This window comes from Armigeres subalbatus, chromosome 2 (genome assembly GCF_024139115.2).
Source record: "Armigeres subalbatus isolate Guangzhou_Male chromosome 2, GZ_Asu_2, whole genome shotgun sequence".
Taxonomy (NCBI): domain Eukaryota; kingdom Metazoa; phylum Arthropoda; class Insecta; order Diptera; family Culicidae; genus Armigeres; species Armigeres subalbatus.
Window position 1 is genome coordinate 268,561,460 of NC_085140.1, and position 203,752 is coordinate 268,765,211.

Below are 203,752 nucleotides of genomic sequence, written 5' to 3' on the forward strand. Positions count from 1 at the left end.
GCCAAATTATTTTCTATATGCTTCACCGGAACAGCCTTTTTTGGTCACACTTCAAAACACCATCATTGGACGCGGAAAATTTTACCTGTCGTGTCGAGACAAATTTTTCAAGACTTGCGAGAAAGTTTTCAAGGAAGAAGAAAATAATCTTGTATTGGACGGATGAAAAATAAACAAGATGGATAATTGCCTATTAACACTTCTAAATAAGGTAATCTATGAGGTAATGGCTTGGCTCCCACACAATCTGCGTGACTGTGACCAGGTACCTTCTTGCAACTGAGGATGATAGGGGAGAACGATATCTAGCATATCTCGCTGCCAAGGAAATCGTCCTCCGATCAAGGTTCAAGGTAAAGAACGGGAACCTGAATTACAAGGGGAAGGACCGGAAAGGTTTTCGTAAGGTTTTCGAGGTATCCTGAAGTCCAGAAAATGATTCAAAATTTCCCGACAATTACCCAACTAATATATAATTGAGACGATTTAGTCTTCAAGATTATAGAGAATGATCATGGGTGGATCAAAAAGGTCAGGCACAAACGATGGATTGGAAAGTTTCAAATATGGTGAGTCCGTTCCATACTTAAAAAAATATATATGTATATAAAAACTGATTTCACTAAATACGGTCTGAGTTCAACGATGTATATTTATGATGTATCATGGATATAAATCTTGATCCCGGAAGTATAAATATATTGCATATATCCATTTGATATCTGAATGTATTTATGCGGGGCTTACTGTTAGTGATAGTGACCTCGGAGTGGACATGAAATACCAGGCACTCTGAAATGGGTCACTGGAGTTGCAGTAGAGCTAGCACTTTCTAAATCCCGGATTAAATCTGACTGTTTTAACAGACAGCTTTCTTCCATAACATCACTGCCAGACAGTGGGGGTTAGTTTGTACACACACACACACAAGTAGTGGTTAGTGTTCAGTCCGAATTGTTACTAGATGGCAGTATCACCTTGTTTACGTAGTGTAAGCCAACGCCATCGCTTGGTGAGATTGAGTTTGTATGTCGGGCAGTCTGCGTTGGCGGCGCTGAGGAGCTTTACACACGTTTTCAACAAAATTTGGTATGGGCCTCCATGCCTGTTCTCTGTGCCCGCGAGTGCAATGTTGAACAAAAAATTCGAAAGTGCATTACCCTGTTTTAATTCATCTAAGAACACAAACGAGGATGACACTTCGTCTGCAATCCGAATACTTGATTTGGAGCCATCAAGCGTATCAGTCTAATCAGTTTCGCCCGTAAACCATGTTTATACATTATCTGCCACCACTCATTTCTTTTCACTAGATCGCTGCTTCGAAATCAATGAACAGATAGTGAGTCTGCAAGTTTAACTCCTGGATTTTTTTAAGGATCATCCAAATCTGCCTGGTATTCGACGACGAAGGACTTCTAAAACGGTCTCAGTCTGTTAAACAGAATACGTGACCGTTGGCGTCGCTGTGCAGTGCCCAACACTTCCTGTCTTGTTGTAGTCACAGCTTCATGGATATTTCCCCACAATCTATTGACGTCGCCAGATCCGGTGGCATCTGTCCAGTTTCTGGCGATACTGTTCAGCCACCTCTTCAACTGATAGGTCTCATAACGTCGGCTGAACTCGTGACGCTTCATAGTCGCGTCCAAATTTTTGCCACTATAAGGTATTGATCTGAGTCATTGATCGGGCCTCTGAAGGACCTTACATTTATAACATCCGATACTTCGCACGTGGTCATTTTTACAGATTAATAAAAGCAAATCTGCAAACAGACACCTGAAATTATCACTCAGGGACAGGGGTTGATGGAAGGTCATCCCACTAAACCTACCCAAATAACGGAAGGTTACTTTAGTTACCCTCTCTTCTAATGACCTGATTCGACCCATTCGGCCAAATGACCCATTCGGCCAAACGACCCATTCGGCCAAACGTCCCTTCCGGCCAAATGACCCTTTCGGCCAAACGACCCTTTCGGCCAAACAACCCTTTTGACCAAATGACTTTCGGCCTAACGACTTTCGGCCTAGTGGCATTCGGCCAAATGGCTTTCGGCTGAATAGGTTTCGGCCAAATGACCCTTCCCCGATCACGCCAGCTAGTGTGGGAGAACGCGAAGTGATAAAACTAATGTCTGTATCTGTGAAAATATTTAGTGCGGAATCGATCGTATTGTAGAAGCTTATTGAACGAAGCACATTGATCTTGAGTTGGATTGATTTGAAACACAGTTTTCGTCTTCTTGTTTTCAAAATAACTTTGTTTACAATAAATATTTAGTCGGTTACCAAGGGGCTTCACATGAATTACCTTCTCTACTAACCAACGATTCCTTTCCCGTTACGCTCACGGAGATGCAGAGCATTCTTCGGTCTTTTATAACAATGAGTGTTAAGGAATTATGTTAAGGAATGTTAAGGAATAAGTTTTGGCTGTTACGCCCTTTTCAAATTTCAATTCCCTATCTGTGTATGCGCCTGGCAGATGTGGATACATAATTGAGAATCCCATTAAATAAAAAATAAATTGAGGCATTCATTTTCTAATTTTGACTTAGCTCAAAACTAGTTGTTAAAGGCCAGCTATTAACTTATTTGAATACCAATAGCTTGCTGATACCGGAACAATCGGGATATCGAGAAGGTCATTCTTGTGAAACCGCATTGAATTTGGTATTGGCAAAATGGAAAGAACAAATGGAGCGTAAAGATACGATTGTTGCTGTGTTTTTGGATCTGAAACGCGCTTTTGAGACAATTTCTCGGCCCTTGTTGTTGAAAACAATCAAGCGCTTTGGAATTTCGAGTTCTGCATACAAATGGTTTGAAAGCTATTTGGCTGACAGAACTCAACGGACTGCCTTTAATGATTTTGTTTCGAGTCCCGTGGAGAACACTCTCGGCGTGCCACAGGGAAGTGTATTAGGGCCCATTTTATTTATTATGTACATCAATGACATGCGGCGAGTTTTACGATTTTGTGACATAAATCTGTTTGCTGATGATACCGTTATATTCATTGCAGCTAAGAATTTAGATGATGCCGTCCAACACTTGAATGAAGATTTACGTTCTCTAAGTAGATGGTTGAAATACAAACAGTTGAAATTAAATATTAGTAAAACCAAGTTCATGGTAATTTCACGGAATCGATTAAATGCAGACGTCTCTGTTGTAATGGATGATGATACGATTCGATTGATCGCGTGCGGGAAATTAAATATCTTGGCGTGATTATTGATGACAAGCTAAAATTTGGTACCCATATTGACAATGTCATCAAGAAAATTGCCAAGAAGTACGGAATATTATGCCGATTGAAAAAAGATTTAACGATTGCTAGTAAAATATATTTGTATAAATCAATCATCTCCCCTCATCTCGACTTTTGCCCTTCCATCCTTTTTCTGGCTAGTGAAACACAAATATCGAGATTACAGCGTTTGCAAAATAAAATAATGCGTTTGATTTTGAGATGCAATAGGTTCACTTCCTCAACATTTTTGTTGGACGCCTTGCAGTGGCTGTCAGTGAAGCAAAGAATTGTATATTTAACTATGGTTTTCATTTAAAGTAATTAATGGTTTGCTACCTCGATATTTGTGTGATCGAATTGAAAGAGGAAGTGACATACATAGGTATAATACAAGACACGCGGATGAAGTAAGAACGCCTTTCTTTTTACATGATGCTTCACAAAATTCATTGTTTTTCAAGGGTATAAATGTATTCAATTCGATGCCTACACAGATCTAACGTGCAGCAACACTATCACAGTTTAAGTGACAATGTACTACACACGTCAAAGGTGCTTTTGAATGGCTGCTCGACAAGTTTTTATAATTGACTAACTTTAAATCTTGACGAACTTGTGACCACCAGTTGTTTAGGTGTAATTTGAATTATTTCTTATTTATTGAGGGATCAATTGACTACAACGATCGCCTCGATGATGATGATGGATTTTATATTGTTGACGTAATTTTAAATTTATTTTTTTTTGTGTAGTCTACAAAAGTTTGAGCCTCGCGCGCGCAATACAGATATAAGTTGTTTATAATTTATCCCAATCATTGACATTTTTGAACTGTTTGTGGATAGATGAAAGTGAATTTTGAATAGTAATGAGTGGAAATAGATGATTGGCCTTGGCTACCTGGTAGATTGTCTTTATACGCGATAGAAGACGAGCTTTTGATATCGACGGAGAGGTATCACAAGTTTAGGCGTTTTGTTGTCGAAAGTCAAAATAAATGCTGAAAAATACTTCTGAGATGTAGAATGCGGTTTTGTTGATAAGACGTAAAGCGGTTCCTGGCGAAGCTTTTGAAATCTGTGCGAGAGGTATCACAAGTTTTGCATTTCTGTAGACCTCGAGGTATCACTACCGGTGTTTGCTAAGTGATGAATCAAAACTGCAGTTCATTTTTTTAAATTTAGTTTTTTGCTGTATAGCGATGGACAGTATTACAATTTATATCTGTAAAATAATCGGATCGTTTTTTTTTTGTTATTGGCAAATCTGATTAAATTGATCTTAATTAATTATCTAAAAGATAACTCGTCTAGCTCAAACCTTTGTAGGGGTATGTGGCGGGACCATCATCATCATCATCATAAAACCACGCCGACAACGACAATACAATATTATGCTTCAGCATAATTACATTATTCTTAGGTGAACTAAGGTTTTAAACGAAATTTGAATCCGTATATGATAAATCCTACAATTTCTATATTTTTTTTTATACTTACTGAAATAAAACTGATATAAAATTGATCATATTCGGGAGCACTCGTTCTACGATGAATTCCTTTGAAAGCGGCACAAATGCTGGACTTTGCACCAAAGGTATGCGGCGAGAATGCGATGATTTATCACCGACTGCCTCTTCTGTTATTATAACTCTACTGGTCGCAAAACAGTTATTTGACTTCGAAAAAGTGTAATTGCGTACATAATGTAAAACCAATTAAATAAAAATTCCGCGGAAAAAATTTAGAATTTCGTTTCGTTTCGAAAAATTTCGAATTAAATGAACCTTGATAACATATCGTTTCGAAGTCTTGAAAGTAAATCTGTATTTCGTTTCGTTTCGATCCGAATCAACATAGACATTTTAAATTTCGTTTCGTTTCGTTTCGTTAGGAAAAAGTGTGTTATCGCATACCCTTACAACGCACCACGCTTCGGCAAATCAGCATCCTGGTATGTACAGTGCGTGAAGACGCGTAGTACATTGTATGTTAGTTCTGCTAGGACGTTTTGTCTCGCCGAAATATTAGATGTTTTATCCAAATGTGGAAAATTTCGGTTTTTTTCATATACTCCTATCTATTATGTTGACACTTTTTCCGCCTAACCTGCATAAATTTGCGTCTAGTTTTGTTAACCCTCAAACTGCTGGGACGAATCTTGGTAACTTTAAACAGCTCGTTCTCGGTCAATTTTCTACTAAAATGCAAGCGGTTTCAACTGTGATCAAGAGGAATAGTAGATCCAGCATGTAGATGGGTAAAATGGTCAGAATGACCCTCCCTCTTTAAGAGGGGGGAGTTTTGAAGTGTGGCATAAGTCATTTTTTGAGAAATGTTTAGTATTTTGAAACTTTTAACGTCATAACAGGTATTTAAGTATAAGTAAATAATGGTCAATGTGAATGGTTGACAACAATGGCCAAATAGACATAAATTGACCTCCGGATGACCTACTAATAGGTTCTGGAAACCCGGAATATCCGGTATAAAAGGCCAGCATAGAATCACCGAACATATCGGTCTTCCGACACCTCAAACTTCTCAGAATCTCATAAGTAACTTAGAGAACGCCATAGTTTCTTCGTAGGGTATGACTATCCATTTGATGGCCACGGAACAGGTTCCGGAAACCCGGAATTTCCGGTAAAAAAGGGCCAACATAAAACTATAAAAGAAATTAGGCTTCTGACACCTCAAACTTCTCAGAATCTCATAAGTAATATAGAAAACGTCATAGTTTTTCAGTAGGGTAGAACTGGCCATGCAATGGCCACGGAACAGGCTCCGGAAACCCGGAATTTCCGGTACAAAAGGCCAAGATAAAACTACATAAAAAACTTGGCTTACGACACCTCAATCCTCTTAGAATCTCATAAGTTATCCAGAGAACGCCTTAGTTTCTTGGTAGGGTAAAACTGGCGTTGCGATGACCATGGAACAGGTTCCGAAAACCCGGAATTTTCGGTAAAAAATGGCCCACATGAAACTACAAAACAAATTAGGCTTCCGACACCTCAAACTTCTCAGAATCTCATGAGTAATCTAGAAAACGCATTAGTTTTTGTTAGGGTAAAATTGGCCGTGTGGTGGCCAGGTTCCGGAAACCCGGAATTTCCGGTAAAAAATGGCCAACCTAAAAGTACAAAACCTATTAGGTTTCCGACGAATCAAACTTCTCAGAATCTCATGAGTAATTTAGAAAATGCCTTAGTTTCTTGATAGGGTAAAACTGGCCATGCGATGGCCACGGAACAAGTTCTGGAAACCCGGAATTTCCAATTCAAAAAGCAGCATAGAATAACGGAATTTATCGGTTTTCCGACACCTCAATCCTTTCAGAATCTCATTAGTAATCCAGATAACGCCATAGTTTTTTGGTAGGGTAAAACTAGGCATGTGATGATCACGGAACAGGTTCTGGGTTCATAGAACAATAAAGCAGGTCCAAACTCTTATCTTACCTTACACCTTACTTTTCCGGTACTAAAGACCAACGTAGAACTACAAAATAAATCACTCTTCAATTTGTATGTTCGGATGTACCACTTTGACCAGCTATTAGATCTATCGCAGCATTTCCCGTATTCTTAATGTATATGTGCATCTCCAATTACTCCAATACTATTGATAAGCAATGCAGTATCGGTTTCGCCATAGTTCTTGTTTTTTTCTCTCAAGAGGATCATGATAGCCTATTTGGACCCTTTACAGAGAGCAATCCCTTATCAATAAGAATTCAATCCTTTCTTGAGAATACAGAACAGTAATACTGTTATTTGACCAAGTATCGGAGCCCTAGCCACCTCTTCGTATTGCTTCTACAATATCACCAGTAGAACACCACACCTGGGATTTAGCTATATGTACAAAATCATTTCCATCTAAAACATTTGTCCTGCAAAGAGAATTTCCTTCATCTTCAGCGAAAAGTTAAGTTAGTTATACTTCAGATACTGCTATTGGTAGCGTAATCCTTAACTAAAACAACTTATAGCCCTAGCTCGAAAAATGGATTTAGCTAGGGATCGGTTCGGTAGATTCGTAAGACACTAAGTAACAGTGATCTATTCAACGTTACAGGAAAAAGCCTACATAGAACTACAAAATAAATCAGTCTATCGACCCCTCAAATGGCCACGGAACAGGTTCCAGAAATCCAGGATTTCCAGTGAAAAAGACCTACATAGAACATCTGTATAAATCAGTCTTCCGACGCCTTGAACTTTAGAAAATTTAACGAGTTATCCAGAAAACGCCAAATTGCTCTTTTACAGGCAATTTTATAGCCACAGAACAAGATTCGGAGTCCCTGGAAAGCCCATTTCGATAGCCCGTGGCCTTTTGTACCGGATATTTTGGGCTCCCGAAACCTATCATGAAACTATGGCGTTTTCAAAATTACTCATGAGATTCTGAGAAGTTCAAAGTGCCGGAAGACTGCTTAATTTCGTTGTTCTATGATGGCTTTTTGTACTGCTTGTTACGGGCTTCTGGAATCTATTCCGTTGTCATCACTTGGCCATTTTTAATCTACTAAGGAACTAAGACGTTTTCTGGATTACTTAAGATGTTCTGAGAAGTTTGAGGTGTCAGAAGACTTATTTGTATTGTAGTTTTATGTTGATCTTTTTTACCAATGATTCCAAACATTTTCCATGGTCATCCCATGTCCAGTTCTACCCTAACAAAAAACTATGCTAAAAACTATGGTAAAACTAAGGTATCGGAAGACTGATTTGTTTTGTAGTTCAACGTTGGCCTTTTGTACCGGGAATTTCGGGTCTCCGGAACCTATACCGTGGCCCTACTAAGAAACTAAGACATTTTCTAGATTACTCATGAGAATCTGAGAAATTTGAGGTGTCAGAAGCCTGATTTGTTTTATATTGTTTTTTTTACCGGAAATCCTGGGTTTCTGGAACCTGTTCCACGGCCATCAAATGGCCAGTCTTACCCTACCAAGAAACTATGGCGTTTTCTAAGTTACTTGTGCGATTCAGAGAAGTTTGAGGTGTTGAAAGACCGATATATTCCGTGATTCTATGTTGGTCTTTTATGCCGGATATTTCGGGTTTCCGGAACCTGTTCGGTGATCATCCGGAGGTCAATTTATATCTTTTTGGCTATTGCTGTCGACCATTCACATTGACCATCAATTACTTATACTAAAACATCCGTTATGATGATGATTTCAGAATATTAAACATTTGCTCTAAAAATGACACTTCAAAACTCCCCCTCTAAAAGAGGGAGAGTCATCCTGAGCATTTTACCCATCTACTTTCTGAAGCTACTATTCCCCTTGACCACAATTGTAACCGCTTGCATTTTAGTAGAAAATTGACCGAGAACGAGCTGTTTCAAATTGTCGAGATTCGTCCCGGCAGTTTGAGGGTAAAAAGAAACCTTGAGAAAAAATATGTTACCTAATTATCAATACTGCTCGGCGGTCTGGTGTCCTTACTACAACAACGGATCGGAACGCATCGAATCAATACAACGCCGCTTTGTTCGTTTTGCATTGCGCAATCTACCTTGGAGAGATCCATTTCGCCTCCTAGTTACGAGGATCGCTGCCAGCTGATCGACCTTCTTCCGTTGCGTATTCGTAGGGACTTAAGCAGAGCACTGACCGTCGCTGACATTATACAAGGAAGGATCGATTGTCCAGACATTCTGCAACAAATTAACCTCAACGTGCAACATCGGCCATTGCGGAATAGCATAATGTTGAGACTTCCCCCTCGCCGCACCAACTATGGTTTAGGCAACGCACTGAACGGGCTATAGAGAGTTTAATAGGGTGACATCAGTATTTGACAACCATTTGACAAGAGATGCGCTTCGCCGTAGTTTTGTAAATGTTTTTCGTCGTAGTAGCTGACGCGCATATGCTAGATAAGTGTATTTAAGTCCCATGACAAGTTTATTTTTCGTTGTGTTTTTACTTTTTTGTTAATAAGTTATTATTGTAATGACCATACTAGTTTTAAATCATCATTAGGATTACGAACAATCTGTTGATGTACACCATAAATAAATAAATAAAGATGCAACAAAAATTCATTCATCTTATCCGAGCACCAGCATTTTTAGCGTTTTTGGTTCATTGGGGCCCTTCTTAGTGGTGCGGCAAGATGCACGGCTACAAAGCAAGACCATTCTGAGGGTGGCTGGGCTCGATTCCCGGTGCCGGTCTAGACAATTTTCGGATTGGAAATTGTCTCGACTTCCCTGAGCATAAACTTATCATCGTATAGCCTCATGATAAACGAAGAAGAAAAAAAAAGAAGGTTCATTTATAAATTGGCGTCAGTAGTAAGAACTTCAATTTGAGGGAATAATCAGTCAAGCGATAAGTCAATTGAAAAAAAAAGTCAGCCAGTTACAAATTTAACGAAATTTTAATTCAGGTGTCGGAAGCCTAATCTATTTTGTAGTTTTATGTTTGCCAATTTTTACCGGAAATTCTGGATTTCCGAAACCTGTTCCATGACCATCGCACGGCCAGTTTTACCCTACCAAAAAACTAAGGCGTTTTCTAGATTACTCATGAGATTTTGAGAGGGTAGTTTTATGTCGGCCTTTTGTTCCTGGTTTCCGGAATCTGTTACATGGCCATCGCATGGACAGTTTTACCCTACTGAAAAACTATGGGGTTTTCTAAGTTACTTATGAGATTCTGAGAAGTTTGAGGTGTCGGAAGCTTAATTTGTTTTGTAGTTTTATGTTGGCCATTTTTTACCGGAAATTTCGGGATTCCGGAACCTGTTCCGTGACCATTGCATGGCCAGTTCTACCCTACTGAAAAACTATGACGTTTTCTAAGTTACTTATGAGATTCAGAGAAGTTTGAGGTGTCGGAAGCCTAATTTGTTTTGTAGTTTTATGTTGGCCAATTTTTACCGGAAATTTCGGGATTCCGGAACCTGTTCCGTGGCCATTGCATGGCCAGTTCTACCCTACTGAAAAACTATAACGTTTTCTAAGTTACTTATGAGATTCTGAGAAGTTTGAGGTGTCGGAAGCCTAATTTGTTTTGTAGTTTTATGTTGGCCATTTTTACCGGAAATTCCGGGTTTCCGGAACCTGTTCCGTGGTCATTGCATGGCCAGTTCTACCCTACTGAAAAACTATGACGTTTTCTAAGTTACTTATGAGATTCTGAAAAGTTTGAGGTGTCGGAAGCCTAATTTGTTATGTAGTTTGCTGTTGGCCGTTTTTACTGAAATTTCGGGATTCCGGAACCTGTTCTGTGGCCATTGCATGGCCAGTTCTACCCTACTGAAAAACTATAACGTTTTCTAAGTTACTTATGAGATTCAGAGAAGTTGTTTTGTAGTTTTATGTTGGCCATTTTTACCGGAAATTCCGGGTTTCCGGAACCTGTTCCGTGGTCATTGCATGGCCAGTTCTACCCTACTGAAAAACTATGACGTTTTCTAAGTTACTTATGAGATTTTGGAAAGTTTGAGGTGTCGGAAGCCTAATTTGTTTTGTAGTTTTTTGTTGGCCATTTTTTACCGGAAATTTCGGGATTCCGGAACCTGTTCCGTGGCCATTGCATGGCCAGTTCTACCCTACTGAAAAACTATGACGTTTTCTAAGTTACTCATGAGATTCAGAGAAGTTTGAGGTGTCGGAAGCCTAATTTGTTTTGTAGTTTTATGTTGGCCATTTTTACCGGAAATTCCGGGTTTCCGGAACCTGTTCCGTGGCCATTGCATGGTCAGTTCTACCCTACTCAAAAACTATGACGTTTTCTAAGTTACTTATGAGATTCAGAGAAGTTTGAGGTGTCGGAAGCCTAATTTGTTTTGTTGTTCTATGTTGGCCATTTTTTACCGAAAATTCCGGGTTTCCGGAACCTGTTCCGTGGCCATCAAATGGCCAGTTTTACCCTACCAAGAAACTATGGCGTTTTCTAAGTTACCTATGAGATTCTGAGAAGTTTGAGGTGTTGGAAGACCGATATGTTCGGTGATTCTATGCTGGTTTTTTGTACCGGATATTCCGGGTTTCCGGAACCTATTCGAAAGTCATCCGTAGGTCAGTTTATGTCTATTTGACCATTGTTGTCAACCATTCACATTTATCATTAATTACATATGCTAAAACACCTGTCACGACGTTAAAAAATTCGAAATACTAAACATTTGCTCAAAAAATGACTTATGCCACACTTCAAAACTCCCCCCTCTAAAAGAGGGAGGGTCATCCTGAGCATTTTACCCCTCTACATGCTGAAATTACTATTCCCCTTAATCACAGTTGAAACCGCTTGCAATTTAGTTAAAAATTGGCCGAGAACGAGCTATTTTAGGTTGTCAAGATTCGTCCCGGCAGTTTGAGGGTAAGGCTATCTCAAACATGGTAAATGTAAGTGAATACCCGAAAGTCGTTTCGCCTCGGTGCCTCTTCCCCTGCCTTCGTCTGTTCGGCATTGAGTCTTGGGATATGTTCATTGACATTTATTAGTGGTGATCATGTCAGTCTAGTTAGCTAACATAAAATAGAGATTTGTTTTACTCTTCATTATGTTGATTAAATGTTGATAATCTATTAGTTCGTCACCTAAAATTAAAGAACCACAAGATTTAATTAAAATTGATTTCTTAATTTGCAGGAAATGGCCACATACACAGCATGTGAAAGATTTAGTTTTAAAAATGTGTTGGAGACAACCAAAATTGTTTTGTAGATTTAGGCATTTAAGTTCGTATAATGCTTATTTATAGCTTCATATAACAGGTTAGCGTTTTATAACCTAGCGCAATACATTTGCAATTTTAAACTGCATCACTTCTTGTTCGCTAATGGAAATAATTTTCTCGTTAATAAACAGTTAATTTCCAATATCTATATCCGGTTCTGTGTAGCTTATCAGTTTTCAGTTTTGACAACTGACAACCTCTCGTTTGAAATGAATATGTCGGTGACGAGTAGAAGAAAACATTTAAATAAGAATTCAAAGAACTCACTGTCTTCATCATTCAAGGCAGCACAATAAAATCTCCATAATAAATCAGGTATTCTCCATGGTAAAATATATAATGGTTAATAAAAAAAATATGCAAAAAAATTACAAAACCTAAAATTAATGTTTAAATGTAATATAAAATTTTCTAAAGAGCCCAGGAAAACAAAAAATCATAAATAGTTCAAAACTTTTGACAAAACAAAAATTAAAAATCGATTTACAATGGCTTAGAATTCTTGAAGTTAATAACCGTGGAAGTGCTTGATGAACACCGAGCTGTAGAATTGGTATGCCCCAGTTGCGGACTTAAAAAGTAAAACCCACATTGATTCACCTATTAGTAATACTGTAGTAAAAATAAACTTTTAATGGAAAGCCCGGAGTTCCATATCGTTGGGTCGGACTATGGCCTCAAAAGTTATGACCAAAATACTAATTTTTATTAAGTACGAGAAAGGCACCATCTACCGATAGGTGAGGGTTTTTAAAAATAAATTATAGTTATAGTGCAACTTTGCTTTGTAATGAAAAATGTGCTTTATCTTTTCGTTCTATAAATCAGTATGGTATGTTAATGAAAAATTTCAATATTTTTCCTCAATATTTTTTATTGGAATTTTATATTTACTTACGGACTATATTCACTTTCACTCTGATTTCTTCCAATGTTTGATTGTAAAATGGAAAATTTTCAATTTTCCATGAGCGTTTTCAACATACTTTACATTTCATGTGTCACATTTCATCGCTTCAATCAAAGAAAACCATCGCAGACATCGTGCGAAGCTCATTCAATCGGTTCCCAGAATTTTCTGGATGTTTGGTCGGAAATATTTCCTCCACAATCCCGAGAAACCGACACCCTGGTGGAATAATTACGAACAGCTCCATCCCATTGTTACAGCATCGTGTGAACAGCTACAGAGAATAATTCTCCAATGGCATAACAAATGATATAAAATTCAACTGGCCAATACACAGAAGGGGAAAAATGGGCTCGATTTCGTGGGAATTGAGACATCCGCGTCCCAGTGTCGCCGGTGTGCTCAAAACATTTTGGTAGCATCACTAACCATAAATTAAATCATGCTGCTCGCGAACAATTTGGAAGCATTTTTTTGTTTGGAGAGATCAATAAAGTACGACGTGCCGAAATTGGCGATTTTATTTATCATCATTTTCTATACCATCTATACCAGTGGTCCCCAGCATGCTTAGGAGAGGAGGTTCGGTTGTGGGCAACCTTTTGAGTTTTGTCCATAACTTTGGTTCTAATTGATATTATGTCTATATTTTTATACCAATCGAAAGCTAGATGTACAAGCTTACTACTAGAGAAGTTTGATTAGTTTGATTCCGTCGATTTGAAACATTTTATTGACGATTTCGTAAATTTGGCATTTTGGGCACTTCAGTTTTGTGGATCGGTTGTGGGCACCTTTGAAAATCCGGCTAATAATGAAGAATAACAAATGAAATCCATCCAGTTTCAAAGACAAAGAGTGTTTTATTACTTTTAATTGTCATGAAACGATGAAAAACCTTGATTAATCCCCCTAGCAGTGATGATTCTTTTCTCATGCATTGAAGAAGGTAACGAAAACAATCACTTAAGAAAGGTCCAAAATAGCACTTTAGGTAGTTGGATTTAATTTTTCCATCAATTTACATATATTGCATTCATTTATATACATCGCAGTTAAATAATTTTCAGTTATCAAATGTCTACTGTACAAAGAATTTTTCGTAGAAATCAAAAAAATTTAAGTTGAAATCAAAAGATTTTTTTTTATTGAAATCTACATTCTGAACAATCCTCCGCGTAAATTCTAAAGAAGTTCTCTTTTAAATTCCGGAGAATTTCCCTTTCCGCGGAAATTCTTAAGATTTTACTGTTTTATCGTTGACCATGACAAACTAGCCGTCTTAATTATTCTAGACTGAGAAAGCCAACGTTAAAGCACGCATTATACCAGCCGTGCTCTCCTACAATTATAAATAATTTTCTATGTAAATTTCGAAGAATACTCAACAGAAACTCAACAAGAACTTTCCTTGTATATTCCGAAGATTTTCCTGTAGAAGTTGAGAACAATTCCTCGTGAAAATTCCGAAATTCCGAAATTCCAAACAATTTTCTTCTTTTCAAACAAGCTTCTGTTAGTAATTCCAAAGATTTATCAAACCCTCAAAGTAGTTCCCGTGGAAAATCCGATAATAATTTCCAAATGAATATTTCAGAAAAACTAATTGGAGAGAAACTGGAGAAGTTCATTAGATTTTTCTTGCGAAATTCAAAACATTCTTCCTTAAATGACTTGAAAATATCACTAAAAAACGAGATTTTTTTTAAAGAGACGTACTTAAAAATCGCCACGCCGATTCATGCCGCAACCGGCTAAAATGGCGGCGATTTGTAGTTAGCCTCCATTTAGCCTCCAAAAATAATGTGCTGTTGTAAGGTTCCTTGGAGGCTAACTACAAATTGTTGGAGGCTAAGGTTTTAGGGCCTTTTAATGAAAAACTAACAATTGGAAATTAATTATTTAATTATTTCCAATCGGGTATCATATAAAAACTTTAAGTATACCTCTTGGAAAGCGTTAAATATACGAATTTAAATTTTACTGAATCAACTTGCATGCAAGTTTGGAGGCTAACTACTAAATTTTGGAGGCTGAGGTGCATGCATCAATCTGAAGTAAACGAATCTCACAGAGGGCTACAGGAGGTCCTCAAGTATCGTTTGAGACCTTAGGAATGAGAATTCAACAGTGCTTTCTCAAATTTATCCCAAAATGACGGATTTTGTGATTTTCTTCAATATTCTTGGAAGCGTCATACAAAACCTTGGAGGCTAAGGTTTGGGGACCAAACCAAGGTAAATCAATCTCACTGCAGGCTACAGGAGATCCTTACGTATCGTTTGAGACCTTAGGAATGAGAATTCAACAGTGCTTTCTCAAATTTATCCCAAAATGACGGATTTTGTGATTTTCTTCAATATTCTTGGAAGTGTCATACAAAACCTTGGAGGCTAAGGTTTGGGGACCAAACCAAGGTAAATCAATCTCACTGTGGTCTACAGAAGGTCCTTACGTATCGTTTGAGACCTTAGGAATGAGTATTCAACAGTGCTTTCTCAAATTTATCCCAAAATGACGGATTTTATAATTTTCTTCAATATTCCTGGAAGTGTCATACAAAACCTTGGAGGCTAAGGTTTGGGGACCAAACCAAGGTAAATCAATCTCACTGTGGTCTACAGAAGGTCCTTACGTATCGTTTAAGACCTTAGGAATGAGAATTCAACAGTGCTTTCTCAAATTTATCCCAAAATGACGGATTTATAATTTTCTTCAATATTCTTGGAAGTGTCATACAAAACCTTGGAGGCTAAGGTTTGGGGACCAAACCAAGGTAAATCAATCTCACTGCAGGCTACAGGAGGTCCTTACGTATCGTTTGAGACCTTAGGAATGAGAATTCAACAGTGCTTTCTCAAATTTATCCCAAAATGACGGATTTTATAATTTTCTTCAATATTCCTGGAAGTGTCATACAAAACCTTGGAGGCTAAGGTTTGGGGACCAAACCAAGGTAAATCAATCTCACTGTGGTCTACAGAAGGTCCTTACGTATCGTTTGAGACCTTAGGAATGAGAATTCTACAGTGCTTTCTCGAATTTATCCCAAAATGACGGATTTTATAATTTTCTTCAATATTCCTGGAAGCGTCATACAAAACCTTGGAGGCTAAGGTTTGGGGACCAAACCAAGGTAAATCAATCTCACTGCGGGCTACAGGAGGTCCTTACGTATCGTTTGAGACCTTAGGAATGAGAATTCAACAGTGCTTTCTCAAATTTATCCCAAAATGACGGACTTTATAATTTTCTTCAATATTCCTGGAAGGCCATACAAAACTCTGGAGGCTAAGGTTTGGGGACCAAACCAAGGTAAATCAATCTCACTGCGGGCTACAGGAGGTCCTTACGTATCGTTTGAGACCTTAGGAATGAGAATTCTACAGTGCTTTCTCGAATTTATCCCAAAATGACGGATTTTATAATTTTCTTCAATATTCCTGGAAGCGTCATACAAAACCTTGGAGGCTAAGGTTTGGGGACCAAACCAAGGTAAATCAATCTCACTGCGGGCTACAGGAGGTCCTTACGTATCGTTTAAGACCTTAGGAATGAGAATTCAACAGTGCTTTCTCAAATTTATCCCAAAATGACGGACTTTGTAATTTTCTTCAATATTCCTGGAAGCGTCATACAAAACCTTGGAGGCTAAGGTTTGGGGACCAAACCAAGGTAAATCAATCTCACTGCGGTCTACAGGAGGTCCTTACGTATCGTTTGAGACCTTAAGAATGAGAATTCAACAGTGCTTTCTCAAATTTATCCCAAAATGACGGACTTTGTAATTTTCTTCAATATTCCTGGAAGTGTCATACAAAACCTTGGAGGCTAAGGTTTGGGGACCAAACCAAGGTAAATCAATCTCACTACAAGCTACAGGAGGTCCTTACGTATCGTTTGAGACCTTAGGAATGAGAATTCTACAGTGGTTTCTCGAATTTATCCCAAAATGGCGGATTTTATAATTTTCTTCAATATTCCTGGAAGCGTCATACAAAACCTTGGAGGCTAAGGTTTGGGGACCAAACCAAGGTAAATCAATCTCACTGCGGGCTACAGGAGGTCCTTACGTATCGTTTAAGACCTTAGGAATGAGAATTCAACAGTGCTTTCTCAAATTTATCCCAAAATGACGGATTTTATAATTTTCTTCAATATTGCTAGAAGCGTCATACAAAACCTTGGAGGCTAAGGTTTGGGGACCAAACCAAGGCAGATCAATCTCACTGCGGGCTACAGGAGGTCCTTACGTATCGTTTGAGACCTTAGGAATGAGAATTCTACAGTGCTTTCTCAAATTTATCCCAAAATGACGGATTTTATAATTTTCTTCAATATTCCTGGAAGTGTCATACAAAACCTTGGAGGCTAAGGTTTGGGGACCAAACCAAGGTAAATCAATCTCACTGCGGTCTACAGAAGGTCCTTACGTATCGTTTAAGACCTTAGGAATGAGAATTCAACAGTGCTTTCTCAAATTTATCCCAAAATGACGGATTTTATAATTTTCTTCAATATTCTTGGAAGTGTCATACAAAACCTTGGAGGCTAAGGTTTGGGGACCAAACCAAGGTAAATCAATCTCACTGCAGGCTACAGGAGGTCCTTACGTATCGTTTGAGACCTTAGGAATGAGTATTCAACAGTGCTTTCTCAAATTTATCCCAAAATGACGGATTTTATAATTTTCTTCAATATTCCTGGAAGTGTCATACAAAACCTTGGAGGCTAAGGTTTGGGGACCAAACCAAGATAAATCAATCTCACTGTGGTCTACAGAAGGTCCTTACGTATCGTTTAAGACCTTAGGAATGAGAATTCAACAGTGCTTTCTCAAATTTATCCCAAAATGACGGATTTTATAATTTTCTTCAATAATCCTGGAAGTGTCATACAAAACCTTGGAGGCTAAGGTTTGGGGACCAAACCAAGGTAAATCAATCTCACTGTAGGCTACAGGAGGTCCTTACGTATCGTTTGAGACCTTAGGAATGAGAATTCAACAGTGCTTTCTCAAATTTATCCCAAAATGACGGATTTTATAATTTTCTTCAATATTCCTGGAAGTGTCATACAAAACCTTGGAGGCTAAGGTTTGGGGACCAAACCAAGATAAATCAATCTCACTGTGGTCTACAGAAGGTCCTTACGTATCGTTTAAGACCTTAGGAATGAGAATTCAACAGTGCTTTCTCAAATTTATCCCAAAATGACGGATTTTATAATTTTCTTCAATAATCCTGGAAGTGTCATACAAAACCTTGGAGGCTAAGGTTTGGGGACCAAACCAAGGTAAATCAATCTCACTGCAGGCTACAGAAGGTCCTTACGTATCGTTTGAGACCTTAGGAATGAGTATTCAACAGTGCTTTCTCAAATTTATCCCAAAATGACGGATTTTATAATTTTCTTCAATATACCTGGAAGTGTCATACAAAACCTTGGAGGCTAAGGTTTGGGGACCAAACCAAAGTAAATCAAACTCACTGTGGTCTACAGAAGGTCCTTACGTATCGTTTAAGACCTTAGGAATGAGAATTCAACAGTGCTTTCTCAAATTTATCCCAAAATGACGGATTTTATAATTTTCTTCAATAATCCTGGAAGTGTCATACAAAACCTTGGAGGCTAAGGTTTGGGGACCAAACCAAGGTAAATCAATCTCACTGTAGGCTACAGGAGGTCCTTACGTATCGTTTGAGACCTTAGGAATGAGAATTCAACAGTGCTTTCTCAAATTTATCCCAAAATGACGGATTTATAATTTTCTTCAATATTCCTGGAAGTGTCATACAAAACCTTGGAGGCTAAGGTTTGGGGACCAAACCAAGGTAAATCAATCTCACTGCGGGCTACAGGAGGTCCTTACGTATCGTTTGAGACCTTAAGAATGAGAATTCAACAGTGCTTTCTCAAATTTATCCCAAAATGACGGATTTTATAATTTTCTTCAATATTGCTAGAAGCGTCATACAAAACCTTGGAGGCTAAGGTTTGGGGACCAAACCAAGGCAGATCAATCTCACTGCGGGCTACAGGAGGTCCTTACGTATCGTTTGAGACCCTAGGAATGAGAATTCAACAGTGCTTTCTCAAATTTATCCCAAAATGACGGATTTTATAATTTTCTTCAATATTCCTGGAAGTGTCATACAAAACCTTGGAGGCTAAGGTTTGGGGACCAAACCAAGGTAAATCAATCTCACTGTGGTCTACAGAAGGTCCTTACGTATCGTTTAAGACCTTAGGAATGAGAATTCAACAGTGCTTTCTCAAATTTATCCCAAAATGACGGATTTTATAATTTTCTTCAATAATCCTGGAAGTGTCATACAAAACCTTGGAGGCTAAGGTTTGGGGACCAAACCAAGGCAGATCAATCTCACTGCGGGCTACAGGAGGTCCTTACGTATTGTTTAAGACCCTAGGAATGAGAATTCAACAGTACTTTCTCAAATTTATCCCAAAATGACGGATTTTATAATTTTCTTCAATATTCCTGGAAGTGTCATACAAAACCTTGGAGGCTAAGGTTTGGGGACCAAACCAAGGCAGATCAATCTCACTGCGGGCTACAGGAGGTCCTTACGTATCGTTTAAGACCTTTGGAATGAGAATTCAACAGTGCTTTCTCAAATTTATTCCAAAATGACGGATTTTATAATTTTCTTCAATATTCCTGGAAGTGTCATACAAAACCTTGGAGGCTAAGGTTTGGGGACCAAACCAAGGTAAATCAATCTCACTGCAGGCTACAGGAGGTCCTTACGTATCGTTTGAGACCTTAAGAATGAGAATTCAACAGTGCTTTCTCAAATTTATCCCAAAATGACGGATTTTATAATTTTCTTCAATATTGCTAGAAGCGTCATACAAAACCTTGGAGGCTAAGGTTTGGGGACCAAACCAAGGCAGATCAATCTCACTGCGGGCTACAGGAGGTCCTTACGTATCGTTTGAGACCTTAGGAATGAGAATTCAACAGTGCTTTCTCAAATTTATCCCAAAATGACGGATTTTATAATTTTCTTCAATATTCCTGGAAGTGTCATACAAAACCTTGGAGGCTAAGGTTTGGGGACCAAACCAAGGTAAATCAATCTCACTGCGGGCTACAGGAGGTCCTTACGTATCGTTTGAGACCTTAAGAATGAGAATTCAACAGTGCTTTCTCAAATTTATCCCAAAATGACGGATTTTATAATTTTCTTCAATATTGCTAGAAGCGTCATACAAAACCTTGGAGGCTAAGGTTTGGGGACCAAACCAAGGCAGATCAATCTCACTGCGGGCTACAGGAGGTCCTTACGTATCGTTTGAGACCCTAGGAATGAGAATTCAACAGTGCTTTCTCAAATTTATCCCAAAATGACGGATTTTGTAATTTTCTTCAATATTCCTGGAAGTGTCATACAAAACCTTGGAGGCTAAGGTTTGGGGACCAAACCAAGGTAAATCAATCTCACTGCGGTCTACAGAAAGTCCTTACGTATCGTTTGAGACCTTAGGAATGAGAATTCAACAGTGCTTTCTCAAATTTATCCCAAAATGACGGATTTTATAATTTTCTTCAATATTCCTGGAAGCGTCATACAAAACCTTGGAGGCTAAGGTTTGGGGACCAAACCAAGGTAAATCAATCTCACTGCGGGCTACAGGAGGTCCTTACGTATCGTTTGAGACCTTAAGAATGAGAATTCAACAGTGCTTTCTCAAATTTATCCCAAAATGACGGATTTTATAATTTTCTTCAATATTCCTGGAAGTGTCATACAAAACCTTGGAGGCTAAGGTTTGGTGACCAAACCAAGGTAAATCAATCTCACTGCGGGCTACAGGTGGTCCTTAGGTATCGTTTAAGACCTTAGGAATGAGAATTCAACAGTGCTTTCTCAAATTTATCCCAAAATGACGGATTTTATAATTTTCTTCAATATTCCTGGAAGCGTCATACAAAACCTTGGAGGCTAAGGTTTGGGGACCAAACCAAGGCAGATCAATCTCACTGCGGGCTACAGGAGGTCCTTACGTATCGTTTGAGACCCTAGGAATGAGAATTCAACAGTGCTTTCTCAAATTTATTCCAAAATGACGGATTTTATAATTTTCTTCAATATTCCTGGAAGTGTCATACAAAACCTTGGAGGCTAAGGTTTGGTGACCAAACCAAGGTAAATCAATCTCACTGCGGGCTACAGGAGGTCCTTAGGTATCGTTTAAGACCTTAGGAATGAGAATTCAACAGTGCTTTCTCAAATTTATCCCAAAATGACGGATTTTATAATTTTCTTCAATATTCCTGGAAGCGTCATACAAAACCTTGGAGGCTAAGGTTTGGGGACCAAACCAAGGTAAATCAATCTCACTGCGGGCTACAAGAGGTCCTTACGTATCGTTTGAGACCTTAGGAATGAGAATTCTACAGTGCTTTCTCGAATTTATCCCAAAATGACGGATTTTATAATTTTCTTCAATATTGCTGGAAGCGTCATACAAAACCTTGGAGGCTAAGGTTTGGGGGCCAAACCAAGGCAGATCAATCTCACTGCGGGCTACAGGAGGTCCTTACGTATCGTTTGAGACCTTAGGAATGAGAATTCAACAGTGCTTTCTCAAATTTATCCCAAAATGACGGATTTTATAATTTTCTTCAATATTCCTGGAAGCGTCATACAAAACCTTGGAGGCTAAGGTTTGGGGACCAACCCAAGGTAAATCAATCTCACTGCGGGCTACAAGAGGTCCTTACGTATCGTTTGAGACCTTAGGAATGAGAATTCTACAGTGCTTTCTCGAATTTATCCCAAAATGACGGATTTTATAATTTTCTTCAATATTGCTGGAAGCGTCATACAAAACCTTGGAGGCTAAGGTTTGGGGACCAAACCAAGGCAGATCAATCTCACTGCGGGCTACAGGAGGTCCTTACGTATCGTTTAAGACCCTAGGAATGAGAATTCAACAGTGCTTTCTCAAATTTATTCCAAAATGACGGATTTTATAATTTTCTTCAATATTCCTGGAAGTGTCATACAAAACCTTGGAGGCTAAGGTTTGGGGACCAAACCAAGGTAAATCAATCTCACTGCGGGCTACAAGAGGTCCTTACGTATCGTTTGAGACCTTAGGAATGAGAATTCTACAGTGCTTTCTCAAATTTATCCCAAAATGACGGATTTTATAATTTTCTTCAATATTCCTGGAAGTGTCATACAAAACCTTGGAGGCTAAGGTTTGGGGGCCAAACCAAGGTAAATCAATCTCACTGCGGTCTACAGAAAGTCCTTACGTATCGTTTGAGACCTTAGGAATGAGAATTCAACAGTGCTTTCTCAAATTTATCCCAAAATGACGGATTTTATAATTTTCTTCAATATTCCTGGAAGTGTCATACAAAACCTTGGAGGCTAAAGTTTGGGGAACAAACCAAGGTAAATCAATCTCACTGCGGGCTACAGGAGGTCCTTACGTGTCGTTTGAGACCTTAGAAATGAGAATTCTACAGTGCTTTCTCGAATTTATCCCAAAATGACGGATTTTATAATTTTCTTCAATATTGCTGGAAGCGTCATACAAAACCTTGGAGGCTAAGGTTTGGGGACCAAACCAAGGCAGATCAATCTCACTGCGGGCTACAGGAGGTCCTTACGTATCGTTTGAGATCCTAGGAATAAGAATTCAACAGTGCTTTCTCAATTTTATCCCAAAATGACGGATTTTGTAATTTTCTCCAATATTCCTGGAAGCGTCATACAAAACCTTGGAGGCCAAGGTTTGGGGACCAAACCAAAGTAAATCAATCTCACTGCGGGCTACAGGAGGTCCTTACGTATCGTTTGAGACCTTAGGAATGAGAATTCAACAGTGCTTTCTCAAATTTATCCCAAAATGACGGACTTTGTAATTTTCATCAATATTCCTGGAAGCGTCATACAAAACCTTGGAGGCTAAGGTTTGGGGACCAAACCAAGGCAGATCAATCTCACTGCGGGCTACAGGAGGTCCTTACGTATCGTTTAAGACCCTAGGAATGAGAATTCAACAGTGCTTTCTCAAATTTATCCCAAAATGACGGACTTTGTAATTTTCATCAATATTCCTGGAAGCGTCATACAAAACCTTGGAGGCTAAGGTTTGGGGACCAAACCAAGGCAGATCAATCTCACTGCGGGCTACAGGAGGTCCTTACGTATCGTTTAAGACCCTAGGAATGAGAATCTGTCAGCGCTTTCAAATTTATCCCAAATGACGGATTTTATAATTTTCTTCAATATTCCTGGAAGTGTCATATAAACCTTGGAGGTTAAGGTTTGGGACCAAACCAAGCAGATCAATCTCATTGCGGGCTACAGGAGGTCCGTAATGTTTACACCTTGAATGAGAATTCAACAGTGCTTTCAAATTTATTCCAAAATGACGGATTTTATAATTTTCTTCAATATTCAAAGGCCAATAAACCTGAGGCTAAGGTTTGGGGACCAAACCGTAAATCAATCTCACTGCGGGCTACAGGAGGTCCTTATATCGTTTGAGTCCTAAGAATGAGAATCTGGCGCTTTCAAATTTATCCCAAAATGATACTCTTATAATTTTTTCAATATTGCTAGAAGGTCATACAAACCTGAGGTGCTGTTTGGGACCAAAACTAAGGCAGATCAATCTTCACTGCGGCTACAGGAGGTCCTTACTGTTTGAGACCTTAGGAATGAGAATTAAATAGCAAGCCAAACTTATCCCAAAAATGACGGATTTTATAATTTTCTTCAATATTCCCAGTGTCGGCATAAAACCTTGAGGTTAAGATTTGGGACCAAACTGTTAGTAAATCAATCTCACTGCGGGCTACAGGAGGTCCTACGTAGTCGTTTGAGACCTTAAGAATGAGAATCAACAGTGCTTTCTCAAATTTATCCCAAAATGACGGATTTTATAATTTTCTTCAATATTAAGAAGGCCAGCACAAAACCTTGGAGGCTAAGGTTTGAGGACCAAACTAAGGTAAATCAATCTCACTGTGGTCTGCGAAGGTCCATGTATCGTTTGAGACCTTAGGAATGAGAATTCAACAGTGCTTCTCGAATTTATCCCAAACGACGGATTTATAATTTTCTTCAATATTCTTGGAAGTACAAAACCTTGGAGGCTAATACTTGAGGACCAAACCAGTTAATGAATCTCAATACGGGCCACAGAAGGTCTCATGTATCGTTTAAGACTTTAATGAGAATTCAACAGTGCTTTCTCGAATTTATCCCAAAACGACGGATTTTATAATTTTCATTATCTCTTGGTGCGTCATACAAAACCTTGAGCTAAGGTTTGAGGACCAAACTAAAGCAATGAATCTCACTACGGCCACAGAAGGTCCTTACGTATCGTTTAAGACTTTCGTAATGAGAATTCAACAGTGCTTCTCAAATTTATCCCAAATGACAGGCTGTGAAATAACGTCAAGGTGTAGAAGCGGAGTTTATTTACCCAAATGTAGTTCAAAGTCATCAAGCTACCTTCAATATGTAGGAGTAATGTGCTGCAAGATCAATCCATGAATTGATTCTATTCGGACTTGGAGATTCGTCGTCAAAATATACAAAACCTTAATGTATTAGAACTGTTCAGCATTCATCCAAGCTTCAACTAAACTGATTGAGTAGTCGAGCCAATTACCCAAAACCATGATGTTCCAGGTTTCCAAACTATTCTGGAGTTCAGAACAATAAGTCTACCAAGTCAACTACGCTCTGTATCACAATCGATGAACTCCATCAATCTTAATATTATGTCCAGACCTCTGGTATGAATTACAAATCAATCATGCCTCTGTCTTGCGTTTAAAGTCTATTCTATAACTATTCTGGAGTTTATATCAATTAGGTCCATCCGATTGCATTGTAGTCCACGTATTGTACTCACACACAGACAACAATAATGTTAATAACTATGAAGTGGAGATTTAGAATTTATAACGGTTAAATGTGTCTACAGCGAGACGAGAGGCAAATGGCAATGACATGTGACAATTTGGAGAGATTCCATTCGAAAATAATGATTACTTAAGCGTTGGTGGATTCACAAAAAGAGATAAATTAGTTTCTAAAATATTTAAAGAAAATCCAGCCAATGACATTTTACAACACTGACAATATTCAACGATTAGAACTGAAATTTGCAAGTATTATCAATCATTTTATAGAGGATCTTCTTGATTGTTAGAAATAATGTTAAAATAAACAATATCTGTTGTTATCCAAGGCCAGAATAACCAACACTAATGTCGCTGTGTAGGATGTATAAATAAAAGTAAGTGGAAATCTAAAGGCAAACAAAAATCGTCCTGAACACTTCTGGAAGATACAGCAATAATAGTGTATTATAGCTAAACCTGTCTATATCTGGTGAAAGAATATAATCGATTTGCTTGTCAAACTGCAGTCAAAATTTTCGATTGTGCCAAAATATTGAAGATTCTGGTTATGTTCGTTTTTTTATTGTCTTTATCAATGAGATTTTCGGCCCTAGACCGTTCACCAATGTTCGTTTCAATATTAAGAAGTATTGTTATTATTTGGGAAAATAAAATAAACTTTGTTTTGTCATTCTTTAGGCCAAAACATTTCACATTATATTTCGAATGTAACATTAGTAGGAATGCCATTGAAAGTTGTTACGAAATTTCATGAGAGATTCAACAGCTGATTGGAGCAGGAATGTATGTAAATAATCGTTGTCATGTAGAGTCTAGCATTTGTGCCTCCTTATGCAGCATGGAAAAAGATAAATTGAAGAGCGGGAAATGTTTAACAGAAAAGTAACTGCAAAATAATTTTGTTTGTGGAGTGATTTCACTGTTGAATTCTTGGCCCCAAGGCCCCAAACGATACGTAAGGACCTTCTGTAGCCTGCAGTGAGATTGATCTGGTTTGGTTTGTCCCCAAACCTTAGCCTCCCAAGGTTTTGTAAGGACGTTTCAGAATATTGAAGAAAATTATTTAATCAGTCATTTTGGGATAAATTTGAGAAAGCACTGCTGAATTTTTATTACGAAGGTCCCAAACGATACGTAACGAAGATTTTATAGCCCGCAGTGAGATTATTGATCTGCCTTTGTTTGGTCCCCAAACCTAGCCTCCAAGGTTTTGGTATGACGCTTCCAGAATATTGAAGAAAATTATAAAAATCCGTCATTTTGGGATAAATTTGAGAAAGCACTGTTGAATTTCTCATTCTAGGGTTCAAACGATACGTAAGGACCTCCTGTAGCCTGCAGTGAGATTTCTCGATCTGCCTTTGGTTTGGTCCCCAAACCTTAGCCCAAGGTTTTGTAAGACGTCAGCAATATTGAAGAAAATTATAAAATCCGTCATTTTGGGATAAATTTGAGAAAGCACTGTTGAATTCCTCTCATTCAAGGTCTTAAACGATACGTAAGTGACCTCCCAGCCTGCAGTGAGATTGATTTACCTTGGCTTGGTCCCAAACCTCAGCCCAAGGTTTTAAGGACGCTTCCAGGAATATTGAAAAAATTAAAATCCGTCATTTTGGGATAAATTTGAGAAAAGCACTGTTGAATTCTCATTCCTAAGGTCTTAAACGATACGTAAGGACTCCTGTAGCCTGCAGGATTGATTTTACTCTGGTTTGGTCCCCAAACCTCAGCTTCCAAGGTTTTGTATGACGCTTCCAGGAATATTGAAAAAAAATTATAAAATCCGTCATTTTGGGATAAATTTGAGAAAGCACTGTTGAATTCTCATTCCTAAGGTCTTAAACGATACGTAAGGACCTCCTGTAGCCTGCAGTGAGATTGATTTACCTTGGTTTGGTCCCCAAACCTTAGCCTCCAAGGTTTTGTATGATACTTCCAGGAATATTGAAGAAAATTATAAAATCCGTCATTTTGGGATAAATTTGAGAAAGCACTGTTGAATTCTCATTCCTAGGATCTCAAACGATACGTAAGGACCTTCTGTAGACCACAGTGAGATTGATTTACCTTGGTTTGGTCCCCAAACCTCAGCCTCAAGGTTTTGTATGACACTTCCAGGAATATTGAAGAAAATTATAAAATCCGTCATTTTGGGATAAATTTGAGAAAGCACTGTTGAATTCTCATTCCTAAGGTCTTAAACGATACGTAAGGACCTCCTGTAGACCTGCAGTGAGATTGATTTACCTTGGTTTGGTCCCCAAACCTTAGCCTCCAAGGTTTTGTATGACACTTCCAGGAATATTGAAGAAAATTATAAAATCCGTCATTTTGGGATAAATTTGAGAAAGCACTGTTGAATTCTCATTCTTAAGGTCTTAAACGATACGTAAGGACCTCCTGTAGACCGCAGTGAGATTGATTTACCTTGGTTTGGTCCCCAAACCTTAGCCTCCAAGGTTTTGTATGACACTTCCAGGAATATTGAAGAAAATTATAAAATCCGTCATTTTGGGATAAATTTGAGAAAGCACTGTTGAATTCTCATTCTTAAGGTCTTAAACGATACGTAAGGACCTCCTGTAGACCGCAGTGAGATTGATTTACCTTGGTTTGGTCCCCAAACCTTAGCCTCAAGGTTTTGTATGACACTTCCAGGAATATTGAAGAAAATTATAAAATCCGTCATTTTGGGATAAATTTGAGAAAGCACTGTTGAATTCTCATTCTTAAGGTCTTAAACTATACGTAAGGACCTCCTGTAGCCTGCAGTGAGATTGATTTACCTTGTTTTGGTCCCCAAACCTTAGCCTCAAGGTTTTGTATGACACTTTCCAGGAATATTGAAGAAAATTATATAATCCGTCATTTTGGGATAAATTTGAGAAAGCACTGTTGAATTCTCATTCTTAAGGTCTTAAACGATACGTAAGGACCTCCTGTAGACCGCAGTGAGATTGATTTACCTTGGTTTGGTCTCCAAACCTTAGCCTCCAAGGTTTTGTATGACACTTCCAGGAATATTGAAGAAAATTATAAAATCCGTCATTTTGGGATAAATTTGAGAAAGCACTGTTGAATTCTCATTCTTAAGGTCTTAAACGATACGTAAGGACCTCCTGTAGACCGCAGTGAGATTGATTTACCTTGGTTTGGTCCCCAAACCTTAGCCTCCAAGGTTTTGTATGACGCTTCCAGGAATATTGAAGAAAATTACAAAGTCCGTCATTTTGGGATAAATTTGAGAAAGCACTGTTGAATTCTCATTCTTAAGGTCTTAAACGATACGTAAGGACCTCCTGTAGACCGCAGTGAGATTGATTTACCTTGGTTTGGTCTCCAAACCTTAGCCTCCAAGGTTTTGTATGACACTTCCAGGAATATTGAAGAAAATTATAAAATCCGTCATTTTGGGATAAATTTGAGAAAGCACTGTTGAATTCTCATTCTTAAGGTCTTAAACGATACGTTAGGACCTCCTGTAGACCGCAGTGAGATTGATTTACCTTGGTTTGGTCCCCAAACCTTAGCCTCAAGGTTTGTATGACACTTCCAGGAATATTGAAGAAAATCACAAAATCCGTCATTTTGGGATAAATTTGAGAAAGCACTGTTGAATTCTCATTCTCAAGGTCTTAAACGATACGTAAGGACCTCCTGTAGACCGCAGTGAGATTGATTTACCTTGGTTTGGTCCCCAAACCTTAGCCTCCAAGGTTTTGTATGACGCTTCCAGGAATATTGAAGAAAATTACAAAGTCCGTCATTTTGGGATAAATTTGAGAAAGCACTGTTGAATTCTCATTCTTAAGGTCTCAAACGATACGTAAGGACCTCCTGTAGACCGCAGTGAGATTGATTTACCTTGGTTTGGTCCCCAAACCTTAGCCTCCAAGGTTTTGTATGACACTTCCAGGAATATTGAAGAAAATTATAAAATCCGTCATTTTGGGATAAATTTGAGAAAGCACTGTTGAATTCTCATTCCTAGGGTCTCAAACGATACGTAAGGACCTCCTGTAGCCTGCAGTGAGATTGATTTACCTAGGTTTGGTCCCCAAACCTTAGCCTCCAAGGTTTTGTATGACACTTCCAGGAATATTGAAGAAAATTATAAATCCGTCATTTTGGGATAAATTTGAGAAAGCACTGTTGAATTCTCATTCCTAGGGTCTCAAACGATACGTAAGGACCTCCTGTAGCCCGCAGTGAGATTGATCTGCCTTGGTTTGGTCCCCAAACCTTAGCCTCCAAGGTTTTGTATGACGCTTCCAGGAATATTGAAGAAAATTACAAAGTCCGTCATTTTGGGATAAATTTGAGAAAGCACTGTTGAATTCTCATTCTTAAGGTCTCAAACGATACGTAAGGACCTCCTGTAGACCGCAGTGAGATTGATTTACCTTGGTTTGGTCCCCAAACCTTAGCCTCCAAGGTTTTGTATGACGCTTCCAGGAATATTGAAGAAAAATAAAAAGTCCGTAATTTTGGGATAAATTTGAGAAAGCACTGTTGAATTCTCATTCCTAAGGTCTCAAACGATACGTAAGGACCTCCTGTAGCCCGCAGTGAGATTGATTTACCTTGGTTTGGTCCCCAAACCTTAGCCTCCAAGGTTTTGTGGCGACACTTGCAGGAATATTGAAGAAAATTATAAAATCCGTCATTTTGGGATAAATTTGAGAAAGCACTGTTGAATTCTCATTCCTAAGGTCTCAAACGATACGTAAGGACCTCCTGTAGCCTGCAGTGAGATTGATTTACCTTGGTTTGGTCCCCAAACCTTAGCCTCCAAGGTTTTGTATGACACTTCCAGGAATATTGAAGAAAATTATAAAATCCGTCATTTTGGGATAAATTTGAGAAAGCACTGTTGAATTCTCATTCTTAAGGTCTCAAACGATACGTAAGGACCTCCTGTAGACCGCAGTGAGATTGATTTACCTTGGTTTGGTCCCCAAACCTTAGCCTCCAAGGTTTTGTATGACACTTCCAGGAATATTGAAGAAAATTATAAAATCCGTCATTTTGGGATAAATTTGAGAAAGCACTGTTGAATTCTCATTCCTAAGGTGTCAAACGATACGTAAGGACCTTCTGTAGACCACAGTGAGATTGATTTACCTTGGTTTGGTCCCCAAACCTTAGCCTCCAAGGTTTTGTATGACGCTTCCAGGAATATTGAAGAAAATCACAAAATCCGTCATTTTGGGATAAATTTGAGAAAGCACTGTTGAATTCTCATTCTTAAGGTCTTAAACGATACGTAAGGACCTCCTGTAGACCGCAGTGAGATTGATTTACCTTGGTTTGGTCCCCAAACCTTAGCCTCCAAGGTTTTGTATGACGCTTCCAGGAATATTGAAGAAAATTACAAAATCCGTCATTTTGGGATAAATTTGAGAAAGCACTGTTGAATTCTCATTCTTAAGGTCTCAAACGATACGTAAGGACCTCCTGTAGACCGCAGTGAGATTGATTTACCTTGGTTTGGTCCCCAAACCTTAGCCTCCAAGGTTTTGTATGACACTTCCAGGAATATTGAAGAAAATTATAAAATCCGTCATTTTGGGATAAATTTGAGAAAGCACTGTTGAATTCTCATTCCTAGGGTCTCAAACGATACGTAAGGACCTCCTGTAGCCTGCAGTGAGATTGATTTACCTAGGTTTGGTCCCCAAACCTTAGCCTCCAAGGTTTTGTATGACACTTCCAGGAATATTGAAGAAAATTATAAAATCCGTCATTTTGGGATAAATTTGAGAAAGCACTGTTGAATTCTCATTCCTAGGGTCTCAAACGATACGTAAGGACCTCCTGTAGCCCGCAGTGAGATTGATCTGCCTTGGTTTGGTCCCCAAACCTTAGCCTCCAAGGTTTTGTATGACGCTTCCAGGAATATTGAAGAAAATTACAAAGTCCGTCATTTTGGGATAAATTTGAGAAAGCACTGTTGAATTCTCATTCTTAAGGTCTTAAACGATACGTAAGGACCTCCTGTAGACCGCAGTGAGATTGATTTACCTTGGTTTGGTCCCCAAACCTTAGCCTCCAAGGTTTTGTATGACGCTTCCAGGAATATTGGAGAAAAATAAAAAGTCCGTAATTTTGGGATAAATTTGAGAAAGCACTGTTGAATTCTCATTCCTAAGGTCTTAAACGATACGTAAGGACCTCCTGTAGCCCGCAGTGAGATTGATTTACCTTGGTTTGGTCCCCAAACCTTAGCCTCCAAGGTTTTGTATGACACTTGCAGGAATATTGAAGAAAATTATAAAATCCGTCATTTTGAGATAAATTTGAGAAAGCACTGTTGAATTCTCATTCCTAAGGTCTCAAACGATACGTAAGGACCTCCTGTAGCCTGCAGTGAGATTGATTTACCTTGGTTTGGTCCCCAAACCTTAGCCTCCAAGGTTTTGTATGACACTTCCAGGAATATTGAAGAAAATTATAAAATCCGTCATTTTGGGATAAATTTGAGAAAGCACTGTTGAATTCTCATTCTTAAGGTCTTAAACGATACGTAAGGACCTCCTGTAGACCGCAGTGAGATTGATTTACCTTGGTTTGGTCCCCAAACCTTAGCCTCCAAGGTTTTGTATGACACTTCCAGGAATATTGAAGAAAATTATAAAATCCGTCATTTTGGGATAAATTTGAGAAGGCACTGTTGAATACTCATTCCTAAGGTCTCAAACGATACGTAAGGACCTCCTGTAGCCTGCAGTGAGATTGATTTACCTTGGTTTGGTCCCCAAACCTTAGCCTCCAAGGTTTTGTATGACACTTCCAGGAATATTGAAGAAAATTATAAAATCCGTCATTTTGGGATAAATTTGAGAAAGCACTGTTGAATTCTCATTCTTAAGGTCTTAAACGATACGTAAGGACCTCCTGTGGACCGCAGTGAGATTGATTTACCTTGGTTTGGTCTCCAAACCTTAGCCTCCAAGGTTTTGTATGACGCTTCCAGGAATATTGAAGAAAAATAAAAAGTCCGTAATTTTGGGATAAATTTGAGAAAGCACTGTTGAATTCTCATTCCTAAGGTCTTAAACGATACGTAAGGACCTCCTGTAGACCACAGTGAGATTGATTTACCTTGGTTTGGTCCCCAAACCTTAGCCTCCAAGGTTTTGTATGACACTTCCAGGAATATTGAAGAAAATTATAAAATCCGTCATTTTGGGATAAATTTGAGAAAGCACTGTTGAATTCTCATTCTTAAGGTCTTAAACGATACGTAAGGACCTCCTGTGGACCGCAGTGAGATTGATTTACCTTGGTTTGGTCTCCAAACCTTAGCCTCCAAGGTTTTGTATGACGCTTCCAGGAATATTGAAGAAAAATAAAAAGTCCGTAATTTTGGGATAAATTTGAGAAAGCACTGTTGAATTCTCATTCCTAAGGTCTTAAACGATACGTAAGGACCTCCTGTAGCCCGCAGTGAGATTGATTTACCTTGGTTTGGTCCCCAAACCTTAGCCTCCAAGGTTTTGTATGACACTTGCAGGAATATTGAAGAAAATTATAAAATCCGTCATTTTGAGATAAATTTGAGAAAGCACTGTTGAATTCTCATTCCTAAGGTCTCAAACGATACGTAAGGACCTCCTGTAGCCTGCAGTGAGATTGATTTACCTTGGTTTGGTCCCAAACCTTAGCCTCCAAGGTTTTGTATGACACTTCCAGGAATATTGAAGAAAATTATTAAATCCGTCATTTTGGGATAAATTCGAGAAAGCACTGTAGAATTCTCATTCCTAAGGTGTCAAACGATACGTAAGGACCTCCTGTAGCCCGCAGTGAGATTGATTTACCTTGGTTTGGTCCCCAAACCTTAGCCTCCAAGGTTTTGTATGACACTTCCAGGAATATTGAAGAAAATTATAAAATCCGTCATTTTGGGATAAATTTGAGAAAGCACTGTTGAATTCTCATTCCTAAGGTGTCAAACGATACGTAAGGACCTTCTGTAGACCACAGTGAGATTGATTTACCTTGGTTTGGTCCCCAAACCTTAGCCTCCAAGGTTTTGTATGACGCTTCCAGGAATATTGAAGAAAATTACAAAGTCCGTCATTTTGGGATAAATTTGAGAAAGCACTGTTGAATTCTCATTCCTAAGGTCTTAAACGATACGTAAGGACCTCCTGTAGCCCGCAGTGAGATTGATTTACCTTGGTTTGGTCCCCAAACCTTAGCCTCCAAGGTTTTGTATGACGCTTCCAGGAATATTGAAGAAAATTACAAAGTCCGTCATTTTGGGATAAATTTGAGAAAGCACTGTTGAATTCTCATTCTTAAGGTCTCAAACGATACGTAAGGACCTCCTGTAGACCGCAGTGAGATTGATTTACCTTGGTTTGGTCCCCAAACCTTAGCCTCCAAGGTTTTGTATGACACTTCCAGGAATATTGAAGAAAATTATAAAATCCGTCATTTTGGGATAAATTTGAGAAAGCACTGTTGAATTCTCATTCCTAGGGTCTCAAACGATACGTAAGGACCTCCTGTAGCCTGCAGTGAGATTGATTTACCTAGGTTTGGTCCCCAAACCTTAGCCTCCAAGGTTTTGTATGACACTTCCAGGAATATTGAAGAAAATTATAAAATCCGTCATTTTGGGATAAATTTGAGAAAGCACTGTTGAATTCTCATTCCTAGGGTCTCAAACGATACGTAAGGACCTCCTGTAGCCCGCAGTGAGATTGATCTGCCTTGGTTTGGTCCCCAAACCTTAGCCTCCAAGGTTTTGTATGACGCTTCCAGGAATATTGAAGAAAATTACAAAGTCCGTCATTTTGGGATAAATTTGAGAAAGCACTGTTGAATTCTCATTCTTAAGGTCTTAAACGATACGTAAGGACCTCCTGTAGACCGCAGTGAGATTGATTTACCTTGGTTTGGTCCCCAAACCTTAGCCTCCAAGGTTTTGTATGACACTTCCAGGAATATTGAAGAAAATTATAAAATCCGTCATTTTGGGATAAATTTGAGAAGGCACTGTTGAATACTCATTCCTAAGGTCTCAAACGATACGTAAGGACCTCCTGTAGCCTGCAGTGAGATTGATTTACCTTGGTTTGGTCCCCAAACCTTAGCCTCCAAGGTTTTGTATGATACTTCCAGGAATATTGAAGAAAATTATAAAATCCGTCATTTTGGGATAAATTTGAGAAAGCACTGTTGAATTCTCATTCCTAAGGTCTTAAACGATACGTAAGGACCTTCTGTAGACCACAGTGAGATTGATTTACCTTGGTTTGGTCCCCAAACCTTAGCCTCCAAGGTTTTGTATGACACTTCCAGGAATATTGAAGAAAATTATAAAATCCGTCATTTTGGGATAAATTTGAGAAAGCACTGTTGAATTCTCATTCTTAAGGTCTTAAACGATACGTAAGGACCTCCTGTGGACTGCAGTGAGATTGATTTACCTTGGTTTGGTCTCCAAACCTTAGCCTCCAAGGTTTTGTATGACACTTCCAGGAATATTGAAGAAAATTATAAAATCCGTCATTTGGGATAAATTTGAGAAGGCACTGTTGAATACTCATTCCTAAGGTCTCAAACGATACGTAAGGACCTCCTGTAGCCTGCAGTGAGATTGATTTACCTTGGTTTGGTCCCCAAACCTTAGCCTCCAAGGTTTTGTATGATACTTCCAGGAATATTGAAGAAAATTATAAAATCCGTCATTTTGGGATAAATTTGAGAAAGCACTGTTGAATTCTCATTCCTAAGGTCTTAAACGATACGTAAGGACCTTCTGTAGACCACAGTGAGATTGATTTACCTTGGTTTGGTCCCCAAACCTTAGCCTCCAAGGTTTTGTATGACACTTCCAGGAATATTGAAGAAAATTATAAAATCCGTCATTTTGGGATAAATTTGAGAAAGCACTGTTGAATTCTCATTCTTAAGGTCTTAAACGATACGTAAGGACCACCTGTGGACCGCAGTGAGATTGATTTACCTTGGTTTGGTCTCCAAACCTTAGCCTCCAAGGTTTTGTATGACACTTCCAGGAATATTGAAGAAAATTATAAAATCCGTCATTTTGGGATAAATTTGAGAAGGCACTGTTGAATACTCATTCCTAAGGTCTCAAACGATACGTAAGGACCTCCTGTAGCCTGCAGTGAGATTGATTTACCTTGGTTTGGTCCCCAAACCTTAGCCTCCAAGGTTTTGTATGACACTTCCAGGAATATTGAAGAAAATTATAAAATCCGTCATTTTGGGATAAATTTGAGAAAGCACTGTTGAATTCTCATTCTTAAGGTCTTAAACGATACGTAAGGACCTCCTGTAGACCGCAGTGAGATTGATTTACCTTGGTTTGGTCCCCAAACCTTAGCCTCCAAGGTTTTGTATGACACTTCCAGGAATATTGAAGAAAATTATAAAATCCGTCATTTTGGGATAAATTTGAGAAGGCACTGTTGAATACTCATTCCTAAGGTCTCAAACGATACGTAAGGACCTCCTGTAGCCTGCAGTGAGATTGGTTTACCTTGGTTTGGTCCCCAAACCTTAGCCTCCAAGGTTTTGTATGATACTTCCAGGAATATTGAAGAAAATTATAAAATCCGTCATTTTGGGATAAATTTGAGAAAGCACTGTTGAATTCTCATTCCTAAGGTCTTAAACGATACGTAAGGACCTTCTGTAGACCACAGTGAGATTGATTTACCTTGGTTTGGTCCCCAAACCTTAGCCTCCAAGGTTTTGTATGACACTTCCAGGAATATTGAAGAAAATTATAAAATCCGTCATTTTGGGATAAATTTGAGAAAGCACTGTTGAATTCTCATTCTTAAGGTCTTAAACGATACGTAAGGACCTCCTGTGGACCGCAGTGAGATTGATTTACCTTGGTTTGGTCTCCAAACCTTAGCCTCCAAGGTTTTGTATGACACTTCCAGGAATATTGAAGAAAATTATAAAATCCGTCATTTTGGGATAAATTTGAGAAAGCACTGTTGAATTCTCATTCTTAAGGTCTTAAACGATACGTAAGGACCTCCTGTAGACCGCAGTGAGATTGATTTACCTTGGTTTGGTCCCCAAACCTTAGCCTCCAAGGTTTTGTATGACACTTCCAGGAATATTGAAGAAAATTATAAAATCCGTCATTTTGGGATAAATTTGAGAAAGCACTGTTGAATTCTCATTCTTAAGGTCTTAAACGATACGTAAGGACCTCCTGTAGACCGCAGTGAGATTGATTTACCTTGGTTTGGTCCCCAAACCTTAGCCTCCAAGGTTTTGTATGACGCTTCCAGGAATATTGAAGAAAATCACAAAAACCGTCATTTTGGGATAAATTTGAGAAAGCACTGTTGAATTCTCATTCCTAAGGTCTCAAACGATACTTGAGGACCTCCTGTAGCCCTCTGTGAGATTCGTTTACTTCAGATTGATGCATGCACCTCAGCCTCCAAAATTTAGCAGTTAGCCTCCAAACTTGCATGCAAGTTGATTCAGTAAAATTTAAATTCGTATATTTAACGCTTTCCAAGAGGTATACTTAAAGTTTTTATATGCTACCCGATTGGAAATAATTAAATAATTAATTTCCAATTGTTAGTTTTTCATTAAAAGGCCCTAAAACCTTAGCCTCCAACAATTTGTAGTTAGCCTCCAAGGAACCTTACAACAGCACATTATTTTTGGAGGCTAAATGGAGGCTAACTACAAATCGCTTAAAATGGCTTTCAGCGTGACGCTCAAAACGCTGCCGCCGCCAATCAAAATTCAGACAAACACCGCCGCCGAATATCGGAGTGGCGCACACCTCTAGCGGCAACTACGTCGGTTCATGCTCTAGCACCGCCTGTTCTATCCTCCAGTGAATAGCTCCGAATTCCTCCTCCTGGATTCCGTTGTCAGTCGGATAATGAATCACTTCCACCGGAAGAAACTTATCAGCTCTACACCCCAGAGCAACTGGCCTCGATCTTCATGCAGCACGCCACCCGTCTGCGTAGTTGTAAAACCATTTTGACTAACTGGAACACATGCTTAGCTTAACTAGTAAGCAGAAAATGGAGCTGAAGGGTTTACGAGAAGGAGAAGGGTATAGTTACCCGAACGCACCTAAAACAACATTCTGGATTTCCAAATCATGAGACTAGACTTACCAACCAGGGGAAGTGGTATTGCTATCGCCCTTCGCTACTGCATCGACTGTCATCTTCGACTGAGCTTCCAGCTGACCACCATCGAGGCTATCGGTGTCGAAAACACATCTTCTCTGGGCTATCGGATTCTATCAAGCTCATCGCGGCGTACTGCTCATCATAAATCGAAGCCGACGATGGATTATCGGCCGCCCTCAAGAGGGATGTCATCAAGCATATCATCAATAATTCTGTGGCAGAGTCAACACATCAATGACGGTGATCTGAATGCCAAGCTCCAATTCTGGGACAACAGTCGCGGCAATCAGAATGGCACCATCTGGAGCAATGATATGGAGGAAGACCATTGCACGATCTTGAGCCTGGATTCTGCCACTCGGCCGAGTCGATCCGGAGTCCATGCTACAATCGATCTGTACACCATGAACGACCACATCTCGCAGCCGGACCATGAGCTCTACTAGAATCCTTATCCGCTGGTGGCGGAAGTGGACTCCTCGGTAAATCGGCATAAGCAGTCCCAGCGAAATTATCACCGAGTTCACAGCTTCTCTCTATACAAGAGGCGCTTGCACAGCCTGTGAACAATATGTACCAACGCACTAAGGAGTAACTATAGTCAATACCTTGCCATAAACCAAATTTATGAAATTGAATAAACCCAAACAAATATAGTTCCATTCCATAATATATAGCTTGTAGAATAACCATGCGGAGTTTTCAGGGCGAAACAGGTATGTCTACATTGAAAGATAGTCGATGAAAGTCTGTTGTTTTTTAAATAAAATTAATAGCGTTTTTCTCCATTTCAATATGCTCATAAAATGAGTTATTCGCAGCGTTATTTACTATTTTGATGGACTTTTCAACATGGAATTTCTAGTTTGAGGTATCATATAATGAAATAATATATAAGTTTATTTGAGTTGTTTATGCACTCTAAGCATATTTTAAACACTTGTTCAGACACGCGCATAATTTTTCTCAAATTTTAAAATTAAGTTTTAGTTGTTAATAAAAGAGAATAAATTTCTGAAACCAGAACAGAATGAAAGATAGCTTTTCCATGCTTCTATTGCTACCAAGAGCTTATCCGAACTCGTCCGAACTCCAGAGTTATAATAGTTTGAATAAAAAGTTAGATTTTCAGTGTTCTTTGTTTGTAGCGCATGGGAATCGCCAAAAAATCCATAATTTCATTATGTATTATGACGGATAATGATATACTAATGATAAAATATGTTATCCAACCAGTTATACTTATAACTGTTGATGTTTGTTGTTTTTTTAGATAGATCGCCAATTTAAAATACATACCATATACCCTTAATCAAACTAAAAATCAAATGTCGCCAAAAATTATCAGAATCAAATTGTAATGTTAGTTAAGCTTTATACAAGTGTAAATAACATCAATGAAAGCACCAAATAATTATGTCCAGGAATTCTCGCTTAACTTTTCAAAAGAACCTAAGTAACATTTTTTTCATGAATTAATTTGAATAGCGCAATCAACATAACAACATAAAAGCTTTTGATTGCAGTACTCAAATTAATTCATGAAACAAATGTTACTTAGGTCCTTTTGAAAAGTTAAGCGAGAATTTACCTCATTTACTCCTATGTGCAACGGCTCGTCAATTAAGTAACTAGAAATCATGAAAGATTCGTGCTCACAATTGCGAATATGGAGTGAAAATATTGAGTTGGCCTTTTCGAGGTCGGTTCCCGAAACCTACTGTTAATCATTTTTGCAACAGGTGTCATAATGGCTTTTGATTATGATATAATACCCTTGTGCAAATCTACCATAGTGGTACCAATAGCAATAAAAAGTGACATAGCAATAAAAAAGCGACATGTATGTATGTAGTTATCCACCATCCTAGCTTAAGTCTTAACATAGCAATAAAAAAGTGACATCATCAAAAAAAGAAGTAGTGGTCATAACTGCATCTGAGTGATTAACTTAATTATAATTTAAAAAAACACTTTTATAAAGTAATCAAAAAATAATGCATCTAAAACAGTGACCCACCGGAACAACTCCGGATAAAAGAACCACATTGTTTATTGTTTATTGGGAACCGTATGAGCAGAATGGTGATAGAGTGAGCGATAACAGGTCCGTGATGCCCTTAGATGTTCTGGGCTGCACGCGCGAGTCGTTAAATTAGAAGACAAAACGGCAGTAATTTAAAAAAATCGCTCGGCTCAGGCCGATTTGCTTCTTATTTACAACCGAACCCTTAAGGGAAAATTCTTTCTTGCTTGAAACCACTGCAATAGTAAAATTTTGATACTTCCGTTTATTTTTATGCCTTTAATGAATTATTTGCATTAATGTCATTGTAGGTTATTAATCTCCATTACGTATCATATCCAACAGAAAACACAAAACACTCCTCATTCGATGAAACCATTATCTATACTAAAAATATCCATTCCTAATCCAATTCAAAATACATTCTTCAAAACCTCTCGATTAACTACACCCCCATACTGGGTATAGGCAGCCGATTTTCCCGTCAGAGCGATAAACTGCTCAGCCACTTCAACGGCAACTCGCACCTGTGCCTCTGACGTGCTGGCTCCTGTTGATAGGAGAAAACAGGAAAAACATTAAGAACAGAAGCAAAAACAGTTCACTGCCAAACGTGGCAGCAGAAGTTGCGAAATATCAAATTCTACCGTACCTAGATGGGGTGTTGCAACGACCTTAGCATGATTGATGAGTTTTTTGCTAGTTTCCGATTTCGGTGGTTCCTCGGGAAACACGTCGAGGGCTGCTCCACCGCATTGACCACTTTCGAGAGCGTCGAGAAGACCAACCTCGTCAACAATGCCGCCTCGAGCCACGTTTACGACGCGAACTCCTTTCTTACATTTGGACAAGGTGGTAGACGAAATCAGATCTGAAAAAAATCACTTTGTTTGTTTAAACGGCGCCAAGAAGATAAATCGAGATTATCACTAAGAATAGAATACCCACTCTTCGTCGCCGGAATCAACGGTGTGTGGACGGTAATGTAATCCGCCAGTGGCCAAATTTGCTCCAGCTCCATTTTCTCGATGCCAGCCGCCCGTGCTTCTTCGGCCGTTGTAATCGGATCAAATCCGATGACTCGCATACCAAACGCATTCATACGAACGCCGACCTCCCGGCCGATCCGTCCCAAGCCCAGAATTGCCAGCGTTTTGCCGTAGAGTTCACTTCCCGAGTACAACTTGCGGTCCCAGCGACCCTCCTTCATGCTGCTTGCTGCTGGACAGAACGGGCGTGCCAACGCGCCAATTAGGAAACACGTCAGCTCACATGCCGAGATAGAATTCCCTCCGGGAGCGCTGTCGGTATTAATGAAAAAAACCAACGGATTATTTGATGCTGAATTGTAAAGTTTTTCTTTCGTAGGATAATCTGCCTCCAATAGAGTGTCCCAGAACATATGAGAAAATAATTAGTGTGTGAGCTTTCAAATATGTAATAACCACTAAATGTTTATTGAAAACCGTTTGACATTTCTTAGCAAAATTTTATACCCAATGTATCAGCTGCCTTGATTCTTATATTTTCAGTCATTTGCTAGAAGATAACATCTTCTTAGTGGACTCAATGTCTTAGAATTTTGAAACCAAAATAGTGCTTTATGTAGTCTTTGGCAATTTAAAACCATTAATTATCCACCAAATGACGATTCTGACTTTTTTTGTTGTTATTAGGCAATATATTTCCGTTATTTATACAGTTTACACTTGTTTATGTAGAGAGCACCTCAGACCAACGAACTTAATCGGTCCTTCATTTTCCTGGTAGGTACCCTGTATTTTACAAAAAATAAATGATAGAAAGGCAATTTATTTGTTGAATTGAGCATTGACCACAATTAGAGGTATGCTTTATTCTTTTATTTCTAAATGAAATGAATTTGTTGCAGTGAAATAGACAATGATGGAGCTATTTCCCTATATGAATCTTTACTTTTGGTAAAAATGTCTTTAGATTTTATGGCGAAAAGGTCTAACTAACCTTAGTTCTACATTAAGTTCATTTCTATAGCATTTGCCCATCCTGTGTGTTCTATAGGTAACACTTCTAGTCATATCCCTAGTATGCAGCACATACATATGTATGGTTGTTTTTATCTCACACAAGTATCGGTCCCCAGTAATCCTATATCCCCCATTTTCGGTTTAGGCATTACAAACAATTTTAATATTTATTTTATGGCCGCACCCTACCAACCATTACCACCCACCAAACATTTCCAGAACCGATTAATACTTACTTCAAGACGATAACGTTGTTTCTGGTGGCAGCAGCAATGTCAATATTGTCAACTCCTGCTCCTGCCCGGCCAACCGCCTTCAGTTTTCCGGAGCCGGCGTTCAATACTTCCGCGGTAATTTTCGTATCGGAACGTACGATGACAGCATCATAGCCCTGAAGCGAAGCAAATATACAGCAATCAATACAATTGTGGCCACGAACGGCAAGCAAACCGGATCAATGCTATTAATGGCACTCGAATGATGATGCGACCAAATCATTAAAGTTCACCCCACGTGTGATGTCGCCATTTCAGAATGCGGACGGAAGGACGATTATTTATATTAGCTTTTCCAAGAAGCACCTAACAGTATATTTAATTACTAAGATAGGACAACGCTATCGATTTCATTTGTGATAACTTAGTATATTGCGTTTGAGTGGTGTAGGTCAGGATGTAAAGCAGATTTAATGAGGATGCTTTTACCTTTCTCGTACCTTAAATGTGCGTTAAGGCTGTTGTAGAAACATGGCAAAACATGATAAACTGTCACCAAATATTAATTTTTAAAATAATTGAATAATATAATGAATTACCAGCAGTGCAGTGACTGGATGCCTACCCGTCACTGTCAGCATCCAGGCTCTAGTGTACATATGTAGGGTATCTGTTCCATTATTGATAACATGCTCCTATATCAATAACATTAGAAAAACAGGCAATTTATGCTCAATTTGTGACGTGTTTTGTTGTTTTCCGACGTGCTCACTACTGAAAAAAAAATCACAAAAATGAAAAAACAAAACAATTAGCGCACTAATTCTTTGTTATCGAATGGTATTGATTTGGGTACAGCAGGAGCAGCAGGGACTATGTCCAAGGGCTTGACGATCCCTCCCCAGGCCACCTGCGAGTTGTGGCGCCTGCCTAGGATGTGGTGGGGTTTGACAGTGGGCTCTGTTAAACCTCTACAAAAAGCTGCATGTATCCGCAAGTAGGCTCCGCCAAAGCGACCGTGTGCCGCTCAAAGCGCACAAGCCCAAATCCTGGTGTTAGGTGGGACGCTAAACAGCCCTGACACGATGGCCCTCCGGCGAGACAGGAGGTTTGCGCAGGCCCAATAAGCCGCCTGGAAAACCAATAATTACGAACAATATAAGAGATAATGCGACTCGATATAATCGGCAAAGACCTAGGCGACGAATAAAGGATCACGATTGGAAGCTTGGGACATGGAACTGCAAGTCGCTAGGTTTCGCAGGTTGCGACAGGATGATCTACGGTGAATTACATCCCCGCAACTTCGACGTCGTGGCGCTGCAGGAGATTTGCTGGACAGGACAGAAAGTGTGGAAAAGCGGGCATCGGGCGGCTACCTTCTACCAAAGCTGTGGCACCACAAACGAGCTGGGAACCGGCTTCACAGTGCTGGGAAAGATGCGCCAACGCGTGATTGGGTGGCAGCCAACCAACGCAAGGATGTGCAAGCTGAGGATTAAAGGCCGTTTCTTCAACTATAGCATCATCAACGTGCACTGCCCACACGAAGGAAGACCCGACGACGAGAAAGAAGCGTTCTACGCACAGCTGGAGCAGATATACGATGGATGCCCACTGCGGGACGTCAAAATCGTCATCGGTGACATGAACGCGCAGGTAGGAAGGAGGAAATGTATAGACCGGTCATCGGACCGGATAGTCTACACACCGTATCGAATGACAACGGCCAACGATGCATAAACTTCGCAGCCTCCCGCGGAATGGTAGTCCGAAGCACCTTCTTTCCCCGCAAAAATATCCACAAGGCCACATGGAGATCTCCTAACCAAGAAACGGAAACCCAAATCGATCACGTTCTAATTGACGGTAAATTCTTCTCCGACATCACGAACGTCCGCCCTTACCGCAGTGCGAATATTGAATCCGACCACTACCTCGTTGCAGTATACCTGCGCTCAAAACTCTCGACGGTGTACAACACGCGTCGAAGTCGGACGCCGCGGTTTAATATTGGGCGGCTACAAGACGGTAGACTAGCCCAAGTATACGCGCAGCAGCTGGAAGTAGCACTCCCAACGGAAGAGCAGCTAGGCGCAGCGTCTCTTGAAGATGGCTGGAGAGATATTCGATCCGCCATTGGTAGCACCGCAACCGCTGCACTTGGCACGGTGCCCCCGGATCAGAGAAACGACTGGTATGACGGCGAATGTGAGCAGTTAGTAGAAAAGAAGAATGCAGCATGGGCGAGATGGCTGCAACACCGCACGAGGGCGAACGAGGCACGATATAAACAGGCGCGGAACAGACAAACTCGATTTTCCGGAGGAAAAAGCGTCAGCAGGAAGATCGAGACCGTGAAGAGACGGAGCAACTGTACCGCACTAATAACACACGAAAGTTCTATGAGAAGTTGAACCGTTCACGTAAGAGCCACGTGCCACAGCCTGATATGTATAAGGACATAAACGGGAACCTTCTTACGAACGAGCGTGAGGTGATCCAAAGGTGGCGGCAGCACTACGAAGAGCACCTGAATGGCTATGTGGCAGACGAAGATGGCGGTATGGTGATGGACCTAGGGGAGCGCGCGCAGGACACAATTCTACCGGCTCCGGATCTCCAGGAAATCCAGGAGGAGATTGGCCGGCTGAAGAACAACAAAGCCCCTGGGGTTGACCAACTACCAGGAGAGCTATTTAAACACGATGGTGAGGCACTGGCTAGAGCGCTGCACTGGGTCATTACCAAGATTTGGGAGGAGGAAGTTTTGCTGCAGGGGTGGATGGAAGGTGTCGTGTGTCCCATCTACAAAGAGGGCGATAAGCTGGATTGTGGCAACTACCGCGCAATCACATTGCTGAACGCTGCCTACAAGGTACTCTCCCAAGTTCGTGGGGCAGTACCAGGCGGATTTTATGGGCGAACGCTCCACCACGGACCAGGTGTTCGCCATTCGCCAAGTACTGCAGAAATGCCGCGAATACAACGTGCCCACACATCATCTATTTATCGACTTCAAAGCCGCATATGATACAATCGATCGGGACCAGTTATGGCAGCTAATGCACGAATACGGATTTCCGGATGGATCGGGTGATGTGTGTAGTTCGAGTTTCAGGGGCATTCTCGAGTCCCTTCGAAACGCGTAGAGGGTTACGGCAAGGTGATGGTCTTTCGTGTCTGCTATTCAACATCGCTTTGGAGGGAGTAATACGAAGGGCAGGGATTGATACGAGTGGTACGATTTTCACGAAGTCCGTCCAGTTATTTGGTTTCGCCGACGACATTGATATCATGGCACGTAACTTTGAGAGGATGGAGGAAGCCTACATCAGACTGAAAAGCGAAGCTAAACGGATTGGACTAGTCATCAACACGTCGAAGACGAAGTACATGATAGGAAGAGGTTCAAGAGAGATCAATGTAAGCCACCCACCACGAGTTTCTATCGGTGGTGACGAAATCGAGGTGGTTGAAGAATTCGTGTACTTGGGCTCACTGGTGACCGCCGATAACGATACCAGCAGAGAAATTCGGAGGCGCATAGTGGCTGGAAATCGTACGTACTTTGGACTCCGTAAGACTCTCCGATCGAATAGAGTTCGCCGCCGTACCAAACTGACTATCTACAAAACGCTTATAAGACCGGTAGTTCTCTACGGACACGAGACCTGGACGATGCTCGTGGAGGACCAACGCGCACTGGGAGTTTTTGAAAGGAAAGTGTTGCGTACCATCTATGGTGGGGTGCAGATGGCTGACGGTTCGTGGAGGAGGCGAATGAACCACGAGTTGCATCAGCTATTGGGAGAACCATCCATCGTTCACATCGCGAAAATCGGAAGACTGCGGTGAGCCAAGCACGTAGCCAGAATGTCGGACAGTAATCCGGTGGAAATGGTTCTCGACAACGATCCGACGGGAACAAGAAGGCGAGGTGCACAGCGGGCAAGGTGGATCGATCAGGAGGAGGACGATCTGCGGACCCTCCGCAGACTGCGTGGTAGCACAGGCTACTCCGGCCTTAGTCTGATAATAAATAAATATAATCGAGGTATACCTGATATCCATGTTATTTAACATTATAATTTCACATATTTTAATTTCTGTTCTAGATAATGAAAATGTCCTCTTCTACGGAATTTCCGGAAGCACCTCATAGGTTCCATGAATGGCCAATATGATCACTAATCGATTTCAAGTGCATCACCATCTGTTTGGTGGAAAATCAAGACGAAACAAGCCGCTCACAGTATATGTTGATTAAAAAACGAAAATGTCCTCTTCAACAAGTTCCTAGGGGGACCTTGCAGGTTCCAGCAGTGACTACTTTGTTCGGAAATTCTCTTATGTTATAGAAAGATGTATGGGGAACAATTGTAATGCTTCCCATATTTGACCACATGTCTCTGGAACCAACAAATCACCGCATAACTCCAAAATTTATGAGTTTATTTTTCGAAAAATATGCAAACTTTGTAATTTGATTATAATTTGACCATTCTATAAGCATTTATTTTTCTGGGTCTGTGGGATCGTTCCCGTTGCTCCTTAAAATATATTTTTCATGTTGAATGCCTCATTCCCATTAAAAATTAAGCCAAGCAATTTTGGAACGATCAGCTCACTACTTTGAACTTCCATTTCGGGTCATTTTGACCCCATCTTACTAAGGTATCCTCGAATCGCACAGAAAAACTTGACTGACCATATGCTAGAGGCAGGCCTGATTTAAAATTTCCATTGTAATGCTAAAGAAAAACTAGCTTGGTTATTGGTGGAACAAGGAAAACCAGTTTCTCAAGAAAACAAGTCTATCACCTTCACTTCTCACAATGGACCCACATAAATTTTCCACAGCTGAGTAAAAGTTCAGTTTTTTAGAAATAACGGTTTCCAAAATGTCGCTTCACCGACATCTTGGCAATTTTAACTGAAATTATAAAACAAAAAGTACAGAATCACCGTCACACAGACTGAACACTTTACACCAAGTATTAGACAACGATCATGACATCCACACAACACCAGTGGAAGATTTTCCGCTTTACGAAAAGTTTCCTCCAGGGCGAGAATCGAATTCCCACTCCCACAGCACATGCGTTTAGACGACTGACGTCGTTAATCGCACGACCTTTATTTTGTGCTCTGCAAAATTTGAAATCTGATAGCTGGTCACACTTAAAATTTTAATTCTACCGATTACCGAGAATCCAACTGCCGAGATATTGGCAATAATTTCGACGAATTTCGGTAAAAACGGTCATCGGTAATCGTTACCGAGATCTCGGCAAATTTTTTTCCCGAATTTCGGTAAAATATTGACGAAGTTTCGGCAAAGGAATTACCGAATTTCGGTTAAAAAGGTCTTAAAGTAGGGTAATGACGGCTTTGGCAGGCTTTGTTCTATTATTGACAGGGGGGTTTTTTATGACTGATTATGCCCAAATTTGGCCTAAACATTCTTTGCTTATCAAAGAATATTGTAGCTAAATTTGATAAAATTTGGTCGACAAAAACCCCCCTGACAATAATAGAACAAAACCTGCCAAAGCCGTCTGTTCCCCTAGTCTGATCATGACTGAATAAGTGAACAAAATAAACTTGAGACATTTTTTTAATTTCCAAATTTTCACTTGAAACAGAAATCAATCTATGTAGTATTTGGAGCTAGAAGTTTAAGAAACAGAAACAGGTTGCTATGACCGACTCTCGATGATAATATGACTCTTGATGATAACAGAAATGCAAACCTTAAAAACAATTTAAAATCATACACTGGAAATATTTCAAAGTGCGTGAATAACATTCTGTCTCTGATAGTAACACCATCACACTCTTGCTGCCATGAAATTTAGTATGAGATTGCATAAGCTTTCTACTTTACAAACAGACAATGGACTTTAATTTACAAAAGTAAAGATTTTAATAATTACCCCATTTTCAACAATATGACGAAAAGAGTTATAAACTTATGAAACAGATTTTTAAATTAACAACACTCTTTACCTTTACTTCAGCAACCAGCTGTTCCTTGGATAACTTTAGTTTATAATCAACCTGAAACGAGCAAACGCATTCATATGAATACTCAAACTATATTTCTTTAAATTTTGTTTGTAAATTGTTTGAACTAACTGTAATTCCATGATCTTGCAACAGTTTTACGCACGAATTGTCAACCGCATCGCACACGAGCACGTTTTTAATTTCCAGAGCCATTATGTTTAGTTGCTATGTAGACCACTGCCAGTAGATTTAATGAAAATTATTTTCAATTGAGATCAATTCACAAGAAGATCACTGCGCAACTGAACTGCTGCGCTTCCAATTCAAGACTGACACAACCGTCTGGACACCGACGACGAGGGCCTCATCAACTATTTAGCAAAAGTGCATCACTATCAACTACGTAGCAGGAGGCAAGGCGGTGGACTATCAGAAGAGAACTTCTCTTGTCGTCACTGTTGTCAGCATATGTATGTGGGTAGGTACCGACGGCTGATTATTCAAACCGGTCACACTTGAAAAATGCAAAACCGCACTCACTAGCCCTTAGTATGTACTTCCGAAGCTCCGGAGACAGGAATGAAATGTTACACGATGCAATAAACATGTTTGTACACTGAATCAGCGTTGAACCCGATGATGGTGAACTCCGTCGTAAACAGTTCGATCTGACGATACTGCTTATGCGTATCTGCCTCAGTAGTCAGTAACTCACTTTTCCTGTTTACTGCTCAAAATTGTTTATTACAATCGGGATACCCGTGGCTGTGATAGCTGCTGAGATGACTAGTTTCTAAGGGCTAATCGAAAACAATTGCGTTATCAGTGCTTCTGTAACGATCACTTGAGCTTATCTGTATTCTGTCTATGCGTATGTAAAACAGATTATCAAGTACTATGTAGTAGGTCGACAATCCGCTGAAGCGTCATCGTTATGGACTTACTATAGCATCGGGTAGAGATTTGATGATTAGCTATGCAACGTTGAGCCGGCACGAAAAATATTCCATAATCATGATGATCAGCAGAACTTTTAAGAATGTTGACACATTTTTCTCACATGTCTAACGAACACCAATCTTTTAATCACAATTATCAACGATTTGCTACATAAGTATAAGTAAAGGCTATATGATCACTTCAAAACCGAACTTTTGATAGAAGGCCATAGTGTTATGTAGCAATCAACTCAGCTTGACGAATTGAGGTGATGTTTGTTTGTGTGTATGTATACATGTGTGCGTGTGTGTATGTGTACAAAATTGACTCACAACAGTTTCCCGGACGGGGAATCCTGTCTCATTGTTTGCTATTAAAAATTGGCAAAATCGGACTATGGGCACAGATGTTATGGCCAAAATACTATTTTTACAAACAAAACACGCAAAAAAAACTAACTCTCATTTTTTGGTATATCTAATGCACGAGAAAGGCATAGAACGATGGGTATTCTTGCATCAGCATATGTGTAACAACAAATTAGATGTAAAATGAAATAATTATACGTAAACCAAGTTTATATAATGTGTTTTGTTCCCTGAAGATTTCATGGAAAGCGACTGAGAGACTTATTTTAACGAGTTGTTCAAAGTGATGTATTTTAACCTGTTGACACCTCATGAGTAAACATTTACATTAAAATCTCAAGTGATATGCTTTTCTCTTAAAATCTAATGAGAGATTGCTCGCGCGTGAGGACTCTTGATTTGACTTAATTAAAAAGTTTTAAATATAAACTATATAGAAAGTGTTCTGCCGTAGGCCCTTCATCTATATAGTGTTACCATTTTTTAGTTTAGGATATTTCAAAATTTTGTTTTTTGTTCAAGAAAACTCCTACATAAGAACTATCCTTTTGAAGGAATTGATTTTTGTTTTTTGTTTTTCCCTAAATCTATGATTTGATAAACCTAACTACTATGTTTGCACTATACGATGTTTGATAACCTAGATTGGAACGGGCGCCCTAACTGCTGGTTGATCCGAAAAGGCTCAACGAACCTTAAACCTTTCCTTACACTCACCAAAGCGGTCATGTAGTGTTTTAATACCGACCAGGCGGTGGACCTCAGCAGTTCGTGTTCGGGACCTACATTATGGACAGCAAACATCAATAAAAAAATGCCAGCTTTATAATCTATAAACATAAACGCAAACATGAAAATAAAATTTAAAAATATTTTCGCGCAAAGCCAAATTATTATACCGAAGTTTGTTTGCCCCCTGGGTGCAATACGGCTCATCTTTCCGTAATCCATTTGCTCTGAACCGCCAAGAAAGATAACACAGAATCTGAGGAGATAATGTGACTAAATCCAGTTTGTCCCGAAATTGATATTTTTTTTTGCAGTACATATGGGCCCCAAATATTTATTTCAACACATCTTATCGCTTGCTTTTAACAAAAAAAAGCTGTTTCAACCGGGTTTTATTGGGGCGATAACCGTAATCGTATGTTCACTATGTGTTTTCATCTCAGTAATGATAGCTCTTCTTAACGTGCTTTAACCTTTGCAAATTGTTTAAAATTCCGTATGGAGCGTATGAAGCATTTTGAAGAAACTTCTGGTGATTTAGTAAGTAAATCAATTTGTCAAATATCGTGATTGCTGAAGACACCCACGAAACGAACGAAATTTCGATGTGCGAAAATGCACATTGGCGTAACAAATGAAAAAATCTATGGACGACTAACATGTTTTAACATTTCTATTTTTGCAGCCATAACCAAGGCCATAATACAGGAAGTTTATCATTTTTACTCGACCTAACTGAAGTACACTGTTTGCAAGTTGGCCTACCAGGCATCCATGGATGACTTAAACATTTCAAATGATATTCATCGACGGTCAGCCCTGACATAAAAAAATATAGAAATCTCCTACGATTCCACAATAGCCCGAGCAAAGCTTGAGAGCAAATCGATAACTAATTTTGTTGTAGTGAAATAAGTACACAGTTTGATGTCAGATCATACAATTTAGAAATCAACAGCAAAATGAAATCAAAATATGTAATCAGTCATGATGATTCATATTTGAAAACAAATTATGATTTCATTTTGATATCAATATCAAAACATGTTTTCTATATGCTCTCATTATGTTTTCGGACTTTGCTCGGGAGGACAGCCCCATATAAAGGAGTTGCCCACTCCGAGTGGCCGAAACTACCAACAGGCCAATTTTCGATTTGGTCGTGTAAAATGTGATGAATACACAGCTTATAACTTATATTTTTATATTCAGGGCGGTTTCTATTTTTAGAGAGGTGAGGGGTGCGGGATGCGTTCCAATTGACCCCTCCTAGAAATGACATTTTTACGATTTTTTAGTAAAACAGGCAGTTTTGCCATATTTTCGTCTCAAAAGTATCACATTTATGCATCGTTACAAAGCTCTCCAGCAGATCTACGCGATAGGCTTGATAGCGTAATAATAGCTTTGTCCAGATTTTAGTTTCTAGTAGTTTTGTAAAAGCATATTTTATGCAATATTAAACGAACAAAAAAGTTTGGTACCCCGCAGTAAAACTACATGCACTACACTGTTGAACTCCTTAGCTTTGAGGACCATGAATTAAATTCTGCCCAAATTCACCATTTTATGAGATACATGAATTTGAAAAATTGCTTTTTTTGCCTTGCTCGTGTACTAAGTATACATAGAAATATAGCTCCATCGCTCCAAAAGCATATAGAAGAAAGCCCGAACACCCATAGTGTTGAATACCGATCGACTCACTTCAACGAATCGAGTCGAGCATTACATCCCCACACTGGGACAGAGCCGCCTCGCAGCTTAGGGTTCATTGAGCACTTCCACAGGTATTAACTGCGAGGTTTCTAAGCCAGGTTACCATTTCTGCATTCGTATATCATGAGACTAGCAGGATGATACTTGTATGCCCCTTAGAATATTTATCCTCATAAGTTCATTGTTTTTTCATATTTACTTACTTCATTATATGATAGATAATGGGTTGCCTTCTCTTGGTGAGCATATGCGTAATGGAGTATTCGTCGCCAGTTGCATAGGCCATAGTGTACAAAGCTAACGACATCTTCCAAGTTTTCTATTCTCTATTTAAGCTGCTTTTGATGCTCTTTTAGCATTTGTATGAAATAGGTAACCAAGCCCATCGTAGTATACGGCATACTATAAGAATATAGTGTTTCAAAATTATGGATTTATTTTTCGAAAAAGTGATCGTAATCGCAAATTTGCAGCATTAAGCAGCTGGATTTGGTTTTAATGCATTCTGAGAAGTTAAAAAAAGTCGTAGTGGTAGTCCCTAGGCGAAAGTTTTAAAAACTTTTGTATGAAATAATTTTTATTTTTTCATAGGGCCATTTAAAGATGTTTTACTACCTTTCTTTCACATGTTACCCGCTATTCGAAAGTCCTTGAAACAAGCTTTCAGCAACTTTTCAGAGTTGGAAAAGAGTTTATGTCAGCGGTTCTCAACCTGAGGTACATGTACCCCTGGGGGTACCTTCGCTGGCCCTAGGGGGTACCTCAGACCAAAATGCGTAATGTCGGATGTATAAGTCTTAGTGGACGTCATATTTGAATCGCCTCCTATTGATTCGTGCCCTCCACAACCCGCTCAGTGTATGAAGGGCTGTGGACAATAGATCAAAAGGACAAAACGTCGAGAACAAATTTCAAAAATTTTAGTGCAGTCACCAAATTGAAACAAAACGTTGTATAATATGTTAAGAATATGCTTCTACACTACAATCTTGAGTCTCAAGGTCCGGAGGCCACCATTTGAGAGGCATGAAGGAAGCTCAGATGCTTCTTTGCAGGAGGATATGAAGCATCTTTATATGCTTCAAATCAAAATATTGGAACCTCCTTTCAAGCATCTCGGGAGCCTGCTTTCAAGAAGCTTAGATTCCTTCCTTTAAATAGGCTTGGAAGTCTCCTTTTAAGAGGCTTGTCCGAGCAAAGCTTCAGAGCATGTCGATAACTCGTTTTTATGTTTTGTGAAATCGCCGATTATGATTACTTAATTTGATATCTTTTTGGTCGTTTTAACGGTTAAAATAACGTATAACAGAAAAACCTTACTGTGACATCAAATCGAAAACTATTCCTGCTTTCGATGAGAGCAAATCGAAAACTAATTTTGATATTGGTTCCGATAACAAAATAAGTACTCAGTTTGATGTTAGACCTTACAAATTAGAAATCTACAGCAAAATGAGATCAAAATATGAAATCAATCGTGATGATTCATATTCGAAAACAAATGATGATTTCAATTTGATGTCGTAATCAAAATAAGTTTTCTATATGCTCTCATTATGTTTTCAGACTTTTCTTTTTGCTAATTTTGTTGTTGTGAAATCGCGTAATTTTGATAACTCAGGTTGATATCCTTTTGTTCGTTTTAACGGTTAAAAGATCAAAATCTATAGCAGAAAAATATTACTGTGACATCAAATCGAAAACTATTCCTGCTGTCTATGAAAGAAAATTGAAAACTAATATTGATGTTGATTTTCGTTAACAAAATAAGTAATCAGTTTGATGTCATATCATACAATTTAGAAATCCACAGCAAAATGGAATCAAAAGATGTAATCAAGATGAATACACCAGCCGGTTTGTTGTAGTTTTGCACTGAAAATGAATTTTTCACCCCCGCCTTCTCCTCTTCTATAAACTTGACAGATTGGAGCACCTAGTAGTGTATTCATCTTGGATGTAATCAATCACGAAAATAAGAATTTGAAAACAAATCATGATTTCAATTTGATATCGACATCAAAATATGTTTTCAATTTGCTATATTTATGATATCAGATTTTGCTCGGGTTAGAAGCCTTTTTTCAAGAGAACAAGAAGCCTACTTTCAAGAGGCCCTAAAGCCTACTTTTAAAAGGCCCGAAGGTCTCCTTTTAAGAGGCCCGAAAGCATCCTTTTAAGAGGCCCAAAAGCCTCCTTTTGAGAGGCTTGGAATTTTTTTCAAGAGGCTTGGAAGCCTCCTTTCAAGAGGTCCGAAAGCTTGTAACCTGCTCCCTTTACCTGGCAAGTGCGGTAGGTAATCAAAGCTTCCGTGAGTTGAGCATCTGATTACGCTCTCAGCCTTGCCAATTAACATAATAGTCCTAGCCAAATTATCCATGTCGAATCATCACACTCCACACCAAAACAACAGAACAATATCAACGGATCGATCGTTGTCAATTGTCGATCGATCGCGCCGCATACCTACTTACATGCTCCGCTGGGCGCATGCTGCTTAGAACCCACCACAATCGAATAAAACCACTCAACCATACCATCAAAAGGATCATGGAGTGATTACCATAAAACCACAACACCGGTTTTAGAAACCCTTATACGCTCACGCTCAACTCGATGTTTGATATGAGATTGATATCGATCTCTCAATTGCCCATAAATCTCAAGTTCATTTGAGAATCCTCTACTTGCTCACTACTCGATTATCTGCCGATAAAACTAACGCGATGCTATGATGAGCTAGTAGTTATCGGTTCAACGTCAAGCAGACCGGGACGGTTTCAGTGCAGTGGAAGCAAGTGCTAGCAGTTACCTTTCTCGCTATATAGTTGCCGGGGATTGTGTGGTCTGACCGATGTGAGTCGTCAGTAGTATACCAATGGCACTTTTAATAACGATTGTTTTCTCTAGAACGAGGCAAAATGGAAAAAGTGATGGCTACAGCTAACATCGCGATGCGTAGCTAGTGGAATATTATGAGATCGGTAAGACGAAAGAACTCTAAACGTATCCCAAGAAAGTGTGTTACAAATCACCCACATTAAAGTGTTTTCCAAACGCCTATCGGGCCTTTCTTTGGTCCAGGCATGCAGTTCGGTGGGGCATTTTTGATTATCCTGTTGAGTTGGTGGTGTGGTAGCAACAATGGTGTGCTAAGCAGCGGGGTGACCGGCAAGGCGCCGGTGGTTTTCCCCCTCTTTCTGTCCGGACAGGCTGGATAGTTATGCTGACGCCGTGGGATACACTGCTACACAACCATCCACACCAACAGAACAGTAGGGTAATTAGGCTAAGTTCAACAATAAAAATGTAAGCACTCTTTATTTCACTCCATATTTCTTGTGAGACTAGAACTTTTCTTTTGGTTCGGGAAATTGGCTCGCTTAATTCTGCGTGGTGGTTCCGCTTTTCGAACCTGATTCCAGCTGCAGGTCAAGTATTAGGGTCGTGGGACCAATACTAGCTGCATCTGATCTAAGTTATCGTATCCTATTATCTCCGAGTCTCATGCGCCCCTCTCCGGTCAGAGGGGAGGTGACAAATGGCGCCCAACGTGGGGCCATTGTGAAGCGGATAGAACCACCTGACGAAGTTTTTCTTTTTGGAGTCATTCGCTTAATAAAAGAAGGTTTTGGGTTTTCATATAAAATGGCTGATTATAATTGTAAATATGTATATAAAGATCCTTTTGAATTTAATTGAATAATGTGCATTATGTATATAGAAAAAAGTGAATTTTGAACTTAGTTTAACTGATTGGTATTTAAGTGAATTTTGATAGAATAAGTGATTTTTAATAGATTTTGTTTCCTTGAAGTACTGTAAAATAAGAATGAATTGAATGGGATTTAATTTATGGTGATCTGCATGAGAATTTTTAAGTGATAAGTGATGTACAGTGAACGTTCGCTAATTGGGGTTTTTTTAGTTGGGGCGCTTTTTAGTTGGGGGTTCGCTAATTGGGGCGAAACCCAATTAAAAAGCAGCTAAACGTCAGAATGTGATGTCAAAAACGAGTTGACGTTTTGTTTCCGTGTTTGGCGGGATCGATATTTTGTGGCGCGTAAAATTTTCCTTTGTTCAATGCAAAAAGTAAACAACATTGACGCTTGTCAAAACGCCCCAATTAGCGAACGGCATTCGCTAGTTGGGGTGAGGTCGTGCCCCAATTAGCGAACGATCACTGTATTAGCAAGTAATTTTGAATTTTGGATTTTGAATTTAGAAGTGATTTTAGTGCATGAATTAATTTAGATTTTATTTAGAATGTAAAATGATAATGCTACCAGAAATTCTGCATGGTGGAAAAGAAAGGCCGATTCTCAAAGAAAAGTATTATCAGTGAAAACAAAGGTAAATTTGAAAGAGTGAAAAAGGACACTAATGGTGAAAATAGGTGAAGAAAGTGAAGAAGAATTTTTACAAGCAATCAGTATTTCTGAAAATGAAGAGGACATTCCTGTGATTAAAATGAGTAAGATGAGTGAAAAGCAAATACGGAGGCTTACTATTTCCCCCTCATTTAGAGAGGAATTAAATAAAGTGTTCGAGAAAAAAGCTGATGATGTGAGTCATAGTGTGCAAAAGCAGAATAATAAGGAGGAAAAGGTGCGTGACAATTCGCGATTCAATATTCCGGCGCCGCCCAAGGCACCGCGAAAATAGTGAAATGGCGGAAAGGATGAAAGCAAGTGGAATGGAGGGAAGTGCACAAAAGTATACTGGAACCAAACCGAAAATAGCGGAGAGAAAAATGGAAGATTTGTTAGAAGAAAATGGTGCTCCAAATCTGGATTTGAATTTCAATCCATGCATTTCTAATTTCCCTGATGGTATTGATGGAACTATGCTTCCTCCTGGATTCAACATTCAATCAAACATTCGTACTTGGAATAGTAATTCACTGTTCCATAATTTCAATGAAAATCAGTTTTCGAATCGAAAAGCTATGGCAGTTTCGCAATGGCCAATAAAGTATGCTGGAAATGATAATGGCATTGGATTAAATTTGTTTTTACGGAGAGTTGAGTTTTTTGCTCAATCAGAGAATATGTCTAAAGTAGAGATGGTCGGGTTTCACATTTTGTAAACCCGAACCCGACCCGAACCCGATTTAGAAATTACTTTCAAACCCGGACCCGACCCGAACCCGGAATGAAAAACCTTATCAAACCCGAACCCGACCCGTACCCGAGAATTTTTGCAGTTTTAAACCCGAACTGGACCCGAACTATTTTTTTGGCGAAAAACTCAAACTAGTTAGTTTATAGAGTAGAGTGGGGCAAGAGTACGCACTTAGTTTTCAATCGATCATGTGGCCCTTATTAAGCAAGCTTCTGCATATCAAATCAGTGTCGATGATTCATATACTCTTCCTTTATGTTACCCAGTGGAAAAAATATTGAAATTATTGAGATTCGTTTTAGTAGAACCCTTATTGCAAGACAAGTGAAAAACGCACTCTTACCCCACCGGTGGGGTAAAAGTGCGCATTGGGTGGGGTAAGAGTACGCATTTATTCAATCATGTGCTTTAAGTATATATTAACACAAATAAGAGTTAATAACATTTAATTGATGTTTAATGAGCATATATTAGAGAATGTTTAAAGATTACGCAACTCTTAAAGGGGGAGGGGGTCCTAAAAATGTGCACTTTCATACGAAAAACCATTGTTTTTTATATATACAAAAAACTACAGAGGTAAAAATATATATCAGGTTTCGCGTGGCGTATTCAAAGGCATTTTCCTTAAAGAAAGTCTACCAATCACGTTACGTAAAATTTGGCTATTTCATCACCGCTCCCCCTATCTTACACGATTTGTATGAATCCTTTAAAAAATATATGGATCGTCACACAACTCACAACCCCTCCCAGCTAAACGTTGCGTAATTTATGAATGTTTCTTTTGATTAAATGAAATTATCATTTAGATGAAATTATGTTTTCGTACTATGTTTAGGTGTACAACAAGTCCTAATACAATTTCATTATTTCGCTTCAGTGCTTTGTTCGCTAAGTCCTTTTTAACACCGAATTACTTCAACTTATCCTAAAAACTTGTGATAATTTCGAATTCTGTCCCTTTTTTCTTAGTTGTGGATCTTTACGCTTTGAAAGAAGTCTTATTTCGGCCGGAGATACGGGTTTGACATCATAACTTGAAGATTCATATGCGTACTCTTGCCCCACCGGTTCCTGCGTACTTTTACCCCACAGTCCCAAAAATTATTTAAGTAATGGTTTTGACTTCTTGGAAAACCAATCGGATTGGTGTTCTGTACAATAAAGTACTCTATACAAGAGGTTATCGAAATGGTATAATGTTCACCTGATTGAACGTATATATGGTAATGAAATACTAGTTGCGGAAATCCAATTATTTTTAGCAAAATGACCAAAAAGTTATCTAACTCCATATCTCCCTTGTTGTTTATTCAAATCGTTTACAATTACACATGATAATAGTTGGCCAGAATACCTATTAAACTGATGCAGTGCTGCTAGTTTATCTTTTTTTATTACTTCAAAAAATCGAAAACGTACTCTTACCCCACGCGCACTCTTGCCCCACTCTACTCTATTTCTTTTTACACCCAAAAGGGTATAGGCCCAAACAACGAATAAGCCTCAAATTTATCAGAAACGAATAAAAAAGTATTCAATACTTAATTTCTCAAACTCGAACCCGACCCAGACCCGACATTGTTCTAATTTTCCAAACCCGAACCCGACCCGAACCCGACATTGTTCTAATTTTCCAAACCCGACCATCTCTAGTCTAAAGCTGATTTGTTTCAGTCTGCACACTTTTTGTTGATTGGGGCAGCACAAGATTGGTTTGTGGCAAAATGGCCGGTCTTACGTTACAAAGATTGGGATTATTTTATTAGGGCTTTGAGGAATCAATTCCTACCCAAAAACATTGATCATTACATTAAAATAAGATCTTTTTCGATGTACCAAGGTAAATCTGAACTGTTTTCTAATTTTCTAGTTCGAATGGAACAATTTTTTTTTTGTGCAGGACAAGCCCATTGTCGGAACAGGATAATTTTGATATTATTTGGCATACAATGAGACCTGCCTATAGAGACAAGTTGGCTCTCTTGGATGTTACAGATTTGGAATCACTTGAAAGTTTGTGTACAAGAATCGACAACAACAATGAAACTTTGATGAATCGATTTGCACTTTCTTTTGAAAACAATAAAGTCAATGAGATCAATAGATTGACTCAATTTGATTCTCCCTTTGCTACAAATCATTCAAATAACCAATCTAGTAACAACACCAGAAATTCACAACAGAATTTTCAGCAGAATCCCAGAAGCAACCAAAACAATTACAGGAGAACTAATAACAATACTCAGTCTCAAAATCAAAATATAGAAGGTAATCAAAACCGCTATATGAGTAACCAAAATAGAGTAGCAGATGAATACAAACCTAGGAATGGTTGGAGAGAATTATCGTTGGACGATATTCTGAAATTTTACAAAATTCCTGATCGCAAAATATGCTACAACTGTCGAAAATTTGGACACCATTACACAAGATGCTATTCAAGGCGGACTGTGTTTTGTTGCAGTTGTGGTCTTCCAGAATTTCACTATGAAGAATGCCCATACTGTGAATCAAAAAACCAGGTCAGGGAAAATTGAAGGAGGTTGTTTTCCCTGCCACTGAAAATCCTCCAGAAACTTCCTCCAAAGTTACAATAGGGGAGTTTCAGAAGCGAATCACAGAAATTGATCAAACATTCTCTGATAATTCGGATCAATATCACAATCATTTTCATAATATCAACTCTGTATTTGTGAACTTAGATGGAGACGCTAGGTACTTTTTAAAATTTGATATTCTCGGACTTCAGCTTCATGGCTTACTTGATAGTGGCAGCAATGTATCAATAGTAGGTGAGCAAATCGGCAATATATTTAACTAGTTTTCTGCAAATACAGCCGATAGGAAAAGATATTAGCATATCAAACGCTAGCCGCCAGCCAATGCAAATTGTAGGATATGTTAACATCCCTTTAATGTGAATCAAGAAACAAAAACACTTCCGTGTCTGGTTGTTCCTGAATTGGAAAATAAGGGCATTTTAGGCATGGACTTCTTTAAATTGTTCAATATTGAACTGACATTTGAGAAAATTAGGTCTACACAAGAAATTACAACCTGCAACATTGATAATAACAATGATGTTCAAATAAGCACTCATGTTTTAACAGATGAACAAACCAGAATGCTAGAAGAAGTGAAAAACTCTTTCAAAACATCTGAAACAAATACTCTCGAAGCTTGTAATGTAATGGAACACAATATTGAACTGTCGGAAAATGCAGCCATTCACCTCAACCCACATCCATGGTCCCTTCTTCTTCTTCTTATTGGCATTACATCCCCACACTGGGACAGAGCCGCCTCGCAGCTTAGTGTTCATTAAGCACTTCCACAGTTATTAACTGAGAGGTTTCTAAGCCAAGTTTACCATTTTTGCATTCGTATATCATGAGGCTAACACGATGATACTTTTATGCCCAGGGAAGTCGAGACAATTTCCAATCCGAAAATTGCCTAGACCGGCACCGGGAATCGAACCCAGCCACCCTCAGCATGGTCTTGCTTTGTAGCTGCGCGTCTTACCGCACGGTTAAGGAGGGCCCCCATGGTCCCCTACAGTTCAAAAAAAGGTCAATGCTGAAATCGACAGATTGCTGAAGATGGATATAATTGAACCTTCAAACTTCAACTGGGCCCTCCAAGTAGTACCAGTGACTAAGGAAAATGGAGACATGAGACTTTGGCTGGATGCTCGGAAACTGAATTCCAAAACTATTCGAGATGCATATCCGCTTGCAAGTTTCATGAGGATTCTTAATAATTTAGGAAGAAACTAATTTTTTACTGTCATTGACTTGAAGGAATCCTTTCTGCAGGTCAAACTTGCAGAAAGTTCCAAAAAGTATACCAGTTTTAAAATCCTAGGCCGAGGACTTTATCAGTACAAGCGTCTTCCATTTGGCCTGATAAACAGCAGCGCTACTATGTCTAGAGTTCTAGATATTGTTTCAAGGGAAGGAAAGTATGAACCATTTATATTTTCCTACCTTGATGACATCATCATTGCGACAGATAATTTTGAAGACCACATCAAGTATCTGAAGATCGTTGCACAATGCCTTAGAGAAGCAAATCTCTCGGTTAACTTACAGAAATGCAAGTTTTGCCTCAAAAGGATCAAATACTTAGGGTTTATTCTATCAGAGGAGGGATATCAACCCAACCCTGAAAGAGTCTCTGCGATCTCCAAGTTTGCTCGTCCGCAAACTCCAAAGGAGATTCGCAGATTCCTAGGGATGGCGGGATACTACCGCAATTTTATCCCAAATTTCAGCGGTATTTCTGCACCTATCTCTGATTTGCTTAAAGTCAAACCCAAGAAGATCAGGTGGACAGAAAAAGCGGAAATTGCCTTCAGACAATTGAAAGAATGTTTGATGTCTGAGCCAGTGCTTTCAAATCCAAACTTGTCGAAAGAATTTACTGTGCAAACAGATGCTAGTTGTAGAGTTGATGAAATATAATCATGACCAACCCTATAACAAAATGTCATTGCATAGCCCCTCGCTGCGATATTCAAAAGAGCGAACGTTAAATTAAAAGAAAGAGTAAAAAGAAGAAAATCTAGTTTTGGAGGCAGAGTTGTTTGAACTACGGTTGAGAGTGGTCGCGAATAAAGTTGTTCTCTGTGAATAAATTGTATTTTATTACCGCTCCGAAAAGTGTACCAAAACCTACGTCGGCGAGCGAGACTCTACAATTTGGCGCAGCCGAACGGATTTTTTCCCCAAGGTAAGTTCAGCTAAATGGAATAATTTAGTTTGTTATCTAATTTTCAAAACGTAAGAGAGATAATTTCGAGGCATTGAAGAAATACTAGTGCAATTATAATTCAATATAATATTATCGAAGAAAAGTTATGAAATGAAGCGATGATTATGAATTGTAAAAAAATGGAGGTAATAATTTGAAAACGTGGTTGTCATACAAAATGGCGGAATGAACAGTTCGTTCAAGGTTACATCCATCAGCAACGATTAGCGTTGAATGTATTGTGTGGACAAATTGTGCAAAAAAAAAAGAACTGGCTGAAGACCAACTGAAACGTATTTAGTAGTGCAAGTGGTTGAAGACCTGGGACTATTGTTGATTGAAAAACGAATACATTCACAGAAAAGATGCGAGACCGGTTGGAAACCGAAGCGCACAACAAAAAAAAAAAAAAATGGTTGAAGACCTACACTACTCCGTGCTCCAAAAGATGCGAGTCCGATTGAAGATCGAAGCGCACACATAAGAGGAAAAGATGCGAGACCGGTCGTAAACCGAAGCGCACACGAAGAAAGAGATGCAAGATCGATGAAAAAGTTGGCTGAAGACCAACGCTGCTTCACACACTCACACATACATACCAAAAGATGCGAGCCCGAATGAAGATCGAAGCGCACAAAAAAAAATGAAAATAGCCTCATTCTATTTAGGTTCAAGAGTATTCCGAATGATGCACTTAATGTAGGCATGAATGTAAGAAAATATTAAGTGGAAGCTTTGTGTTTATTGTTACAAAAGACCGACTATAAAATTTTATTACCGCTCCGAAAAGTGTACCAAAAACCTACGTCGGCGAGACTCTACACTAGTGATCTGGCTATTGCAGGGATTCTTACTCAAGAATTGGAAGGAAAAGAGCATATCATTGCATATTTTTCGAGAAAATTAACAACCTGTGAAAAAAAATATGGCCCAACGGATAAAGAGGGTTTGGCGGCATTGGAATCAATCGAACATTTTCGTTCTTATATTGAAGGATCGCACTTTACGTTAGTGACTGATTGTTCCGCGTTGACGTTCATTTGTAAATCGAAGTGGTGTCCAAGTTCACGTTTATCTCGGTGGTCAGTCAAATTACAGGAGTTTGACATGACCATCAAACACAGGAAAGTTCGAGACAATGTGGTTTGTGACACTCTCAGCAGGGCTGTTTGTGCCATATTTGACAATTCCACCTCAAAATGGTACCTGGATTTGAAGAGCATCGAAAAGATCGAAAATAATGATCTCTATAAAGCAGTGGCGTCGCGTAACCTCACTTTTTACCTGTGCACTGACACGAAAAATGAAAATTTTGATATTTCCACAGCCCAAATGGAAAATAAAATTATCAGAGTCGTTTTAACTAATCAAAATCTAGTTATTCTATACATTTCCGCACAAAAATTCCTTAAATTTAAGTCCAGTGCACAGGTAGATTGAGGTTAGGGAAACGCCAATGCTAAAAATTCATTACTTTTCGCTCTCTTCATGAAGCGGGTAGATTAGAATGGAAACTAGTTGTCCCACCAGATAAAGTTACTGAGCTAGTTGAACAGGAGCATGCGACATTAATGCATTTAGGTGTTGAAAAGACAGTGGAACGGCTGAAACAAAAATTCTACTGGCTGTGGTATTCTAGAATAATCGTGTAGATTGGGAATCGAGGAGTTTGAGGTAGGCGTGCATTAGAGTGTCAATGTGGAGTGAAATTAAGAGCAGTGTTTTGGTGAATAAATATAGAACCTGTAATTAAGAATGATATTGTGTTGTGTTCAAATATGGAATATCACACTGGCCTAAAATGAAAAAAGATGTGAGGAGAGTTCTTGCTAAATGTAGCAAATGCAAACAATCTAAATATCCCACAGTACCAACTATTCCCCCTTTGGGTGAGCAGAAAAACGCTACACGCCCGTTCCAAATGATTGCGCTTGACTATTTAAGTAGATTTGTTCGTAGCAAATCAGGTAACACCGACTTCTACTTCTATGCTTGGACATTTTTACCAAATATGTCCGTTTGATTCCGGTAAAAAAATAAATGTCGATAGTTTGGCTAAAATCATCGAAACAGAATGGTTCTTCAAGTTGGGACTCCTAAACTTTAATTTCAGACAATGCTGTTACCTTCCTAGGAAACAAGTTTCAGGAATTATTAAAGAAATACAATGTTCATCATTTTAAAAAACGCCCGACGTCACTGTCAGAATAATCCAGTAGAGAGGGTGAATAGAGTTATTTTGGCATGTATCCGGACGTACTGTCAATCTGATCACCGTCTTTGGGATACACAAATTCCCCAGATTGAATTTGCAATCAACAATACGAAACATTGCTCCACGGGATTCACTCCCTACTTTCTTGTTCATGGGTATGAATCAGTCATTGATGGAAGGGACCATCTACAAGATGGGCAAACTTCTGATCCATCAATGGACCAATTCACCCAAAGAAGAGAAATGGTGATTGGGCCCCTGTATCAGGAACTCGTTAGAAATAACAAGAGACAGTTCGAAAAATAGAAGAAAAATTACGATAGTCGACACAAAGGATTGCCACCAGTATTCGCTGTAGGACAGAAAGTGTATAAAAAACATTTCAAGTTGTCAATGCAGCCGAACATTATGCTGCAAAACTAGGTCCAGTGTATACCCCGTGTACAATAATTGCTAGAAGAGGGGCAACTTCGTATGAATTAGAAGATGAGAATGGTCGAAATCTAGGTGTATTTGCAGCTCAAGATATAATTCCTGAATGAGTGTGACAATAGTGTAAAATGTGTGTAATATGAATTGAATAGTGAAAGTTTAAATGAAGGATCGTAAGTGTGTCGTGTTAAGTTATAGTTGTAGTAAAAGCGTGTGTTGAAAAGTGTATAAATATGTGAAAAGTTTGTAATGAGTGAATATAATGTGTATTGAGAATATGAGTAATGAATGTTAGGATCAGGGACGGGAACGGTTGACATTTCTTTTTATCATTCATTCTGCCACGCAGTCACAGAAAAACAAAACCACGGCAGCCGCAGCAGCAGCCACGACCAAGCAGACGACAGTCAACACATTATTTTATTATTTTCTCTCCCCATAATTAATGTTTCTGTACGCTCATTTCACGACGTATGACTGTTTTAGGTGGTAAATGATTATTTCATTATTCCTTGGTCGTTTTAGAGACTAGAACTAATGCATTAGTACCAACGGCTAGCATTCTTTAGGCTTTGCACCACAGGCATTTAAACTCGATTTTGTTCTGTTCGCGCTGCGCACGAACCGAAACAAAAAAATCTCATGCAAATGCTGACCGCACCGACGGCTCGACTATTGCGAGAAAATAGAAAAATTCGAACGAGGGTCCGACGGTCGACCGTCGGAAAGTTGTTCCGCAAACGTCAAATCACTTGATGCACGGAAAATAATGTTGGTTGATTTTTTCGGTGTGAATGTTGATTATTGAAATCAAAGAAAATATGTAACTTTAAACGATTGTCACATGCCGCTTTATATTTTCAATAAGTTGTATGGTTCTTTCAAGGCATTTCGAAACGTATTTATGCAATTTTGAAACATTTTAGACTTCTCGAATATTCTTGATATCAAGGAATATCAACACTTTTCGCACAGTGCATGTCATTTGAAGTTTCCGACGCTCAGTCTTCTTCTTCTTCGTTGCTCCGCAGAATTAGAAGTTTTCTCTGTTCTCGCAATATCACGCAGCAGCAAAAAAACAGTTTGCCTCATCGACAAAAAAATGTCGCAATGAGGCGTACATTTTTTTTGGAAAACCGTTTCGGTTTGTGCGGGCGTGAAATTTGACCGGATAAAATGTAAACATTCGCATAATCACAGTGTTTTACTGTACATTTCCCAACACTGGTTAGGATAAAGATGGCCATCTAACGTGTGAATGAATATGAATTTCTGTTGTGTGTTTTGTGAATGTGAACAGCGAATAGTGAATTACTGAAACTAGAATGTGTTGTGTGAGGCGTACGAGTAAAGATTGAATTGATGTGTAAACTGGATTGTGTGAGTTGAATGAAATAGTGAAATGAGTGTTAGCACAGGTGTGATTATGGGAGAGATGTTCGAAGAATGAGTGAGAAAAATAAAGTATGTTAGTGAGTATATTTGAGAACATTGAAGAACAAAATAAAATGTCATATTGCTAAAATGGTACTAGAAATCGCAACAACCAGAAGAAACAATCCGTATTCTCTTGGTGGAGTAAGATTAATGGGCAACTAGTTAAAATCTTACTTACTCAGTCATGAGACGGTCTTAAAAGTCTCGTGACGCGATACGATACAAAATGCCCTGGAATCAGATAAAGAATAGAAAAAAAGCATTCACCTAAATTACTTTCATGCAATTTGAAAACAAAAACAATGTCAACAGATTCTTGCCCTAATAGTCAGGAGTGATCACAGTCCTCTCCTAACATGGTACTAATAAGCAATACGAGATCAGAGTGTTACCATTTATGATCATGAGATATTTTAAGCTATCTCATGATGGGGTAAGAATCAACTTCAAACCTTATTACGGAATAATTTAACCATTGAAGTTCTTGATCGCTATGACTAGAAGAGACCTTAAGTACTCTTCCAGTGGGGTAGGATATCTGAGAGGCAAATTTAAAACACAATCCTACTTTCTTAGTCATGAGATTTATTCTAGATGTCTCCTGACGCGACAGGTCAATGAGAAATGTAGAAGGAACATTATCATTCACTTAAATATATGAAGTTGGAAATAGAATAATTAAATGGATCCTCGTCTGGTAGTTAGGAATAGTCGCAGTATCTCCTGACATGGTAATATTAAAAAGGAAAAAGTAAAAATAATATCATATTGACCACGAGAAAGACCATCTGTCTTATCATGGTGACAGGATTCATTGGATAAATAAGTCATGCTTGAGAAACGAGCCGTTGGGAATCTTTGGTATCCTCTCGGTGCATTTGCGGCATTTGTTGAAGCTAAACAAATGTTGTCCCAGTTAATATACTCAACCAATAAGGAAATTTCAAAATTGCCAGACAATAAGCACATCCAATAACACCAGATACGTCCAAACTGGTGTCAAAGTGAAAATCACTACAATAACATATCTAGCCTCTATATAAGGACTCAAAATCTGAACCGACAAGGGTGATCTCTGGAATGAATAACGAATAACACTTGACAAAACTAAACACTTGTTTATTTGAACGGCAATTGGCTGTCGTGTGAGTGGATTTGACTGGGGTAATTTAGACAACAGTAACATTGAGATTATCATCACAGATACTGTCTGGTGCGGGGGTATTGTAACCTGCTCCCTTTACCTGGCAAGTGCGGTAGGTAATCGCCATCAAAACGGTAGGTAGGTTTCGCCATCAAAACAAAAGGAAAAACCTCCGAAAAAGTACGATTTCTTGCAGCACATTCTGCACACATTCCCTATCATAGCGACGCGAAGCGACTTTGACAGTTCGAGGCAAACTCTAGAGTGCTTTGAGAATAGGTCGTATGTGCAAAAGAGAGTCTCTCTTTGCCTCCATTCTCTTTCGATTATTACAGATCTATAATAAAGTTTACTTCAGATTTCTTGGCAGATATCTAAAGATTATAGCTTTGTCTAGCGTTCTGAAGTGAAAATGTGGTAAAATATGCAAAACTAGCTTATGTACAAGCGAAAGAGAGCGTGAACGAAGAGAGCCTCTCTTTTGCACATACGACCTATTCTCAAAGCAATCTAGAACTCACTTACACATATCATGCACATGTGAGACAGTACACAGCGACTGCTTGTGTTTCACACAAAATTTTCACTCATAGTGGGAGTTGGCCAAGGCGGCGCCGTGATGTGTGAAAGCTATTCATGCGATGTGTACTTGACTTTAAGCGTGATCGAATAAAACCACTCAACCATACCATCAAAAGGATCATGGAGTGATTACCATAAAACCACAGCACCGGTTTTAGAAACCCTTATACGCTCACGCTCAACTCGATGTTTGATAAGAGATTGATATCGATCTCTCAATTGCCCATAAATCTCAAGTTCATTTGAGAATCCTCTACTTGCTCACTACTCGATTATCTGCCGATAAAACTAACGCGATGCTATGATGAGCTAGTAGTTATCGGTTCAACGTCAAGCAGACCGGGACGGTTTCAGTGCAGTGGAAGCAAGTGCTAGCAGTTACCTTTCTCGCTATATAGTTGCCGGGGATTGTGTGGTCTGACCGATGTGAGTCGTCAGTAGTATACCAATGGCACTTTTAATAACGATTGTTTTCTCTAGAACGAGGCAAAATGGAAAAAGTGATGACTACAGCTAACATCGCGATGCGTAGCTAGTGGAATATTATGAGATCGGTAAGACGAAAGAACTCTAAACGTATCCCAAGAAAGTGTGTTACAAATCACCCACATTAAACTGTTTTCCAAACGCCTATCGGGCCTTTCTTTGGTCCAGGCATGCAGTTCGCTGGGGCATTTTTGATTATCCTGTTGAGTTGGTGGTGTGGTAGCAACAATGGTGTGCTAAGCAGCGGGGTGACCGGCAAGGCGCCGGTGGTTTTCCCCCTCTTTCTGTCCGGACAGGCTGGATAGTTATGCTGACGCCGTGGGATACACTGCAACACAACCATCCACACCAATAGAACAGTAGGGTAATTAGGCTAAGTTCAACAATAAAAATGTAAGCACTCTTTATTTCACTCCATATTTCTTGTGAGACTAGAACTTTTCTTTTGGTTTGGGAAATTGGCTCGCTTAATTCTGCGTGGTGGTTCCGCTTTTCGAACCTGATTCCAGCTGCAGGTCAAGTATTAGGGTCGTGGGACCAATACTAGCTGCATCTGATCTAAGTTATCGTATCCTATTGTCTCCGAGTCTCATGCGCCCCTCTCCTTTTAGAGGGGAGGTGACAAGCTTTCTTTCAAGAGACCAGGATGCCTCCTTTAAAGAGGCTCGGAAGCCTAGTTTTAAAAGGCTCGTAAGCTTCCTTTCAAAAGGCTTGGAAGCTTCTTTCCAAGAAGCCACGAATCCTCTCTCCAAATGGTTCGGAAGCCTTCTTTCAAGAAGCACGGAATTCTTCTTTCACGAGTCTTGCAAGCGTCCTATCAAAATGCCCAGAAGCCTCCTTTTAAGTGGCGTGTAAAAAAAGAATCGGGTGTATGTATATCCCGTTAGTTTTCAGGTTCATTTCATATATGTTATGAGTTACGCTTATTTTCATCTACAGCAAAAAAAATACGGGGTACCTGAATTATTGCAAAAGTTCGAAGGAATACATCTCAAGAAAAAGGTTAAGAATCGCTGCTGTAGCCGAAGATATTGGCAGTTGAACAATGTATTGGTTTTTCAAAATCTAAAAAGTGCTTGGTTCTGATGCCTATATATCGATAACCATATGGCTTAGAGTGCTGATATTCTGAGATTTAATGCTACGAAGCATTAGCTTTTAGTTAGTATGTTGATTTTTGATTTTCGGCAATCTGATTCCTCATGTTGTGATGGTGACAAAACCAGCAGCTGCAGTAGAGACCTGTGATGATTTGAACACCTTGTTCACCCCGGTAACCAACATGTCGCGGGTGGACTGCGGAGACCTCAGTATGCAAATATAGAAATTGCAGTCCATGAGCGAATGCCGGTGTACTCGTCTCCTACGTGAGTTACTGATAAATACCGTTTGGTTACGGTCGTGGCTTGTGATCGACCGCCTATGAAGTCGATGTGTTTTCAATGCCTTGTGCGTTGGCATAATTGTGAGCCTTCTCAATAGTCTCCGCTTGAAGTGTTGCTTAATTTCGGGCCGGGGAGTACGAACTTGCGAAAAAAGACTAATAGGAAATAAATTTTCTATTTTAAGTTTACTGTTTTATTGGTTTTAAATTCGTAAAATAATAGTATCAAACATGGATCTTATTCCATTCACCATGACTGTAATTCATGGGGAATAAAAAACAATGTAGATTATTTGATTAGAGCTGGTGCTAAACTTATCGCAATTCGCTAATTAAATCACTTATCAACAACATAACAATATCAGCTACCTACCTATATAACTCGCCTACCAAGACAAAGCAGGAGCAATTCATTCATGAGTCGCCAACAGCTGATAAGATCAAATACCAATCAACCCACGATGGATCTGTTACGGAGATTTCGAAGAGCAAAAAAGGCGATGGAGGACAAGCGTTTATTTTTTGATACAATGAAATAAATATCGGTTTATTAATATGTGTATGCTTTTTCGTTTCATGTGCGTACAAACAACTTCAGTTTCACATTCTTATTCATCATTAATAACAATTGAATACAGGTATAGAGATTCACATTTTCTTTTTCTCATGTTGTGATATACAGTATATAATATAAACCTATATTAAAATTTGTCAAGTAAGACTACGTTGTTCGTTCCGCCCATTAATATGTTTATAAAAACGCTTTGTTCCTTCATATGCGCAAGCCAAAACAATTGGTGTAAATATGATAAATAAACATGATTTTGTATGGAACCACCTACAACTTATCGAATTACACGAAATGAAGTAGTAGACTGATAATAGGGTGCAATGTTTGTGCAGTCGGGTGTCAATGTTTGCTGTTTTATTGCGTATGTTTGATCCTTTCGGTTGATTACACTGTTTGCTGTGTAGTTTATATGCAAGTCAGTCAATGGCGACGAAATCGATGAGTAATGAAACAATGGTATAATAGTTCGGTTCGTTTATTACTAAAATTAGCCTTCCGCATATCCATGTTGGCTTAGAGTTTTCCACGGTCAGAGCATTTTGGAAGAACATGCACATAAATACACTTATTTTTTGTTACAATTCAGCTTATTTACACTTAGATTTAGTGGTGATTTATTTATTTTTTTGGTAGCGAGAAAGGAAATGTTTCAATTAGGAAAATACTATCTACTCTTAGCGAAAAAGTGTTGTACAACTCGGATTACACGGGTGACGTTATATGGTGCTGAAACATAGTGCAGAACAAGTAGAAAATCGACTCAAGAAAAGACATGTTGGGTCGATATTAACAGCAGATCACGGATTTTTTTTTCATACCATAAGGATGACATTCACAGAAGCACAGAATGTTAAAAGAGGAGAAAGATAAGATAGAGTGGCTGTAGTAAAACGCTTCGTAATTTTTGGTAACATCGCGGTTGAACCGGAAAAAAACCGCGGTCGGAGTTGACAGTAAAACACATTTAGTATAGATTGATTTTTTTAGTTATCGTTTTGCGGCACATGTGACAAATCTTGAGCGTTTCTGCGCATTTCGAACAAGCTCCGTGTCCACACAGGAAGGCCACATTACGACGTCGTTCCATGCAGATGCTACAGCAATGTGTTTCTTCGATTTCCATTATCTTACTTTCGAGGTAGCGGAGTCGATCAGCGGATGGTTGGCGATTGTCTTTCGGATTGAACAACTGTTTTCCGTTGATAGTAACGCGTCGTTCTATGTACACACCACAGGACAAGCACTTTTTCATACGAATACCACATTCTTCGCAAGTAATTTGATGCTGACATGGGTCGAAGATAATTAACAGCATTAGTTCGTTGCAGACGATACATTCCTGAGGGAGGTTGGTGATTACCGGCGGACTTGTAGACAGAACTGCCACTGGGGAAGCAGTTGGATTCTTCTCGGAGTATTGTCGTCGGCTGATATGCTTGGAAGAACTACCACCGCCAGACTCGGGTGTGCCCGCCATGATAGGCGATAAGGCTCTATTTGGTGATTGGAAACGTGCTGGACTATCTAAAGGAGTAACACTGGGACCAGATGCTTCACTCGGGACTGATGGCTCATTGTTCATTCGTTTGGAGTCTTCCTCTTGTACCACGTTCGGATGATGACTTGGAATGGGCGGCGGAGTTACACCGGCAGCCTCTCGATTGTGCCCGCGATTTCTGCGGGCCGGAGTTGGCGGATTTGATTGCCCTAATCCACTGGTCCCAGGACTTGCAGCTCCTTCGTGTAGCACAATCGAATTGTTGCCTTCGCTTTCATCTAAATTATTAGCAGCCAGACTCATTGCCTCCAAGTTGGAATTCATCTGAATTATAGGAGGATCATCATCTTCCTCTCGAGAGTTGTTCAACGATCGATCGGTAGCAGGCGGACCTGCACTTGCAGCTTTCTCTCTAGCAATTCTAGCTCTCTCATATCCAATTATAATATCCTTTATTTGTTGACTAGGAATCCAATCTAACACTCTTGCGCCTTTATAATTTACTTCCAAGGGGCATCCTTCTTTCGCTAGAAAGCACAACAGTGCATACATCAAACGATTTTCACTAACAATCGGCGCCAAAGATTGATACATTTCGAAAATCATGGGAGAATCCGTTACCGTAACATCCTGCACAAGATTCGCCTTCTTAATGATACACAAATGCATTGCATTGTCACCATCTTCGTCTTTAGCAGCAATGTCACACTTTAATTCAACCAATTTTTCAATAGCAGCAGTATGACCTTGGGAAACAGCCAGCAAAAATGGCGTTTGTCTCCGGTTGTTTCTTATATTAATATCAGCTTGTCCCTCCTTTACCAAAACATCGACCACTTTCGAATGTCCATTCAGTGCTGCTAGATGCAAGGCTGAAAATCCGTCATCTTTTCGAACATTGACCAACTGCCGCGCTAGCCGAATGATATTACGCGCAGCGTGAACATTACCCTTCAGCGAAGCATGGTGCAGCGCATTGAATCCTCGTTTGTTTCTTATGGTCAAGTCCAAAGTGGAACATGCACACAATAGTTCCACGACCTCGGTGTTCTCTTTGCCTATCGCATCGTGCAATGCCGTATCACCGTAAGCATCCTGCACATTGACGTTCGCCTCAAACTCCAGTAAAACCTTGACACAGTGTGGAGGTTTCTTGTGGGCCGAAATGTGCAACGCTGAGCAGTGCGAAGCGTTCAGCACGTCGATGTTGGCATTGTGCTGCAACAGTATGCGCATAATGTCCGGCTGGTTTCCGAATGCCGCGTAGTGAAGCGTCGAGTCACCCTCCTTGTCCACGACGTTCACGTTGGCACCGAGTGCCAGCAGGTGCTTGACCAGATCGACATGGCCCTGGTGGGCCGCCACCTGGAGGCATGTTTTCCCCCCGCTGACGCAGTCCACTTCTTCCGGATTGGCACTGGAAAAAAGTACAAAAAAAATGCCGTTTAAATAAGATTTTAAAGAACAACATCGGAATAATTAAAATGATTGATAATAAGGTTGTCCAGGTATGGGAAAAATCGGGACTTCCACACAAGGCTGAATCACTTAAGGCTGAAAACTCATAAGGCTGAACACGGAAGGCGGAAAAAGTAAAAATCTTACATAAGGCTGAAATAACAAAAGACTGAAAGATTGTGAGAATATGGTTTCAATTGAAGAATTCACATTTGACATTAATAGGGGCACATACTCACTAAAATGAACTGAAAACTTCTTGCGATTCTTTGTCTTTCAATTTTTATATGGATTTCTCATTTTTCAGTTTGTACAGCACAAGAAATTTGGTGGTAACTTAGAAAGGAACAAGACTTTATTGTTCTTGGTTCTTGCATTTGGTTTTTGATTCTTGCCAAGATTACTGCCTTATTCGAGCGATTCATTTACTTTGTTTTCACTAGATGGACAATACGTGATAATAGAACGCATGATTATACGACGGGACAAAAGAAGAATAAAGATATGGAATGTTTAGCAGGAAAACTTGCCCATTGCACGTTTCCCCTTTTTAATAGGAAAATGATTCTTATTCTCTTGATCTCTTGTATGTTAATGTTATGAACAGTATTTTTCAGAAGAAATCACATTGTCGCGTTCTTTTAAAACGCTCATACAAACAGATATCTCTTCTATGTATGAAACTATGTCTATTGGTCAGGGTTTGCAGAAATCGCTCTCAATAGACAACGAACAATGATAGAAGAAAGGCTAAAACTGTTTGAAAGCATTACAAGCCATGGAAATAAGTTCATTAAACTTGTATACATAAAAGTTTGAAAAAAAAAAGAACCGGATAGGCACCGACAAGTGAGGATAAAACGCATCGCTCTCGCTGTTGGGGACCACACAGCTGTGTAAAACAAGTTGGGATGCATCATCAGAAACAGTGCACCCGCGTTTGGAGATTTTCAAAACAAATTTATCATAAGGATTAACACACGAATCACTTCTTTATCATGACAGCTTGCGAAAAAAGACTCTCACGGTGTGCTATATAACGTAAATGTATACAGAAATGATAAGTGAGAGATTTTTCCATTCCCTTTTCGATTCAATCTCTGCTATTGGTATATAATATTAATGCTGTCCAATGAGCATCTCGAAGTAGCTCGAAGTTGTTCCCATCCGCATCCCTCTCATGTCCATTTGTTGACAAAAAAAGCGAGCAGGACGGGAACAACGTCGAGCTGCTCATTGGACAGCACTATTATGAAACTACGGGCCATATATTTTATTTTATTTTATTACCAGACTAAGGCCGGAGTGGCGTGTGCTGCACATAAAAGTCTTCTCCATTCAGCTCGGTCCATGGCTGCACTTCGCCAACCACGCCGTCTGCGGAGGGTCCGCAAATCGTCATCCACCTGATCGATCCACCTTGCCCGCTGTGCACCTCGCCTTCTTGTTCCCGTCGGATCGTTGTCGAGAACCATTTTGACCGGCTTACTGTCCGACATTCTGGCTACGAGCCCGGCCCACCGCAGTCTTCCGGTTTTCGCGGTGTGAACGATGGATGGTTCTCCCAAAAGCTGATGCAACTCGTGGTTCATTCGCCTCCTCCACGTACCGTCCGCCATCTGCACCCCACCATAGATGGTACGCAACACTTTCCTTTCGAAAACTCCAAGTCCAAACTTGGTCCTCCACGAGCATCGTCCAGGTCTCGTGTCCGTTGAGAACTACCGGTCTAATAAGCGTTTTGTAGATAGTCAGTTTGGTACGGCGGCGAACTCTATTTGATCGGAGCGTCTTGCGGAGTCCAAAGTACGTACGATTTCCAGCCACTATACGTCTTCGAATTTCTCTGCTAGTATCGTTAGCGGCGGTCACCAGTGAGCCCAAGTACACAAATTCTTCTACCACCTCGATTTCATCAACAACGCTAGAAACTCATGGTGGGTGGCTTACATTGACCTCTCTTGAGCCTCTTCCTATCATGTACTTCGTCTTCGACGTGTTGATGACTAGTCCGATCCGTTAAGCTTCGCTTTTCAGTCTGATGTAGGCTTCCTCCATCCTCTCAAAGTTACGTGCCATGATATCAATGTCGTCGGCGAAACAATATAACTGGACGGACTTCGTGAAAATTGTACCACTCGTGTTGATCCCTGCTTTTCGTATTACCCCTTCCAAAGCGATGTTGAATAGCAGACACGAAAGACCATCACCTTGCCGTAACCCTCTGCGCGTTTCAAAGGGACTCGAGAATGCCCCTGAAACTCGAACTACGCACATCACTCGATCCATCATCGATCATTTGATCAACCGTGTCAGTTTATCCGGAAATCCGTGTTCGTGCATTAGCTGCCATAGCTGGTCCCGATCGATTGTATCATATGCGGCTTTGAAGTCGATAAATAGATGATGTGTGGGCACGTTGTATTCGCGGCATTTCTGCAATACCTGCCGTATGGCGAAAAGCTGGTCTGTGGTAGAGCGTTCACCCATAAATCCCGCCTGGTACTGCCCCTCGAACTCTCTTGCAATTGGTGTTAGTCGGCGGCATAAAATTTGGAAGAGTGCCTTGTAGGCGGCGTTCAGCAATGTGATTGCGCGGTAGTTGCTGCAATCCAGCTTATCGCCCTTTTTGTACATGGGACACACGACACCTTCCATCCACTCCTGCGGCAGAACCTTATCCTCCCAAACCTTGGTAATCACCCAGTGCAGCGCTCTAGTCAGTGCCTCACCACCGTGTTTAAACAGCTCTCCTGGTAGTTGGCCAGCTCCAGGAGCTTTGTTGTTTTCAGCCGGCCGATCTCCCCCTGGATTTCCTGGAGATTCGGAGCCGGAAGTCACATGTCTTGCGCGCGTGCTCCTAGGTTCATTACCATACCGCCACCGTTGTCTGCCATATCGCCATTCAGGTGCTCTTCGTAGTGCTGCCGCCACCTTTGGATCACCTGACGCTCGTTTGTTAGAAGGTCCCCGTTTATGTGCTTACACATATCGGGCTGTGGCACGTGGCTCTTACGTGAACGGTTCAACTTCTCATAGAACTTTCGTGCGTTATTAGCGCGGCACAGTTCCTCCGTCTTTGCTGCTCTTCCGTTGGGAGTGCCACTTCCAGCTGCTACGCGTAGTCTTGGGCTAGTCTACCGTCTTCTAGCCGCCCAATGTTTAGTCGCGGCGGACGACTCCGACGCGTGTTGTACACCGTCGAGAGTTTTGAGCGCAGACATACTGCAACGAGTAGTGGTCGGATTCAATATTCGCACTGCGGTAAGTGCGTACGTTCGTGAGGTCGGAGAAGAATTTACCGTCGATTAGAACGTGGTCGATTTGGTTTTCCGTTACTTGATTAGGTGATTTCCATGTGGCCTTGTGGGTATTCTTGCGGGGGAAGAAGGTGCTTCGGACTACCATTCCGCGAGAGGCTGCAAAGTTTATGCATCGTTGGCCGTTGTCGTTCGATACGGTATGCAGACTATCCGGTCCGATGACCGGTCTATACATTTCCTCTCTTCCTACCTGAGCGTTCATGTCACCGATGACGATTGTGACGTCCCGCGGTGGGCATCCATCGTATGTCTGTTCCAGCTGTGCATAGAACGTTTCTTTCTCGTCGTCGGGTCTCCCTTCGTGTGGGCAGTGCACGTTGATGATGCTATAGTTGAAGAAACGGCCTTTTATCCTCAGCTTGCACATCCTTGCGTTGATTGGCTGCCACCCAATCACGCGTTGGCGCATCTTTCCCAGCACTATGAAGCCGGTTCCCAGCTCGTTAGTGATGCCACAGCTTTGGTAGAAGGTAGCCGCTCGATGCCCGCTTTATATATGTTCTCTTTTTAGAGAATCTGGACGAGCAAATCTGCGTGAACGTATCAGGATTCTCAGTCGAATGGAAATTGTTGCGAGTAATTCGGCCAATTCAGCCTCTTTTGCCTTCTGCACGACAATATATCCTTCGAAAGAATGATTCACATCTTCCCTTTCGTTAAACCGAGCAAATGCATTAAGCGAAAGAAGAAATCATATCCTCTCTTGCCTTTTTCCGGACAAATGCATCCTTTGGGAGGAAAGATCGTATCTTACCAAAAAACCGAGAAACTGAAAGATAGAAGGAACTTCATCCTCTCTTAGCTTCTGTCCGGCAAATGCACCAAAATTGGTTCGTATACTTGCTTAATACCTCAAACCGAGAAAATGCCAGAGTTAAAAGAAGGAATTATATTCTCTCTTGCCTTCTTCCCGCCATATGCATCATTTGGAAAAAGGGCTAATATTTTCTTTCGCCTTAAAACTGAGCAAAGCCAAAACTGAAAGAACCTTGCCAAACGACATTACGTCAAGTGACCTTCATACCAAACGGGGTAATGCCATACGGCTTTATGCGAATGACCTACCACCGAATCATTGAGTCTAAATTGAATCAATCTTCTGAGTCCGATTCAGTGTTTGTTGCTCCACTCAATTCACATCGGTTCATCTCATCTCTCAATTTTTTTCGCACTATCTGTGGGGCAGGTATGAATCGATTGTTAATTCGATGTTGAGTTGAGTATTGCTGATGGGTTGGGATTTTAAATTGGTGTGGTTCGTGTGAGTGAATTTTTATAGCTGAGGCCCATAGCTGAGATTGTCTAAATAAAATGTTATTAGGATCTGAATGATGCCCGATACAGAAAAAGTTCTGATGTAGGGTGACGTGACAAGAGGTAATGTTAGGCCTGGATGTAGCGTTGGCTCATCACGCAAATTAATCAATATTTCAGCGATAATACGTCGATTTAAAGGGAGATATTTACCACTGCTTCTTTAAATAAAAGTGTATCAAACATATGTCAGCTTCATTACGCTAGATTCATACACTTCTTCAACCATTAAAAGCCATAAACTTGCGTGAAAAGTCACTTTGACTCAGTTTTTTAGCAGCCATGTTTCATTGACTTGAGCCCAATAAAAGAGTTTTCTGAATGGACATACCTGCTTTCGCACATCAGATGAATAGATAGCAACCACACTATACTGCCCCTATTCGCATAAGCGTCCCATGAGAGTTTTCTTCAACTTGAGAAATATGCCGTTGAATTTTACATGAATTTTACATTTTACAGTTTTACATGGAGAAATTCAAAAAATTCTAATAAATCGATAAAACCAGCAAAAATTTGGCATAGGGGTGATCGAGGCAATATGGGCCACCTAAGGAAATCGTTCCGAAAAGCGCTGAGAAGCTCAAAAAATCATCATTCAAATGTAGTTGACTTATATTAGGGAGTGTTACCTTTCATATTATGTCGATGAATGATGAAAATTGCGTTTGGAAATTTTTGGAATGCACTTTTGAAAATGTATTGATTTTGATGTGTGATTCCGACTATACGGGGCAATATGAGCCAGCATTTGGGGCAGTATGGGCCTCTCATCCAAAACTTTATTTTTTTGTTTTAAGGAAAAGTGTGGTAATACGGAAGAATGATAGAAGAATGATATTCCTACAACAGTTTAGAGTATTCCATACCAAATAAAATTATTAAACCGCACAACAGCGGACCGAACCGATTTGCCACTCTTCACCGTTTGAACAGTCACATTTCAATTGATCAATGGTCATTTTTTCTGTTCCGATCGCAGTAATGCGGTGTTGTCATTTTTCCGTCATGAATCTAACATAGAAAGATAATATTCTTGTATTTGGCAAATTAAATTTGAACTTGTTCGCATATTAAGGCCTGATATCTTGCTCTGTGCAGGTATGCCCAAATTGCCCCATAGAGACATGGTTTTGGAAAAAAAAGTTTTATGATAAATTCAGATTTGTATCAGTACAAACATATGTGCACAATATTCAATTATAATAGATCTTTTGATTGTTATATAAACTTCAAATCTTATAATAATTTTGCCTATGCAAAGAAAATTTACATTTTCAAGTGTATTTTCATGTTCGAATTAAATTTTAATGCGGTTTTTACGTTGAGACATATGTTGATCATTCTTTTAAAGATCATATAACTTTCACATGGTAAAACTTGTCAATAAGCTCAAAATGAGGGTAGCTCATATTGTCCCGTATGTTCATATTGCCACTACTGCCCCTAATATTCTTTATCGTTATACATAGCTATGAAACTATTAAATGGACCATAATTACATTGATGTTTTGTGCGAAAGTGTATCAAAATGTGGAATGTGACTGTTATGCGAATAAATAGCAAGATGGGACAACACAAGTGGGTTTTGATTTTCAAATATCTAGAACAAAGCCTATTATTTTATCAGTTTTTCTTAAATATGAGTTTATTTCTGAAAGAAAATCAAAATCGCCAAAAACCGACATGGGACTCTTATGCGAATCGTGGCAGTATATCAGCTATCATTTATATTTCACATTTTCGATTAGTATAGCGACACGATTAACCAAAACTTTTTGAAAAACAATACTGAGGACACCCGTAGCCAAATGGTGGCGTATGCGATTTCGATTTGCAGCACTATGTTAGTATAGGTAAAACTCTAATATCAAAACATTTCTTCCAATAACCCGTACTGGAGAAAATAACTGAGAGCTGCGGATAGAATATTCAATTGTTGAGAACCTTTGTAAAAGCAAATTACATAACGTAAACCATAACGTAATTACACAACGAAAAACCATTGATTTGAAAATAAATGACCTTGACACCCCACTCTAACACACACTTTCAGGAATCACCTCAATTCGTCAAGTTGCGTTAATGGGTATATAAAACTATGGGTATCCGAGCCTTTTATCAAAAGTTCGAGTTTAGAGTGGTCCTATAGCCTTTCCGTATAATTAATATGACGTAAACGAGGCAAAAAGGATAGAAAAGATCATCAGCGTTTTCATCGTTATCACTCACCTGAGATAATTTTGCACGAAATCCATATTGCCTTGGGCAGCCTCTCTAACAAGCCTGTCGGCAGCCGACGTTCCGGATAGTCCCGATAGGGGCGCTATATGGTGCTCGTTGGTGCGCTGATTGCTCAAATCCATCATACTGTTGGATCGTTCGGTTGCCGTCGCCTGCGATATCAACGAACGCTCCAATTTGACACACTTTGGATTCACCGTCCAGGCTAAATCATCATCCAACTGCTGCACCCTCAGATCACCATCCCCGTAGATTTTGATCACCTTTCCTGACTTCCCGAGCACGTTGTGCATCGTTTCCACCCATTCGCCGTGGCCTTTCTGCAGTTGCTGCATTTTGACCGCATCCGTGATGAACGTTACAATGTCTCCTACATTAAAACTATAGATCCTGATGAGGGCCGCCGGATGAAACGTCCACCGGTTGGCGCAACCCTCATACTGAACCCGAATATCACCCTTCTCCGTGATCCTATGTACAATGCCTATCTTCGACAGATACTCGGCCATCCGCGGATTCCAGCCTCCGTGGCCCTGCTGCAGTGCCATGAGTCTTTCTTCCGGGATGGCCACCTGGATCCGATCTCCGACATTGAAGTGCGAGCGAACAGGCGGCGAAACCGGTTGCTGCTCCTCCGGTTGCCCTGTAAATAAAAACGATATGAATTAATCAAATTACGGATGCAAATTAGTGTGAGGCTCGAATTTATTGTACGCTTTGTGTAGAAAAGAAATGTCTGTCTATTGCTAAAAGCACTGATACCTTAAGACAGTTAGATTTACATGATAAGTTATAATGAAAGCAGAAAAAGGAAGATACAAATTGCGAGATAAGCTACAAGATAGGTTTCTTTCGTTATGGAAACAAAATGAATGAGCTTGTTGATCTAGTGACTATAATAGCTAATCAATTCTGCGCGTCATCAATTATATAAACAATTCAAAATAGCTAACTCACCTAAAACCGGCATGTGATCTTTATAATAGTATCCTCCAACGGCTGGCTGCACGTAGCGCAGATCCACGTTTCCCTTGTGACCTAGCCGGTACACGTTCGTAGATCCGGACGCCCAAGTTACACTCGCTACGCTTCGACAAGATTCGTTATCCCAGCCACGAATTTCCATAACACGCCCGGTTTTGTTTGGACCGCCGTCTTGGTTATTCCATTCCCAGTCCGGCCCCCGGACGACGCGTGCTCCGACAAAAATTCCCTTCAGCTGTACCTTAAGTGCACCCTTGCGTGGCGGAACACGAACTCTGCAAACGATGCGATAGATGGAAAGAAACAAAGGTCATAAATTATTAATTCATCTCTACATTGTTTGGAATGTTTAATTGGATTGAATTGGATGGAGGTGCGATGATTGGAAAAGAGAAAATCCTTGCCCACACAATGAGATCCCTCACGTGGTGTTCAACACCTACCAGCAAACAGGCGCGAACCTTCGCTCAATTTACGGTGAAAATTGAAAGCAAATAGCTAACGTGCAGGTAACGAAGCGAGACGAAATCGGTAAACTGAACTTACCGCTAGATAAATGCGAATTGAACTGCAGTGAGTTAATAAAACACAGGACTGGCCGTCTGGCCCCGCTCAAATGCGAAATGGTTTGAGGGAAGCAGGCGAACTTTCTTCTTTCGCGATCAGCAAAAAGGCGGATGTTTATCACAGCGAAGGTATTCCATGTGATGGACATTCGCTGCCGCTGCGCGAGCTACAGTATGGCTGAAGGCAAAAGCAAGTTAAGCAAGTTTTTTGAATCATGGGTATCGGGGGAAATCCCGAGAACAATACGCGTTAGGCGCGAGCAAAGTACGTTTATTGCCAGGTATATTGGAATATGCGTTCTTTTAAAATTAATAATTCATGTGTCTTGAAAACATCAAGAATAGCGAATTTGGCTTATAGAAACAAAATCATACTTTACCTGCAATATTACGTATTTTGAGTTGTATGTGGTCGGTCAACAGATTCAACAGGATAATGATGCAATAACAATAATTAAGGGTATTTCCAAGAACATATTGGATTCTTCTTCTTCCAAGTAGCAAACTACTGTTCCTAACTCCATTGAAAAGGTATTACATGTATGGAATTGAGATTCGCTTTGTGCTGATTGAAATTGTACCGCATTGAGGGGTATACTACCGGTGGGCACATACTTGACCCATATTTGTTGGGTTCCTTATGCACATGTGACAATTATGCTACATTTAGCACATTAATTTACAAGAACTGTTGCTATCAGTAACACTAGTATGTACTATAATGAATACACTGGGGGACGCTTTTTATGCAATTTAGTTTCAGTTGATTATGAGCAAAGATTGAACTTATCATTTCTGCCGGTTTTATACTTTCGTATATGTTTCATTATTATTTAGTATTTAATCAATAAATCGTCGCGGAAGCTAAATTCCAAAACGTGTTATATTGTGCACTTCTAGCACTATGTTTCCTCTACAACTTTGTCTAACAGTACATTTTTCCAAGTCTAATATCTACACCGTGAAACGCTAGTATCGCACTAAATGATAACACTCATTATCATTAAGCGTCACTAGCGTTTCTCGCTGTAAATGTTGAACATTGAGCAATGTACGGGGCCCTCCTTAGCCTAGCGGTAAGAGACTTGGCTATAAAGCAAGACCATGCTAAAGGTGGCTGGGTTCGATTCCTGATGCCGGTCTAGGCAATTTTTGATTCGGGAATTGTCTCGACTTTCCTGGGCATAAAAGTATCATCGTGTTAGCCTCATGATATACATACGAATGCAAAAATGGTAACATGACATAAAAACTTCACGGTTAATAACTGTGGAAGAGCTGAATGAACACTAAGCAGCGAGGCGGCAATGTCCCATTGGGGGATGTAATGCCAATAAGGAGAAGAAGAAGCAATGTACTGTTAGACAAAATGACAGAGGAAACATATTGCCACCATACAACAAATTTCGGAACTCAGCCTCTGGAACGAGTTAGGCCGGAACAAATTTTATTATTTTTCATTTCCGCCCCCTCAAAATTTCGTGGTTAAATTTATTTAGGTATTTGAGAGGGATTACAAATTTTTATGGAAAAAATAATAAAGTTGCGGACTATCATAGAAATTTTTTAAAGAAAACTGAAGAGTTTTTCAATTTTATCAAATTAATCATTTATTTTTTGTATTTTTAAAAGATCAATGGGACAAAAAAAGAAATTAATATTTTTTCCGACCTTATTGGTCGATAATAAAATGATAAGATCAATTGCTGATTATGACCATCGAATCTCCAGTTGCCTTGCAAGCAGCGGCGCAGGATTGGCAAATCAGAAATGCCGAGTTCGATTATTGGTCCGGCATAGCACGCTTCCGAGTGTTAAAAATTATCGGTTCCCTTGGTACATCTATTGTACTTGCCACCCAAGATACATATTCATGCAATTGGCAAGCATAGAAGAGCTTTGAAAGTGGAATTGCTAATAGAAGACAAGGCTAAGTTCTAGTTGGAATGTAGAGCCATTGAAGAAGAAGAGAAAATTACTGGCATGTTTGATAAAACATTGAACTAGTCCAACGAAAAAAATCACAAACACCGTATAAAAACCAGGTGGATGTGGAAATTTATGTAGGCTGCGTGAAAAGCGAGCCCAGTGAACATGTAACTGAATCCGCGAAGAACTCGCGAATTAAAATCAAATTAAACTTAAAAGTAAAAGTTCGAAAATTATAAAACCATCTAGTCATAATAATGGCTGGTGCTACCCAGCAATACCCTTAAAACATCTATCAAAAATGATTCGATATGTGTCAAATTTTGCGAGCAGGTTTATTTGAAATGTATTGGACTGTCATTTTTAAGTTTAATTTGATTTTAAATCGCGAGTCGGACCACGCCAACCGATGCTGCCGATCTGCAAGACAAAGAGAACTTCTACAGTCAACTCAATGCCGTCGTAGATAGAATTCCGAAGGGTGATATCAAGATCTGTTTGGGCGCCTTCAATGCGAAGATCGGATCCGACAACTCGAACCATGAGCGCATTATGGGACGCCATGGTCTCGGAGAAATGAGCGAAAACGGAGAACTGTTCGCAGAATTTTGTGGTAATAACGACATGGTGATCGTGGGATCGCTCTTCCCTCATCGACCGGTTCACAAGGTCACGTGGGTCTCCCGTGACGGCTTTATAGAAACTCAAATTGACCACATCTGCATCAGCCGAAAATGGAAACGGAGCCTTCTTGATGTACGGAATAAACGTAGTGACGATATCGCGTCTGATCATCACCTCCTCATCGGCGAAATACGCCTGCGCATTGCGCGGATTCATCGGCAGGAGGAAAGAGTTGGACGACGATTAAACACACGCCGACTGGAAGATGCCACGGTGAAACGGTCCTTCGTTGAAGAACTGGAGACGCGTGCTTCAGATATTCCGGAAGGTGGCAGCGTGGAAGACCAATGGACCAATGGGCAAGGCCTTCATCGTTACCAGCGAGAACAATCTGGGCGAACTGCGCACCCAGAGAAAACAATGGATCACCGATGAGACCTGGGGGAAGATAGAGGAGCGAAAAGAAGCCAAAGCCGCGATAGAGCGATCAAAAACCAGAGGAGCCAAAGTCTTAGCCCGTCAACGATACTCGGCTCTTGAGAAGGAAGTAAAACGCTCATGTCGACGGGGCAAGCGAACGTGGGCAGACTCTCTGGCCGACGAAGGAAAGAGAGTCGTCGCAACCGGGGACATTCGCCTCCTCTACGATATCTCGCGACGCTTAAGCGGGTCATTGACTACGAAAAAGCTTTCGACCGTCTCAATCACGAGAATATGTGGGGCGCCCTGAGTTGTACTCCTCGCGCAACGGCGCTCAGATATGCAGGGTAAGCTCAACGACCTTGCCGAGCGCTCCTCCTCGGCAGGTTTAGTCATCAACGTCAACAAAACCAAATCGTTGGATGTAAACACGGTGACTCCTTCCAGTTTCACAGTAGCCGGACAACTTCCAATATCTTGGTAGCCAAATGGCGTCTGACGGCGGTACCAAGATCGACATAGGCGCACGGATAAAGAAAGCAAGGGCTGCCTTTGCGAGTTTAATATCTGGAAAAACAGGCAGATAAGTGAACGCACCAGAATACGAATTTTCAAATCTAACGTGAAATCTGTGCTAGCGAAACATGGTGTGTATCAGTGGAGAACACTCAACGGCTGCAGGTGTTCATCAACATATGCCTGCGATATATAATTCTGGCATGGTGGCCTCACAACTGGATCTCAAGCAACGAGCTTCATCGTCGTTGTCACCAGAGGCCGATAGCAGCAGAAATTCGGGATCGAAAGTGGGGCTGGGTTGGCCACACTCTACGTAGGGGCGGAAATCTGTAAACAAGCATTAGACTGGAACCCAATGGGACATCGCAGCAGAGGCAGACCCAGAGGCTATTGGCGGCAAAGCCTCAATAAAGAAATAAAAGAAGTCCACCGAAATCTAACCTGGCAACGGGTTAAAGCGATAGCTGGGCAACGCTCAGGATAGAGATCTTTCAAGTCGGCCCTTTGCGCCACCGGAGGTGTACAGGATTCATAAGGTAAGGTAAAATTGTCCACGCTAGGAGAGGGGGGTATCTAAATCTGATTAAAACCTGTCCACGTGGTAAATGAACTGCCCCTTATGCATTTGCTGCTATCAATTGAATGAACAGGGGCAAACCATTTGCGAACTCTGAATTCAATTGACCTTTCCCATCAAAAATTGTGTCTTGTTTTATTGCCGAAGAACCCATATTTTTTAAAGGCTCTAACTATTTTTAAAATCTAAAATAAAAAACGAAGAAGTGCTGCACGTATGAACTATAGACACTATAGGTTCCATAGACGAGCGCAGGAACGGTTGGGTAATTTCGATTAAGTGTGTTTTCCTCTTTTTCACAGTGTACCACGTGAATTTGACGTCACACGCTCCGTTGCTTGGATTGCAATTGTGACGTCATGCTCGTTTGGCTACACTAACTGACAGTTCGTTTGGCTACACTCGCCTTCGCCTCAGCTCGTCTATGGAACCTATAGTGTCTATAGTATGAACCGGTCTGAAAAATTCACCCGATGTTCATTCCAAGTCGGACAAATGTTAGGTCAATCTTGAAAAACAACACTTTTTCGATTTTTTTTATTTTGAGGATACTTAGAGGCGTCAAAAAATATGCGCTTTCTGTGAAAGTTGACCATAAATAAAATAAAGAATCGGATGAAGCGAATAAATTGAGAACTAAGTAGACTCAACAAGCACATTTGACATTGAGATTTCACGACACTGCAGTACAATGAACCGAATACATTGAAGTCGGTTTTTACCCGGGAGTTACGTATCGTGTAAATACCAAAATCCTCGTGAAAATAATCGCGTGAAAAGAGGCTAAACCCAATGCATATTCAAAACAATGCAAACAGTCAAGCCGAGTTCAACTGCCAGCGAACCCTTTTTTCTCGGACTCGGCGATCATATATTCCAAAAGGGTACTCTATCATCCGAGAAAAACGAGAATATTATTTGCTTCTTGAGGTCGTTTTTCTTTTTCGAAAGAATCGATTCAAATTAGAATTAATAAGCGGGCTTGGTAGTCATATGGCTACTGCTTCTGCCTCATACGCAGGAGGTCGTGGGTTCAATCCCAGGTCCGTTCCATTCTCCTACTTTGTATCTTTCTCTTTATTTCTCATGTTCTAGCAATCGCTAGAACTGGAAATGGTCTTCCATACCGTTTCCCCCATTACTATTCCTATACCTTCAACTTAAGTATTCTAACAGTAATCTGCTAGAATTGGAAATGAACTATGGAGCTCGTTTCCTACATCCAATTAGAAATTCCATCAGTTACCTTCTCCTATCTATCACATTGGCAGCTCGTTAACCAAGACGGACCTCTGCCTCTCCAACCTAACCCAGAAATTCCAACAAATTCCGCATGAACTCGTGGCAAGTGCAGAGGTATATTCGGCTTGCAGTGGGCGAGTGATTGCATCATCATTTCCTCCCCTTCCCTACAATTGACTTGCATTCTGACGTGGCAGGCGCCAGTATGACCTAACAAATGAGATCACCAGTACTTGTACATTGAAGATGTGTGCTAGTCCCAAGCAAACATCTGTTGGTTCCCTGTGCAAGAACAGCTGATCTGGTCATAATGGAGTAGCAACTACGAGCAGTCAATCAAGCTCAAGCTCAAGCTCAAGAATCGATTCAAATTAGAATTAAATTTAGTTCCAATTTAAAATCTGTATTATCTGGCCTTTCCAAAATATGAACTTTACCCCTGAATATTGAATAAAACATTTTTAAATAAAAAAATATGTTTCCTAAGGAAACATCGAAAAATCCCGGGATCCCAGGATTTCCCGGGATATACGAACAAGTTCATCCCGAAACCCGGGACAACGAAAATGGCGGGGAAATGGAAACTCTAATCCAAAACCACACTGACGTCATATACAGTAGAATACATACAGAAGGATCCTACTGTTGTTGATAATCATCTTAGTACGATATAATGTTTTACACTGGTTTCATACATAAAACACTCATTAAAAGGCGAACGCACTTCATGTCTACTTTATATCTTATTAACACAAACATCTAAAATCATAAATATCTAATTAGGAAATACACAAAAAAAATCGTAAAACAGTAATTTAAGACGATTAAAAAGCAAACAGGACCCTGGCTATCAACGCTATACTTTAAATCCTGGCCGACTTTAAACAGCAATCAACAATTTTTTATTCATATTTAAGTTTTGCTACAAAATATCACCATGTTGTGTTCAATAGCTGGCTGGATTCGCTAAAATGTACATAACATTAGGCACACAACATATCGCGCCAACCGCGCCATTCTTCATTGTAGTTTCCATTATTATTCAAATAAATTCTAACGAAATGTAGAATGATACACAGTTCAACACATCATTTGATCGTGCCTCTGTTGTTAAGTATTTGGTATGGGTAGCATTTTATGCAAATAAAATGCTTGAAAAGCAACATAACGCCAAAAAATAGTAGGTAAAAAATTACTGATATATTCCTCCTGATATTTACAAATATATATCAAATGCTCTCACATCTCCCTAGATAACTCTGAGTACCCATCTTGTGTTTTTCAAAAATCATTACTGCAAATTATTACTTTTTAGTGCATGTTATTTAACCAGTCATTCTAACTGTCTCTATCTAACTATCTAACTCTTTACTCTAAGACAAAAAAAAACTGTTGAAAGTCGCATACATGCTTATTACCATAGACAATATGTACATTGTACTAATCCTAGGAAAAGTCGACGATTATGAAGAAGGTCGACTCAAGCCGGCAAAATATATAACCGGGGGTTTCTCGGTTCTCCTGGTAGGTTTTCCAAAATTTTCCCCGAAACTAAAAAGTTCCTGATAAGGTTTTGTGCACTTTAATCAATATTAAGTAAAACATGTATTTTATTTGAACGAAGAGAATCATTTCTGGGCATTTAAATATTCAACATCATTTATAAGTATCAATCCAGTTATTTGATAATACGCATTGCGTTCTAGCATTCTAAATGCTATTTTGTCCAAAAATCTTTTGAGATACTGATTACACTCTAGAGCCTATGTGCCCATGCCCCATGAAAATAATGAAAAGCGCACATATAGGTTTTTTGCCTTTCTCGTACAACGAAGTTGCACCGAAAGCCTATCATTTCACTCGGAAAACGAACCTTTTATAGAAGCCTCGGAGACCCATAGTGTTATATACCAATCGACTCAGCTCCGTCCGTGTGTATATATGTGTGTATGTGTGTGCACAAAATCTAAGAAAAAAATTAGACAACTTTTCGTACAGTAATCTTTACCCGATTTTCTTGCAACATGTTTTATTCAACAGGGGACAAAGCCTTGTTAATCACTACCGAATTTGATAACGATCGACCTTTTCGTTTAAAAGTTAAGAAGATGGGTTTTTATAAAAGTATTACAACATGGTTTATTGATCATTATCCATTTTTATCTAAATAATGTTCATATGTCTAATGTTTTCTCTATCTTCTCGCATTGATAGTCAAACAGTACCAACACCCTATTCGATCTAACAGTCTTTTGCTGTAAAAAGCAAGCTAGGACTTTATTTTCAGTAAACCTATCTTATAAACCCAGATTAATCTACCTAACGTTGGTAGTGCCTTCCTCGCACAATAAATGAAAAAAAAATTAAAAAGAACCCCAGAAAGGCCAAAATATCACTTTAGGACAACGGTTCTCAACCTTTTTCTTGAGAGGTACTCCTATCGAACTTTCACATTCATTATTCCACATTCCATATTTTTCGATGTAAATACAATTAAGTATAACGCATAAGATATATGTTAAACGGACCTGAAAAGTAACGGAACATATGGCTCTCCAAAAGTTGACTGAAATCATTCTTATTCCGAAAAAAAAATCAATTTGTAATAAGTTTATATATCAAGCTTCCTATAAGACGTTAAGAACTTTTGGTGGGTTCTGAGCTCTCTGAAAGGAGGTTTTAGAGGCTCTTGAAAGAAGGCTTCCGAGCCACTATGTAGGTTTCCGTGCTTCTTGATAGGAAGCTTCCGAGCCTCTTGAGAGGAGGCTCCCAAGCCTCTTGAAAGGAAGCTTCCGAGCCTATTGAAAGGAGACTCCCCAGCCTCTTGAAAGGGGCTCCCGAGCCTCTGTAAAGGAGGCTCCGAGCTTCTTGAAAGGAGGCTTCGAGCCTTTAGAAAGGAGGCTCCGAGCCTTTAGAAAGAAGGTTCCGATCCTCTTGAAAGGAGGCTTCCGAACCTTCTGAAAGGAGGCTCTCGAGTCTCTTGAAAGGAGGCTTTCGAGCCTATTGAAAGGAGGCTTCCAAGGTTCTTGAGAGGAAGCTTAAAAGCCCCTTGAAAGGAGACTTCCAAACCTCTTGAAAGGAGGCTTCCAAGCATCTGGGATGAGGCTTCCAAGCATCTGGAATGAGGCTTCCGAGGTTCAAGAAAGGAGGCTTTCGAGACTATTGAAAGGAGGCTTCCAAGGTTCTTGAGAGGAGGCTTAAAAGCCCATTGAAAGGAGACGTCCAAGCCTCTTGCAAGGTGGCTTCCGAGCCTCTTGAAGGAGGCTTCCAATCATCTGGGATGAAGCTTCCAAGCATCTGGGATGAGGCTTCCGAGGTTCTTGAAATGAGACATAAAAGCCTCTTGAAAGGTGGCTTCCGAGCCTCTCATAAGGTAGCTTCCGAAACAGGGATGGGAAAAATCAAATTGTCATACAATCTCGTTTGATCAACACTCACACGCGATCTTACTTTTAAATTATCCATAGAAAAAAACTAACCAACGAGTAAGAATCGTATGAAGCATTTACCTTCACGAAAGCATAACGCCTAATAGTAGATTTAACGAGACTGTTGACATTTAGCTGGTATTAGTGAGGTTTATATTTGAATAATAATTCTGTGTTTATTAACGTTTGAGTCCAAAACTTAAGAAGTTATTGCCGGCGACAACTCGCATACTGATCTCATTCGAAAATTTCTTAAATGAAAAAATGCAATCAACATAAACATTCAGCACAAAACTGTTCTGAACCTTTAGATTCAAGAATTAAGTCACTCGACGTATGGTCCTTTTGATCTTTTGTCCCACAGCCCTTCATACACTGTGCTGGTTGTAATGACAGGATTCAATTGGTTTTGATTTCTTGATAGCCATGCATATATAAAGCTTTAGAATAAAAACATACATAATTATAAAAACCATGTTAGTAAGCTTTTATTGAAATTGAAGTACTTCCGCCATTACGCATTTCTGTCCGCGGTACCTCCGGAGCCATTGAAGGTACCCCCAGGGCTACATGTACCCCAGATTAAGAACCGCTGCTTTAGGAGGAAAGATTTTTGACTATTTCCATCAATTGACATCTATTTGCGTTCATTTGAATGCATTGCAGCTTTTTAAAAAATATTTAAAATCTATTTAAATTTTAAAACCACCTGATCGTTTTTTGTTTCGATTTTTGTGGATTTATACGTGGGATCAACTCCATGTTTCATCAAATCCAAAGGCCAGAACAAGAAAAAACAAGTCGCGTAAAAGGCGACCCCAGTGTAATATAATAAATAATATCTTATGATCCATGACAAGAAGATTCATACTTTTTTCCAACAGTGTTTCTGTTTGGATACCATTATTTTATTGTTCTACTGTTTTTGGACATGATTTCGGTACACATAAACTAATATCAGAACAGTGATGCTTTCACAGACATATTACTTTATGTAAATGAACCATCAGAATAAACCTTGTAGAATAAATCTGTCGCACACACACTTTCATTCCAACATTGTTCACGACATGCCGTCGAAACAGGAAGTACTGCAGCGCGCATCGTACATTTTTCAAACGAATAAAGAAGCTGGGAAAAGTACACTGAAGACCATTTTTAGCGTGAAATTGTTTCGAAAACTGTCATAGGATTTTTTGTCTACTGAGCTCCATTCTATTCAAAGGTGATTGTAAAGCCAAATACACGAAGCAACTCAAAGGCAAGGTCAAAAGTTGCATCCGGAAAACCAATGTGGCAGAGCCGTCCAGCGGTCATATCATACCAGCAAGACAAAACTACGCCGCACGGCTGACCACGGACTATAGGCTAACATTCATTAGTCTAAGTTTGAAGACTAAGGACAACTCTTTACATGTATAACTTATATCAGATTGAACTGTACTTCTTTGCAGTTTTTTCCCGAGCCATTCTTTCCATTCCCGCTATTTAGTGACCACCCGTTACATTCCTATAATTATGAACATTATGAAATCAAGATCATATTTCATGATTCCTGAAACATTTTTCATGGCACTGTACAGTGCTCATCAGGTGATAAAATACAATCAGTGGACTCGAGCTCGATCCTCGTGTTGGACTTTTTTTAATCTAAACAGCCAAATCGTAACACATCCCAACTAACATTTAATGTCAATGTAAATGTTATTTCAACTCGTCTATACGGCTTCAAGCTGAATATGTGTGCTATACATATGATCAACAACTTCTATTCAATGCTTTTACCAGCAAATCTGGCGAATCTATTCAGCTGTTTTTGACGTGTCTGCACAACTACTTTACAGCATGTTACACAGTTTTTTCTCAATCTTTACTAAACCATTTAGTAATATAATTCGCTTCAATGGCGCTTATTCACATTTTTTGAATCTGTTAAATAAGTTTTATACAGCCACTGAATTCAATTTGATTAAATATTATTTGAGAGGAGAGTAAATTTCGGGAGTTTATTCAATGTTTTTTTTGTGAAAACTCAAATATCAATTTTGTTGCTACCTAGATTCGAACTCCTGATCTCCTGATTCAATGGCCGCTGCTCTGTCATCACCGTCACTTTGACATATGTAAATAACAAAGAAAATTATGGATGTGCTTCTTCGCATACCCTATAGGTTGTTTTACTAACGCTATTTTCAGATTCATGCTGTATAAACGTTAGAAAGAGGCCTACATGCCGCTTTCAGCACATAAGCTTAAAAATTATGCTCTCAGCATTATTTCAACCATTATTCAAACATCTATCAGCATGTTCTGTTGGCTAACTTTGATCCATCATCAATCGCTGAAATTGTTTTTAGGCAACATTTTCTCGACCTGTATAGATGCTACTTTGCTGCTAATCGTTTAACAGTAGCCGTCAACAGAAATATCGCTTCTAAATGGCTTGTTTTCTTACGCTATCTGCTAGCATTAATGACAGCGCTTTGTCAGTTGCTATAAGAGCAGGTGAATATCTTTGTAGCTGCATTACAGAAATCAATAGCTCATACACAGCTCCGGCAACAAAAATCAAATGTAAACATAGCGGTTTTGACGTTCCATACTGATATGCTATTAAAAGAAGCAGTAATAGGTTTACTTAAACGTTGTATAATCTTCAAAGGTACAGAAGTTGCCTAAAAGCTTCGTTAGTTCATTTATAGCACCATTACGCTATATTGTTAGTGCTATAACAACAACAAAAACGTTTTCATTGTGAATGCTACTCACCGTAATATGGGAAGTTGCTAACAAGCAACTCAGTTACATACATGAGCTCTTAACCGATAAGCTTTGTTGCTAATTCAGACAGAGCTGTTTTATGACTATATGAAAGCTGCATAAACGATAAAAGATCAAATATATTCGGCACACTGACTAGCTGATAGATATTTGGGTAATAGTCGAGTTGAAGTTTAAGGGATTATTTGCGGAGGCTTTTCTTTTATTCAGCATTGGCTGCTTTTATTCAAATATTATACAGCCAAAGGCTAGAAGTTGAAGCTTTTAGCACCAAAAATGTTAGTTGGGATTGGATGTTTTTGGTTATCACATTTTTAATATAAACTTTATTTACGTGAATTTCGACTATCGAAAAGAAACATTAGTTAGTTTGTTAGCACATTTCGTTTTTTATTTTTTTTTCAAATTTCATCTTTTCCGTAAAGCTCTAACAGAGACAATAATTTTATTAAAATTTTTGAAAGAAATTGCTTACAAATATCGGATGACCAGGGATTTAAACAAATAATTCTATGCATTAGAAAAGTCCCGCAATTTAAATTTTTGTTTTATCACGAAATGGTCTGTGCAGTAATAATCCAAGTATTAAATCTGAATTGATGTATTTAGTAAAAACGTTTGTTCAGTGTTAAGTGCTAATGCATATTTCCACTACAATATCGCTTGAGGTAGTTAAAAATGGCAACAAGAAGCATTCAATTTAAAAAAACCTTGAAAAATGTCTACAGCCTTATTTTAGGAATGTGCACTCTGGCGCCAAATGGATGCTGCTGTTTAATAGACATATACAAACCCAGGCTCAATTGGCTGCACATTATTGAAAAAAGCATCAATTATGGATCTGCTAAGCGATCCAAAATAAACACTGTACAAGTCCGTATTGAGTGAACGTTTACCGAAACCATTATCCGTTGCGGTGATACGCAAATATGTACCAGAAATTATAAATCACATCACACTTTACTTACCCAACGGAATTCGCCGTTTGATATCGGATGAACGAGTGCTCTAGATCGTGTACGTCGTTTCCGTAGCATATGGCACAGAGGTCATAATTGGAACAGTCCGCACATCGGAACCGGATACCGGCGATTCCTGGCTTGTTACACCCGTCGCAGATGATGTTCGGATGTTTCACACAGATTTGCGCATTGTCCACTACAATTAGATCGTACTGTTTCTGATAACCGACCCGATAGTTGGTCCGATGACCGGAATCCCAGTTCACTACCACTGTTTTCTCCGGTGAATGCGTCGATCCGGATCGTCCTATTTCGCACAATGTTCCCACGTGTCCTTCACCGTCATCTAGAAGAAGATACAATAATTTGACCGTTATAAAATCGCGTTGCACACTTTCACTGCACTAATAGACATATTTTCGTTATGAATATACACAACAGCAAATGAAAATACGGCAGCTGGAAAACCACAACCTCAAATGGTGATGAATAAACGTAGAAAAACCCCACCGAACAGAATTGCGAAAATGACAAAGTCAACAGCGATGCGCGACCGATTCGCACCACGGCACAGGCTAGATTAACATTTTCTTAAACCAATCTCTGCTTCCCTGTACGATGCGCGGCGGCATTGGAGGATGGTATAATGACTAACAGAACCTTTTCTCGAGTGTTTTACGGCGGCGAAGTGTGAACGAACCCAGCTCTGGTATCCGACGGTGTTCAACTGCTTACACAAAACAGAGAGCCGCTAGCGCAGGGAAGAACAGCACCATCACATCATCATTGGGGAAATTGCTTCCTCCACCGAGCGACCGAGATGGCACACACTGGGACAGAACGATGCTTTCGATGGTCAGAGTTTCTAGAGCTCTGACCAGAAGTTTGGTGTCTCGAGCAAATTCAGACTTTCTTCCAATAGGAGAAAATAAAACGAATCTGAAAATCAGTTTTTTATTTCAACAAAAATTTTATTGCAATTATAATGAATGTCTAATTTCATTCCGTACACACTTATTTTTTTTACCGGGATATCAGCAAAATGTTGAACTTTTACCGAGAATCGCACTGCCGTGCCCCAGCAAACATGTTTTTTGCCGAGATTTCTGTCAAAATTACTGATAATCAGCAAATAATTTGCCGGAAATCAGCTAACAAACGCTATTTTTGCCGGAATATCAGTTATTTATTTTGCTGGCGCACGGCTGTGCGGATTTTTGCCGAGCTGCAGAAATAAAAACTGAGTGTGTAGAATCGTTAAAAAGCTACTTTCAATCTTATCGATTACAGAAGTTATCGGTTAATAAACTAAAGAACTGGATCGAAACGGATTCTATAATATTTTCAAAAGAAGAAAAACTTATTTTTAAAAAAATACCAAGTATGAACCAACGTTATAAAACTGTTGTCTAAGGATGCGATGAACTTTACGAATCAAAAACCACCGAAACAATAACAAAAATGTTTTGCCCAACGAAAACTGAATTCTGACCCAGCGTTCACCAGCAATGTACCATACAGTAGGGGAATTCTCGTTTTTCCTACATTACCAGTCCCATTTCTTGGTGGCACCATCACCGACATTCATCAACAATGCGAGACAGCGGAGAAGCAGAACACTCACCTCCAACTCCCTACTATCGACGGTCTGAGAAGCTGCGTCCCTCTGTCTTGCATCTCGTGAGGGCTGATGTATCGCTGTTTGGAAGTGGTATGCAACAGGAAAAAAAATACTTCCGATTCCATTTTTTGTAGAGTCTCGTTGGGTGGCAGTGCTGAACTTTGTAATTCAGATTTTTTCAGTATTGCACATTGTATATGAAATATTGAAAAGAAAACTCACTCTTTTGTCATAAATGACGATAAACAATGTTTAATTGGAATTGCTAATATCATCTGCCAAACTTTCATGACAGTAGCGAAAGTACAGATTACATAGTGAAGAGAGATCTGCTACCTCTCTGATACTTTTCCGTTTCTCTTCAAATGGAAGCTTGACAGAAAGAAGGTCGTTCGATTTATATCGTCATAAAAATTGCCGACTGCTTGCTTTGAAAATCCATTCCTATATAAACATTGTTCATGCCTGCCGTATCCTTACGGAGCTATCGAAAATATAGATTTCGCATCTAAATCTATCATTAAAATGTAAGTTTAAGTTTGATAATATTAGCAATTCCATGAAACCTTAATGCAAAGAACAACACAACATTTTGTTTTATCATGCAAATTGGGCTCATAACTTCATGTAATTTCTACAACAAACAGGGTTTATGAATACATAAACAAAAGCAATAGTTAAAAACTAACAGTGGGTCAATCAATTTTTCATCAAATGTTGGATTTTTTTTCATTGAATGATTGCCCAAATCGCATGCTACTAACCCCGAGTCAACTGTGGGTGTTTCAGTCCCTACTACTAACAATGTTGTCTCAGAAAAGAACACGCACTTCCCACCTGAACTGCAATAATTCTAAGAATTATTCTTAGTTGGCTTGCTGGCTTGTTGGCCTGCACCGAAAAGTCCCGTTAGAATAGGGTGACCATATGGCATCCTAACTAAAGGAGGACATGTCCTCCTTTTTCATTAAAAATCAGATGTACTCTTATGCGCTACAATGTCCTCCTTTTTGAATATTTTCAAAAAACAGTCAAATGAATAACTTTTTCTGTAGAAATTCTTGTTTAACCTTTTGTCTGTGCTCTGGGGTCAATATGACCCCAGGCCACTTTGAGTGGCTGCCATTTTTTTAGTTTTCAACCGATTCTCCTAATTTTTGGTAGTTTGGTAAAACTCGCCGAGATCTAACTCCTATGTGCAAATTCACTTCAAAAATCTTGAAAATATGCGCTACAGAGTACTTTTTTCAAAAAACTTACGTTGTCTGTGCTCTGGGGTCAAATTGACCCCAAATTGAAATTGCTATAACTTTTTTAATGCTTGGCCAATTTTGGATTTTTGGAGCTGTTTCGAAAGATAATTTAATCATCTTTCAGGTCGTTACTAAAGATTGACTATAGGTGGGCGGGTACATTGCGGGGAGGGGTTTTCGTAAAAAGGGTACAAAAACAGTGATTTTTCATGCTTATTTTACTTATATCTGAAAATCCTACCCATTTTGAACTGCACTTTTTCAAAAAGGTTATGCAGGAAGGCGTGTGCTTTGATATGAGGCATTGATTAGTTTAGAGCTTGGTCGCTAGGTGGTGGTATATTTGAATTCATTATTTTAGACTACTCAAGTAATTCCGATATATGGAATTTTCCTCATTGTAAATATTCTTATCGCACAAATTTGAAATTTGTAAAGATCTTCTTCTTCTTCTTCATTGGCATTACATCCCCCACTGGGACATTGCCGCCTCGCAGCTTAGTGTTCATTAAGCTCTTCCACAGTTATTAACTGCGAGGTTTCTAAGCCAAGTTACCATTTCTGCATTCGTATATCATGAGGCTAACACGATGATACTTTTATGCCCAGGGAAGTCGAGACAATTTCCAATCCGAAAATTGTCTAGACCGGCACCGGGAATCGAACCCAGCCACCCTCAGCATGGTCTTGCTTTGTAGCCGCGCATCTTACCGCACGGCTAAGGAGGGCCCGTAAAGATGACGTCCCTAATAAAGTTCGTCTGGTGGGAATGGACTGTCATGTGACGGAATAAATAATTAGGAAATTTTCAAATAGGCGGCGCTAGCGTACTTGCAATATTCTTGCATATATCAAATATTGCTTTAGATTGAGATCCTTCATACCTACACTCAAGTTGTATTCGGCAACATTGTTCAGGATGTCTAGCACTACAAAGCGGTGCTAAATATAATAAGTACGTCTTCCAATTTTTGAATTTGTGCGATAAGAATATTTACACTGAGGAGAATTCTATATATCGCGGAATATCTTAAGCAGTCCAAAATAATGAATTCAAATATACCACCACCTGGCGGCCGAGTTCTAAACTTATCAACGCCTCATGCCAGAGCACATGTCTTCCTGCATAACCATTTTTAAAAAGGTGCAGTTCAAAATGGGTAGGATTTTCGGATATAAGTAAAATAATCATGAAAAATCACTGGTTTTATACCTATGTTCACTAAAACCCCTCCCCGCGATGTAACCACCCACCAATAGTCAATCTTTGATAACGACCTGAAAGATGATTAAATTATCTTTCGAAACAGCCCCATAAATCCAAAATTGGCCAAACATTAAAAAAGTTATAGCAATTTCAATTTGGGGTCAATTTGACCCCAGAGCACAGACAACGTAAGTTTTTTTGAGCACAGACAGAAGGTTAATAAACAATACTACAGCAGAGATCCATTCGCAAATTAATCGTTGCACACATTTGGATGATTTTTTAAATTTATGTACAGACTTGCGCATTTTCAACTGTTTGAATGATTCTTCGGATTAGTAATTAGCTATCTGGTAGAGTTTTGTTCCCGCGGTTGATACCGAAACTTTTGATATCGACGGAGCGGTAACACAAGTTTTAGTTTTGTTGACGACTTAGATTATTAAATTTTTTGATGCTTACGAGTGATGAACGTGACGAGGTCTTGTGAAAACATGAAACGCGATTCTTGGTGGAACTTTTGAAATCTGTGCGAGAGGTATCACAAGTTTTGCATTTTTGTATAAACTCGAAGTATCACTACCGATGCTCATGAGAATCTGAAGATGAAAACAACTGTTTTTTTATTTACATTTTTTGCTGTATAGTAATGGAAAGTTATAGAATTCATATCTGTGATGGTAATCAGATCGTTTTTGTTCTTTGCAAATCTGATTAAATTGGTATTACATTAAATTCAATAAATTATCTTAAAGATAAATCGTCTAGCTCAAACCTTTGTAGGGGTATGTGGCGTAATATGAAATATTTTCCTTTAAGTTTTCAAAAAAAAATCAAGGGTAATATCTAAAATAAAGTTCTCGAGTTACAGTAACACAGGTGTCGAAGATAACAGAAAAATCGGAATTGAGAAAGATGGATTAAGAAAAATGCAAATGCTTCCCAAATTTTCTTGTGAATTGCCTTTGAAATGCATCGCACGATACGTTTCTTAAATATGCGAGGCAAAGCACAGCCGATATGTTTCTTACAAAAACTTCTTTCAGTGTGCAAAACTATAACAAATATAATATTCTAATCACATTGGAAATCATAAATCGATCGATATTTTTTATGTCCCCTTTTTTAACCAAATGTCCTCCTTTTACACTACGATTTGGGTGAATTGTCCTAATTTTAACTTTTGAGGGAAAACAGAGGTGGTCATTTTGACATTTGCCATACGTGTGCCATGTGCCATGTGCAGCAGGGACTTTGTCCAAGGGCTTGACGACCCCTCCCCATGGCCACTGCGAGTTAGACCGGGACCATCGTCCTTAACCCCTAATCCCAAGGCGTCAAGCGACCCGTGCCGAGGGGATGCATGGCCAGGGGGGTGAAATAATAAGCTAGGCCTTTAACGGAGCCTGTGGGGTACATGGGCACCCTCCACAGTAATTGTCCCTTACCGCGTCATGCTGAGCTCTGGCGTGGTGGACCTCTTTTCCCGAGCAACTCGTGGGACCAAAATGGAAAATCAAGTCAATTCTTCAATTAGTGGTAGTAGTGTAGGCGACAACCCCTTCGCAAGATGTGGGTTGTTCAGGTCTCCGCCTAGGAGGCCAGAGGCAATAGTCGGCAGCTCAGTGCGCAGCGCCAGCGTGGGTCACTCAACCTTCCTCTCGGCTAAAAAAACGCCAGTAGGGGTTATTGACGGCCCATGGCTTGTGGAGGCGATGAACCGCAAACGCGATGGGCTTTCGGTCTTCGAAGTGGCGACGGAACAGCTGGACGCCATCATCGACTTTGCGTCATCGAAGCATAATATCAGCAAGGACCTCAAGAGGAGCTTGCAGAAACTTCGAAAGTCGATGCTGGACGCCAAGCTGGAGAGGGCGGTCGGGACGGCCAAGTGTAAACCCGTAAAATCTGTGGAGTCTACCCAGACTGAGGCCCAAGGATTCGAGGACTCGGGCAAGGTCGAATCGACCGAAGGCGTGCCAGCGAAGACGGTGGTGCCAAAGTCTACCCAGACTGAGGCTCAAGTATTTGCGGGTACGTCGTGGGGGGGGGGGGGGCTGCTCCAACGGAGCAGACACAAAAACGGGGGAGACAGTCTCCAGATGATGAGCTCCCTGGGGGCCGCTCCAAAACGCGGAAGGTTACTATCCCGAACAAGGATAGTGGGGCTGGGAAGCTGAATCCCGGCCAGGTACCTCCAAAACCGGGGGAGGAAGGACCTGGAAAGGTCCGTCCACTCAGGAAAGACGGTGGTAAGGGGTTACGGCAGGCTGAAAGTTCTCAGCCGCACCAGACCAGGGAAATAGAGGGAGATGACGCCTCCTGGACCCTGGTCAAGAACAAGAGGAAACCGAAGACGTCAAGGGCCGAAAAGAAGGCCCAGGCGAATGAGGGTAGCAAGAAGTCTAGGGTAGGCGCCAATCGCTCCAGGGGCGATACCCTAGTCATCACGGCGGACGAGGCTAAGTACTCGGACGTCTTGAAGGCGATGAGGAGTGACGTCAATCTCGGTGAACTCGGCGCCGACGTACGTCGAATAAGACGTACCCGGATGGGCGAGATGATCCTCGAGCTGAAGCGTGGCGTCTCGCAAAAGGGCGCCGCCTACAAGAAGTTGGCGGAGGAAGTTCTAGGCGAGACGGTCAAGGTGAGGGCACTCACTACGGAGGTGAATCTAAGGGTTAGCGACCTGGACGAGATCACCGAAGACGAAGAGCTCGTCACGGCACTGCGGCGACAGTGTGAAGTGGAGACGCCCACCGCAGCCGTTCGGCTACGGAAAGGTCCGGCAGGGACGCAGGTAGCATTGGTTCGGCTACCTGCAGCGGACGCCTCCAAGGTAGTCAAGTTAGGGAGCGTCAAGGTGGGATGGTCGGTATGCCCTGTGGGCATATACGAGCAACCCGAAGTTTGCTTCAAGTGCCTGGAACCGGGGCACTAGCAATGGGACTGCAAAGGCCCTGACAGAAGCAATCTCTGCCGACGCTGCGGATTGGAGGGACATAAGGCACAATGCTGCACGAACCCTCCCAATTGTTTGATTTGTTCCAGCAAAGCCGTGAACAGCAAGCACCCCATGGGGGGTTCGATGTGCCCGGCGTTTAAGCGTGCTGCAAAATCACAGTGCAGGTAACGCAGCTGGCTTGCTCGGCCTCGCCCGAGTGTTTGGTGTGCTCAGGTTTAGAGGAAACGGCGGAACACGTGTTGTTCGTGTGCTCACGTTTTCGCGCAATGCGTGACCACATGCTTGCCACATGTGGTCTGAACACTACCCCGGACAACCTAGTTCGGAGGATGTGTAAAGATGAAGTTGGCTGGAACGCCGTTTTATCGGATATCGCCCAAATCGTCTCGGAGCTACACAGAAGGTGGCGCGTGGACTCAAGGATGGTTAGTTCAGGCGCAAATAAGAGGTGGTCCAAGGGATCGGAGTCGACTTCATGGGTCATACTAGTGGTCATGCTCTGTGGTCGAACTCGATCCTTTTACCGAACAAGTGGCCGCGCGAAGAACAACATGGTATCGTCCCTTTCGCGGCGTCGGTCAACTGGGCGGGTTCCAAGCCCGAGGACGGAAAGGGGTCCTCGTCAAGGCTGGGTCAGGCGTAGGCACCGCGTCGGCAAGTCCCTCTGTGTGCTGGCGAATAGGGCCTATCGCCATCATCATTCTTGATACCAGTCGTGCAGAGGGAAGCAGGCGCAAAGTCGACCCTTCCCACCTTCCGAGGACATAGGGCGTGGTAAGGCCACCTGGAAAGCCGGCAACGCGCTGGCACGATACCATGGTGTTCTTCTAAAAAAGCAAGTTACGATGGTAGGTGCTGCAAGGACACGCAGCTAACCTCGAGGGTGCGTTGTGCACTGGCCCCCCTTTGAAGCATTACTTTCTGGTTGTACCGAAGGGACTATGGGCTTGGCGGCAATGGAAACGGTTTAGCGGGTCGGGGATGTAGTCCTGCCTCCCTCGGTGATCCCTAACCCCGCACTTCCTGGTCAACCCAGGAAGTCTGTTGAGCAGATTCCCCCTCCATTGCTTAGGAAGGAAAAAAAATACGTGTGCTATGTAAGCACGATCTTGTTGTGCCCATTTCCGAAGCATATACAATTTTTTGTTTCGTTTTACAGTGAAAACACTTTTTTGTCGCAAACCTACTCCAAAGGTTTTTGTTTTTGTCATTTGCTTAGTGCTATAAACGGTAGTAAAACGATCGAAATGGTGAGCGCATTACGTATTTACAAAACAAATTTACTCTATTTTGTGATAAAATATGGAATGCCACCGTAGCGGTCACAATTTAACTATTATTTCCATTTTTCAAGAGGGTTACTTATTTCGGTTGTCGGCACCCAAGTGATTATCAAGGGAAATCATAAGTTTATTGCCTAGTTTCAGACTATAAGCCAAGTTTATAGCAAAACTAAATTTAGATATTTTGACAACATCTTGCACCAAGTTTCTAACAGTTTGATATGACTTTCTATCTATTCGGGTAGGAAAGAACACAGACTAGAATGTGCTAATTACAAAGGCATCACCCTTCTGAACTCGGCGTACAAAATTCTGCCTCGGAATGTTTAATACACAGAGACCGCTTGAGGAGTCCTTCGTCGGCGAATACAGAGCGTACAACTTGCAGAGTCACCAACTGTTCATTGATTTCTAAGCAGCGTATGACTCAGTGAAAAGAAATGAGCTGTGGCAGATAATTTCTGAACATGGGCTTCTGATGAAACTGATACGTATACGTTCGGATTCATATTTCAACATTGTACTCGAGGAGGCGATTACATTATCACACGGTCCTATATGCTCCTGGGCTTTGAGTGCGACAATGACCTCATTGGAATCGATCGCAGGACAGTGGGGGATCCTATTAAAGAGTACATGGTACATGGTTGCATATAAACAAAGTACATGGTACATGTTCGGGTACAAATAGGAGAAGACCTATAGTGATGTTGGTGCTGCGATAGTGCTTGTTGAAGAATTTGTTTACATAGGAACGCTTGTGACATGTGACATTGACATTTTCCGTGAAGTGGAAAGATGTATTGCTGCTGCGAATAGAGCCTTTACGACATGCGTAACCAGCATAGATCCCGTAACATGCAGTCGAAACAAAATTTACTTTGCCAAACGTGGCTCTAAAAACTGCGATACTGGCGTTTCCAGATTTGTTCAGGATGGTGATGCAGAGGCATTTCTGCAGATGGCAGATGACTACTTTCCGGATAAGTAAAAGATTCTGGAGTTGCTGCCGAAACCAGGGAAATTCGGATAGGCCCAAAAACTCTGGAGAAGCTCCTGGAAATGATCGGCTGACGCAGTTCACAGAGGGCGAAACCGGCTTATCGGAAAATCAGTTTGGATTCCGAAAAGGCAGATCGATGTTGGATGCAATCAGGACAGTCATTGAAGTTGCAAAGAGGACGTCCAGGAAAAAGAGGAGCGGTAATGGTCCAAAACGCAGTAGTAGGCGTCTTCTGGCGGCAGTATCATCCTCGATACTGAAATACGGAGTTCCAGCCTGGGGAGATGCGCTCAAGACGAAACGTAACCGCAGGAAGTTGAACAGCATGGCCATCCGTGTCGCGAGTGCATACAGAATTATTTCGTCGGAGACAGTTTGTGTTATCGGCGGGATGATTCCAATCAGATCTACATAACCCTACCAGAGTATAAAGACAAGCATGATTTTCATACATTTTCGTCATGTTTGAGGATCGAAATATCGATTCCTAGCAATTCGATTTAGTTGCTATTTTACTAGACACCTGTTTTTAACTTGAACTTTCGATCTTTGAGTAAATTTTATACATCTCTGTTGATTTTGACCTCAAAATCTGGAAATAATTATAAAGACACCACTTTTTTATATGGAGCTCCATACAACGGAACTGTCTTTATAATTATTTCCAACAGAAACGCGTATAACCAGAATATATGTATAAATGTAACTATCATTGAATAAAAATTCAAGCCATTTTAGGCTTGTTGGCAAAAAATCAGCCCAATCGAATCGCTAAGAATCGAGATATTGACTTCCCAATATGGCCATTTTGTATGGAAACCGAGCTTGTCTTTATACTTATTTCCACCAGTGTAGTTCTACCAACGGGGAGGTTTCAGAAATATGCATCATCATCTTTCTGCCCCGCTAGTGTCAACGTAGGGGAAACTCCAGAACACTCGCTTGTTTTTTGATTGCCCAAGATAGGCAGAAGTACGTAAAGGAATGCCTGTCCTAAGGGCGGACATAAACGCAGAACAAGTGTGTCACGAAGAAGGCACGTGTGATGCGGTCAGTAGAATCGTGCCAGCCCAGTCAGTCGTCGAACTAGCCTAAGCTAAGGGCCGGAATTTTAGAAGAACTGCATGAGATGCCTGCGGTATATAATTCGGGCCTGGTGGCCTCACAACTGGGTCTCAAACAATGAGCTCCATCGTCGTTGTCACCAGAGGCCGATAGCAACAGAAATTCGGGATCGGAAGTGGGGCTGGGTCGACCACACTCTACGTAGGGGCGGAAACGAAATCTGTAAACAAGCATTAGACTGGAACCCAGCGGGACATCGCAGCAGAGGCAGACCCAGAGGCTCATGGCGGCGAAGCCTCAATAAAGAAATAAAAGAAGTCGACCGAAATCTAACCTGGCAACAGGTTAAAGTGATAGCCGGGCAACGCTCAGGATGGAGATCTTTCAAGTCGGCCCTTTGCACCACCGGAGGTGTACAGGATCCGTAAGTGTAAGTAAGAGCCTTCTATAAAAAAGTTCGTTTTTGGAGTGAAATCATAGCCTTTCGGTACAAATTTGTTGTACGAGAAAGACAAAAATATTAGTGTGGTAATTTTTTAGAAGAAAATCCATTGTCCCTTTCTTTGTATGCAATACTCGCTCCCTTTCATCTTTAAGACGTATACTGCACACAAGTTATGATTCGAGTGTTGTTCGTCTGGGACAATCCAGATTTAATTTTCAATTTGTTTTCTTGTACGCCTTTTCTTTGCTCCTTAGAGGATTTTAAAGTCTCGAACGGCAAACAGAGAAAAAACAACGACTCAAATGCTTCCACCGTAACCATATGTCGGTAATTCCCCGAGTTCAGAATATGGTTTTCCACAAATATGATTCTTCATGCTCGGTCGACGTGGCGCGAGCCAATTGTATGTACCCCGGGGCTTTAAATCCTCTGCTAAGAAGAGAGAGGTTTATCCGAACAAAACAAAACAGCAAGGGAAACGCCATGCACTGCGTCACGTAAAAAAAATTCCAAACCGTCTATTTATTTTAGACTTGTAATTCTATATGGATTATCACGCCTTTCGAAATTTCATGATGGACCTTGAAGTGTGTCGCACTTTATGGCCGGCCTCCAAAGAAAGCGATAACCGTCCATATCACACACATGCGGTAGCTATAAAAATCACAGCAATTTTCCCTCCATTCCGAAAGTCTTCGTATGAGCCCCAAGCAGCACAACTCATAGGAAAGGAAAAAACATGCTGCCTTTGTAAAAGCTGCACGCCGGAGATGGAAGGGAAATGCATCGGAAAAGACATTTCTGATGGCACGCGCCCTTTAGAATGTGTTAAAAATAAGATTTTTCAACACTATTTTTAAAGACGGAACACACACTCTTATGCTTTCCTCGTCGAAACCGCATCTCCCCCTCCCCTTCTATCTTCAATTCAAATGTGCATCTTTCTGGTGACACACAAAACCGAAATCCATTACGGCTGGGACAGACTCAGACAGCAGTTTTCAAGCTTGCTTTGTAGCCGCTTTCAGCGCTCAGTCACTTTGCCAGCCCTGACGGCTGTCACGGTGGGGGTGGTGCTACCAGGCTACATATGGTAGCTCCCAAAACTAATATAAACATTCGCGTAAGCACAGCCGCAGAAGCCGAGAAGAGTTGGAACATGTGCGCCTAACATGTTCGAAGACAGCTTCCCGGTTGTGGGGTCCTGTGACCTCTCTGCTGAGTGACAAATTCGGGCCGAAATTAGGGTTACTAAATTCTGTTTCACAATGTAGATCAGAATCAAATCAGCTTGCGTTTCTTACATGTACTTAGTACATGTAAGTTCAACAATGACCTGACTCATGCTTCTAGAGAATAACAGATGACTAATTCTCATTGAGATTATTGCATGATTCATTATTTTTATTGCAGGAACAATTGATGACGTCGATTCAAAACCATCGGATAACAAAATATCTTATCTGTGAGCAGTTTAAAAGATTGATGGAATGCTGAAATCACTTTACTATTAATCCGCTAGCCCAAATAACGTGCATAGCCCAAATGTAATCCGAACTTCTTGATTGAAAAACGAGTTGAGTAATCGGTAACCCTAATCAGAAAAAACGACATCCCGTGCACCGATTTAGGGTAAATGACATCATTAGACTGTGAAGAATTTGTATGTGCTATATCGTTGCCCATCATTCTCCCTTCGTATATATATGTAAGAAAGGCTGCAAGAGGGGGTTCGATTGTCGTATAATCCATAATTAATAGAAAACGCTTAGTAATATCAATTCACCAAGTAAAATGGTAAAATATCATATTGTATAGTCATGAGCATTAGAATTCAATTTCTAATATGCATGTTTGAAAATCGTATTTTTACCTTAAAGTTTTTCAGTGAAATGTGTAAAATTGTTAATTCGATCACTTAATTCACACAAAAAATGATAATGATCAATGTGATAGGAACAGGTTTCCCTTAAAGAAAAGGGTGTAGGTGTACCTATTAATGTAAAATACAATGTACTATATATCGAATGAAACAAATGTTTAAATATAGCAGAGACACACCACAAAGCATTTGCCTAGAATGTCATCACCGATGACATTATGTGGCCATGTTGACCAATACCGAAAACCGAGTGGAACAATCGATGGTCAACGTTCAGTGAGATTAAAGCGGACGTGTATTGGATTATGCTAACAAGGGTCAGCTACACAAGCTGTCCAGCTAAAATACGTCGGTGCGTGAAATCAGGCGAATAATGTGGCGCTTCAGTTGGTTTTGACTTATTAGGAAAACCGCATAACGACGTAGATAAAAATAGACATGCAACGCTTATTTCCCCAAACTAATATATTTCACATGGAAGAATTCTACTATAATTGAAGAACTTCGATGTTTTCCAACGTAGTAAAAGCAACGATACCAACGTCAATGATTTCAGCACTAGAAAAGAAAAGTTTTTAATCCATAAGTTAAACATACGGAAGCAAACTTGGTGCAGAATATCGGACCAACTTAACACTTCAGTCTCATCACCGCAGTCAGAGCTGGCGAAAGGTGTGTGTTTATGTGCATACGTCTTCCGAATTGTACATCTGCAATGCTGCTATTGATTTTTTAATGCCTTCCTCTTCCGAGTCCATTTACTGCTGCTAACTGTGGTAATGTGTCGTCGCCATCCGTCGTCATACATATGCCACAAGGAAACTCACCGCAAAGCAGACATCCTACATCAATTGGCACATTTGCCAACTTCTTCATCTTTTCCGTGAAGCGGGATTTAGAGAACGGAGGAACGCTAGGAACATCTGTTGAAATTAAAAAGTAATGCAAGAAGGATGCGCTATGACGACGGCAATTGGCAGCATGGTCAGTCGGCAAAATTGGGCGAGCTCGGAGGGAGCAACGAGTATAATCTCTGAAGATGGAAGCATAGATTCAATGGTCGGCACAGTCATATGAAACTACAGCTGGCGTTTTCTGCCGTAGAAACGAATGAAAGAGAATATGTTCGCGGTCAAAATAGAAGGGGAATTTGATTGTGAAAAGCTTAACATTTTTGATCACGATAGCCTTGCAAACACTATTTTCAAAGATATTGAAGAAGTTTTATTTAGTTATGTTATCCATGGAAAATGTTTTTATGGGATATTGCAAAAAAGATTCGGCTGCCGATGGGATCAATCAATATAGTTTTAGTGCCCTTCATTCCAAGCATTATGACAAAAATTATAGATCACCATCAACATAAAAATTGCGCAAATTAGATTTTTTTTGTATTCAGTTGAAGCTATCTGGTAGCGCGGTTAGCAGGGACTATGTCCTAGGGCTTGATGATCCCTCCCCATGCCATCTGAGAGTTGTGGGGCTTGCCTAGGACGTGGTGGGGTTTGACAGTGGGTCCTGTTAAACTCCTATAAAAAGCTGCATGTATCCGCAAGTAGTCTCCACCAAAGCGACCGTGTGCCGCTCAAAGCGCACAAGCCCAAGTCCTGGTGTCAGGTGGGACACAAAACAGACTTGACACGACGGCCCTCCGACGAGACAGCAGATTTGAGCAGGTCCGATAAGCCGCCTGTAAAACCAATAATTACGACAATGTAAGAGATAATACGACTCGATATATTCGGCAAAGATCTAGGCTACGAATAAAGGATCACGATTGGAAGCTTGGAACACGGAACTGCAAGTCGCTAGGTTTCGCAGGTTGCGACAGGATGATCTACGAAGAACTACATCCCCGCAACTTTGACGTCGTGGCGCTGCTGGACAGGACAGAAAGTGTGGAAAAGCGGGCATCGAGCAACTACCTTCTACCAAAGCTGTGGCACCACCAACGAGCTGGCAACCGGCTTCATAGTTCTGGGCAAGATGTGCCAACGTGTGATTGCGTGGCAGCCAATCAACGCAAGGATGTGCAAGCTGAGGATATAAGGCCGTTTCTTCAACTATAGCATCATCAACGTGCACTGCCCACACGAAGGGAGACCCGACGACGAGAAAGAAGCGTTCTATACACAGCTGGAGCAGACATACGATGGATGCCCACTGCGGGACGTCAAAATCGTCATCGGTGACATGAACGCTCAGGTAGGAAGGGAGGAAATGTATAGACCGGTCATCGGACCAGATAGTCTGCATATAATATCGTACGACAACGGCCAGCTTCGTAGTCTCCCGCGGAATGGTAGTCCGATCCGAAGCACCTTCTTTCTCCACAAGGCCACATGGAGATCACCTAACAAAGAAACGAAAAACCAAATCGACCACGTTGTAATCGACGATAAATTCTTCTCCGACATCACTGCAGTGCGAATATTGAATCCGACCACTACCTCGTTGCAGTATGCCTGCGCTCAAAACTCTCGACGGTGTACAACACGCGTCAAAGTCGAACGCCGCGGCTTAATATTGTGCGGCTACAAGACGGTAGACTCGCCAAACGATACGCGCAGCAGCTGGAAGTGGCACTCCCAACGGAAGAGCAGCTTGAAGATGGCTGGAGAGATATTCGATCCGCCATTGGTAGCACCGCAACCGATGCACTTGGTACGGTGCCCCCGAATCAGAAAAACAACTGGGATGATGGCGAATGTGAGCAGTTAGTGAAAGAGAAGAATGCAGCATGGGCGAGATAGCGCCAACACAGATATAAACAGACAAAACCCGATTTTCCGGAGGAAAAAGCGCCAGCAGGAAGATCGAGACCGTGAAGAGACGGAGCAACTGAACCGCGCTAATAACACACGAAAGTTATATGAGAAGTTGAACCGTTCACGTAAGGGCCTGAGCCTGATATGTGTAAGGACATAAACGGGAACCTTCTGACGAACGGGCGTGAGGTGATCCAGAGGTGGCGGCATCACTACGAAGAACACTTGAATGGCGATATGGCAGACAAAATGGCGGTATGGTAATGAACCTGGGAGAACGCGCGCAGGACATAATTTTACCGGCTCCGGATCTCCAGGAAATCCAAGAGGAGTTTGGCCGGCTGAAGAACAACAAAGCCCCATGGGTTCACCAACTACCAGGAGAGTTAAACACGGCGGTGAGGCACTGGCTAGAGCACAGGACTGGGTCATTACCGAGATTTGGGAGGAAGATGTTCTGCCGCAGGAGTGAATGGAAGGTGTCGTGTGACTCATCTACAAAAAGGGCGATAAGCTGGATTGTAGTAACTATTGCGCAATCACATTGCTGAACGCTGCCTTTAAGGAATTCTCCCAAATTGTTGGCCGTCGACTAGCACCAATTGCAAGACAGTTTGTGGGGCAGTACCAGGCGAATTTTATGAGCGAACGCTCCACCACGGATCAGGTGTTCGCCATTTGCCAAGTACTGCAGAAATGCCGCGAATACAACGTGCCCACGCATCATCAATTCATCGACTTCAAAGCCGCATATGATACAATCGATCGGGACCAGCTATGGCAGCTAATGCACTAAACCGGATTTCAGGATAAACTGACACGGTTGATCAAAGCGACGATGAATTGGGTGATGTGGGTAGTTCAAGTTTCAAGGGCATTCTCGAGTCCCTTTGAAATGCGCAGAGGGTTACGGCAAGGTGATGGTCTTTTGTGTCTGCTATTCAACATCGCTTTGGAAGGGGTAATACGAAGAGCAGGGATTAACACGAGTGGTACAATTTTCAATAAGTCCGTCCAGCTATTTGGCTTCGCCGACGACATAGATATTATGGCACGTAACTTTGAGAAGATGGAAGAAGCCTACATCAGACTGAAGAGGGAAGCTAAGCGGAGCGGACTAGTCATCAACACGTCGAAGTACATGATAGAAAGAGGCAAGAGGCAAGAGAAGACAATGTGAGCCACCCATCGCGAGTTTGCATCGGTGATGACGAAATCGAGGTGGTAGAAGAAATTGTGTACTTGGGCTCACTGGTGACTGTCGAAAATGATACTAGCAGAGATATTCGGAGATGCATCATGGCAGGAAATCGTACGTACTTTGGACTCCGCAAAACGCTCCGATCGAATAGAGTTCGCCGCCGTACCAAACTGACTATCTACAAAACGCTTATTAGACCGGTAGTTCACTACGGACACGAGACTTGGACGATGCTCGTGGAGGACCAACGCGCACTGGGAGATTTCGAAAGGAAAGTGCTGCGTACCATCTACGGTGGGGTGGAGGTGGTACGTGGAGGAGGCGAATGAACCACGAGTTGCATCAGATGTTGGGAGAACCATCCATCGTTCACACCGCGAAAATCTGAAGACTGCGGTGGGCCGGGCACGTAGCCAGAATGTCAGACAGTAATCCGGTGCAAATGGTTCTAGTCAACGATCCGACGGGAACAAGAAGGCAAGGTGCACAGCGAGCAAGGTGGATCGATCAGGTGGAGGACGATTCGCGGACTCTCCGCAGCCTGCGTGGTTGGCGACGTGCAAACATGGGCCGAGCTGAATGGAGAAGACTTTTATGTGAAGCACAGGTCACTCCGACCGTAGTCTGGTAACAATTCAATAGCTGTTACTTTCCAGTTCATCCAAGAATTCCCTGTTATCTCTTTTTAAGAATGGTTCATGTCTAGTGAGCCAAAGTTCATCCAAGAATTCCTTGGAGTATAGGCCTTGAAGTCCATACTCGTAACCAAAGGGTTTATACTTTTTTTTATTGTTCATGACTTATTTGATTCAAAAAGCATACGTCTTCAATACCTGTTCTTTTTCAGGTCATCCAAGAATTCTCTAGAGAATAGGACTTTGGGTCTACACGCCTAGTTAAAGTTTTATTTTTTCTGTACCCTTCTCAATCCATAGAAAAAAATGGATTCGCCTCCAATAACTGTTCGTCCTAGGTCATCCAAGAATTGCATGGAGTATGAACGCTAAGGTCTACACGTGTAACCAAAGGTTATTTCTTTTTGAAAATGTACTTTCCATTTAATTCCACCACGTTTTGTTAGCTTTGCAAATACGTATTTCAACCTCAACTGCGAGGTCGTCTTTAGTGTCTCGTAGTGGAACGTGGTGGAATTAAATGGAAAGTACTAAACTCGTCTTTGACAGTTATAAAAAAAAGGCCAATAGATCTTTCGTTACGCATTCTAACATTAAGTCACATTTTTCTTGCGTACCTACCACCAATAAGTGCCGTAAAAAGAGGGTTGAGGATTGGCGGTGACATCACAAAGGTCTGTGGTGGTAAAATATGTTCCACGAGATCGCTCAACACCATGGCAAACACGGGATTCAGAAGGTGGCAATGGGAAGGATACGATGAGCATTGAGTAAGTTGCAAGAATACACGAAGAGTACGTGGAGCGCAGCGAGTTAGACGGGCAGACCTAAACATGGTTTTCCTCCTTCATTTTTTTCCCGTTCATGGGTCTTTTTCAGTCAATCTTGATTAAAGTCAAAAGCGCAATAAGTGTTTTCTCCTTCAAGTAACCTTGATGATTAAGCTCATTCAAATGCAACATAAGTAAGTAAGTTGATTAAAGTCAAAAGCGCAATAAGTGTTTTCTCCTTCAAGTAACCTTGATGATTAAGCTCATTCAAATGCAACATAAGGTAGTACAATAACACTATGACAGGCTTTATAAATAAAAAGTCCTCGTCAATTGTAACTTGTAGCGTCCAATGAAAAATAAATATTAAAAGTGTGCCTCTAAACACACATTCAGGTTGATTTATTTTGCCCAATTGAATCAATTGATATATGATATTTGAGCTTCCAGGCTTCCATGCTTCTTATCAACAGTTCAGGACGTATATAGTGTGTACTTGAGGCATATCGTTAAACCATAAGATAATGGACACTTAGAGCAGTTTTTTATAACACCAAATGTTTGCCCAGATTGTCGTCGATGTTTGAACTCACAATCAATATTACAAAATATATCTCGACAAATGGTACCACTACTACCACATGAATGTAAATATCAATAAATCTTAAATAATCATATTTTTTATATAACTGTTGATTTTTTCGATGTACTTAAATAGACTACTAAGTTGAGAGGCGGAAACATTACCTTCGGGTAATGCAATTCTAAAAAATACAGAAGAATTTACACACAGACCAGACTATGTGTTATAACTATAGTTCAATGGAATATGGTCGCCACTGGAGTCCGCTCCAGAATGTGACACTATTTCTCCTTCCGGTGTCCTTCCTTTAGCCAGCGATACAAAAACAAACTATTTATATCCTAATCGATTCAAAAACGCTTAGCTTTTCTCGGGAGTAAATAATTGCTATGAGAGAAAGAAAGGGTAACCAAATACCATCACTTCCAACCATCATAGACGGCAGACGCGTTCAAGAACAAAGCATTAAGTAAATGGAAAAACGAAAAGCAAATAAATACACAAAGGCGTAAACGAAACTTGATACCACCAACCAAACAACCACAAGAAGACAATAGCATAATTGTCGAGTATCACTTTCGTGTAATTTTTCTTCTCAACCGCAAGTGGTTCTCCGCTTTGAGGAGGAGACGTTTTTGTTTTCGCAATTCATCGCCGCGATAAAATATGATGTGGGTAATCGCTTCCCCTCAATTCGCAGAACGATGATTCCGTCTTCCAATTCATGGATGACGTCCGTTCGTTCGACGATGGCGATGTACGAACACCGAATTACGATTATTCTACTGGTATTACCATTGCGCAGCAATAGAATCGACCTTTCTGGGAGTCAATAAGGTAACAAGCTGAACCATCTTCCACTATGAGAAAATAGTTTTATGACCCGATATTTTGAAACCTCTTTAACTTTAATAAATGTAGAATTTGACACTTTTTAATCAATCTTCTAATGTGCTAACACGCGATTTGACCAAATGAATCATATCATACTATGAATGAAAAAAAATTCAAATGTTTTTTTGTTTGGTCACCCTATGGATGGAGGATATTCTCCGGATACGATTTATGCTTTGATTTACCAATTGAACCAAACACAACATGTGTTACCAAAATATTTCCTTGTTTCAGGTCAACGACTCTCCGAGGGAGATTGAGTTTTCTTTTCCTCTACATCCTCCTTACAATATCAATTTGTGTTCCATTTCCAGCTGCCGTTTCCTACTGTGTACCACAAAAGCCATTATGCCATGGTTGCAAATGGATGTTGTAGGCGACATACATTCTTCCATCCAGGAACCTGAATGAATATTTCATTACCCACGGGCCATGTGCATTATGTTTGTCCGTTGTGCGTGACTGTCTATTTCTTCGATAACTACCTTGTTTCTGCCAGATCCAGTTGGGTCCTCGGACGACCCGTATTCCCGGTGCCAACATGTCGCCTCCGTTGGCTGATCCAGAGTAAACACGGTCCGTCACACTAGGCTGCCCGGAATAAATACACGACGACGCTGGTCAGCCTTGCCTTCAGTTTAAGTGAAGGTTTCTTCCTTTCCGCACAATCTGTGAAGATAGACAACAACGAAAAAAGAATGAATGAGTTATTTATAGGAAAGGGGAAGCGGGGGCTTTCTGGGCACACTGAGTGAAATGGACAGCCCATTGGGATGAGAGCAGATGTGGTTCTTACAGTAGATTACACACATTTTTGTGTGAGAGCACAAAACAAGCAGAATGTCCGTTGTATAAAAGGGTGTCTATTTTACTCCAGGTACCCATAAAACTACTACTTCGCAGACGTAACTTACAATGCCTGTAACAATGAAAGTAATTAAGTTCAGTAGGACACGGGACGTCCTTCGGAATATTTGCCGATTGATCGTAGAAAGAAGATAAGAGTCAAACGAATAACAACATTATCTGAGGTTAATGGAATGCCACAATTGTGAGGGAAGAGATTTTACTATCACTGAATCGGTAGTAAATATCGAACATCCGAACCGATTACCTTCACCGAGTGATTGTGTGTTTTACTTTACGAATTAGTTTTTTTACTCATAAAAATAGATATTCAAGTACTGGCCGTACTTTTCTTTTTTTTTTACACGGTTTGGTTTTAGTCAATTAAGATCTTTAGCGTTAATGTAACAATGAAGGAAAAAAAAACACAAAAAAGCAGGTAGTATGATAGTTGTGAAAGTTCATGTTATCCGAGAAATTAATGGATTTCAACCGCCTTAAAAACCTAAGTGTAAACTACACCCAACCAGCGACTGTTAGATTTTCTAACAATTCTGTATAAAAACCTACCAAAACCTGTATAAGCACTGGGCGTATGCGGAATTGTTAGATTCTCATACAAAAAAAATGAGAGCTTACAACAAATGTTATAAGAAAAGCTTGCAAAATTATAAGATCTCACACAATATTTGTATAAGAATCAAGCATTTTCGCATATGCCCAGTTCTTATATAGGTATTGGTTAGGGTGGCTCAAATTAGTATGGGAAAAACTTTTTACAATTTTTTTCATGGGCCTCTTATTCGGTTCTATTTGATGCCTTGATGCTCTGGACAAAATTTCAGCCAAATCGGTCAACGTTTGGGCGGTGCTAAACTCGTTGGAAGTTTATATGCAAAAATGTATGCAGAAACAACCAAAAACAGTGAATTGCAGTTGGACGGCACAACTTACGATGAAGAACTACGATACTCATTCAGATCTTGAAGAATTTAATACAGAATGTTATGCAGAAAACCGCGAGAAGATTAGAGTTTTCCCGGCTAAGTTATTACCATTTCTCTGAAGTGGGGTTTGAGCAAATTTAGTTTCTTTTACCCTTGAAAAGAAATAAATTCACCCCTACAACACTCCAGTAAAATGCTAATATCTTTGCCTAATAAACTCTAATCTTCTCGCGGTTTTCAGCATAACATTCGGTATTCAATTCTACAAGAACTGTATTAATATCATGGTTTTTGATGGTAAATTCTGCTGTCCAACTGCAAATCACTGTTTTTGGATGTTTCTGTTTACATTTTTTCCATAAAAACTTCCAACGAGTTTAGCACCGCCCAAACATTGACCGATTTTGCTGAAATTTGGTCCACAGCATCAGGGCATCAAATAGAACCGAATAAGAGGGCGGCCCATCAAAAAATTTGAAAAAGTGTTTTTTGAGCCACCCTAGTATTGCTAGGTTCTTATGAAGAATTGTCAGAAAATCTAACAATCACCGTTTGGGTGCAGTTGGTGGGAAAAGAACTTCCTACGTTTGGTATGAATCTAGAATACCAACCAATTTTCGTCAGCTGTTACGAGCAGTCGATAGCCACCTGCGGCTACTAAGTAGCTGAGAGTATCATTCGCTTACAACGATGCCTAAAAACCACGCTTTTCAATCGATGTAGAGCCGCTTACTTTTTCCATAAAACGTCCGCATATCCGGCCGGACTCCTAATTGGAATGCTGATGGATCAGATCAGGTGTTAAACTCTGATGCAATTTGGACTTTCGCATAAGCATGAGCATGATGACCGTACATTTCGTGTGTCCACGACGTTAGGCATAAGTATTTATTTATTTACTCAGACTAAGGTTGGAGTGCAACAAATGAAAGTCTTCGCCATTCAACTGTGTCCATGGCTGCACGTTGCCAGCGTAGCTACGCAGACTGCGAGCGGTCCGCCAAATCGTCTTCCACTTAATCGATCCACCTTGCCCGCTGCGCACCTCACCTTTTTGTGCCCGGTAAATGCTGGGTAAAGCGTACCATTGGTACTTCGCGTACCTGAAGGAATAAAATAGACTCCATCTCGCGGTCCTTAGCCCGTGGTGCTGGCCGGGATACGAGCAACCTTAGAGCAGATCGGGTAACCAACCCCGGTGGGAACTATGGTCGTATGCTGACAGGGAAGAGGGGTTTGCTCCTCTCCGGAGGTGCAAATTTTACTGAGCGTCTGTTCTCCATGTCAGGATCGGCTCACAACAGCGTCTGTTCTTGTTCTTGTTAGGGGCCTGATCATCGTCCGAGTGCCAGCGAGGGACTCTAAGTGAAACTGTGCACCATAGTCCACCGGAAATAAGGAGGACTGGTCCTCCGGAAATTTAGGGGGTTTGGTGTCAGGCCCTGCAAGCCAACCTTTAAAAAAAACATACACAACGAACAATCAACAAGAGGTTACGGACCGGAACCATCGGCGAAGACCACTGCGACGAAAAGGGACTAGCGATTGGAAACTCGGTTCGTGGAACCTCATATCTCTCAACTTCATCGGGAGCACACACATACAAGAACCGTGGATTCGGCATCGTAGCGCTGCAGGAGGTTTGTTGGAAGGGATCAATGGTGCGAACGTTTAGAGGTAATCATACCATCTACCAGAGCTGCGGCAACACACACGACCTGGGAACAGCTTTCATAGTGATGGGCGATATGCAAAGGCACGTGATCGGGTAGTGGCCGATCAATGGAAGAATGTGAAAGTTGAGGATCAAAGAGCGGTTCTTCAACTTCAGTATAATCAACGTCCATAGCCCACACTCCGGAAGCACTGATGATGATAAGGACGCATTCTACGCGCAGATGGAACATGAGTACGACAGCTGCCCAAGTCACGACGTCAAAATCATCATAGGGGATTTGAACGCTCAGGTTGGCCAAGAGGAGGCGTTTAGAGCGGACATGGGATGTTCAGCGCTAACCGGGTGACGAACGAAAACGGCCTACGACTAATTGATTTCGTCGCCTCCAAGAATATTCGCAGCACCTACTTCCAACACAGCCTCCCGTATCGGTACACCTGGAGGTCACCACTGCAGACAGAATCACAAATCGAACACGTTCTGATTGATGGATGGCGCAGATGACTCGCCGCCTGGAAGAAGCGGAGTGCGAGGAGATGGAATAGCTGTGCCGTTCTCAAGATACACGCTAGTTCTATCAGAAGCTCAACGCATCCCGCAAATGCTCCGTGCCGCGAGGCGAAATGTGCCGGGATAAGGATGGGAGCAGCATCTCGAGGCAGCGTTGCCGGAAGACGGATGACGGATGAACGTGTGGTGATCGAAAGGTGGAAGCAGCACGAGGAACATTTGAATGGCGCTGAGAGTACAGGCAGTGAAAGTCAAGGCAGCGGAGGAGATGACTACATCAGTTCAGCGGACGATGGAAGCCAACCAGCCCCCACCTTGAGGGAAGTTAAGGATGCCATCGAACAGCTAAAGACCAATAAAGTAGCTGGTAAGGATGGTATCGGAGGCTCCGATTCGGAGCTGAGCTCATCAAGATGGGCCCGGAAAAGCTAGCCACTTGCATGCACAAACTGATAGTCAGAATCTGGGAAACTGAACAGCTACCGGAGGAGTGGAAGGAAGGGGTTATATGCCCCATCTACAAGAAAGGCGACAAGCTGGAGTGTGAGACCTTTCGAGCGATTACCATCCTTAATGCCGCCTACAAAGTGATATCCCAGATCGTCTTCCGTCGTCTATCACTATTAGTGAATGAGTTCGTGGGAAGTTATCAAGCCGGCTTCGTTGACGGCCGATCGATCGATTTTTTTTTCCAGATTGCACGAGATCTCGATGTTTCATGCATTTTTCAGACATTTTGCATCAATTTTTCCAAAAAGAGTCCCAAAAAGTCAATTATTCTCAAAAAAAAAATGTTCAAGACAACACCAGATCTCGACGTTTCATGCATTTCTAAGACTAATGATTTCAAAGTCCCAAAAAGTAAATTTCCCAAAAAAAAATATCGATTTAACCCCAGATCTTAACGTTTCATGCATTTTTGAGACGTTTGGCATAAAAAAAATCGGTTTCGAGTTTTTCCTGTACCACCCTCTTGGAAAATTTTTGTGTTTCAAAATAGTCAAACTTTGACCGCTTTGGACAACACTTAAAGAAGTCCGACTGAGCAGAAATTTTGCATAGGGACTTTTTTCGAGGAGATGAAACTTATGAGCACTACCCGTATTTGAAGTTCGATGGTCAAATTTTTCCATACATTCCATTGGCACCCCACGTGAACATATATCAAATTCTTATTTTTGTGATTTTTTTTCAGCAGTGAGTACGCATGGTAACAAAAAGAAGTGACGAAATTGGTGTTGTATTTCTTTGTTTCGCGATGAAATAAATTTTATCTCATCGCGAAACAAAGAAATACACAGTGTTGGTGAAATCACTCATAAATTTCAATCAACGAGCGCTCCCGTGCGAACGAAATCATCTGCGATTTTAAAGGAATGCATCATGCTTGAATTTTTCATGCTAAAACGCATCATTTCACTCATTTGCCAAAAAATCATTTTGGTTTAAAACGCATTTGAAATCAATTTGGGTGCAATTTATTGCTTATACATAAAAGAGTGTCTAATATTTTATGCGACAATTCATTGTTTTTAACGAAGGAGAACAAAAGAAAACCAACCATGATTCAAATGGATGATTCAACTCATCCATGAGTTTTTAGATGCTGCGTTGGGTGCGTTTCAACTCACGCTTGATTTAAATCATCCATGAGTTTTGAGATTTTGAGTTTTTACCAACACTGGAAATACAACACCAATTTCGTCACTTCTTTTTGTTACCATGCGTACTCACTGCTGAAAAAATCACAAAAATAAGAAACAAATCAAATTGCTTCCCATTGCTTTGTTTTTGATGGGATGAATATGGAAGCCATGAGATGAATTCCAGGAGCAGTTCCCCTATAAAAAGGACGATTCTGGGGTTGAACTCAACGACTAATGCTTATGAGACAAAAACGGTAGTCAAGTCACTAGATCACCAAGCTCGTCACATCGGAAATAAAACAAATCATCATCGTTTACATATTAAATAAAAAAAACTCAAAGGTTCAGCCCAATCGGGTTGTACGCAAAGGTGACGTAGGACTACGTAGCTATACGAAATGGAGGGTATTTTTCATCATATTTTGTGTAAATTTATTGCCATTGTGCAAACTGCTCGGAGGTCAACCGAATCAAGAAACTGAAAGTAGCTCCCAGTTGGATGAACCAGCCATGGAAAAGGAATCGACTCATCGGCCGCATCACCACTGAAGCCACTCGCCTATCTTTCAGTGGATATCATCAGAATCCTAGAAGACATTATGCTCAAAAATGTCCGGAATAAAGGAAAGATAAGCAGAATCGGAGGTGGCGCGAAACCAAACACAAATATATTAATTTTCAACGTTCGACTTCCGCACGCGATAGAAACGTACATGCATCGTTTTCTATAGCGCTGGTGGCAAAGTGAGCGGGACTTCAAGAATAAATTTTCAAACAGGTTTTGACCTACGATCCTACGATTTATTGTTTTGAATAATGCCCCATTTGAAAAACTAAGGCAGCTAAACGACATTTTTCACAAAGGTGGCGTCTTCATCGATTTGGCCGTCGTCGACGGAAAGTGAAATTTTCTGGCTAGATTCTTTGGTTTTGTTTCGTTAGTCATTAGAAATGATATCCATTTTTTCCGGGTTACCATCGTTTGGCGACGACAGAAAGTTGCCCTTTGGTAGCACAACCACAAGCGCGCGTCGGAGGGAGATAATGCAATGAGTTTGTTCAAATGTAGGCGTCAGTAGCAGACAAATGGAATATCCTCACAAGATTTTGATTTGTTGTTGAGGTTGAATGACGACCACCAACGCAGACTTCCACCACCAATTCGATGATTTTCCTTTGAAAATGCTACCAGCGCGCCTTCGTGCTGCTGTGTTCGCTCCGCTGCGACCGCTTTGCGTAAAATCTTGTTCAACCGCTCTCTGCGAAATCCCGATCAAAATCCGCTGCATCGAATGCCGAACCGCTCTCTGTGGAATCCCGATCAAAACGGCTCGCGCGCGCCGAACAGCAGCTTTCTTGTATTAAATAAATTAAGCCCGTTAGACCCGCCCCTTTGTGATCTGATATGGGTGTAAATATAATGTGCACTTATAACGATTAATGAAGGGGCGGGGCTAATGGAATTACTTCATTAGATATAAGAAAGCTGCTTTTCGACGCGCGCGAGCCATTTCGATCGGGATTCCGCAGACAACGGACTATTCGGAGGATGACAAATTCTAAGAATCCTATGAAATTTTCTAGCAAGATTCTAATTTGGTTATGAGATGTTGTTTATCTAAGATGCGTATTGTTGCGAGGAATAACAACAGAAATTTGACTCAAGACGAAGTTTCTTCATATTACAAAATATTATCTTTCGGCATCTGTATGTCCGAGTGACGTTCACCGATGGGTGGTTGCTGTAGATAATTACCACTGAGGTGGCGTCTTCATTGATATTATACAAAAGCCACCATTTCATACAAAAGAAGGTCGATCCGGCTATCCGAAATAAACTTTCTTCAAAGTGCAAAAGAAGGTCGATCCGACTATCCGAAATAAACTTTCTTCAAAGTGCAAAACTCAATCGTAAATAGCGAATTCGATAGCGCAACGGAGAGAGATGATGCAGAAAATTTTATTTGATGGGATCACTAACAGCAACCAAGCTACCACGCCAAACCCGATGCCACCGAAACAGTCCATTTTTGCAATTAACTCTTTCTTTTCATAAAATGTTAATCCTGTGAAGAACCATTTTTTCTTTTCCCAATGCTCCTTTCCAACTAGCTGACACCACAATTTGTAATAAATTTTCAGCATCGGCATTGGCGGTGCGGGATCGCCACAGTGCTATTTTTATGGTCAACCCTTTCTTCATACGAAATTCTGGTTCGTTGAGGTTGAATGATCTGCAGCAACACATCGAGCACCACCACCAATGCGATGGATTTCCTTTGAAAATGTTATTAGCGCCTTCCTGATGCTGTGTCCGCTCCGCAGCGATCGCTTTGATGCGTCTGCTCTGCGTGAAACCTTGTTCAAACTGAGGATTAGATCCAAACCCGCAAGTGATTGATTTTTGATGTCTGTGCTAGTGATGTATGTACGTGATTGGTTAGTTGACCTATTTCCAAACGTTTTATCAATTATCGATAATAAATAGTTAAAAATTAGTATTTTCAAATAAATGCGAAGAAGCGTTGACTCATCCTTGATCGTACGGTCCAAAAAAAAAGAAAATCCATCGAGAAACGGCTTAGATATTAAAGTTTAAAGTCTATCATATTTTCGTGACGGTCCCCGATTTTCGCAATCGTAAAGTGTACCCCAATATAGAAAACACAGACGTAGTCCTACGTCAAAAGTAGGTATCCTATAATGAGAGATATGCAAAAACTTTTTCAAACGATTTAGCAACGCTGTTACTTTTGGTAGCAAACGCTGCCAGTACTTACCGCAGCGCAAAATGTTGAAGTTGTATATGAATTTGCATTTGATGACAATTTGGAATATGTTCGGCTATCCACTAACAGTGTTTAAATGAACATTGCCGCTAAAATTAAAAAAAGCAATATAAATGAACGAAATACGATGCATAAACCACATTACGAAAGTTACAATTTGTTCTTTCGATAAACCTTTTTGCCTTTCTCGTACACTAAGTGTACGTAAAGGCTATAATACTGCTTCAAAAACAAAATTTTGATAGGAGGCCGATCGACTCAGCTCGACGAATTGAGGTGATGTCTGTATGTGTGTATGTATGTATGTGTGTGTGTATGTGTGTATGTGTACAAATTTTGTAGACACACTTTTTAAAACTTAGCATTACCCGATTTACTCGCAACAATTCGACGGGGAATGCGGTCCCATTGTTTGCTATTGAAAATTGGCCCGATCGGACATTGCATTTCGGAATTATTGAAAAATCATTGTTTTTTCCCAAGGGTCCCCCCTTGGAAATTTTTTTTCAAAATCGAAAATTTTTTTTTTTAATAATGGTAAGAATTTATTTATTTATTCAGACTAAGGCCGAAGTGGCCTGTGCGGTATATAAGCGTCTTCTCCATTCGGCTCTGTCCATGGCTACACGTCGCCAACCACGCAGTCTACGGAGGGTCCGCAAGTCATCTTCCACCTGATCGATCCACCTTGCCTGCTGCGCACCTCGCCTTCTTGTGCCCGTCGGATCGTTGTCGAGAACCATTTTCACCGGGTTACTGTCCGACATTCTGGCTACGTGCCCGGCCCATCGCAGTCGTCCGATTTTCGCGGTGTGAACGATGGATGGTTCTCCCAACAGCTGATGCAATTCGTGGTTCATTCGCCTCCTCGACGTACCGTCCGCCATCTGCACCCCACCATAGATGGTACGCAGCACTTTCCTTTCGAAAACTCCAAGTGCGCGTTGGTCCTCCACGAGCATCGTCCAGGTCTCGTGTCCGTAGAGGACTACCGGGCTAATTAGCGTTTTGTAGATTGTCAGTTTGGTACGGCGGCGAACTCTATTCGATCGGAGCGTCTTGCGGAGTCCAAAGTACGTACGATTTCCAGCCACTAAGCGTCTCCGAATTTCTCTGCTGGTGTCATTTTCGGCAGTCACCAGTGAGCCCAAGTACACAAATTCTTCTACCACCTCGATTTCGTCACCACCGATGCAAACTCGCGGTGGGTGGCTCACATTGTCTTCTCTTGAACCTCTGCCTATCATGTACTTCGTCTTCGACGTGTTGATGACTAGTCCGATCCGCTTAGCTTCCCTCTTCAGTCTGATGTAGGCTTCCTCCATCTTCTCAAAGTTACGTGCCATAATATCTATGTCGTCGGCGAAACCAAATAGCCGGACGGACTTATTGAAAATTGTACCACTCGTGTTAATCCCTGCTCTTCGTATTACCGGTAAATGGTAAGAATGGTATAATGGTAAGAAATCATAGTAATAAATGCAATCTATTCCCCTAAAGTGCTTTTATGACCTTTCTTATGTGATTTTTTCAGCACATTTTACGATGCACGAGAAAGGCATCATCGCCGCTAGGTGGATTAATCTGGGTTTTTTAATCTTTTTCATAACAATTGCAATACCTCTAAATCTACAACAATAACAATGTTCATTTGGTTCATATTTTGACAGTTGGCTCGAAAAGGCCGCTTTCGCATGTCATTATAGGACTAGAACTAGGTTTCTGCAGTAAGGCTTGCGAGCTTTCAAGCAAGTTGTAGAAAAACCATCACGCTTAAAGTTAATCACAGTGCTGGTAGCGATGAATGTAGTTCAAAATAGTGACTTTAGTGACCAACGATGACAAAAAAGTGACCAAATAGTGACTTTCCATTGCAGAAAAGGTGACCAAATAGTGACTTTTGTACGAAGTTTTGATCCGGGTATAGAGCTACAAGTTGCATTAGGATTGTTACGGTATAATTCGTTGATTGCAAACTACTGTTTCATTTTTGAAATCTTTATCTAGAATGCTATGAGAATCAAGAAAAGGCAAAAACAACAAAAGCATGAGGATTACTGCTACTGGCCACGTCCACTTTCATCGTAAGGAGTGAGAGGCGAGAGTCCAGTGACTGCGACACTCTCATTAGTACCACGGAGTTGGATGCTAATGATGGTATTCGTTGGATGAGCCAGAAGCTAGCAATGTAACCATGGTATCTCATATTAAGTAACACACCACGAGAAGGTATCTACCCGGCGTCACGACAACGGGTAGTTAGTAACAAGTTGTGTCACAAAATTATGTTAACAATTACAACATCTGTTGTTTAATATGAGCCCGAAGTTTTTCGGGTAGACCGTCACTTGTCATTTGTGCTAATAACACGACATTTTGGTTGTTTTCAGTACAAATATCAACTATTAAAATGAAAAATGAGTTATTAAACGGCGGCAAAATGCATGTACTTATAATAAAATGTATTTTGTGCTGACAAGTTGTTATTATATTTCGAAAATTAATGTTAACGCATTCTATAACAAAAATAACCGCAAAATGCGCAAACTTACGAGCTGCGCAAAGTGAAGTGCGTGCACGATAGTCGCCTAAAAAAACATACATCCAGAAAAAAAGCTACTTCGATTTTTTTCAAAATTGGTCGCCACGTGGTGCATTCCGGCAGTGAATGCTTGGATAGCACGTGCTATGTGTACTGCGGAGACATTTTTCACATCTAGGAGAGCAGTTGATTTAAAAGTATAAGATTGCTAATGTCGTTACCAAGATGAATACACTACTAGGTGCTCCAATCTGCCAAATTCACGATTCAGCCATCTTGAATTTTAGTATGGAAGAGCCAGCCGGTTTGTTTATGTTTTGCACCGAAAATGAATTTTTCACCTCCGCCGTCTTCTCGTGCATAAACTGGGCAGATTGAAACACCTAGCTGTGTATTCATCTTGGTCGTTACTGTTCGCGTGATTAACATGTAGGTTACTTCGATCTGGCAGCCAAAGTACCGGTACTACAAGTGTCAAACCCATGTTGGTGATGAAACAAAACATGCACTACAATATGATGCATGAACTATGGCCAATTGAAGCTTGTTGAAGCATAATTTGGCAAAATAATTTAATTGACTACAGCGCCACTAGCGTTCTAGTACTTATGCTTCTACTATGAGAGCCTTGGAAAATGATCATGAAAGTTGAAAGCTACCAGATTCACATTTGATTTGGTTGATAATAATAGGTACAAATGATTTTTTTTTTGAACTTTTTTATTCTTGTTATTCTTGTTATACTCAACGTATCCCCGGGCCGTGGCCAATCTACGTTGTATGACATTAGGCAATACGTTTACACTGCTGGCTTAAATTTTCAACGTGACGATTAATTTATATAACTCATGAAATCAATGTGAACTCGACTCGTGGAAAACTTATTCCAGGTTATCCGAGGCTTGTGATAGACCCTTTATCACAACGGACCTTTCCATCCACTGACTGGTAGGCTCGAGCGTCCCGTCCTCTGCTTCAGACCCATAAGGGGTCCGAAACAGTTCAGTTTCAGGCTAGTAAACTTGTGAGAGAATAGAAGATAGAGGAGGAGAATGTGGAGCGGCTTGTTTACCGCTTCCGGCTCTAGCGGCTGCTATGGAACCTATTTATTAGAGAATTGTTTGTAGAGATAGAAACGGTTGTGTTTATGTACATGATAGATGTTCAGACAGTTCGGGATCGCAACGATAGAGTTTGTTATAGCTTAGAAACTTTTTAGATGATTTATACTTATGGTAGAAGGAAATGATTGAAATCCGTTTTCTGATGATTGTCGAAGAAGCTATGTAGATTGATATGATATAGGTACGTGCAGTTTGGGATTAGCATGATCACGTTGGTTTAAGTTTGGAAACAAAAAATAGAAAAGAAGTGAGCAGGAGGGTGGGGAACAAATACCTAACAATTTGACGTAGAAAGATTAAAATAATTAAACTGAATTAGAATTAATCAATTAAATTTTACACTTTTGATCGAACTTGAGTTAAAAATGTGTTCCAAGCGTGCCCACCGAATTAAGTATATTGCGAGTACTGATAACCTATGCTACTAAATAAAGCTCGTGATTAAAAATGGAGGTTGGCTCATCAAAATATAATATTATTCTAGATATTCTCTTAAGTTCGAAAACTGAATCCTAACTATCCCGAAACTGCTTTCACCATGCTGCCGCCCAGAGCACAGTCGCCTCTGCCACTCATAGGCAATGTCCCTCGCACCGCCTTGACAGCCTTAAGAAGTATCTACCAAAATATTTGAAAACTAGAATGAATTATGACCATGTCCCGCCATTACATAAAATGATTTGTTCAAGCAAAGGCGTCATAGATGCGGGAACGACATCGCCATAAACGACACGGGACAACCATGCCCCACACGACAGTGCAACAATGCACCGAATCTGGGACCTCCTAAACTTTTCTATGCAACGCAGAGTTTTACCCTCTCTTGCGTTATGTGATGTTGAAAATAAGCTCCTAATCATTTGATGGCAAAAATAAAAATAAAATAAAAATAATCAAACAAAATTAAAATATTCTAGCTAAATTTTACTATTTTGGTCGAGCATGGGTCAGTCGCCTGACACCCGCGTTGAAAAATATGTTCCATGCGTGCCCCCACATAAAATAATAACGCGTGCTAATCACTAATGATACTAAAAGATTTAAATGAAATTAGGTATTGTTCCCGCTTATCATTTTAGCACCGCCAGGGGGAACTTGGCCGATACCCACTGCACTTTTCTTTCCCTTAGCACAAACAATTAACCATCATTTGTGATATTTAAACGGAATATTATTGGGAATTCTGAAAAGGCAGACAATCAATGCAGTTAGATTGCCAGGTAATACGTGCACATCGTAGCACTGGTGATGCATCACAATCGTATATATACAGGAGTATATGCACTATATGATGACATTGACCGGAAGATTAGATAAGCATTTCCCCCCAATTTTTTTTTTTTTTTTTTTTGAACTTTTTTATAACAGACAAAACAAAAATAGTGACTTCAGTGACCATTCTATGAAAAATAGTGACTTTAGTGACTTTTGGATGCAAATAGTGACTTTATAGTGACTAGACTCAAAATAGTGACCAAGTCACTAAAAAGTGACTCGCTACCAGGCCTGTAATCATACAACACAAATCGAAATTCAGCCTCTGCAATAAGTTATAGGACATTCACGCCAAGATTGATACAGAATACTTCAGTGAAAACTAAAATATTAGCTTGTTGAAAACAAACTTCTATTGAAAAATTATTTTTTATTATGTTTCGGAAATTTTTTCTTCTTTTTTTTTGGCATTACATCCACAGTGACATTGCCGCCTCGCAGCTTAGTGTTCATTCAGCACTGCCACAGTTATCAACTACGAGGTTTCCAAGCCAAGTTACCATTTTTGTTGTATTCGTATATCATGTGAGATCTCGATGATACTTTTATGCCCGAAAATGTTCTAAACCGGATCGGGAATCGAACCCAGCTAGTCTTGCTTTCTAGCCGTGCATCCTCCCGCACGTTGGCTAGAAAACAAAGCACATAACCAAAGCGCAAAAGCACCGAAAACAACAGTCACGTATAATGTGTCTGTTTTTGTATTAATTCGTATATTGCGCGGTTCACACTCTAATAGTCATCCACTGTTTACCCACCCAAACCAAGCAGCTGCAATAAATGGACAAGCCGCCAATAGAAAGAGCAATCTCCACATAACTGCCGACTGACTGGTACGATCAACTTCTAAATTGCGTCGGTACCGTTCGCCGCTTGTCAAATGAACAACGCGCAACCAACCGCATGATGACGGCGACGCGGCGTATTTTTCTGTTGTTTTGGAGTCGTGTAACTGTTCGTCGTACGGTATGGTGATATGAATGACGTATACCGGGCACGGGCATCCCGTCAAATGTTTCTTCGTGACTCGTGTGCTTCCCCCATCACCCACAGCAATAACCGAAAGCTCACTCGTCACAGCTGTGTATTGCTGGTGCAAGTGACGAAAGGGACTGCTGCTGACAAATGAAATCGCTTTTTATTAGTTCACGGGGGCCTTCCGTAGCTCAGCGGTAACGCGCGCCTTAAAGCAGACCAGGACATTTTCGGGTGCGAAGTTTATTCGATTTCTCAGCACACGAATAAGTTGTGTTGACTTGAAAACCGCATAGTTAACAACTGAATAATTAACGTCTGCGATGCGACAATGACGCTGTTGTGGGATACGACACTAGTGTCAAGAAAAAGAAGTCAGAAACGGTGCGGCGTCGCGACGCAGCCGGTGCTTTATAAATATATTTTACGGCTGTTTGCGAAATGACAAACGCACTGCCGTTAAGTGTTCACACATAGACTCGGTTGGGGGTTTCGAAGCAATGGGAAATGGGGGAAATGTCTCGCTCTGTAATGTGTGCGTGTGCGTTAATATCGTCTGAGGCGGGTCAATTTGAGAAGAATGACTGATCATTTTTATGTAGCTTTTCGCATTAAATATATTGGACAAACAAAAATTTAAGCACTGTGAACTGCGCCATCGAGAAATATAAGAAGTTTGTATTTACCAAATGGGAGGCATTTTATTTTAATGTTGAAATCATTTGTATTGTGTTCTTTATGTGTTTTAATATTTTCCAGCATTTATTTCAAACAGTCAGACAACATGAAAGATGTTTGTTCGTGATTTTCCCTTTGTCAAGTTTCAGTTCTACACTGCGGAGGAATTGCGCGATTCTTTAGCACCAATACATCCCAGGAGACTTACAGCTTGATTAGCAGTTACTTGATTGGACAAAAACATATGAATTGACGCAAGATCGTGACACAGCCCATCTTTCATGTTTCAGAGCCACTGTACTGTCACTAATTAACAAACATTGTTGAAAACAAAAATATTCATTTGGACTTGGACAAATCCCTGCTTCCTAAACAAAAACAAGGCATCCTTTAATAGTTGGTATCTATCTTTATCGCGTCCTGAGGTTACAAGAGGTTTCGAAATCGTCAACAGCAATAGCGCAACGCCGTTCCGTGGGACGTATGAAATACAAACAGTGGATTTACTAAAAGTGAGTATATATATTTTCTCATATTTCAGGACGAGACTAAACGTTTTTTGTAGGTATTTTAAATGATAATTTTAAAAATAATCATGCAACCAAAAATCAAAACGAGGAACGGGTTATGTCTGTGCCACTGTAAGCCCTGGTTTCTATATACTGTCAAAATCATACCCTAGGATATCATACCCCGCTAGCATAGATTTAAAAAATGGAATTGAAATAAAAGCATTGAAATGTTACACTTCAATGCTTTCACTTCAACTATTAGGTACAACTTTGCTTTAACCTAGGCTAGATGTACCAGTTGTGGCTATAGCACCAGTTGTCGCACTAGTGCTTTATATGCCAAATGGCCAATCAAATCACCGCAAACCAAGTTCATATCGATAAAGCATATTCATATGATACGATAAAACCTTTGATCTCCTCCAAAACAAGCAAAGCATAATTGTAAAAATTGATTTTGCTTAATTTTTGACGTCCTTTGCACCAGTTGTCGCACTAGTGGTCCTTATTTGGCCAGTCCCATAAGAAAACAATGGGATTTGCCAAATAAGGAACCAAAATTAAGAATAGTGCCACAACTGGTGCATGCGTTCCTATTATGGATTAATCAATTTTGAAGATAATAACCAATTTTATTGTGGTTTTTGCAGCTGTTCCAAGGAGCAGGGAGTAAAACCTTTCGCTTGATATATAAAGTGCACCCACATGCCTTTTACTTATTTATTTAAAAATAGTTGTTCTTATGTATGGCGACAATTGGTACACCGACCCTATTTAATAATTTAAAAAAAAAGGTTGCTGCAAAGTGGGAAACACAACCAAATTTCCCTAATACAGATTATTTCCTTGTCGTATGGTTTAAAATATGTATCATTTTATAGACATAACCAACGTAAATGTATAACCGCTCTGGAACCAGCCTCATCATTCAATACTAGAAATGAAAGTGTCGACGGCCGGTTGCCGGCTGCCAGCGGGGTCGTGCATTAGTGCAGATCTAAGAAATCGGAAGACATTAATAATTTATGAGTGGCATTGGCATGTCCATCGTAACCGGGTTGTTTCTGTTGCTTTGTTTGGTTTGCAAAGATCCATTCATAAATAGCATCGGAACACGGACGCTATGGGGGTATGCTTTACTAGACAGTGCTGATTGTAGATTTAGTTTTTTTTCTGGCTTATGAATTTTTAGTCGTGGCATAACTGTAACACACTAATGTACTGCATTCAATCTTGTGCTTGGGTGAGGAAGTTCATAACTGGTCCGAATGGAAGACAGAAGCCATGACTGTCTAGAAAAGTGACAATATGACGACGCTCATGGTGATTATTATGGTTTTGTGGGAAAGATTACCACGATAATGACATGTACAGCTGAATGCTCAATGTTATTTAATGGCAAGATGTTTTAGTCTTATAAAATAATGACCAACGGGGATATGAGCAACTTTTTGTTTCTACAATCGAAACAACCATCGCGCAATCTAATCGCTTCTGCCTAACAAAAGAGAAAACAGCAATAACTTACATAAAACTAGTTCAAGCATTTACACGCTTGCTCTTGTAATGGCAGCAGTTCGCTGGTGCTACTCGCATGAGCGCATTTAGTCGTTCGTGTTTCTGCCGCTAGATATATCGGTTATTTTTTGTGCAATTATAATTATATTTACTAAAATACTCTCGGTCATGTTATGTAGAAATAAGCAAATCTTTTGATCACCTTCATTGTTACGGTTTCATGTTCCAACAATCGTTCATAGTTGACGAAACAAATAGGTCTACACAATAGATGAAAGTGAAATATGAATCTGATACATCTTATACACGCAGCATTGCGGAAATTTGCACTCCATAAATATTCAGATAAATGTCACTCAACAATGTTTCTCTCGATCCCGAAAATACGTCTATCGATCGGTTTTCTACAGCATGACAAAATTCGCAAATATAGCCAAAACAACTGTTTGTGACACGTTACTATTTAGCCATCAACTAATCACACAACATTTCAATCAGTTATGTCATGTCAATCACATTTTGCGACACCGTCAGTATTCCACAATATCAATGCGAATGAAATCAAAGCGACATCGAATGTCCATTGTTAAAAATAGATCAAACTATTACGATTCTCGTAAGCGTTTTTTTTTTGTTCTTAATATAGCTCTGGCATAATCATTTCTTACAGATGAAAGATGCAATTCAACAGATTCACCGCTGGCTGGTGGATTGAAATAGAATTTCAAAGCCATTGAAACGGTATCACAGCTCCATAGCACACCAACGACCACGTGACGTGCAAGATGCGAACCATGTTACCGTGCGCTCCATAATATCTAGATAAGTGCAAACTCTCTTTCACGCCCATCATCATGCTGCGTTTCGTTTGGTGGCAAAAGCAACGTGAAGTGTGCCGGTTATTGTGAGTCATAATGTTTGAGCGGAAAAATAAAGCTAGAAAGAAAAACTGGAATAACGCAAATCTCCCACTCCAGCACCGCGGCTCGGTTTGTCTAGTGGTTCTTTGCACTCGTCATATTTGTCGCAATATCAAATGGTTTGAGCATTTTTTCCTCATATTCCTTGCTGAGATGGGTACCAATGCCTCATCTTTCGTTTTCCATTCATCATGTTTTTGTTTCGGTATTTTGTGTGTTGTGTGCAACAGAGGGAAAAATACACTTCAGTTTTTCCACAGCTTTGATGTCCTTCCTGATTTTTTCCTCAACTGCGGTGTAAAATGGTTTCTTGGAAAAACTAACCATTTGAGAATTTGCACATTTATCATCTCGTTTATCGCCCGGGTAAGCTTGGTGGTCTAACGTTTCTGCCAGAAGGTAGAAGTCTTGTGTAAATACTCAAGCATGGTTCTTTACTCCTTTGAATCTAATTTTTTTTAGTACTTTGGTACCGTAAATTTTGATATTGGTTCAGGTTCTTCCCCGGCCAATGATGACGTCAGTGCTAGAAAGCCACTGACTTAGCTGCCGTAATTTAAGAATGTGACGTAAGCGCCAAATTACAACATGTATATTTTCCATTTTTCTGTTAAAGTGCTCGGCTACTCGTTAACACCATTTTTGGAATAATTTTTTGAATACTAATATTTGATTGATAAAAAGGTAAACAAAGCAACTTAAAATTAAACACATTAAAATAAACTTTAAAATTTTATGAACAACAGATACGGTAGGTAGGCTCATCCCGGCTTAATAACAGGTGGCGAGGCAGGATATACTTAGTCGGTTGGTGGTAAACGTAATTGACTGAATTGATTGATGTTGACTTTGTTGTTGAGAAGAAGAGGTATTATGGCCAGAAGTGTGGAAAGGAGACTTCCAACCCTGAAAATTCAGGGAGGCCCGCAAGCTTCTGTGGATGTGACTTACACTTGGGTTAAGGTGCCCGGGAGGCCCAAGCTGGCACCTAAATCTTGTGGTACGGTCCTGCATCTTTTAAAAAGCAAATGAGGGTAGCTACACTCCTTCTTCTTCTTCTTATTGGCATTACATCTCCACACTGGGACAGAGCCGCCTCGCAGCTTAGTGTTCATTAAGCACTTCCACAGTTATTAACTGCGAGGTTTCTAAGCCAAGTTACCATTTTTGCATTCGTATATCATGAGGCTAACACGATGATTGCCTAGACTGGCACCGGGAATCGAACCCAGCCACCCTCAGCATGGTCTTGCTTTGTAGCCGCGCGTCTTACCGCACGGCTAAGGAGGGCCTTTACACTAGTAGTATCATTAGCTAGGGCGTCACGAATACTGAATAGTACACCGTAGTTGAACCGAGAAACTTCCAAGAAGCTTCCAAGTTGTTCCCTTTTATAAGCGCATCGCCAAGGAGTGGTTTACGTTGTTCTATGCTCTATGCCAGTAGACCCTAGCCAGAATCTATGACAAAAGGTGGAAAGACAAAAGGTGGAAAGACAAAAAGGTCGAAAAGACAAAACGTCGAAGGGTCGATCAATAACAAGTTGGGTACATTCCAAAAAAATGCATTTAGCTTCAAGCAGAAATAGCACACTCATCTCATCAATCAAAGTTGAAGAATGAGCAATTTTCAAAGAAGAAATAATTACTAAGAAACAATATCATGAATATATAAATAGTTCTGTTAAAGATTAAAAATATTGTTGATTTAGGAAATGAATAAAACTTGTATTGTGCGCAGTGTTGGTAAAAACTCAAAATCTCAAAAGTCATGGACGATTCAAATCAAGCGTGAGTTGAATGAAACGCACCCACATTAGCACCTAAAACTAATGGATGAGTTGAATCATCCATTTGAATTATCGTAGGTTTTCTCTTGTTCCCCTTCGTTAAAAACAGTGAATTGACGTTTGTTGCATACAATGTTAGACACTCTTCCATGTATAAGCAATAAATTGACCCCAAATTGATTTCATGCGTTTTGATTTTTTGGCAAATGAGTGAAATGATGCGACGCGCTCGGTGGTCTTGTGGCTACCGCTCCTGCCTTATAAGCAGGATGTCGTGGGTTCAATTCCAGGCTCGTCCCTTTCCTACTTTGTATTTCTATCTTAGTTCTTTCTGTGTTTCACGTTATACCAAAAACGTTTCCTACTGTTATAACCTTCCACACAATCCCAAAACCTCCCGTGGCACCTATGAGAGGTCGTAGAGTTCTCTGCATCTTTCTTAAGTGGGTGTCCAACAAACCATCCTTCCCCTTCCTCAGCATTCGCAAGGACGTGGCCAGGACAGATCTCGACTATTGGAGAGTGCATTGCTTTCATCTCAGAGTTAGTGATTAGTCCCAAATCAATATCTGTGGTAACGGATGAAAGTGATGCTACTCTCATAACAATAGTCTTGGCTTGTACCACCTACGAATTTGTGCGAACTGCTAAATGCTAATGCTAATGCTAATGCTAATGAGTGAAATGATGCGTTTTAACATGAAAAAGTCAAGCGTGATGCATTCCTTTAAAATCGCAGACGATTTCGTTCGCACGGGAGGGCTTGATGATTGAGAGTTATGAATGATTTTACCAACATTGATTATGCGAGACCTTTTGTCCTTTCGACATGCTGTCTTTTCCGTCCTTTTGTCCTTTTCGACCATTTGTCCTTTTCGACCATTTGTCCCTTCGACCTTTTGTCTTTCGACGTTTTGTCTTTCGGTCTTTTGTACTTTCTACCTTTTGTCCCTAACCTCCCTAGCCAATAGGGGGAGACTGACGCCAGCCATCGTATGCAGAATCCAGTCCCCTTGGATGAGGCAAAGGATCATGTGGTTTTCGGATGTAGTGGAAGCATAAGCAGCAGCTTCATGGCAAATAGCTGGCTGCACACGATGGCGAGGTATTTAAGGAACAAGCCCGGATGCTACACAGAGGTACTGATTAAAACCCCGAGATAGTACTAACAAGACCCCGGTGAGCAAGGCAAGTCAGCTGCAGTCTATAGAGTAATCTTTGTCAATTACCGAATTGAACTCAAATTAACCACAAGGTGACAGTTCGATAATTATAAATTACTCTGGCCGCAAAGGCAAAGGCCGTAAAGGTTATACATTCGCTCCAAAACCAATTTTTTTTATCGAACGCCCTGAGATCCAACTCAGTTTGACGAATTGAGGTGATATCCCGAGTAGCACACGAGTAGCAACCAGATTATGTCACAATCGAGTTGCAGCAACCAAGTTTGCATGAAATGTGTTACTTGGGGTCTGTGAGTGTCTGTGTGCAAAAAAGTCCTGCTCACTTTTTTGGGCACTTACCCGTAACCGATTTGCTCACAAGTTGCATTCGACTGGGAATCCTGTCCCATTATTTCCTATCGAAAATTGGCTGGATCGAACTATGGGCTTGGAAGTTATGGACGAAATACATGTTTAGACCATAGACGCGTAAAAAGGTTAGCTCAATTTTTAGGTACTTATCCCTAACCGATTGCTTGCAACAAGTTGCATTCAACGGAGCATCCTGTCCCATTGTTTCCTATTGAAAACTGACCGGATCGGACTATGGGATCAGAAGCTATGGCAAAAATACATTGTTCTGGGTGGCCTCTCAATTTCCATTTTCAAATTCCCGTTTTTTTCCTGGTTTTCCCGGTCCACATATTGCAACTTCCCCGTGTATGGTGCATCCAAAATGGGATATGATCAACGAATTGGTTTTTTGTTGCAATGGACAAGTTTGTGGGAAAAACTGAACTATCAGAAAAAGCAAACCAACTGCCCACACGGAACTTTATCTTCTATATAATAAAAATGAAATGGTCTGTGTTCGTATCCGCATAAATCAAAAACGGCTGGATGGATTTTCTTCATTCCTTAAGCAAATATGTTCGTTATCGTTTCCGACGGGTTTATATGATATTTCCTCATGTAAAATTCACAAGTAAAGCTGAGTAAATCGTGAAAATCTAAAATTAAGTTTCGTATGGCACTTTCGCATGGGCAGTTAAAAAAAAGTACATTGCCTACTATGCAGAACAACGTCTGCCGGGTCAACTAGTACAAAAATGTATACCTTATGCTCTAAAAATGTTATGATTTATTAAGTGATGAACCTCATTAAAATTATTGCATAGTTTCTCTTTGCTTAAGTAACTTCGAAATAAAGGTGCGCGATGGTCCAGAAACCGCGACGGCTAGGTTATCGGCGTCAAGTTGAGATTAATTCTAGCCGGCGGCGTGGCAATACTTTAATGCATTTGATTGATGAAAACTTTTTAAGAATTTTTTCAAGATTTTATTTACTAAAATTTGTTAAAATATCAAAACTATTCCAATTTGTTCAGGGAATTTTTCTTCATCGGAAAATTCTTCAAAGCACTCTCGGGAAATTCATCAGCAAATTCATTGGAATATCCTAAAAAAATCTTCGGAATTTTCCAAGGCATTTTTTTTTGAATTCTTCAAGGAGTTCTTCTGAATTTCTTCGGCAGTTTCATCGGAATTTCTACAGCATTTTTTTTCGGAATTTCTGTAAAAATTCTTTGAAATATCTTCGAGATATTTTTCGAAAATTTCTCTAAGAAAATTCTTCACAATTCTTTTGAAAAAATATTTGTGAAGTTCTTCAGCGATCTCCGGAATTTCCTCGGCAAGTTTTCAAAATTCCTTCGGGATTTTTTTTTTTTTAATTTTTCTTCGAGAAATTACTCGAAATTTCCTCAGGAAATCCTTGGGATTTTTTTGGGCATATTTCCTTTATAATTTGCTTGAGAAATTCTTCAACGTTTCCTATTTGAAAATTCTTTGAAACCTCTTCGGGATTTTTTATTCAATTTCCTCAGGGAATTCTTTAAACTTCATTTTATATTTAGGATTTGGTTATTTTTTGGGATCATTTTGGCCATTCTTTGGGAAATTCTGCGGAACTCTTCCAGAAATTCTTCGAAATTTCCTCGGAAAATTCTTCGGAATTTTCTCAGGAAATTCTAGAGCGTTTCCTCAATAAATGCTTTGGAAAGCTTTTCGAAATTCCTTTAGTTTTTTTTTTCAAACTTCCTCAAAAAATTCTTCTAAATTCAAAATTCGGTAAATTATTTGAAATTCCCACGATGAGTTTTTCGAAATCTCCGCGCTGCAATTTACTTCGGAAGTTCTTCAAATCTTCATGAGGAAACTTCTCAAGGTTTGGTTTTCAAATACCACCCAACTATTTTTAAACTTTGAAAATACTATGGAAGTAATAAATAAATTACAAATGTTGAAAGCATATTCAATGAGAACACACCTCGTCTTCCTTATGATTTTTTTTTATATTGATTGAACAAAAACATTATTGTAAAAATCGTTGAATTAAAAAGCGATTCCTAAGATATTAATTAAGGTCCTGAGCAGGGAATCAATTTTTCGTAGATGCGCATACGAAACAAGCGACAAAGCAGAACCAACAACAAAGCTTTGTTTTTGTCGGAGATAATAATGACAAAGATCCGAAAATTTTTGTCGGCAACAAGAAAGAAGACAATTTTGTTGATAACTTTTCATCCCGTTATTTTGCATATGTCTACAGCAAATTTCGGATTTCTGCTATCGTAGTGTCTGCTTTTAAAGAAATATTCGAGAATCTAACTCTGATTACTAAAATATCATCGTATTCACAGAAATATCAGAGCATGGAAGGCAAACAATTCTGGTCATATTGTGTTCGGGTTCTGATAAAGGCTTATTGCGAGGTGCGTTTGTCAGTAACACACTCGGTTGATGACAAAGGGTGTATTGTTAGGCGTTGCTCGAATATTGATTTCCTGGTCCTGAAATTTCGATTGATTTTTTTAAAATTTTGTACATAAATTAGGATTTTTACTAATTACTGAAATCCAGTACATTTATAATTAGTTAGATAATAAAAATCTTAACAACATGCATCCTTATAATAATTCTAATAAAACACTGTTATAGAAAAACTGATTCTGATATCGATTGTACACATCTATAAAACAAACTGAGGCTCCGTAAAGTGTTATATACACTTGGGCCTACCAAATAACAAACTTGGAAACAAAACTCATTCAAAATGCACATCAAAAGGCTTCAAATAAACCCAGAATAATTTCAAGAAAGCAAATTTTAAAAAAATACGGGAAATTGGTATACATCAACGAAATTTCCGGTAATTTCTCGGTTCTCCCCAGGCACTTGACCGATTCAATTGTAGCAAATTACATTCGACAGAGAATCTTGTCCCTTGTCCCTTGTCTATTGGAAATTGGCCGGAACGGGATCAGAAGTAATGCCCTAAATACATTTTTTCACGCCAGAAACGAGCCTATTGTATCTAGCCCATTTTTTAGCCTTTGACTCTTTGACGCGAAAAAAGGCAATTTTTCAAGAACTTATCTTTAATTGATTTGCTTACAACCGCAGATTCCGTTCAATTTTGTTGGGTATCGAAAAATGACTGCGTTTGGACACGCATAAAAAACACCGTTCAGAACTTCAGATACGCAAATTCAGTTCGAAGTTGTAAAATATTTCATTTCTATATACAGCGGACAAAAGTTTGGAATCAAAGATTGACTCGGTTTAAATAGCGGAATCGAAGAAGGATTTTATTCGACATCGCAAGAGGATGCTGTTTGGAATGACAAGAGTATCCAACAGAAATTGTAAAAGGACTACGTTTAGAATCGCGAGAGAATGATACTCGAAATGGCAGATGAATTCCGTTCGGAATCGTATTATAAAGCCGATCGAAATCGCAGAATGATTACGCTCGGAATTGCAAAAGAATTCTATTCAGAACCGCAGAAGGATTTCATTTGTAATCCTGACAGGACTACATTTGGATTTTAAAAGGATGGATTCCGGCATCTAATCTAATCTATTCTCATACTTGCGTAGCCAATACTTGAAAGCATCCTGGAAAATGACGGTTTCTGAATTCCGTCATTTTTTTTTCATGTGGCCAGGCCAACTACGCAGTATGTACCGCAGAGATGACTCCTAGATATTGAGCGACTTCAGGAATACCTAAAGTCGCTTAATAGCTTGGAATCGAGGGGAAAGGAAGAAAGCGTGGACCTCCCGTACCAAACGCTTTCAATAATATAGATACCTAATATATAATAAAAATCGTGTGTGTGTTTATGCAAGGATGTTAACGATCATCCAGTAATTTGCGTTCGATCATTTAGTAGTTTGTCAATAACACATTCCAGAAGCTGAATTTCAAAATATGTTGTATGGTGGACTTCTAGTACGAAGGTTTTTCTAAAACTTTGTCTAATGGTGGGAATTCAACTAATTATGGAGTTAGAGCGCCAGTTCCAGTAATTTTAACTAAATGATTGGAATTTTGTTATCATTTAGTCTAAGTTACTTAAACTATAGCTATAACTCCGTTACTAGTGAAATTCAAACAACGAACCATTAGGCAGAGTGGTAGAAAAACCTTCGCACTAGAAGTCCACCATGCAACATATTATGAAATTCAGCTTCTGGAATGTGTTATTGACAAACTACTAAATGATCGAACGCAAATTACTGAATGATCGTTAGCATCCTTGTGTTTATGTATGATGTTTTTTTTTCTTCCTAAACAATGCAGGGGGAATCTGCTCAACAGACATCCTGGGTTGACCAGGAAGTGCGGGGTTAGGGATCACCGAGGGAGGCAGGACTACATCCCCGACCCGCTAAACCGTTTCCATTGCCGCCAAGCCCATAGTCCCTTCGGTACAACCAGAAAGTAATGCTTCAAAGGGGGGCCAGTGCACAACGCACCCTCGAGGTTAGCTGCGTGTCCTTGCAGCACCGAACTTCGTAACTCGCTTTTTTAGAAGAACACCATGGTATCGTGCCAGCGCGTGGCCGGCTTTCCAGGTGGCCTTACCACGCCCTATGTCCTCGGAAGGTGGGAAGGGTCGACTTCGCGCCTGCTTCCCTCTGCACGGCTGGTATCAAGAATGATAATGCCACGTGCACCCCAAATTGACCTTTCTGCGATAGGGCCTATTCGCCAGCACACAGAGGGACTTGCCGACGCGAGGCCTACGCCTGCCCCAGCCTTGACGAGGACCCCTTTCCGTCTTCGGGCTCGGAACCCGCCCGGTTGACCGACGCCGCGAAAGCGACGATACCATGTTGTTCTTCGCGCGGCCACTTGTTCGATAAAAGGATCGAGTTCGACCACAGAGCATGACCACCGGTATGACCCATGAACCCGACTCCGATCCCTTGGACCACCTCTTATTTGCGCCTGAACTAGCCATCCTTGAGTCCACGCACCACCTTCTGTGTAGCTCCGAGACGATTTGGGCGATAGCCGATAAAACGGCGTTCCAGCCAATTTCATCTTTACACATCCTCCGAACTAGGTTGTCCGGGGTAGGGTCCAGACCACATGTGGCAAGCATGTGGTCATGCATTGCGCGAAAACGTGGGCACACGAACAACACGTGTTCCGCCGTTTCCTCTAAACCTGCGCACACCAAACACTCGGGCGAAGCCGAGCAAGCCAGCTGCGTTACCTGCACTTTGATTTTGCAGCACGCTTAAACGCCGGGCACATCGAACCCCCCATGGGGTGCTTGCTGTTCACAGCTTTGCTGGAACAAATCAAACAATTGGGAGGGTTCGTGCAGCATTGTGCCTTATGTCCCTCCAATCCGCAGCGTCGGCAGAGATTACTTCTGTCAGGGCCTTTGCAGTCCCATTGCTTGTGCCCCGGTTCCAGGCACTTGAAGCAAACTTCGGGTTGCTCGTATATGTGCACAGGGCATACCGACCATCCCACCTTGACGCTCCCTAACTTGACTACCTTGGAGGCGTCCGCTGCAGATAGCCGAACCAATGCTACCTGCGTCCCTGCCGGACCTTTCCGTAGCCGAACGGCTGCGGTGGGCGTCTCCACTTCACACTGTCGCCGCAGTGCCGTGACGAGCTCTTCGACTTCAGTGAACTCGCCCAGGTCTTTAACCCTTAGATTCACCTCCGTCGTGAGTGCCCTCACCTTGACCGTCTCGCCTAGGACCTCCTCCGCCAACTTCTTGTAGGCGGCGCCCGCTGCGAGACGCCCCGCTTCAGCTCGAGTATCATCTCGCCCATCCGGGTACGTCTTATTCGACGTACGTCGGCGCCGAGTTCACTGAGCTTGACGTCACTCCTCATCGCCTTCAAAACGTCCGAGTACTTAGCCTCGTCCGCCGCGATGACTAGGGCATCGCCCTTGGAGCGATTGGCGCCTACCCTAGACTTCTTGCTACCCTCATTCGCCTGGGCCTTCTTTTCGGCCCTTGACGTCTTCGGTTTCCTCTTGTTCCTGACCAGGGTCCAGGAGGCGTCATCCCCCTCTATTTCCCTGGTCTGGTGCGGCTGAGAACTTTCAGCCTGCCGTAACCCCTTACCACCGTCTTTCCTGAGTGGACGGACCTTTCCAGGTCCTTCCTCCCCAGTTTTGAGGTACCTGACCGGGGTTCAGCTTCCAGCCCCACTACCCTTGTTCGGGGTAGTAACCCTCCGCGTTTTGGAGCGGCCCCAGGGCGCTCATCCCCTGGAGACTGTCTCCCCGTTTTGTCTCCCCGACGTACCTGCAAATACTTGAGCCTCAGTCTGGGTAGACTTTGGCACCACCGTCTTCGCTGGCACGCCTTCGGTCGATTCGACCTTGCCCGAGTCCGCGAATCCTTGGGCCTCAGTCTGGGTAGACCTCGACTCCACCGATTTCACGGGTTTGCACTTGGCCGTCCCGACCGCCCTCTCCAGCTTGGCGTCCAGCATCGACTTTCGAAGTTTCTGCAAGCTCCTCTTGAGGTCCTTGCTGATATTATGCTTCGATGACGCAAAGTCGATGATGGCATCCAGCTGTTCCGTCGCCACCTCGAAGGCCGAAAGCCCATCGCGTTTGCGGTTCATCGCCTCCACAAGCCATGGGCCGTCAATAACCCCCACCGGCGTTTTTCTAGCCGAGAGGAAGGTTGAGTGACCCACGCTGGCGCTGCGCACTGAGCTGCCGACTATTGCCTCTGGCCTCCTAGGCGGAGACCTGAACAACCCACCTCTTGCGAAGGGGTTGTCGCCTACACTACTACCACTAATTGAAGAATTGACTTGGTTTTCCATTTTGGTCCCACGAGTTGCTCGGGAAAAGAGGTCCACCAAGCCAGAGCCCAGCATGACGCGGTAAGGGACAATTACTGTGGAGGGTGCCCAGGTACCCCACAGGCTCCGTCAAAGGCCTAGCTTATTATTTCACCCTCCTGGCCATGCATCCCCTCGGCACGGGTCGCTTGACGCCTTGGGATTAGGGGTTAGGGACGATGGTCCCGGTCTAACTCGCAGTGGCCATGGGGAGGGGTCGTCAAGCCCTTGGACAAAGTCCCTGCTGCCCCCGTATGCTGCTGCTGCTATGTATGATGTATATAAGTGTGTGTGTATATCTGTACGTCTGTAGATGAGTGTGTATGTGTGTTTACTGTTTATATGTGATAGACAAAAGTATTTGTCATGTTTTAATAGAGATTACTATGGAAATATGACGAATTCTCATGTCCATCAGTGTATTTGTGTATATGTATATGTGTTAATGTGTGTGTGTTACAGCCTTGGTTCAAGGGATTGGGTATTAGCAGAGACTTTATTAAAGTAATGTGTCGGTTAATGTCCAATCACTACTCATTAAACGCGCATTCCTTCAGAATAGGGCAAGCAGACAGCAATCGATGCGGCTGCGGTGCAGGCTATCAAGACATTAACCACACTGTGTGGGACTGTCCCGAATACGGTGTTGCCAGGTCCGATTTATGTGTATCCCTTCGGGCTCAAAGAATCTAAGACAAGGAAGGCATTCGAGATGTTCTGAGTAAGCTTGGCCCTAACTACATGGTCCTAATATACACATTCTTGAAAAGGTCCAATATTTGCGTTTAATCAATGTCTGTTGTAAGGTCATATCCTCCTGTCTAAGCACCCCACCCCCTTCGCTCGGAAAACAGTTTGCTTGTATCATTACAGTTATGTCCTGAATAATCTACGTCAAACAACAAAAGCACCTCTACATCGCTGCTCAGGACAATGAAACAACCCTTGGCCCTATCCCACCCCTTTTTTTTCGATTTTTGTACACCCTAACCTCGACTAAGCTGCGAGTTTTTCGGCTCCCCAAAACTAACATTAAAACCTAAGACGCATTGATTGTAAACAAAATCAAAAGTATAACGGCTCCGTAATGCCTGCTGGCGATTGAGCCTTTAAATAAACGCAAATTAAAAAAAAAAAAAAATGTGTGTGTGCTTTTGTGTGGGTGCGTAAGTGTTTAAAAAAATCACAGTTTATCAAAACCTTACCTCTCCTCAATAATTGTGACGCTGAACATGTTTGAGCATTTACATAGGCTTGATCGAAATATTAGCAAGGGCATTGCCCTTGATAACAATCGATCAGCCCTTACATGCTCGAATCTGCACGCGTCTTCAGGATCTGCAGCACTTTTTTATACACAACACATTTATTTCGACCGCGGTCACTGCACTGGTTCTATTGTTCTACTTTAAAGCGAATCACCGCACAAAAGTAGAGCACAAAAACCAACCGCACTGGAAGACGGTCGAAACGAGACTCTTAAAAGGATGGATTCCGGCATCACCGAAAAACTCCGATCGGAATCGCAAAATGATTCGATATGGTAGCGCCGTTGAACTTCGTTCAGAAGCACAGAAGGATTTCGTTCAAAATCGCAGAAGAATTCCGTTCGGAATCGCAAAAGAATTACGTGCGGAATCGCAAAATGATTCCATTTGGAAACGCAAATGAACTCCGTTATGTCTGTCTGTGCGTAAATCATTCATTTTTAGGGATGAATTCCTCGCAACAAGTCGAATTAGACAAGAAATCGGGTCCTATTGTTTTCTGTTAAAAATTGACCATTCTGTTCTGGGGTTTTTAACAAAAAACTGTTTTTTTGCCATTCCCAATTGATTTTTTTCCAGAATTTGTTAAACGCAAATAAATGTGAAATGGTGGAGATTATGGAATCTATCTCCCTAAATTATATTTTGACCACTCTAATATATTTTTACATTTCTCGTACTCCGAGTGTACCGAGAGAATATATGTTCACTCCAAAACGAACTTTTTACAGGAGGCCCAGAGAAACAGTCTAATATACCAATCGACTCAACTCGATGAACTGAGATGATGTCTGTTTGTGTGTGTAGGTACGTGCGCAAGAAAAACTCATTATTTAGGCATTTGATATTAATCCATTTGCTCACAAGTTGCATTCAATGGGGAATCCTGTCCCATTGTTTTCTATTTAAAATTGTCCAGATCGGGTAATGGGATCAAAAGTTATGGTCAAAATACTATTTTTTAACGCACGAAAAATGTACCATCATCGCTAGGTAGGTTAATCAGGGTTTTGGCCTTTCTCGTATACTAAGTATACGTAAAGGCTATATGATCGCTCCGAAACCAAACTTTTTATAGAAGGCTCGGAGACCCATAGTGTTATATACCAATCGACTCAGCTCGACGGATTGAGGTGATGTCTGTTTGTGTGTATTTTTTTTTTCTTCTTAAACAATGGAGGGGGAATCTGCTCAACAGACATCCTGGGTTGACCAGGAAGTGCTGGGTTAGGGACCACCTCCAATGAGGGAGGCAGGACTGCATCCCCGACCAGCTAAACCGTTTCCATTGCCGCCAAGCCCATCGTCCCTTCGGTACAACCAGAAAGTAATGCTTCAAAGGGGGGGCCAGTGCATGACGCACCCTCGAGGTTAGCTGCGTGTCCTTGCAGCATCGAACATCGTGACTCGCTTTTTAGAAGAACACCATGGTATCGTGCCAGCGCATTGCCGGCTTTCCAGGTGGCCTTACCGCCCTATGTCCTCGGAAGGTGGGCAGGGTCGACTTCGCGCCTGCTTCCCTCTGCACGACTGGTATCAAGAATGATGATGCCGCGTGCACCCCAAATTGACCTTTCTGCGATAGGGCCCATTCGCCAGCACACAGAGGGACTTGCCGACGCGAGGCCTACGCCTGCCCCAGCCTTGACGAGGACCCCTTTCCGTCCTCGGGCTCGGAACCCGCCCGGTTGACCGACGCCGCGAAAGCGACGATACCATGTTGTTCTTCGCGCGGCCACTTGTTCGATAAAGGATCGAGTTCGACTACAGAGCATGACCACCGGTATGACCCATGAAGCCGACTCCGATCCCTTGGACCACCTCTTATTTGCGCCTGAACTAGCCATCGCCAGGTCCACGCGCCACCTTCTGTGTAGCTCAGAGACGATTTGGGCGATAGCCGATAAAACGGCGTTCCAGCCAACTTCGTCTTTACACATCCTCCGAACTAGGTTGTCCGGGTAGTGTCCAGACCACATGTGGCAAGCATGTGGTCACGCATTACTGCGCAAAACGTGAGCACACAAACAACACGTGTTCCGCCGTTTCCTCTAAACCTGCGCACACAAACACTCGGGCGAAGCCGAGCAAGCCAGCTGCTTTACCTGCACTTTGATTTTGCAGCACGCTTAAACGCCGCGCACATTGAACCCCCCATGGGGTGCTTGCTGTTCACAGCTTTGCTGGAACAAATCAAACAATTGGGAGGGTTCGTGCAGCATTGTGCCTTATGTCCCTCAATCCGCAGCGTCGGCAGAGATTGCTTCTGTCAGGGCCTTTGCAGTCCCATTGCTTGTGCCCCGGTTCCAGGCACTTGAAGCAAACTTCGGGTTGCTCGTATATGCGCACAGGGCATCCCGAGCAACACACATGTTGTAAATCTGTCTATTATACTCATATACGACTAAATTTGGTCATATATGAGTTATTTCAACCAAATCAATGTGAATTGTGCTGCTAGGGATACCGACCATCCCACCTTGACGCTCCCTAACTTGACTACCTTGGAGGCGTCCGCTGCAGATAGCCGAACCAATGCTACCTGCGTCCCTGCCGGACCTTTCCGTAGCCGAACGGCTGCGGTGGGCGTCTCCACTTCACACTGTCGCCGCAGTGCCATGACGAGCTCTTCGACTTCAGTGATCTCGTCCAGGTCTTTAACCCTTAGATTCACCTCCGTCGTGAGTGCCCTCACCTTGACCGTCTCACCTAGGACCTCCTCCGCCAACTTCTTGTAGGCGGCGCCCTTTTGCGAGACGCCCCGCTTCAGCTCGAGTATCATCTCGCCCATCCTGGTACGTCTTATTCGACGTACGTCGGCGCCGAGTTCACCGAGCTTGACGTCACTCCTCATCGCCTTCAAAACATCCGAGTACTTAGCCTCGTCCGCCGTGATGACTAGGGCATCGCCCCTGGAGCGATTGGCGCCTACCCTGAACTTCTTGCTACCCTCATTCGCCTGGGCCTTCTTTTCGGCCCTTGACGTCTTTGGTTGCCTCTTGTTCTTTACCAGTGTCCAGGATGCGTCATTCCCCTCTATTTCCCTGGTCTGGTGCGGCGGAGAACTTTCAGCCTGCCGTAACCCTTACCACCGTCTTGCCTGAGTGGACGGACCTTTCCAGGGCCTTCCTCCCCCAGTTTTGGAGGTCCCCGCCCGGGGTTCAGCTTCTTAGCCCCACTACCCTTGTTCAGGGTAGTAACCCTCCGCGTTTTGGAGCGGCCACCAAGGAGCTCATCCCCTGGAGACTGTCTCCCCCGTTTTCGTGTCTGCTCCGTTGGAGCAGTCACCTTGACGTACCCGCAAATACTTGAGCCTCAGTCTGGGTAGACTTTGGCACCACCGTCTTCGCTGGCACGCCTTCGGTCGATTCGACCTTGCCCGAGTCCGCGAATCCTTGGGCCTCAGTCTGGGTAGACCTCGACTCCACCGATTTCACGGGTTTACACTTGGCCGTCCCGACCGCCCTCTCCAGCTTGGCGTCCAGCATCGACTTTCGAAGTTTCTGCAAGCTCCTCTTGAGGTCCTTGCTGATATTATGCTTCGATGACGCAAAGTCGATGATGGCGTCCAGCTGTTCCGTCGCCACCTCGAAGGCCGAAAGCCCATCGCGTTTGCGGTTCATCGCCTCCACAAGCCATGGGCCGTCAATAACCCCTACCGGCGTTTTTATAGCCGAGAGGAAGGTTGAGTGACCCACGCTGGCGCTGCGCACTGAGCTGCCGACTATTGCCTCTGGCCTCCTAGGCGGAGACCTGAACAACCCACCTCTTGCGAAGGGGTTGTCGCCTACACTACTACCACTAATTGAAGAATTGACTTGGTTTTCCATTTTGGTCCCACGAGTTGGTCGGGAAAAGAGGTCCACCACGCCAGAGCCCAGCATAACGCGGTAAGGGACAATTACTGTGGAGGGTGCCCAGGTACCCCACAGGCTCCGTTAAAGGCCTAGCTTATTATTTCACCCCCTGGCCATGCATCCCCTCGGCACGGGTCGCTTGACGCCTTGGGATTAGGGGTTAGGGACGATGGTCCCGGTCTAACTCGCAGTGGCCATGGGGAGGAGTCGTCAAGCCCTTGGACAAAGTCCCTGCTGCCCCCCTGTGTGTATGTGTGTATGTGTACAACATTTTGTAGACACACTTTTTGGAACTTAGCATTGGCCGAATTACTCGCAACAAGTTTTATTCGACTGAGAATCCTGTCCCATTCTTTGCTATTGAAAATTGGCCAGATTGGACTATGGGATCAGAAGTTATGGCTAAAATACTATTTTCTATGCGCAAAACACGCTAAAAAACACTCACTCATATATTTTTTTTTAGTTTTTTTTGTACGAGAAAGGCACTAACACCGCTAGGTGGATTGATCAGGGTTTTTTTTATAGATATGAGACAAAGTTCAATAAAAATTATTTCGAGATGAGCCGAACAAGGGCCGAAAGTCTCGTTAATGAAGACAACATTTAAAAAATAAATTAATTGCCTATGTTCCAGGTTTTCCGGTTTCCTGTTTTACTACCCGACATGGACATTAATTGCAATATTTGAAAACTCGATGTTAGGATGCATGTGAAAGATTTAATCCAAAAAATATATCTGTGCTGGTGCTCTTTCTAACTATTGTCATACATCGAAACTTAGCTGGAAATGAAGAAGAATGTTTCAGAAACGTAAAATACTAATTACAGAAAGCTGTTAAAATCTGCATGACATGGTTTATCTACAAACTTTGATATAAAAACCTAGATTAATCCACCTAGCGTTGGTGGTGCCTTTCTCGCATTTAGTTAAGACACCAACCTTATATGGGGTTTATATGGTCCGATGTACCATTTTCTTCATAACTTTTAAACGCAATGACCGATCGTTATAAGGCTTTGTCCCCTGTCGAATTAAACTTGTTGCGAGAAAATCGGTTAAGGATTACTATACGAAAAGTTGTCTAATGTTTTTTATAGCTTTTGTGCACACACATACACACACATACACATACATACACACGGACAGACAGACATGTGCTCAGCTCGTCGAGCTGAGTCGATTGGTATATAATACTATGGGTCTCAGAGGCTTCTATAAAAAGTTCGTATTCGGAGTGAAATGATAGCTTTTCGGTACAACTTAGTTGTACGAGAAAGGCAAAAATTCAATCTGTACAGGTAAAAAGTTAATTTAATTTGAACGGAAAAAAGGCAAAAAGAGCATTGTATGCTTAATTTTAAGGTTAATAGAGCGTAATAATTGAGGTTAATCGACAACGTGCTGTTCAGTTCAGGAGCACCACACAAAGCAGTAGCGATAATTCACGCCTCACGACTCACGCCTCCTCCTCAAACGATAGGGAGAACAAGGAAAACCTCAATTCCCCAAACGATAACAAAAAGAAGCTGTCACATGCCTGTCGACACCCCCCAACCGAATATGACTAATGAGCTTATTCCCATTCATGAACACAAGCTGCTGCAGCGGGCCATACCGGAATTCCTGTTTCAGTAGACTCTTATCATTCATAATTCGTGTGTGTCAGGCAAAAGACAGATAGATAGGCCCAATCTCAATCACCACTATAATCATGCCACACTATTGCAAACGGACGCCAATACAGGGGGAAAGGGACAAACGACCGGCACCCAGAGCCAGCCGACGGGGCTCAAGCATGTATTCAACAGGTCACAGAAAGTATTATTTTCCCCACTGCTGCTCGGGTATGATTGAGAAACCCGGTAGAAAGAAATTGGCAACGATGCTTGACAACGTTGAGTCATCGTCATCCCGCTTGTGCGGTGCACATTTCCGGATATCGATATAACAAACATATCTGGAAGAACATTTGAAAAAATCGCTAAATTTATGCATTTGAAAAATCTATAATTTTATCTGTGAAAATGTTCAATTTCTAAAACCGAATATAGAGTTTTATCGGACACATCTTGCTTTTTTGCAACGCAAAAAAGTGGAAAAGATCAATAAATAAAGGGAATAGTAAAAGGAAATGTTTTTCTTTTATGTTTCCGATTATATTTATGCAAAATGGAACTCCCACCAGCAGGACAAGTCGTCGCCGCCGGACCGCCATTTATAGATGCCCCCTTTTTGTATTTGACTCTTGAATAAATTGTACATCATCAGTAAACCTTTTTTAATAACTGTGCAACATCTTAACAAGGTGCCTTTCCTACAACTAACAAAAAATCTGCAAATAGTTGACATGATTTCGACCTCACAAGGTAGAAAATTTTCTTCAAAATGTACAAAGTATCAAACTCTAATTCCTTTCAAATGTTAGACCACAGTTGCGGCACCAGAGCTGTTAAGAACGCCACTCTCCTCATAGCCATCCATTATGGTGCGATTCTGCTTTTCCGGGTAAAGTGGCAGATCCACAGTCGGCGAATTTGCGCACTTGATAATATACGAGCCACTTGAACCGTACGTGACAGTTTTACCCAAAGTGGTTCTCCACGGTTCCGTCAAATGATGGGATAAATGTGTACGTGTATGTGCGGGGAGGATTCGCTTCGCCACCAACTCGATGATGTATCATCATCACCATTAGCCATTGTTTCGCCATCGCGCTCCTATCACAACCCTAGTTATGTTGGGTTGCGTAGAAAGAGAGCTTCCCGACATGTGTTGCTTTATTTGGGATTGGGCACTACTAGGAGCTTTGTAATGCCATATTCGATTGATTGGTTTAGCTTGGGGGGTTCATGCTGCGACGGATCCATCAATCTTGTTAAGATCTGCCCTCCTGTTTTAGTTTGGGTATGATTTATTGATACCAGAAATGGTGAAAATATGTTTCGAACGTTCATTGCGAATATCGATCACTAGACCCGTTGTGAAGCCTAAAAGAGATATTGTGCATCCTATCGTCAACATTGTTTAGCTTTTCTACAAGCGGTAATTTTGGTACTTTAGTTGGATTTATTGCATTAGTATACAAAGAATAATGCTATAGTTGAAATCAGGTATGCACCGCATGTATTAGGTTAAAAAAAATGTGTTGAAAAATGTATTGAAGGCAACCAATATCGGGCCCACTACCTCGGTTTGCCAGACAGCTAATTTGCCGTTAAGCTACAAAGTACCTTGCACCTACTTCGCTAGCGACAAATTCTACCTGTCATAAGACGAGTTTATACAATCCCATTGAATTCCACCACTTAATTGTATCTTGACAGATACGTATTTCGACCTCAAAAGTAAGGCCGTCTTCAGTGTCTCGTACTTGACTCGACTCAAGTACGAGACACTGAAGTTACTTTGAGTCGAAATACGCTGTCAAGATAATTAAGGTGAATTCAATGGGAAACTCGTCTTATGACAGGTGAAAACATTCCACTAAAAAGCTCAAAATAATTTTCTTAGACAAATCCTAGCTAGTCTAGCTACTAGAATTGTGGATTCGAGTCCAACTTCACATGATCCTGCTTTAAATACATCTTTTGCATATGCACTTCGAGTTTTGAAACATTGTATGAGAAAAGCAAATATGAATGAATGTCAAAAAACCAGCAAACAAATTGGCTTAACATTAATGTTCTTCATTGATAAATAAAAATTAACATGTATTTACACCAAATATTTTTTTACTCGGTTGGTATTTATTAATTTCTCGGTTAACCTGAACTTTCACAGCTTTTGAAATACCATCTGAATTTTCTTTGATTTTTTGAGATTTTTTTCGTGGGGTGAACTCATAGTTTCATTGACGCTAAAGGTCATAATCGACTTAAACCCAACCGTGTAAAAAAAACTGGGTGTAAACTCACATAAGGTATTTCATAATGGAGGTATTTAATCTAATAATCATTTATTATAATTTGTACCCTACCTGTACCGTATAACATAAATGATGAAGCCAGATGTAACTAGGAAAAGCCAAAGACTAACCTGGAAAAGAGAGAAAAAATATATAATATTATAATTATTATATATTATTATTATTATATATTATAAAACAAGTACTAATGGAAAAAGGTAGTTTTCGAATAATCAACAACAAGAGACGTTATTTACAACAAGAGACGTTATGGAAAATTTTGGTTTGTTTTCAACAGCGAAATTTTCCGTCGACTGCAATTTATTGTGTTGTTCACTAAATGTACGGAAAAGGCAAACTTGACTTCAGAATAGGACTCATTCGTAAATTACGAAAGGCGGTGAAGGAAGGTTTATCAGAGTGGTGCAGCTCACACAAATCTTAGAAATACCCTATACAAAATGTGTTACAAGAAGGCAGATGAGAGTAGAAGATTGCCAATATCAGCGATATACATTTGGAGAGTGAACCATCGATAAAGCAACTGTCTACTTCGAAAATCCAACACAATTTGGCACTGAGGCAATGAAAGTTGAAAAACAAGTAACTCGTTTTTGTCACGCTTGTCTTGTCGGTATTTGAATGCTTTTTTTCAAATGCTCGCATGCCGTAGATTCACCATTCTCAACTCGGAGGTGATGCCGTTGCTGAAATACGACTACATTCGTGCACCACCCAATGGAGAAATCTCGAAAAACGAAAACATACTGCCGGCAATGGTCGACCGGTTTCCTATTATATGGAGTAGATTCAAACGTGTGAACTTCGTGGTGACCTCCATCAGGTGGCCGTTGGGTGGAACGAATCGTTCAAAAACTTTACTCCGCCAGCCAGCCGCAGTCACCGCGCGGAGTGTCTGCTGATTGTTGTTTTGGAACTGAGCCATCGTTGCAACACCCCACCAGCGATGCGCCTTACTTCGGTGCACATTTTTACTCAGACAATCCCTTCGTAGGTAACACAAATGTAACTTTGCATTCGTGTTCGGTATGTGATTTGCTAATGCCTTGATTTCAGTCTGCCGATTGGCCGTGTCCAACACGAAGCTGGCCCCGAGACGCACGCAAAGAACATCCAATAGACAATATGTTTTCGCATTTATATAAACGTTTTCAAAAGTTAAACAAACCATAGTCAATATGTGCGCAATGCATCTTTTCATAAATCAAATATCAAAATGAATATCTACCTTATTCTTCTTCTTTTTGTAGTTCTTTGCTGCAACTGAAACTTGGCCTACCTTTCAACTTTTCCTTTTTAATGTTGTTATAAACTATAGTTGAATAACCTTAATAAATATTCAAGACAGAACATATATAGAAGGAAATCAAGCTATACTGTTCATAAACATTTCGATCAGTATACTTTATTTTTCAAATCGACTATGGTGCTCCATGAGCATTAACTTGGCATTGATTGGCCGCCTGCAGTAGTTAGTCTAGATTATCTGTTCTTGCACCGATGACCAAAAGATAGTGCTTAAAGTTAACACTTCGCATCCTTCGTAAGCCGAATTTACCGCTAATTATGCGGAATGTATAACTATTTTAGTTACTTCGAATAATCAATACGTCCTTGGGGGCCGTCCAGAAACCACGTGGTCATATAGGGGGGGAGGGGGGGGGTTTGGAAAATGACCACGATAAGCCACATGGGGGGAGGGGGGTGTTGCTCTCGAACCACGTGGTTTTTTTTAACATGAAAATTTTTGGTAAATAACAATAGCGGTGTAAAAAATACAAATCATCAAAATTTAATGATTTAATCATTAAACGCAAAGCGCATCTTAGGGCCGATGCCCACGTAGCGTCTTTTCAACTCAGTGTTAAAAAGAATTTAGCATTAAGCATCGAGAAAACCCGGTAACGCAGCGTCGGTCGCAACGCCGATGCATATCTGAGTTATTTGGCCAACTTAGCTTTAGATCCTTTTTCCATAAAAAAAATAAACGAAAAAGCAGGTTGCGTTTCAGTCTCAATTTTCACCAAAAAAATTGGGAAAGAAAATGAAAAATATTTTTAAAATTCCGCCGCAGATGGTTTTTGGCATCACGCCGCCGACACTTTTGCATCAGCGGACTACAGCTACAATTTGAAAACTGTTCATGTTTTTACAATAATTCAAGAAAATCTTCAAAAGAATGTCTTGTGGATATTCAGGAAAATCCAGTAAAAATTTCCTGTAAAAACTTTGACCTTACTTCATACAATCCTGATAAAGTGCTAGCATTCAGAATGTTTTTGAACAATTTTCTCTGGAAAATTTTGCTTGTAAATTTTGCTACAAATTGGTCATGAAAAAACAAAATATCGCCAGTGTAAATGCCGAAAAAAATTCTATGTGAATTCTGTCTGAAAATTCAAAACAGTCTCGTGGGAAATACATATAATTTTCGGTGGAAAAAAATGTTCATATTTTCATATTTTTTTTACATTCTAATGAATTTCTTCGACAAGATGTTCCGAATCTTCACCAGAAATTCTATTTCATTTCCAAAATAAGTTTTTCGAACATTTTGGGGAGTGCACTTCAAAATGTTTAGTCTCCAGTTAGCCTTACGACCAAAGGCATAGGATTGCCAATCCGGAGATGACGAGTTCGATTCTCGTTCCTGTCTAGGATGTTTTCGGGTGTCAAACATTGTCGACATCCTAGGTATAATGTATCCTTCGTACTTACTACACAAGATATATAATCGTACAATTGCTGGCATTTAAAACTTTCAATTTATAACTGAGGAAATGCTAAAAGAATAAACTAAGTTGAAAAGCAGACCAACTTCCAGTTGGAATATGGAGCCATAGAAGAAGAAGAAGACTTCTAAATTTTTCAAGAAAAATCTTCTGAATTTTCATGAGAAATTAAATAGCCAATGCCACATGAAACACTTTGATATTACCGTTGATTTTTTGTTTTGGATTTTTGTTTTCAAATTTGGAATTTTGAAATGAAATTTTACGCTCTTTGTGAATTCTATCACATTTTAAATTTTCCAAATATTTTTTTATTCGAGGCATTATTTAGAATTTCCACGGAAGAGTCTATGGATTATCTTCAACAAATACTTTGGATTTTCAAAGAATAAATCTTTAGAATTCACAAGCTTCGTGTTTTTTTTAATTTGCTCCATAAATTCTTCCAAAATTTCATGGGAAATTCATTCTTCTTCGGAAAGTCATTTTGATTTCTTTGTAGGTTCAGCTAAACATTGCTTTAAATCTTTACCATGCAAAGAAGCACAAGAAATGATTTAAAAATTTTAAAGAATTTTCACATCAGAAAATCTTTAAAATTTTGATTTAATTTTCTAAGGAATTCCTATTGGAATTGCTTCTAAAGTACAATCTTCACAAGTACTACAAAAGTGCAATTTTTTTCGTTATTTCCACTTGTAAAAACATCGAAATATCCTCGGGAAATTCATTATTGGTGTTTTAGATGAACTTTTCATCGATTTTCTACTGGAAAGAATTTCCATCCGAAATATTTTGGTATATTCCAAATAATTTCTTTTGGAAATTAAAAAAACTGCTGAAAATTTCTAAGATTATTTTTTGAAAAACGAAAAAAAATTCCATTGGAAATTTAGAAGAATTTCCTTTGAAGATTCATTAAATTTGCCCAGGATTTTGAAAAAAATCTTTAGAGATTCTGTAAAAAAAGTAAGCTGGATTTTTTTCTAATTTATACCGGAAGTTCTTCGGAATTTGATGTTTATTGGAATTTTCATCGTAAATATGCATTTAAGATCCTTCTACGGATTCTTCTAGTTCTTCAAAATTTCTACCGAACCTTTTTTAGGAACTTTTCCACAGAATTTCGAAAAAAAAAATCGTTGAAATACTGAAGATTTTTCCTTGGAGACTCCGAAGAATTTCTTCTAACTATTCTGAAGGGTTTCCCTTGCAACTCCAGAATAATTATTCTTGAAAATTAGGAAGATCTTGGAATTTAAAATTCATCCAAGCAATACATGTAGGCAATTATTTAGGATTAACAGGGTGTCTACTCATCTGTGAAAACAAAATTCCCTGATTTTTCCAGGTTTTTTCCAGGTGTTTTACATTAATTTCCAGGCAAATATAAACGTACCATACTGCCATATATAGATTTTAGCAGCAAAATAATCAATTCAAAAGAAAAGAAAAATATTATTTTAAAGAATTTTGGTGACTTTACAAAAACAATGTTGTAAATTACTTAAGGAATTCCTTCACAAGTTCAATTCAAAGAAATTGCTTCAGCCATTCAATCAAAATTTCTCAAGATATTCCATAGATTCCATCGGAAAATCCTCCGGATTGTAAGAATTGCTTCAGAACTTTCTCCAGGATTTAATTTGGAAATTTCTTTGCTAAAACTTCCTTTAGAGATGCATTTGGCGATTCCTTTACTATTCTTTTTTTATTCTTTTAGGTGTTTGTTCGAAAATGTCTTGTGAAAATTCCTCGGAAATACCTTTATAAAATACTTTGCAGATTTCTTCAGATATTCTTCTGAATTTTTTTTAGGAATTTCTTTGGAAACTTGGTTAAGAATTCTTTCGGAAATTTCTTTGAATTTTATTTCAGCTGTTTTTTTAAAGAATGTTAAGAAAACTTCTTAAGGAAATATTCCGGAAATATGTTTGGGAATTTCTTCAGGAAATCCTTTAGAACTTCTTACGAAAACTTCTTTAGGAAATGTGTTAATGCAAAAATATGAGATGCTAGGTCCATGACGTTAGGCATAATGCCTTCTTTATGTCGTGGGCTGTTTTTAGGGGTATTTTTTGCTTAATATCCTTTATGCCTAACGTACTCATACCTAACGTCCTTATACCTGTTCGTTTGACCAATTTCTAGTTTGTTCTAGTTTGTGACTAACATCTAGTTTGCTTGGACCTAGCACCGGTACTACAAGAGTCAAACGGCCAAGTTATAGCCTATTCAGATTACGTCATTTATGATCATAAATATCAAGATAAACAATAACCCGATGCCATCCCCATACATTCATTTTTTTTCTCCGCTTTAACACGATATTTATTACAATAAATAATCTAATCGTAATCTGAATAGGCTATTAAGCTTATTGAAGCATATTTTGGCAGAATAATTTGAATAGTTACAGCGCCACTAGCGATCTATTTCTGCTTTACTGTAAAAACCTTCGGAAAATGCTACGGATTTTTTTTTTGAAATTCCTTGGGATTTTTTAGGAACTTGTATCTTGAGGAATACTTTAGAAAACACCTGGAGAAGTTTTTCTGGATATTTTGCTTTTAAGAATACTTTGGAAATACTTCGAGAATACCTTTAGAAACTTTTTTGAAATATCCATTCGGGAAACCTTCGGCTATTCTTTCGAGAATTCCTTTAGCAAAAATCTTTCACAAATCACTCCATAATTTTTCGAAAATCCTTTTAGGTTCCATTTCGGGAATTTTTTAAAGAAACCATATACGAAAAATCGTCCGGAAATTCGTTTTGAAATTCCTCCGGGAATTCTTTTCGGTTTTAATCTTGGAAATTCCTTCAGAAATAATTTAGAAAAGTGCTAATCATTCTTATGGACACTCTTTGAGTGATTTCTTTGAATGATTCCTTGGAAAACTGATCTCGAAATTCCTTCGGAAGTTCCTCCAGGAATTGCTTTGAAAAATCCTAACTATTTTTTTAGTATTTTTTAATATATTCCTAAATAATTTCTTAGGGAATACTCAAAAGAATTTACAAAGCAATCCTTAATTGATTTGCCGGATAAATTCCTAGATTTCACCAAGAATAGCTTCGGAAATTCTCCCGGAATTCTTCTGAAGATGGCAAAACGTTTTTTGCGGAACAAAGATCCATTAACGTACACTACATTTTTAATAGATCTGATTGGTATATTTATTCAAATACTTTAAGGATCTCTTTCATCTTTTGAGAGAATTTCACTCATGATCGCCGGGTATTGAAATTTCCCTGATTATGTCAGGAATTCCCTGATAATTCCAGGTATTTTCCAGGTGGGGAGAAATTCCCTGATAATTCCAGGTTTTCCAGGTTTTTCCAGGTAGTAGACACCCTGATTAAGAAGCCTAGTTCTTATGATATTGAATAATTAGGCTACTTGATCGAAAAATTTAATAATGCACCTAATTAGAACATTTAGGTGCATTTTTAAATTTTTCGATCAATAATGCACAAAATTCTAGTAGTGCGTATAAAAAAGGTTATGACATAGAGAAGTTTGCATTTAAAAAATCAACATGAAATTCTAAATAAAATGCTTTTAAATTCATAAAAGGGTCTTAGAACTAAGAAGAGTCCGGCGATATGAAAAAAAGTGGCAGTGTTCCAGAAAAAAACACTCCAATTCCTAAAACAATCTAGGTAATAAATAGTGTTATAATAACGATTGAAATTGAATTCCAAAACAAATCTCAACCCTTTCAGGACGGATGGGTCATATATGCCCAGCGTTTTAGATTGTCTATTAAATCACAAAAGAGAGCTAGCCCACTTCAGTAAAATTGTTCATCTAGATATTGGTTTTACAGAAAAAAATATGGGAGCTCAAATTTGACTGACCCTGAAAACTCAGTTATCCGAAACTTTGGGAAGATTTCGATTCTAAGAGCATGCAAATGAAGTTGAAATGTTTGAATCATTCTGAACACTCAGATAAGATGGGTCATCCTGAACGTTAAGCCAGTGATTGCTCTCAAGTTCAGCCCACGACTCCTCGGGTGATCAATCATGACATTTGTAATGTCCTCATCATCGGTATATACCCAATCCGATGAAATAAGCATATGATCCTAATTTCCATTAACATGAGATCTAAGAGACAAGGTACCCAAAATTATCTTGAGTCAACATCAAGCTGCACAATGACTATGCCTTTTTTGTAGGGCCTTAGAAGCACTGGGTTCACGGACTTGGATGATTAAGTAGTTCAAACAATACGACTTCCAGGACGTTTTTTAAAACCTAAAAGTTTTGTATAACCTAAGTCGAGTCAAGTACGAAACACTGAAGACGACCTTACTGTTGAGGTCGAAATACGTATCTGTCAAGGTACAATCAAGTGGTGGAATTAAATGGGAAGGTACAAACTCGTCTTATGACAAGTAAAGACATTCCATTAAAAAGCTCAACATAATTTTTTAACTAAAAGTCTGTACTGCTGTCATACGCATATTTGTCCCATGTTTGCTGGGATTTCCTATGTACATGGGACAATTATGCGTAGAACGGCAGTGTAGTAGCTTGTACAAATAACAATTGTCATATCAACCCAATGGACCTAATGGGATATTATATCATACATCATTCATAATTTGGTTAATTGGATAAATCGAATGATCCGAACTCCAAAATGATAATTGATCTATAATAAATTCATTCTTTTATGAGTCGCTTATGAAAAGACCATTGACTGAAGCATATTCGAGATATGGAATAGAAGTTCCTTGGGAAATTATTCGAAAGACATCAGAGTGACCGAGATTATTTATCAGAGAAAAAATAGAAATTTTCCATAATAGAATTGGAAATTGCCAATAAAGAAATCAGGGTATGAGTATTAAATAAATATAGAATTACTGCAAATAATGCAAAATTTCCATAACCAGTTGAAAATTTTCCACAAACCAATAATACATTAGCACTTAAAAAGCAAAATTGCAATTATGTATTTAAAAAATCACCAATAAAGAAATTAAAAATATAGGGATATTTTGGAAAATTTCTAAACCATTACAAATTTTTCTCGAAATTTTATAACATATTCTGCGAGTCCGCTTTTTTTGGTATCCTCCTGATGCATCGAAGGTATGCGAGTTCTAGATAACCTAATACCTGATACACATTACAACATGATAACATCATAAAAATCTTCGAAATAATGAAAATTTATAATTTCCATGCTGGGTTTTAGTTTAATTTTGAATCAGTTGAAATTGTCCATCTTCAAAATTGATCGGATTAACCATATGTTTTAGTTACATAGGTTTTTTTTTAATTTTTGTGCTTGAAAAAAAACCACGTGGTCAAAAGGGGATGGGGAGGGGGGGGGTCTGACAAATGACCACGATAGACCACATGGGGGGAGGGGGGGGTTGAAAATCTTCAAAAATATGACCACGTGGTTTCTGGATGGCCCCTTGTGATAATCGATTAATTTTGAATCGATTATTACCCAACGATTGATCGATTCAACAATCGAGAGTAATCGATTAATTACTATTCGATTAATCAAGATTTTACGGCATCATAAGAATGTCGCAAATTAATTGATTACCTCGATCAATCGATTCATCGTTGTGATAATCGATTAATTTTGAATCGAATACTATACAACGATTAATCGATTCAATAATCGACAAGAATCGAGATTATCGATTAGTTACTAATCGATTAATCTAGATTTTACGACATCTCTACATCCAACAGGGCTTGGATGAATGAAGCAATGAAGATGAGGATCTTCAACTTCTACCTGGTGCTTCACCACCAGATATACTCTTGAGGAAGGTAGCTTCATGAGAGAACAGTTTCAATGTCCTTAGTGAAGAATGCTTCCTTGCTCCATATGACACTGTTGTACGAATTCGTTCGTTTTTGAACGAATTTTTCAAGGCCTGACATCCAACGATTGGATTTGGTTGATGTTGTTGACTAAACCTGTCGAAGAGGAGCGGTCGACAAGGTCATTGAGCTTACTCTGCATATCTGAGCACCGTTGAGCGAAGAGTGCAACGTTATCAGCCAATTTGTTTAGGTACTTCATGGTTATAGGCTGCCGTAGCAGCCCGCGGTTCACGGTTTATCGCGCCTACCAGGATTTCATCGATAATAGCTGTGGATCGGTTATTCCTCCTCCTCGCGTACTTCTCGAATGTGGCCCATATGCAAATACTCGTGGATAAATTCAGTATAGAAAGCCTTCAGTTCTGGATTTGATTTGAAAAAACGAACAGTGGGTAATGTCTGTGACATAACCGCTAAGTGGACGTAGGACTTGACTTGACCATGCCTTTAAGATACATAATATGTCCAAATTTCTCACATCAACTATTTTGGATAAATAATCGGCGTTGCATACCATTCCTTGGCAAAATCTTCTCATCAAACCGACACAGAAATCAAATCTTCCTCGAACAAGAATCACCAAAAAAAAATTCAGGAAGTATCTGTCCGGTCACGAAATATTAGCCTCGACAGTGGCAACCTTCCCACTGAAGGACTGCCTGAAATAAACCACAAGTTGGCTCAGCAGGGGATGTAGACTGCATCTCAGCCCTTCCACTGAAGGGCCTTCTAATCCGTGCGATAGCGACTGAAGGAGAACATTATTTTTAACTCTTACAGCCTTGAAAAAGGCTGTTTGCTTTGGCTATGTGCAAAAAGTAAGAAAACGATCTTTAAAAATAACATCGAATTTCTAGTGATGGTATAAAAAAGACTGAATGCTCTGCGAGCGAATGCACTTTTCTTTTATACGTTATTTTGAATCTTCTCTGCTTCCCAATTAATGGGCCAATCAGCTAGTGTCTTGTATCCTGCTTCTTTGTCAGCCAAAGGGTCATCATCATCAACGCGTTCGAGAACGGCTTCTTCCTTTTTACGCTTGGTGCTCGCTGCTGGCGTCTATTTCCTAACGGGACTTTTCGCTAGATACAGGCCAATAAGCCGGGCAAGCGAGCTTAGAATTGCAGTTCAGGTGGGAAGTACGTTTTCTTTTCTGAGACAACATTGCTAGACCAACATTTGAAAAGGGCGTAACAGCCAAAATTTATTCCTTCTGATTCTTCGTCCATATATATAGCAATATATGTAGACGAAGAATCAGAAGGAATAATTTTTGGTTGTTACGCCCTTTTCAAATGTTGATCTAGATTGTTAGTAGTAGAAGGAACGAAACACCCGGACATGGGATTTCGGGTAATAAGATTTAGAATTGGTAACATGGGACGATCATTCAGTCACGTTCGCTTTGTGTGCGGTGTTTATCTACCTACATATTTTTTTTATCAATGCCAAAAAATCCAACATTTTATGAAAAATCGATTGATAGTTTATTAATGTTTGAGCTGTTATCGGTGTTTTTTTATCCAAATAAGATTATGTGAGAGATTTGGACATCTTATGAATCTTTAAAGGCATGGTCAAGCGAAGTCCTTCGTCCACTTCGCGGTTAAATCAGAAAAAATATCCACTGTTAGTTTTGACGCTATTTATGAAAATCACGCATAAAATTTTATCTCTAGAATATTGGATTTGACACCCAAGTACAATTTCTATCCCGAAGGGTATTGAAAGCTTTGATATTGATCTCTATTATTGGCTCTCTGAAGAACCGTTTGTTTTTTGGACATAGGTACATGCTTCATCATGTGGCTTTTCTTCAGCCTGTCTCGGCTCAGCACCGATGCCGGCCGGTCTCGGCTCGACTCTGCTGCTGCTGCCGGTATCTGCTCAGCATAGCTGCTTTGTCGGGTCTGTAGGGAGGACTGCTGATGTATTGGATAGGTTTCGGCTGATGATGGTCGCTTCGATGGTGTCGAGCTGAAAAAGCGGTCGGTGCAGACTTCATTCCCTGCTTAAAGGTGTGAGTGCTGTTCAATCGATGATGCGGTTGCTTCGCTTGTTCCGGTCAGAATGAAAGGAAAAAATCGTGTTGCGCTATTTTATGGCTTCTCGGCAGACCCAGCGGCTGCTCATTCGCTGGTGTCTGCACCAATCAGAACGTGGTAATGGAATGATGCAAGAATTATGCGGTACCTATATTTATAGGTTCCCTTGATCTCAATGTTTTTCATTGAAAACAGTTTCATGCCTATTGAAACAAGTTTTTCGGGTCTTATCAAGCATGGACACGGAAGGCATACTTGAAATCTGTCGATTGAGGGGCTTACCGCAGAAATTCGTCCACTGAGACGAACGCTATTAACGTTTAAAATCTTTCAACACAGCGTAACGCGGTCGATTTGAATATTTTGAAATGACACCCGGTATAGTAAAGAGAGACGTAAGTCCTACGTCAAAATGCGGGAACACCGTCTTCGACCAGAGGTCGTACAGACTGAACATTTAACACCTAGAATGAGACAACGAACATGACACATAATATTCAATGGGCAAGTGGAGAGTTTTTCACGAAAAGTTTCCTTCTTACTGGTCGGGAATCGAACCTACACTCCATAATACATGCGTTTAGACGATTGACGTCGCTAACCGCACGTCCATGGAGCCCACATGGCCGATTTGGATTTGCAGTCATATTTACGGCGCTCCAAGCTGATTTCCAAGCTGATTCGTTCGGTTGCTATCTCCTTTGACTTCCCCAAATGTTCATCCATGAACTGCTTCTTCTGTAGCGCCACTCGGAATTTTCCATCAGCGTCTCTCGTTGTCGTCTGCTCAAAAATCGATTGCCATGTAGATTCTTCAACGGAATGACAACTATTCTTTCGACATGACTCTAAATCCCAAAACCCAAAACAAAACAGGTCATGAATCTTTTCTGTTGTGACTGAGGCTGTAACTGCGCTGAACATGGTGACTGGACTATAAGGTATTTCTCCAGCAACTATCCAACATAGCTTGGTGTTTCGTAAAATCGGACCTGAATCTGACAATTTCATCTGGTCACTAAACAGCAACTCGTAAAAAACTGATACGCAACGAACTGCATCTATCGCACTGGCTTCTTTGAACCTTGGATCAGCTTGGCAGATGTCTGAAGGCAGCTTACAGCAATTGATGTCAATTGTTGTTTGCGGCAGATTCACTGTAATTCGAGGCAACACATAAAATTTCACATCCTTGGTTTCGAACGACGAATAACGTGACAAGATCCTCGCTAACACCGATTGTTTCGACATCGCCATAGAATCACCAATACCCTTCACAGGTAAGTTCTCGTGGGTATGCTTGAAATTCAATTTTTGGAACAGGTTCTCTGTGATCATGCTTATTTGGGGACCGTTATCCAGCATCGCACGAGCGATGACGCATTGTATTTCCCTAGTAATCGGCGAGATTCACGAGAGCGGTTGACAAAAGTGTGGTGTTTTGCTGACTTTGAGCATTGTGAGAAATAGTTTATGAGTTTGTGGGAGGTGGCTGTCGTGTCTGTGGTGGAATAGTGGTTTGGACAGGTGTTTGTGGAGTTATTTGAGTATTATTCATCCGGGATTGATGCGATTGCGAATGCTGTACTGACTGTTGACGAGACTAAGATTGAAGATGATGATGACCTTGTCCACACTAAGCACAGGTACGTCTCGAACATTATGTTACAAAATTTCCAGAGCACAAGCAATTCCAGCAATTAACGTCGGATCAACAATTTTCAGTCGACTACTCTCAATTTGTCAAAACGACCACACTGTTCGATGATATGCAGAGACTAGCGTGTTAACTATTGAACATTGGCACGGTATACTTTGATCACTTGTATTATAGGCTGACGTAGAATGTACGATTGCACAGCGATTTTCCAGAAAATCAGTCATGGCATCATACTGAGGGATGTTCTTTTATTCGAACTGTGATGGCAGATGAGACACCTAGTGGTATATTCATTCTGTGTTGCTGTATCTAGCTTCTGGACAACATGATTGCTAGATTTGTGCTCCAGTTATCAGTGTTTTCTCCCAACTTTTCCAACTGCAGAAGATTGACGTTGAACATTATCCGGACGGTATTCAGGGCATCAAAAAACTTCGACTTCGTCACTGGAACAGAAAACAGCGCCTTCAGATGTTCGCGTGCTATCAACTTATGATTCTCATATTTTATCTCGAAAATGTTCCCCGCAATAATGTAGGTGGAAGCGCTCACCTGAACTTGATTAATTTGATGTAATGATTCATCTCTCAAAGATGCTCGCAAGAAATTAAATTTGTCGATTGGGCTCAAATCACTGTTGTCGAGAATCAATGAATCGAAATTATCGCGAAAGTTGATCTAGTTATGCAGTTTTTCGGAAAATGATAAGAGCTTCAGTTTCGGATACTTCAACTGGGAAGATTGGCAGGCAGCTTGACGATCAGGAATCTCTACTTTCGTTCTAAAACGTCTATTGACTTCAAACAATAATCCGAATTTTCGAAAAACTTGAACGTTTGCACACTTTTACCGCTAACGGGAGCATTCTTCGCGCAATCAACAACATCGTCATCATCCGCACTTTCAAACTATTCGCTGGTTTCGTCTAGACGTACAGCGACATCGATATTCACTCACCCCTAATGATACAGAACCGATCACACATTTCATCAATTTTTTTCTAAACGTAATGCAAACTATTCACAAAATCCTTCACATTCGCCAAAGCTGTATTCAACTGATTCTCCTCTTTCACCAGTTGCCTAAAACTGGACTTCGGCATTCTGAATATCAGCAAGATCACACTTTACAAGCACTGAACCACGACCGAGACCTCAAGTGGTACGGATTGACAGAATTAACTGCTCAATTATCAATCACTAACTGTGCAATCAAATGGCAAATCGCTAATATGCCGATCTGAATAGTTAACCGGAGAGCTTAATAATACAACACAACAAAAATTAAAATTGTCCAAACCCGTACCACAGTACGGTAACAGAGCGCTTGCAAATTTAACTCCTGAGTCCACGACAATGCGATTTTATTTGCCTACCGTCCCAAGCAGACCTCGCTGAGCCCAAGCCTCCTCAACCACACATTCACACACACTCTTTTTCTTCTTCAATGGCTCTACATTCCAACTGAAACGTGGCCTGCTTTTTAACTTAGTATTGGCAATCCTATGCTGCTCGCAAGGCTACTGAAGACCCACATTTCATTTAGCTGCATTTAGATGGGTAATCCTTCGGGGTATCCAAAATGTCTTAATGGAGCAACAAAATCCAATATTAAGCATAAGATGCGAAGAACGTTGGTTCCGCATTCGATTTTACAAGTTCGGCAGGCTATACCTGCCGAACTTGTAAAATCGAATGCGAAATTAATTTCTTTTAAAAAGCAAGGGGACTGGTCTTGATGATGGTCCCACGGCTTGATCTTATCCGGCTCGAAGGACCAAAAATGTTAATTATAAAACCTTTTCACTAGCCAGACTGAATCCATAGATCACTCGCGGTATAGCGTGTTTTGAGATTAGTCTTAAAACACTGTTTTACTACATTGCGAAACGACGGGTAATTTATTATAAAGGACACAACAAACTACATAGCGTTCGAATACAAAGTGGACTTTTTTTTTGTTTACGACGATATACGAAGAGCTAGCTATACTTTGACCTAACTCGCCTGTAAGCATTTACATACGCAATAGATATAGTGTGAGAAGGAATATACGACGATGACACACACTCTTATTGTCTGTCTTGCTGCTGCCTATCTGATTGTCTAGTGAGGTACATTTTGGGATGCAACATTCAAGTTCTGTACGTAAACTTTGTCAGTAACTCTAACAATAGTCATCGTTGGTGCAAAAAAAAACAAAGTAGCGACGACTTAAGTCAAATTCGTTTTTAAACCTGGGTCAGTGCCAACCCGAACCCTGAATAAAAAAAACATTTTCAGTTCCATCTGTCATTGGATATGTTTGTGTGCGTAGCATCGTGTTTGTTTTGATTTGAAACATATGATCCAGGACATCCAGTGCAGTGGCAGTGCGTTGGCCTTGACTAATCAGATCATGATAAATAAAAATGTTTAAGTGCGTGAACTGATTTTTGTGGATAGTGCAATTTACTTTTGGGCGGATATTTGTATTTAATTATATTCTATAATCCTGTACACATTTTCCGTATAGAATTCATGTATAGATTTTATATTCTACAAAAAATCATCTAATAAATCATATTTAAATTCCAATTACTATTTCTGTAAAAGTTTTTTTTTTCGAAAAATACTTAATAGCATGTAATCCTCCAATATTCGCTACGGAAGTACCTTGAGGGATTCCTCCGAAGGTTTGTACATGATTCCTTCCCGAAGTTCCTACAGGAATTTCTCCGGAATTTCCTCCAGAAACTCCCCCGGAAGTTCCTTCAGGAACTCCTCCATTAATTCCTCCAGGAATTTCTTCGAAAAACTTCCTGCTTCCTGGAGAAACTTCCGTAGGAATTTCTGTGTTAGCTTTCGGTGATACTCGTGAAGGAACTTCAAGGGGAAATCCAAGAAGATTTTTTTGAAGAACTTCCGGTAGACATCCTCGAAGAATTTCCGGAAAAGCCCCTTCACTTCCAGAGGAATACCTCACGGAACTTCCGGAGGAATTCCTCAAGAATCTTTCGGATGAATTGCTCAATTGCTCCGGGGGCATTTAGGTACGAAACTTTCGGATCAACTACTGAAGGAAACTTCGAGTATGTTCTTGTATTCCAGAAGGATTTCCTGGAGGAGTTATTGCAGAAATTTTTAAATTATTCCAGCAACTTCCAGAGAAAATACTGGAACAGCATTCAAAGATATTCCTAAAATAATTTCCAAAAGAATTCATTTGGAAAAAATATGGTGGAATGCCTGAAAGATATCGCCAATGAATGCATACAAGAATTCAAGATAGAATTACTGAAGTAATATTCGGTATCTCTCAAATATACTTTTCTGTCATTTTTTTAGAAAATTTTGTTAGTGGATTTCAAGGGGAATTCCTAAACTAATTTCATCCACCGACCTAATTTCTACAATAACGAATATAACAAAATCCCCGAAAAAAAATTTCAACGCGCATTTTATTTGAACAAACGGACCGTTTGGTTTTTTTTCCTTCTGCTTGTTTATTCCGACCAGCCACCCGCATGGTTTTGACAGTTGAAGTGCATTTGTATTGGTGAACCTGGTGCGAAACTGTAAAACAAGACAGTGCGAACCCGACAGCTTTGGGGTTGGAACTAGTGCGAACCTAGTTCCAAACTGAGCGAATAAAAAAACGCTTTAACAGTACTAAGGTTGGAACTTTTTAAAAACGAATTCGACATTATAGTGTCTTCATTGCTATTCGACGCATCGACGATGACGCACACGTTAGCTTTCGTCGTGCAACAAAATCGTCATGACGATATTGAAGAACAAAGACTTCATACCATAATTCTCACCTGATTTTTAAAAAAGGTCGAATGTCATAAAGAGAGGCTTATCAACTCTTTCGATTATTACAAAAAATTTAAAAATTTACATCGGATTTTTAGTACTAATCTGAGGAAAATAGCTTTGTCTAGCGTGCTGATATGATAATATTGCAACAAATGCAGAACAAGCCTAGATATTAGAGAAAGAGAGCGCAATGAAAGGAAGGCGTTATGAATGTTATCGATATATTTATGTTACCAAAGTCCCTACTATTTGTTTGTTTGCCATTATGTTTTTAGCCAGTCCGTCTATAATGACGTGCATTCAATTATGTGAAGAAGTGAAGATGGAAATCGTCATAACATTTTACTACGCGACTATCTTCGTGGTAGGCATGCGGCGTGAAAAAAAACCGAATTGGCCCTAACGGCAGTGCGAAAAAAATGGGGGCTGGGTGATGTTCTTTATTTTACCCGGCAAGGCATATTGGACCTCAATTTTAAAATGCTGATTAACTCGTTAAAACACATTTTAGCTGAAAATAGTTTGATTTTTCGAGTTAAAAAATTTATTTACTTTTATATTGACAACACTAAAGTTGAATTATTTTGATTACATGTAGTTTTCCATAATTCTAACCCTACGTATTAAAAAGTTTTTAGTTTATCATTTTAAAAAACGTTTTAAAAGCATTTTAAAATATACTTAGAGGATGATGTGGTAAAATGAACAGTTGGTTTTATTTAGATTGAAACACTATGTAGGCGTATGTTGATTATGCAGAAGCTTTCCTCGATATAAAATAAGAAACCTGGTCTAATATTTTGGTTTTGAGACCGAACGAATAGCTATTACTATCCAAACGAGGCCGTAAAAATAGGCTCTGGTGTAATATTCAACCATTTTTCCGTAAGCTTTAATTCTTAATAAATTTAAATAAATTCATCATAACATTGGACAACATTCACAAAGATGTTGCAGGAGTAAATAGTAAAATGTTTGGTTTGCATCGTTATAGGAAGTTATTTATCACATGGCATGTATGCAGGTAAAATGAACACTTGTATTAAACTTACACAAATATATGATGAAAGTTGTGTAATTGCGAAGCGGAAGTTCAAAAACAAACCATATAAAATAACCAAGATAAAACTTTGAATATCTAAATTTTATTTCAAAATAACTTATATTCCAAATCTTTTTTTTCTTCTTTTTATTATTTTGATAATTAAGAGCTTTTCAAAAGATATACCAGATTTTTCAGAAGGTTCTCGTAATCTTAATTGGTTAAATTTACGGTGCTGGAGTTAAAAAATTAAAAAAATTTAAAATTAAATGTTGAAAAAGGGTTTTACCACCAGGCTCTGTTCATTCTACCCGGACTATTTTTGTACATACGAAATTTCGTTGTTTTTTATTTCGAAGAAAAACTCAATAAAACAATTTTTATTAGCGAAAGAATTGTTCAATGCAATAATAATATGAGTTAAATTGTTGGACTATGTGGTAAAACTAGAAAATTATCTTCGTTTTATGATTGATTTCAACGCAAGTCCTTAACGTGTTCAGTTTACCACCTTTTCCCCTACTATCTTTACCATGTTGAAATACAGTGATTTCACGCATACGGCCATCTCCACCAGATGGCAGCAATACAGCTTCGTCAAAGCGAATAGATGTTGCGTCGTGCAATGTTATGACGAAGACTAATTTTTTTTTCGTTTTCTTCATACGACGAGAATGATTATTGTCAACCATGCTCTGGAACGCAATTTCAATAGGAAACAACTAGTCATGCCTTATTATCAATTATACAAGATAATGCTAAATACCAAAAAGTGTGTTTCGGTTTTTTGTACAAATACACACATCACTTCTATTCGTCAAGCTGTGTCGATTGGTATACAACACTATGGGTCTCCGTGCCTTCTATGAAAAGTTCAGTGATCCTATAGTCTTTGGGTATACTTTGTATACGAGAAAGACAAAAAAGTAGACAATTTCGGTAAAAACATACTTAACTAATATTGTTATAATATTGATATGCTTTCATGATCGGGTTATTCTTTAGGACTCATACCGTCGTTTTCCCAGGAAATGCTTGTTTTAGCAAGAATTTGCCTTCCAATATTTGTTTACAAAATAATGTACGCCCGAATCGCCCAAATCATATGCTAAAATCAACTGAATTCCACACATCTACCAGTCGCCATAACCAAACGTGGTGAGCAAGATTGAAAAATATTTTTATATGATTTTATGATTTTCCATTATATGTCTATGACTTTTGAAATGGGTGAAGTACATTATGACGCATCAAGCGCATTGCATTCAACACATGCCAAGTACACAACATACATCGATTCAGTGCAATCAGAATTCAGCACGGTTGATGATAAATCAAATTTGTTAATGATGGATGACATTTTCGGTTGTCAGATTTTGAAACATTGTTAATTGATTTTCGATGTTCGTTGCACTTGAATGGGGCCTGGCGATGACATCTAGTACGGGCGACACTCCACACCGATTTCCTGCCACAAAACAAGGATGACCATCAGCACGTCGGACGTCAGACACTGCTGGTTGGAAATGACCGTGACTTGTGTCACATGGCAACATAACAGACCCACCCAGCGCCATTCAGCGCTCAGAGCTGTATCTTACCAGTGCCAGTGCCGGGCAATGTGCAATCTAAAACTGTGCGGTGGCCTTCAACTTTGTTATCTCATTGTCCGTACCGAATTGCGGAGTCCAGTGCCATGCAGTCAGTGCAAGTGTTGATGCGAATGTTCCCATTGCAGATGGGTCCCTTGTTTGCTGGCAGCACATTAATTTGGAAAGCGCGGAGACACGTTGACAATGAGAGCTCCAGAAGAAAGGAGCAAGAAGATATGTAACGACATTTGCAGTCCTCGGCACACGCCTGACAACTGATATGATATCATCACCATTTTGATGGGGAGCGGTGCGGTGGTGGTGTAAGTTGACAAGCGGCGCCATGAACGACACCAAGAGAGTGTGTATCAATTACGTTAATTGATTTCACGTATTACTCTTCACTTCATCGCCACGAGCAATCGCGATGATTATCGTTCGACTTACCTAGCACCCAGTTTGAATTTCTCGATGCACTGCAACATAGGGGGTAGGTACATCGGACAGAAGTTCATACAAAATGTAAAATTCGGTCAAAGTCAGTTTTTCAAATCCATTTTAGACTTATGAACTAATTGAACCTCGTTAAACTAAACCACCTAAATGAAATGTGACAAGATTATGCAAAACCTGTATTTGCAAAAGGAAAGCTTTTCAGAAATCTTCAATATAGTAAAAAGCATGATATCTAACCAAATTGACACACGCTGCAAAGCATTGCTTCTAAAAAAGTTTCAAGATCTCTACATTTGATTACCGCGTTCAGTTCTATACCAAATGTTGTCCATAAAATTAAGCAGCTATTTCTCTGTTAAGCAAAGCAATTCGTACATACAGTAGCACTACTGCAGTTTGCTACACTTTTACACTACTTTTGCTCAGAAGATCAAATGATGAGATGATACAGATAGAGGCACACCTACAAAACGCGCGTGCAGCTCCACCATTATTACACAAATTGCCAACTGGTAGTATGCCTTCCTTATCGGCAGAGACTGTCCCCGCACAGCTGCAACAAAACAACACCGCTGTGGCTCGTAGTCGCGAGCGTTGAGTCATCACAACAAATACAAAACTTCATTCGACTAAACCTACTCCTACTGTATTGACTCATACACCTGAACTAGCGCACTTGTACCAACACAATTATTGCGGCCAAGTACCTGCATGCTGCCTTCCCTACGACCGCTCTCTTTTATTCTAACTACTACCAGTGCTGGCAACTCGACCGCGTGTACTGATTGAGAGAATAAAGTGCAGGAACCGATCCGCGACCATACCGTGGCCAAAGGGCGATTGTCGAGGGAACGGTTGAGTATTATTTAATACTACCGCACGTCTACTACGGTTTAATTTTCTATTGCGATGTATTTTTAATTCCATACTTTGTACAATCAAACAGAAATCACGGAAAGTGCATCGTACAACTCATGTTTCAGGTGAACTGATTAGAAATGCACATCCAACAATTCATAAAATTCTAAATCATTTAGAATAAATAAGATTAATTCTTTTATTTGAAACTAGCTTTATGTACCCGGCCTTGCTCGGAATTGCCAGTTTGATTCGCAGTTTTTTTTTCACAATCGGAAAATGAATAAACCAATTGGTCAACAGGATAATTGCGTTATCTTATCGATACTTCATCATTTGATCAAAAGAAGGCAGATTTCATTTGAAAACATTGACTGATTTTGGAAAAGGGAGCGAACCCATAATCGCCATATTCCGGGCAAACGTCTATTTCTAAAGAAGGACAAACATCCACCGATGCCTTATTCCGAGCAAACGTCTATTTTAAAGAAGGGATCACATTCACCATCCAGAAGGAAACACATTAATCATTGCTTTTTACGTTGGGCAAACCATGATTTCGATAAATGGTTGAATTGATCGATAACTAAACAATACAATAATGGGTTCAGAAGTTAGGCTGGAGCACACACACAAACATACAAACATTGAGTTTTATATATCTCGGCAACTTATTCAAAACGACGTATGTGATTTTGTAAACAAAGATGCATACGTCGATTTGTCAAATATGATGACACTCCCACGCAAACCAATACAACGAACATGTAGCCGAAACCTCCCCTACCTGTATGTGGCGATAGTTTGCGTGGGAGTGCTATCAGATTGCAGAAATCAACGTTTAAATTTTTGTTTACAAAATCACATACGTCACATACGTTGAATAAGTATCCGAGATATATAGATAGCTAATAGCTATATGTATCCGGCTTTGCTAGGGACTGAAAAGTAAATTATAGAATTAAAATGTCCAATGCTGTAGCACGAAACCCACAGAGGTAGATCTACCGCTCATAGAATTGAACCTTTGTATCAATATATTTTTATATCTTTGTTTGGCCCTACCTTTTCAATAAACATCTTCCAAAAATAGAGAATAAGTGTACCAAATCTGGTTGGAATTTATCCTGGGAGTTACACTGAATTGCTCATTTTTAAAGACAACCCTTCCCCCATAACTTTCCCTTTTCCAAAATGACCCTCCCACCTTCTTTGTTATCTTCTCCTTAGAATAGAAAATGTGTGCACCAAATTTGGCTGAAATTGGTCCTGGGAGTTGGGTGTTACACTGAATTGCTCTTTTCTAAAGACAACCCTTCCCCTTACCCTCCCCTTTTCCCAATGATCATCCCACCCTTTGTTATTTTCTCCTTAGGATAGAGAATGTGTGTACCAAATTTGGATGAAAGCGGTCCAGGGGTTCAAAAGAAACACTGAATTGCCTGTTTTCTGAACAATACCCTCCCCCAGACCCTCCCTCTTTCCCAAATTACACTTCCATGTGATCGACTTCTCTTAGTGAATATGTGTACAATATTTGGTTGATATGGGTACTGGAAGTTGGGAGTAACACTGAATTGCTCGTTTTATAAAGACAACCCTCCCCCATACCCTCCCTCTTTTTACAATGACCGCCCCACCCCATTTGTTATCTTTTCTTTAGGGTAGAGAATGTGTGTATCAAATTTGGTTGAAATCGGTGCAGGGGTTCAGAATTTACTCTAAATTACCCGTTTTCTGAACAATACCCTCCCTCCAGACCCCTCCCCTTTCCCAAAATCTCTCATATGATCGTCTCCTCATAGTGAATATTGGTACAAAATTTGCTTGAAATTAGTCCTGGGAGTTGAAAGTTACACAAAATTGTTCGTTTTCTGAACAAAACCCCTCCCACTTCTTCTTCTTCCCCTGAGGATAGAGAATGTGTGTATTGAATTTGGTTAAAATCGGTCAAGTGATTTAGAAGTAGTTAGCAAACATACATACATAGATTGGTTTTATATATATAGATAGAAAGATAGATAGAAGAAGAAGATAAATAACTACATAAAGTAAAATCTATTATTCTACATCTCGTTTCCGGATGATCGTTTCCTTGCAGAAATCTTAAAATACTTTACGATAATCAAAAATTTCTAACCATATCTGATATTTTCATTACAAATTGAAATTTATCAAAATTCAGTGTTTACAAACCACTCCACTCCAGCAAAGCTGTCGTTCACCCTCTCCAGCAACAATGGGAAATCCTCCGGTCCCGACAAGATAGGGTACCCTATGCTCAAAAAGCTATCTTCTGCCATGACCCGGTTCCTAGAGTTGGTCAGCCAAATGTGGGTTGACCAAATCTCCCCGGAAGAGTGGCGAAAAAATTTGGTCATCTTCATTCCTAAGAATAGCATCTCCTTCCGGGATGTCATGAAGTACCGGCCCAATTCGTTGACCTCTTGTGTGTCCAAGGTCGTCCAGAGGATAGTGAACCGGTGCCTGAGCGACAAACTAGAAGCAGAAGGTAGACTTGGGTTCTGACAGCACGCATTCCGCCCAGGGTACGGTATCAAGGGCGGCGATTTGCGTCAACTGTCCCTGTGTGAGACGTAAAATCCTGGATTAGAAAGACAGTACGAGACAACTGTAACCAGCTTAAGTCCCGTAGTCTGCAAACGAAAACAAAATTCGCGCTGTATACTACTCTGATTGACGGTGGCTTTATACGGCTATGAAACATGGATGTTAAAGGAGGCTTATCCAGTGGCGTCGCGTAATCTCACTTTTTACCTGTGCACTGATCTGCCTAGGATCGCATATTTGTAACAATCGACAAAAGTAGGCATGGGAGAAATGGAACGATGAAGTTTGAGATATCCATAAGTATGCAAATCTCAATGTAAAAATTCCTAAAAATTGCGCAAACAATTTATCCAGTTGGAATCTTTGGTAGAAACATCTCCATTGTTTGGTATTTGAATACAAACTAATTACGACAATTTTTGTACATAGCACATGGCGTACCGTCAATAAAGTTTTTCAGAACCTTAATGTTACAAAACAACTTGGTAGTTTTTTCGAGTTTTTTGGAACAAACTTTCTTATTTCACCTGGTCAACTGGAAGAATTAGCAATTTGGAGATGATTCATGAGCTTATCTCAAAATCGACAAAAATGCAAATGTTACAAATATGCGATCATGGGCAGTGATATGAAAAAGGAAAATGTTGATATTTCTACAGCCCAAATGGAAAATAAAATTATCAGAGTCGTTTAAACTAATCAAAATCTAGTTATTTTTTACATTTTCGCATAAAAATTCCTTAAATTTAAGTCCAGTGCACAGGCTTTGTGGGAGGCCGCGTACACGATGCAGTTGAAGAGGAGATGAAGGCGCTCAATGTTCAGAACGACTGGAAGCGATTGGCCCAGGATCGAGTCCAGTGGAGAAGGATACTCCATTCGGCGTAGGTTCATCGAAGAGCTGTAGCCCATCAAGTATCAAGTAAGTATCCTTAACCGATTTGCTCGCAATAAGTTGGATTCGACGCGGAATCCTGTCCCATTGTTTTCTATTGAAAATTGGCCAGATCGGACTATGGACTCGGAAGTTATGACCAAAATATTTTCGTGAAAATCGCGTTAAAAAATTTCACTCAGATTTCAGGTACTTATCTTCAACTGACACAGCATCCATGTCCCATTGCACTATGGTCCAGAAAACAGAATTATGGGGAATGATGCATTTTATGCCAAACCTGTAGTAGTGCTGCTCTACAAAATTGTTTGAAATAGTAAGGTCATCATTATGGTGCTATATAAAAAATAGGGTGACCCATTACATAAAAATAATTAAAATATTTTTTTTTATTTCTCGGAATACTGACATGTAATGTTCTACAAAGTTGTAGCGCAGCATATTCCAATAATTTTTGCTAAAAAAGCTTTTTCTGTAGCTCTTAAGATAGCTGATTTAAAGCAATTATACCTATTTGGATTAGGGTGTACCTCAAAAAACAATATTTTTGATCCATTTTTATTTAAGATTTTTTCCAAAAATTCGCATTCGGGTGACTTTTAGAGCTTAAAAAATGCAACTTTTGATGGGAAAATATGCTCAATATCTTTTTCCGATCAAAAGTTATATTCGTTTTTCTCTCAAAATAACATTTTTTTAAAAGTTGATATCTCCGATTGGGGCAGACAAAAAAAAATGTTTACACGGCATTTGAAAGAGCAGTTCATATTATTTATTATGTCAAAAAATTGAAGATATGTTATTTTTTTATCTCGAGTATTACCAATATGATTAGTAATTTTTAAAGTTAATTGATATAACTCGGAAGAAGATACAGACGATGTTCTTATAGCAAAACACACGTTTTGAAAAGCCCCAAAAGTCTTCAGAAGGTGACATTCGTTTAAAATGAAAAAATAAGCTTTAACACTTTTTATAAGTTTTATTATTATCACTGTTCGGACTAGTTCCCAAAATAAATTTCTGTGTTTCGTTCACAGCAGCTTAAAACTAAAATATTATATTTACATCAGATATTAATTCACTAATTCATAAATTCACTTACATTTATAGTTTTCAATCGTAACCAATCTTGTTCCAATCTTAATCCAGCTTATAACTTAAAACCCCAGATTAATCCACCTAACAGTGATGATGCCTTTCTCGTGCATTATAAAATATATTGAAAGAATCACATTAGAAAGGTCAAAAAAGCTCTTTAAGAGAATAGATCACATTTTTTTGATTATTTTGCATGTTTTTGCATTAGTTAAAATGCATCGCCATCATTTTCGGAAATTTTTTTCTTGTTTTGATTTTTTTTCCAAGGGGGACCCTTGGGAAAAAACAATGATTTTTCAATAATTCCGAAATGCAATGTCCGATCGAGCCAATTTTCAATAGCAAACAATGAGACCGCATTCCCCGTCGAATACAACTAGTTGCGAGTAAATCGAATAATGCTAAGTTCCAAAAATTTGTACACATACACACATACACACACACATACATACATACAAACACACATACAGACATCACCTCAGTTCGTGGAGCTGCGTTGATCGGTTTATAGCACTATGGGTCTCCGGGCCTTCTATCAAAAGTTCTTTTTTGAATGGCGTATACGTCACTTTTTCAGATTACGGCAGTTTAGCGGTATACCTTGAATATTTACTCTTATATTTAACGTCTTTGTTTATATTTTTACGTTCTCTGCTCTTTAGGATGTAGGATGTTCTGCCTTTCTTACTAAAAGCTACAACATTCAATTCACGTCACCATGGTTTTACTTAGAAAGTGTGAACAGCAAAGGAATTTCAATGCTTAGTGGTGCTAACAATTGATAACCCTATTGCAAAATTAACCAACCTACTTCCATAATGATGGCTTTACTATTCCGACCAATTTTGAAGAACAACATTTTTTTTTCTAAAAAATATAGTTTTGGCGTAAATTTTACATTAGCATTAATGATTAATCATAGATTCAATCATGATTAATGAATAATCGGTTATTTAATCATTATTCATTAACCATAATCATACAAAAAATACGATTTAATCATTAATCACTAATCGTTAATCATAGAATTTTACATTTAATCATTATTCACTAATCACATTCATGATTGTTTTGAGGTTATTCATTAATCATCAATTTTAATCATTGCATACATCGATTTTATTCATTAATGTTTAATAAACTTTTTAAACTTTTTAATAAACCAATTTGGAAGTAGGTTACTTGCTTATTGATCACTATGCAAATCATTCAATTTGATTATATTCATAATCATTAATCATTAATCATCTTCTTCTTCTTCTTCTTATTGGCATTACATCCCCACACTGGGACAGAGCCGCCTCGCAGCTTAGTGTTCATTAAGCACTTCCACAGTTATTAACTGCGAGGTTTCTAAGCCAGGTTACCATTTTTGCATTCGTATATCATGAGGCTAGCACGATGATACTTTTATGCCCAGGGAAGTCGAGACAATTTCCAATCCGAAAATTGCCTAGACCGGCACCGGGAATCGAACCCAGCCACCCTCAGCATGGTCTTGCTTTGTAGCCGCGCGTCTTACCGTCTCATTAATCATATCGATCGTTAATCATTATTCATACACATATTGTGTCAACATTTAATCACGATCGATAATCGTTAATCACACTCCAGACTTATTACATATTCGTTAATCATTGTAATAAAATAACTAATCGTTAATCATAATCATTAATCATTGTCAAAAACGAATAAATCATTATTCATAATCTTGAATCATAGAGTTGCGACGAAAAGGGACTAGCGATTGGAAACTCGGTTCGTGGAACTGCAAATCTCTCAACTTCATCGGGAGCACACGCATACTCGCCGATGTGCTCAAGGACCGTGGAGTCGGCATCGTAGCGCTGCAGGAGGTTTGTTGGAAGGGATCGATGGTGCGAACGTTTAGAGGTAATTATACCATCTACCAGAGCAGCGGCAGCACACACGAGCTGGGAACAGCTTTCATAGTGATGGGCGATATGCAAAGGCGCGTGATCGGGTGGTGGCCGATCAATGAAAGAATGTGCAGGTTAAGGATCAAAGGCCGGTTCTTCAACTTCAGCATAATCAACGTCCATAGCCCACACTCCGGAAGCACTGATGATGATAAGGACGCATTCTACGCGCAGCTGGAACGTGAGTACGACAGCTGCCCAAGCCACGACGTCAAAATCATCATAGGAGATTTGAACGCTCAGGTTGGCCAAGAGGAGGAGTTTAGACCGACTATTCGAAAGTTCAGCGCTCACCGGCTGACGAACGAAAACGGCCTACGACTAATTGATTTCGCCGCCTCCAAGAATATGGCCATTCGCAGCACCTACTTCCAACACAGCCTCCCGTATCGGTACACCTGGAGATCACCACTGCAGACAGAATTACAAATCGACCACGTTCTGATTGATGAACGGTACATTTCCGAAGTCATGACATATCGTGGTGCTAACATCGACTCGAACCAATATCAGGTGATGGTTAAACTGCGCCCAAAACTATCCGTCATCAACAATGTTCGGTACCGACGACCGCCGCGGTACGACCTAGAGCGACTGAAGCAACCTGATGTCGCCACTGCATACGCGTAGCATCTCGAGGCAGCGTTGCCGGAAGAGGGTGAGCTCGATGGGGCCCCTCTTGAGGACTGCTGGAATACAGTCAAAGCAGCCATTAACGACGCAGCGGAGAACAACGTCGGGTATATGGGTCGAAGTCGACGGAACGATTGGTTCGTCGAAGAGTGCAGACAGATTCTGGAGGAGAAGGACGCAGCGCGGGCGGTCGCGCTGCAGCAAGGTACCCGGCAGAACGTGGAACGTTATAGACGGAAGCGGAGACAGCAGACCCGCCTTTTTCAGGAGAAGAAACGCCGCCTGGAAGAAGCGGAGTGCGAGGAGATGGAGCAGCTATGCCGTTCTCAAGATACACGCAAGTTCTATCAGAAGCTCAACGCATCCCGCAAAGGCTTCGTGCTGCGAGCCGAAATGTGCCGGGATAAGGAAGTGAGCATCTTGACGGACGAACGTGTGGTGATCTAAAGGTGGAAGCAGCACTACGAGGAACATCTGAATGGCGCTGAGAGTACAGGCAATGAAAGTCAAGGCAGCGGAGGAGATGACTACGTCAGTTCAGCGGACGATGGAAGCCAACCAGCCCCCACCTTGAGGGAAGTTAAGGATGCCATTCAGCAGCTAAAGACCAATAAAGCAGCTGGTAAGGATGGTATCGGAGCTGAGCTCATCAAGATGGCCCCGGAAAAGGAAGGAAGGGGTTATATGCCCCATCTACAAGAAAGGCGACAAACTGGAGTGTGAGAACTTTCGAGCGATCACCATCCTTAATGCCGCCTACAAAGTGATATCCCAGATCATCTTCCGTCGTCTGTCACCATTAGTGAACGAGTTCGTGGGAAGTTATCAAGCCGGCTTCGTTGACGGCCGCTCGACAACGGACCAGATCTTTACTGTACGGCAAATCCTTCAAAAATGCCGTGAATACCAGGTCCCAACGCACCATCTGTTCGTTGATTTCAAGGCGGCATACGACAGTATAAACCGCTTGGAGCTATGGATAATTATGGACGAGAGCAGCTTCCCTGGGAAGCTTACCAGACTGATCAAAGCAACGGTGGATGGTGTGCAAAACTGTGTGAAGATTTCGGGCGAACACTCCAGTTCGTTCGAATCGCGCCGGGGACTAAGACAAGGTGATGGACTTTCGTGCCTGTTGTTCAACATTGCGCTAGAAGGTGTCATGCGGAGAGCCGGGTGTAACAGCCGGGGTACGATTTTCAACAGATCCAGTCAATTTATTTGTTTCGCGGATGACATGGACATTGTCGGCCGAACATTTACAAAGGTGGCAGAACTGTACACCCGCCTGAAACGTGAAGCAACAAAAGTTGGACTGGTGGTGAATGCGTCAAAGACGACAGGGCCCGCCTGGGAAGCAGTGCTACGATAGACGGGGGTACCTTCGAGGTGGTCGAGAAATTCGTCTACCTCGGATCCTTGCTAACGGCTGACAACAACGTTAGTCGTGAAATACGAAGGCGCATCATCTGTGGATCATCGGGCCTACTATGGGCTCCAGAAGAAACTGCGGTCGAAAAAGATTCGCCACCGCACCAAATGTGTCATGTACAAGACGCTTATAAGACCGGTTGTCCTCTACGGACATGAAACATGGACAATGCTCGAGGAGGACTTGCAAGCACTCGGAGTATTCGAGAGACGGGTGCTTAGGACCATCTTTGACGGTGTGCAAGAAGACGGTGTGTGGCGGCGAATAATGAACCATGAGCTCGCCCAACTCTACGGCGAACCCAGTATCCAGAAGGTAGCTAAAGCCGGAAGTGTACGATGGGCAGAACATGTTGCAAGAATGCCGGACAGCAACCCTGCAAAGATGGTGTTCGCTTCCGATCCGGCAGGTACGAGACGGCGTGGAGCGCAGCGAGCGAGATGGGCAGACCAGGTGCAGAACGACTTGGCGAGCGTGGGGCGTATTCGAGGATGGAGAGATGCGACCTCGAACCGTGTATTGTGGCGTCTAATTGTTGATTCAGTGTTATCTGTTTAGATGTAGACTAAATAAATGAAATGAATCATAGAGTTGAATGATTTAATCATAACAAACTTAATCATTCATTGGAATCTTTATTCATTAACGCTCTGGTAAAATGCATCTCTCCGCGTAAAACTGTATCATGGATCATAGTGCATTGTTGCCCTGAATTCTCCTGAATTTTCCATTCTCGTCATTTTTTTGTTTAAAATTTTTTGGTTTTCTAAAAGGTGAGGATGGTAATAATGATGCTAATATTCAGATTATGTTCAGATTACGAGCTTTATTACTAGATATAATATAAAACGATAATATAATATGTGAATGTTGGCATCAGGATACTGCTAAAAAAAATGAGAAAGCACCATTTCTGGCTTCTATAAAAACAAAGCGCAATTGGACTTCTGATTGATTATTTGGTCAAATAAAAATGTTTTAAATCAGATTACTTTTAATATTTTACATGATATCATTCCCAAAATGAATATATGATAACTCCTATTTTTCACAGCCCAATTTGGTCCAAGATGTCTGTCAAATGTTTTGAAATTTCCTTCTTCTGCTTCAGTGGCTCTACATTCCAACTGGAACTTGGCCTGCTATTAGCACTTCCGCAGTTAATCATTGAAAGCTTTCTATGCCTGCCATTGCATGAATAAGAGAGATGGAAGAAGAGAAAGAAAGAAGGAAGTGTAAGGCGGAAGAAAATAAAAGGAAGAAAAAAAGCAGACGGTAGAAGAAAAGAGGAAGAAAAAACAAGAACAATGAATGAGAAAGGAGAAGGATATAGGTAAGAGGAAAAAGAAGAAAGAAAAAAGAAGTCTGATGGGCGGTATAAGATGGACATAAAAGAGAAAAGAAAGAGGAATGAAGATGGAGCCTATGTAGTATTAAAAGAATAACATAAATATTAATAATGAGCATTTTTTTATAACTTTGCTCCGATCGCTTCGCAACAATATCTGTCTTACAAATTAGGAAGTATTCTATGAAGTCTTCGGATTGGTTATATTTAAATAGTTAATGGGCCACCTCACGAAACGATCTTTTACATACGGGGCGATTCCTATAGTAATTTCCATACAAGTATAAAACTGCTCAGTCAAATTACAACTAATTCAGCCAAAAATTTAGCAGGTTCATTAAAAAAGCAAATGTTATCGTTCAAGAATAGAGGAGCGAGAAAGTCAAATTTGAATCACTCCAAGCACATGGTCAAACCAGTGATATGATTCGATTTTCTTTCAGGAAATGATGAAGCTAATCATCCTGAACGCGTCAGTTTTTATTTTGACTCAAAATCAGGGGCGTCTCGTGGACTTTTGCTACACCTGTTCTACCATCCTGGTAAAAATAATTCATCAATCTGAGTGGCTTCGAATGAAAGTTGTGCATTTAATCTAATATTACTACCTTTTCTTGTACAACTTAACCAAATATTACAAAAAAACAGCCTTTGCCCCGTAAAGCTGGTAGATCACTTTTACGTAGTGTTTTACGGTGTAAGATCTACCAAACCGAGCCCTAACTTAATCCATTCTTCAAGCTAGGGCAATAAGTTGTGGTATTTCAACGATTTATCGTATTTAGTCCTCTCTACCAATTGCAGTTTTTGAATTATAACAAAATTAACTTTACCCTGCACATGGTTGAAAGACTCAAATTCCTCTCGTTTGATGCTAAATTGTATGCAGCGGAAACATATTTTCTAGCAATTAGTTATAAAAACCAGGGCCCATCGACCTATACTGAACTAACTGCTGGAAAAAATTCGAGTTAGGGTTCTATGGGTACTAACTCTTCATGAACTGGTAAACAATGTTAGTTCGAGGAACACACGGAAATTCTTGTTACTGAACAACTTCTCTAGATTGAAATGGTCTTGTAGATAGAGCTTAATCCCGGGTTTATAGCTTTACTGGTGATATTCTAGAAGCAAGACAAGGATGTGGCTAGGGATCCAATGTATGGCCAATTAACAGTATTACTGTTCTGTTTTCTCAAGGAAAGATTTGATAAGGGGCGCGCCTTCAATGAGAATGCTCTCTGTGAAGGGTCTGAATAGCGTGACCGGGTCATGTACTCTTGGGAATAAAACAAGAACTGTATCGAAACCGATACTTTATTGCTTCTCAATAGTAATGAAGTAATTCGACATGCAATTAAACACTAAGTCACTTAAACACTCGTCTAAAATCTAACTTGGTAACAGTTGGCAATACATAACTGGATATTTCTCAGAATAGAGATCTTCTAAATCGGCTCATTCCACCATTCGGGGTACACGGGACCCATCGCCGCTAATATTTAAACTCTCACATATTTTGTTGCTATGAAAGAAATGTTACCATTATTAGTATAATTGTTTGATGCGGCCCCAGATTGTGACGACCAATGAGTCACATTTAGAAGCTGAAAAGTGTTCCAGTTATTTATTTTTCAAATTTAATGAAAACTATACCTTTTTCTCTATGTTGATTGATTTTCAGTATTCGTAAAAAAGCATTATTCTCGGGTACTTATTCAAAAGGACGTATGTGATTTTGTAAACAAAGATTCAAACGTCGATTCGTCCAATCTGATAGCACTCCCACGCAAACCAACACCATCAACATGTAGCCGAAGGCTCGCCCTATTCGCCTATGGTGATGGTTTGCGCGGGAGTGCTATCAGATTGGATAAATCGACGTTTGAATCTTTGTTTACAAAATCACATACGTCCTTTTAAATAAGTACCCGAGTATTGAATGTATCTTTTGAAAACGCAAACATTAATTTAATATTGTTCTTGATGCATTGCATATTCATCAGGAGAAAAAAGAAAAACAAACTGTTTCCAATCATCGGAGTATGAACGAAAGCGTGCGCGGTGCGCCTTTCGACAAAGCACAGCCCGACACTCCGACCGAGTCTAACCGAAGGTGCGTCGCGTCGTTGATTGTTCTCGCAGCGCGTCGAACGGGTTTGACTCCTGCGCGCATAGCAGAATTTGCATCTAAACGTGCTTGCTTCGCATGCGAAAGAGGATGATGTGAGGAAACGGAGAAAGCTGGCAACGCTCACGCTGGTTCTCTGCGCGCGGAGAACGAGTGAGCATACCAAGGAGGAAATTATTTCAAAACATTTGTCATGGCGAAAAACTTTAAATATGACTTCTGGCAGCGCTGCTGTTGGTTCTTCGTTATGGATCGCACGACTGGCAAAACCTTTCTATGTGATGGGGTGTGGTGTATCGGAGAAACACACATTTAACTGCAATTTGACTATACGCCAAGCATGTGGCGTTAACTTGATCTGCCTACGAAATATTTTGTTTCGTTAGATATCAAACCATCATTGGAAATATTACGTGAAACTTTGTTCGCCCTAATGATTAATTGCTAGGAAATTAATTGTAAGTACATTAAGTTTCTTACTTCTGAACTAAAAATGGTTACCTGTTCCATGAACAGGTAGAACGTATGGACGAGGCGCCTCTGCTCAAAATCGAAAAAAAGTATTTTCGGTCTTGTTTGACGTACGGAATAATATGATTCAAACGCACTAGCGAAACACCGCAGGGCACTTGACTCAACGTTTGACAGTTAATATATGGGCCTGACGTTTCGGCTGATGGTTGCTTCGTTCTGAAATGTTGCACAGCCCAAAATTTGCCTCAAAATGTCTTAATCACAAAAATATTATTTTTACTGATTTAGACTTTTACCAGAATTTTTAAAACATCGGTTCAAGTATTCTTGACCGATGCACTATCGTTTGCAACCATAAACGAGGTAGGGCTTTAGGACCCAATTATCTCATAATCTGTTTCACGTAGTTTACGTCGGGCGGTCGTATCTTGTACATAACCCGTCTGATTTTTTTTCTTTTCCAAATGGAACCTGCATTCTAATCTAATACCAGCCGCCAGTCACGAGTCACTCCCAAGTTGAGTCTTTCATTTATCATTTAACCATTCTTCATGAATCAAATGCAATAAATAAATATTCTTCTTATTCTTTTATTTTAAAATTAATACATAGGCTCGGATGTGGAGAAGCACAATGAAGCATGCATTTGCAATGCATTTGGAGTATGATTCTCCTTCATTGGTTAACTATTCTGAACTGTGGGCCAATTTTGTTTTCATAAGATTCATCAAGTACGATGACAGGAAATTTCGATCAGAAAATTTTCCTGGAGGAACATCCGGAGAAATTCCTGAAGGAACGTCCGGAGGAATTTCTGAAGGAACTTCCAGAGGAATTCCTGGGAGATCTCCCAGAGGAATTCCAGGAGGAACTCTCGGAGGAATTTCTGGAGGAACTCCCAGAGGAATTTTTGGAGGAACTCCCGGAGGAATTCCTGGAGAAACTTACGGAGGAATTCCTGGAGGAACTCCCGGAGGAATTCCTGGAGGAACTCCCGCAGGAATTCCTGGAGGAACTTCCGGAGGAATTCCTGGAGGAACTTCCGTAGAAATTCCTGGAGGATCTACCTGGGGAATTCCTGAAGGAACTCCCGGAGGAACTTCCGGAGGAATTCCTGGAGGAACTTCCGTAGAAATTCTTGGAGGATCTACCTGGAGGAATACCTGAAGGAACTCCCGGAGGAATTCCAGCAGGAATTCCCAGAGTAATTCCAGGAGGAACTCTCGGAGGAATTCCAGGAGGAACTCCCGGAGGAATTCCTGGAGAAACTCCAGGAGGAATTCCTGGAAAAAATCCTGGAGGAATTCCTGAAGAAACTCGTGGAGAAACTCTAGAAGGAATTCCTGGAGGATTCCTGGGAGACTCCTGGCGGAATTCCTGGAGGAGCTCCAGGAGGAATTCCTGAAGGAACTCCTGGAGGAATTCCTGAAGGAACCCCTGGAGGAATTCCTGAAGGAACTCCTGAAGGAATTCCTGGAGGAACTCCAGGAGGAATTCTTGAAGGAACTCTCAGGAGAATTCCTGGAGGAACTCCCGGAGGAAATCCTGGAGGAATTCCTGGAGAAACTCCTAGAGGAATTCCTGGAGGAACTCTCCTAGGAATTCTTGGATGAACTCCCAAAGGAAATCCTGAAGGAACTCCCGCAGATATTCTTGGAGGAACTCCCCTAGGAATTCTTGGATGAACTCCCAGAGGAAATCCTGGAGGAACTCCCGCAGGAATTCTTGGAGGAACTCCCGAAGGAATTCTTGGAGGAACTGCCGAAGGAATTCTTGGAGGAACTACAGGAGGAAATATTGCAGGAACTCTCGGAGAAATTCTTGGATAAACTGCCGAAGGAAATCTTTGATGAACTCCCAGAGGAATTCATGAAGGAACTCGCGACCGTGATTTTTACTCGCGAAAAAAATACTGCCATACTTTTGTCTTTGCTCTGTGCATACTCGCGATCGCGAATGCGGCATTTTTAGTAGGCGTAGGCGTTTTTAGTTCTTACTTGAGAACCGAGTATTTTCACCACTGGTATACAGTTCTATTTTGGAGCACAACTTAGTGGCTATCTAATGCCGAAGAGTAGTGCATGCATTGATTTTGCTCTCAGAATGCTGAAACAAACGATTCAAGAAAAGTCACAGCTGTCTAGGACGAATTTCCGGAATTGATCATTTCTCCGAATGTCCTGAATCTTTTGGTGGACCACTTGGTGGCCACCGGGGGGTCAATGATTGGCCTTTGCATTGATTATGCACTTATCTTGCTAGAAAATTGATTTTAAGAAAAGTTGCAGCTTTCTGAGCCATTAAATCTTCTTCTTCTTCTTATTGGCATTACATCCCCACACTGGGACAGAGCCGCCTCGCAGCTTAGTGTTCATTCAGCACGTCCACAGATATTAACTGCGAGGTTTCTAAGCCAAGTTACCATTTCTGCATTCGTATATCATGAGGCTAACACGATGATACTTTTATGCCCAGGAAAGTCGAAACAATTTCCAAACCGAAAATTGTCTAGACCGGCACCGAGAATCGAACCCAGCCACCCTCAGCATGGTCTTGCTTTGTAGCAGTGCGTCTTACCGCACGGCTAAGGAGGGCCCCTAGAACCATTAAATAAAATGTTTGGATGACTCATGGCCCATCATGGAACCTATTCCCGAATGCACACTTCGGAGTCAACTTAACTGGTGAACACAGGATCATCAAGAACATGCGCATGAGATTATTTGAAGAAGTTTGACATCCAAATTGATGATGTTGCATTGAAAAATGTTTTAGGCCACCTATAACCCTTCGAGGGACCTGTTCTAGAATCGCCAATCGAAGGTTTGCACTTCTGATGGAACCAAAACAATAAAGATCAATCTGCTGATGAAATGGCAAGAAGTTTGATACCCATATTGCGGAAATCCGGATTTCCCGAATATCAGTGGCGTTTCCCTAACCTCAAACTACCTGTGCCCTGGACCTAAATTTAAGGTATTGGTGTGCGGAAAGGCATAGAATTACCAGATTTTGTTTAGTTTAAATGACTCTGATAATTTTATTTTCCAAAATATCAAAATATTCATTTTTTGGGCCAGTGAACAGGTAAAAAGTGAGGTTACGCGACGCCACTGTCGAATATCAAAGTGACCGGATCGGTCACTGCCGATAACAACTTGATAGAAGAAGTTTTAAATCGAATGAGCCCAAATTATGTAGATCGGAAAATTGACTCGTGCAAATAGTGGCCTGGTCTCGAAAAATTACTCATTTAGTAGCGAAAATTACTCATTTAGTACTCATTTCAATTTTCCTTCGTTACGTTATTTGTGCACAAAGCCGTTGGAAACGAGGGAAATCATCTTCAGCTTAGAAAAAAATTCAGTTCAGTGTTTGGAAACAGGTCTTGTCACACTTTTTATAGCTTTTATAGAAAAGTTGTTCCCATAAGTTAGTTTGCTTAGCACGACATCTGAACGACGCGAAATTTTAGAGAAAACACAAATTTGTATTGATAATAAAATTTGTTTTTATTCAGTTATCAGTTTATCACATGATTGATAACTAAATATCAAAATGATAATAAGGATAACTGCGTGTTATCAGTTTGATATCATTTCGGCGTCCGCTTGTGATAACTAATCATTTAGTTCTTCACTGATTTGCTCCCTTTCCAGTTTGTGAAATAAATGTGGCACCGTCCGATAAAGGCAAATAAACCAGTCATGATAAATAATTTTTCATAACTACTCCCAGAATTATGGAACACTTAACACAGAACTTAAAACCCTTATTGTTCCACCTAGCAGTGTTTGTACTTGTCTCGTGCATTAGATAATATATTGTACTAAAAATAATATTATGTACTAAATAATATTATGTACTAAAAATTATAATTGTTCTTCTCGTACAACAAAATTGTACCAAAGGCTATCATATCACTCCGAAAACGAACTTTTATATAAAAGCTTCGGAGACAGTATTATATATCAATCGACTCAGCTCGACGAGCTAAGCAAATGTCTGTCTGTCCGTGTGTATGTATATGCTAGTCCAATTCGCTTAGCTTACCTTTTCAGTCTGATGTACTGCCGTGAATCGCATATTTGTCCTATATGAATAGGAAACCCAGCAAAGATGGGACAGATATGCGATTCACAGACTTCGATTTCGTGTAAATCGTACTAATCGTGTTAATCCCTGCCCTTCGTATTACTTCCTCCAAAGCGATGTTGAATAGCTGGCACAAAATCGTGGCTGGAAACCGTACATACTTCGAATAGAGTCGCCGTACCAAACTGACTATCTACAAAAGGTTGTATGTCAATGCCCAGAACACCAATCCCCAGAATCAGTTCCCCAGAATGGTATTTCCCAGAATTCCATTTCCCAGAACGACCAATTCTCCAGAATGATATTCCCCAGAATGCACTATTTCCCCGAAAAGAAATCCCCAGAATGACCCATTCCCCTGAAAAAAAACCCCGAATGACCCATTCCCCAGAAACCAAAAACCCAGAATGACCCGTTCCCCAGAAAAAGGTATCAGTCTAAGAAACTATGTTTTTCGCTGTCATTTCTATAAATTAAAAATACTAGATACTTTATTCCTATGCAAAAATACTTATATTAAAGTACGAATTTGCCCGGAATAAGGCAAAACGACATATGCTGCCTTATTTTCAGCACGCATTTGCCCGGAATGGAGCCCATTTGATATTTTTGTTAGGGCTCACATATAATACGAAGGAGCATATAATCCATTATACTCGTTGTTCATATTGGGGGAAGCCCATATGGCATAATGCCGTTTGGCATAAAGCCGTTTGGGTTTGGCATAATGACCATTTGGCATAATCGTTGAACAGAGTGTGAAATGCAATGGGTCGTAAGAATATATGATTTCCATTTTTAGAAGTATGTATTTACCTGGAATAAGACAAAAGAGTAGATGACTCCTTTAAAAGTATGCGTTTGCCCGGAAAAAGACAAACAAGGAGATAACTATTTCTTCAAAAGTATGCATTTGCCCGGAAAAGGTAAAAGAGTAAATTACTCATTTTTTAAAAGTACGCATTTGCCCGAGATAATGCAAAAGAGTAGATGACTCCTTCTTTAAAAGTATGCATTTGCCCGGAATAAGGCAAAAGAGTAGATGACTCCTTCTTTGAAAGTACGCATTTGCCCAGGATGAAGCAATTACGAAGTATTTAGTCTAAGCTAGGAAATGGTGTATTCTGGGGTATGGTATTCTGGGGATAAGGACATTCTGGGGAATGTATTTCGGGGGATAGAGGCATTCTGGGGAATGTCTTTCTGGGGATTGTGGTATTCTGGGGAATGGTTTTCTGGGGATTGTGGTATTCTGGGGAATGGTTTTCTGGGGAGTAGTGCATTCAGGGGCATTAATTTCTGGGGAATCACTTTCTGGGCAATGGGTTTCTGGGATATGACATACAATCCTACAAAACGCTCATAAGACCGGTAATCCTCTACAGAGACGAAACCTGGACGATGCTCGTGGATGACCAACGCGCACTTGTAGTTTTCGAGAGGAAAATGAAGCGTACTATCGATGGCGGACGGTAAGTAGAGGAGACGAATGATCCACGATTAGCATCAGCTGTTTGGAGAACCACCCATCGTTCACACCGCGAAATTTGGACGATTGTGGTGGGCCGATCACGTAGCCAGAATGTTGGACAGTAATCCCGTGAAAATGGTTCTCGACAGCAATACGACGGACACAAGAAGGCGTGGTGCACAGCAAACAAGGTGAATCGATCAGGAGGAAGACGACTTGCAGACTGCGTAGCTGGCGACGTGCAGCCATGGACCGAGCTGAATGGATAAGACTTTCAAAATGTTATGTACTGCACAGGCCATCCCGGCCTTAGTCTGAGGAAATAATAATAATGCAACTAAGTCAAAGAACATTTTACAAAATCGACTTTAACTGGAAATTCAGCTAAATCCGAATAAGTTCTACTGTCATATCGGCGATATTATCGAGAAAACTTCCGACCCGAACATTTTCTAGACCGTACCGGGAATTGAACCCAGTCACCCCCAACATGGTCTTGCTTTGTAGACGCACATTATACCGCACGACTAAGGAAGGCCCCAATTCCCATCTGATACGCAGTACATATCTAATCGCTTCCTTTTCAAAGTATTTTGAAGTAATGCTTTTTTTTATTGGCTGATACCACGGAATCATTATGATAATTTAAATTGCCAAACATTCCTCGTAAACCCATTGCTTGCGCTAGGGGAGCAATTTTTCCCAATAAAATAAAGGTAGCCAGATGAATGTAAATCCTCTATCAGAACTTCCGAAAAAAAAACTTGTGTTCTAGGTTTGCCAAAGAAGATCCTAATTCAAATTAGGCATTACAGAAAGGTTCTCTCTGAAGCTACTTACCATAATTTGCCAGCAGGCCCAGGAACAACAGGCTGCTCCAAATTTACATTCCTTATTTTTAGCTGCCACCACTCTAGAGAATATATCGCTTTGCTCTTATTGTTGATATTAATTCTGGCTCCACTCTGTCGTTCGCCCTTTTGCCTCTTTCACACCCCGATCTTCACGTGAACCTGCCGAGACTCTTCGGAATGACTGGATTTGCTTTATTCCACTTCACTTCGCCGTCCACTACGTACACAATACAGCTAAATATAAAAAAACGGCGTGAGCACAGCCGACAAAAATATCCAGAAAAAGAAACCTGAGCTCACCCGTTGCACTTTATCTTCCCGTATTTTAGGCGAAAATTGATTTCGACAATCTACACATTCATCAATATAATACGACGCACTGGGCAACAATAATTTATCAACTATTATGAAAACACTCCCAACAGTATGAATCAACACAACGTACTAAGCGCCCCTTTCTCTGATTCGTCAAACACGAATTTCTTCCTTATTTAGCTCAAACTATTTCCATTCATCTTGCTTTTCTCGAACCTACTTTTCGTTCCTCCTTTTGCTTCTTTGCGCATTCCTTGCGAGTTCGTATCTCACTCGTGAGGTCCGATTCCGATGTATTTTTGTGTAATCCGATGGCTTATTCCCAAATCCCGCTCGTCAACCAATGCACTCTGGAATATTCTAACAATTTTTCACTTTTCCAGCACTGGTAGCCTCTTCTTCAATGCAATAAAATTGCGGTCCAAATCAGACACGTCCAAGACCGAGTCCGTCGCAATCCGAACTCCTCGCCAGGCCAGGGCTGCTAAAACTGGATGTGCTGCTCGGCAGGGATGCCAGATACAATTTTTATAAGTCTGTATCAATCTCAGCAAAATGTCTGTATTTGTCTGTATAGAGTTTAGAAGGCACAGAAATTAGAAAATGATTCAAAAACCATGCACTTTTGACAACGTAGAACATCGAGGTTTCGATAATCCAAAAGTCATTGTAAGACTAAGTCGAGTCAAGTACGAGATACTGATGACTAGTAAGGTCACTGTTGAAGTCGTAATACGTATTCTTGAAGTTACTGTAAACTTTCAATAAAGTGGTGGAATAAAATGGGGGAAATACTGTACACCTCGTCTTATGATAAGTGAAGGTAGTCCAAAATTTATAATATTTACACAATTTGCTTAACGATAATCCGTTCGGAAGTCCGAAAAAGTTCAATTTGGAGGAGAAGCACATTAGGAATAATTCCGTTTGGAAACCCAAAGGTGGAACGGACACATCTCTTGGGTTCACAAACAGAACATTTTGTCTTTCGAACTTTTTTGGGCTACCGAACGGAGCTATTTTTGGGCTATCGAACCAATACCTTTTGCGCTTTTGAGCAAAATCCTTTTGGCTTCAGGAAAAAATCTTTTTAGGCTTCAGAATCCAAAAGGGTATAAATTTGGTATCCCTTGAGCAGAAGTAGAAAAAAATCCATTCAGAAGCCCAGATGGCTCTACTTGGAATTTCAAAAATATTTTTTTTAAAGTATAGGACGTTTGAAAGTGAAGTCGATTTTATCGTTCAGAAGCCCATAAGGTTCCGTTCGGAAATCCAGAGGTATTCTGTGTTGAAAGCCAAACATAATTTCATTTAGAAATATAATAGAATTACTTTTGCATTTTCCGAACAAAATTATTTTAGGGCTTCGGTAGGAAATTCCAAAAGTATTCTAATCAGAATTAATTGAACAGAAGTAGAAAAAGATTCCTTTCAAAAGCCCAGAACGCTCTAATCGAAAGTCCAAAAGTATTCTTTTCGAAAGTTCTAAAAGATTCCGTTTGGAAGATCAACAGTATGTTCAGAATTCTAGAATAATTTTGTACAGAATCCCATTATAATTCCGTTTGGAAATCCAGAAGGATTTCTTTTGGAAGCCCACCCAGGTAACTGTAAGCATTTAAATAAGCCGTACGTGCGACTATAGTGCTACAACAGAGCTTACATGCTCTATACTAGTTCTATAATAGCCGAATATAGCCGAAAAGGTGAACTATGTGTAGTGCTAATGGTTACCTGGGCAGAGTGATTCCTTTCGAAAGGCCAAAAGAATTCCGTTCAGAAGCTCGAAGGGATTCCGTAAACCCAGAAGATTTACGTTCGGAAATTCACATAATTCTGAGCGGAAATCCATACGAATGGATATTTTTTGGGCACCCTAATGGAATTCTTTTGGGCTTTCGAACGGAATCACTTTGGGCTTCTGAATAGACTTATTTTGTGCTTCTAGATGGAAAATTTGTAAGCTTCCGAAAGGAATCAAAAATTTTATCCGTTTCGAATTATAAAAGGATTCTGTTTGGAACCCAAAATAAATCCCGTTTAGAACCATAAAAGGCCCCGCTCGGAATTTCAAAATGATACCGTTCGGAAACCAAATAGAATTCCGTACGAAATCCCATTACGATTTTGTTCGAAACCCCAAAATGAAATTTGACAGCCCATTGGGATTCTGTTTGTAAGCCCAAAGTTTTCGAAAACAACAAATGTCTGTAAAAGTCTGTAACTTCAATCAAAAGTCTGTATAATGTCTGTAATCTGTATGATGTCTGTATGCAAGACCAAATGTCTGTATAAATACAGACATATCTGTATGTATGGCATCCCTGCTGCTCGGTACGACTGTCAGTGTGGTGGGTGACTGCTTCTCGGATGAGCAGTGAGGTGAATCGCATCAACACAAACAACCACTCTGCGCGAAAATCGCTGAACAGCGTATACGGAAAGGCAACGGGACATAAATTAACACTAGACTTTTTGTGCACTTCGCACCGCACGAGCAACACTGATTTAACACTAACTAGCGTAAATACACAAGCGCGAAACAAACTATTGGTCCAATTTCTATCTATAGAGCAAGAAACTTGCTATTTTTCCGAACTTTTTTCGGAGCAAAAAATATGCAGCACTACGCGTCGCCGTTTTTCCTGCGATTCACCATTTTTTTCTTTATTTTGACGTTTGATTCGACCCCGCCACTGAAAATTGATTCGAGCACGTTCGAGCAGGCTCATTAGGGTCTCACCGACATTTCTCACCAACACGAACGCAGGTTCGTGGTTGCAAACAATCCCATTTGATTTTGCCGTGACAGCTGCTCGTGGTTGCAAACAAACCGAGTAAAAGTGTGAGTGAAACGTGCGTGTTCGTACACGATCGCTGAAAGCCTAATGCTACGTTTTGACAGGGCAAGTGAATTGAACAACTCAGTTGAATTCAATTGACTTGCCAAAAGTTGAACATGTTCAACTTTCTTTTCGTTCAATTGAATTGAATTAAGGTGTTTACACGTTCAGTTCGCGTTCGATTCAAGCGACTTGCTCAATTCACTTGCCATGTCTAAACGTAGCATAAGTGCCCAAACACAATGTGAACGGCAATGCGGCAGAACGGTAACGGCAAATTTCCAACACATGGAACTATATGGTGCAGCCCACAATGACGGCGCTGCGGCAAAAGTGGCATTGTACACTGCAAAAATTCCACACATTTTTATTGGCAAAAATCCATTAATTTAATTCATGATTCTAATTAGTCCACACATAACCACTCTCCACGCGAAGTACAAATATAATCTATAATCAAATAGAATGTATGTGTGGTCCCTAATATGCAGTTATTGAATTTATGTGTGGGTACAAATTGCATATATTTGGGTCACCAAATTGCAAAAATTTATGTGTGCGACAAATATATTGTCGCGCTCTTCTCAAACGCTCAGTTCTTCGCGGTGGTAACGCGCAAGCAAAGATTGCGCAGCAGCGCGCCCATAAGCTTTTACACAGGGTGCGAGTCTGAGCTGTTAAATTTAATAAGCCGTCGAATAGGGTTGCCATAGCTGAATAGCCGCCGTGTGTAAAGTAAATGGGCGCGCTCCAGCGCAATTCAACGGAGGCTGATTGAGATGATCACGATCTGAGTGTTTATCTTGGGATGCATAATATTATGCATCCCAAGATAAACACTCAGATCGTGATCATCTCAATCAGCCTCCGTTGAATTGCGCCGGAGCGCGCCCATTTACTTTACACACGGCGGCTATTCAGCTATGGCAACCCTATTCGGCGGCTTATTAAATTTAACAGTTCAGACTCGCACCCTGTGTAAAAGCTTATGGGCGCGCTGCTGCGCAATCTTTGCTTGCGCGTTACCACCGCGAAGAACTGAGCGTTTGAGAAGAGCGCGACAATATTCAATATAAAGAATTTTCTCGGTGTACTAAATCTCAGAAATTTGGAACTTGGCGGAACAGCAAAGCGGTAAACGTCAAACGTCCCAATCAAGATCAACGAATGAGAATGCCTGAGGTACTTTTTAAGATGATTTGTAAACAAATATATTTTTGCCTAAAAATCTGCTCACGAATGTATATATTTTCGAAGAAACAGCAAGTCATGATGCCCTCCTTTTATTATACTAATAAAAGTGAAAATAATGACAATAATGTTACAAAAATAAACTGTTTGTGGCTATTTTGAACTGTCAGTATCGCCTTTGAACCGTTCACATTGTGGGTTGGCAGAACGGCAACGGCAGAACGGCAACGGCAGTTTTAGAACAATTCCGCTCTGCCGCAGTTCCGTTCTGCCGCATTGCCGTTCACATTGTGTTCGGGCACTAATGCACAGATCAAGCTCTATCTGGAATAAGGGCGAATGTCGCAAGAGTCGCTTTGATAAACTGCAAAGAAATTCCCTCCTTATATCACTTTTATCCAAATGAGGGGAAGTTTACGAAGCGAATTCTCTCTTGCGACATTCGCCCTTTTACCAGATAGAGCTTGAGAAAACAGATATAAGTGCTGTCCAATGAGCAGCTCGAAGTAGCTTGAAGTTGTTCCCGTCACGCTCATGCCCGTTTGTTGACAAAAAAGAACGAGCAGGACGGGAACAACTTCGAGCTACTTCGAGCTGCTCATTGGACAGCACTATACACACTACTAAAAATCCACACATACAGTATCCCCCCGCTTATCCGGACCTCGCTAGTCCGACGACCGAGCCTGTAACAAGCGCGGTTTCATCAAAGACTAATTAAGACGTCACTGTAGAGCTCATTCGAGAGGGACCACTTCTAGTACTGCATTTGGTCCCTCGGTACCCAAGTTTGACATTTCGATGAATATCTTCACTTTCACCGACCTTGCAATGCAGTAGCCTATGGCAACAAGTCAATTAAAGTTTGGTACGAGACAGTTGCGACTGTTTACGTAAATACAAACCGGGAAAATCCTGAATGGAAAACCAATGCGGAATAAACTCTTAGTTTATAGCTATCAAGCTAACTGATGGGTTGATGACCATTGTGGTATGACGATACTGTAAAATTTTGAACGAAGTAGTGTAAGTATCTATCACGTCTGATCAGTGAGGGTCAGTGTTGGAATTAGCCACGGTTTGCTCAGCAGGATATGTTGCCTCTATTATGTACTGCCTGTCTGCAGAATGTCCTTCGTGTCGGTAGCCATCAACGTGAATTTTACTAGTTTAACTCACAATGGAACAGAACGGCGATGGTACCGGTTAAATTTGATAGCTGCCCCAAATATTTTCTGTTAAATATTCCCATTATCGTCACCATTTCGTTCCATTGCGTTCAGCTCTTAAAGATTGATGCGGTTTTATACACGGTGTCTTAATGGGGAAACATCAATTTTAAAAATCTGTATCTACACCTTCAATCTGCGGAAGTGGAAATATCAATTGATGATCTTCTATATCATCTTTCTTCTACGCCTGAGGGCAATCATAGCATATAGTATGGGACATGAACGTCTTAATAATTAGTCTTTGGTTTCATCATCATCAATAGACATAGACCGCTGTCATCATTGAAAAGTAGTACACTGTCGAAAAAAACCTCTCGAAGTTCATTAACTTACCTTATGAAATTTAGCCACAAGTAAATGGATTGAAATCCATAAGGTTACCTTATGGAACTGGATGAACCTAAAATGAATTATGTCTATAATGAAGCATATGTTTATCTTAAAGTCACCTAAAAAATTTTAATGAATAACCTTATGAAATTTCATAAGTCTGTATTATGAAATATGTACGTTTACCAAAAGAATATTTTCGATTTCAATTAAAACAAAACATTTTACTAAGAAAACATAAGAATCAAACAGTATTTTTAAACTACTTATTTCTTTATTTTAAAATCTTGAAGTTAATTTATTACCCCTTGTTCGCCTGCAGAGATTGGACAACTCTTTAAGAACTGATTGCTTCCCGTTGGTGCAGTATGATCGCTTACCTCCTTTGGGAATGCTGAAAATACCTCGGAAAATACTTCGATTTCATCTCAGTGTTGGTTTGCGTGGGAGAGCTATCATATTCGTCAAATTGTCGTTTGAATAATTTTTTACAAAAGCAGATAAGTCGTCTTGAAAATTGTGTCGCCGAAGTTCGGAGTACTCGGTGGATACCCAACAGAAAAACGTCCTAATTCCATGAAACGATAACCGGCACCCAATATAACAAGCGAGGGAACAAGTGACGGGGCTGCTTCAGGAGGCCAGTGCCATTCTGAAACCAATTTTATTAAACAACAAGTGCTAGTTTATTCTGAATCCGATTCTACTAATCGCCACCGTATGCTATTCTGCATGGCATGGATATTAGGGTGGTTCAAAAAATCGATTTTGCTCCACAGTGCTCATCTGATTCTTCGCCATGTTCTGAGTGCCCTCTGAAAATTTGAGCTCATTTGGATTAAAACTGATTTAGCACAAGCCGTTTCAAGTTGGCATGCAAATTAGTATGGGGAAATTTATTTTTTCATTATACTGTTAATGACGCTTCCCCATCAAGCGCAGGTTAAAAGAAAACCTACATAGCTAAAAGGAATACTTAACAGCTTTCACTCAGTGAAAACCGCATCTCAATTAATCGTTCCAATAATTTGTAATATAATTTAATCTATACCGTGATTTTCTGGAGCTAATTGCATAACTCATCAACAGGCAACATTGCTGCTCGTGGCGCGAAAGATAGCAATTCAGAAAGAAAATTCAGGCTACTATGTTGCACTGCACATTTCAGTGATGCCCTCAAAGAAGTTTCACGATCATGACTAAAGATTCGCAACCTGCCTTAAAATCGATTACTAATAGACGAATCCAAGTAAAAATAAGAAGAAGACACACGACGGTGTTAACTTTGACAGATCCTACAGCACAGCATAGGAAGATCATTTTAAAATGCTTATAAAAAATTCTAGACAAAATGTAATTAAAATCTGATTGAAGCATGATACGGAAAAAGTTCTGAACTGTATGATAGATACATTTTTGGAAAATATTAAAAAAAATGAGATAAGCTTCCGAATATGTAATTCAGAACTTTTTCCGAACCCTACATTAATCAGATTTTAATTACAATTTGTCTAGAATTTATTATAAGCATTTTAAAATGATCTTCCTATGCTGTGCTGTAGGATCTGTCAAAGTTAACACCGTCGTGTGTCTTCTTCTTAGTTTTACTTGGATTCCTCTATTACTGGGGCGATTAATCAACATGCGGTTTTCGTTGGGTGAAAGCTGTTGGGTATTCCTTTTAACTATGTAGGTTTTCTTTTAACCTGCGTGTTGAGAAGAATATTGCGGTGAAACTGGCAACACTGAAGGAGTAGAAATTGGAAGAAAAGTGATGAGTGTTGGGAAGATTGTTCACTGAAAATAATCTAAACGTTCGATTAAAGAATTCTTACACATAGATGTCAATGTAGGTCCACTGTTTGATTCAAAAGGAATATCTTTCCAGATTAAACTGTTCTACCCTTTGAATTCAAGAGTTAAAACACTTGAGAACTCAATTATCAGTCACTCACCGACATCAAGTGTGATGATTGTTTCATTAAAGTGGAATACACATAGATTCGCCCTACTAGTCAGAAACAGTGACTTCGAAGTGTAAAACACTTTCCATTCAATCGTTTTAGATTTGGTAATAAAGCGAATTATGTTGTTTTGCTGGCAAGGGCATTAAAGTAAAATCCATACAATCGAAAGTGATTTACACTTTGATAAAGTATGTTCCACTTTGAAAAAAAAAATGAGGGTATAGTGGCGGTTAGTAAAAAATTTGAAGAGCGATCCACGTTCTCAGTGAAAAAGGTAAGTAAAATTGATAAAATGTGATCCATCATAGAAACCTATAAATTATTGTGCATATTTGTCCATATATGATGCTTATGATTATTATTATTTCGACAGGAAAAATCACTATTGTCAGGGTGCAGAGGAACATGGCTGGTGTATATAAGGTACATATGATTCACTTAAAATATTGCTGTTCAAGTGGAAAACTGGAATGGGGGACTATCGATTGTGGATTTTTCTCGCAATCCGTAGTTAAACCCTCGGTTAAACCTAATTTCGCTTATAGTGCGCTAGTCTTATTAGCCCTTTAGCGTATGGATTGCGGGAAAAAAACAACATCAATAGTCCCCCATTTTCCTGTTTTCATTTTGATTAGCGATTATCATTTAAATAATAACTAAATTAAATTACACATTTCTTTACAGTACGCTGCAAACATTATCCGGAACCGGAGGAATAATCAAAAACAACGGATTGAGAACACAATAAAAATGTGTATCATGGTAAAAATATTAAATAAAAAAATAAAACTATAATTATTCTCCCAAAACAGGTTTTTATATTATTCTAGAAAATAATAAGAATATTAAAAACATGGGATTTGAAAAGCTAAAACCATCGACCAATACATAGACGGAGTGGTGGCCAATTTTCCGGGCACCACTTTATACCCCTGGGGAGTGAAGCATTACAATTAAATACAACCACTCGACCGTTGAGAAGCCCCTCAGTTCAAACCGCGTCAGTTTGACAACAGTAGTTGTCAGTTAATTATTTTTGTTTACCTCTGGTGCTTCTGCTAAAATTTTGACACAGCCCCTCAATTATACTCTCAGAATTATACGGAAAAGAATGTTTTCTCGAGTCGTTCACCGTCGGATTGGAGATGTCGCCAAGAGGGAGAAACCAAAAACTTCTTCCCAGAGGAAATCGATTCCATTGTGCTAACGAAGATGAAAGCAACCACTGAAACCTACTGGGGCACCCGGTTGGCTGGAGTCTAGTCGGAGGCGGCCACCAAACCTTGGATAACCACCGACACAACAGTCACGAGAGCTTGGGACACCGCAAATCCACCAGTAGTGGACCGATTTTCCTACACCGATGAAGGTTCTTCCGGATTTATCCCGAAGAGTAGCCAAACTACCGACGTATCATTACTACCAACAACAGCATGATGCCTTCGACGAATCAGAAGAAAGTAGAGTGCTGCTACCGCGGTGGTCCCGCGTATGAACATGGTAACACCGGGAAGACGAGACTTCGATGAGTCACCATCCAGGGCACCAGGATCACGAGGATACACCGCAAATCAACGAAAACTGATCTACTACTATGGAATATTGAACAAGAAACGCTACGGTTCTACGGTATTGCTATATGTTCGGCAACCAGGGGCAGAACTACCCGAGTGGAGGAAGCGATGAACAGGCAACACCAAACCAACACAGCCAAAAATAAAGGATAAGAATAAGAATAATGCTCCCGTCTCACTTCCAATGGAAAAGGTTAGTTCCCATATCCGGTAAGGCTTTCATAATTTAATATAAACTAATGTCCTGTATTTCAGTTCGAGCATGAAACGGAGGTCATCGAGAAGCAAAGCATTATCGCATCCTCTCCTCTTCCCAAACTTATTCGGATGCCTCATCACCGCAGCCTTCTAGCGATAATAACAGCATCAATCCAACGCGCAAACTTTGGCTATTTAAAACGCAAGCCTTGACCAAGAAGAACCTGACATAGCCAAACTCCTGGAACATCTGACGCAAAGTACTCTGCCAATAACGGCCACAAGGTGCCACTGACTCTGTCTAACAGCAGTCCCTAAAACTTATGGGACGCAAAGACTCCGACTTTGCAGCGGTACCCTGAACAAACCAAAGTCACGCCTTAATCTGACATCGTCCTTCCGACGGGAAAAGACCTTTGATATCGTAGTGCTCGAGAGCGATCGGCTGCTGCGCAGCGGTAAAGACACCGTCCATGTGCCAGAAATTAAATTGACCATGTCGAGACCGATTTAACGACTAAAAATAACCGTCAAGTCTTTGCTGGAGAAGGATCAAGAGAAACAGCAGTAACAACAACGCAAACAAAAGCAGATGCAACAGTTGAACCAAAGTTCAACTCCAAGGCTCCCAAAAAGAAACGGCAACAATCTCAATCAACCCCAATCACCTCGACGATGGAGTTTCAGAAGAATCTGCAACTCGCTACTCAACGAAAATCTGAAGTCCCCCTAAACAATCCCATAACCTTGCTCCACAAAAGTCAGCTCCATCAACTCCACGACCAGTCAACACAAATTGTCCGAAGTTAAGCAGACTATCAAAGTGGAGGCGCCAATAATAGTCTGATTATATTAGTGGTACCAAGCAAGAAAGGATCTCCAGAACGGGAGAAACCATCGCTTAATCCTGCCCAACCTCTACCTCCCCCACCCAAAATAAACTTCTACTTTGGTATGGCTGAAACACCGAAGTAATCTTCCAACAAATATTACAAATATACAATAATTACGAATTACAAATAAAATTGCCCAAAGTAGGTGATCTGCTAAATGTAAATTAAGATTTTTCGCAGACCTTCAAGAAGAATTTCCGCTCAATCGTAATTTCTTTTCTTCCATGCAACAATGTCTAAAATGCTCTTTGTTACATTATTAACGAAGGTAGATTCCATATTAGGGAATATCCATTAATTACGTAACGCAAAAATTGGCCATTTTCAACCCCTCTCCCCAATGTCACACTTTTTGTATAAATAATTCAAATTTGTTGTATGGATTGTCACACTTCGGACAACCCCTTCCCCCCTTTTAGCGTTACGTAGTTTATGGATGCTCCCTTAGGTATCCTGGACCAGGTTGGTATTTCCCACGTGCAGCAAATCACGCAACTTTTGCTATTGCCGATTCTAAAGACACGATAGTGTTTTCTGAAAATGTTGTTGCACTTGATTGTTATTCCGCAGTATAGTCCAGCAGTGATCTTCAAGCGATAGTCTTGCATGTGATAAGATAACGTGTGTCTTAAGGATTTAATATAGGAACAGCCACCTCACGCAAGACCAAGATAATTCCCAACAGCTTAATCATTTGATTTGAAGTTTTGAAGCAAAGTTTTAAAGCCTCCAGGCGGTAAAAGAAGTGATATATTCGGTACCGACGCCCAACCTTAAGCACCATGCAGTATGAAGAAGAACCGAATGCAGTTCTCTTCTTCCCCAGAATGGAAGAAGGTAGGAAATGGAAATACTTTACGCCGAGGTGCATACGGTCATGATTCACACAGCCATCTGTAAGGTAAAGATGATCATCGCCAACGAAGAGTCACATGAAGAACAATCTAGCCATGGGTAGCGACGCCACAGCTTCCAGCGAAACCAACGGTCACAGCAAAGAATGTACATCGTATTTGCGTCCAGATGCAAACTGAACTGCCATGACAACCAATGGCTACATATGCTATCATCCACCTCAAAATGGATCGTTCCACGTAAACGGTGACTGTTGAGAGGGTGGTTCGGTGGAAATCAACAGGACTGTCCCATCGTTGAATGAAACTGGCCATGTCATCAACATCCACTGGGAAGCTTCTCGTACAATCTATATGGTATTCATCTGTTCAGTGGCAATAATTGAATCGCAGTGTACATTCTTTTACAGAACCCTACTGCCATTTTTGTATTTCATTTCACGCAGAAAAATGGATTGTAGAAACAACAATATTATGGATCAAATTCAACAATAAATATTGTTAACTCAGGGCTAATAATATTTTCTGATTGAATTAATCAATAATATTGTTGTTTCTACAATCAGAAATTTGTTTGGTACGAGTCATTTTATTGTTGAAACAACAATATTATTGTTGAAATGATAGTCACCATATTATTGATTCAATGCGAGAATATTATCGATTCAACAATATTATATTGTTGAAGTAATAATAATTTATTTGGAGATTTTCTTTTCTTTTCATTTAGTAAAGAATAAACAAAAACAAAATAATGTTACGTAAATGGTTTATTCTTAAATCCTTCAGATATTATTTGTTATTTGAGTTTGTTGATCTGTTGCTTTTGTAATTCTTGCATGGATTGAGAGGATGTCACAATCTGCCCCAGACGAAGACCCTGAAAATAAGACAATTTATGTTTAGGCATTTCATACATCTTTGGAAAACAAAGAACAGTTTATATTTGAATTTTAGGTGCAGCTTATCGTATGCTAAAATGCTATTTTTACCTGGAAAGACCTTCCCGCCATTTGTTTAGTAGTGAATATATACGACAGCGGCCGATAACATAGCCAGAACTAGCTTAATCTGAAATTATGATTGAAATTCACAATTATTATTTACTATCAATAGTTTGACGATTCAAACTCACGTATTAGCCAATAATATATTTGCAAAATACCACTGTTCCTAATTAAACTATAGTGTCTTCTATTTTTAATTACTGAAGCGACATATTGAGAAACTTAGAAAATGCGCACAGAAAATTACACGTTCAGTCTTATTTAGGCAGGCTCGTTTCAACAATATATATTGTTGAAGTAAAATGAGTATTGTTGTTTCAATCAGAAAATATTGTAAAATCAACAATCTTTTTTTTTTGAATCCATAATATACCGATTATTGAAATCAACAATACATTTTATTAGTTTAACCATACGAAATTCTGCTGCGTGTTCGACACACGCATGGAACCGTTAATTGGATTATTGACAAGCAAAAGCGCAGCGAGTTAGTCAGACCTAAAACGATAAATAGAAAAGACGATCCCATTCCAATAATACACAATCTGCCATCAAATTTGCTGCCCGATTGTAATTCAACTTTTTTGTCAAAATTTTTAATGCCAATTATCGGCAAATAAACTGATAGTAGTAGCCCACAATTATTTTGGGCAGATATCTGATATTTGAAAAAGGAAGGCCGACCAAACGTCCACGTGCGGCCTTATTTGTTTTCAGCATCATGATGATGAACGGTTCGTCCTTCTTTTCGCCGATCGGCCACTACTGGAGTGCTGGGAAGTGATATCTGGAAAGTCGCTCTCCGCCAGCATGATTAATTTCTAGGTGTATAAAAAATACAAAAAAGTATGGTCTCAACAATATAGCAGAATGAAATTACAATTATTCATATGACTCACCCTGAGAGTTGACGAATTTGATGTGGTTTTTATAGAATTACAAATAGCTTGGAATCGGAACGAGAATATCGTGGATCCATTCTCTCCTCCAGAGATCGCACAGGCTTCATCAACAGCAAGGAAGTGTTGGGATCAACCAGAGCAAATCCTAAACATCTGTGCGTGCATATTGGATGTGTTTTCCGGCGTGTACATTCCTACGAGATCGACCATCGTTGTTGAGCTCGTTGTCAAATCCGTCCTCAATCGTACTGTTGATCGGAGGTTCCGTTTATTTTCAGTAGTTCGTAGATCAGTTTTACTATTCACCTGGCGATAATAAAATTGCAATAATGAAATTGCGAAAAAACGGCATAAAAAACAGGTAATTAGATGAAAACTTACCGGGGTCCTCACTTGTTTTTATGTTCCAAACATCAGCAAACCAGCTTCTCTTATTCTTCCTACAAGAATGTTGACCATCCGAAGTCGATTAACAGCTCCGATCACGACGATATATAGACAACATTTGGATCGTCAATAATAGTGATCATGATGCAATCGACAGCGCCGACGTGACGGGTATTTATGGTCAGTGGCTTGCAGTCAAATATTGAACCGAGACCATTGGTCTCCTTCAGTTGTTGCCAGCAGGTTGGGAAAACAGATTCAATTTCGTGCTCTATAGTAAATTCGAACGGCTCCTTTGTGCATGACTGCCACCAGTGGTGAGGACTGTTTCCGTTGCTACGGGTTACACTTTCGATCAAAAACTCCAAGATAGCGTTAATGATAGAGTAACGATTCAACTAACTAATGTCGATCCCGAGCACTCAACATCAGCCGGAAGAGTGAGCGCAAGTGAATTACCGCTTTCGTAACGAGAGCTAGCTGACCTCGTTGTTGTTTTGGTTGGATAAGTTTTAAATTTCATCTTGACATATATCCAATCATTGATATTTGGCCATTGAATGGCTTTAACTTACTTTTATTTTCCATGTCAACGGAATCTGTCTAGGGAACGGCACCAAATTCACATCCAACTTCGGCTAATTTTGCAAGCATCTTTCAAAGTCGGTGTTCTCTTTATCCATTTGTTCACAAAAATCTCCCGCGGCATCCGGTGCCTATCAACTTTATTCCACACCGTAACGGTTTGCGATTACACTTCAGTAGATTCATCTAAAACGACCACCACCAGGGACTGTCCAGAAGATTTACCTGGTGGTTCTACTACCTAATTGAAACTTAACACCGCACTGCAAATCAAGACAAAATTTTCAAAACGACGTATCTGCTTTTGTAAACAAAGATTCGAACGACGATTTGACGAATCTGATAGCTCTCCCACGCAAACCAACACCATCAATAGGTATAGGTGAAGGTTTCCGCTGATGTTGTTGATTTGCGTGGCAGAGCTATCAGATTCGTCAAATCGTCGTTTGAATCTTTGTTTACAAAAGCAGATAAGTCGTTTTGAAAATTTTGTCTTGAAATCATGATGCCGCGATCGCGCTCCATTCCTCTGCAGAGGAATATTGTAGATCCAGTTGAAAACCGAACTGAGCTCTCGCGACAATCGCATTTTCTCCCAGTCCCGGATGTCGCAACTGCATCGCGAGTAGTGCGCATCTATGCCATAGCCAAGCGCCATCATGCGCACCACTCGCGATGCAGTTGCGACATTCGGAAATGGGAGAAAATGCGATTGTCGCGAGAGCTCAGTTCGGTTTTCAACTGGATCTAC

The 203,752-nt window shown here is 40.3% G+C and overlaps 2 protein-coding genes, 1 long non-coding RNA gene and 1 pseudogene across 7 annotated transcripts; 1 reads left to right on the plus strand and 3 right to left on the minus strand.

The window, feature by feature from the left end:
- Nucleotides 1-39,257: 39,257 nt before the first annotated feature.
- On the minus strand, nucleotides 39,258-47,781 carry LOC134216329 (D-3-phosphoglycerate dehydrogenase). The gene is made up of 6 exons (XM_062695242.1): nucleotides 47,375-47,781; nucleotides 47,246-47,296; nucleotides 41,255-41,409; nucleotides 39,961-40,313; nucleotides 39,665-39,883; nucleotides 39,258-39,562 (listed from the first exon to the last, which is right to left on the minus strand). The coding sequence occupies exons 1-6, from the start codon at nucleotides 47,456-47,458 to the stop codon at nucleotides 39,426-39,428; spliced, it is 999 nt and encodes a 332-aa protein (XP_062551226.1). The 5' UTR covers nucleotides 47,459-47,781; the 3' UTR covers nucleotides 39,258-39,425.
- A 21,814-nt stretch (nucleotides 47,782-69,595) lies between these two features.
- LOC134212207 (E3 ubiquitin-protein ligase MIB2) lies at nucleotides 69,596-191,575 on the minus strand. 5 transcript variants are annotated; one of them, XM_062689859.1, is made up of 7 exons: nucleotides 191,558-191,575; nucleotides 188,710-188,957; nucleotides 113,066-113,249; nucleotides 93,012-93,351; nucleotides 79,931-80,232; nucleotides 78,962-79,616; nucleotides 69,596-72,051 (listed from the first exon to the last, which is right to left on the minus strand). In XM_062689859.1, exons 3-7 carry the CDS (start codon nucleotides 113,121-113,123, stop codon nucleotides 70,101-70,103), a joined length of 3,306 nt encoding a protein of 1,101 aa, XP_062545843.1. In that variant the 5' UTR covers nucleotides 113,124-113,249; nucleotides 188,710-188,957; nucleotides 191,558-191,575; the 3' UTR covers nucleotides 69,596-70,100. The 5 variants fall into 5 exon arrangements, with proteins under 5 accessions (XP_062545843.1, XP_062545842.1, XP_062545841.1 ...); XM_062689858.1 differs by lacking the exon at nucleotides 191,558-191,575 and adding an exon at nucleotides 189,259-189,586 and having other exon boundaries at nucleotides 188,710-188,882; XM_062689857.1 differs by lacking the exon at nucleotides 191,558-191,575 and adding an exon at nucleotides 189,259-189,586.
- Nucleotides 187,861-199,415, plus strand: LOC134209716 (uncharacterized; annotated as a pseudogene).
- Nucleotides 199,416-200,880: 1,465 nt separating this feature from the next.
- LOC134216331 (uncharacterized) lies at nucleotides 200,881-203,247 on the minus strand. Its single transcript, XR_009980619.1, has 5 exons — nucleotides 202,411-203,247; nucleotides 202,027-202,335; nucleotides 201,256-201,948; nucleotides 201,113-201,191; nucleotides 200,881-201,000 (listed from the first exon to the last, which is right to left on the minus strand). It is a non-coding gene; the product is annotated as an uncharacterized LOC134216331 (long non-coding RNA).
- Between the last annotated feature and the right edge of the window lie 505 nt (nucleotides 203,248-203,752).

Bases quoted from the DNA above. Each gene is read 5' to 3' on its own strand.
- LOC134216329 (XM_062695242.1), bottom strand. From the start codon at position 47,458: ATGGCTCTGGAAATTAAAAACGTGCTCGTGTGCGATGCGGTTGACAAT. The intron at 41,410-47,245 runs GTAAAGAGTGTT...GCTTCGCTTCAG, and splicing joins AGCTGGTTGCTGAAGTAAAG to GGCTATGATGCTGTCATCGT. The intron at 40,314-41,254 runs GTAAGTATTAAT...TAATACCGACAG, and splicing joins AACAACGTTATCGTCTTGAA to CGCTCCCGGAGGGAATTCTA.
- LOC134212207 (XM_062689859.1), bottom strand. From the start codon at position 113,123: ATGTTGGCACCGGGAATACGGGTCGTCCGAGGACCCAACTGGATCTGG. The intron at 79,617-79,930 runs GTGAGTTAGCTA...TTTTATTTACAG, and splicing joins AGATCACATGCCGGTTTTAG to GGCAACCGGAGGAGCAGCAA. The intron at 72,052-78,961 runs GTGAGTGATAAC...ACTTTTTTCCAG, and splicing joins TTCGTGCAAAATTATCTCAG to TGCCAATCCGGAAGAAGTGG.